Genomic DNA, 288,358 nt, shown 5'->3' with positions numbered 1-288,358 from the left:
GTTATGTGGGATGGGGATGGGGAATCAGGAGGAATGGAAGTGATGTCGGGTGAGGATGGGGAATCAGTAGGAATGGAATTAATGTGGAATGGGTGCAGGGAATCAGGAGGAATGGAAGTTACATGGGATGGGGGTGGGGAATAAGGAGGAATGGAAGTTATGTGGGGTGGGTGTGTGGAAGCAGGAGGAATGGAAGTGATGTCGGGTGAGGATGGGGAATCAGTAGGAATGGAATTTATGTGGAATGGGTGCAGGGAATCAGGAGGAATGGAAGTTACATGGGATGGGGGTGGGGAATAAGGAGGAATGGAGGTTATGTGGGGTGGGTGTGTGGAAGCAGGAGGAATGGAAGTTATGTGGGGTGGGGATGGGGAATCAGGAGGAATGGATGTTATGTGGAATGGGTGTAGGGAATCAGGAGGAATGGCAGTTATGTGGGATGGGGGTGTGGAATCAGGAGGAATGGACGTTATGTGGGATGGGGATGTGGAATCAGGAGGAATGGAACGTATGTGCGGTGTGGATGGGGAATCAGGAGGAATGGAATTTATGTGGGATGGTGGTGTGGAATCAGGAGGAATGGAAGTTATGTGGGATGGCATGTGGAATCAGGAGGAATGGAAGTTAAGTGGGGTGTGTATGGGGAATCAGGAGGAATGGAAGTTATGTGGGATGGGGGTGTGGAATCAGGAGGAATGGAAGTTATGTGGGATGGTGGTGTGGAATCAGGAGGAATGGAAGTTATGTGGGATGGGGTTGTGGAATCAGGAGGAATGGAAGTTATGTGGGATGGGGGTGCGGAATGAGGAGGAATGGAAGTTATGTGGGATGGGGGTGTGGAATCAGGAGGAATGGAAGTTATGTGGGATGGGGGTGTGGAATCAGGAGGAATGGAAGTTATGTGGGATGGGGGTGTGGAATCAGGAGGAATGGAAGTTATGTGGGATGGGGTTGGGGAATCAGGAGGAATGGAAGTTATGTGGGATAGGGGTGTGGAATCAGGAGGAATGGAAGTTATGTGGGATGGGGTGTGGAATCAGGAGGTATGGAAGTTAAGTGGGATGGGGGTGAGGAATCAGGAGGAATGGAAGTTATGTGGGATGGGGTTGGGGAATCAGGAGGAATGGAAGTTATGTGGGATGGGGGTGTGGAATCAGGAGGAATGGAAGTTATGTGGGATGGGGTTGGGGAATCAGGAGGAATGGAATTTACGTGGGATGGGGGTGTGGAATCAGGAGGAATGGAAGTTATATGGAATGTGTGTAGGGAATCAGGAGGAATGGAAGTTATGTGGGATGGGGATGGGGAATCAGGAGGAATGGAAGTTATGTGGGATGGGGGTGTGGAATCAGGAGGAATGGAAGTTATGTGGGATGGTGCTGCGGAATCAGGAGGAATGGAAGTTATGTGGGATGGTTGTGGGGAATCAGGAGGAATGGACGTTACGTGGGGTGAGGATGGGGAATCAGGAGGAATGGAAGTTATGTGGGATGGGGGTGTGGAAGCTGGAGGAATGGATGTTATGTGGGGTGGTGATGGGGAAGTAGGAGCAATGGAATTTATGTGGGATGGGGGTGGGGAGTCAGGAGGAATGGAAGTTATGTGGGATGGGGATGGGGAATCAGGAGGAATGGAAGTTATGTGGGATGGGGATGGGGAATCAGGAGGAATGGAAGTGATGTCGGGTGAGGATGGGGAATCAGTAGGAATGGAATTAATGTGGAATGGGTGCAGGGAATCAGGAGGAATGGAAGTTACATGGGATGGGGGTGGGGAATAAGGAGGAATGGAAGTTATGTGGGGTGGGTGTGTGGAAGCAGGAGGAATGGAAGTGATGTCGGGTGAGGATGGGGAATCAGTAGGAATGGAATTTATGTGGAATGGGTGCAGGGAATCAGGAGGAATGGAAGTTACATGGGATGGGGGTGGGGAATAAGGAGGAATGGAGGTTATGTGGGGTGGGTGTGTGGAAGCAGGAGGAATGGAAGTTATGTGGGGTGGGGATGGGGAATCAGGAGGAATGGATGTTATGTGGAATGGGTGTAGGGAATCAGGAGGAATGGCAGTTATGTGGGATGGGGGTGTGGAATCAGGAGGAATGGACGTTATGTGGGATGGGGATGTGGAATCAGGAGGAATGGAACGTATGTGCGGTGTGGATGGGGAATCAGGAGGAATGGAATTTATGTGGGATGGTGGTGTGGAATCAGGAGGAATGGAAGTTATGTGGGATGGCATGTGGAATCAGGAGGAATGGAAGTTAAGTGGGGTGTGTATGGGGAATCAGGAGGAATGGAAGTTATGTGGGATGGGGGTGTGGAATCAGGAGGAATGGAAGTTATGTGGGATGGTGGTGTGGAATCAGGAGGAATGGAAGTTATGTGGGATGGGGTTGTGGAATCAGGAGGAATGGAAGTTATGTGGGATGGGGGTGCGGAATGAGGAGGAATGGAAGTTATGTGGGATGGGGGTGTGGAATCAGGAGGAATGGAAGTTATGTGGGATGGGGGTGTGGAATCAGGAGGAATGGAAGTTATGTGGGATGGGGGTGTGGAATCAGGAGGAATGGAAGTTATGTGGGATGGGGTTGGGGAATCAGGAGGAATGGAAGTTATGTGGGATAGGGGTGTGGAATCAGGAGGAATGGAAGTTATGTGGGATGGGGTGTGGAATCAGGAGGTATGGAAGTTAAGTGGGATGGGGGTGAGGAATCAGGAGGAATGGAAGTTATGTGGGATGGGGTTGGGGAATCAGGAGGAATGGAAGTTATGTGGGATGGGGGTGTGGAATCAGGAGGAATGGAAGTTATGTGGGATGGGGTTGGGGAATCAGGAGGAATGGAAGTTACGTGGGATGGGGGTGTGGAATCAGGAGGAATGGAAGTTATATGGAATGTGTGTAGGGAATCAGGAGGAATGGAAGTTATGTGGGATGGGGATGGGGAATCAGGAGGAATGGAAGTTATGTGGGATGGGGATGGGGAATCAGGAGGAATGGAAGTTACGTGGGATGGTGGTGTGGAATCAGGAGGAATGGAAGTTACGTGGGATGGGTGTGTGGAATCAGGAGGAATGGAAGTTACGTGGGATGGGGGTGTGGAATCAGGAGGAATGGAAGTTATGTGGGATGGGGGTGTGGAATCAGGAGGAATGGAAGTCACGTGGGGTGGGGTGTGGATTCAGGAGGAATGGAAGTTATATGGGGTGAGGATGGGGAATCAGGAGGAATGGAAGTTATGTGGGATGGTGCTGGGGAATCAGGTGGAATGGAAGTTATGTGGGATCGGGTGGGGAATCAGAAGGAATGGAAGTTATGTGGGATGGGGGTGTGGAAGCTGGATGAATGGATGTTATGTTGGGTAGTGATGGGGAATCAGGAGCAATGGAATTTATGTGGGATGGGTGTGTGGAAGCAGGAGGAATGGAAGTTATGTGGGGTGGGGATGGGGAAAGGAGGAATGGAAGTTATGTGGGGTGAGGGTGGGGAATCAGGAGGAATGGAATTTATGTGGGGTGAGTGTAAGGAATCAGGAGGAATGGAAGTTATGTGGGATGGGGATGGGGAATCAGGAGGAATGGAAGTTATGTGGGATGGGGATGGGGAATCAGGAGGAATGGAAGTTATGTGGGATGGTGATGGGGAATCAGGAGGAATGGAAGTTATGTGGGATGGGGATGGGGAATCAGGAGGAATGGAAGTTATGTGGAATGGTGATGGGGAATCAGGAGGAATGGAAGTTATGTCGGATGGGGATGGGGAATCAGGAGGAATGGAAGTTATGTGGGTTGGGGATGGGGAATCAGGAGGAATGGGTTATGTGGGATGGGGATGGGGAATCAGGAGGAATGGAAGTTATGTGGGATGGGGGTGTGGAATCAGGAGGAATGGAACGTATGTGCGGTGTGGATGGGGACTCAGGAGGAATGGAATTTATGTGGAATGGGGGTGTGGAATCAGGAGGAAAGGAATTTATGTGTGGTGAGTGTAAGGAATCAGGAGGAATGGAAGTTATGTGGGATGGGGGTGTGGAATCAGGAGCAATGGAAGTTATGTGGGTTGGGGATGGGGAATCAGGAGGAATGGAAGTTATGTGGGATGGGAATGGGGAATCAGGAGGAATGGAAGTTATGTGGGATGGTGATGGGGAATCAGGAGGAATGGAAGTTATGTGGGATGGGGATGGGGAATCAGGAGGAATGGAAGTTATGTGGGTTGGGGATGGGGAATCAGGAGGAATGGAAGTTATGTGGGATGGGGATGGGGAATCAGGAGGAATGGAAGTTATGTGGGATGGTGATGGGGAATCAGGAGGAATGGAAGTTATGTGGGATGGGGATGGGGAATCAGGAGGAATGGAAGTTATGTGGGTTGGGGATGGGGAATCAGGAGGAATGGGTCATGTGGGATGGGGATGTGGAATCAGGAGGAATGGAAGTTATGTGGGATGGGGGTGTGGAATCAGGAGGAATGGAAGTTATGTGGGTTGGGGATGGGGAATCAGGAGGAATGGAAGTTATGTGGGATGGGGATGGGGAATCAGGAGGAATGGAAGTTATGTGGGATGGGGATGGGGAATCAGGAGGAATGGAAGTCATGTGGGGTGAGGGTGGGGAATCAGGAGGAATGGAAGTTATGTGGGGTGAGGGTGGGGAATCAGGAGGAATGGAAGTTATGTGGGATGGGGGTGGGGAATCAGGAGGAGTGGAAGTTATGTGGGGTGAGGGTGGGGAATCAGGAGGAATGGAAGTTATGTGGGATGGGGGTGGGGAATTAGGAGGAATGGAAGTTATGTGGGATGTGGATGGGGAATCAGGAGGAATTGAAGTTATGTGGGATAGGGATGGGGAATCAGGAGGAATGGAAGTTATGTGGGGTGAGGGTGACGAATCAGGAGGAATGGAAGTTATGTGGGATGCAGATGGGGAATCAGGAGGAATGGAATTTATGTGGGATGGGGATGGGGAATCAGGAGGAATGGAAGTTATGTGGGGTTTGGGTGTGGAAGCAGGAGGAATGGAAGTTATGTGTGGTGAGGGTGGGGAATCAGGAGGAATGGAATTTATGTGGAATGGGTGTAGGGAATCAGGAGGAATGGAATTTACATGGGATGGGGTGGGGAATCAGGAGGAATGGAAGTTATGTGGGGTTTGGGTGTGGAAGCAGGAGGAATGGAAGTTATTTGGGGTGAGGGTGGGGAATCAGGAGGAATGGAATTTATGTGGAATGGGTGTAGGGAATCAGGAGGAATGGAATTTACATGGGATGGGGTGGGGAATCAGGAGGAATGGAAGTTATGTGGGATGGGGGTGTGGAATCAGGAGGAATGGAAGTTATGTGGGATGGGGATGGGGAATCAGGAGGAATGGAAGTTATGTGGGGTGATGATGGGGCATCAGGAGGAATGGAAGTTATGTGCGATGGGGATGGGGAATCAGGAGGAATGGAAGTTATGTGGGATGGGGTGGGGAATCAGGAGGAATGGAAGTTATGTGGGGTGAGGGTGGGGAATCAGGAGGAATGGAAGTTATGTGGGATGGGGGTGGGGAATCAGGAGGAATGGAAGTTATGTGGGGTGAGGGTGGGGAATCAGGAGGAATGGAAGTTATGTGGGATGGGGGTGGGGAATTAGGAGGAATGGAAGTTATGTGGGATGGTGGTGGGGAATCAGGAGGAGTGGAAGTTATGTGGGGTGAGGGTGGGGAATCAGGAGGAATGGAAGTTATGTGGGATGGGGGTGGGGAATCAGGAGGAATGGAAGTTATGTGGGGTGAGGGTGGGGAATCAGGAGGAATGGAAGTTTTGTGGGATGGGGGTGGGGAATTAGGAGGAATGGAAGTTATGTGGGATGTGGATGGGGAATCAGGAGGAATTGAAGTTATGTGGGATAGGGATGGGCAATCAGGAGGAATGGAAGTTATGTGGGGTGAGGGTGATGAATCAGGAGGAATGGAAGTTATGTGGGATGCGGATGGGGAATCAGGAGGAATGGAATTTATGTGGGATGGGGTTGGGGAATCAGGAGGAATGGAAGTTATGTGGGGTTTGGGTGTGGAAGCAGGAGGAATGGAAGTTATGTGGAATGGGTGTAGGGAATCAGGAGGAATGGAAGTTACATGGGATGGGGTGGGGAATCAGGAGGAATGGAAGTTATGTGGGGTGATGATGGGGCATCAGGAGGAATGGACGTTATGTGGGATGGGGATGGGGCATCAGGAGGAATGGAAGTCATGTGGGATGGGGATGGGGAATCAGGAGGAATGGAAGTTATGTGGGGTGATGATGGGGCATCAGGAGGAATGGAAGTTATGTGGGATGGGGATGGGGAATCAGGAGGAATGGAAGTTATGTGGGATGGGGTTGTGGAATCAGGAGGAATGGAAGTTATGTGGGATGGGGATGGGGAATCAGGAGGAATGGGTTATGTCGGCTGGTGGGGTTCGGTAATCAGGTCGATTGGAAGTTATGTCGGGTGGGGGTGGGGAATCAGGAGGAATGGAAATGTGGGGTGAGGGTGGGGAATCAGGAGGAATGGAAGTTATGTGGGATGGGGATGGGGAATCAGGAGGAATGGAAGTTATGTGGGGTGATGATGGGGCATCAGGAGGAATGGAAGTTATGTGGGATGGGGATGAGGAATTAGGAGGAATGGATGTTATGTGCGATGGGGGTGTGGAATCAGGAGGAATGGATGTTATGTGGGATGGGGGTGGGGAATCAGGAGGAATGGAAGTTATGTAGGATGGGGATGAGGAATTAGGAGGAATGGAAGTTATGTGCGATGGGGGTGTGGAATCAGGAGGAATGGATGTTATGTGGGATGGGGGTCGGGTATCAGGAGGAATTGATGTTATGTGGGGTGATGATGGGGAATCAGGAGGAATGGAAGTTATGTGTTGGGGGTGGGGAATCAGGAGCAATCAAAGTTATGTGGGGTGAGGATGGGGAATCAGGAGGAATGGATAGCTGGAGGCAGACCAGACCTTTTCAGCTGAACTCTGGCAGAAAGCAATGCACTCGGTGCAGCAAGGCTGCCCGGCACTCATTGTCACCTGGATGACATCATTGTTACGTGTAACAAAGGCAAGGTACATCTCCAAAATCTCAAGATCATGCAGCAAGTGTGAATATTTTAAATCAAGCCTCACATATTGTGGTCACACCACCAGTGCACACGGATTACAAAAAGGTGCTGAAAACTTAGTGGTAGTGATGGGTGCTTCAAGGCCAAAGAATGTGTCACAGTTGCAGTCCTTTTTAAGAGTTATTAATGACTGTAACAGGTTCCTGCCCAATCTGGCTACTGTGCTCTGCTCCTTGAACTCATTACTGCAAATCTGGAAGAAATGGGAATGGATAAAGCTGTGTGAGGTTGTTTTTCAAAAGCAAAGGAATTGGTAATGTCAGACACTGTACTCACACCATTATCAAGTGGAGCTTTACTGTGATGCCTCGCTTTATGTTATATGTGCCCTTATGTCACATGTTATGAGTGATGGCAGTGAACACCCCATAGACCTAACTAAGCAGAGGGGTGTGTTGTGTACTTATTATTTCTGTAATATTTGAATAAAATTGTAAATATAAGCATTCTTTATTGGTTTCATAATTCATTATTCATTATTTTCATATACAGCGCCAATAAAAAGTATTCACTCACCCCATTGGAAATTTCCATTTTTATTGCTTTTTTACAGCATTGAATCACAGTAGATTTCATTTGTTTTTTTTTGACACTGATCAATAGAAAAAGACTATTTTTGTGTCAAAGTATAAATTGAAGGAGTAATGAGGAGTGACCGGTTGTGAGATGTACCACTTGTGTACATGGAGAAAATGATATGATGCAGTGCTGTGAAATGGACATTTGAAAACTGCATGGTGCTTGGGGGACATCGATGGGGTGTGGGCATCCACAAGAGGGAGACCCATGTTTGTTGTGCTAAGACAACAAACCATTCACACTTAAGTGCTGCAATGAAACTTGTACGGTAATGCAACAGGACATCTGACACTGTGATAAAATGCAGTATGTCATACGCAGTCTGGCTCTTGTCTGTAGTCAAGACAAACATTCTACACTTAGAAGGCCACAGAGTCCCAGACTGGAGGCCAGACAACCAGCTGAAAGGACAGATGGGCAAAGACACCCCTGTGTGCCACATTGGAGATCTCACTGACTAATCATGCCCCGAAAGACTGTGAAAATGAAAGGCGTTCATTGTATGTTGCAGGCAGCAGTCCTCCATGTTCCCTGACTCGGTAACAATCAGAAGGATCCTTTTATGAAAGTACATGGTCTCAGAAAACACCATGAGGGAATTTGGGTACCTCCAAGCAATCTGTTTGCCTATGCAAGTATCTGGTAAATTTCTGGTAAGTTTTTCCTTTTGTTTTCTTTTTTATTCTTCATTTCTTGTTTGTTAGGGCACAGTTAGCAGTGAGAGTGGCTCCAGGCGTAGTGTCTTGCTCTGTGTGTGAAATGTGGGAAATCTGGGAGATTCCAGTCTCCTGGATAAACACAGCTGCACCAGGTGCACCTCCGAGAAGGTTTTAAGGAACTGGAGCCGCAGTTTGGATGAGAGCCGATTTCCCTCGTTCTCCGCGATGGTCATCTCTGCGGTGATGAAGACTGTCCCAACTGCTGTGCTCCATGCCAGGTAATGTGATGAACTGATAAGCAAGGCTTTGGGCCTACTCCTGCCTGCTCTGGGGTTTGGATCTGAGGACTCAATTTTGTTTTGGAATGCTGTTGTTCGCTTCAATTGTTTGCATGATTTGTATATATATTTCTTTCTCTTGCACATCAATCATTGGTCTATTATTTTTATTTGTATTTTTTTTTCTTTAATTGAGTTCTTTTGGATTTCTTGCCTTGTGGCTACCTGTGAGCAAGCAAATCTCAAGGTGGTACAATTTATACATTCTTTGATAGTAAATGTTGAATCTCGACCCATACTGGAGAACAAGGAATTGGTAGACAGGAGCTACAGGGAATTAGTCATTCCTAGGTTGCAGGAGGCCGGTAACTGGGTGATTGTCAGGAGGAGAAGGAAAGGAAATGGGCAGCTAGCACAGAGTCACTGTGGCCGTTCACCTCAATAACAAGTCTACCTCTTCGCGTACTGTTGACCTACCGGGGGCAGCCTCAGGTGACCAAGTCTGGTGCTGTGGCTCAGACAGGAAGAGAGGTGAAGAGGACTGCAGTAGTGAGAGGAGGTTCAATAGTAAGAGGAATAGAGAAGAGATTCTGTGGGCATGATGGAGACACCCGGATGGTATGTTGCCTCCCAGGTGGCAGGGATGTCTCGGATCGGGTCCATGGCATTCTAAAGGGGGATGGTGAGCAGCTAGTAGACTTGGTACATATTGGCACCAATGACATAGGTAGGAAAGAGGAGGAGGTCCTGAAGAGAGATTTTAGGGAGCTAGGTAGAAAGCTGAAAAACAGGCCCTTCAGGGTAGCAATCTGGATTGCTTCCCATACCACGCACCAGTGAGGGTAAGAATAGGATGACTTAGCAGATGAATGCCTGGCTGAGAAACTGGTGCAGAGGGCAGGGGTTCAGATTTCTGGATTATTGGGATCCCTTCCGGGGGAGGCATGACCTGAACAAAAAAGACAGGTTACACCTGAATCCGGGACATAGGTGTGGGGGGAGGGGGGTGCGGTGCAATATCCCTATGGGCAGGTTTGCTACTGCTGTTTGGGAGGGTTTAAACTACTGTAATATGGCAGAAGTATATGGCATACTGTAATATGGGAGACAGAGTGATAGGGCCAATGATGAGGCAGATGGTTTACTGTGTGCAGTGAGACTGCTAGCAAAGACAGGCTGATGATAGGGCAAAATTGCAGTCAATAGATCTAGCTGCAAGGAAAAAGGTGGACAAAATTGAAAAGGGTGATGAATACAGGACTGAAGTTGTTATATTTGAATGCCCGCGGAATATGGAATAAGGTAGATGAACTTTTAGCACAGTTACAGATTGGCATGTATGATGTTTATGGGCTGAATGGAGATAATAGCTGGGAGCTTAACATCCAAAGATACACATTATATTGAAAGGACAGGCGGGTAGGCAGAGAGTGTGGTGTGGCTCTGTTGGTAACAAATGAAATCAAGTCATTAGAAAGAAGTGTCATGGGATCAGCAGACGTAAAATTGTTGTGAGTTGAGCTAAGAAACTGCAAAGGTAAAAAGACCCTGATGAAGTTATATACAGACCCCCAAACAGTAGCAAAGATGTGGTTTACAAATTACAGCAGGAGATAGAAAATGCCCGTCAAAATGGCAATATTACAACAGTTATGGGGAATTTCAATATGCAGGTAGATTGGGAAAATCAGGTAGGTGCTGGATCCTAAGAGAATTTCTAGAGTGGCTACGAGAAGGCTTTCTCTACCTCGTGGTAGAGCCCACTAGCGGATCAGCTATTCTGGATTGGGTGTTGTGCAATGAAGCGGAATTGATTAGGGAACTTAATATCCAATGAGGCTTAACTGCCTCTAAAGGTAAAGGAACCCTTAGGAGGCAGTGATCATAATATGATCACATTCACCCTGCAATTTAAGAAGGAGAAGCTAAAGTCAGATGTATCAGTATTACAGTGGAGTAAAGGGAATTACAGAGGCATGAGAGAGGAGCTGGACCAAGTTGATTGGATAGGGACACTAGTGATGTCGGCCGCAGCAATGTCTGGAGTTTCCGGAAGCAATTCAGAAGGCACAAGATGGATGCACCCTAAAGAAGAAGAAGTACGCTAATAGCAGGATGACACAACCGTGGCTGACCAGGGAAGTCAAAGCCAACACAAAAGCCAATGAGAGCGCATATAATAGAGCAAAAATTAGCTAGAAACTTATAAAAAAACAACAGAAGGCAACTAAAAAAGTCATAAAGAAGGAAAAAAATTAGTATACATAGATAAGCTAGCCAATAATGTTAAAGAGGACACCAAAAGTTTCATCAGATATATGAAGAATAAAAGAGAGTCCAGATTAGATATCGGTTTGCTAAATATAATGCTGGAGAGGTAACAATGAGTGACAAGGAAATGACAGAAGAACTGAATAAGTACTTTGCAATCAGTCTTCACTGTGGAAGACACAAGCAGTATGCACAAGTTTCTAGAGTGTCCAAGTGCAGAAGTGAGTGAAGTTGTCATTATTAGGGAGAAAGAACTTGAGAAAGTGAAAGGTCTTATTACGAATGTGCAGCAACTCTGAGTCGCCCCCTCCTTCTTGAGAATCGCAAGATCGCTATTAATTCGGGTCTGGGACCCAGGAAATGAGAGAGAATCCTCAAGGTTTTGGAATGTGTCCTGGCCTCAGCAAGACAAAGCCATGGATAACGGCCATTGTCTCTTGGAGACGGAATTGTGCATTGAGTACTGTCCCATTCATTGAAGCCCTCAGGGGATGACCAGAGCAGGCTGGTTGAGGGATTGCATCATCCCAACCTGATTGACATCTGAGACCCCATGAGTAAGGATAAAAGAGGGTCTGGGGGAACAACCCCTTCAGACGCACCAGGAGAAACGTATGAGACCGGTGTGGACTTGTATGTGTGTGTCCATTCTTGCCCGGATGACAAGTCTTCCACGGAACGGCCTCGCTAAAGGACGAATACGGATCAAGATCGGATAAAGGAAAGCCAGCAAGTTTCTAAAATCTGTCACTCTCCAACCAAAAGGCTGCAGCCTGCATGAACTGAGTGACTTTTATATTTCCATTGGACAATACATTATCCCCTAGACAACGATAGAGCTTATTTCTTATTGATTATTATACCCGCACTTTTAGATTTAGTATTGACGACGTATATTATCTGATATTATTTTTGCGTATTACAAATAAATACTGTTAAAAATAGTACCATCAGACTTCAACAGACCTCTCTATCTTTGCTGGTAAGTGACCCAGTTACGGGGTTCGTAACAGTCTGAAGATAGATAAGTCACATGGATCAGATGTTCTACAGACCAGAATTCTGAAAGAGGTGACTGAAGAGATTGTGGATGCATTAGTAATGGTCTTTCAAGAATTATCAGCTCCTGGCACAGTTCCAGAGGACTAGAAATTGCAAATGTCACTTCACTCCAAGAAAGGAGATTATAGCCGGTTAGTCTGACTTCGGTGGTTGGGAAGATGTTGGAGTCGATTATTAAGGATGAGGTTTCAGCAGCCAGTGAGTGAGTGGACCAGTGAAGGACTTTAGATTTGAGGCTTTGACTCGAGGGGCTTCGACGAGAAGAGGCGGAGGAGGAGCTTGTTCCCAGTTTGTCTTTACAATGCCTCCTGAGACGGTGATGTGCCTCTCCTGTGAGATGTGGCAGTCTTGGGGGAGCTCCCCTCTCTTGTAGAGTCACATCTGCCAGAAGTGCTTGCGGCTGGGCGATCTGGAAGACTGTGTGAGGGATCTGGAGCAGCAGCTGGATGACCTTCGACTCATAAGGGAGAATGAGGCAGTCATAGATGAGAGCTACAGGGAGGTAGTCACACCTCGGCTGCCGGAAGCAGGTCGTTGGGTGACAGTTAGAGAGGGGAAAGCGAAGGTGAGTAGACAGATAGGGAAGAGCACCCCTGTAGCCATTCCCCTGAATAATAAGTTTACCGTCCTGGATACTGTTGGTGAGGATGACCGACCAGGTGTGAGCCACGGTGGCAGGGCCTCTGGCACTGAGTCTGACTCTGTGGTGCAGAAGGATGGGATGGAGAAGAGGAAAGCTGTCATCATTGGAGACTCTATAGTCAGAGGAGCAGACAGGAGATTTTGTGGACGTGAGAAGGACACCCACATGGTTTGTTGCCTCCCGGGTGCCAGGATTCGAGATGTCTCTGACTGGGTGCATGACATACTGGTACGATGGGGAAAGCAACCAGAAGTCGTTACATGTTGGTACCAACGACATAAGCAGGAAGAGGGATGAGGTCCTGAAGTGTGAGTTTCGGGAACTGGGCAGAAGGCTGAAGAACAGGACCTCAAGGGTGGCATTCTCAGGATTGCTGACAGTGCTACGTGATAGTGATGGTAAGAATTGGAGGAGATGGCAGTTGAATGCGTGGCTGAGGAGTTGGTGCATGGGGCAGGGTTTTAGATTTTTGGATCATTGGGATCTCTTCTGGGGAAGGTGGGACCTGTACAGATTGGATGGGTTGCACCTGAACTTGAGGGGGGAGCAATATCCTTGCAGGTAGGTTTGTTAGCGTGGTTCAGGAGGGTTTAAACTAATTTGCAAGAAGGATGAGACCTGGAGCGATAGAGCAGTGAAAGAAGTGCATGGAGTAAAGCCAGTTCTAACATATAGAGAGGCTTTGAGGAAAGAGAAGCAGAATAAAGGGTGTAAAAGTAGTAAGGTAGAAGGGCTAAGGTGTGTGTACTTCAATGCAAGAAGCATCAGGAACAAAGGTGATGAACTGAGAGCTTGGATACATACATGGAATTATGATTAAAAGGGATAGAGGGGGGAAAGGGGAGGAGGGTTGGCATTACTGGTCAGGGATACTATTACAGCTACAGAAAGGGTGGGTAATGTAACAGGATCCTCTTTTCAGTCAGTATGGGTGGAAGTCAGGAACAGGAAGGGAGCAGTTACTCTATTGGGAGTATTCTATAGGCCCCCTGGTAGCAGCAGAGATACCGAGGAGCAGATTGGGAGGCAGATTTTGGAAAGGTGCAAAAATAACAGGGTTGTTATCATGGGTGACTTTAACTTCCCTAATATTGATTGGCACCTGATTAGTTCCAAGGGTTTAGATGGGGCAGAGTTTGTTAAGTGTGTCCAGGATGGATTCCTGTCACAGTATGTTGACAGGCCGACTAAGGGGAATGCCATACTAGATCTAGTATTAAGTAACGAACCTGGTCAGGTCACAGATCTGTCAGTGGGTGAGCATCTGGGGGACAGTGATCACCGCTCCCTGGCCTTTAGCATTATCATGGAAAAGGATAGAATCGGAGAGGACAGGAAAATTTTTAATTGGGGAAGAGCAAATTATGAGGCTAGAAGTCTAGAACTTGCGGGTGTGAATTGGGATGATGTTTTTGCAGGGAAATGTACTATGGACATGCGGTCAATGTTTAAGGATCTCTTGCAGGATGTTAGGGATAAATTTGTCCCAGTGAGGAAGATAAAGAATGGTAGGATGAAGGAACCATGGGTGACAAGTGAGGTGGAGAATCTAGTCAGGTGGAAGAAGGCAGCATACATGAGGTTTAGGAAGCAAGGATCAGATGGGTCTATTGAGGAATATAGGGTAGCAAGAAAGGAGCTTAAGAAGGGGCTGAGAAGAGCAAGAAGGGGGCATGAGAAGGCCTTGGTGAAGGCCTTGGTAAAGGAAAACCTCAAGGCATTCTTCAATTATGTGAAGAACAAAAGGATGACAGGAGTGAAGGTAGGACCGATTAGAGATAAAGGTGGGAAGATGTGCCTGGAGGCTGTGGAAGTGAGCGAGGTCCTCAATGAATACTTCTCTTCGATATTCACCACTGGGGGAACTTGATGACGGTGAGGACAATATGAGTGAGGTTGATGTTCTGGAGCATGTTGATATTAAGGGAGAGGAGGTGTTGGAGTTGTTAAGATACATTAGGATGGACAAGTCCGCGGGGCCTGACGGAATATTCCCCAGGCTGCTCCACGAGGTGAGGGAAGAGATTGCTGAGCCTCTGGCTAGAATCTTTATGTCCTTATAATCCACAGGAATGGAGGATTGGAGAGAGGCGAATGTTGTCCCCTTGTTCAAAAAAGGTAGTAGGGATAGTTTGAGTAATTATAGACCAGTGAGCCTTACGACTGTGGTGGGAAAGCTGTTGGAAAAGATTCTTAGAGATAGGATCTATGGGCATTTAGAGAATCATGGTCTGATCAGGGACAGTCAGCATGGCTTTGTGAAGGGCAGATCGTGTCTAACAAGCCTAGAGTTCTTTAAGGAGGTGACCAGGCATATAGATGAGGGTAGTGCAGTGGATGTGATCGGATTTTAGTAAGGCATTTGACAAGGTTCCACACAGTAGGCTTATTCAGAAAGTCAGAAGGCATGGGATCCAGGGAAGTTTGGCCAGGTGGACTCAGAATTGGCTTGCCTGCAGAAGGCAGAGGGTCATGATGGAGGGAGTACATTCAGATTGGAGGGTTGTGACTAGTGGTGTTCCACTAGGATCTGTTCTGGGACCTCTACTTTTCGTGATTATTATTAATGACCTGGAAGTGGGGGTAGAAGGGTGGGTTGGCAAGTTTGCAGTCGGCACCAAGGTTGGTGGTATTGCAGTTAGTGTAGAGGATTGTCAAAGATTGCAGAGAGACATTGACAGGATGCAGAAGTGGGCTGAGAAGTGGCAGATGGAGTTCAACCTGGAGAAGTGTGAGGTGGTACACTTTGGAAGGACAAACTCCAAGGCAGAGTACAAAGTAAATGGCAGGATACTTGGGAGTGTGGAGGAGCAGAGGGATCTGGGGGTACTTGACTACAGATCCCTGTAAGTTGCCTCACAGGTAGATAGGGTAGTTAAGAAAGGTTATGGGGTGTTAACTTTCATAAGTCGAGGGATAGAGTTTAAGAGATGCGATGCAGTGATGCAGCTCTATAAAACTCTAGTTAGGCCACACTTGGAGTACTGTGTCCAGTTCTGGTCACCTCACTATAGGAAGAATGTGGAAGCATTGGAAAGGGTACAGAGGAAATTTACCAGGATGTTGCCTGGTTTAGAAAGTATGGATTATGATTAGAGATAAAGGGAGCTAGGGCTTTACACTTTGGAAAGAAAGAGGATGAGAGGAGACATGATAGAGGTGTACAAGATATTAAGAGGAATAGACAGAGTGGACAGCCGGCGCCTCTTCCCCAGGGCACCACTGCTCAGTACAAGAGGACATGGCTTTAAGGTAAGGGGAGGGAAGTTCAAGGGGGATATTAGAGGAAGGTTTTTCACTCAGAGTGTGGTTGGTGCGTGGAATGCACTGCCTGAGTCAGTGGTGGAGGCAGATACAATAATGAAGTTTAAGAGACTACTAGACAGGTATATGGAGGAATTTAAGGTGGGGGTTTATATGGGAGGCAGGGTTTGAGGGTCGGCACAACATTGTGGGCCGAAGGGCCTGTAATGTGCTGTAAAATAAAAAAACATTAAATAAAATAGGCCATAGTTTCCTTAAAAGAAATTCTTGCCTGACAAATCCTGTGGAATTCTTTGAGGAAATAACAGGCAGGATAGATGAAGGAGAATCAGTTGATGTTGTATACTTAGATTTTCAGGTCTTTGACATGGTGCCACACATGAGGCTGCTTAACAAATTAAGAGCCCATGGAATTACAGAAAAGATTCTAGCATGGATAGAACATTGGCTAATGGCAGGAGGCAAAGAGTGGAAAGAAGCTGGCTTCTGCTGACCTGTGGTTATACACAAAGGTCTGTATTGGAACTGATTCTTTTTATACTATATTGTCAGTGATTTGGATGAAGGAGTTGATGGCTTTGTGACCAAGTTTGCTGACAATATAAAATAGGTGGAGGGCCAGGCAGTGTTGAGGAAGCAGACAGGCTAAAGAAGAACTTAGACAGATTAGGAGATTGGGCAAAGAAGTGGCTGATGGAATACAATATTGGGAAGTGTATGGTCCTGCACTTTGGTAGAAGAAATAAAACATAGACTTTTTTCTAAGTGGAGAGAAAATTTAAAAACCTGAGGTAAAAAGGGACTTGGGAGTCTTTGTGTAGGATTCTGTAAAGGTTAGTTTGCAGGGTGAGTCTGTGGTGAGGAAGGAAAATACGATGTTAGCATTTCTTTTGAGAGGATTCGAATATAAAAGCAAGGATGTAATGTCAAGGATATAAGGCACTGGTGAGTTCTCATTAGGACTATTGTGAGCAGTTTTGCACCCATTATCTAACCGAGGATGTGCTGACATTGGAGAGGGTTTAAAGGAGGTTCACAAAAGTGATTCCGGGATTGAAAGGCTTATCTTATGAGGAGCGTTTGATGACTCTGGGCCTGTACTCACTGGAATTCAGAAGAATGAGGGGGGATCTCATTGAAACCTATCGAATGTTGAAAGGCCTCAGTAGAGTGGATGTGGAGAGGTTGCTTCCTTTTGTGGGGGAGTCTAAGACTAGGGAATGCAGCCTCAAAATAGAGGGATATCCTTTTAGAATGGAAATGGGGAGGAATTTCTTTGGCCAGAGAGTTTGAACCTGTTGAATTTATTGCCACAGATGGCTGTGGAGATGAAGTCTTTATGTATATTTACGGCAGAAGTTGATAGATTCTTGATTAGTCAGGGCATGAGGAGAAGGCAGGAGACTGGGCTGAGAGGGAAATGGACCAGATGCGATGAAATGGTGGAGCAGACTCGATGGGCCAAATGACCTGATTCTGCTACTATGTTTTAGGGTCTTATGGTCAATAAAGTTACAGTTCAAGAGGGGGGTGAACTTCTTGCAGTGTTACCAAAGGGGGAATCATTGAACATGTCCAGAGGAGATGGCACTAAGAGGCTTGATGGAACGTGGTTTTGCTACATATGATAATTGTTTCCTGTCCATTTTGCCTGTTAATAACTAAACCTTCCTGAAGTATACTTTGACGAACAACACCTGCTACATCGCAACACCAGCAAGGGCATATTATAAGGGGCCGTTAAAACGCAATGTAACAATCAATGACGTCTCACCCCATTTACTGATTGTGGCATAGAACTTGCCAAAGCCAGCTGCAGAACGGTCTCTGGAGTTGATGTTTGCTGTTAATGGTCGTGACACAGACAAAGGACTGTACAAATATGCCACATAACCACCACCCGTTCCGTATTTTACTGCTGATTGGGAAAATATCATTCAGGAGAACAAGGAAGGTTTTAAGAAACGGGATACACTGTCAAAAATGATAATGTATCATGAGAAGGGGGCTGATGGCTCCAGAGAACCCCTCCTTTTGCGTCAGTTTTTGGAATTGGCATCTGAATGTACAGATCTATCCCGGTATTTGACTTAAATCATTGTTGTTCAGCTGATTGCTTTAATGCCCCTTATTATTTTAGTGTGCAGGTAAAATGCTGGTTTTAGGCAGATTGTCATTTAGTAGGCCAAACAAAAATACTGTTGGGGATCTAATCTTTAGGCCCTATTGGCCATTCTAGGCTGAGGGGCTAGAGGGGGTAAGGCAGACATCCCACCTCTCCCGGAAGTTCCAGGAGTCTCCCGCAAATTGATGGTGCTACCTCCCTGAAGTGAGTTTTTGCAGGGTGGGATGTTTGGTAAGCGAAAGAATAATAACTAGTAAATAAGAATGTGGATTGTGCTAATTAGTAAATGGAACCACAGACTAAGCTTGGAAATAGAGATAGGAAATGCAGCAAGGATTCAAGATTGTTTAATGTCATTTCCAGTACACCAGTGTAAAGGAGAATGAAATAATTGTTATCCTGGATCCGATGCAGCAGGAAAAAACACAATAAGATAAAGAACACAATAAAAAAATATAAATACATAAGATAGCTTATATATACATAGTTTGTATGTATATAAAGTGACACTAGGCACAGCAGTTTCTGTTCATAAGCTAAATCTGACAGGAAATGATAATCTAGTTGTGGCGGGGAGCTGGGTTAGTGGGTGGAGATATTGATCAGCCTTACCCCTTGGAGAAAGTAACTGTTCCTGAGTCTGGTGGTCCTGGTGTGGATGTTATGTAGCCTCCTCCCTGATGGAAGTGGGGCAAACAGTGAGCAGGGAGGGTGGGATCCTTCATGATATTGCTGGCCTTTTTCTGGAACCTTCCTCTATATAGGTCCTTGATGGGGGGGTAGGCTGGTGCGGCGATGGTAGGACTGGTTTGACCACCCTTTGTAGAGGCTTCCCTCCACTGCAGTGAAGTTTCCGCATTATGCAATGATGCAGCATGTTAGGATGCAACCGTGGAAGGTCACGGTTATTGAGGTTCATCATCCAGCTCTCTTCAGCCCCCTGAAAAAGTAGAGGTGTTGCTGAGCTTTCTTGACTGTGTAGGATGTGTTCTGGAGCCATGAGAGGTTGTGCGCTCCCAGGAGTTTGAAACTGCTCACAGTTTCCACTGCTGTGCCACCACTGTAAGAAGGGGTATGAGTGGGGTAAGTTCTTCTAAAGTTGATAACTATCTCCTTTGAACATCAACCATTACGAAATGCTTTGAGTAGCTGGTTATGGAACACATTGAAGCTTTCTCCAGGCTACACTGGACCCTTTCCAGTTCGCTTATTGGTCGATTCGATCCACTGATGATACCACAGTCTGTCTCTCCGCTCTGTCCTGTCCTACCTGGAAAATGGGGGTCTCATATGCCAGGCTGGGCATAGACTTCAGTTCGGCTTTTAACACCATTATACCCAAGAAACTGGTGTGGAAACTGTCCTCACCGGGTCTCAGCACCTTGCTCTGTAACTGGATCCTTGACTTCTTAACAGAAGTCTGTTACAGTTAGTCTGTGTGAGCAGCATTACACAGTCCCATTACACTGAGCAGTGGTGCTTCTGAGGGGTACGTGCTCAGCCTGCTGCTCTTCACGCAGCTGACACATGACTGTGTCACAGGATGCAGATCAAACTGTGTCATCAAGTTTGGAGATGCATGGAGAGGACGTGGAATGGATGGTGGACGGGTGTGAGAACAACAGCCTCGGTCTAAACATGGAGAAGACCAAGGAGATGATTGTGGATTTCAGGAAGGAGCAGATGAAGTGTCCCCCTTTGCGCATACATGGCTCCTACGTAGAGAGAGTTGAGAGCACCGTTCCCGAGAGTTCACATCATGGACGAGCTCACCTGGCCCCCTGAATAAGAAGGCGCAGCAGTGCCTCCACTTCCTAAGGAAATTGAGGCAAGTGAGGCTCCACCCCTCCTCCCCCCATCTGAACTGAACTTTACAGAGCACTGTTGAGAGCATCCTGACAAGTTGCATCTCGACCTGATATGGGAGCAGCTGAGCATCAGACCCTACAAAGGACTGTGAGAACGGTCAAGAGGATCACAGTGGTCTCTTTACCAACCATCAGGGACATTTATTAGGAGGGCTGCATGAGCAAGGCCCTTAGTATTATTAAGGATCCCACCCATTCATCCAGCATCCTCCTTGACTTTCTACCATCAAGCAGGAGACTCCGATGCATAAAGACAAAAACGGTCAGGATGGGAAACAGTTTCTTCCTTCAGGCCATTTGGCTTCTGAACTCCCTACCACATTGTTTTTGTACTGAACCCTACAATATTTAATTTATGCACTTTACTTTGTTTATCTGAGCATAATTAATTTGTGGACTTTATCCTTACTCTCCTAAGTTATTGTGTGTTATGTGTGTGTTACCGTGCTTTACAGTCTGGATTAGAGAAATATTGTCTTGTTTGATGGTATACATGTATATAATTAAATGACAATAAACTTGATTTGTATTTCTGACATTGAGGAAGATGTTGTTTGCCAGACATCAGGCCTTGAGCTCTTCCACCTCCTCTCTGTGTCTCATTGTTGTTGCTGATGAGCTCCACCACTATCATGTCATTGGCGAACTTGACAATGAGGTTCCTCAGGTGTTTGTTTGTGCAATCTTGTGTGAGCAGAGAGTACAGCAACAGGCTCAGCATACAGCCCGACTGGGGCAGGTCAACCATGTTGAGGATGATGGAGAGGGAGGAGCCGTTGTGCATCCTGATTATTCAAGGTCTGTTCATTAGGAAGTCCAACTCCCTGTTGCACAGTGGTGTATTTAGACCGAAGAGCAGGAGCTTGTTCACCACGGTCTGTGGGACAATAGTGTTGAATGCCAAACTGAAATCCAGAAACAGCATTCTGTCATAAGTGTCCTTGTTTTTGAGGTGTGTTAGGGCTAGGTGCATGACAGATGTTTATGCAAAAGTTGTAGAATGGATATCACCCAAGTTTCAGGAACTAGATTATTTATCTTACAGTGTGCCCCCATTGTGAAAATAGAAAATTGGGATTGTTGTTAGACCTGTGGATAATCAGAATCAGAATCAGGTTTATTATCACCGACATGTGATGTGAAATTTGGTAACTTAGCAGCAGCAGTTCAATGCAATACATAATCTAGCAGAGAGAAAAATAATAATAAATAAGTAAATCAATTATTGAATATGTATACTGAATAGATTAAAAAGATGCAAAAACAGAAATACTGTATATTAAAAAACAGTGAGGTCATTTTATTCTGTATTCAGGACGTAGTCTGTTTACTTAATGAAGTCTTCCTGTAGTCACCATTCTGTTATCAAACTGCAGTTTTACTGGTAATCTGGTCAAAAGATAAAGTAAAAGAGAAATGAGAATACCAATTCATGCTCAGGCAGATCAGCTTTAACTGGTTCCTGGTGCGCCCCAGTTTTCAATAAACCGTCCATTATTTTGTGTGGCCTTTCAGCTTGCCTCGCATCCCCACCCTCAAGGAACCGCCAAAGGTAGTTTGTTGCTGAGGAAATTCAGGGAGATCTGCTGCAGATTTTCACAATTAAGCTACTAGTGATACATCATATTTTGTTTGAAAGAAATAATTGGAAATGATATTCACATCATATAGAACAAGTATCCAAGGAGACCTTTATTTCCACTGATATTTTTTTTAATAATCTCACTAGTTGGAACAGTGTTGATGGTGTGCATTTCATCCTGACAGATGCAAACAAATTTAGTGCTGGCAATGTGTGAAAACATCCAAGGTCATACTGGGACATGGTGGCCCTGACAAATCAATGTCACAAGACCAATTAAATTGCAGTTTTGATGCAGGAAGTTTCAGTCATACACTTAGTATTAAACAATTATAATGTTCTGTTGCGTGTCCCTGTGTTGCTCAGAGAATCAGCAGTGTGTGTCTGTAAAACGTTCACAGTCATGGAGCATGCAAAGAAAAAAATTGCTCCCCAACTTTTCCTGCGCTACATTGACTGCATTGGTGCTGCTTCATGCACCTCTGCTGAGTTTGTCAATTTCATCAACTTTGCCTCTAATTTCCACACTGTCCTTAAATTTACTTGGTCCGTTTCTGAAACTTCTCTACCCTTTCTTGATCTCTCTGTCTCCTGACGTCTTTTATAAACCTACCAATTTCCGTGGCTATCTTGATATCACCTCTTCCGATCATGTCTCCTGAAAAAATGCTGTTCTCTTTTCTCAGTCCCTTCATCTCCAATACGTCTGTTCCCAGGATTTCAGAGAAGTCCTCGTTCTTCAAAGGACAGGGTTTACTTTCCTCCACCATCGACGCTGCTCTCTCTCACATCTCCTCCATTTCCCAGTCATCCATGCTCACCCTATCTTCCTGCCACATTAACAGTGATCGTCTTGTCTTAATCTACCACCCCATGAGCCTCTGCATCCAACACGTAATTCTCTGCAACCTCCACCATCTTCAATGGGATCCGACCACCAAGCACATTTTACCTCTCTCCCCTCCCACTTTCCACTTCCTCTGCGGTCACTCCCTCGGTGATTCCCTTGTCCGTTCGTCCCTCCTCACTAATCGTCCTATTGCCGTATATCCCTGAAAGTGGCAAAATGCCACACCTGCCCATTCACCTCTATTCACAAACAGTCCCTCCTAGTGCGGCCTCACCTTGCCTGTGAATAGACAATAGACAATAGGTGCAGAAGTAGACCATTCAGCCCTTTGAGCCTGCACCGCCATTTTGAGATCATGGCTGATCAACTACTATCAATACCCGGTTCCTGCCTTGTCCCCATATCCCTTGATTCCCCTATCCATTAGATACCTATCTAACTCCTTCTTGAAAGCATCCAGAGAATTGGCCTCCACTACCTTCCGAGGCAGTGCATTCCAGACCCCCACAACTCTCTTGGAGAAGAAGTTTTTCCATAAATCTGTCCTAAATGACCAACCCCTTATTCTCAAACCAGGCCCTCTGGTACTGGACTCTCCCAGCATCTGGAACATATTTCCTGCCTCTATCTTGTCCAATCCCTTAATAATCTTATATGTTTCAATCAGATCCTCTCTCAATCTCCTTAATTCCAGCGTGTACAAGCCCAGTCTCTCTAACCTCTCTGCGTAAGACAGTCCAGACATCCCAGGAATTAACCTCGTGAATCTACGCTGCACTTCCTCTACAGCCAGGATGTCCTTCCTTAACCCTGGAGACCAACACTGTACACAATACACCAGGTGTGGTCTCACCAGGGCTCTGTAAAAATGCAAGAGGATTTCCTTGCTCTTGTACTCAATTCCCTTTGTAATAAAGGCCAACATTCCATTAGCCTTCTTCATTGCCTGCTGCACTTGCTCATTCACCTTCAGTGACTGATGAACAAGGACTCCTAGATCTCTTTGTATTTCTCCCTTACCTAACTCTACACCGTTCAGATAATAATCTGCCTCCCTGTTCTTACTCCCAAAGTGGATAACCTCACACTTATTCACATTAAAAGCCATCTGCCAAGTATCTGCCCACTCACCCAGCCTATCCAAGTCACCCTGAATTCTCCTAACATCCTCATCACATGTCACCCTGCCACCCAGCTTAGTATCATCAGCAAATTTGCTGATGTTATTTTCAATGCCTTCATCCAAATTGTTGACGTAAATTGTAAACAGCTGTGGTCCCAATACCGAGCCCTGTGGCCACTAGTCACCACCTGCCATTCCGAGAAACACCCATTCACCGCTACCCTTTGCTTTCTATCTGCCAACCAGTTTTCTATCCATGTCAATGCCTTCCCCCCGATGCCCTGAGCTTTGATTTTACCCACCAATCTCCTATGTGGGACCTTATCAAATGCCTTCTGAAAATCGAGGTACACTACATCCACTGAATCTCCCCCGTTTAACTTCCTGGTTACATCCTCGAAAAACTCCAACAGATTAGTCAACCATGATTTACCCTTGATGAATCCATGCTGGCTCGGCCCAATCCTATCACTGCTATCTAGATATGCCACTATTTCATCCTTAATAATGGACTCGAGCATCTTCCCCACCACCGATGTCAGGCTGACAGGTCAATAGTTCTCTGTTTTCTCCCTCCCTCCTTTCTTAAAAAGTGGGATAATATTAGCCATTCTCTAATCCTCAGGAACTGATCCTGAATCTAAGGAACATTGGAAAATGATTACCAATGCATCCGCAATTTCCAGGGCCACCTCCTTTCGTACCCTAGGATGCAGACCATCCGGACCTGGAGATTTGTCAGCCTTCAGTCCCATTAGTCTTCTCATCACCGTTTCCTTCCTAATGTCAATCTGTTTCATTTCCTCTGTTACCCTATGTCCTTGGCCCATCCATACATCTGGGAGATCGCTTGTGTCTGCCTTAGTGAAAACAGATCTAAAGTACTCATTAAATTCTTCTGCCATTTCTCTGTTTCCCATAACAATTTCACCCAATTCATTCTTCAAGGGCCCAACATTGTTCCTAACTATCTTCTTTCTCTTCACATACCTAAAAAAGCTTTTGCTATCTTCCTTTATATTCCTGGCTAGCTTGCGTTCGTACCTCATTTTTTCTTCCCGTATTGTCTTTTTAGTTAAGTTCTGTTGTTCCTTAAAAACTTCCCAATCATCTGTCCTCCCACTCACCTTAGCTCTGTCATACTTCCTTTTTTTTAATGCTATGCAATCTCTGACTTCCTTGGTCAACCACTGTGGCCTGTTTCCCCCCCATTTGAATCCTTCCTTCTCTGGGGGATGAACTGATTTTGCACCTTGTGCATTATTCCCAAGAATACCTGCCATGCTGTTCCACTGTCTTTTCTGCTAGGCTATCTGTCCAGTCAACTTTGGCCAGCTCCTCCCTCATGGCTCCATAGTTTCCCCTGTTCAACTGCAACACTGACACCTCCGAGCTGCCCTTATCTTTCTCAAATTGCAGATAAAAACTTATCATATTATGATCACTACCTCCTAATGGCTCCTTTACTGCAAGATCGCTTATCAAATCCTGTTCATTACATAACACTAAATCCGGAATAGTCTTGTCCCTGGTCGGCTCTCGTACAAGCTATTCCAAGAATGCATCCCATAGGCACTCTACAAACTCCCTATCCTGTGGTCCAGTACCAACCTGATTCTCCCAGTTCACCTGCATGTTGAAATCCCCCATAACTACTGCAACATTACCTTTGCCACATGCCAATGTTAACTCCCTATTCAACTTGCACCCAATATCCATGCTACTGTTTGGTGGCCTGTAGACAACACCCATTTGGGTCCTTTTGCCCTTACTGTTCCTCAGTTCTATCCACACAGATCCTACTTCTCCTGACCCTATGTCCCCCCTTGCAAAGGACTGAATCTCATTCCTCACCAACAGGGCCACCGCACCCCCTCTGCCCACATTTCTGTCCCTACGATAGCACATATACCCTTGTACATTCATTTCCCAGGTCTGATCTCCCTGCAGCCATGTCTCCGTTATCCCAACAACATCATAGTTACCCATTCGCACCTGGGCTTCAAGCTCATCTGCCTTATTTCTGACACTTCGTGCATTCAGATATAGAATTTTTAGCCCATTTCTCCTCTTTCTGTTTGAATCACTGCCTATTGTGCTTAACCCAACTCCCTGAACTCCCATCGGGCTATACGCTCCTAGAATTTTGTTGTCCTTCTTTAATTTACTTATTCTTTCAACACATTTAACTCCATGTTCCGTCAGACCATCCCTTTGTACATGTGTCCTCCTTATCACTTGTTCTGCCTCACCTTTCTCTACTACACACTTAATATTCCGGAACCGTGTAGTCCCCACCTGTCCTTTATTCTTCCTCTTGCTATCCTCTCTCACATTCTGGATCCCCGTCCCCTGCAAATTTAGTTTAATCCCCCCCAAGAAGCACTAGCAAACTTCCCCGCAAGAATGTTAGTACCGCTCCAGTTCTGGTGTAAACCGTCCCTTTGGAACAGATCCCACCTTCCCTGGAACAAAGCCCAATTATCTACAAACCTTTAGCCCTCCCTCCTGCACCATCCTCTCAGCCACGTATTAATCTTTATAATCTTTCTGTTCCTTGCCTCACTCGTACATGGCACAGGTAGCAATCCTGCGATTGTTACCCTGGAGGTCCTGCTCTTCAGCTTCACAACTAACTCCCTGAACTCCCTACGCAGGACCCCCTCACTCATCCTACCCACGTCATTGGTCCCTACATGGACCATAACATCTGGATTCTTGCCCTCCCTCTCGAGAATAACCTGCACCCGATTTGAGATGTCTCGGACCCCAGCACCAGGGAAGCAACATACCATCCGAGACTCCTGATCTTCCCCACAAAATCTCCTATCCACCCCCCTGACAATAGAATCCCCTATCAATACTGCTCTCTTCTCTTCCCTCCTCCCCTTCCTAGTCGAGGGTCCAACCTCAGTGCCAGAGACAGGACCTTTGCCTTTGCCACATGCTTGTTCCTGGTAGGTCATCCCCACCAACAGTATCCAAAATGGTATACTTATTTTTGATGGGAATGGCCACAGGGGTGCTCTTCTCTCTCTGTCTGCTCCCCCTGCCTCTCTTGACTGTAACCCATTTGCCTACCTCCTGTCTTTTCGGTGTGACTACCTTCCGATAACTCTTATCTATCTCTGCCTCTGCCTCCTGAATGATCTGTAGTTCATCCAGCTCCTGCTCCAATTCCCTAACTCGGGCTGATAGGAGCTGCAGCTGGATGCACCTATTGCAGGTGTGGACATCAGGGACAACTGTGTTGACCCCGACCTCCCACATACTGCATACAGAGCACACCACTGCTCCTACTGTCTCCCCCATTACCTGATCTCAGATTAGTCAGAATAAATGAAATGCAGGCTTCTTGCTGGGGCTGCCTATTGTATTCAATGCCCCTGATGTGGTGTCCTCTACACTGGTGAGACGCAATGTAAACTGGGGGACAGCTTTGTCGAACACCTTCATTCTATCTTCCAAAAACTGAATTTCCCAGTGGCCAGACATTTTAATTTCTATCCCTATTCCTGCTTCACCATGTTGGTTCATGGCGTTCTCTTTTGTCATGATGAGGCCACTCTTAGGGTGGAGGAGCAACATCTTGTGTTCTGTCGAAGTAGCCTCCAACCTGAAGGCATGAACATTGATTTTGCCTTCCAGTATATTCTTTCCTCCCCCTTCCATTCCCCAATCTGGCCTCTTGCCTTTTCTTCTCACCTGCCTATCACCTCAATCTAGTGCCCCCCCCTTCTTCCCTTTCTCCCAGGGTCCACTCTCCTTTCCTATTGGATTTCTTAAGCCCTTTATCCATCCAAACCACCTGGCTTCAATTATCACCTTCTAGCTAGACCTCCTTCCCCACCTATTTATTCTGGTGACACCCCCTTTCCTTTTCAGACCTAAAGAAGGGTGCCAGCCCAAAACATCAACTGTTTATTCATTTCCATAGATGCTGCCTGACCTGCTGAGTTCCTCCAGCATTTTGTGTGTGTTGCTCTGGATTTCCAGCATCTGCAAAATCTCTTGTGTTATAAAGATTTCAAAGGAGCTTTAAAATTATGTGAACTGGACACCTGCTAAATAGAGCCTGCAAATTATTTTCTATAATAACTGCTTATTTGGTATAACAATAGTTTAAATTTCACTATTAAAATGGTAGCACAGAATTAGTTTGTGAATGTGACAAGGTTGTACTGAGCTTGTAAATATCTTCAATAATTAAATAGCTGGGATTGTCCCATTCATTCAGTTGTGTTAATTACTGAAATCCTATCAAAGAAATTGTAATGTCCATCTGGTTCTGTTCAAGGAGAGAGCAGCTCCAGTATATGATTTATCTATAACTTGGCAGGATGGAGATGTATAAAAATAGTGAAAGGTCAGAATCATGCCTGATGACTCATGTCTGGGACAGTGAACACCAGTCAGATTGCTTATCTTATCAACTATCTGTCAGACAAAATGTCATCTTCAAACGTATCTTGTTACAAGGCTTCCTTTTTAGGCCGGTTGTTGCTAAATTAAACCAATGATTACCATTGTTCTGCCTCCTCTTCCTTTCCAGTCATTTCATCCTTTCTCAGAGAAGATTTTGTTTCTCTCTCTCCGGGACACTGTCACCCCTGATCAAATTGGCTCAGCATTCAGATTCTATAGCAGAATCATTTTGTGTGCCACAGAGTCCAATTTCAACTTAAAATAAATCACCGGCAGTAAATATGCACTCATCATTGGTTCTGTGACGTCTGTGATTTGGAAGTACAGATGATCCTGTACTTCCAAATCACACTACGTGAGTCTCAGCTACAGAGGTACTGAACTACATAATGCACATCTTCGTGAGCCATGAATTTGTGACGCATGCTGAAGTTCAAGCAGGTTATGAGGCCAGCATGTGGAGTCCACAGTATATGGTGCCCAGTGCTGGGTATTCAACTCAGGTAGGCAGTGGTTAATGGATCCTGTAGGTTTTGCTGCACCCGAGCTCTGGGAGATAGGGAACAGCTCAGCACCTAATACACGTTAGCGCTGAGAATCAATCATGGCAATATACATGGTTGAAATGAGATGACCTGGTCTTATCCCAGATAAACTTCCTGTTTGTGCCCCCTGCCACTCATGGTCAGATAGACTGACCTCATGCTGGTGGTCATTCCTGATCACTGCCTCCTTCTGCCCAACTATCGTGTATAGAGTCCTGGAGGCTTGGGTTTCAATGGGGGAACAATAGATGATCAATTCCAACAATAACGGTAGGTTACACTGAGAGACTCACAAATGCGCCAGCCAGGGTATCACTGTAAGGTACAATTGTAGTCTATGAATATCTGCAACCTGAGGAGGCCTCCGATATAGATAGATGTCCGTGGCCAGTCTACTTTGGGAAAGTGGAGGAGTTGGTTGGATTTATTCTGACAGATGAGGCAACATCAGAATCAGTTTTAATATCACTGACATATGTTGTGAAATACATTGTTTTGTGGCAGCTGTACAGAGCATAGATAATAAAGTTATAAATTACAAAAAGAAATATATATATATATATATAAAATTATATTATATAAATAGTGCAAAAAGAACAAAAAATAGTGAGGTAGCATACATGGGTTCATTGACATTCAGAAATCTGACGGCGGAGGGAAAGAAGCCATTTCTAAAACATTGAGTGTGTGTCTTCAGCCTTCTGTATCTTTTCTTTGATGGTAGCAATGAGAAGAGGGCATGTCCTGGGAGATGGGGTCCTTAATAAAAGATGCTGTCTTTTTGCAGCATTGCCTTTTCAAGATGTCCTCGATACTGGGGAGACTGGTTTCCAAGATGGAATAGGTTGAGTTGGCAACTTTCTGCAGCTTTTCCAATCCTGTGCAGTGGCCTCTCCATACTAGACAGTGATGCAAAAAGTTAAAGCTCTCCATGGTACATCTGTAGCAATTTGCGAGAGTCTTCGGTGACATACCAAATCTCAATAGACAATAGGTGCAGAAGTAGACCATTCGGCCCTTCAAGCCTGCACCGCCATTTTGAGATCATGGCTGATCATCTACTATCAATACCCGGTTCCTGCCTTGTCCACATATCCCTTGATTCCCCTATCCATAAGATACCTATCTAGCTCCTTCTTGAAAGCATCCAGAGAATTGGCCTCCACTACCTTCCGAGGCAGTGCATTCCAGACCCCCACAACTCTCTGGGAGAAGAAGTTTTTCCTTAACTCTGTCCTAAATACCATATTCTCAAACCATACCCTCTGGTACTGGACTCTCCCAGCATCTGGAACATATTTCCTGCCCCTATCTTGTCCAATCCCTTAATTGCAATCAGATCCCCTCTCAATCTCCTTAATTCCAGCATGTACAAGCCCAGTCTCTCTAACCTCTCTGCGTAAGACAGTCCTGACATCCCAGGAATTAACCTTGTGAATCTTATGAATCTCCTCAAACTCCTAATGAAATATAGCTACTGTCGTGCCTTCTTTGTAATTGTATTGTTATATTGAGCCCAGGATAGACCTTCAGAAAAGCTGGAAAGAGATTTTCCATGTGGATCTTGTGGTGGATAGGAAATACCTCCTATGCCCCTGTCCACCAAGGGAAGAGTAATCTCTAGGTAGTGGGATTGTAAGTCAGGTTTGAGCAGTGTGTAAGTAGGTGTGATGTAAGTGGTGTGCAACAATCTGAAAATGAACATTTTTAAGACTATAAGGCCATAAGAGATAGGAGCAGAATAAGGCCATTTGGCCCATTGAATCTGTCCCACTGTCTCATCATGGCTGATCCTGCCTTTTCCCCATAAATGTTCATGCTCTGACAGATCAAGACCTATCATACACTCAGTGATCTGCACTCCATAGCGTCTTTGGAAAAGAATTCCATAGATTCACTTCCATCTGGCTAAAGAAATTCCTCTTGACCTACATTCTAAATGCATATCCCTCTATTCTGAGGCTGTGCCCTCTGATCCTAGACTCCCCCACCATAGAAAATATCCTCTCCAAAAACACTCTATCCAGGCCTTTCAACAATTGAAAGGTTTTAATGAGAACTCCTCTCATTCTTCTAAATTCTAGTGAGTATAGGCAGAAAGCCTTCAAAAACTCTTCATATGATAACCTTTTCATTCCTGGATTCATTCTTGTGAATTTCCTCTGAACTCTTCCCAATATCAACACAACTTTTCTTAAATAAGGGGCTCAGATCTGCTCACGATACTGTAGGTAAAGTCGCACCAGTAATTTATAAAGCCTCAGCATTACATTCTTGCTTTTATATTCTAGTCCTCTCGAAAGGAATGCTAACTCTGCATTTGCCTTCCTCACTACTGACTCGATCTGCAAGTTAACCTTTAGGGAATCCTGCACAGGGACTCTCAAGTCCCTTTGCATCTTAGATTTCAGAATTTTATCCCCGTTTATAAAATAGACTATGCTTTTGTTCCTTCTACCTAAGTGCATGATCATATACTTCTCCATGCTGCATTCCATCTGCCACTTCTTTGTCCATTCTCCTGTTCTGTCTAAATCTTTCTGCAGCTGCCATGCTTTCTCAACACTCTCTGCCCCTCCACCTATCTTCAAATCATCCGTAAACCTGACCACAAAGCCAACAATTCCATCATCGAAATTATTGACATATAACATAAAAAGAAAGGGTCGCAACACTGACCCCTGAGGAACACCACTAGTCACCAGCAGCCAACCAGAAAAGGCCCCCTTTATTCCCACTCTTTGTTTCCTTCCAGTCAGCCAATGGTCTGTCGATGCTAGTATATTTCCTGTAATACCATGGTCTCTTATCTTGTTAAGCAGCCTCATGTGCAGCACCTTGTCCAAGACCTTCTTAAAATTCAAGTATACAACATCAACTGATTCTCCTTCATCTATCCTGCCTGTTATTTCTTCAAAGAATTCCAACAGATTTATCAGGCGAGAGTCCCCTTAAGCAAACCATGCTGACTTTGGCCTATTTTATCATGTACCTTCAAGTACCTTGAGACCTCATCCTTAACAATTGACTCCAACATCTGCCAAACCATTGAGATCAGGCTAACTGGCCTATAGTTTCCTTCCAGTTGAACCCTCCCTTCTTAAAGTGTGGAGTGACATTTGCAATTTTCCAGTCCTCCAGAACCATGCAAGTTTCTGATAATTCTTGAAAGACCATTGCTAATGCCTCCACAATTTCTTCAGCCACCTCTGTGAGAATCCTAGGATGTAGTCCATCTGGTCAGACTTTTCAGCTTCCCAAGCACCTTCTTCCTAGTAATAGCAATTGCTTCTGGCTAACTGCTTGGGTCTTCCACAGTGAAGGCAGATACAAAGTACTTATTAAGTTCATCCACCATTTCCTCTTCCCTCATTAATTCATCACCAGTGTCATTCTCTGATCATCTGATATCTACTCTCACCTTCTATTTTGCTCTTTATATATCTTAAAAATATTTAGGTATCCCCTTTGATATTATTGGATATCTTACCTTCCTATTTCATCTCTTCCCTCCTTATGGCTTTTTAATTGTCTTCTTTTGGTTTTTAAAGGCTTTCCAATCCTATAACTTCCACTAATTTTTGCTCTATCATTTGCCTCCTCTTTTGCTTTTATGTTGTTTTGACTTCCCTTGTTAGCCACAGTTGCATCATTCTGTCTTCTTTGGGATGCATCTATCTTGCACCTTCCAAGCTTCTCTCAGAAACTCCAGCCATTGCCATTCTGCCATAATCCCTGCCAGTGTTCTTTTCCAATCATTAGCAGCCAACTCCCCTCTCATGCCTCTTTATTTCCCTTTACTCCACTGTAATACTGATACACCTGTCTTCAGCTACTCCTTCTCAAATTGCAGGGTGAATTCAATCATATTATGATCACTCTCTTCCTTTACCTTAAGCTCCCTAATCAAATCCACTTCATTGCACAACACACAATCTGGAATAACCTTTCTCCTCTTGAGCTCAACCATAAGCTGCTCTAAAGAAGCAATCTCATAAGCATTCTACAAATACTTTGTCTTTGAGAGCATCAAACTGATTTTCCCAATCCACCTGCATATTGAAATCCCCTTTGACATTGCCCTTTTAAACACCTTTTTCTATCTCCCATTGTAATTTGTAGCCCACATCCTGGCTCCTATTCAGAGGCCTGTATGTTACTCCATTAGACTCACAATGTTCTGCTGACCATATAACCATATAACAATCACAGCACAGAAACAGGCCATCTCGGCCCTCCTAGTCCGTGCCGAACTCTTAATCTCACCTAGTCCCACCTACCCGCACTCAGCCCATAACCCTCCACTCCTTTCCTGTCCATATACCTGTCCAATTTTACCTTAAATGACACAACTGAACTGGCCTCTACTACTTCTACAGGAAGCGCATTCCACACAACTATCACGCTCTGAGTAAAGAAATACCCCTTCGTGTTTCCCTTAAACTTTTGCCCCCTAACTCTCAAATCATGTCCTCTCGTTTGAATCTCCCCTACTCTCGATGGAAACAGCCTATTCACGTCAACTCTATCTTTCCCTCTCAAAATTTTAAATACCTCGATCAAATCCCCCCTCAACCTTCTATGCTCCAATGAATAGAGACCTAACTTGTTCAACCTTTCTCTGTAACTTAAGTGCTGAAACCCAGGTAACATCCTAGTAAATCGTCTCTGCACTCTCTCTAATTTATTGATATCTTTCCTATAATTCGGTGACCAGAACTGTACACAATATTCCAAATTTGGCCTTACCAATGCCTTGTACAATTTTAACATTACATCCCAAATTCTGTACTCAATGCTCTGATTTATAAAGGCCAGCATTCCAAAAGTCTTCTTCACCACCCTATCTACATGAGACTCCACCTTCAGGGAACTATGCACTGTTATTCCTAGATCTCTCTGTTCCACTGCATTCCTCAATGCCCTACCATGCCCTGTATGTTCTATTTGGATTATTCCTGCCAAAATGTAGAACCTCACACTTCTCAGCATTAAACTCCTTCTGCCAACGTTCAGCCCATTCTTCTAACCGGCATAAATCTCCCTGCAAGCTTTGAAAACCCACCTCATTATCCACAACACCTCCTGCCTTAGTATCATCGGCATACTTACTAATCCAATTTACCACCCCATCATCCAGATCATTTATGTATATTACAAACAACATTGGGCCCAAAACAGATCCCTGAGGCACCCCGCTAGTCACTGGCCTCCATCCTGATAAACAATTATCCACCACTACTCTCTGGCATCTCCCATCTAGCCACTGTTGAATCCATTTTATTACTCCAGCATTAATACCTAACGACTGAACCTTCTTAACTAACCTTTCATGTGGAGCTTTGTCAAAGGCTTTGTTGAAGTCCATATAGACTACATCCACTGCCTTACCCTTGTCAACATTCCTCATAACTTCTTCAAGAAATTCAATAAGGTTTGTCAAACATGACCTTCCACGCACAAATCCATGCTGGCTACACCTAATCAGATCCTGTCTATCCAGATAATTATTAATACTATCTCTAAGAATACTTTCCATTAATTTACCCACCACTGATGTCAAACTGACAGGTCTATAATTGCTAGGCTTACTTCTAGAACCCTTTTTAAACTATGGAACCACATGAGCAATACGCCAATCCTCCGGCACAATCCCTGTTTCTAATGACATCTGAAAGATCTCCGTCAGAGCTCCTGCTATCTCTACACAAACTTCCCTCAAGGTCCTGGGGAATATCCTGTCAGGACCCGGAGATTTATCCACTTTTAAATTTCTTAAAAGCTCCAGTACTTTCACCTCTTTAATTGTCATAGGGTCCATAACTTCCTTACTTGTTTCCCACACCTTACACAATTCAATATCCTTCTCCTTAGTGAATACCGAAGAGAAGAAATTGTTCAAAATCTCTCCCATCTCCCTTGGCTCCACACATAGCTGACCACCCTGATTCTCTAAGGGACCAATTTTATCCCTCACTATCCTCTTGCTTTTAATATAACTGTAGAAACCTTTCGGATTTACTTTCACCTTATTTGCCAAACCAACCTCGTATCTTCTTTTAGCTTTTCTAATCTCTTTCTTAAGATTCCTTTTACATTCTTTATATTCCTCGAGCAATTCCTTTACTCCATGCTGCCTATATCTACTATAGACATCCCTCTTTTTCTGAACCAAGTTTCTAAGTTTCAGACCATGTAGCTGCCTAGAATTCCCCTACTGCATAGCCTTCTGTTCTTCTAAGTTTCATGTACCTATCTTAGAGTCTCTTAAAAGACCCTGTTATATCCATTTTAACAACCTTCACTGTCTGTGCATTCCACGCACCCACCACTCTCTGTGTGAAAAACTTACCCCTGACATTCCCCTTGTTCCTACTTGTAAGCACCTTAAACTATGCCCCCTCGTGCTAGCCATTTCAGCCCTGGGAAAAAGCCTCTGGCTATCCAGACGATCAATGCCTCTCATCATCTTATACACCTCTATCAGGTCACCTCTCATCCTCCGTCACTTCAAGGAGAAAAGACCAAATTCACTCAACCTATTCTCATAAGGCATGCTCTCTAATCCAGGCGACATCCTTGTAAATCTCCTCTGTACCTTTTCTATGGCTTCCACATCCTTCCTGTAGTGAGGCGACCGGAACTGAGCACAGTACTCCAATCGGGGTCTGACCAAGGTCTTATATAGCTGTAACATTACCTCACAGATCTTGAACTCAATCCCATAACTGATGAAGGCCAACACACCATATGCCTTCTTAAAACATTTCATCTTTCACCTTTAACCCATGATATCTAGCTGTGGTCTCTCCCAATTTCAGTGGAAAAAGCATTTACCCTTTCGATACCCATCATAATTTTGTATACCTCTATCAAATCTCCCCTCATTCAATCTCACTTAAAATAGGTCACCAGGATCAGATGTGATTCCTCCCAGAATTCCAAGAGAGGTGCAAATGGAAATATTGGGAATACTGACAGTTAGGAAAGCCTCTAGGTACAGCAGTCTGGGTCACGATTAATTGTCACAAGAGACAAATAGATAATTAAGACAAGAAAGCACAGATCTGTGAAGGGAAGTTAGGGTTTAATAATTTGATAGAACTTGCTGATCAAATAGCAGATAGAATTGCTGAGCTTAATAGTCAGAGGGCATAGTTTTAAGGTGCTTGGAAGTAGGTACAGAGTAGATGTCAGGGGTAAGTTTTTTTACTTGGAGAGCGGTGAGTGCGTGGAGTGGGCTGCCCGGGTCGGTGGTGGAGGCAGATACGATAGGATCTTTTAAGAGACTCCTGGAAAGGTACATGGAGCTCAGAAAAATAAAGGGCTATGGGTAAACCTAGGTAATTTCTAAGGTAACGATATATTCGGCACAGCTTTGTAGGCCGAAGAGCCTGTATTGTGCTGTAGGTTTTCTATGTTTCTAAAAGGCTGGAGAAGGAAAGGAACACAGGGATAAATATCCACAAAGCATTGGAAGTTGATGGTCAAGTTCAATGAGCCCTCAATAAGGAAAGCTTTGGGGTTTATCAACAAACCCAGAGTATAAAAGTAGGGAAATTATCCTAAACCTTCATAAAATATAGGTCAACTTGAGTATTATGTCAAACTCCATTTGTTATATCAAGGAAAGACATGAGGGCAATAGAGAGAGATAAGAGAAACAGTTAAGGGAATACAGTGGCAAGGATCTTTAGGGAGGCAGGACTGTTCTTTCTAAAGAAGAGAAAGCTGGGAGATTTTATAGAAGTATATAAAATCATGGTGGATCAAGATGGAATGGATATTGGGGTGTATTTTCTTTGGTGGGAAGACTGCCTGATCAAGGGTGATCAATTTAAAGCATTGTTTCTCTTTCCTCCAAAACTGCCTTCCTGCTCATTTCTACCAGCTACTTTTGCCTTTATGTCAGGAAAATTGTGTTGGGGAGTGTTGTGTATTTAATATTTCTGGAATATTTGAATAATATTGCAGATATATTGTTTGATTTAGCGTTCTTTGTGCAAAGAATTCATTATAGATGATAAACAATAGACAGTAGATGCAGGAGTAGGCCATTCGGCCCTTCTAGTCAGCACCGCCATTCACTGTGATCATGGCTGATCATACACAATCAGTACCCCGTTCCTGCCCTCTCCCCATATCCCTTGACCCCGCTATCTATAAGAGCTCTATCTAACTCTCTCTTGAATGCATCCAGAGACTTGGCCTCCACTGCCTTCTGGGGCAGAGCATTCCACATATCCACCACCCTCTGGGTGAAAAAGTTTTTCCGCATCTCTGTTCTAAATGGCCTATCCCTTATTCTTAAACTGTGGCCTTTAGTTCTGGACTCACCCATCAGCGGGAACATGCTTCCTGCCTCCAGTGTGTCCAATCCCTTAATAATCTTATATGTTTCAAACAGATCCCCTCTCATCCTTCTAAATTCCAGTGTATACAAGCCCAGTCGCTCCAATCTTTCAACATATGATAGTCCTGCCATTCCGGGAATTAACCTTGTGAACCTATGCTGCACTCCCTCAATAGCAAGAATGTCCTTCCTCAAATTTGGAGACCAAAACTGCACACAATACTTCAGGTGGGGTCTCACCAGGGCCCTGTACAGCTGCAGAAGGACCTCTTTATTCCTATACTCAATTCCTCTTGTTATAAAAGCCAGCATGCCATTAGCTTTCTTCACTGCCTGCTGTACCTGCTTGCTTGCTTTCATTGACTGATGTACAAGAACATCTAGATCTCGTTGTACTTCCCCTTTTCCTAACTTGACTCCATTTAGATAGTAATCTGCCTTCCTGTTCTTGCCACCAAAGGGGATAACCTCACATTTATCCACATTAAACTGCATCTGCCATACATTTGCCCACTCACCCAACCTGTCCAATTCACCCTGCATTCTCATAACATCCTCCAGACATTTCATGCTGCCATCCTGCTTTGCGTCATCAGCAAATTTGCTAATGTTACTTTTAATCCCTTCATCTAAATCATTAATGTATATTGTAAACAGCTGCAGTCCCAGCACCGAACCTTGTGGTACCCCACTGGTCACAGCCTGCCATTCTGAAAGGGACCCATTAATCACTACTCTTTGTTTCCCGTCAGCCAGCCAATTTTCAATCCATGTCAGTACTCTGCCCCCAATACCATATGCCCTAATTTTGCCCACTAATCTCCTATGTGGGACTTTATCAAAAGCTTTTTGGAAGTCCAGGTACACTACATCCACTGGCTCTCCCTTGTCCATTTTCATAGTTCCATCCTCAAAAAACTCCAGAAGATTAATCAAGCATGATTTTCCATAAATCCATGCTGACTCGGACTGATCCTTCTACTGCTATCCAAATGTGTCGTAATTTCCTCTTTTATAATTGACTCTAGCATCTTTCCCACCACTGACGTCAGGCTAACTGGTCTATAATTCCCTGTTTTCTCTCTCCCTCCTTTCTTGAAAAGTGGGACAACATTAGCCACCCTCCAATCAGCAGGAACTGTTCCTGAATCTATAGAACATTGGAAAATGATTACCAATGCATCCACAATTTCTAGAGCCACTTCTTTAAGTACCCTGGGATGCAGACCATCAGGTCCCGGGGACTTACCAGCCTTCAGACTCAACAGTCTATCCAACACCGTTTCTTACCTAATATAAATTTCCTTCAGTTCATCCTTTACCCTAGTTCCTTTGGCCACTATTACATCTGGGAGATTGTGTCTTCCCTAGTGAAGACAGATCCAAAGTACCTGTTCAACTCATCTGCCATTTCCTTGTTCCCCATAATAAATTCACCCGTTTCTGTCTTCAATGGCCCAATTTTGGTCTTAACTATTTTTTTGCTATTCACATACCTAAAGAAGCTTTTACTATCCTCCTTTATGTTCTTGGCTAGTTTACCTTCGTACCTCATTTTTTTCTTGGCGTATTGCCTTTTTTGTTATCTTCTGTTGCTCTTTAAAAGTTTCCCAGTCCTCCGGTTTCCTGCTCATCTTTGCTATGTTGCACTTCTTCTCTTTTATTTTTATACTGCCCTTTACTTCCCTCGTCAGCCACAGCCGCCCCTTACTCCCCTTAGGATCTTTCTTCCTCTTTGGAATGAACCGATCTTGCACCTTCTGCATTATTCTCAGAAATACCTGCCATTTTTGTTCCACTGTCTTCCCTGCTAGGGTATTGTTCCATTGAACTTTGGCCAGCTCCTCCCTCATAGCTCCATAGTTCTCTTTGTTCAACTGTAATACTGTAATTATGGGTTATATGTTATAGTATGTGAATAGCATACACCATCACACCACCTAATACACGTTCTCCTGGAATCCCATCTTTTTCTTGCAATTAGTTTCATATTTTGGAGTTACAAAACATAATAGTGACAATCTATAGGTTTTTCCATAGATACTGACTAGTCTGCTGAGTTCCTCCAGTATTTTGTGAGTGTTGCTTGGATTGCCAACATCTGCAGATATTCTCTTGTTTATGATTCAATCCTGGAGTCATTTTCAGGAAACTCCTTTGAACTCTCTTCAGTTTCAGCACATCCTTTCTAAGCTAAGGGGCCCAAACGTGCTCACGATAGGACAGTAGAGGCCTCACCAGTGCTTTATACATTACATTACATTACATTACATCTCAACATTACATCCTTGCTTTTATATTCTAGTCCTCTTGAAATGAATACTAACATCGCATTCGCCTTCCTCACCAGACTCAACCTGCAAATTGACCTTTAGGGAATCCTACACAAGGACTCCCTAGTCCCTTTGCACCTCAAGTTTTTGTATTTTCTCTCCATTTAGAAAATAGTCAACCCTTTCACTCCTTTAACAAAGTGCATGACCATATACTTCACAAAACTGTATTACACCAACCACTTCTTTGCCCATTCTCCTGATCTGTCTAAGTCCTTCTGTAGCCTCTCTACTTCCTCAAAACTACCTGCTCTTCACCTGTCTTCATTTCATCTGTAAACTTTGAAACAAAGCCATCAATTCCATCATCCAAATCATGGACATATAACATGAAAAGAATCGGTCCCAACATAGGCCACTTGGAACATCACTAGTCACTGGCAGCCAGCCAGAAAAGACTTCCTTTATTCCCACTCTTTGCCATTTTTTTTGCCACTCTTTGCAATCAGCCACTGCGTTATCCATGCTAGTGTCTTTCCCGTAATACCATGATGGTATACCTTGTTAAGCAGCTGATGTGCATCACCTTGCCAATGGCCTTCTGAAAATCGAAGAACATCAACTGATTCTCCTTTGACTATCCTGCTTATTACTTCTTGGATGAATTGCAACAGATTTGTCAGGCAAGATTTTCCCCTGAGGAAACCATGCTGACCATAGCCTATTTTATCATGTCCTTCCAAGTAACCTGATACCTCACCCTTAATAATTGACTCAAACATCTTTCTGACCACTGAGATCAGACTAACTGGCCTATAGTTTCCTTTCTTCTGCCCCTCTTTCTTCTTGAAGAGTGGCGTGACATTTGCAATTTTCCAATCTTCCAGAACCATTCCAGAATCATGTGATTCTTTAAAGATCAATACAACTGACTCCACAATCTCTTCAGCCACCTCTTTCAGAACCCTGGAATGTACACCATCCGGTCTAAGTCAGCCCTTTCAGTTTCCCAAGAACCTTGTATATAAGGTTGATTAAACATTCTTGTTCATTTAAATAATTTATTAGAAGTTAGATGTATAAATATCATATGTAAATGTCCTCATGGATATGTGCATACATTACTTAAAGTAAATACAAAGTTAGACTCACATTTTGGACTCCTGTGTCTTTCTTTAATTACTGTTTTGAAGTTACAAAACATAAAGGTAGTGACGAGATATCGTTAAAACAAACCTGAGATGGCTATCAACCTATTGAAGTGCAGCAAGGAACAGCAAGCAAAAATCACAGCCCAACATATGCAGAAATGGTAGATGACCCATGTTGGAAGAATTCATGGGTTCATAAAAAACGAGTCACAGGTGATAATAATCATTTTAATAAAGCAGAAATGGCTGGCTACATCGAAAAAATAGATGCATTTGGTTGCTCAGCAGGTAACTGACACATGTACTGAGCTAATTGAGCAGTACTTTGATGCAAATGAAATATCTAGTAAGAAATGAGTACTAATTTTGCTGAGTAAATTGGATTTAAAGGCATACAGTTTACTTCAAAGTTTGACAGCTCCAACCAAACCACACAAAATGAGCTTTGCTGATGATATGAAAGTAATGCTGGAATATTTAGAAGTGGAGCCATTGTTGATTGCAGAATGCTTTAGGTTTCATAAACAGAATCAAAAAGAAGGGGAGTCTATTTCAGCATACATAGCTGAATTGAAGAGATTGTCTGAGCATTGTCAATTCAATGATGGGCTAGATGACGCACTTATCAATGGAAACAGCAGATGGAGAAGCAATTGATTTGCAGTCAGGAATGAAAGTAAACATGAACAAAATTGCAAAGTCTAAACCAGTGGTTCCCAAACTTTTTTATGCCATGGACCAATACCATTAAGTAAGAGGGTCTGTGGACCCCAGGTTGGAACTCCTAATACAAAAAGAAGCCTGACCAACCAAATTTATGTTCTCGCTGTGACAGAGTCTCACACACACCAGACCAATGTGGACCAAGGTGAAATTTGCAAAAGATGCAAGAAGTAAGACACATACAAAGAGTATGTTGGGAAGGCAAAAATAAATTGACAACACAGAGAAGAGAAAAAGATTTTAAAAAAGTCAAGTTGCAGTTTCAATAAGAGCACTAATCTACGTGGTGTTGATGAAAAATCTGATAATGATGAGAGTGATACAGGACTGTGTAGCCTTGAGATTTACAGTGTAAAAATGAACATAGACAATCAATATGGCATATGTCAGAAGTGAATGGTAATTAAAATGGAATTGAACACTAGCTTGGCTGTCCCAGTCATTCCACAGAATGAGTGTGATGGCATTTCAAAGATACTGAACTGAAGCCTACAGTTATCCAACCTAAGAACTTTTACTGGAGAACAGATAACTCTAGTGGGAATGACATTCTGACAGTGAAATATAAGAAACAACAAGCCACATTGTGGTAAAAACAGGAGAGCCAGCACTGTGGTGATGTGATTGGCTGAGATAACTACAACTTGATTGGCTATCCATCCACAATTTGCATGTCATATCCCCTGCAATGAAGCAACTTGAAAGTGAATTAAGAAAGGTACTGGATGATACCACGGCAGAGTTCAAGGATGGCATTGGAAAACACAAATATATCAAGGGCAGAATAGCATTAAATGAAAATACCACACTGAAGTTTTGCAAAGCTCATCTGGTTCCTTATACCATCTGTGATAAAGTAGCCAGTGAGCTAGATCACACAAAGGCTTCAGGGATTCTTTTCAAGGTTGAGTGGGCAACACCAGTGTTCCCAGTAACCAAGAAGAACGAGTCTGTCATGATCTATGGTGATTTTAAGGTCACCATCAACCCAGATCAATATCCTCTGCCCAGGATAGAGGATACTTTTGCAAACTTTACTGGAGGAAAACACTTCAGCAAAGTGGACTTGGGTGAGGCTTACTTACAGATTGAAATGGAAGCAGAGTCCGAAGTATTTCTCACCATAAAGACTCACAAAGGGTTTTATCAATATAATAAGATTATTTTATAGTAGTATCTGCACCTGCACTCTGGCAGAAAGCTATGGAACAGGTGCTAAAAGATGTGTAGGTACTCAGTGTCACCTGCATGACATCATGGTTACTGGTAAGGAACATCTCCAAAACCCCAAGAACTGACAATGAACAAAGCAGTGTGAGGTGGCTTTCAAAAAGGTAAAGGAAGTTGTGGCATCACACACTGTACTCACAGTTTGATCCACATCTCCCAGTGATGTTTGTCTGTGACGGTGCTCCTTATAGCAGGGGGTTCGCAATCTGTTTTATGCAATGGACCCCTATGATTGACCAAGGGCTCCATGGACCCCAGCTTTGGAATCCCTTCTTATGGTACAGCTGCAGTCATGTCTCCCTATGAGTGAAGGAAGTGAACACCCCAAGCTGTTGCATCACTTTACCTTACTGCTGCAGAGAAAATACACACAGATTGACAGAGAGGCCTTGAGTCTGGGTTTGGGGTGTAAAACATTTTAACCAGTACTTATATGGGAGAAACTTCATCCTCATTACTGATCATAACCACTAGTGTCCATTTTTCATTCATGAGGGTGTTCCACTAACAGCAGCAGCATGAATGCAGAGATGAGCTTTGCTTCTTGGAGGAAAGACTGAATTCAAGAGAATGACTAATCAATAAAATGCTGATGGATTATCCTGTTTACCCTTGGAAAATTAAATACTGGAAAAATTTATAATAAAAGATACTAATGCAAATCGGAAGTCTCACTATCACGGCAGAGGGAAACCAGTGAAATCCTTACACTGTCTCAGGTCTACATAGCAATGCAAAATTGCTCGAATGTGCAGTAGACATTCCAGTTCCTGCATTTTCACCAGCGCTGAGATGAACTTGCAGTTGACAGAGCTTGTCATATGTGAGGATTGAGAATTGCACCATCCAAGCTGAAAACTAGAGTGTTAGAGGAGCTACATGCTGGGCATCTGGGGACAGTTGAAATAGAATGATTGGCTTGAAGCTTTGTCTGGTGGCCTGGGAACAATCAGCAGATCCAGCAGCTTGTCATGCACTGCTCAGGATGCCAACATGTCCAGAAGTTCCCAAGAGCAGCGCCTCTCCATCCCTGGGAATGGCCTGAATTGCCCTGGCAGAGGATTTATTGGGATCTTGCTGGACCATTCATAGGCACAAGTTTCTTGGTAGTAGTCGATGCAGCTACAAAGTAGCCAAGGGAGTTCCCATTAGCCTTCCACTACAGCCTTGGAAATCGTTGATGTGTTGGAAAGCCACTGAAGCTTGCCATACACCGTTCAGGATGCCAACACATCCAGAAGAAAGGTCCAGAGCTGTCAGAATGACCGCCAGCAGTCCCAGAGTCAACTCCTACAACAACTACACTGGAGGCCCCAGAATCTGAAACTGTTTCACAGCCACAAGTCTCACCCGTCAAGCAGTGTGACCCCAACCCCCCACCCCAATCAGGAAAGATATTATCCACCACGAGTAAGAAATCATCCACAAAAATTGAAGCTTTAGGCCTGAATGAGACAATTTAAAATTTACTATGCTGTGGAGTCTGTATATATAGTAGTTATACTATATAGTACACTGTATATTTATTTATTTATGTGTATGAGTTGAGTTGCATTTTATGTTGAGTTGGAGTTTATAGCTAAGCAGGGAGGAATATTGTGTATTAAATATTTCAATAATATTTGAGTAATATTGTGAACATATTGTTTGTTTAAGCATTCATTGTCTAAATAATTCATTAAGGTTATATATAATGGTATGTGAATGGCATATGTTATCACACTACCACATCATACAAGTGTGCCTGGCTTAAAGTGAGAACAAACTAAGTCATGTTCCCCTGGGCTCCATCTTCTTCTCGCATTTAGTTCTACATTTCGGAGTTACAAATCATAATGGTCAGCTGTAAAAGCTCACATCAAAAAGCACAATAATACTAAGGTCTGACATCGAGACAACAGTACACTGAAGGAACAGCTGGGCGTGCAGCGTAAGAAATGTAGATCCTGTCCAGGCAACAGTTAACCTGGCCGAGCGCTGTCCCCCATGCACATCAATCTTATTGGCAACTAGACAACTTGCTTGTAGCAACCTGAAGACATAAATCTTTGTTATTGTACCTTTGCCAGATCAACCAACAGATTAAACAATTGACTCATAATTTCATCCTCTTGCTTCTACAAGCCCCTTGTTTGTTGTTATTAATGATTAACTAGGTGCACTCTGCTCCAAAGAACTTATTAAGCTTCCCAATGATCAAACTGCACAACATTCAACTCAAGGTAACTGTCTTCGTATTAGTTTATTAATAAAATATAAAATAAGAAAAGGTACAATTTGTCTCCTATGTTAAATAAAGATTTTCTGCAGTCTATAGATTTTTACCTCCAAATTGGCATAAAAGGTTTAATGGGAACTTCCTCAAATAAATGGATCTGCGTGCAGAGGCCATTTAATAATTTACAGATATTGGTAAATTGATGAATAATTGTTTAAATAATGTTAACTCACCTTTGTCCTTCCATTGGATCCTAGATGTGCTTTTGATAGCTTTGTGTGGTAGGTATTGAAAACCAAGATTGAATATCATCAGTGTGGCAACATTTCATGGAAAACTTGTAAATACCTAACACAGCCATGTGACATGTCCCTCCCCTTTCTCCATCTCTCTTACTCTAGAATCAGCTTATCTACTGTTGTCTATTATAAACTCACTGACTCTCACAGCTCCCTGGACTATATCTCTTCCCATCCTGTTACTTGTAAATATGCCATCCATCTCTCAATTCCTCACTACATCTGTAGTCTCCACCACATCTGCTCTCAGAACGAGGCTTTTCATTCCAGAACTAAGGAGATCTTCTTCTTCAAAGAAAGGAGCTTCCCTTCCACCACCATTAATGCTGCCCTCAACTGCATCTCTTCCACTTGGCGCATGTCAGCCCTTACTCATCCTCCTGCCACCCCACCAGGGTTAGAGTTTCTCCTATCCTCACCTACCACCCCATCAGCCTTCATGTCCAGCAGAAAAAGTGCTACACCTGCTCCTACTCCTCCTCCCTCACTGCCATTCAGGGGCCTAAACAATCCTTCCAGGTGAGACCTGTGAATTTGTTGTGGTCATCTACTGTATCCGGTGCTCCCAGAATGGTCTTTTGTATATCGGTGAGACCTGGCATAGATTTGGAAACTGCTTCGTCAAGCACCTATGTTCTGTCTGTCAGAAAAAGCAGAATTTCCCAGTGGCCACCCATTTTAATTTCACTCCCCATTCCCATTCCGACATATCAGTTCAAGGCTTCCTCTACTGTCGCAATGAGGCCATACTCAGATTGAAGATCAGATCGACATATTATATTCCATCTGGGTAGCCTCCAACCCAATAGCATGAACATCAATATTTCAAACTTCTGGTAATGCCCACCCACTTCACCATTCCTGTTTCCCTCTCTCTCCCTATCTCCTCACCTCCTTCTGGTGCTCCTCCAACTTTTCTTTCTTCCAGGTCCTTCTGTTCTCTCCTATCAGATTCCCCCTTCTCCAGCCCTGTATCTCTTTCACCAATCAACTTCCCAAGTCTTTACTTCACTCCTCCCCCTCCCTGGTTTCACCTGTCACCTTATGTTTCTTCCTCCCTCCCCCCACCTTCTAACACCGACTCATCTTTTTTTCTCCGGTCCTGATGAAGGATCTCGGCCCAAAATGTTGACTGTGCTCTTTTCCATAGATGCTGCCTGTCATGCTAAGTTCCTCTGGTATTTTGTGTGTGTGGCTTAATGCTATTATTTTCTTTTATCATCTTGCCAACTTCTTGCTTGCCTTCAATTCCTAACAAATACGTTAATAATGTTCCTACACCGAGGCCTTTATAAGTTGCATCTGACAGTAGATGGGAATATATTTATGCCATATGATATCTGCTATTTATCATTAATCCTGCTGTCTCATCCTCTTATTCTTCAAAATGTAGGGCTAGGAGGTAAATTCACCTGGTCCATCCACAACTGACATAGCAACCCTGGAAGAAACCAAGTAATAACTAGTTGTGGTAAATTATGTATACCTGTCTGGACATGCCCCTCTGCTGACTGCTCCTGTGGCTCCTCCCACAGACCCCTGTATAAAGGCGATTGGAGGCACTGCTCCTCCCTCAGTCTCCAAGATGTTGTGGTCACGTTTGCAGCTAATAAAAGCCTATCTTTTGCCTCCCGTCTCCGAGAGTTATTGAAGATGCATCAATTTTATTAGCTACAATTTTAAAACATGTAGAGCATTTTATGACTGGACAGATTGGACATTGATCCTCAATCTCTTGAAGCAGCTATTACCTTTGAAATCTGGCTTGCATGCTTCCAATCGTACCTGGAAAAGATTCCCGTGATTGAGCCTGCTATCATGCACTAAGTTCTCCTCTCCAGGGTCAGTACAAGGGTATACTCCCTTATCAGAGACCTGCCGACCTACCAAGGGGCACTGGACGCCCTCAAAAGACAGTACCTGTGGCCGGTGAACACCGTCTATGCAAGACATTGCTTAGCGACATGGCGGCAGCGGGCCGGAGAGTCGAGTTCTGAGTTTGTCCGGGCCCTACAGACACTCATGCGGGCCTGCGACTGCAGGGGACTGACGGCGGAACAGCATGCGGAGCTTCTGGTACAAGACACCTTCGTTACAGCGATCAGGTCCGTGTACATGTGCCAGCGGCTGCTGGAAAACGCCGATCTTACCTTACATTTGACTATCGAGCTGGCTGATATGCTGGAGGCCGCTCTGCACAATGCTGACGCTGTCCAGCTGCGTGATCTCCCGCCAGTCCCATGGACGTTGCAGACCCCATCACCTGCCGGCGAATCGACCTTGACTGCTGCCAGTCGTGAGCCTGTGAAGTCCCCGCAACCCGCTGGCGAGTCGACCATGGCTCCTGCCAGTCGCAAGTCCGCGCAGTGTTACTTCTGCGGACTCGAAAAGCACCCCCGAAATCGCTGCCTGGCCTGAGAAGCTACCTGCTCCAGCTGCGGAAAGAAAGGCCACTTCGCAGAGGCCTGTAAGTCTAAACCACGAGCGGGGTCGAGCAGCGCTGCGTGCGAGGCATGGAGGTCGCCATCTTTGTCGGTGCCACCTCGCCCCGCCTCCGACTCACGGGTGCTTACCGGGCACCAAGGTGGCGATTCAACTCTGGCCTCCGTGACCCTCGACCAGAGCACTTCACACCAGCTGGCAAGGTCAATGATGGACATCCTGGTGGAGGGGCGCAGGACTAGCTGCCTGTTTGACACAGGCAGCACTGAAAGCTTTATTCACCATGGTGCAACGCTGTGGACTCGTGACACAGCTGATAAGCCAGAGGGTCACCATGGCTTCTGATTGCATTCCACAGACATCCAGGGGGTTGTGTAGTGACACTGGTGGTGCAGGGCACAGAATATCGGGACTTTGTGTTACTGGTCATGCCTCAACTGTGTGCCCCTGTGCTATTTTTGCTGGGCTTCCAGAGCCACCTGAAAAGTGTGACAATGGAGTATGACCGGCCCCTCCCACCAATCACTGTCAGGAATCCTCAGTTCTGTGGGACTTCGTCACATACCCCGTTACTGACCACACACACACACACACCGACCCGCACATCCCACCCAACACCATGCCAACGGCCGTGCTACAGACACCACTTGCAGCATCCACCCTCAAGATCCCTCCCCCACCACTGTTCGCCAACCTGACCCCTGACTGTAAACCTGTGGCAACTAAAAGCAGGAGGTACAGCGTGGGGGACAGGGCCTTCATTAAGTCAGAAGTGCCGCGGCTACTCAGGGAGGGGATCATTGAGCCAAGCACAAGTCCTTGGAGGGCCCAGGTATTCGTTGTTCAGACAGGGCAGAAAAATAGGATGGTCATGGACTATAGCCAGACCATCAATAGGTTCACGCAGCTTGACGCGTACCCCCTACACTGCATCGCGGTTGTGGTCAATCAGATAGCTCAGTACAAGGTGTACTCGACCATAGACCTGAAATCCGCTTACCTTCAGCTCCCCATCCGCCCGGAGGACTGCCCCTACACAGCCTTCGAGGCAGGCGGCAGGCTCTATCACTTCCTGCGCATCCCCTTCGGTGTCACGAATGGTGTCTCTGTCTTCCAGAGGGAAATGGACCGGATGGTGGACCAGTGCCAACTGAAGGCCACGTTCCCATATCTGGATAACATCACCATCTGCGGTCACGACTGGCAGAATCACAGCACCAACCTCCAATGATTTTTCCAAGCGGCCAAAACTCTTAACCTCACCTATAATTGGGACAAGTGTGTGTTCAGAACCACCTGACTTGCTGTCCTTGGGTATGTTGTGGAGAACGGGGTCATTGGCCCTGATCTATTGGAACTCCCTCTCCCAACCACCCTCAGAGCCCTCAAACGGTGCCTGGGCTTCTTTTCCTATTACACCCAACGGGTCCCCCACTACGCAGACAAGGCCCGCCCCCTGGTCAAGTCCACTGCATTTCCACTCTCTGCCGAGGCCCACGTGACCTTCAGCTGCATTAAAGGGGACATTGCCAAAGCAACGATGCATGCGGTGGATGAGACCATTCCCTTCCAAGTAGAGAGTGACGCCTCTGACTTTGCGCTGGCTGCTACCATCTATCAGGCAGGAAGGCCGGTAGCATTCTTCTCTTGTACCCTTCAGGGCCCTGAAATTCGGCACTCCGTGGTGGAGAAAGAAGCCCACGTCATAGTGGAAGCTATTAGGCACTGGAGGCACTATCTCGCCAGCAAAATGTTCACCTTGCTGACCGACCAGCGCTCAGTTGCGTTCATGTTCAGCAACCAACAGCAGGCAAAATCAAAAATGATAAAATTTTGAGGTGGAGAATAGACCTCTCCACCTACAACTATGACATCCTGTACCGCCCTGGAAGGATAGCTCAGCTGGCTATACGCCTTCCATGCAGATCTTTGCCACCTGGGGGTCACCCGACTAATTTCGTAAAAGCCTTACTGCCTTACTCCCTTGAGGAAATCAGGACGATGACCAGGGACTGTCAAGTCTGCACTGAGTGCAAACCACACTTCTACCGTCCTGAAAAGGCACACCTTATCAAGGCCACCCACCCCTTTGAGCGACTGAGTGTCGACTTTAAGGGCCCCCGTCCCTCCACCGACCGCAATGTCTACTTTCTCAATGTAATCGACGAGTACTCACGGTTCCCCTTTGCCATCCCCTGCCCCGATACCACTGCCATGTCCATCATAAAAGCCCTGCGCCAGCTCTTCACTCTGTTCAGATATCCCTGCTATATCCACAGTGATAGAGGGTCCTCGTTTATGAGTGACGAGCTGCACCATTACCTGCTGGCTAGGGGTATTGCTACTAGTAGGACCACGAGCTATAATCCCTGGGGGAATGGACAGGTGGAGAGGGAGAATGCCACTGTGTGGAAGGCCACACTCTTAGCCCTTAGGTCAAAGGGACTGCCGGTCTCTCGCCTGCAGGAGGTCCTCCCAGAGGCACTCCACTCCATCCGCTCCCTGTTATGCACATCCACCAATGCCACCCCTCATGAGCGACTCTTTTCTTTTCCCAGGAAGTCTGCCACTGGGACCACCCTACCGGCTTGGCTAACGTCCCCCAGGGTCAGTGCTGCTCCGGAAACATGCGAGGAGCAATAAATACTCCCCGATGGTCAAGAGGGTTCACCTACTTCATGTGAACCCCCAGAATGCCTACGTGGTCTTACCTGATGGGTGGGAGGACACGGTCTCCGTCCACGACCTGGCACCTGCAGGAGCACCAGACCCCTACCCCGAACACTCCACAGTGACTATGAACCCTGTATATATATATATATATATATATATATACCACCAATGCATTCACCACCGGCACTGGTACAATCACCACCGGTGCTACGTGGATCGCAGTGACAGACTCGACCACCTGATAGACTTAACCTGTAAATATACTTGTGAGAAACTTCGCCCCATGGGGTCTCTCTTTTAAAAAAAAGGTGGGGTGAATGTGGTAAACTATGTGTATACCTGTTTGGACATGCCCCACTGCTGACTGCTCCTGTGGCTTCTCCCACAGACCCCAGTATAAAGGCGACTGGAGGCACTGCTCCTCCCTCAGTCTCCATGATGTTGTGGTCACGTTTGCAGCTAATAAAAGCCTATCTTTTGTCTCCCGACTCCGAGAGTTATTGATGGTGCATCACTAGTTTATGCATATATTTCTGTTTATTTACTTAGTGATATAGTGTGGAGTTGCCCCAGCAACCCCACAAGCCCGATTAGCTCTAATCACAGGACAATCTACAATGACCAATTAACCTACCTGGTTAATTTGGGATTGTGGGAGGAAAGCAAAGCACCCCAGAAAACCCACAATTTCCGCAGAGACGATGTATAGAGACTCCTTGCAGAACAGTGCTGGAATTAATCTCCAAGCTAAATACAACACTACTGCGGCGCCCAAAAACTTTTACTTATTTTTTGAATGAACACGGAAAACAATTTGAAAATTCCACTTTATTGAATTACTCAACAACTTCAAAGCAATAGTCCTTGACTTGCTGACCAGCAGGGCATAATCAGTAAGGAGAGAGGGGAACACGTCTGTCACAATTATCTTCAAAGCAAGGCTGCTTTGTCAACCTCCTACTTTATTTCCTGTACACTCACAAATGCCTGGCCAGACTCTGCTCTAACTCCATCTATAGGTCTGCAGATGACACTACCATCGTGTGCTGAATCTCAAATAAAGCTGAATCGAAGGACAAGCAGTGCCCAGTGACATGGTGCCATGGCAACAACTTTCCCACAATGTCAGCAAGACAAAAGAGCTGCTCATCAAATTCGGGGGGGGGGGGGGTGCAATGCAATATCAACATACATTACATTTTGGCAACTTAAGGATTATTCTACTGAGAACTTGGACATGACTGGATATATTCAATAATGAGCGTGGGTTGCTCAAACAACTTACATAGAGCTTGTTTAAACTAATAGTGATTTCAAAGGGTGTCTCAGATGTGACATTGCTGACAGTACTTAGCTTCAAGGTATCATTATGGACAAGTCAGGTCATTCAGGGCAATTTAGAAACCTTGGGCAAGAGGCAAAGTCATCCCATCAATTAAGAGCCTACTCTTTTAGTCTTCAAGGATGCCACATTCTACCTGAGATGAGTGAATGCTATTGTGTACTTTGTGCACACCTTTGTGCCTGGATTGCTCTCCCCATGGAGGTCAAGATATTAAAAAGATATGATAAAGATAAAAAGAGAATAAAAAAATGATATGGTTTATAAACACATGAGAGCAGTTGATTTCTACCTTCAGTCATGGAAAGTTGTCCAGGATGCCCAGTGAGTGAATCCCATCTGCCTGCCCTTTTTATCCTCCCTCAGCATGCTGATCTAGATCTTGCTGTAACCTTAGACAATATTCTGCACTCTCCAAAATATGACCAACTTTCATTATTATTTACAGACTTACTGCTCATGCCAAATCACGAATGAACTAAGGATCCAGCACCTCCTTTACAACACACCACTGGTCACAGATCTCTCACCTGAGAAACATCTCTCCATTACCACCCTCTGCCTCCTCTCACCAACCTATTCTGTATCCAATTTGCTATCCCACCCTGGATCCCAAAGATCCTAGACCATGCAGGACATTGTCAAATCTTTAGTAACATGGTATTCAGTAGGTAAGGAGAGGTACCAGGAGCATAACATTTTAAACACTGAACTCCACAATAACTTAACAGTAGGAAATCCTTCATGAATTTACAGTCAAGGTTCCTTTAAAGCCACTGTATGATTTGACCTTTTGAAGATACACAGTGGGCCACAAGTGCCAATTTAAAGATGAACTTTATTTGTTACATGTACATCGAAATGTACAGTGAAATGCATCAAATCAGATCTGAGAGGATTGTGCTAAGCAGCTGGCAAGAATTGCCATGCTTTTGACACAAACAGAGCATGCCCACAATTCACAAATCCTAATCCGTACATATGAGGAACGTGGGTGGAAACCAGAGCACGAGAAGAAACCCGTGTGGTCACAGAAGATCGTACAGACAGCAGTAGGAATCAAAGCCTTATTTTACAGCTGGCATTTTAAAGTGATGTGCTCACTGTTACATTACCATGCTGTTCAACAACTGAACCATCAACAAACCAAAGCACTGCATTGCATTCAGCTGGAAGCTATTGGGACTATTGAATCACATCTATGTTCTGTGAAGCTTTCTTGCACCTACTGTTGCTCTCTCACCTAATTCTGTTGCTTTCAATCCTCTACATGGGGCGAGAAGGCTCCTCAGAGAAGGAACAGCATAGAACAATTGTTTCATCCCACCATGTGATTCCTTCGCTTTTCTTGCCTCTCATAGCAGTCCTTTCTTTAGAGGTGGCCATGATGAGGATTAACAAAGCAGAACACACGGTGTTAAGAATCTTGAGACAGTAACCAACCTTGCTTTGGGGTGTGGGGGGAGGTGTGATCACATGCAAACATTGCCAGAATTATATGGCAGCTCTGGTCTACGTCTAAATAATTAACAAACTTATTGTCCACAGTAATGAGACTATGAGCTTTAATGGAAGAGCATCATTCACTCTCTGTGGTCCTGGCTGGGTATAAGCACATTCATGTGATACACATGGCATTAGCAACCTCTCCAGTGAAGCACGGTGGGGTATGTAGCAATGACACCAGCTGCCAATCCAGTGAGATTTACCGCTGCATAATTAACTGTAATGCACACTAAATGCCGATGGAACTCAGCAGATCCGGCAGCATCTATGGAGAGGAATAAACACATTGTGTTTCAGGGCAAGACCCTTCTCCCAATTCAAAATTTGTAATAAAAGATCAGTTTTATTTGTCCAAATAAAAGATGGCAGATGGCAGTGTGAGATGCACTTTGGGAGGACAAATAAGGGTCAGACTCACACAGTGAACAATAGGACTCCAAAGTGTGTGGTGGAACAAAGGGATCTGGGAATACAGATCCATCATTCATTGAAAGTAAAGTTACAGATAGGTAGAGTCGTAAAGAGCGATTCTGATACATTGGTCTTCATAAATCAAAGTACTGAGAACAGGATTTGGGATGTTATGTTGAAGTTGTATAAAATGTTGGTGAGGTCTAATTTGAAGTATTTTGTGTAGTTTAGTCACCTATATACAGGAAAGATATCAACAAGATTGAAAGAGTATAGAGAATTACAAGGATATTGCCAGGATTTGAGGATCTGAGTTGAATAGGTTGGAACTTTATTCCTTGGAGCACAGGAGATGAGGGGAGATTTAACAGAGGTGTACAAAATTATGAGGGGTATAGATAGGGTAAATGCAAGCAGTCTGTTTTCTCTGAGGTTAGGTGAGACTAGAACTGGAGGGTGAGAAGTGGAATGCTTAAGGGAACCATGAGGGGAACTTCTTCACTCAGAGGTTGGCCAGAGTATGGAACGAACTGCCAGAGGAAATGGTGGATGCAGGTTTAATTTCAACACAAGAGAAGTTTAATAAATACATGAATGGCAGGGGTATGGAGGCTCTGGTCCAGGTGCTGATCAATGGGATTAGGCACAGTAATAGTTTGGTATGGACTTGATGGGTTAGAGGGCCTGTTTTGTGCTGCAGTGCTCTATGACTCTATATACATTTAAACTTTGAAAGTAAAATGCATCAAATCAAATCAGCGAGTATGGTACTGTGGGTAGCTCGCAGCTGTTGCCACACTTCCAGCACCAACATAGCATGCCTACAACTTACTCACCCTAACCCTAACCGTACATCTCTAGAATGTGGGAAGGAACCGGAGCACTTTGTGGAAACCCATGCTGTCACAGGGATTACCCACAAGCTCCTCACAGATAGCAGAGGGAATTGAACCCCAATCGGAGGTCACTGGTGCTGTAAAGTAATTATGCTAACCATTATGCTCTGATGTTGCCGTCTACACCCCTGTTCCCACTTCACTATCCTAACTTACCTGAATCCATGGTCTATAACCCTGGTCTTCACAAGCCAAAAATAAATATAACATTTTAACACAACCCTCATCCATTTAATAGAATGCAGTTTGCTGTGTTCATTACTCCTGCAGTGAAAACAAGTTATTAAAAGTTAGGGCGGTTTCAGACAACTTAAATATTCAACTAAACACTGAAGAATTAGATTGTACTTTTATTAAATATTTTAATTGCATTATGTGCTTCATTTCATTGGGGAGTCAACTGATGGACAATGACAATTGCTAATTAATTTAAACTTTTCAGATTTTGCAGTCTTAAAGGCAATAATACTGTTCTGAATTGTACTCTTGCTTGGATTCTGAAGTCCATTTGTATCAAAGAGGAAAGGATTCATAGTAGTAAATGACTTCATTGAGCATATTCTGGTAGTACTATTCCATGGTTCTAGGGGTAAATTGTATTCAATACAGCCTGCTGGTCATCCGCCTCCCACAGTCGCCCCAATATTGTATGGCCTTGTGGTTCCAACAGCCACCAAACTTTGCTTCCACAGCAGCAAGCAAGCTTCCTGTGGCCAGTCCTCAGAGTCCAAAGACCTTCAACAAATCACAATGTCAAGTGACCTGCTGCACTGTTTATAAGTCAAGTCAAGTCAAGTTTATTGTCATTTAACTATATACATGTATACTGTCAAATGAGACGATGTTTCTTTGGGAGGACAAACTCCAAGGCAGAGGGATCTGGGGGTACATGTCCACAGATCCCTGAAAGTTGCCTCACAGGTAGATAGGGTAATTAAGAAAGCTTTCATAAGTCGAGGGATAGAGTTTAAGAGACATGATGTAATGATGCAGCTCTATAAAACTCTAGTTAGGCCACATTTGGAGTACTGTGTCCATTTCTGGTCGCCTCACTATAGGAAGGATGTGGAAGCATTGGAAAGGGTACAGAGGAGATTTACCAGGATGCTGCCCAGTTTAGAGAGTATGGATTATGATCAGAGATTAAGGGAGCTAGGGCTTTACTCTTTGGAGAGAAAGAGGATGACAGGAGACATGATAGAAGTGTACAAGATATTAAGAGGAATAGACAGAGTGGACAGCCAACGCCTCTTCCCCAGGGCACCACTGCTCAGTACAAGAGGACATGGTTTTAAGTTAAGGGGAGGGAGTTCAAGGGGGATATTAGAGGAAGGTTTTTCCACTCAGAGAGTGGCTGGTACGTGGAATGCACTGCCTGAGTCAGTGGTGGAGGCAGATACACTAGTGAAGTTTAAGAGACTACTAGACAGGTATATGGAGGAATTTAAGGTGGGGGCAGGGTTTTAATGAATTTAATGGGAGGCAGGGTTTGAGGGTCAGCACGACATTGTGGGCCGAAGGGCCTGTAATGTGCTGTGCTATTCTATGTTCTCTGAACCAGGGTGTAAAGCACAGTAGTACACATAACATACAGTAGCTTATGAGAGCAAGGATAAAATCTACAGATGAATCACGCATAAATAACAAACTAAAAGGGCTTAGAGTAAATACTATAGGAGGGTACAAAACAAATTAACCAGTGACACTTTGAATATGATGCGGCAGGGAGTTCAGAAGCCTAATGGCCTTTTGGAAGAAACTTGGAACAAGCGCTCTTGTTTTATGCATCAGAGTCTCCTGCCTGATGGTAGAAAGTCAAAGAGGATGCTGGATGGATGGGTGGGATCCTTAACAATACTAAGGGCCCTGAACATGCAGCGCTCCTGATAAATGTCCCTGATTGATGATAGGGAGACCCCTACCTGATTTTCAAAACTCTGATATTCAAAGACTTTAAAAAAGTTGAAATTTACTTAAAGAATCAATGAATGTATATAAAAATAACATAAACTTCATTACTTGAAATCATTAAAAAAGAAATATAACTAAAAATAAATATTTCCTTAAAAGTTGAATTTATCTTTCTAATTATAGTTAGCATTCCCACTCAAATGAATGGATCAGTTTGAAAGGTTAGTTATGAAGCTGCGGGCCAGATACAGCCAAATGGCTGAGAAACTCAGTGAAGATCCCTGCACTCATGAGTGAATGTAGTAGATGTGGAGTGGGAGTTCAGCTGACCTCCAGCATATTCAGTACTGTGACATACAGCCATCGCTGTCCAGAATGTGCTGATGTACACACCACTTCTCATTGGTGTTCTCTATGAATGCTGCTTGGCTATTGGTGCAATCTGGTTCAACAAATAATTGTGCTCCTGATAATATCTACTACATGCAAAATGAGCACCCAGAGTTGGAAGAATTGAAAATGCTCATTTATTATCTTCATTTAGGTCCACGGTACAGTATTAGCTGTCTTTTGTAGTTGTCAGTTCTTGGAAAAAAAATTTCCAATAAACTCTTGTGAAAATTTTTTTCCATAAGTATAAACCAGTGGCAATTTTTAAAAGCAGAATCATAATATAATAGAATGTATGATAAGGTAAAACAATGAAATCATATATTAACTAACAATGATGGCTTTAAGCATTGAAGAATAAAATCCGTGCTCCAAGGTTTCCAGTTTCAGTCAGGAAATGATCTTACCATTTTTATCAACTGTGTCAAATAGTTTCTTCATAAACTGAAATATTTAAACATAAATGAATTAACTGTGACTATTTTGTTGCACAAACTACAGCAGTTAAATCAAAATATCAAATCTGTTAGATAATATATTTTATTCAAATCTGGCCATCCCCTTGTCTGATCCCTTGTCGTCCTCAGGGGAAAATGAACACCATTAATTATGTATTACCTTCAATCAGAAAGTTACAAGATCTTGGAAATGATGCAATATCTTCCAAATTCCACCCAGTGCAACTGAATATTGTCTTATTTTACTTAAAAATAACCGATTATGTTGATGCGTCCATACTGAAGTATAATATTTAAGGCCCAACTTGAACTGTGATTTCAAAACCTTAAACCTGGCTGTTGGCCTGGTTCTGGGATAGCTAGGCTGTGGCATGCACAAAAATTTTGTTGGAATGTGGTATTCAATTCTGCTCCTTGATTCTTTAAATTCCACCCATAATAAAATGATGCATAAGTACATGTTGTGGGCTGAAGGGCCTGTATTGTGCTGTAGGTTTTCTATGTTTTTTTGTTTGTGTCCTATAATGATGATCTATACTGCCAAAGAAACAGCAAATGATTTTTTTTTTACAATCCAAGAACAGTGAGATTTTCCCTAGGAAATATTTCACACTGGCTAGGTGCCAGCTAGACAATTCCAAGAACACATAACATTGGATGATATGTATTGTAATCCTCACAGACCTGGTGTACTTTATCTTATTTTTTTTTTGTGCTGCATCGTATTTGGAGTAACAATTATTTTGTTCTCCTTTACACTTGTGTTCTGAAAATGACATAAATCAATCTTGTCTATGAAGGTTCTCAGTCATCCAGGTCATTGTATATCAGGCAGTAGTAAATAAAGGCAACTGGACTTGCTGTGCTGTCCAGAAGATGTTTCGCCACTCATCCGAGAGGCTTCTTCAGTCCTAATCCACAGTGGCTAGTTTTCTGGCTTATAAACTCCGTGAGTTGATAAGCCATTAACCCATTAGAACATAAGTTGGGGGTTATCAGAACACTACATTGCCATGCCAAGAATGTGCCCACCAACATTACAGCTAAAGTCAAGGAATGCAAGTATTTGAGAGGAGCCTTGAAAGCTTGTGGCTACTGTGACTGGGCCTTCATCAAACCAACAACAAAAACCAGCAGGGACATCAGCCCAACACAGAGGTAAGGAACAAAGCAGATGGAAAAACATAATCATCCCATATGTAGCTGGAGTTTCAGGGAAACTCAGAAGAATTTTAAACAAATACCAAATCCCTGTGTTTTTCAAACCTACTCACTCAGACAGAAACTTGTCCAACCCAAGGATCCTACACCCAAACAAGAATAGAGAAATATTGTATATGCTATCCAATTCAATGAGAACCACACAGCATATCGGCAAGACAAAACAACTATTTCATAAATGGATGGTGCAACATAGGACGGCTAACATCTCAGGTCAAGGTTCAGCTGTATATCTACACTTAAAGGATTGTTATCCTTTGATGATAACAATGTGCACATTTTGGACAGGTGGTTTGAAAGAGGGGTTAAAGAAGCCATCGTTGTCAAACTGGAGAACTGATCCATGAACAGGGGGTGGCGATAATGCCATCTATCAGTAATTTACAATGTAGTCCTAATATCTCAACCCCAATGTCTCCACAACAGTTCACACCTCCATTCATTCAAAGAAAACACTAATGACCCTCTCATTACCTCTACGACTCTTAAGAACACTCATGTGATTGCTATTCTGCAAAACAACTCACAGAGTTTATAAGCCGGAAAACTACGCACCATGGATCAGAACTGAAAAAGCCTCTTGGATGAGTGGTGAAGTGGCTTCTAGACAACACAGCAAGTCCAGTTGCCTTAATTTACTACTGCCTGATATAAATGAATTGTGAATCAGAAAGGATTTGGCGTGTGGATTGGGACAGATTGTTTTCTGGCAAATGTGTGCTTGATAAGTAGGAGCCCTTCAAAGTGAAATTTTGAGAGTACAGAGCTTATATGTTCATGTCACAATAAAAAGCAAGGGTAACAGGTTTAGAGAGTCTTGTTTTTTTGTGAAAGGTATTGGGGATGTGATTAAGAGGAGGTGCATAGATGTAGGCAGCAAGGAACAAATATACTTAAAGAATACATGAAATGCAGGAGAACACTTCAGAGGGAAAGTGGGGGGGGGGGGAGCTAAAAGAAGGCATGAGGTCGCTTTAACAGACAAGGAGAAGAATTCCATGGGCTTCTACAGATACATTAGGAGCAAAAAGATAACAAGAGACAAATTGGTTCTCTTGAAGATAAATGTGGTCATCATTGCATGGAGCTGAAAGAAATAGGCAGATTTTAAATGGATATTTTTGCATCTGCATTTACTTAAGAGGTGGACACAGTAAATTGAACTGAGGCACAACAGCAAGGTCATGGGCTGTTTACAGATTACAGAGGAGGAGATGTTTGCAGTCCTGAGGCAAATTAGGGTGGATAAATTCTCATGATCTGATAAAGTGATCAGACTTTGTAGGAGACATGTGCAGAAATTGCAGAGGCCCTGACAGTGGTTTTCAAAATGTCTTTAGCCACAGGTGAGATGCCAGAGGATTGGACGATCGATAATGTTGTTCTATTCTTTAAGAAAGGCCCTAAGAATAAGCCAGGAAATTTTAGGCTGGCTAGTCTGACATCAGTAGTGGGTAAGTTATTAGAAGGTATTCTAAGGGAGTGGATATATTAAGTATATTAAGATAGACAATTAATGATTAGGAATAGTCAACATGGTCTTGTGTATGGTAGGTCACGTCTAACCAATCTTATAGAGTTTTACAATGAAGTTACTGGGAATGTTGATGAAGGAAGTGCAGTGGAAGTTGTGCACATGGACTTTAGCAAGGCCTTTAACAATGGTCCTGCATGGGAGGTTGGTCAAGAATGTTCAGTCACTTGGCATTCAGGATGAAGTTGTAAGTTGGATCTGGCATTGACTTCACAGGAGAAGCCAGAGAATGGTAGTAGACAGTTGCCTCTCTTACAGGAAGGGTGTGCCGCAGGGATCGGTGTTCGATCGTTGTTATTTGTCATCTGTATCAACAATCTGGGTGATGATACAGTAAATTTGATCAGCAAATTTGAGAATGGCATCCAGATTAGAGTGTAGCGGACAGCGAGGAAGGCTATCAAAGCTTGCAGCAGGATCTGGACCAGCTGGGAGAAGGGGTGGGAAAATGGCAGATGGAATTTAATGCAGACAAGTGTGAGGTGTTGCACTTTGGGAGGACAAACCAAGGTAGGAATTACACAGTGGAAGGTAGGGCACTGAGGTGTGTGGCAGAACAGAGGGATCTTGGAATACAGCTCCATAATTTCTTGAAAGTGCTGTCATAGGTAGACAGATTATTAAAAAGAATTTTTGCCACTTTGGCCTTCATAAATCAAAGTATTGAGTACAGGAGTTATGTTGAAGTTGTATAAGACATTGTTGAGGCTTATTTTGGAGTATTGTGTGCAGATCTGGTCATAGACCCACAAGACAGATATGAATAAGATTGCAGAGAAAATTTAAAAGGATGTTGTCTGGACTTGAGGACCTAAGTTATAAGGAAAGGTTAAATAGGTTAAGACTTAATTCCCTTGAGAATAGGAAAATGAGGGGAGCTGTAGAGGCATGGCAAATTTTTAAAGTAGTAGACAATAAAGAGATTTGATAGAGGCATACAAAATTGAGGGGTAAAGAAAGAGTGAATGCAAGATTGGGCGAGATTAGAACTAGAGGTCATGAGTTAAAGGTGAAAGGTGAAATATTTAGGCAACCTGAGGGGAAACTTCTTCACTCAGAGGGTGGTGAGCATGTGGAACAAATGGCCAGCAGAAGTGGTGGATGTGGGTTCAATTTCAACATTTAAGAGAAATTTGGATAGGTACTTAGGTGGGAAGGGTATTGAGGGCTATGGTCCAGGACTAGGCAGAATATTAGTTTGGCACAGACTAGATAGGCCACAAGGCCTTTTTCTGTGTTATAGTGTTCTATGACATTGTGACTCTAGAATAATAATTTATGAACAGGTTTTCTAAAATATTCTATTTAGTTCAATCTGTCTTTTTCTTTTATAAATAGAGAAACAATAAATATACATACATAGCTATGCAAAATTTTTCCTTAAAGTCCATGATTATTATTAGTATTTCATTAATTAATGATCTCAGCTCAAAATTACCATGTCATTTGGAAAAAACCTTTTTAGATTATTGCTAATTTGGGCACACTGTCTCAAAAATGTTGGCCAACCCTGGTTGGTGCTAAGTGTTGGCCCATTCTCGTCTTTGTATATCTACCTTCTGCATGAAACAGGGCTATGATCTAGCACTAGAGCAGCATTTTTTTATCCTTTCTCTTTCAGAAACATGCTCTAATTCAATTATGTTGCTGACTAAGGCTGCAATGACAATCAGTGTCAAAGAGAAAATAAATATTGTAGAGTTATGGTCTATGTTGACATATTTGGAGTTGCTTCAGCCTGGGAGTTAATAATAGTGACAGAGATACTTCCTCCAACCTAGAAATGATGACCAAACTTTACCAGAATAGAAATGCAATATGTCTCTTTGGCTCATTGATATTTTATAACAATAATAATGTGAGATGGCACTGAATTATGAGTCGGTCAGAGACTCACTGAGGACATGACACAATATATTCAAACTAATACATAACATCAGGCAGTGCAGCAATAGCAACAGTTTTTGGCATGAGGACAAGTAAATATCTGAAACTTGACATAATTATCTCTGAAATCAATGGAAATATTGAGGAAGACCTTGGCAAGCAGATAGCAATCAGTCTTTGTTCCAAGCCTACACTGGTATTACTCCCCAACTTTTCCTACACTACATCAATGACTGTATTGATGCTCTGCCTGCACCCATGCTGAGCTCGTTGACTTCATTAACTTTGCCTCCAACATCTACCCTGTCCTCAAATTTACCTGGTCCATTTCCAAAACCTCCCTCCCCTTTCCCGATCTCTCTGTCTCTATCTCTGGAAACAGCTCATCTACTGATGCCTATTATAAACCCACTGCCTCTCACAGCTACCTGGACTATACCTCTTCACACCCCTTTACTTGTAAAAATGCCAACCCCTTCTCTCAATTCCTCCGTCTCTGCTGCATCTGTTCTTAGGATGAAGCTTTTCATTCCAGAATGAGGGAGATATTCTCCTTCAAAGAAAATTGTTTCCCTTCCTCCACCATCAACGCTGCCCTGAACCACATCACTTCCAGTTTGCACATATCTGTCGTCACGATATCCTCTTGCCACCCCACCAGGAATAGGGTTTCTTTTGTCCTCACCTACCACCCCACCAGCCTCCGCATCCAGCACATAATTTTCTGTCATTTCCATCATCTCCAATGGGATCCCACCACCAAGCACAACTTCCAGCCCCCCCCCCAACTTGCTGCTTTCTACAGGGACACAAGTGCCACACCTGCCCCTACTCCTCCTCCCCCTACTCCTCCTCCCTCACTACCATTCAGGGGCCCACACAGTCCTTCCAGGTGAGGCAACACTTCTCCTGTGATCCTGTTGGGGTCTTCAACTATATCCAGAGCTCTTGGTGTAGACTCCTGTATATTGGTGAGACCTGAAATAGATTGGGAGACTGCTTTTCCAAGCACCTTTGCTCCATCTGCCAGAAAATGTGGGATCTCCCAATTGGCCACCATGTTAATTCCACTTGCCATTCCCATTCCGACATGTCAGTCCATGGCTTCATCTACTGTCGTGATGAGGCCACACTCAGGTTGGAGAAACAACACCTTATATTCCATCTGGGTAGTCTCTAAACTGACGGTATAAACAATAATTTCTTAAATTTCTGTTAATTTCTACCCTCCCCAATCTTCACCATTCCCCATGCCCTTTTCTCTCTTTCACCTTCTCCTTACCTGCCCATCACCTCCCTCTGGTGCCCCTCCCCCTTTTCTTTCTTCCATGGCCTCTGCTCTCTCTTATCAGATTCCCCCTTCTCCAGTTCTGCATCTCTTTCACCAATCAACTTCCCAGCTCTTTACTTCACTCTCCGCTCCCCAGTTTCACAATCACCTTGTGTTTCTTCCACCCCTCCACCCACCTTCTTCCTCTAACTCCTCATCTATTTTTCCCCAGTCTAGATGAAGGGTCCCAGCCCGAAACATCAACTGTACTCTTTTTCCATAGATGCTGCCTGGCCTGCTGAGTTCCTCCAGTATTTTGTGTGTGTTAAGATTTTAATAGTAGTTAAATGTTTCTGAATTTACAACTTTATTCCTTTGGTTAGGTTCGTAAGAAACTGGTACTTTGTTAGGTTTCTCCTCACCTCTGGTTTTCTAAGTCCTTTAGCTTCAATGAATTTCTTGAAAGATAACATTGCATGGAGTCTTCTCATCTTTCTTTCCTTAAGTTGGCGGGGGAGGGAAACAAAGTTGCAAGAGAAAAGCTCATAAATTACCTTTTCCATTCCCAAGTAATCCAAACCCAACTAATTTGTCTAACTTGGCTACATAGAGTACTGTTAACATATGTCCCAGCATTTGAATGCTTCCTTACTAAAGTCTTAAGGACTGATCATCTAACTAGATATAGGAATTAATGTTACACTTTCAATGATGAACAGTTTTATTTCCACTTCATCTCCCATTCCGTACACTAAACCATGCCAACTGAATCATTTTTTTCATTGTTTTAAGATCAATGCATAACAATGGAATGTTATGAAGCATTGCTAAAATGATTATTTGACATCCAAAAATAAATGAGTAGAAATTTCTTGCAAACAAAATATTTAAATGACATGGATCTTTATCATAAAACATCTCCTGGAGTCCATCCATTGACTTGAGAAAAATACGAAACCAAACCAAACTCCTTACAAACTTGGCATCATATTTGCAGCAGAGAACACATCCACATCTCTACCACCTTCTATCATCTCCCATTTCCACCTTTGAAATATTGCCTGATTCTATCCAACCTCAGAAATACCACTACCAGTAGCAGAATTGTAAAATCAATGTCTCCAGATTGGGCTAGCCTGATACATCCTTGACTGGCCTCCAGTATACTCTGTGTAAATATGAGGGCATCCATAACTCTGATATTTTTATAGTCTCTCTTGCCCATCTCCTTTACGGTCCCTGATTTGTATTGGCTCTTTTTAAGCAATGATCCAGTTTAAAATTTTTGTTATCATTATTTATAAATCACTCCATGGATACTCCACTCACAAGAACAATATAGGATTATTGTTTGTTATTACTACACATGCAGAATTCAGGACATATTTCCAGAAGAGTACAATCTATTCTCAAAAGACTGAATAATATTTAGATCAAATTCATCCATGGAGCACTCAACACTGGACACAAGAAATTCCTGGCCCTCAGCTATTGACTTCTAAACCACCACCACCTGGAGGGAAACATGCTATAGAGATTCCAGGATAAAAATAGAAAGAAAAAAAAAATCTAATGCAATAAATCAGGTACATATTAAAATAGATAACCTGGTTATTCAGTTGCATAGATAAATAAGGAAAAGTGCTACCTTCTCAATATCTCCTTCAGATAAATTTGATTTATCTGTCTCAGGCACAAAATTGGGATCAACCAGAGGTTCATCAACTCTTCTTTTCATCCATGTCTTTGGGTCTAAGTACCATGCTCCATATTTAAATTTGTACTCCCTTTGTTGGGTAGATTCCTGCAAAAATATGATCACAAGGATAATGGCAAGTCTTTATATAAAGTTAGCTGATTTGTTGCAAATTGCTTTATGGTTTTACACAATTTGCTTCACAGAGTTATGCCAAAACACACTACAAAATGAAACACCCAATTTTAATCTCATACAAGATGTTGTTAGTCTCATTTAGAATTCTGAATCTATTTCTGGTTTCCTCACACTGGGAATATTGAGCCTTCAGTAAAGGTACAGTGAAGGGCAACAATTCCTTCTCAGTTCAGAACTTTTTTTTTACTCGGATAAAGGGATAAAGGGTATAGTCTGTAAATTTTAGAAAAATGTAGATCTGTTGGTCATTTTATTAACATTAATAAATAACAGAACTATAAGTTGAAGTGCAACTAGACTGGACAGTATTTTTAACAGGTCAATAAACAGACTGTTTGTTAAAAAGTGTATCAAGAGCAATGTTTGCCTTGTAATATTACGTCATGCTCTCTTCATAGTACTAACATCAAAGAGGAGGTACAGAAGCCTGAAGACACACACTCAGTGTTTTAGGAACAGATTCTTCCCCTGTGCTATCAGGTTTCTGAATGGACAATGAACCCACCTGTGAACACCATTATTGCTCTCCTCTTGCACGACTTATTTAATTCAATTTTTAAAACTTTAATATTAAATATTAATATTAAAATATTAAATTGAATATTTGATTCAATATATTTTTGATTGTATTATTCTTTATGTAATGCAATGTACTGCTGCTGGAAATCAAGTTTCAAGACACTTGTCAGTGATGTTATACCTGATACTGATACTAAAGACCTGGTTTGGTACTGCTATAATTTACCAGACTGTAAACTGCTGAAACAGATTAAGTTCCAATTTCTCTGCAACCTGAAACGTAATCATGATGGACCCATTTGTGCACTGAGCTCTTCTCCCAAGCCTCTAGTACACATCATTGACTTATTGACTGACTTGAGTTTGTTGCAACTCCTTTCATCTACTACACTGGACAGTCTTCTGCTTCTGAAGAGTACTTGGTTGGTATCCATTTACCTTGAAGGACAATGGGTGATAGTGATCATCACAAGCCTGGGCAGAAGGTATGGAGATCCTGAGATGCTCAGTCATCAAGAGCCAGTGATCGCACCAGTGTAGTCCAAAGGAAAGTTTATAGAGCAATACATTTGGCACCAGCTTGGCTGCAGGAGCAGCGGGAAGGATGTTCAATGACGTCCAGCCGCCTTAGGTGCTGCACTCCGGATTTGCTGTCTGGGTTTACTCCCGTAGACTTTGTCTCTCTCAAGGCTGCCCACAAGGCAGTGGGGCTATTTACCCATAGCTGGAAATCTGTTTCATGAGCACCAGGGTGTGTCCACATACCAGTGGGCCTGGAATCTATGTATGAAGGGGCCAGACCTCCTCCCCAACCTCTGTAGTTCAGCCTGAGTCCAAAAGGAGTTTAGTTTCCATGTATTGCCAGCGAGGAGGCACTACATGAGGCTTGCTGTTGGAGAGGCTACGTACTGGCAGGGAGAGACTTACACATTCAGATCTCCTTTGCGCAAGACTGCTAGTCAGCGAGGGAAGCTGAAAGTGAGAACGACAAGCACTGCCCACTACACTACCACACTAGAAGCATGACAACAACCATTTAGCCACAAGAATACTTAATTACCAAGTTGTTGCCATTCAAGGAAATTTGCCCTTATGGAATTCACAAATCACTACCCAAAAAATTTGAAAGCTGACAAATTCTCTCTCACAGAATTTAAACAAAAAAGAAAAACAAATAAACATTTATTTTAAGCTCACATTTCTCAACACATGGACAAATGATGTGGTTTCACGTTATGCAAATCATGTTACATAAGAATGGATTCCCCCATTTCAGGAGTCACCCGTACTAGCAATCTTTGAATTTTGAGTAGACAGACTCTCTGAATATGTCTTCAAATATTAAATCTGTTCTTTAAATATACACTCAGTGGTGTCTTTATTAGGTGCCTAATAAAGTGGCCACAGGCGTGGAACCCAGTGTGGTCTTCTGCTGCTCTAACCCATCCACTTTGAGGTTCGGCATGTGCATTCAGAGATGCTCTTCTGCACACCACTGTTGTAATGCATGATTATTTGAGTTACTGTTGCCTTCATGTCAGCTTGCAAAAGTCTGGCCATTCTCCTCTGACTTCTCATTAACGAGACATTTTTGTTCACAGAACTGCCAGTCACTGGATTTTTTTTGTTTCTTACATCATTCTCTGTAAACTCTAGAGAATGAAGCACTTGAAAATCCCAGCAGATCAGAAGTTTCTGAGATACTCAAACCACCCCATCTGGCACCAACAACCAACCTATGGGCAAAGTCACTTAGATCACATTTTGTTCCTATTCTGAAGTTTGGTCTGTATGACAACTGAAACTTCTGACCACGTCTGCATGCTTTTATGCATTGAGTTGCTGCCACATGATTGGCTGATGAGATACTTGTAGTAATGAGCAGGTGTGCAGGTGTACCTAATAAAGAGGCCATGGGGTAGATATGAATCACTGCTGGCCTAACTAAAAAGCTGAGTCGTTATTAGAAACTCAGCACTATCCAGGACAGAGAAGCCCACTTGACTGGCAGCCTGAACATTCATTACCAACTGTGCACAGCAGCTGTGTTGTGCATAATTTACAAATGTCAGTTACTTGTCTGGAGTATTCTGGCAGCACATACCAAAGCTGACATCTCTTACCAAAGCAAGGACACTAAATGCACAGAAGCACTACCACCCACAGGCTGCTCTCTGAACTGCACACCATCAGAACTTACAAACATTTTGCTGTTCTCAGCAGGCCAGGCAGCTTCTATGGAAAAGAGTGAACAGTCAACGTTTTGGGCCGAGACCCTGCATCACCCTATTGATTTCCTCCAGCATTTTGTGTGTGTTGCTTCGGATTGCCAGAACCCGCAGATTTCCTCATGTTTGCTGTTCCGTTATTGTGAGATTATTCCTACCAGAGAGACTACAGTAGTTTGGGATGGCGGATCACCAGTAACTTTGTGGGTGAATTGGGCTGGCCAATAAATGCCAGCAAAGCCCATTCCCTATAAAGTCTGTGTTATCTCAATTTGATTCACGTTTAAATATGTTACCTCAATGAATTTGTCTGAATGTAACACAGCAGCAGGTAATGCCAACTAAAATGCATGTCCAAGCACTTAACAAATGCGATAAAGTTTCTGCTTCTATCATTCTATCATCAAGTGGGAGAATAAATATGTCAACTTTAAATTATTACATTTACTACCGATTTAAATTTAAGATCTCTGGTTATCAATCTCCCTGTATGTATTGCAATCCAGGACCTTTTACAGGTGACTCCCACCTTACAGCAGGTAAGGTAATCAAAATTCACCTTTACAGAATTCACAAGTCACTATCAAGAAATTAGGATAAGGAATACAAATTCACTCTCATGAACTTTGTGTGCTAGACAGTAAATAAGTAAACATAATTTGTTTTTGCCAACTCTACATTCAATGTTCTACCTTCTATAACTCATATTTCTTGATGAATGTGCAGATGATTAGTAATGATACTGAATTATTTTTCCCATGTATTCCAAGATACAATGAAAAGCTTTTGTGAAATGAATTCTCCTACATTCAAAAGAAAGTAACCAAGCTAGCCACTTTTTCCATCTTGTGAAAAATTTCCTAAACTGCCATCAGTCACAAATCACTCATAAATCTCTTCTGCATCCAGTGTAACATTATCACATATTTTCCATTACATGGGATTCATAATTTTATCTAGTATTCAGTCTGCCGCCTAACAAGTGGGTTAGGTTTAACTTAACTGTGGAATGTGAACATTTATTCCCTGCACAAAGGGCTTTTGCTAAACACATTTACCTATGCTCTTCTTTTCCTACAACACTAGTTTCTTCTTGAATCTTTTGTCTTAATCATTAAACTTGGAAGAGAATTCCACAGCTTCACCACCCTATCTACCTGTGACATTGCAAATAAGCATGCTTACTTACCGTGCCAATAGCTTTGCTGGTTTTCGCTGAAGGTGGTAGTGGAGGGGTTCCCACAGTTTTCCTCAATTCTGGTGGGACATCAATCAGCTCTACTACTTGGATAGGTATTGCGAGTGCAGCCTGGGACTCATAGTTGCTGGCAAACAGGCTCATGATAGTTGCTTCTTCGATGTTGTTGTTCTCGCTACCCTTTATAGTACAAAGGATTGAAGGCAAGTTTTAGTAATTACATACAGTCTGATACTTGGACTAACTGCTAACTAATTTATTACCAATAAAAACATTCCTGGAGGTGGGAAGGAAAGAGCATCTGACTGGTTAAGTAAATGCACTGCCTGGTATTACGAAGCTCCCTGCCAAGCAGAAAGATTCTAAAATTAAAAACTTGCCTTTTTCACGTTCCATCGACATAGAGTAGACGGCTTTGGGATATTATACTAGAGACCATAAAGGCAGTGAATGAGAAGTCTTTCAGAGCTTATATTCAGGATGGATTTCTCCCTGGTACGGATGCACACCCTGTAGCTGTTAAGTTATCGAGGGATATGACTGTGATCAACAGCTCAAAGTCCTGAGGAAAATCCAATTTGCATTCCATGTTGCACCAATACTTCTATACCAACCACGTACCTTGAATTTTATTTTTTTGTCATACTGCTCTTAATAAAGAGATGAAACGTAGTCAATAACTGTAAATCATTCAAAAAGTAAACTTTCCTATGGGGCATGCTGAATGGCCACTATTGTATCAGCTTGGACCAATTCAAGCTGCCAAGTCTGAGACAAGAAAAGCATTATCATGGCACTTCTCCAACTGCAGGATGCCTGCAACGTGTCTTTGAACTGCAACCACTGTAGTAAGAGGAGCTGCACAGCCTTTATTATTTTGGAATCACTTTGAAGCTCCAGTGGGAAATCAAGAGAGTGAATTTCTTTGATGGTTCTCATTCTCCAGACAGTGAAGCCAGTGATTGCACGACAAGAACTCCTACTACAAAATGTGAAAACCTGGTTTCCAGCAACATCACACTGGCGAAGTCCAAAGGAAATTAGCTCCCAAGTGTGTTATTATTGTACTTATTACATTAGTGATTTCATTTTGCTTTATTTCTATTTCTCATTAAAATTAAAGTTCTGGTTTTTATTCTGAAATATATGGGCTTTCAGTCTATTATTTTTCACTAGTTTTGGAGTGGTCAGCTGTTAGAGTTAGCTGTTATGGAACCACAGTGGTCAGTTCATACACAGACACAGACATGCCCCAATCTGAATGAAGAACGTTCATTATTCACTCTCGGTGAGTGGGTCCATGAAATTTCAAAGTGCATAGATGGCCTGCAATCTACCTTACATATAATGAGACTCAGAAACCCTATCCTTTCTTAATAACCTTGCAGTGTTCTACACACAGCTATTGAAACAAACAACAAAAGTCTACAGGGAGTCCTACAAAATTATATTATCGGTGTAAATTGGTGCAAAGTAAATTCTCCACTTTAAAAGCCATAACTGCTAGTGAATGCTAGCTTCACAAATGTTGGTATGAAGACTGCAATATTGAATAACAATAATGATAAATACATGGCATATGTGATTTACTCTGAACTGCCACCTCAGTTTAGGAGGAATTCAAAGTGGACAATAAAGTGCCAGTATTGCCATCGACATCCAGACCCCATGAATGAAGTAAAAACATTCTGTGAATGTTGGGGTCATTTTGTTTCTTGTTACTTTGTTTTTTACAGCTTTTTAGCAAACTGCCCTCTTACTTATCCTTTAAATAATTAATTCTCTATTCTAAGTATTGCAAAACCCTCAAATTTCAAGAGAAGCATCAACCAACAGAGGAATATATTTCAGCATTTTGCACTTCACTAAAGTGACTCTGAAAGCTGTTGGCTGTTTGAAGAGCCCAGTAAATCCATGAGTAATAGCATTATCAACATTCCCCTTCCAAACTCCATTTGCCATCTTGCTCAAACATTTATTCTACATACCAGCGAAGCAACCCAGTCACAAAATGCCTTTGTAACCTCTTCTATTTCTTTCTCTTGCTGTGACGGTGTGTCCCCTTTCAGTTTTGCATTCTTGTCCTCTTTTTGTGTCCCTCTCGTTAGAATCCATTTGTATGGGTTTCTTTGCTTTGTCTCTTCACTGCTGCGTAATCCAAGCACAAGTAATTTGACCAAATAAAATAAAAAATACTGGAAATGCTCAGCAGATCAGACAGCATCTGTGGAAAGAGAAGCAAAGGTAACCATTAACTCTCTTTCCACGGATGCTGCCTGATCTGATGAGTATTTCCAACATTTTCTAGTCTTTGTTTTAGGTTTTCAACAATGCCATTTATTGTATTTTCACTAATCAGCTCAACTTTAATATTAATTAAAGTTTATTATTAAACTCAATTTTAATATAGATGAATAAATATGAAGGACCAATCAGCAAGAGGGGTTCATTAGAAGGGGCCGGTAAAAATAACACAGGTGCAAATGGAGTGGCCATTCATTTAAATGTGCTAATATTTAGAGTGGCTTTGACTCATCGGCCAGAGTGAGGTGCAGAATCCTGTAAGTTACTCTGCTTTCTGTTTTTATTTGTTCATTCTTACTTGTTAGAGCATAGTAGTTCAGTGAGAATGGCTCCAGGGGAAGTGATTTGTACTGTGTGTGGGACGTGGGAAGTCTAGTAGACCTCCAGTCTCCCGAATAAGCACATCTGCACCAGGTGCAGCTGCAGCTCCTGAGAGAAGATATTAATGAACTGGAGAGATAATCACCCCTAGATTGCAGGAGACGGGTAACTGGGTGACTGTCAGGAGAAGGAGGGGAAATGCGCAGCCAATGCAGAGTACCCCTAAGCTGTCCTCAATAAGTATACAACTTACTCTTGAGGGGAACAACCTACCAGGGGAAGCCACAAGTGACCAGCTCTCAGGAACTAAGCCGGGTACCGTGGCTCAGAAGAGCAGAGAGGTGAAAAGGATTGCAGTGATGGTAGGAGATTCCATAGTCAAAGGAACAGAGATGGGGTTCTGTGGCTTGATGGAGACACCCGGATGGTACGTTGCCTCCCAGGTGCCAGGATCAAGGATGGTTTGGACTGGGTCTATGGCACTCCCACAGGCGAGAGTGAGCAGCCAGAACACTTGGTACATATTGGCACCAATGACATAGGTAGCATAGATGAGGAGATTCTGAAGTGAGATTTTAGAGCTCGGTAGAAAGTTGAAAAACAGGATCGTCAAGATAGTAATCTCTGGATTGCTGCCTGTGCCACGTGCTAGTGAGGTTCATGCTAGTGAGGTTAAGAATAGGATGATTTTGCTGGTGAATGTGTGGTTGAGGAACTAGTGTAGGGGGCTGGGATTCAGATTTATGGATCATTGAGATCTCTTCTGGAGAAGGTATGCCCTGTACAAAAGGGACAGTTTGCACTTGAACCAGAGGGGGTCCAGTATCCTTGCGGGCAGGTTGGCAAGAGCTGTTTGGGAGGGTTTAAACTAAGTTGGCAGGGGGATGGGAACCAGAGTGATAGTGCTGGGGATGAGGTAGTTGGTTTACAAACAGAGGCAATGTGTAGTGAGGAGAGGCTGTTGATAGGGCAAAATTGGAGTCAACAGGATGACTTTCAACGTAAAAGGTGGACAAAATCAAAAAGGGTGAATACTGGACTGAAGGTGTTAAGTGTGAATGTTCGCACTATATGGAATAAGGTAGATGAACTTGTAGCACAGTTACAGATGAGCATGTATGATGTTGTAGGCATTACTGAACGATGGCTGAAAGAAGATTATAGTTGGCAGCTTAATATCCAAGATACACATGGCATCAAAAGGACAGGCTGGAGGGAAGAGGGGGCAGCATTGCTCTGTTGGTTAAAAAAAACAAAATAAAGTCATTAGAAAGAGGTGGCATAGGGTCGGAAGGTGTTGAATCATTGTGGATGAAGGAATTGTAAGGGTAAAAAGACCCTGATGAGGGTTGAATACAGACCCCCCCAAACAAAAGTAAATATGTGGTCTACAAATTACAATGGGAGATAGAAAATGTGTGCCAAAAGGGCTATGTTACAATAGTCATGGCGGGTTTTATATGTCATGTGCAGGTAGAGGGGAATTTCTAGAATGCCCACAAGATGGCTTTTTAGAGCAGCTCTGCTTGAGCCCACTAGGGGATCAGCTATTCTGTACTGGGAGTTGTGCAAGGAACCAGAATTGATTAGAGAGCTTAAGGTAAATAAAACCCTTAGGGACAAGTGATCATAATGTGATCAAATTCACTTTGAAATTTGAGAACAAGAAGCTAAAGTCAGATATATCAGTATCACAGTGGAGTAAAAGGAATTACAGAAGCATGAGAGAGAAGTTTGTCAGAATTGATTGGAAAAGAACACTGGCAGGGATGGCAGCACAGCAGCAATGGCTGGAATTTCTGGAAGCAATTGGAAGGCACAGGATAGATAGGTCCCAAAGAGGAAGTAGTTTTCTAAAGGTAAAATGACACAACCATGGCTAACAAGAGAAGTCAGAGCCAATATAAAAGCCAAAAAGAGGGCATATAATAGAGCAAAGTTAGTCAGAGGATTGGTAAGCTTCTAAAAACCAACAGAAGTCATTCAGAAGGTAAAGATGGAATATGAAAATAAACTAGCCAATAATATTAAAGAGGATACCAAAAGTTTCTTCAGATACATAAAGTGTAAAAGAGGGTTAAGAGTGGATATTGGGCTGCTGGAAAACAATGATGAAGAGGTAGTAATGGGGGACAACAAAATAGCGGACAAATTGTTTAAGTATTTTGCATCAGTCTTCACAGTGGAAGACACTATCAGCATGGTGGAATTATCCAGCTTCAAATCTTTCAGCTTTCCAAGCACCTTCTCCCTAGTGATAGCAACTACACTCGCTGCTGCCTCTTAACTCTCTCAAATTTCTGGCATACTGTTGGTGACTTCCACAGCAGGAATGGTGCAAAAGATTTAAGTTCGCCTTTGTCTCCCATTACTACCTCTCCAGTGTCATTTTCCAGCGATCTGATATCTATTCTCAGTTCTCTTTTACTCTTTATATATCTGACCAGTGAGGAGGTTCAGGTAGCTCCCATGGAACATACTGAAGTGAACAAGAAACTCTTATATTATTATTAGCTAACTTATCTTAGTTTACATATTTCAGCTTTTCTCTCCTTATTACTTTTTTAAGTTCCTTCTATTAGCTTTTAATATCTTCCCAATAATTTTCCCTATATTATGTACCCTCTCTTTTGCTTTTATACTAGCTTTAAATTCCCTTGTCAGCCATGGACGACTCATCCTTCTTTTAGAATACTTCTTCCCTAGGATGTATCTATCCTGCAACTTCCGAATTTCTCTCAGAAACTCCAGTCATTGCTGTTCTTCTGTCATCCCTGCTAGTGTCCCTTTCCAATCTAGCTTCTCTTTCATGCCACTGCAATTCCCTTTACTCCTCTGTAATACTGATACATCTAGTTTTAATCTCTCCCTCTCAAAATGCAGGGTTAATTCTATCTTATTATAATCACTGTCTCTCCTTTACCTTAGGCTCTCTAATCAAATCTGGTACATTACACAACACCCAATCTAGAATTAACTTTTCCCTAGTGGGCTTAACCACAAGCTACTCTGAAAAAATAATCTCATAGGCATTCTATAGGTTCCCTTTCTTGGGATCCAGCATCAGCTGCAATCAAGCTGCAGATTGAAATCCCCCATGACTGTTGTAACATTGCCCTTTTAACATGCCTTTTCTGTCTCCTGTTGTAATTTGTAGCCTGTATCTCGGCTACTATTCAGTGGCCTGTGCACAAATCCCATCAGGAGTTTCTGTACTCTAACCACAAGGATTCTACATCTTACAATACTATGTCACTTCTTTCTAAGGATTTCATTTCACTTTTCATCAATAGAATCACCCACACCCTCCACCTACCTGCCAGGTCTTTTTGATACAATGACTGTTAAGCTCCTAACTAAGATCTTCTTTCAGCCACGACTCAGTGATGCTGCCCACAATGCATACCTACCAATCTCTAACCACACTACAAGATTATCTACCTTATTCTGTGCATTCAAATGTACACCTTCAGTCTATTACTCATCAACCTTTTCGATTTTGCCCCCACGTTACAATTAAACTCATCCTATTGACTGCTATTTTTCCTTATCATTTACCTATCCTTCCTCTCACTCACTACACACTGCACCTACTTGTAATCCAACTGTCCTATTCTCAGCCCTGTCACTCCTGTTCCTAGCCCTCTGCCAAATTAGTGTAAACACTCCCCAACAGCTCTACCAAACCCACCTGCAAGGATATATGGTAGGTCCCCCTTGAGTTCAAGTGTAAGCCGTTTGTGTTGTACAGATTATACCTTCTGCAGAAGAGATCTCAATGATCTAGAAACCTGAAACCCTGTCCCCTGTACCAATTCATCTGCCAAATCATCCTATTCTTACCCTCACTCACATGGCACAGGCAGCAATCCAAAGATTACTACCCTTGAGGCCCTGCTTGTCAGCTTTCTACCTAACTCTTTATATTCTTTCAGGACCTCCTCCCTTGTCATTGGTACTGATATATACCACAACTTCTGTCTGTTCACCCTTCCCTATTAAAATGAATTGAACCCAATCCAAGACATCTTTGTCCCTGGCACCTGGCAGGCAACATGGCATCTGGGTGTCTCTTTCACGTCCACAGTATCTCCTGTCTGCTTTCTATCACTACTACACTCTTCTTCTCCCACCTTCCCTTGAGTAAGTTCTCAGCAGAGGACGGGCATGATCTGTATCCAAGGATAGGATTGGAGGGGTTTCATGGAGTATTCATCTTTATATACACTTATTTTCAGGATATATTAATGAAAAAACAAGGTTCAAAACCCTTGAGCCTTTACTCTGCTGCCAATAGTGTGACAGAACTGGATATGATTCATTTACCAGCCTGCTGTGATCCTAACTCTGCTTTTAAATGTCAGGTCGAGATCTATTTCAATATGCAGCCATATGCTTCTGCACTATTTTTGTAAGTACTTGGGTATTAAGTGATTTTAACACAAGTACTCTTATTACACCAGCACATCAAAATCTTAGTGTTAGGCCAAATTAGGGATATTTGGAGCAAAGTTTGCGAAGATTTTGACATATAATATCTTTCTGATGAAGTCTACTCAGAGGGCAGTGGAGAGTCACTTCAGGTGACTGTTATCAATGCAAGATAGAGGGAAAATGCCAGAGCAATGGGTTGAGGTTGAAATTCTGGGGAACTCGCTTTAGGCACAGGAACTTCTGCGGCCATGGTATTTAAACCTCAGTGTGGGCAGTACCCAAATGAAATATGGTGAAAGAAAATTAAAGGAGGTGATTTATAGGATATGATCTTTATTTCCTCAAAACCAAGAAAATAGATGAATTGGGAGGAGCAGATAAACATTGAGTGTGATCAAACTTCTCAATTTGAGATAAATAACATGACAAAAGGGCTTTGACAACATGGCAAAAATGATGCTGGAATAGCAAGATAGCAAGATTAGTCAATTCGATAGAGGAATGTGATACGTTAAGGTATTGTGAGCTTTTTCTGTTTCCTATCAGTTGCTTTTAAAAAATGCAGGCTTCATTAAGAATCACATTAATAATTACCTTTTTGAACATCTTTGTCCATGCATTTCCTTTCTCTTCTGTGCCTTTTGAAGTTTCTCATTTACTTCAGTAGGTTCCCTGGAACCTACCTGAACCTCCTCACTGGTCAGCAGCATCTCAGGATCCAGGATCTCCACAATGTTCTCAAAGAGCTTAAGATATGGTTGAAATATTTTTGTTATTGCTTCTGAGTGTGTGTTACTCATAGCTAATCAACTAACGAGATATTCTTTTCAGATCAGTATTCAAACTCCACACAAGGATATCTCCTCAGTCTATGTCTATTGTAAAACATTTACTGCATCTTTTCTAAACCTATTGACTCTCATAGATACCTTGACTATACTTCTTCTCACCCAGTCACTTATAAAAATGTCATTCTCTTCTCTCAATTTCTCCATCCCCGCCCATTCATTCCCAGGATGAGGTTTTCCTTTAGAAATGTCCTCCTTCTTCAAAGAACAGTGATGCTGCCCTCACTCTCATCTCCTCCATTTCCTGGCCATCTACCCTCATCCCATCATCCTGCCGCTATAATAGGGATAGAGATCCTCCTGACCATACCTACCACCCCATGAGTTTTGGCGTTTAGCACATCATTCTCCACAACTTCCGCCATCTTCAATGAAATTCTACCACCAAACACACCTTTACCTACCCCCCACTGTTGAACTTTTGTAGGGATCACTCTCTCCATGATTTCTTGCCCCTTCATCCCTCTCCACTGATGTCCCTCCTGGCAACTTATCCCTGCAAATGGAAGAAGTGCAGCAACTGCCCATTCACCTCCTCCCTCACCACCATACAGAGCCCCATACAATCCTTGGAGATGAACCAACAAATCATCTACGAGCATGCCTGGGTCATTGCTCTATCTGGTGCTACCAGTGTTGCCTCCTCTATATCAGTGAGATCCGACATAGTGAACCACTATGAGCGTCTTCTCCCCATCCTCAACGAGCAGGATTTTCATGTTAATTCCACTGTCCATTCCCATTCCATCATGTTTGTTCATGATGTCTTCTACTGCCATGATGAGGCCACTCTTACGTTGAAGGAGTAACATTTCATATTTCATCTGGGTAGCCTCCAACCTGACAGTATGAATATTGATTTCTCTAACATCCAGTAATTTCTCCTCCTTACCCTCTTCTCTTTTTTCATTCTCCATTCTGTTTCCTCCATTACCCATTCTGTTCTCTTCACCTTACTATCACTTCCCTCTGGTGCCCCTCTTCCTTTCCTTTCTCCCATGATCCACTCTCCTCACCCATCAGAATCCTTCTTCTTCGGCCCTTTACCTTTTCCACCTGCTTTCGCCTATCAACTTCTAGCTTGTATTCTTTCCTCCTCCCTCCCCACCTCCTTATTTTGGCTTTTTGCTCTTTCCTTTCCTGTCCTGATGAAGGGTCTTGGCCCAAAACGCTGGCTGTTTATTCCTCTCCATAGATGCTGCCTGACCTGCTGAGTTCCTTTAGCATTTTGTATGTGCAATTCTGGCATCTGCAGAATCTCCTGTTTATGATGTATTGTAATGGCAGCTTTTCAATTTTGGGGTTTAGTTAAAGCTCTCAATGAATCTCACTCACACACACACACACACACACACACACACACACACACACACACACACACACACACACACACACACACACACACACACACAGAGTTCTAGATGAATATACAGGAATTAGAGACTGTGTTTACCTAATTAGCTTAAAAAGATTCCATATTTGGGATTCAATAAAGTGAAAAACAAGGTTTTGTTGGAAGGATTTTTGCAGAGATGGCCAACATTAAATCAACTTGATGAATATATTTTATTATTTTGTCACAAATTGTTTAGTCTTGCATATGGTTATGTTGTGTGACAGTAATAATTTTCATATAAGGTGGAGTGAATAATTATAATTAACTTCTTCTGACCTGAAACATTAAGTTTCATTAAGTTTGACCTGAAACATTAACTTCCTACATTTTGTTAGATTTTTCAGTTGAACCAATATGAAATTCATGACATTTCTATAACTTTTTCTGCTTCAAAGGTGTGATTCACTCTCCATATGTCAATTTACATTATGGGTCAGTTTTAATCTTACTTGCCCTGTGGAAACTATGCAATTAAGCAGTTTGCATTACCCGGGAGACTTATCCACCAAGGTCCTACCCTCATCTGAAGGATCCAGTTTCAGTTTGCTCATCTGAAATTGTCAGAATGCTACTTCAAGAAAGCAGATTGAATATTGATGATTATTATTGCAGCCCAAGTACTGTTTTTATCAGAAGCCTGTGAAAGGTAGTCAGCCCAACAGTGTAGGAAGAGGACCAGGGTCATAAGAAATCCTGAAAGTCAAGCAACTCAGATATTTAAAAATATATATGATAGAAGAAGGATTAATCTTTGGGCCAGAAGTATGGGCTTCTCTTTCTTTATCATCTCAAGGCTTTAACAGGTTCTCCCAGATTCCATTCCTGTTCATCACTAGATGCCTAGGGTCTATTCATCTCCACCCTCAATCCCACTATCCCAGCAAATCCAACTAGTGTGCTTTTTCTCACCAACAAGTTACTGCTTCCCAATCATTTCAGATAGAACACAAACAACCATGGTTGTGCAAATGTGTCCCAGAAAATAAAACCTGTCAGGATGCACATTGCCAAGGCTCACTCTCCATTTTAACCTCTCACAGCTTGACCCACACCCAGAGTTGAAATTAAAAGTCTTATCATCACCTCACTAGCTAATAGAACAAAAATTGGGAAGAGATCCAAGCAATCAATTGTTTTCAATATGTTATAAAAAAAATAAAAAGTCTAAGTGATAAATGATTTGACTTTGCTTTGTTTCTTGTATTCCTGAATGGGGTCCAGGGCCATGGCTTTAGCTCTGGTGCTGGTGCAAAGCAAAAGCACCATGATGCAATACCAGAAATCAGAAACCACAGAATCAATGGTCTGATTCAAAGTCACTGGTTAAGAATTGTCAGAAATATTTGCTTTAATTTGGAAAACATGAACAGAATAAATGTAGAGAAATGGAAACTGAAACTACAAAAATGACCCTTTGTACATTGCAGAATACAATAATACTTTAAGCCAGTTCCCAGCTGTTTAAACTTAAGGATAAACATTATTGTAACATTGGATTAGTGCCATTGTATGCATCGCACAGTGAACTGTAAAATTAAATCACACAAATTGCAGAGCAAAACTGACTTTTTGAGGAAAATTACCTGATAGGTTAGCAGTCTATCCTCGGTATGGAGAGAAATTCAATTATTTTTCAGTTAAGATTAAAATAAGACCATGCAGAATTTTATTCCAATTGTTTCCTACCTCCGGAGGCACTCCTTCTTCCAGGTGTGGATAAAGAGCTAATGGATGTAGACTCAAGCCATATTCAATCTCTTCAATCTGCTCTCTCTTAGCCTGTTGTAATGGTAGAGCCTTGGAATAACATATCTGTGATTTAGTGAGCCTTTTTGATACACGTTGAGCAGGCTTATAAGTTTCAGTTGTGTTCACCAGCAAAGGACTAAGGCCAGCACCTTTCTGACTCTGTATAATGGCTAAATCCTCTCGTAAATGAGGTGGATACCCATCACGAAAGTCATCCAGTCCACTTTTCAGGAAACGCCATCTATGTCCATTCAAAGCATCAGACTGCAATTTAGGATTCTTCTTTAAGTACTTAGTCTTTAATCTCTCCTTGTACCTACAAATTGGAATAACTTTTAAGTTTCAATTATTAACTAGGGCAATGCTTCAATATGCCTCTCTTGCACAAAGCCACATTCTGGATTTATGAGTGTAGTACATGTAATTTCAGTTGTGAACAATAAAGGTTCCCTTACAGACTGCCAAAGTTATCAGTGTATAAAAAGTTCTAGAGGTTGTCTGTGAAATGCTTTTGCTTGAGCTCCTCATTTCACATACCTCAGCCTGTACATTCATTACAGATTACCAACCACTGAATTCACAGATATTGCACATTGATGAGAGGGTATGATAACCATATAACAATTACAGCACGGAAACAGGCCATCTCAGTCCTTCTAGTCCATGCCGAACACTTACTCTCACTTAGTCCCACCAACCTGCACTCAGCCCATAACCCTCCATTCCTTTCCTGTCCATATACCTATCCAATTTTACTTTAAATGACACAACTGAACTGGCCTCTACTACTTCTACAGGAAGCTCATTCCACACAGCTACCACGCTCTGAGTAAAGAAATTCGGCCTTACGAATGCCTTGTACAATTTTAACATTACATCCCAACTCCTATGCTCAATGCTCTGATTTATAAAGGCCAGCATACCAAAAGCTTTCTTCACCACCCTATCCACAAGAGATTCCACCTTCAGGGAACTATGCACCATTATTTCAAGATCACTCTGCTCTACTGCATTCTTCAATGCCCTACCGTTTACCATGTATGTCCTATTTTGATTATTCCTACCAAAATGTAGCACCTCACACTTATCAGCATTAAACTCCATCTGCCATCTTTCATGACACATACAATTTACTATGCACACTAGATCTAACCTTTGAACATACATGCAAAGTAACTGTATCTATAGAAAAGGTGCCTACAAATGCTAGGGAACTTAAAACAACACAGAACTATAACATTACAGCACAGTACAGATCCTTTGGCCCATGATGTTGCGCCAACATTTAACCTACTCCATGATCAATCTAGCCTTTCTCTTCTGCATAACCCATAACCCTCCATGTTCCTTTCGTCAATCTTAAATGTTCCTAATGTATCTGCCTCTACCACTACACCTGGCAACATGTTCCAGATACTTACCACGCTCTGTGTGAAAAAAACCTGCCTCTGACATATCCCTTAAACTTTCATTCAATCACCTTTTTAAAGATGTCCTCTGATATTAGCCGTTGCTGCTTTGGTAAATAGATGCTGGCTGTCCACTACATTATGCCTCTTATAATATTATTCATCTCTAACAAGTTGCCTCTCATCCTCCTTCACTCTGTAGAGGAAAGCCCTAGCTCACTCAAACTTTCCTCATGAGACATGTTCTCTGATCCAGGCAACATCTTGGTAAATTTCTTCTGCTCCTTCTCAAAAGGTTCCATATTCTTTCAATAATGAGGTGACCAGAACTGAACACTATACTCCAAATGTGATCTAACCGGAGTTTTATAGAGCTGCAACATCAACTAATGATGGCCAATATACCATACCATATGCTTTGCTAATCATCTTTTTAATGCATACAACTTTAAGGGATCTATGGATTTGAACCCCAAGATATCTTTGTTCCTCCACATTGCCAATAATCTTGCCATTAACCCTGTATTCTGCCTTCAAGTTCAACATTCCAAAGAGTATCACTTCACACATGTCTGGATCCATTTGCCACTTCTCAGCCCAACTCTGCAACCTGTCAATGTCCCGTTGTAACCAATGAGAAGCTTCTACGCTACTAATAATACCACCTCTTATAATCTAAACCACCAGCCTTTGTCTCATCTGTAAACTTACCAACCCATCCTTCCATGTCCTCATCCAAGTCATTTATAAAAACCGCCAAGTGCAGGGGTTCGAGAACAGATCACCACAGTACACTACTGGTCACCAACCCCCATCTACTACTATCCTCTGCCTTCTGTAAGCTGGCCAATTCTGAATCCATGCTGCCAAGTTTCTATGGATCTCATGTCTTATGACTTTCTAGATGAGCCTTCCATGGAGAACCTTCTCAAATGTGTTACTAAAATCCATGTACACAACAGCCATGCTTGACCTTCATCAGAACCCCCAACATCAATCAGACTCCAGAGGGATGACCTACCCTTTGGAAAGACATGTTGACCATCGCTAGTAAAATAGTGCCCCTCCAAATGCCCATAAATCATGTCCCTAAGAATCCTTGCTATTAATTTACTGTTTTAAGACTAACTAGGATTATCCATATTATTTTTCTTGAATAACATCTTCCATCCTCTAATCTTAAGGTACTACTCCTGTGGCTCGTGAGGACACAAGTATCTCATTGATGCCCTAGCAATCTCTTTTCTTGCTTCCCATACTAACCTGGGATATACAGTGTTGTTAGAAAGTTTGTGAACATCTGGTTTGGGGCTGTTTTGCTGCATCAGGGCCTGGACAGCTTGTAATCATTGAGGGAACAATGAATTCAGAATTGTATCAAGACATTTTACAGGAGAATGTCAGGGCAGCAGTCCATCACCTGAAGCTCAATAGAAGTTGGATGATGCAACAAGACAATGATCCGAAACACAAGAGTAAATCAATAATAAAATGGTTTAAAATGAAGAAAATTTTGTTTTGGAATGGCTGAGTCAAAATCCTGACTTTATTCCTAGAGAAATGTTGTGGAAAGATCTGAAGCAAGCACTTCATGCAAGGAAGCCCATCAAGGTCCCAGAATTGAAGAAGTTTTGTAAGGAGGGATGGTCTAAAATTTCTCCAAGCCAATGTGCAGGACTGATCAACAGTTACTGGCAACATTTGGTTGAATTTATTACTGTACAACAGGGGGGGCAGGGGAGGTCACACCAGTTACTGAAAGCAAAGGTTCATGTACTTTTTCCAACAAGTACATGTAACATTGGTACATTTTTTTCAATAAATGTCTTTGTGTTATTTAATTAATTGGGTTCTCTTTATCTACAAACCCCATTTCCAGAAAAGTTGGGATATTTTCCAAAATGCAATAAAAACAAAAATCTGTGATATGTTAATTCATGTGAACCTTTATTTAACTGACAAAAGTACAAAGAAAAGATTTTCAATAGTTTTACTGACCAACTTAATTGTATTTTGTAAATATACACAAATTTAGAATTTGATGGCTGCAACACACTCAACAAGAGTTGGGACAGAGTTAAAATAAGATTGAAAAGTGCACAGAATATTCAAGCGACACCGGTTTGGAAGACTCCACATTAAGCAGGCTAATCGGTAGCAGGTGAGGTATCATGACTGGGTATAAAAGTAGCATCCATCAAAGGCTCAGCCTTTGCAAGCAAGGATGGGTCGTGGCTCACCCCTTTGTGCCAAAATTCGTGAGGGAATTGTTAGTCAGTTCAAAATGAACATTTCCCAATGCAAGATTGCAGAGAATTTAGGTCTTTCAACATCTACAGTACACAATATTGTGAAAAGATTCAGAGAATTCAGAGACATTTCAGTGTGTAAAGGGCAAGGTCAGAGCATTTGCTACTGCTGTTCAGGAGGATTTAAACTAATGTGGCAGGGGGATGGGAACAAGTGCAGAGAGACAGAGGGATGTAAAATGAGGGTAGAAGCAAAAAGTAGTAAGGTGAAAAGTAAAAGTGGCAGGCCGGCAAATCCAGGGCAAAAAGCAAAAAAAGCCACTTTTCAACATAATTGTATAAGGGCTAAGAGTGTTGTAAAAACAAGCCTGAAGGCTTTGTGTGTCAATGCGAGGAGCATTCGTAACAAGGTGGATGAATTGAATGTGCAGATAGTTATTAATGAATATGATATAGTTGGGATCACAGAGACATGGCTCCAGGGTGACCAAGGATGGGAGCTCAACATCCAGGGATATTCAATATTCAGGAGGGATAGACAGGAAAGAAAAGGAGGTGGGGTAGCATTGCTGGTTAGAGAGGAGATTAACGCAATAGAAAGGAAGGACATTAGCCTGGAGGATGTGGAATCGATATGGGTAGAGCTGTATAACACTAAGGGGCAGAAAACGCTGGTGGGAGTTGTGTACAGGCCACCTAACAGTAGTAGTGAGGTTGGGGATGGCATTAAACAGGAAACTAGAAATGCGTACAATAAAAGACCAGTAGATATAATGGGTGACTTCAATCTACGTATAGATTAGGTGAACCAAATTGGTAAGGGTGCTGAGGAAGAGGATTTCTTGGAATGCATGCGGGATGGTTTTCTGAACCAACATGTCGAGGAACCAACTAGAGAGCAGGCCATTCTAGATTGGGTATTGAGCAATGAGGAAGGGTTAGTTAGCAATCTTGTCGTGTGAGGCCCCTTGGGTAAGAGTGACCATAATATGGTGGAATTCTTCATTAAGATGGAGAGTGACATAGTTAATTCAGAAACAAAGGTTCTGAACTTAAAGAAGGGTAACCTTGAAGGTATGAGACGTGAATTAGCTAAGATAGACTGGCAAATGATACTTAAAGAGTTGACGGTGGATTTGCAATGGCAAGCATTTAAAGATCGCATGGATGAACTACAACAATTGTTCATCCCAGTTTGGCAAAAGAATAAACCAGGGAAGGTAGTGCACCTGTGGCTGACAAGGGAAATTAGGGATAGTATCAAGTCCAAAGAAGAAACATATAAATTAGCAAAAAAAAGCAGCACACCTAAGGACTGGGAGAAATACAGAGACCAGCAGAGGAGGACAAAGGGCTTAATTAGGAAAGGGAAAAAAGATTATGAGAGAAAGCTGGCAGGGAACATAAAAACTGACTGTAAAAGCTTTTATAGATACATGAAAAGAAAAAGATTGGTCTAGACAAATGTAGGTCCTTTACAGTCAGAAACAGGTGAATTGATCATAGGGAACAAAGACATGGCAGACCAATTGAATAACTACTTTGGTTCTGTCTTCACTGAGGACATAAATAATCTTCCGGAAATAGGAAGGGACCAAGGGTCTAGTGAGATGGAGGAACAGAGGGAAATACATGTTAGTAGGAAAGTGGTGTTAGGGAAATTGAAAGGATTAAAGGCAGATAAATCCCCAGGGCCAGATGGTCTGTATCGCAGAGTGCTTAAGGAAGTAGCCCAAGAAATAGTGGATGCATTAGTGATAATTTTTCAAAACTCCTTAGATTCTGGATTAGTTCCTGAGGATTGGAGGGTGGCTAATGTAACCCCACTTTTTAAAAAAGGAGGGAGAGAAAAACCGGGGAATTATAGACCGGTTAGTCTGACATCGATGGTGGGGAAAATGCTAGAGTCTGTTATCAAAGATGTGATAACAGCACGTTTGGAAAGAGGTGAAATCATCGGACAAAGTCAGCACGGATTTGTGAAAGGAAAATCATGTCTGATGAATCTTTCAGAATTTTTTGAAGATGTAACTAGTAGAGTGGATGGGGAGAGCCAGTGGATGTGGTATATTTAGATTTTCAAAAGGCTTTTGACAAAGTCCCACACAGGAGATTAATGTGCAAACTTAAAGCACACAGTATTAGGGGTATGGTATTGATGTGGATAGAGAATTGGTTGGCAGACAGGAAACAAAGAGTGGGAGTAAACGGGACCTTTTCAGAATGGCAGGCAGTGACTAGTGGGGTACCGCAAGGCTCAGTGCTGGGACCCCAGTTGTTTACAATATATATTAATGATTTAGATGAGGGAATTAAATGCAGCATCTCCAAGTTTGCGGATGACACGAAGCTGGGCGGCGGTGTTAGCTGTGAGGAAGATGTTAAGAGGATGCAGGGTACCTTGGATAGATTAGGTGAGTGGGCACATTCATGGCAGATGCAATTTAATCTGGATAAATGTGAGGTTATCCAGTTTGGTTGCAAGAACAGGAAAACAGATTATTATCTGAATGGTGGCCGATTAGGAAAAGGGGAGGTGCAACGAGACCTGGGTGTCATTGTACACCAGTCATTGAAGGTGGGCATGCAGGTACAGCAGGCGGTGAAAAAGGCAAATGGTATGTTGGCATTCATAGCAAAAGGATTTGAGTACAGGAGCAGGTGGGTTCTACTGCAGTTGTACAAGGCCTTGGTGAGACCGCACCTAGAGTATTGTGTGCAGTTTTGATGCCCTAATCTGAGGAAAGACATTCTTGCCATAGAGGGAGTACAAAGAAAGTTCACCAGATTGATTCCTGGGATGGCAGGACTTCCATATGAAGAAAGACTGGATCAACTAGGCTTATACTCACTGGAATTTAGAAGATTGAGGGGGGATCTTATTGAAACGTATAAAATTCTAAAGGGATTGGACAGGCTAGATGCAGGAAGATTGTTTCCGATGTTGGGGAAGTCCAGAACGAGGGGTCACAGTTAAAGGATAAAGGGGAAGCCTTTTAGGGCCGAAATGAGGAAAAACTTCTTCACACAGAGAGTGGTGAATCTGTGGAATTCTCTGCCACAGGAAACAGTTGAGGCCGGTTCATTGGCTATATTTAAGAGGAAGTTAGATATGGCCCTTGTGGCTAAAGGGATCGGGGGTATGGAGAGAAAACAGGTACAGGGCTCTGAGTTGAATGATCAGCCATGATCATACTGAATGACGGTGCAGGCTTGAAGGACCGATTGGCCTACTCCTGCACCTACTTTCTATGTTTCTATTAACCACTGTTGAATGCACGTGATCTTCGAGCCCTCAGGCGGCACTGCCTAAGAAACTGTCATGCTACTGTGACAATTATAGCCACCTGGGCTCGGGAGTACTTTGGAAAACCATTGTCACTTAACACAGTCCATTGCTGCATCCAGAAATGCAACTTGAAACTGTATTACACAAGGAGGAAGCCATACATCAACTCTAAGCAGAAACACCGGCGAATTCTCTGGGCCCGAGCTCATCTCAGATGGACCAAAAGACTGTTGAACAGTGTGCTGTGGTCAGATGAGTCCACATTTCAGCTAGTTTTCGGAAAAAACGGGCGTCGAGTTCTCCGTGCCAAAGATGAAAATGACCACCGATTGTTATTAGCGAAAGGTGCAAAAGCCAGCATCTGTGATGGTATGGGGGTGCATCAGTGCCCACGGCATGGGTGAGTTGCATGTATGTGAAAGTACCATTGACTCTGAGGCATATATTAGGATTTTAGAGAGACATATGTTGCCATCAAGGCGACGTCTCTTCCCAGGACGTCCATGCTTATTTCAGCAGGCCAATGCCAGACCACATTCTGCATGGGCTACAACAGTGTGACTTTGTAGACACAGAGTGCGTGTGCTTGACTGGCCTGCTGCCAGTCCAGATCTATCTCCTATTGAAAATGTATGGCGCATCATGAAGAGGAGAATCAGACAACGGAGACCATGGACTGTTGAGCAGCTGAAGTCTTATATCAAGCAAGAATGGACAAAATTTCCAATTGCAAATCTACTACAATTAGTATCCTCAGTTCCAAAACGATTAAAAAGTGTTATTAAAAGGAAAGGTGATGTAACACAATGGTAAACATGCCTCTGTCCCAACTTTTGTTGAGTGTGTTGCAGCCATCAAATTCTAAATTTGTGTATGTTTACAAAATACAATTAAGTTGATCAGTAAAACTATTGAAAATCTTTTCTTTGTACTTTTGTCAGTTAAATAAAGGTTCACGTGAATTAACATATCACAGATTTTTGTTTTTACTGCATTTTGGAAAATATCCCAACTTTTCTGGAAATGGGGTTTGTAGTTTTAGGACTTTTGTGCAGATCTGATCACATTTTAGGTCATATGTATGCAGAAATAGAGAAAATTCTAAGGCTTCACAAAATTTCTAGCATCACTGAATTAACTAACTAACTAACTAACTATTTCTTACATCCTTCACATACACGAGGAGTAAAAGTCTTTGCATTATGTCTCCATCTAAATGTGCAATGTGTAATCATAGTAATTTGTAATAATTTATAATAAATAGAACAGTCAATGTAACATAGACTACACTCAAATCAGTGTGAGTTAATCAGTCTGATGGCCTGGTGGAAGAAGCTGTCCCAGAATCTGTTGGTCCTGGCATTTATGCTGTGGTACCATTTCCCAGATGGTAACAGCTGGAATAGATTGTGGTTGGGGTGACTCAGGTTCACAATGACCCTACGGGCCCTTTTTACACACCTGTCTTTGTAAATGTCCTGAATTATGGGAAGTTCACAACTGCAGATGTGCTGGGCTGTCTGCACCACACTGTGCAGAGTCCTGCAATTAAGGGAGGTACAGTTCCCACACCAGGCAGTGATGCAGCCAGTCAGGATGCTCTCAGTTGTGCCTTTGTAGAAAGTTCTTAAGATTTGGGGACCCATACCAAACTTCCTCAACCATCTGAGGTGAAAGAGGCGCCGTTGTGCCTATTTCACCACACAGCTGGTGTGTACAGACCATGTGATGTCCTCAGTGATGTGGATGCCAAGAAACTTAAAGCTGTTTACCCTCTTAACCCCAGATCCATTGATGTCAATAGGGGTTAGCCCAGGGGTGGGCAAACTTTTTGACTTGTGGGCCACAAAGGGTTCTAAAATTTGACAGGGGGGCCGGACCAGGAGCAGATGGATGGAGTGTTTTGGTAATACATCTCATAAGAGAAAATAAAATATCATGGGATATGTAGAAAACATGTGCTTTAATTTCAATTGAAAATGAACAAATGCATTACAACAAAATATCTGTCTTTGAAGTCCCATGGTATTTAGCTATTTATTGAAATGACTTTTAAAACACTGAAAATTAAATGAATAAAATACAGCTTTTTTTAATAGTAACAGTTATTATTTTAAAGCACTGAAAATTCTGTTATCCTTCAAGATATTATCATCATCACTCTCCTCCTGACTGTCTTTATTTCAAAAACGGTAGGAGATGCAGGTCTACTTTTCCTGCTCCTTCTTATTCAATTGTCCCGTGCCAAAACTCAACAACGACCAGCACAAGGAGAGAACAGTGACTGCGCGCCAGTATGCGGAGCGCGTTATTTGATCTGGAGCGCATTTTTTATTTTGACAACGTACGTGCACCTGCGCACTACTCATGTCCATCACTTAACAGAAATGACATGTAACATGTAAGGCTTATTGAAAAAATATTTTCAAATGCATTTTTTACATAACACAATGAAGAAACTTATTTTTAATTTCAGTGGGAACAGTGTTGTTGGTCTCCCTTTTTAGCCAGCGCATCAAAGTCTGGATTTAGTTTTGTTGTGGCGATTCTCAGGATGGATCTGAGGTGTTGGTCAGTTAACTTGGATCTGTGGCTGGCTTTGTTGATGTTCATGACGCTGAACGCCTGTTCACACAAATAGGTCGAGCCGAACAAAGAGTAAAGCGCAAATGTGGAGTAATACCCTGCACCTCATCAAAGGTCAATGTATATAGAGTGCGTCATCTATTGGGAAAATGCCAGAATTGCAGGGAAAAAACGTTAACAAGGTTTATTAATATAATTTCATCAAGTTCTGCGGGCCGGATTAAAAAGCTTAACAGGCCGCATATGGCCCCCGGGCCATAGTTTGCCCATGCCTGGGTTAGCCCATCTCCATTCCTCTTGTAATCCACAACCAGCTCCTTTGTTTTTGCAACATCGAGGGAGAGGTTGTTTTCTTGACACCACAGAGAGATGACTTCTTCCCTGTAGGCTACCTCCTTATTGTTTGAGATTAGGCCAATCAATGTAGTGTCATTGGCAAATTTAATTAGCTGATTAGAACTGTGGGTGGCAACACAGACATGGGTATACAGGGAGTAAACGAGGGGACAGTACGCAGCCCTGAGTGGCTCCTGTATTGAGAGTCAGAGGGGTGGAGGTGAGGGAGCCCACTCTTACAACCTACTGGCGATCTGACAGGACGTTCAGAATCCAGCTGCACAAGGCAGGGTCAAGGCCTAGGTCTTTGAGCTTCACGTCGAGCCTTGATGGAACTATGGTGTTGAGTGCTGAACTGTAGTCCAAGAACAGCATTCTCACATAAACATCATTCTTCTCCAGATGTGTACGGATGGCTGTCGATCAGTTGTGTTGGTAGACAAATTGCGAGGGGTCCAGTTTAGGTGGTAGCAAGCTGCAGATGTAATCCTTGACCAGCCTCTCAAAGCACTTGCTTATTATTGAGGTGAATGCGACAGGATGCCAGTTGGCATGTCACCTTGGTCTTTTTGGTACAGGGACGATGGTGGATAATTTGAAGCAGGAGGGCACTCTACACTGGGAGAGGGAGAGATTAAAAATGTCCGTAAACACACCTGCCCATTATGCTGCGCACATCCTGAGTACTCGCCCTAGGATGCCATCCAGTCCCACAACCTTGCAGCTGTCCACTTGTTGGAAACATCTGCATACCTCAGCCTCAGAGATGACCAGGTTGCAGGTTGTAGAGGTAACTTTCCTCGGAGGCTCAGAGTCAGCGACATTGAACTGAGTGTAAAAGCGATTGAGCTCATCTGGGAGAGAGGCCACAATGTTGGTGGCACCACAACGTTTGGCCTTGAAGTCTGCAATGGTATACAGCCCTCGCCATAAGCCCATTGTAACCTGTCCGGCCTCTGGACCTATCTATGTTAACATCTTTCAAAAGTTCTAAGACTACCCTTTTCTTAACCTTAACATGCTCCAGCACAACAGCCTGTTCTATGTTGACCTTGCAACATAACATTCATTAAGGGCCCTCTCACTGGTGAACACTGAAGCAAAGTATTCACTAAGGACAACCCTCCCTTCTCTGACTCCGGGTACAAGTTTGCTCCTCTCTCCCTGAGCAGTTCTCCCCTCACTCTAGTCATCCTACTGTTTTTCATGTATGTGTAGAACAGCTTCGGGCCTTTCTTAATTCTATTTGCCAAGTCCTTCTCGTGTCTACTTCTAGCTTTCCGAAGTCCCTTGTTAAAACCCTTCCTGGCTACCTTATAACTTGCAAGAACCCTGTTTGACTTTTTAACTTCCTCTAGTGTAAACAATAAAAAGAGTGCTAGGAGATTTGATATTGAATTTATGTCATGCACACAAGTGGCATGAAAAATGCACTTGGCAGGGTGCTTTATTGTAAAAGGAATAATTTGGCGCAAGTATGTCAGTTGAGAGCAGCCAAAATCGATAATTGTAGAAATTGTAGATAATTGTTAGCATCCCAATGGAAAGGAAACAATTACAGTGAGAAACTGCAGAAAGGAGGCTACATTTATGTAAAACTGAAGAGGATGAGCAATGCAAAGTGTGTGTTTTAAATAGTATATATGAATGATGATAAAGACAGAATGACTTCAAAATCAGAGGTTAAATACTGACATATCATTATGAATATTGACACAGCTACTAACTGCTCCATCGTGGGCATATATTTGCTCCAACGCTGATGAATGCACTTTTAATACACAATCAAGATCTTCATTTATGCTTAATGAAGTTTTAAAAAATATTTTTCATTAACTTGTTCATCACATATGTGAGGCCTCTTCTCAGGACCATCTGTGATGTGCAGAGACCTGTATCTTTGATTAGAAGTTTAGCAAGGTCCAAATTAGAAGCACTTTGAAATTGAGAAGATAATGTGCAGAGACCCCAAGAATACCAGGAACAATGAAATGCATATTTCCCTTTCATGAGCAAGAGTGAAAGTGACCATTTACGGCAGCTTTTTACATGTAAAAACCAAACCTGTAAGGGGATTTTAAAGCACGGGTTGATAAGATTCTTGATTAAAAAGGGCATCAAAAATTACAGGGAGAAGGCAGGAGAATAGGGTAGAGAAGGAAAATAAATCAGCCAGGATCAAATGGTGGAGTGGACTTCATGGGATGATCGACCACATCCTTTTCCTATATCTTATGGAATTGCAGGCTGTGTGACTTAAGAATGGATTGTGAAAATAAATACCTCCGAAACATTTTTAAAGAAGTTCCTGGAAGAACATTGAGGTATGTATGTGACTTAGTTACGCATTACACACAATTAAGCTTAAACTAACTTCGAAAGTGATTTATTGTTGGATAAATTAGATACCATATACATTGAAAACTCAAGATGAAGTGTTAATAAGGTATAGGTGAAAGTGATTGGATGACCAAAGGCAGACAACTGGATTTGGGGTGATTTAATGATGATCAGGTAATTAACAGGCACAAGGGATTGTACCATATGTGATCAGACTATCGCTAACAATACTCCAGGTGATTGTGGTTAATATGCTGCAGGCAATGTTGGATTGTTTGTGCATCTGGCTGATATTCTGACAGAAACTAACAAGAAGCAAAAAAGCCTTTAGATGGGTGTGGAAGTGTTTTGTAGACTTCATCAACATGATATCAAACAAATATATCTTTGTACAGAAGTGATTTATTTAAATAGATGTAAACAAGCTGCAGGCATTTCAATATACAATAGAGTTTCATACATCAGAATTAATAAAGCTAAAATCATTACTGAGCTGCCCGGATCTAACCCTTCGATCAGAAAATGATCAGTGCAAGAAAATTGTCAGCCAAATGTGTGGATCTGTGCAAGAAAATCCTCAACAGTGAGTCCTTATTGGGTAATTACAACTTGTCAGATAGAGGAGACATTGATAATTATTATAGAGTTAAAAGATGTCACCAAATTTTGCTGGAAGAACCATTCACACTAGTAACTGAGCACAAGGCCTTATTGATCATTCTGGAATCAACATCTGCTATTCCCTTGAGTTAGTACAAGAATACAGAAGCAAATCACTCTAATGTATGAAACTGTGGCATTGAAACCAAATAAAACACCACTGTGAAAGCAGTTTGGAAAAGACCTTATGAATAAGCCACAATCAGCACCCTTTGGATGGTAGAAGATGATTTTGGTGGTAGAAGATTTCAGTGCTAGGAGATGATTTCACTGTGCCATCAGTGAAAACAGTTAGAGCTAAGCCAAAGGACACATCTCTGAGTGAAGTATATAAATATCCTTTAAGTGAATAGGCCAATTCCATCTAAATGAAGACATGAATGGTAGCACAGCAGTTAGTGCGACACTATTGCACCTTGGAGTGTCGGAGTTCAGAGTTCAATTCCAGCGCCATTTACAGTATAAGGAGTTTGTACGACCTCCCCGTGAACACATGGGTTTCCTCCGGGTGCTCCTGTCTCCTCCCACAGTCCAAAGAGGTTGGCTGGCCATTGTAGCCTAATCCTGTGATTAGGCTGAGGCTACATACGTGGCTTGCAGGTGGTGTGGCTCATTGGGCTGGAAGGATCTGTTTCTATAAATAAATAAAAATAAACATGAACCCATTTTATTGCAGACAATATGAATTGTCTACAAGCAAAGCATAAAATGGGAACATGGTGTAGTGATTCTGAAGGATTTACAAAGCAAGATTAAGGAAGAACTCACGGGGAAAACTTGTATATTATGAATATAAATGCAGTGATGAGATGACACGTCTGTTGTCCTGGCATGGACAAAGATACAGAAAATTAATTAGTTGATTTACGCAGTATGCCAGGAATACAGAACACAGTTTCCTGAAGTGTTGGAGTGGAATACAAAAGCTCATCCCTGAAGATTTATTGAGAAATCTGGTAAGATAGCAGCACGTTCAGATGGAGTGGTGGCCTTCGAGGGCCACCCAAAGGTGTTCTTTTATTACATTGAGTTTTTTACGATTGTAAGACTATACTGGATTGCAAGAAACACGGGCACAGCAGGTCTACCATATCAGTGAGCTGCTCATTGCTCAAAGTAGCCACCCGGGATGTCATAGGAGCTGGCCAGCAGGTCGGAGAAGGAGCCGGCCGGGATGTTGGGAAAGGAGAAGAAGCCAGTCAGGATGTTGGAGAAGGAGAAGGAACCAGCTGGGATGTCAGAGAAGTTAGAAGGAGCTGGTTGGGATGTTGGGAAAGGAGAAGAAGCTGATCGGGATGTTGGAGGAGTTGGTTTGGGTTCAAAGGAGCTGGCTGGGGTGTTGGAAAAGGAGAAGGAGCTGGCTGGAATGTTGGAGGAGTTGGTTTGGGTTCAAAGGAGCTGGCTGGGGTGTTGGAGAAGGAGCTTGTCAAGATGTTGAGAAAGGAGAAGGAGCTGGCCGGGATGTTGGAGGAGTCAGTTTGGGTTTGGAGGAGCTGACCTGGCTGCAGAGTGTATTACTGCCTCCCACTCAGAAGTATCAAGGTTGGTGCAGTATAACTGTGGGAGACTGTCTCGGACATTTCACTTGCGATCGCAAGAATCTGTTTGACGTGATATTGTAAGTTGCTGCAGGCCCATTACCCTTGTCTGGTGGAGGGACAGACAACATGGGAGCTTCAGTTGGAGGGAGGATTAGGCCTCAGTGCCTGGGGCTTGCCTGCTGCTGCAGACCAGGTGAGAGAGATGCTGTTGTGTTACAGTGTGGTGTTCGCGCTTGGCTGGGGCCTGGCCTCTCCTGTCAGTGCTGCCCTCCTGTGTTCAGTGGAATGACAAGCTGGACTGTGTGCATCTGCACACTGCTGGGAGACTGCACCACTGATGGCCAGACATTGTCACTCAGGGTCTTTGATTATATACAGTACCTATAAAAAGTATTCAATCCCCCTTGGAAGTTCTCATGTTTTATTGTATTTACAACATTGAATCACAGTGGATTTAATTTGGCTGATCAACAGAAAAAGACTCTTTCAAGTAAAAGTGAAAACAAATTTCTACAAATTGGTCTAAATTTATCACAATTATTAAACACAAAATTATTGCATAATTACTCACCTCCTTCAAGTCAGTATTTGGTGAATGTATCTTTGGCAGCAATTACAGCCTTGAGTCTGTGTGGATAGGTCTCTAACAGCTTTGCACATCTGGACACTGCAATTTTTCTCCATTCTTCTTTACAAAACTGCTCAAGCTCTGTCAGATTGTATGGGGATTGTAAGTGAACTGCCCTTTGCAAGTCTAGCCACAAATTCAAAATTGGATTGAGGTCTGGACTCTGACTTGGCCACTTCAGGACTTTAACTTTGTTGTTTTTAAGCCATTCCTGTGTAGCTTTGGCTTTATGCTTGGGGTCGTTGTCTTGCTGGAAAACAAATCTCCTCCCAAGTCACAGTTCTCTTGCAGACTGCTTAAGGTTTTCCTCCAGGATCCCGACAGCATGATGCAGCCACCACCATGCTTCATGTTAGGGAAGGTTGCTTTTGATGATGTGTGGTGTTTGGCTTACACCAAACATTGTGTTTAGTCGGATGGCCAAAAAGCTCAATTTTGGTTTCATCAGATCATAGAACCTTCTTCCAGCTGACTTCAGACTCTCCCACATGCTTCTGGCAAAATCCAGACGAGATTTCATGTGAGTTTTTTCAACAGTGTCTTTCTCTTCGTCACTCTCTCATAAAGCAATGAAGCAACCCGGGCAACAGTTGTATGCGCAGTCTCTCCCATCTCAGCCAACTGAAGTTTGTAACATCTCCAGGATCTTTTTGTGGTCTCCCTCACTAGTCCCCTTCTTGCATGGTCACTCAGTTTTTGAGGATGGCCTGCTCTAGGCAGATTTACAGCTGTGCCATATTCTTTCCATTTCTTGATGATTGACTTAACTGTACTCCAAGGGATATTCAGTGACTTGGAAATTTTCTTGTATCCATCTCCTGACGTGCTTTTCAAAAACTGTTTTGCAGAGTTGCTTGAAGCGTTCTTTTGTCTTCACAGTTTAGTTTTTGCCAGGATACTGACTCACCAGCAGTTGGACCTTCTAGTTACAGGTGTATTTTTACTACAATCAATTGAAACACCTTGACTTTTCATTTAACTGATCATGTGACTTCTGAAATCAATTGGCTGCACCAGTGATGATTTGGTGCATCATATTAAAGGGGTTGAACACTTATGCAATCAATTATTTTGTGTTTTATATTTGTAATTAATTTAGATCACTTTGTAGATATCCATTTTCATAAGACCATAAGATATAGGAGCAGAAGTAGGCCTTTCAGTGATTCAGGTTGACTAATTTCTGATAGGCAATGGAATGAATCACTATTGTACTTCTCACCTTCACCCTGCTTCAAATGGGGAAGTGGAAAAGTTAGTTTACAAGAAAAGAAGCGTTGAGGAAACTGGTCATGTAAGGTTCATAAAATAACTTCTAAAGAATAGAAAAAACACTACACTTCACAAGGTGCACCCATGCAGAAATGCTGATACATAGAAGATTTAAGGTATGATTCGGTTTCATTTAGCCTGTTTTGGAATGAAGGATAGAGAAGAGATGTTCTGACACCTTCAACATCTCACTAGATCAGACGAACATCCCCAGGGGCTTCAAGGCCACATTCCCCTTGACCTCCTAACATCAGGCTGAAGGTACCACAGCATAAGAACCAGAACTGTCAGGCTCAACAGCTTCTTCCCTCGGGGTGTTAAACCTCTTAACACCCTGCAGCCATCCAGCACACACTTACATCCTGTCTGAATGCTTTGCTGCCTCCACCCGACTCCCCATCTCACAGGCACACTCTCCTTTGAGATCAATAGGGTATCTGTCTGTCTATCATTCTCCAGTGGTCACTTTTCACACTTTATTGCAGCTGTTTCACATCTTTATACAACTGTTTGGTTTACTGTAATAGTGCCAGTAACTCACTGGAAAATGTATCATATTATTATGTAAACTGTAAAGAAGTGAAATAAAGAAATGTTTGGGTACTCACAGGAGTAACATCAGTCTTACATAAACATGCATCTCACATGATGTCAACCTGTCAATCTTCAGGCCGTTGTCACTCAGGGACTTGTGCTGACATTATTTTGTGACTATATGTTCTGGATTCTAACCACATGTGCTGTGTTTGACTGTATATTCTGTGTTTTGCATCCTGGTCCAAGAGGAATGCTGTTTCGTTCAGCCGTATACATGTGTGTGGCTAAATGACAATAAACTTGAACTTGAGAGGGTAGATCAAACATCATTACACCAGCTGTTAGGGAAAAGTGTAATGGATTTGGAGGAAATGGTGGAGATATAATTTTCTACCTAATTTCTCACCAATATTCACAAGATAATTTTTAAAATGTAGACTACCTAGTCCTGGCAAATGATATTTATAAGAAAAATAAAGACTATGAGACTGAATATATTTCTGGTGACTCTGACAGCATTTCAAGAAATAACATATGTAATATTTCTAGCCAGAGTCAAGTTGACACCACATCCTCGAGTATGAGGAAAGCTAAAACTCCAAGAACAGGTGCAAGTGAAACAGCAATAACAAAAGTCCTACTGCTAAGAGTGCAAAAAGGGGTGATATTTTTAATTCGTAAAATGTGCAACCCTTGAAAAAAAGAAAGCACTACTAAATATGTAATGTAGTTTTTATAAAAATATTATATTTTAATAGACTGACAGCACTCTGATCTGCAACAATGTGCACAGAAATTTGTAATGGCAGTCTGTGAAAAACCCTTGAATAATCTACAAGCTTCTTGTGTGTACTTCTCATTCTTACCATCAAGCGGAACACTTTATAATGGATTCCTTTAAATGTTAGGAACCAATTCAGCTCACATATTTCACAACAGGAAATAGTGTACTTATAAATGCCTCATCAATGTCAAACATGGCAATTTGATCAATAAATGTAAAGTTCATGAGCGGCATGTTGGATCCAAAATTGACAACATGACCAGAAGTAAAGGTTGATTGTTAAGAAAATTGAAGGCTAATGGAAGTGGATGTGATCAGGTGGTCAAAATAGTGAACATAAACAGGGGTTCAGAATGAATTATTATGAAAAGGTAGAACGATTTACAAGGATGTTGTCAAGGCTGGAACAGTTTACTTAAGAGAGATTGGCTAATTGTTTTCTTTTAAACAAATGTAAAGGGAGTTTATCAAGGGTCAATACAGAGGACATTGGTGGAAAAATAGATGAAAAGTAATGAGTGGGTTAGAGTGGTTGAGGTAAATATTATTCACGCAGAGAATGGTGGAGCCTTGGGACTCACTATTAAATATTGAGAGGGTCAGAAAGTTTGACATTAAAAAACTCCCAAAACACCACAGTTATGGAATCAGGGTCAGCCTAACAATTTTTTGACAATATAATCAGATGGGTTTTTACAACAATCCAGTCGTTTCTGGGTTACAATTAACAGCTTCGAAAAATGTTGAATAATTTAAGTAGCTACCATGGGGTTTGATCACCTCTCATTCATTTCACTGGCGCAGTCTAACTCTGGTACTTAACGAATACATTAAAGGACTCCTCAAACAATGATCTGAAATAAATAACGGCAAAACACTGAATATTGGCTGCAGGGGGAAAATTCTTACCACGGCTGAGGAAGCGGGTTCTTATCAGTGAGTATTTTGCTCAATGTGGATTTCTCGGCGATCAGCGTGTCGTACTTATGGGCCATATTCAAGATCTGTGCTTACTTTCCAAATGTAAGCAGAGATTTAGCGGCGTCGCTCGGTTAGAGTGAGCTCGGGGGCTCGCTGCTCCCGAACACAGCGCCGACCGTAAACAATGCGGTTGCTCGGATACGCGTCGCAAACCAAGTCCTGGACATCGGCCCTCGGCGCCTCCCACATTCCCAATGGTTTTGTTTTGGCAAGTGAGGGAATTATTAGCAAGTGGGGCGGGAATGATTGAAAACGCGAAATCTAAAATTTTAAAAAAATCCAATCTAAAATCAAGAGCAAAATCTAAAATTTAAAAGCAGTACTGACATCTGAAAATCGACACAGAAAAAGGAAAGGGGTCTGCTTGACCTTTTTTTGATCCAGGAAATGGTCATATCGGGAAGGTCAAGCTTTTGTTATTGGTATTAGGACATATGCAGTAATGTGGCCAACCCCACGTGTCACATGACTGTTCCTACCAGTCACAACAGGGCATGATGCTCAAGTCCCTTGAGAATGGGGGCCAAAAGTATCAAATGTTGCCCTCGTCCTGATGACCACCATTGAAGGCAGTCTTGGTCAGATCTTTTGATGTTGTGCTGGGGTTCTTCTCTACCCCCGCCTTCTTTATCATCCTCAAAAGGGCAAAAAGGCAGGTGGGTGGATGTGGAAGATGATTATCAAGGTGCTCACCCCAGAGAACATCAATGAACTAAAGAGAGACTATGCAGGTTGAAGAATTATGAAACTCCTATTTTGACTCTTGGATTCGCTGGTGAGAAGCAAGCAAGGGGTTCTTCATCTTCAGAAATGTTCAGAAAGCAATACAGAATCGGAGCCAACTCCAGGCAGACTTGTAGCAGCTTCTTTTCCTGCAGTCACATGGTTGGGTGTGAAAAAGGAACTCCAAGTGGCAAAGAGCTAGCAATCTGAGCTCTCCACTTTATGGAACAGGATGAGAGGTATCCTCACTTCTACTTCCAAAAGGGCTCTCGGGGGATCTCTGTTACCCACAGCTTAAAGAAGAGGATTGCTCAGTACCATCCTCACAGACAGACTAGAGGATCTGCATATCCTCACTGTGCCAGTTTGCACGAGAGTAAGACCACAGACAGCACAGCCTCCCAGAATGTCCTGTGTTCTATCACAGAGTGGAAGAGTGGTGCAGCCACAGTCCCTGGAGAAGCTAACAAACTCCATCCAGTCACTTGACACAAATAAAGCTCCCAGAAGTGATGACTTGCCAGCAGAGTCTACTTGGCTCTGTAGGACTGAATGAGCCCAGACATGCTGGAAAGGAGTAACTATGCTTCTAGCTGGCAGCATATCTGACTGAGGGAGGGAGAGCATCATCGCCTTTGCAACAAGTAGAAAGGGGGGAAGAGGGAGGACATCAGGAATGTGAATTATAAGGTGATTTTGCTGGATTTTGATGTTTTTGACCCGAGGTTCTTTCGGATGAGACATAGAACTAGTTGCTTCATGATTGTTTTATTAAGCGCTTAAGAGAACAAAGAGACTGGAAGGGGAGAACCTGGTAGGGACGGCAGGCAATAACAAAGAAGAAAGAAGAAAGAAAGCATGGGAAGCCAATGTGCCCTGCTCTTCTTATACCCCGGGTTACAGACATTCCATTCAGATTTGTAGATAATAGATAACCCCTATTCAAATAATGCAATACCTGACAAGCTCCAGAATAATACAGAGAACTGTAACTCTAGGGGACACACTGAACACTTATGTATACAATACATATGTAATTATATGAAAATAATAGCAGGCAAGAAAGTAAACTGCAAAGAAATAACAATTATACAGTCTAATCCAACACTGTCCAATACCTTTGCCAACCAGATTATGTCTGCTCTGGGATGGATGATCCACCAACACAAAGCCAGGTAGGAACATCTCTGACAGCTTTGTGCTATGCAGGGATATATTTGCCCTTGTGTAGTATGGAGGGGTGGATGCCTACCCAGTCGGCTTGGACCAGGAGAAGGCCTTTGATAGGAAATAAATATACTTTATTTGTGATTTAAAAAGAAGAGCCCTCCCAGACAGAGCACCCCCAATATATACTGCCTTCAGGATGGCTAAGGTGGGGAAGAGACAGTCACCCAACTTTTTGAAAACTGTGGATGTGCTGAAGAGGGTGTGCAGAAGAATGCAAGTCCATGTTCCAGTTTATCCCCAACATCTGCATGATAGAGGACTCTGATCTACGGGCTTTTCCTGCTGATACACACTGAGGTAGAAATCAAAAGCTACTGGGTGGTCTTCAACTCAGTGAAAGATGCCCTTTGGTCTGCCTGAGACTTGCTGGTCTTCCAGTCCAGTGAGGTATCTGTAAGGGTACGCTGCAGACTGGCACAGTCAGTACATGCTGTGCGATGCACTGAAGCTCTGTGCAGCCAGTGCGAAGGCTCTGTGGGGAAGGAACCACAGTCTAGCTCCTTCTGCTGCCACATGTGGTCATGCAGATATAGGTGGGAGAAGCAATGCAATGAAAAGCAATGAAAAGGTATCACTTCAGGTAGCACGTGAGTTTGTTTTTCTTTAAAATTTACACTACTGAATTATCGACCAGGGAGAAGCGCTGTCGATGTTTTGGGCCGAGACCCTTCGTCAGGACTAACTGAAAGGAAAGATAGTAAGAGATTTGAAAGTAGGAGGGGGAGGGGAAAATGCGAAATGATAGAAGACCGGAGGGGGTGGGATGAAGCTGAGAGCCAGAAAGGTGATTGGCAAAAGGGATACAGAGCTGGAGAAGGGAAAGGATCATGGGATGGGAGGCCGAGGGAGAAAGAAAGCGGGAGGGAGGAGCACCAGAGGGAGATGGAGAATAGGCAAAGTGATGGGCAGAAAGAGAGAAAAAAAGGAAGGTGGAAAAAACTAAATACATCTGGGATGGGGTAAGAAGAGGAGGAGGGGCATAAACGGAAGTTAGAGAAGTCAATGTTCATGCCATCAGGTTGGAGGCTGGGCTGTGTGGCTTGGAAGGCCTACTCTGCACTGTATCTCAATTATTGACTACAAGAATGGGAGAAGGTACATTCTGCAAGGCCACACATTGAGAGCACACAGAAGGCACGTGAAGGCAGCAGAGAGGATACATCGCTGCCTCACAAGCTACCCTCCCACCTTTCCCTTTGGCCACCTCTTGTTTCATTTCCAGAAAAGAATGCTGTTCCCCGACTGGCTTCATCAGCCGGCCTGGAACCCCAAACCAGAACAGAAAGAGGCTACTGTTGATCCCAATGGGCTGCTTAAGGAGAAGAATGTTGTTATAATGTTGTAACCTTGTGCAGTGACATGTAGCCGCAGTTCTTCAACCATATTTCTTACACTCTTCATACTAATGCAAATACTTTTCAAAATCCACCTCGTCTGTATTTCTCGCCTGCTTGGTCTCTGTCTGGAATGTTCTTTATTTTAATGCTGTTTTGTGTAAACTCAAAATCTAATCCTCAGAAGCCACGTACCATATCAGCAAATCTATGCTGCACACCCTTAGTGCTGGGAAACTCTGAGTAAACGATGAGTTGCTCAGAGTTGCTCAGAGTTGCTCAGTACTGTACTCCATATGGTAAGGTAATGTTTGGCATTCATGTGGTAAAATTTCTGCTCTGTACATTCCTGTGTTGGAGATGTAAGGCCTGCCAACCCACGAATCAACACCTGGAATGTGTCTGTACCTGCCGGAGCGCCAGCTCCCTGCACCCAAATATCACCTGATGAGGTTTATTGAGGCATCAGCAGTGCGTAAACCTCAGGCAGTGCCTCTGAATGGCATGACAGCATACGACAGGAGGCATCGCTGGAGGTGGAGTTCGTCTCCTGTCAACGCAGATTGTAATTTGAAAGATTTTTTTAAAAAGTTAAACAATATTTTATCTTCTAATCTTCAGGCTGGGAATCCAATCCTATGCTGAGGATCTGTCGCTTAGCACATCTCGCCCGAGAGCAGGCTCACGTAGATCTTGATTTCAGCTGTGACCAACGCCTGAAAGCCAGTGGTTCCCTACAGAATTTGTGATGGCAGATAGCACATTTCAGGCCACTACATACTATTAATTTTAGAAGCACACACAAAATGCTCAGTGGAACACAGCAGGCCAGGCAGCATCTCTAGGGAGAAGCGCTGTCGATGTTTTGGGCCGAGACCCTTCGTCAGGACTAACTGAAAGGAAAGATAGTAAGAGATTTGAAAGTAGGAGGGGGAGGGGAAAATGCAAAATGATAGAAGACCGGAGGGGGTGGGATGAAGCTGAGAGCCAGAAAGGTGATTGGCAAAAGGGATACAGAGCTGGAGAAGGGAAAGGATCATGGGATGGGAGGCCGAGGGAGAAAGAAAGCGGGAGGGAGGAGCACCAGAGGGAGATGGAGAATAGGCAAAGTGATGGGCAGAAAGAGAGAAAAAAAGGAAGGTGGAAAAAACTAAATACATCTGGGATGGGGTAAGAAGAGGAGGAGGGGCATAAACGGAAGTTAGAGAAGTCAATGTTCATGCCATCAGGTTGGAGGCTACCCAGGTGTTTTCCCTCCAACCTAAGTGTGGCTTCATCTTGACAGTAGAGGAGGCCACGGATAGACATATCAGAATCGGAATGGGATGTGGAATTAAAATGTGTGGCCACTGGGAGATCCTGCTTTTTCTGGCGGACAGAGCGTAGGTGTTCAGCAAAACAGTCTCCCAGTCTGTGTCGGGTCTCACCAATATATAAAAGGCCACACTGGGAGCACTGGATGCAGTATACCACACCAGCCAACTCACAGGTGAAGTGTCACCTCACCTGGAAGGACTGTCTGGGGCCCTGAATGGTGGAGAGGGAGGAGGTGTCAGGGCAGGTGTAGCACTTGTTCTGTTTACAAGGATAAGTGCCAGGAGGGAGATCAGTGGGAAGGGATGGGGGGGGGGAATGAATGGACAAGGGAGTCACGTAGGGAGTGATCCCTGCAGAAAACAGAAAGGGGGGGGGGAAGATGTGCTTGGTAGTGGGATCTTGCTGGAGGTGGCGGAAGTTACGGAGAATTATACGTTGGACCTGGAGGCTGGTGTTTTGGTAGGTGAAGACAAGGGGAACCCTATCCTGAGTGGGGTGGTGGGCGGATGGGGTGAGAGGAGATGTGTGGGAAATGGGAGAGATGTGTTTGAGAGCAGAGTTGATGGTGGAAGAAGGAAAGCCCTTTTGTTTAAAAAAGGAAGACATCTCCTTCGTCCTGGAATGAAAAACCTCTTCCTGAGAGCCCTTACACTTTCTCCCTCACCACCACTCAGGGCCCCAGACAGCCCTTCCAGGTGAGGCGACACTTCACCTGTGAGTCGGCTGGTGTGGTATACTGTGTCCGGTGCTCCTGGTGTGGCCTTTTATATATTGGTGAGACATGACGCAGACTGGGAGACTGTTTCACTGAACACCTATGTTCTGTCCACCAGAGAAAGCTGGATCTCCCAGTGGCCACATATTTTAATTTCACATCGCATTCTGATTCTGATATGTCTATCCATGGCCTCCTCTACTGTCAAGATGAAGCTACGCTCAGGTTGGAGGACCAACACCTTATATACCAGCTGGGTAGCCTCCAACCTGATGGCATGATTATTATTTCATTTCTGAAGATGACAGGAAAATCGTTAGACAATCCGAGGCCAGTCCGTGCTTTCTTCACTTACTACCAAGTCTGTGTTCAAGTTCAACGCTTCAAGTTGACAGGTGCAAATTATAGATAGGGAAAAATGGGGGAAAGACAGGCACAATTTAGTGGAAAAATGAAAAAGACTGCAAATGCACAATTGACCAATCAGTTCAAGTATTCTCGCCCCTGTAATTTTAATTGACGTGTGGTGCTTTTAAACAAGCTTTGACAATCACTTCCTCTTGGAGGCAGTGCGGATGTGTGTGTTGTCTGGCTGTGCGCAGGCGCAGAGAGAGTTTGCGCTGGGATTTTCTCAGCCCTTTCGTTTGTTTAGGGAGAGCGGCAGGCTGCGCCCGTCTGCGGGAAAAAAGCCTACGGGACCCTCTCCTGCCTCCCGTTAGAATGGGGCTCCGCTCGGGGGTCACTTACACACTCGGTATCTTGTGTATCATTCTGTTGATAGTGAGCATTGCACTCCTGGTCGCTCAAGTCTTTCCGAAAGCCGTCGAGAATTACGTTAAAAGGGTAAGGGCTTGCGATTTGCAAATCTGTTTTGTCAGTCCTGCTTTCCACCTGCTCCATACTTTTGGATATTCAATTTTATTTTTGAGGCGGCGTTGACGAGTGCAGAGATTGTCTTCGTGTGATGCTGATCCAGCAAAATTAGCACTAGGGGTTGAGGCATTGGTGATTACGTTCCCAGACAATGGAGATACTGTGTGCTTCTGTTGTGCACTGTTCTGAACTTTAAAAACATCAGCCGCGCATGCTTATGGAACAACAGAATTAATCGAAATAATTATGTTGTAAGACAAGCCTGAAATTGTGCAGTGCAGAGCTGATAATACATCTTTCTGTAGAAATACTCTCGCTTCTAAACATGTTTTTAAGCATGAGGGCTCAGTTTCGATTTTAATTTTTTCCACTAACGTGCATGTACGTGGGGAAGAGCGATGTAGGAAAACATTTTGGACATTTGGAACTTGTAGGTACAGCTGAGTCATTGTACTAGGCTGACTCAGCCTGTATTAAAAAAAATACATTGAGAACTTTTATGTTTAAATTGTGTTATCACAAATTAAGGCAAACAAATAATTGATAAACTGTGATGAATAAACTGACTGGAAGCTTGGTTGAAAGCTCAACTTCACATATCCTAATTAGTATCAAATCCTCTTTATTTTTAGTTTTGTTGCGATACCGTGCGGAATAGGCCCTTCGAGCCCAGTTATCCCACAGTTTAAACCTTGCCTAATCACGGGACAATTTACAATGACCTTTAACCTATCAACCTTTATAGTTTTTGGACTATGGGAGGAAACACGTGTTCACGAGGAGAACATACAAACTCTTTACAGGCAGTTATGGGAATTAACATTCTTGGGTTCATCGACTGCTGGTTTAAAACATCTCTTTTTCTGAGAGTTTTCAGAATCTTCCATCATACTCCCAGCATTCTAAGACAACTGCATCTAATTGTGACGACCTGATTTTAATTACTCTTTCATACACATGACTATCTCCCCAATCATGAAGACAGCATCATAATTTAATTGCTGACAGAGGGAGCTTGCTGTGGTTCCTAGAACAATGAAAAACATTTTTATTTGGCTGGATATCTGAGGGCGATTTGGTCTGTATTGGGTACGGTACACACAAGCTGTGTTTCGTATCACTGGATGCCATGCTTGTAAGCTTTGAGGTTTGAACATCAAGCAATGGAAAGAATATGACACAGCTGTAAATCTGCCTAGAGCAGGCCATCCTCAAAAACTGAGTGACCGTGCAAGAAGGGGACTAGTGAAGGAGACCAAGAGACCTAAGACAACTCTGGAGGAGTTACAAGCTTCAGTGACTGAGATGGGAGAGGCTGCACATACAACTGCTGTTGCCCAGGCGCTTCACCAGTCACGGCTTTATGAGAGAGTGGCAAAGAGAAAGCACTGTTGGGGGGCGCGGTGTAACTCAGAAGGCATCTGGGAGACTCTGAAGTCAGCTGGAGGAAAGTTCTCTGGTGTGATGAAACCAAAATTGAGCTTTTTGGTTATTAGACTAAACGCTATGTTTGCAATAAGCCAAACACTGCCCATCAACAATACACCATCCCTTCCGTGAAACACGGTGGTGACTGCATCGTGCTGTGGGGATGCTTCACTGCAGCAGGCTCTGGAAGGCTTGTGAAGGTGGAAGGTGAAATGAATGCAGCAAAATACAGGGAAATCCTGGAGGAAACCCTGATGTAGTCTGCAAGAGAACCGCGACTTGAGAGAAGATTTCTTTTCCAGTAAGGCAGTGACCCTAAACATAAAGCCAAAGCTACACAGGAATGGCTTTAAAACAATAAAGTCAATATCCTGGAGAAGCCAAGACGGAATTCAGACCTCAATCCAATTGAGAATTTGTGGTTGGACTTGTAAAGTGCTGTTCACTCATGATCCCCATGCAATCTGATAGAGCCTGAGTAGTTTTGTAAAGAAGAATGGGGAGGAAATTGCAGTGTCCAGATGTGCAAAGCTGATAGAGACCTATCCACACAGACTCAGGACTGCCAAAGGTGCGTCGACTAAATACTGACTTGAAGGGGTGAGCAATCAATTATTTTGTGTGCAATAAATTTAGACCGATTTGTAGACACTTGTTTTCACTTTGATGTGAAAGAGTCTTTTCTGTTGATCAGTGTCAAAGCCAAATTAAATTCATTGATTCAATATTGTAAAACAATAAAATATGAAAACTTCGGGGGGGGGGGGATATTTTTTATAGGCCCTGAATGTGAGCTTCTTGAGGAAATTTTCTGTTGTATGTCTGTGATAGTGATAATATTTACTTATTGAGATACAGCATGGAGTAGGCTTTTCCAGCCCTTCGAGTTACATCCAAGCAACCCTGATTTAACCCTTCCCTTATCACGGGGCAATTTACAATGACCAATTAACGTACCGACAGTTTTTTTTTACTTTACTGGGTTATTGATGCATTAGTGAGGACCAAGCATTATGAGAGAATAAATTGTCTTGACTCTTAAAAAATCTTTTTGAAGATAATAGACAATAGGTGCAGAAGTAGACCATTCAGCCCCTCGAGCCTTCACCGCCATTTTCAGATCATGGCTGATCATCTACTATCAATACCTGGTTCCTGCCTTGTCCCCAAATCCCTTGATTCCCCTATCCATAAGATACCTATCTAGCTCCTTCTTGAAAGCATCCAGAGAATTGGCCTCCACTACCTTCCGAGGCAGTGCATTCCAGACCCCCACAACTCTCTGGGAGAAGAAGTTTTTCCTTAACTCTGTCCTAAATGACCTACCCTTTATTCTCAAACCATGCCCTCTGGTACTGGACTCTCCCAGCAACTGGAACATATTTCCTGCCTCTATCTTGTCCAATCCCTTAATAATCTTATATGTTTCAATCAGATCCCCTCTCAATCTCCTTAATTCCAGTGTGTACAAACCCAGTCTCTCTAACCTCTCTGCGTAAGACAGTCCGGACATCCCAGGAATTAACCTCGTGAATCTACGTTGCACTTCCTCTACAGCCAGGATGTCCTTCCTTAACCCTGGAGACCAAAACTGTACACAATACTCCAGGTGTGGTCTCACCGGGGCTCTGTACAAATGCAAGAGGATTTCCTTGCTCTTGTACTCAATTCCCTTTGTAATAAAGGCCAACATTCCATTAGCCTTCTTCACTGCCTGCTGCACTTGCTCATTCACCTTCAGTGACTGATGAACAAGGACTCCTAGATCTCTTTGTATTTCTCCCTTACCTAACTCTACACCGTTCAGATAATAATCTGCCTTCCTGTTCTTACTCCCAAAGTGGATAACCTCACACTTATTCACATTAAACATCATCTGCCCACTCACCCAGCCTATCCAAGTCACCCTGAATTCTCTTAACATCCTCATCACATGTCACCCTGCCACCCAGCTTAGTATCATCAGAAAACTTGCTGATGTTATTCTCAATGCCTTCATCTAAATTGTTGACGTAAATCGTAAATGGCTGTGGTCCCAATACCGAGCCCTGTGGCACCCCACTAGTCACCACCTGCCATTCCAAGAAACACCCGTTCGCCGCTACCCTTTGCTTTCTTTCTGCCAACCAGTTTTCTATCCATGTCAATGCCTTCCCCCCTCTCCCCCCCCCCCCCCCCCCCCGATGCCCTGAGCTTTGATTTTACCCACCAATCTCCTATGTGGGACCTTATCAAATGCCTTCTGAAAATCGAGGTATATTACATCCACTGGATCTCCCCCGTCTAACTTCCTGGTTACATCCTCAAAAAACTCCAATAGATTAGTCAAGCTAGATTGGTAAATCCATGCTGGCTCAGCCCAGTCCTATAACTGCTATCTAGATTTGCCACTATTTCATCTTTAATAATGGGCTCTAGCATCTTCCCCACTACTGATGTTAGGCTGACAGGTCAATAGTTCTCTGTTTTCTCCCTCCCTCCTTTCTTAAAAAGTGGGATAACATTAGCCATTCTCCAATCCTCAGGAACTGATCCTGAATCTAAGGAACATTGGAAAATGATTACCAATGCATCCGCAATTTCCAGGGCCACCTCCTGGATGCAGACCATCTGGACCTGGGGATTTGTCAGCCTTCAGTCCCATCAGTCTACTCATCACCGTTTCCTTCCTAATGTCAAGCTGTTTCATTTCCTCTGTTACCTTATGTCCTTGGCCCATCCATACATCTGGGAGATTGCTTGTGTCTTCCTTAGTGAAGACAGATCGAAAGTACTTATTAAATTCTTCTGCCATTTCTGTTTCCCATAACAATTTCACCCAATTCATTCTTAAAGGGCCCAACATTGTTCTTAACTATCTTCTTTCTCTTCACATACCAAAAAAAAAAGCTTTTGCTACCCTCCTTTATATTCCTGGCTAGCTTGCGTTCGTACCTCATTTTTTCTCCCAGCATTGCCTTTTTAGTCAAGTTCTGTTGTTCCTTAAAGATTTCCCAATCATCTGTCCTCCCACTCACCTTAGCTCTGTCATACTTCCTTTTTTTTTAATGCTATGCAATCTCTGACTTCCTTTGTCAACCACTGTGGCCTCTTTCCTCCCTTTGAATCCTTCCTTCTCTGGGAGATGAACTGATTTTGTACCTTGTGCATTATTCCCAAGAATACCTGCCATTGCTGTTCCACTGTCTTTTCTGCTAGGATATCCGTCCAGTTAACTTTGGCCAGCTCCTGCCTCATGGCTCCATAGTCTCCTTTGTTCAACTGCAACACTGACACCTCCGAGCTGCCCTTATCCTTCTCAAATTGCAGATAAAAACTTATCATATTATGATCGCTACCTCCTAATGGCTCCTTTACTTTAAGATCGCTTATCAAATCCTGTTCATTACATAACACTAAATCTAGAATAGCCTTGTCCTTTGTCGGCTCTCATACAAGCTTTTCCAAGAATGCATCCCTTAGGCACTCTACAAACTCCCTATCCTGGGGCCAGCACCAACCTGATTCTCCCAGTTCACCTGCATGTTGAAATCCCCCATAACTACTGCGACATTACCTTTGCCACATGCCAATGTTAACTCCCTATTCAACTTGCACCCAATATCCATGCTACTATTTGGTGGCCTGTAGACAACACCCATTTGGGTCCTTTTGCCCTTACTGTTCCTCAATTCTATCCACACAGACTCCACTTCTCCTGATCCTATGTCCCCCCCTTGCAAAGGACTGAATCTCATTCCTCACCAACAGGGCCACCCCACCCCCTCTGCCCACTTTTCTGTCCCTATGATAGCACGTATACCCTTGTACATTCATTTCCCAGGTCTGATCTCCCTGCAGCCATGTTTTCGTTACCCCAACAACATCATAGTTACCCATTCGCACCTGAGCTTCAAGCTTATCCGCCTTATTTCTGACACTTCGTGCATTCAGATATAGAATTTTTGGCCCATTTCTCCTCTCTCTGTCTGAATCTCTGCCTATTGTGCTTAACCCAGCTCCCTGAACTACCATCGGGCTATACGCCCCTAGAATTTTGTTGTCCTTCCTAAATTTACTTATTCTTTCTGCACATTGTTCTGCCTCACCTTTCTCTACTACACACTTAATATTCCAGTAATATTCCAGTGTAGTCCCCACTTGATAATTGCTTACAATTGCTTCACAAGTCAAAGGTGAGATAATTATTCAGCATTGACAATGTGGAACTCTGCTACCTCTTGAGGTTTGGTTAATTGAGGTCTTCAATACCAGGAGTGAGATTGTTTTAGTTAGGCATGCTGTCAAGGGTTGCAGAGCAGAATGAGTTCAGAGGGATCATCCGCATGAGCATATCTGCAGATGTTGGAAATCCAAAGCTGGAGATCCTCTAGCATTGTGTGAGATGCTTTGTAAATGGATCATGACTGATTTACACTTTGCCCTATTACTCACTCAAGATTTAAGTTCGATGTAGACTGGCCTACTTGTTCTTATGTTCTGAACAACTTGTGTTTTTGAGCAGATTTTGGCAATGGGATAGACCTTTAGGGGGAAGTAGTTGTGGTGCCAAAGAAATGCTCATCTTGCAAAACTGCTAAATTTTGGACTCATTTTAAAATTCCCACATGCATATGAAGAGGATTTCTTTTTTGCTTTTAACTTTTTATTGATTTGTTATTTCCTGGAAAAATAGTTGGAGTCTTAACAGTTCATTGGACAATAATGAACAGTGCTCAAACAATGAATAATATTTTAATCATCTCTAGATTACAGTATTTATAATACCTAATACAATGGAAATGCTGTGTAGATAATTGTTAAACTATAGTTTAGGGAATAAGGACGCTTCGGAGGAGGCTCAATACTAAAGTCCCACATAGGAGATTGGTGGGTAAAATCAAAGCTCAGGGCATTGGGGGGAAGACATTGACATGGATAGAAACTGGTTGGCAGATAGAAAGCAAAGGGTAGCGATGAATGGGTGTTTCTCGGAATGGCAGGTGGTGACTAGTGGCCACAGGGCTCAGTATTGGGACCACAGCTGTTTACAATTTACATCAACGATTTAGATGAAGGCATTGAGAATAACATCAGCAAATTTGCTGATGATACTAAGCGGGGTGGCAGTGTGACATGTGATGAGGATGTTAGGAGAATTCAGGGTGACTTGGATAGGCTGGGTGAGTGGGCAGATACTTGGCAGATGATGTTTAATGTGAATAAGTGTGAGGTTAACCACTTGGGAGTAAGAACAGGAAGGCAGGTTATTATCTGAACAGTGTAGAGTTAGGTAAGGGAGAAATACAAAGAGATCTAGGAGTCCTTGTTCATCAGTCACTGAAGGTGAATGAGCAAGTGCAGCAGGCAGTGAAGAAGACTAATGGAATGTTGGCCTTTATTACAAAGGGAATTGAGTACAAGAGCAAGGAAATCCTCTTAGTACAGAGCACTGGTGAGACCACACCTGGAGTATTGTGTACAGTTTTGGTCTCCAGGGTTAAGGAAGGACATCCTGGCTGTGGAGGAAGTGCTGCATAGATTCACGAGGTTAATTCCTGGGATGTCCGGACTGTCTTATGCAGAGAGGTTAGAGAGACTGGGCTTGTACACGCTGGAATTGAGATTGAGAGGGGATCTGATTGAAACATATAAGATTATTAAGGGATTGGTCAAGATAGAGGCAGGAAATATGTTCCAGATGCTGGGAGAGTCCAGTACCAGAGGGCATGGTTTGAGAATAAGGGGTAGGTCATTTAGGACAGAATTAAGGCAAAATTTCTTCTCCCAGATAGTTGTGGGGGTCTGGAATGCACTGCCTCGGAAGGTAGTGGAGGCCAATTCTCTAGAAGCTTTCTTTTTTTTTAATTATTTTTTTTATTAGTTTTTCAAAACATCTTACAAATTAAAAACCCCAAATCCCAATGAGGAACATTAAAACAGTGCAAAATTAAGTATTAGTTAATACAAAATTAATACAATAACAATATGCTACAAAGGAAGAGAATTTAGCAAAAAAAAAGCACCTGAATTAAAGACAAGTAAGCTTAGTGTCCTCCCCAAGCCCCACAACACAAGAAAAAACAACAGCAACTCCAGACCAACCACAACACAATATAGAGAGTATAAGTCAGGACAGCCAAACTCCCAGACTGTGAATACACTCAGCAACAGAGGGTAATAATGCCTTCTACCAGAAAAAAAAGGAGCTGAAAGCAAGGGACCGAAAAGAAAAAAAAACCCTAGTCAAGAGGAAGGTTATGAAAGTACTCGATAAAAGGTCCCCAGACCTTATGGAACTTTAGATCCGAATTGAGAACTGAATAATGAATTTTTTCAAGGTCCAGACAGGCCATGATGTCGTTAAGCCATTGAGCATGAGTGGGCGGGGCAACATCTCTCCATCTGAGGAGGATCAAGCGTCTAGCCAGGAGAGAGGCAAAGGATAATATTCAGCATTTGGTCGGATCCAGACATAAATCTGTCTCGCCCCAAAAACCAAACAGAGCAATTAAGGGGTTTGGTTCTAGGTGCTGATTCAGAATACACGATAACATAGTGAAGACATCTTTCCAGAATTTCTCCAAGCTAGGACAGAACCAGTACATATGGATGAGAGAGGCCACGCCCCTCTTGCTTTTATCACAGAGCGGACTAACGCTAGGGTAGAATCGAGATAGTTTAGATTTAGACAAATGGGCTCTATGAACAATCTTAAACTGTAAAAGGCAGTGGCGAGCACAAAGAGAGGTTGAGTTAATTGATTTGAGAACTGAATCCCAGCTCTCCTCAGATAAGGAGATATTTAAATCCTGCTCCCAGGCCATTTTGATTTTATCCATGGGGGCCCGTTGTAAGGCCGCTAGTTTATCTCGGATGATTGATATTAAGCCTTTACCTAGTGGATTCATGGAAAGAAATAGGTCCATAGCATTTCTCGCAGGCATTTCAGGAAAGTTAGGAATTAAAGGAGCAATAAAGTGTCGGATTTGGAGATATCTGAAAAAATGAGCATTGGGCAGATTGAACTTAACAGAGAGCTGCTGAAAAGAAGCGAAGCGATTATCAATGAAAAGATCTTCAAAATGTCTAATGCCCTTCCTATACAAAACCTGGAATGCTGAATCGTATGTAGTAGGTAAAAAAAGGTGATTATGAGCAATAGGGCTGGAAATGGAAAACCCTTGGAAACCATAGCATTTCCTGATCTGAGCCCATATACGCAAAGTGTGTCTAACAAGAGGATTAGCTATTGATCTGGGCAGACTACTAGGGAGTGCAGAGCCAAGAAGTGCAGAGATAGATAATTCTTTAGTGGAGTTCAGCTCCATCGCCACCCAGTTAGGGCACTCGGGTTGGCCATGGAAGAAAGACCAGAAGGTAGCACAACGTATATTAGCTGCCCAATAATATAAACGAAAGTTAGGTAAAGCCATGCCACCCTCTTTTTTAGATTTTTGGAGATGGATTTTATTAATTCTAGAGCGCTTATTCTGCCACAGATATGACAAAATTATAGAATCTAAGGAATCAAAAAAAGATTTAGGAATAAAAATTGGGATAGATTGAAATAGGTATAAAAATTTGGGGAGAACATACATTTTAACAACATTAATACGACCTACCAAAGACATAGATAGAGGTGACCATTGTACCAGACTCTGTTTTATAGCATTTGAAAGATTGGCAAAGTTTTCACGAAAGAGATCTTTAAACTTCCTTGTGACTGTAATTCCAAGATAAGTAAATTGATTATGGACTACTTTAAAAGGGAGATCATGAAATGTTAGTTCTTGTGCTTCTTTATTAATTGGGAGAAGTTCACTCTTATGTAAATTAAGTTTATAGCCAGAGATCTGGCTAAACTGGTCAAGAAGTGAAAACATTAGAGGTAAGGATGTAGATGGATTTGAGAGAAAGAGTAATAAGTCATCAGCATAGAGAGAAACTTTATGCTCAACACCCCCTCTCCAAATCCCAGTCAATTCAGGGCAGTTTCGAAATGCTATCGCCAGAGGTTCCATAGCCAAATCAAAGAGAAAAGGACTTAAGGGGCATCCCTGGCGGGTGCCACGTTTGAGATTAAATACTTGGGATTTCTGAAAATTGGTTAAAACAGAGGCAGTAAGACACAGGTACAGCAATTGGATCTAGACGCTTTCAAGAAGGAGCTAGATAGGTATCTTATGGATAGGGAAATCAAGTGATATGGGGACAAGGCAGGAACTGGGTATTGATAGTAGATGATCAGCCATGATCTCAAAATGGCGGTGCAGGCTCGAAGGGCCGAATGGTCTACTTCTGCACCTATTGTCTATTGTCTATAAAGTCAGGATCTGTGGAGGTTGAGGATCTTCAAAGGATATGCTTCTGTGACATGTCCTCTAGCCACACTTTCAATGATTTCTCAGTCTTTGCAAGCACTTTATCATGAACCAGAGAGATCATTTTTGCTGTTGTAGGGGCAGCACTTACACTTCTACGAATTTCAGCTTCTTTCTGCTTTATTGTGCGAATGCTTGATTTGTTCTTACTGACCTTACAGCCTACTTTGGAAAGCGACGTGCCACTTTGCGAAAGATCTGATATTTCTACTTTCGCGGCGAGAGATAGCACTTTTAGCCTTTGAGGAATTGCTTTGACCACATAATTGCTTTTTAGGAGCCATTTTTTCATAGAAACAAAGTAGTGACCATACGAGAAGCGAGGCGAACAATGCTCAGACAACAAGTGCTGGAGAGAGAACTTATGTGTTTTCCTGATCCGCAGTGGATAAGAACGGCTGACTGTACATAAATTTTTAGAAGGCATTTGATAAGCTGCCTCATAGGTGGAGTGAAATACTGCTTGTTCTGCATATTCCAGAGTTTGGGTTTAAGGAGCTTCTGATGTAGTATTAGTGTAGTGTGTTTTACTGACATTGCTTGCAGACACTGGACAAACCTTTCTGCCAAGCCATTTGTAGTTCGGTGGTACGGTGCAGATGTAATGTTTTATTCCTTTCATTTTCAGGAATGACTGGAGCTTGTCTGCAACAAACTGTGGTCACTGACTAAGTGTTCTGGAACACCAGTCCTTGAGAAGGGGCTTCTTAACACATCAACAGTGCGAGGCTGTAGTGGTTCTATTGGGAACACTTCTGGCCACTTTGTAGCTACATTTACTACTACTAAGAAATTTATGTCCGTGAATGGTCTGGCAAAATCCACACGAATCCACTGCCAGGGCAATTCAGGCCATTCCCAGGGATGGAGAGTTGCTGCTCTTGGCATCTTCTGGACATGGTGTCCAAAACAGCATATGACAAGCTGCTTGATCTGATCTTTCCCTGGCCACACAACAAAGCTTTCAGCCAATGCTTTGAAGTTGGCTCTGCCTAGATGACCAGCATGTAGCTCCTCCAACACTTCAGCTCTATGCTTGGATGGTACAACAATTCTTAACTCCACCTCAGGCAAGGGGTTGATGATCAGAAACAAGGGTAAACTCTCTCCCATACAAGTACTGGTTAAATCATTTTGCACCTCAAGCCAGCCTCAAGGACTCTGTCAATCGGTGCATAATTTTGCAGTGGTAAGAGAATGTGATTTATTAGGGTATTCACTTCCATCACTCATAACATGTGACATGACTGTTCATGTCCCATAAGGTATAGTGTCATAGGCAAGCTTCACTGGATGGTGTGGATTGTAATGTGTGAATAGTGTCTGACATCGCCATTTATTTATGGAAAGTCATCTTGTACTGCTTTGCCCATTGCATTTCTTTCCGATCTGTAGTAATGAGTTCAAGAAATAGCGCGCAGGGGACTGTTACAGTAATTGATAAATCCTAAAAAGCACCGCAACTGTGACACGTGCTTTGCCCTTGGGGCATCCACCACTGCTTGAATTTTCTCCACACACTTGTGTAATCCTTGTACATTGATGGTGTGACCACAGTAAGAATTCACACTTGTTGCATTGTGCTCTGAGCCCATAATCTTCTAAAATTTTTTAAACACTGTCTTGAGAACTTGGAGATGTTCCATGTCATCCTTACCAGTTAACACTGGGTGCCTGGGCAGCCTCGCAGCTCCCTGGTGTGTAGCTTTCTGCCAGAGTGCAGGTGTAGATACTACGCAAAATAAACCTGTCATAGTGATAAAACCCTTTGTGAGTGTTTATGGTGAGAAACACTGGGCTCCTTTTCTGTCTCCATCTGTAGGTACGTCTCAGCTAAGTCCACTTTGTTTTCCTCCAAAAAAGTTTGCAAATGTATTCTCTCTCTCTCTGCTGGGCAAAGGGTATTGATCTGCTTTTGGTACTGGGTTGATGGTAACCTTAAAATCACAGATCCATACTTCTTGGCTACTGGGTCCGCTGGCCTTGCCTGTGGGCTTCATGCAACCTTGGAAAGAATTCCTTCAGAATCCGTTTGACCTAGTTCACTGGCCACTTCATCACGGATGGTATAAGAAAGAGGACAGGCTTTGTAAAACTTGGGTGTAGCATTTTCATTTAATACAATTTTCCCCTTGATCTGTTTGAGTTTTCTAATGCTATTCTTGAACACTGTTGTCGAATCTTCCAGTACCTTTCTTAATTTGCGTTCAGTTGACTCTATTGCAGGAGGAGTGGCATGCAAATGGTGGGTGGAGCTACAGTCGAGTTGTAGTTGACTCAGCCAATCATGGCCCCACAATGCTAGCCCTCCTGTTTTTACCACATACAAGCCCAATGTTTGCTGTATTTCCCTGTTAATGAATGTCTTTCCTTCAGGAGCTGTCTTTTCTCAGTTATAAGTTCTTGGGTAAATGCAGGCTTCAGTTCAGTATCTTTGAAATGCTGTTCAGACTCACTTTGAGGAATGGCTAAAACACCCGAGATAGTGTCCAGTTCCATTTTAATCACTTTGCTATTCACTTATGTTGTAAGCCATATTGCTGGTCTGTCTGTTAGTTCTCACAATGTCACAGTGTCTCACAATGTGACACACTCAGTCTTGTGTCACTCATCATTATCAGGTTTTTCATCAATACCATGCAGTGTAGTGCTCTTACTGAAATTACAACTTGAGTTATTAATTTTTATCTCTTCCCTGTGCGGGCCATTTATTTTTGTAGCCCATTGTGCTCTTTGTATGTGTCCTACGTCCTACTTTATTGAATGTTCTGCAAGTTTTGCCTTTAAAGCTGCATTGGTCTGGTCTATGTGAGCACCTAAATGATTACACAATTTGTTTGGCCAGGCGTTGCAGTTTTGTTCACACTCACTCTCATTCCTGACTGCAACTCAATTGCATCCCTGCTTGCTGATAGGGATTTCAACTGCTCTTTTAAAAGTGAATTGTGCTTCAGTTGGGAGCCATTTTTGAATGTTTTCTTTTGAGATCTCTTGGTGCATCATTAAACCCATTACAGAACTGACAATGCTCAGACAATTCTTCGATTCAGCCACGTATGCTGAAATCACTCTCCTTTTTGATTCTGTTTATGAAACCTAAAGTGTTCTGTAATCAACAATGGTTTTGGTTCTAAATGTTCCTGCATTACTTTCATGATATCAGCAAAGTCCAGCTGGTTTGGCTGGAGCAGTTAAATTTCTCAGCAAACAGTATGATTTTCCACCTGTTGCTCTCAGCTGAATTGGCATTTACTTTTTATTGGCTATTTCAGTTCCTTCAAAATATTGCTCAATTCATTCAATATCACATCTTGTGATGCACGTTTCATCAATGTGCTCCTTGTGATTGAGTACATTGATTCTGTAATCCTGCCTCTTGTGATTCAGTAGCCTGCCAATACTCATTGTTCCATGTTGTAGATTATAAAAAGCTTTCTTGAATGTTTTGTTTTGAAGAATTCAGGGATATTTATAACAGGAAGAAACTGGAAATAGGGTGGTGGTGAAAGAAAGGATTCACCTTGTATTTTCCATCAATCATGTTCGGAGTTGAATATTTTGTAATCAGTGGCATAAATTTTATTCATATAGAAATATCCTGACATGTATAATCTTGTCCCTCTTAAAAGAAGCACATTGTTTAAAAAGTCAGTCAGCTCTTTTGACCTGACGCTGTGGTTGTGAACGCTCTCTTGTTTAGGCTTGCTGTGGAAATGCTGCTACTGGGGGAGAGAGAGAGAGCAATATCAAGTTAAAGTAATGGACTTCCTTGTACTAAAAGCTGTTACCCATTTGTGCAGGGATTTTTTTTATCTTGAAAGCAATTCTAAGTTGGCACATACAGTGTACTTGAATAATGTAATTCTTAATTTAAAGTCTTTTTAAAGTATAATCAAAATTGATTAAAAAAACCACCTTGGATTGTCTTATTTTGGTCCTGGCTGGGAGGAAAAACAAACTTCTGACTTTTCTGTCCCAGTTGGACAGTTCCCCACTTGTGATTTAATAGGTGAGGAGGATGGTTGGTGGGGGAGTGGGGACAGAGTGAGAAGCTGGGAGGTGATGGGTGGACAAGGTAAAGGGATGAAGAAGAAGGAATCTGATAGGAGATGAGAGTGGACCATCAAAAGAAGGGAAAGAGGGACACCGGGAGGAGGTGATGGGTAGGTGAGGAGAAGAGTTCGGAGTAAGTGAGAAGAAGAGCCAGAGTGAGGAATGGAAGTAGTGGGTGGGGATAATTGCTGGAAGTTTGAGAAATTGATGTTTGTGCCATCAGTTTGGGAGCTACCCAGATGGAATATGGGGAGTCTCATACTCTGTCGCTTCATGTCATGGAAACTGCCATAAGCACCGGCCTGATGAGCCTATGAGGCTTGGGACAGACTTTAACTTAACAGATGGAATATATGGTGTTGTTCCTGGGAGTGGTCTCACAGCAGTAGAGATAGATGGCTGTGGATTGGCATATTGGAATTTTAAGTTGTTGGCCACCAGGAAGTTCTCCTTGCTGTGGATGGATTGAAGGTCAACAAAGTGGTCCCCCAATTTTTCTGGTCTCATTGATGTAGAGGAGGCCACAGAAAGAGAAGGAGATTACCCTGACAGACTTGCTGGTGAAGTGTTGCCTCATCTGGGAGGACTGTTTGGGACCCTGAATGAAGGAAAAGTGATTGATGATTGAAAAGGGAAAGATGATTGGACAAGTATAGCACTTCTTCCACTTGCAGGGATAAGTGCCAGGAGGGAGATTAGTACAAAGGAACGAATGGACAAGGGAGTATTGGAGAAAGGGATCCTTGCAGAAAGTGTGGGGGAGGGAGGTAAATATGTATTTAGTTGAAGATAGTGTATGATGTGGTGGATATGGAGGCTCATGGGTAGGAGGTAAGGACAAAAGGAACTCTGTCCGCATTAAAGCAGCAGGAAGATGGAGTGAGGGTGGATGTCATCCCATGTCAACCATCGTTTTTGTGTAAAACAGTGTGAGATCTTTGATTATGGAGACACCATGGAACTTTGTATTTAAGTTATTTTGTAAGTGTGAGTAATGAATGGCTAGTAATCAATTTAAAATACAGTGGATTCCAATTAATTGAGAAACATTTGGGACCAGTACATTTTGGCCCAATGAGCTGAAGTTAATGGACATAGTTATAAAGGTATTTTTTAAAAAAAGCAAATTTTAACTGCAACAAATTGTGTATTTAAAAGAAATGCAGAACAGATTAGAACACTACCAACACTACTACAATGCTATAAAACAGTGTATTTGTTCTTAATAGATGTTGATAGAGGAATTCATCCAGTGTATGTTGCTGTGTTCTAACTAAATGAGCAAAACAGTGTAGATATCTAGAGCAGATAATGGACTACCTTCACACAATGGTTTTGATGATTGCATCTTCCAAATCATTTTCATTGTAATGTTCAGGATGATTGTTGATACCTTAATTCTTTGTAGTACCTAACTTGTTGAAGTAGTGATATAATTTCATTTTCACTCCCGGTTGTTTCTGGGATCTCCAAGCCTGGATGTTTGAAATCACAGTGAGCAAAGCGGTTCTGAATTGTCTTGCTGCTCATTTCTTGCAAAATATCAGTGGCATAAATCATTGCTATTTGAACATAAAACATGCACAATTGACACTTTAAAAACTGTATGCACTAAGTACAACTGGACTAGTCAGAAACTGTTTGGCAGCAGTCTCCTTTCCCAATTAAGTGTCAGTGGCCCAAATAAATGGAATCCTGGCTATTTTCTCAATACAGTTTTTGTTCTTTAAGAGTTGTCCAAAAGTAATTGGCCTGATTAATCAATAGTCTAATTAACCAGAGTCCACTATATCTGTAATAATTCCATTAAATATTAACTACAACATGTATTTATTTAAGTTGGTTCACATTTGTATTTTGAGACGGATGGTATTAGTTCAGAGATTGTATCTGCTTCTTGTATGCTATAGAGGGAGTGCAATAAGGATTCACTGGACAGTCACCTGTAGTGTGTGTCTCTAGGCCAGGCCTTTTGAGTTAAAAAAAAATGAAATTGTCCCAATAAGATGTACAGTTAAAACCTTAATAATCTGGCACTTTGCTGCTGAAATGGCACATTTTCCAGGCTTTTGGATATTATTCCTATTAATACCTCAATGCATATTAATTAATTCTGGATCTATAGTGGTAAAATAAAGTTTCCAGTGAAGCTGGTGAGTAAAGGCAGTGAAGGAAATGGGTTCCAGATGACAGGTTGGTCCAGAGGCCAGGCCATTGGGATTTCTGAACAACAAGATCATGAATATTGAGTTCTACTATACAGGGTAAATCCTGGTCTGAAGAATTCTAGAGCCTCAGGCTGTGCGTCATTTAGGGCAAATATGGAGAATATATTTTCAGTCTTGGAATGCTTAATGGTTGATTGTATTCAACACCATTCAATTGATTTCTTAAAATAATTGAGCTGTACAGGAATAAGGCAGGATAATGAAGTAGGAGGATAGCCAAAATTAAGAAGGTGTCAAGGAAATGATGTGTTAATGATGTGAGACTGGCCCAGGATGTCCGGGAGGAACCTTTTCAAAAATTAAATGAAAATGTTTGGTAAGAATGTGGTTTTCATTAGAGATGAGAATGGAGATGTTGGTATCTGGAGTATCACAAAACGCTGTTCTCAGGCAGCCGCTGTTCAGGGAAATGGTCAACTTGGCTTCTCATTCAGATGAAGGGTCTTTATCTCAAATGTCAACTGTCATTTCCCTCCATGGATTCTGTATTATATTTATTTTCTCATTAGTTGAATTTGTTTTAAATGGAGCAAGAACGAAAATATTTCATTTTTCCCCATCTGCCAAACAAAAGCATGTTGGCATGGGTTGAGGTGAAGAACAGTGAGCAGGTCTGGGTGGAGTTGGAATGGGAGGAAGAGCCCTTTCAAGTCTCCACATGGATGAGGTATAATTTAGAGAACTTTGAACTTCTTATGCTTTCTGTATTGGTTTTCTGTCCTACTCCCACTTTACCCTTCATTGCTCTGATTTTTTTAAAAATTGAGATAGGGTTATGCCTATTGAGATGGGGAAATTCTAGTCAGCTTCTAGAGTATGTTACATGTTTGGCACAACATTCTGGGCCAAAGAGCCTGTAATGTGCTGTAGATTTTCTATGTTGCTAAACAGCACGGAATAGGCCCTTCCAGCCCTTTGAGCCACACCACCCAGCTCAAGGTTCAAAACCAGGTGGAATTTTATCTTGCACAAACAATTAATTGTGGTTTATTGGAGGTCAGGCACCTCAGCCTTGAGATTTCCAGGAATGGTTCCCAAACTTAATAATCTTCCCTGCTTCATCCATAATTTCTCACCACTATGAGATCTTTAACAGGGATGTTTGCATTTGACTGCATAATGCATACAGTAAGGGTTGAGTGTTATTCAAGTATATCCGGATGAGTGTAAACTCTAACAGCCCGAGTCTCACCAGCTCCTTTTGATATTCAGTGGTGATTCACTCATGAAATCCATTGCAAATTGTGAGGAGGGGGAATTCTTTTTTGCCATTCTTTTAACTAATATATTCTGCTGCTTTATTTGAATTCTTGTCTATTTGTCTCCATCTTCCTTCTCCCAACTTGCTTCATTGGTTGCATGATTAAGCAGGATTGTTTTCTTTCCAAATGTCTACTCTCTGCTGAAGACATTGCCTCTGTCTGGCATCTAACTTAAATACACAATAATACTTTAACAAATCTGCATTTTGCCACAAAGAATGGAAAGTTAGAAGCATCTTGTTTGTGAAGATTTTCTGCAAATGCTATTTGAATTTTTTTTGTTAGATCATATCATTAAATATATTCAGTTATTTCTAAAAAGAGTTTTAGTGGAGGGGTTAAAAAAAACACATTTGGATTGTAAACTTCACCTGCTTGTTCTTTGTGCAGGAGGTACAACTAAAGAATGGCACAGCCACCTTTGAGACTTGGAAAAATCCTCCTCCACCAATTTACATGCAGTTTTACTTCTTCAATGTCACAAATCCTGAGGAGGTGCTTCAAGGAAAGAAGCCTTTTGTTGAAGAGAGGGGTCCTTACACTTACAGGTAGGGTTGTGAACCGGTCATAAACTCCGTATAGGCAATGACAGAAATTGAACCTGGGTCACCTATACTGTAAAGCGTTGTGTTAACCACTATGCCACCCATTGTCTTAGGATGGAGTAAAGACTCCACCACAGGCTCATGGCGTAATATGTATTCTGTGTGCGGAATGAAGCTTGTAGCTCCCTCCCACACACTGGTTAGGATCTTGTTAATTTGGGTTATGTTCTTCCTGCTGTTAGATGTGCACAGACTTTAGCTTTACATCTGGAGTCTAGAAATAAACAGGTTATTTCAGTAGGAGCTGTTTTGCATTATTTTTATTTTCATGATATGGTATTGCGAGAACAATAAAGAAATTAAACATGTTGCTGCAGCTTTAGAAAGAGTGAGCAATGACACTACTGGTGCCCTACAGAAAGTAACAATAGAAATGGTTGCAATGCGCAAGATGGTTCTCTAAAATCATATAGCAGCAGATCTTCCATCAGCAATTGGGAGTGATCTTGTGCAGTTCGAGGCAAAGAGTGCTGTATTTGCATACCTGATAAGTCATGGATATGATTGCCCAAATCAGTTAAGGTGCATCAATCTGTTGGATGGTATTTTTGTGACTACATCAAATTAAAGCTATAAAGCTGGGATTATGCAATATTATGTTATAAGACTTGTCCTGATGTTCATCATAATTTACATCTTAATTACTTGTATGTGCCTTCTTTAATAGAGCTGTTCAAACTCACAAGTGTATGTACCTATTCACAAGGACAATCTGCCTGACAATCATGCAATTCTATAAATACTGTTTGAATCTTTCCTAAGTTGGGGTGAATTGTGCTCATTTTATGTTTAACGCAGGTGCCACAGCTTTTCTACTTCTGAATTTTCAGTTGTGCTAATTCTAAATTTGATTTGGAATCAAAAGGAGGAAATGTTGGATTGGATTAGGATATATAATTGTTATTTTTCTCTTATTTATCTTGTACTTCATCTTTCCCATACATGGTTGTGTTTTTATGTAATCTATATACATGTAATTGTTCGGTGAAATTTCTTTTATTTATGGTGCAATTGCTTCTGTATTTTTCTAGAAGTTTTAGTTCTATAGCAGATGTTATGTCACTTGAATATGGCTATTTTATAGGTTAATTGTTATCACTGGATTTTTTATCTGTAGTCTGAATGTGAGACTAACACAACTTCAGCTTTTTCTTTCTTTCAGCTTTGTTCTTGCAGCACTTAAACCGTTCCTAAGCAACAAATTTTATGCCTCATTCGTGACTCCTGAAGAACCTTTGGGTCACAAAATCACCAGGGTCCAACAAAATTCAAATCAAATGTATAATTAACCACCAGGCATGATTTTAAAAGAATGTATTATTGACTATATATGATCAGGAAAATCTTGTCTGTATTGTAGCTTCTGAAACCACATTTAAAAACTACCTAGATGACAAGTGTCGACTGGGAGAGGAAGTCCGACCTGGTCTGGTTACTCCAGACCCATAGCTTTGTGGCCGGCTCTTACCAGCCTCTAAAATGCTGAGCAGGCCTTCACTTTGGGGGGGAAAGAGCAGTTGGTCAATAACTAATAAATAACATTATTGATGATAGCTGCTTTCTGTGAGTATCTGAGAAGAACATCTTGATGGGTACTGCAACTTTCTTACAGAAGTTCGATACTTGGTTCAACAAGGCATGGCTAAGAATAAGTTCACTATTCAGATAACAGATTGAATTCTTAAAGTTGTGTGATTGAAATGGGATATTTGATATTCTGTGCCCTCGATGCTAACTTTAAGCATTTAGCTGGCATTGAAGATGTCAAACAGCAAGTGAGGTCAGATGGTTTAGCTGGCATGTAGATTTGAGTTTTGATTATTCTAACTGAATGTGGCAATGTATGGAGTGTGTCATGGGGGACTGATTTAAGTGTTTGGTCACCCCATTTAACACTGTCTCCCAGTGAATTCCCTCACTCCTGTCCAGCCTCTTAATTCCTGACTCGTGTCATCACTATCAAAGTGTCTCAATGTAGCTATCTTTTCCAATATAATTCTGGGTTTGATTTTGGTTCAGACCCCTCTCTCCCCAGCGCACTCCTTTCACCTCTATGTATAGCCTATTGTTTACACTGTTTTACCCAGTCTTTGCAATGTCTCACTTGGAGTTGTCTTTTGTTTTTAGCCACTCAGTTGGGTTTGCTATCACTGATGTTTGGCATGAAATCTGATCTATGACAGCAGTACAAATCTAAATTACAAAAAAAAGTGCTTTGTGCACTGGAAAGCAATAATGAGGTAGTATTCATGGGCCATTCTGAAATCCGATGGTGGAGGGAATTAAGCTGTTCCTAAGTCATTCAGTGTTGGGTCTTCAGGCCCCTGTACCACCTCCCCAATGGTGACAAGAAGAAGAGGGCACGACCTGGATGGTGGGGGCCCTTAATGATGGATGCTTCCTCCTTGAGGAACTGCTTTTTAAGGTGTTGTTGATGGTAGGAGGGCAGTGCCCATGATGGAGCTGTACAAGTCTGCTGCCTATTGTGATCCTGTACACTGGAGGCTTCATACCAGGTTGTGATGCAACCAGTACAAGTGCATTCTGCTGTACTCCTATAGAAATTGAGTCTTTGACATAGCAAATGGCATTCTCCTGCTTCCCACCCATTCCTGATTTTCCTCCAGTTCTGAAATCTATCTGAAGCAGCACACCACCATTACTAATGAAGAAAGACTTCTATCCTCTTTTGCCCTTTTGTTCAGGGTATTTGGGGTATTTACTGCTCTCCTACAGTTGCCCTGGATGGGACTGGCAGAACATGCCATCGTCCATAGATGTGTGACGAGCATTGGGTTAGTTTTGAGAATGGCCCCAAGTCAGGAAGTTCTTCCATGGCCTCTGGGCTGACATTTCATAGCCATTTGTCTCATCGTGTCCATACTAATCATTGATTTCTGCTTGCCTACACTAATCCTATTTGCCTGTGTTAGGTCTGTATCCTTTATAGCGGCAAAAATTGATCCAACATCAAAACAAACCAATTTGCTGCCAGCCTGTGACCCCAGGCAGTTGTTATACTTGCGTGACATGCCCACAGCTCCAGTGAGTGGAATTCCTTATTTTGATCCTTTATTAGCAATTAACAAAAACATAGTTAAGCATTATCTAGCATTCTCAGCAGTCAGCAAAGGTGTGACCTCCGTGGTCCCAAACTACAAACCACCATTAAATAAGTATGAATATGTAATTTATTCCTTCACTTTTGCCACGCCCCTGCTTGTGTGACTAGTTACCATAAAACACAATAAATGTGCAACACAGAACACATGGCTCCTACATACTCCGCTTGCCTATTTAAGTGTCTTTAAACACAATTCGTATGGTTCTGTACTGTGGGCCTCCTCTGGCTTCTGCCACCTCTCAGGGATCTCACCACCAGGTACATATTTCCTTTCCTCTTCACTCGCCCCACGCTTCCCACAGGAATGACTTTCTCCAGCTTCCTTAAAGTTGTTATAGCCGGCGATGGTAAAGGGGACAAAATTGCCGCTACCTATTATATGCATCTTGGTCTGACAACCAAGTCCAGCCTTCACGTGTGGTTCAGCTACTAAGCCTGGCAGAACCATTTCTACTGACAGAAGAGAAAGGGCACAGATGGGTCACTGGCACTTCAAAACTAGTCATTTAAGACAGCTGGGACTTGTCAGCTCATCGAGAAGAAAAACTGACCTGAAACCTCCACTAACTTGCAGCTATACCCATGCATGGAAAACCTGAGAGAAATCCAAAGCTGGAGTCCTACGTTGAGTTCAACGCTGACTGACAATGCTGCTGATGTGAACCTGTATTCCTTTGGATTCATCAGCTGTGTGGAGAGGAGGAGACTTCTACATGAGCAACAGCTTACTCTCCATATGATACTGTCTTGACCTCTGTACCAGCTTGTGTATCATGTAGGCAGCTGGAACATAGTTGATGCTCCCCAAGGGAGGGACTTCACTCTCTCCACACCTTCTCTGTCCACCCATTCTTCATCACCAGTTTCCCACCTGGCAGTATTCCCTGCAACTGTGCCAAGAGCTACACCTGCCTCTATGCCACTTCTCTCCACCATTCAGGGACCTAAATGGCCCTTCCAGGGGCAGCACTGCTTCACCTGTGAGTCAGTGGTGTGGTCTCTGTATATCGGTGAAACTTGACACAGACTGGGAGACTGCTCAGTTGAGCACCTTCTCTCCACCCTCTTCAACAGCCAGAATCTCCCTATGGCCATCCACTTCAATTCCATTTCCCATCCTCACATTGAAATGTCTGTCTACTCAAACAGAATGAGGTTTTGCTCCAGCCTCACCATGGAAGTAGTCTCTAATCTGACAAAGAATGTTGATTTCTCGAACTTGTGGTACTGTCAGTCTTCCTCCTTCAGCCCTTTACCTATCATCTTCCAGCTTCCCTTTTGTACCCTCTTCCATCCACCTACCTTCCTACTTAACTAGTTGCCAGTCATACTTCACCCCTCACCCTACCTTATTTTGACTTCAGCTTCCTTCTTTTCCAGTCCAGGTGAAGAGTCTTGCCCTGGAACACTGGTTGTTTATTCTCCCTGATCATTTAATGTGTGTTGCTGCAGATTCCCAGCATCTGCCAAATCTCTCATGGGCCATCACCTCTTTTGGCAGTGTGATCCAGATATCGGACACTCTTCATGTGCAGGGAGAAACAGGTCCCCTGTACAGCTGCTTCCTTTCTCCTTAAAACCTGTGTAGTCTTGATTTTAACAATTATCCTTCTACTTATCCTAAATTCTGCAATAAACTGCATTTAGTCATATGAAACACTAATTGGTTTGTTCAGGTGGCCATTAGTAACCTGGAAAATGGGATCCCTTATGCCAGACTGCTGTTTATAGACTTCAGTTTGCATTAGAACACCATACCATGGAAACTGTCCTTTCTGGGTCTCACACCTCTCTCTGCAACTGGATACTGGACTTTAAGGGCACAGTCGGTCCGTGAGGGCGGCAACGTAGCTCGTCCCATTACGCTGAGCACTTGTGCTCCCCAGGGCTGTGTGCTCAGCTCGCTGCTGTTCACACTGCTGATGCACAACTGTATTACACGATCCAGCTCAAACTGTGTCCTCAGATTTGTAAATGACACAACGGTGGTTGGCCTCACTAACAACAATAATGGGAAGGGATACAGAGAAGTGGAGCAGCTGGTGGAGTGGTGTGAGAAGAACGAGGAAATCATTGTGGACTTCAGGATCCCCTTTGCAAATAATGGCTCCTCTGTAGAGAGCATTAAGTGCACCAAGTTTCTGGAGTTCACATCATGATGACCTCACCTGGTCCCTTAATATTACCTCCCTGAACAAGAGGGCACAGCAGTGCCTTCACATCCTGAAAAAGTTGAGGCAAGCAAGGCTCCCCCCACCCCTCCAATCTTTACTGTGTTTTACAGGAGCACCATTGAGAGCATCCTGACAAGTTGCATCTCCATTTAATACAGGAGCAGTCGAGCATTGGACTGGAAGTCCCTACGAAGGCTTGTGAGAATAGCTGAGAGGATCATAGGGGTCTCCCTGCCATCCATCGGGGACATTGATCAGGAGCACTGCAGACGCTGTCCCTTGGTAGTATAATTAAGGATCTCGCCCATCCATCCAGCATCCTCTTTGACTTTATAGCATTAGGCAGGAGACTCCGATGCATAAAAACATAAGTGGAATGAGGAATAGTTCTTACCTCAGGCCATTAGGGCTTTGAACTCTCTGCCGCATTGTATTTGAAGGGTCACTGGTTAATCTGTTGTACAGTTTACAATGTTGAATCACACACAAACTATAGTGCATAAATTAATCTGTAGATTTTATCCTTGCCCTCAAGTTATTGTATGTAATATGTGTTGTGTACAGTACAACTGTGCTTTACACCTTGGTTTGAAGAAATATCTCATTTCTCTATACGTTATATGGTTATACATGTAATGTACATATATATGGTTAAATGACAATAAACTTGACTTTTGCAAACAATGAGGCACCGACCTCTTCCAGTTCATTACCTGTCACTCGCCTTTCAACTATCACCACCACATCAGATTACTATTCCTTTTATGCCAAGGCTGTTTGTGGAGAGATCAGTTTGTTTTGCAAAACAGTAAATGAACTTCAAAATTAATTTATAAGTTGGGTAGTATTTTATAGTGTCAACAAATTGTTAAAGGCAGCATATGAATTGTCCTTTCTATTGCCTCTCGGGTCATACAGCTTCATTAGTGATTACCCATTTGGGGTTGTATTGACAGGGGCTAATTTTTATTATTTTGCTAGTTATCCATTTGGTGTATTCTGAGTTTATTCCTTGGCTTGTAAATGACTAGCATTGGTATCTTTCAGGGAGTACAAACCTAAAGAAAATGTAACATTCACGGATGATGGGAAACTTGTGTCTGCTGTTACCCCAAAGACGTATGTGTTTGTTCCTGAGTTATCAATAGGAGATCCGGAAGTTGACTTGATTAGGACTGTGAATATTCCAGTTGTGGTGAGTTGCCAGCTTGTGTTAATATAAGCTCTTTATTATCAAACCACACTGTGTAGGATTAGAATTGAGAATTGCTTTCAAGTAAAAGGCGTTTTCGTGCCTGACCTGCTGTATCACCACTGGGCTCAGCACAAATGATCTGGTTCCCTTGGCCTGAATCATTAATGGTTGCACTGTGCTGCTTTTATCTGGGGTTTATGAATTTGACTGAAAAGTGCTTTGAGACCCTTAGAGTTTTATGAATAACTATCTGAGTTTGCTAACGGTTTTAAATATATTGCACATAATTTTGCTGTCAGAATAATGTACCAGGTCTGAATTTGTATATTTTAAAAAAAGGCCAAAGCTATGCTGAGCTTTGGGTGTCCTTTCTGACACCTGCCAAATTCTTGTCAGTGAAATTCAATTGTTTTTTCCAACTTTCTGCTTCAACTGGAATGCATATGGTCAGCCTGAAATGAGGCTCATTTTGAGCGCCGCTGGACTGTGAGGCACACGTGTTAAATGTGCACCCATGAGCTTGATGGTATCAATCCTCTTACAATAACCACAATGGGCCTCTGCATCGTCAACAAATGGAAGGGGATACAGTTGATGGGCAGGATGGACACCATTGGGGTAGGGCAGGGGTCGGCAACGTTTACCACTGAAAGAGCCATATGGACCCATTTCCCACAGAAAAGAAAACACTGGGAGCCACAAAACCCGTTTGACATTTAAAATGAAATAACACTGCATACAACGGTTTTTTTGCCTTTATGCTATGTATAAACAAACTATAATGTGTTGCATTTATGAAATTGATGAACTCCTGCAGAGAAAACGAAATTACATTTCTGCATGCAACAAAAACATTTTGAACTCCAAAAAAAAGACGTTGGGTTGAAGGTTACTCCATAGGTAGCCTACCTTGGATCGAAGAATTAAAAGAAAGCACGCACTGGCGGGTGTCAGGCATTGGCAGTGGTGATGTATATTAATAGCGATAAAAAAACACATTATAGCAGTGTAGCGCTACATGCAGCGCTAAAATAAAGGCACTGCAGTCAAAGGTAACTTTATTCGAACTAAACAGCCTTGATTTAAAGCCTCCCTTAACCCGTCCCCTTGGGCGCGGATGCTCCAAAAGACACGTACTCACAAACCCCCGTAGGCTATCTCCCTTAGCCGGAACGGTGGCTAATTGTGAGCCGGTTCGGATGTGCCAGGAAATGGGGTCTCCACAATGTTTTTAGATTGTACAAGATCACCATAATCTTCAAATTTCGAATTACATTTCAAAAACTAACAAACTATGGGGAGCCACGGCACAGAGATCAAAGAGCCGCATGCAGCTCCGGAGCCGCGGGTTGCAGACCCTTGGGGTAGGGCAATGAGGGGGAAAGCAAACTGGTATCAGCTTTTGTTCTCTCTCTGCCTTGCTCTTGAGGTTGTAGTCTTCTACCCAAGTCCTTAGCAGCCGTAAGATGCAGGATATCAGTGTAGCTTTTCCAAAGGGCCAGATTGCATTCTTCTGCTGGCAGTTCCATAAGAGAAATATCAATTAAATACAATATGAATTTTGTGCCCAGCCATCTCACAATTGAACATCCCACGATTCATCCCACAACTACATGACCCAACTACCCCCATAAACTTCAAGTGAGCTGGAGCTCTGAGCTGCTGCTGCAGCCATCTCAAGAGACCAGGTGGCAGATACTGGAACTCACTTTGAAAAAGGCACTACTGTTCTGTACTCGCAGGTGTCAAAAAATATCAGTGAACATCAGGTACCCCCAACATTGGACCCTCAGCACCACTACTGGACTTGATGTGAATATCCTACACAGGGGTTCTTCTGGTGACTTGGCTTCAATGGCTGGAGTGTGTGCTTCCAGCCTTGATTGAAGAGGTACCTTTTTGTATATAGCTTTTTCTCAAACTGGAGTAGTTGGTTCAAGTAGTTTTGTTACAAATTTTTTTTTAGTAAATTTTGAACCGTTTTAAATGTTTTTCCATAGCATTTAAATTGTTGGAAGTTTTTTGACACCGGCAAGTACAGAACAGTAGTGCCTTTTTCAAAGTGAGTTCCAGTATCTGCCACCTGGTCTCTTGAGATGGCTGCAGCAGCAGCTCAGAGCTCCAGCTCACTTGAAGTTTATGGGGGTAGTTGGGTCATGTAGTTGTGGGATGAATCGTGTGTGAGTTCAAACTGTTGTACTTTTGAACGATATAGATGGAAAGTTATTTGTAGATATACAGGTTTCCCCCGCTATTCGAAGGTAGAGTGTTTCTATGAAACCGTTTGTAAGCTGAAATGTCGTAAAGCGAAGAAGCAATTACCATTAATTTATGGGAAAAATTTTTGAGTGTTTCCAGACCCAAAAAATAACCTACCAAATAACACATAAAACCTAAAATAACACTTACATATAGTAAAAGCAAGTGTGATATGATAAATACACAGCCTATATACAATAGAAATATTGTACGTACGGTGTAGTTTCACTTATCAAAATCGGGAAGACCACGAGCCAAAATCGATTTGGAGAAAAAAAATCGGCATGTACATGCGTACACACATACACGCATACGCACACAACCGCCCGCACAAGGCTTCACGGTAACGGTAGTCTTTCTTGGGATAAACACACGTATAAAGCGACCATCTTTTTTTGTAAAAGTGAAAATCCTCTTGGTTAGCGAAAACAGGTCTTTCGTAACAGCGAACGTTGGAAAACGGGGGTCACCTGTATATGTGAATGTTGGAAATCTTCATCAAACCTTGAGTATGTGTTGATCAGCATGTCTTTTCTTGTTATAAATAGACTGTCATCAATATGGCCAAATCTTCTAGTTATCGAATTTTATTGGCAGAGGCTCTGCTAATGGTTGAAAAAGAGAGTCTTTTTACAACACGAACAGTACATGAGTTACTTTGGGGCTACAAAGATCCAGTACTTACTGTCATTCATTACATCTTAAGTGATGTTGATGAATACTTCGGCCTCTACAATAAGGTAAGATATTCTTGTCCTCGGGCCCAGGTGAGGGGTAGCAGTAGACTATGAAAAACTACAAACACAAGTGTTGAGTATTTTGTGAAGTTAGAATAATTTGAAAAGCAAGTGTTCAAATGCAGTTATGCAGAAATTGACTTATCTTTCCTTTCAGGTGCTGTTGGTTGGTCATTTTGTTTCGGCCTCTGTTTTGCACCCCTAACCCCATTACCTGCAAAATCATACCTGTCCCAACTCCACAAACTTGAGTTGATTGCCTGTTTGCTTAATACTCACTACTTTAAAAAATATCACATACTGAACAACTTGGCTATTGAGAAAACATTCTTTCTATTAGCATTAAGGGAGCAATGTCCTGTAAGAAAATAAAATTTTAACATACACTCAGTGGTCACCTTATTAGGTACAGGAGTGGAACCCAGAGTGATCTTCTGCTGTAGTCCATCTACTTCAAGATTCAACGTGTGGTGCATTCAGAGTTGCTGTCCTGTACACCACTGTTGTATCGTGTGGTTATTCAAGTTACTGCCGCCTTCCTGTCAGCTTGAGCTGGTCTGGCTATTCTCGAGCATTTTCACCCACAGAACTACCACTCACTGGATTTTTTTTTTTGTTTATTGTAATATTCTCTGTAAACTGTGGAGACTGTGCATGAAAATCCCAGGAGATCAGTTTCTAAATACTCTGACCACCACCCCCCCCCCCCCCCCCAGCCTCGGTCTGGCACCAACAATCATTCCATGGTCAGTCACTTAGGTCACATTGCTTCCCCATTCTGATGTTTAGTGAACAACAACTGAATCTCTTGACCACTTCTCAATGTTCTTAATGATTGATTTGCTGCCACATGATTAGCTGATTAGTTACCTGAATTAATGAGCCAGTGTACCTAATAAAGTGATCGCTGAGTGGATGTTGGAGTACTACCAGGTTTACAAAGCAAAATGGTTGACGATCGTTAATGGGGGCAGGTAAAGTAATGTTTCCTTCTTGAAGGTTGATGCGAATTCAAGAACTGTCAGTAAGTGTATCTCACCACAGCAGCTTTTAGTTTAAAAGAATAAAAAATGATTTGCTCCTAATACTTCCATGGCAGGTGGGTGTTTTAAGTCAAACATCCACAAAATTGAATCCGTACATTCCTTTGTTCATGTAACAATTTTGGTATTTTAATAATATTTTGCACATAGGAATAAATTAAATGAGCAAAGTAACACTTCAGCAGGTTCTAACATGGTGTTCAGAGTATTTATGTATTTGCAGTGATTTCTTTTGGTGCATTGTTTTCAGATGAATGGAACAGATGATGGTGATTATCTCTTTCTCACTGGAAAGACGAACTATAAAAATTTTACTCGAATTTTAGAATGGAGAGGCCGCCAGTAAGTGTTTTTTTAAATATTTAATTGCAATCAAGGTATTTCACTCAAAACAAATTTGCCTTTCTGAAACCTTTTAACATGTAAATTGATTAACTCGTCTAATATGGAGCATGTAAGAAGAAATGAAACTAACAAATTAGCACTCTGAGAGATTTTAACATGGATTTCAGGATATTTATTCAGTGATTTCTGATGCATTTATTTTTCAGCTGACTGGATGAGGTTACACATGTTATTGAATTGCGTAAGGTGTGGGAAACAAGTAAGGAAGTTATGGAACCTATGACAATTAAAGAGGTGGAAGTACTGGCGCTTTTAAGAAATTTAAAAGTGGATAAATCTCCAGGTCCTGACAGGATATTCCCCAGGACCTTGAGGGAAGTTTGTGTAGAGATAGCAGGAGCTCTGACGGAGATCTTTAAGATGTCATTAGAAACGGGGATTGTGCCGGAGGATTCGCGTATTGCTCATGTGGTTCCATTGTTTAAAAAGGGTTCAAGAAGTAAGCATAGCAATTATAGACCTGTCAGTTTGACATCAGTGGTGGGTAAATTAATGGAAAGTATTCTTAGAGATAGTATTAATAATTATCTGGATAGACAGGATCTGATTAGGTGTAGCCAGCATGGATTTGTGCGTGGAAGGTCATGTTTGACAAACCTTATTGAATTTCTTGAAGAAGTTATGAGGAATGTTGACAAGGGTAAGGCAGTGGATGTAGTCTATATGGACTTCAGCAAAGCCTTTGACAAAGTTCCACATGGAAGGTTAGTTAAGAAGGTTCAGTCGTTAGGTATTAATGCTGGAGTAATAAAATGGATTCAACAGTGGCTAGATGGGAGATTCCAGAGAGTAGTGGTGGATAATTGTTTATCGGGATGGAGGCCGGTGACTAGTGGGGTGCCTCAGGGATCTGTTTTGGGCCCAATGTTGTTTGTAATATACATAAATGATCTGGATGATGGGGTGGTAAATTGGATTAGTAAGTATGCCGATGATACTAAGGTAGGAGGTGTTGTGGATAATGAGGTGGGTTTTCAAAGCTTGCAGGGAGATTTATGCCGGTGAGAAGAATGGGCTGAACGTTGGCAGATGGAGTTTAATGCTGAGAAGTGTGAGGTTCTACATTTTGGCAGGAATAATCCATATAGAACATACAGGGTAAATGGTAGGGCATTGAGGAATGCAGAGGAACAGAGAGATCTAGGAATAACAGTGCATAGTTCCCTGAAGGTGGAGTCTCGTAGATAGGGTGGTGAAGAAGGCTTTTGGAACGCTGGCCTTTATAAATTAAAGCATTGAGTACAGAAGTTGGGATGTAATGTTAAAATTGTACAAGGCATTGGTAAGGCCAAATTTGGAATATTGCGTGCAGTTCTGGTCACCGAATTATAGGAAAGATATCAATAAATTAGAGAGAGTGCAGAGACGATTTACTAGGATGTTACCTGGGTTTCAGCACTTAAGTTACAGAGAAAGGTTGAACAAGTTAGGTCTCTATTCATTGGAGCGTAGAAGTTTGAGGGGGGATTTGATCGAGGTATTTAAAATTTTGAGAGGGATAGATAGAGTTGACATGAAAAAGCTGTTTCCATTGAGAGTAGGGGAGATTCAAATGAGAGGACATGATTTGAGAGTTAGGGGGCAGAAGTTTAAGGGAAACACGAGGGGGTATTTCTTTACTCAGAGTGATAGCTGTGTGGAATGAGCTTCCTGTAGAAGTAGTAGAGGCCAGTTCAGTTATGTCATTTAAGGTAAAATTGGATAGGTATATAGACAGGAAAGGAGCGGAGGGTTATGGGCTGAGTGCGGGTAGGTGGGACTAGGTGAGATTAAGAGTTCGGCATGGACTAGGAGGGCCGAGATGGCCTGTTTTCGTGCTGTGATTGTTATATGGTTATATGCGATAGAGAAAGCAGGTTGTCAAGTGTGGAGTTCAGTTGTCTCTTGTCTTAGTGGTTTTGTTCCTTTTGAACATAATATTGTTGTAGCTGTAATGCAAATCTTTTTTTTGCTTCCTTCCTTATCCCGACTCAACCAAAAATTAGGTCCTTGGATTGGTGGACAACGGACACGTGCAATATGATCAATGGCACTGATGGTACCTCCTTCCACCCATTAATACTGAAAAATGAAACACTTGCTTTCTTCTCTTCAGATCTTTGCCGGTAAGATTAATTGTTTAATGTACTGACTCACCAGACGTCTCAGAATGTTAGTCAATTTACAGTGATCCATGCTGTGGATTTTAATGTCTGGAGTACATAAACAGTCATAGGATACAGACACAATCAATTGCTGTTGATCAAGGTTTCCATCCAGCTTGTCCCAATTTCCAGTATTGAGCCCATATTCCTCCAAGCCCCACCCCTCAATGTACCATCTGTTGTGTATTTAATATATCAGTAACATTGCAAAAAAACTGTTTGATTAAACATTGTTTCCATAATTCATTTTGGTTATACTTACAAAATACGTGAATGCAATACGTCATCAAGCCACTCTGTCATACCTGTGTTCCTCACTTAAAGGAAGTTTTAAACAAACATGAGGCTAGTACTTACCTGTTTAAACACAGCAAGACATCAGAGTTTTTTAAAAAAAACTATGCAGCATGGGTTTCTTTAGAAGGGCAGACTCTAGAGTTATTTTTAAAACAAGCAGATAATTGACAAATTCACAGGTTCATAAACATTTTTTTTAAAAAGGAAAAATGGCTGGCTACATTGATGCATTAGAGTGCACAGGAGATAACTAGGTGTTGTATACTGAGCAAATTGAGCAGTATTTTGAAGCAAGTGAAATGGCCGATGAGAAGTGAGTGCCAATTTTGCTGAGTGCATTGGGCTAAAGGCATACAATTTGCTTGGAAGTTTAACTGATCCAACCACACCAGAAGAAATTAGCTTTGCTGATATCATGAAAGTAATGCAGGAACACTTAGAACCAAAAGCATTGATTGCTGAACACTTTAGGTTTAATATGCAGGATCAAAAAAAAAGTGGAATGCATTTCAGCATTCGTGGCTGAATCGAAGAAATTGAGCATTGTCAATTCAGTATTGAACTTAATGATACACTGCGAGATCATTTAGTTTATGGAGTCTTCAAAGAAAGCATTCTAAAACAGCTCCTAACTAAAGCATAACATACAGTTAAAAGAGCAGTTGAAATCAATAGAAACAGCAGACAGAAACACAATTGAGTTGCAGTCAGGAACGAAAGTGAGTGTGAACAAAATTGCAGCATCCAGATGGAGGCCTGCCTGCCTGCCTGAACAAGTTTTTACCGTTATGGCAGATGCTCATAATCACCAGGTTAAAGGCGAAACTTGCAGAAAAGTCAGAAAATTTGGGCAGACAAAAATAAATGGATTGCATAGGGAAGAGAAAAAGATTAAAAAGTAGAGTTGCAGTTTCAATAGTGTTTCAGTCTACTGCAGACTTATGAGAATGAATGGTTGAGAACTGTGGAAGCTAGTTGAAGCTTTGTCAGTGTCTGTGGTCAGCAATGACTGCTACGCCTTTGCAAGTATCTGTGCGAGTATCTGATTTGTAAATCTCCATTTTGTCAGATCTCTCTATGGCATTTTTGAGCAGGAGCTCAGTGTTAAAGGGATACCAGTCTTTCGTTTCGTGATCCCAAGTAAAGTTTTTGACAACAGTTCTGCAAACGCTGGGTTCTGTGTTCCTGCTGGCAACTGCCTGGGAGCCGGTGTACTGAATGTAAGCGTATGCAGGCAAGGTAAGTGGCATACTTGGCATTCAGTTCAGTGGTGCAGGAGGGATTCGAGACCTTCAGTGAGTTGTTAGACCTTGTGTGTTGCTTAAGACTTTTATTGGTTTTGTAGAACTTTATTTTTTTATCATGGTCAATTATGAAGTTGTAATGTACTCCAGAATTAACTTGTAAAGTAAATCCACACTGCTACTCCCTGAGTATTGAAGTGCTTCCACACAGTTGGAGGTTTTGTTTGGGAGATAAGGATTTAATCTGCACCTCCATCTGCTCCAGGAACAAATGATGGAAGTGCTATCATTGCAATGTTTTTTTTTAAATGCACATCTTTAACTTGTGTTCCAGTTTTTCTGAATTTCCAGCAGGACTTTAATATTCTTTGCAGTTATACCTTTTTTTCTGACAGCAGAAAAAGAAGGGTTCAGTAGGGCAGATGCCAGTTACTGGGAAAACATGCAGTGGCATTTTTGGATGGGGATCCTCTGCTGCATCTCGAGGATGTCGCAGATGGGCAACCTTGAAAGGGATTAATAAATCAAATGGCAAGTGAAATGCAGGCATTTAAACAGCTGATGTTCACACATGGACCAGCCTGCTGCTTTGGTGCTAAAAATAAAGGGACATCGGCTTTCACCATCAGGACAAATGACTAGAAAAATCAGAAGATGAAAGGCGTCATTTACAGCGCTGAAAGATACAGTGGCTGTGGAATAAGTGCAAGAATCGTCATTGGGCATGTGGATATTGAAGGTTGTATTTGGTGACTTTGGTGCATTTGGGAGAAAGTGGGGAAAATTTACTCAACCATTCAGGATGTAACAAGTGGAATCCAAAAATAAATCTCTTGTCACAATTGTTTGTCATATTTATAGCTTGGCAGATCTGATGGAAAGCATATCTCCAATTTTTCATGACTCAGAGGGAATATTTTAAGTAGTGCAGATGGAACTATACCTGAAGGTTATAGGATGAGCGGATAGAGAAGTTGTGGCAAATGGGTTTTAATGCAGAAATGCAAGATTACTGCTTGAAGCCCAAAATGGATTTATTAGTACTTTCTAAGTTGTGAAAAGATAGAAGTATTGGAGGTCCTGCAAGGAAGCTGGAAGATCTATATAGGTAGATTAATAACACCATGACCGGATACTGAAGATAATCCAACAGGCTGCCGGAATGGCACCTTCAAACAGAGGTAAAAAATAAGATGGGTAAAAATCACATTGAGTGGGACATGCCTCTGGTTTACCACATAGAATACTGGGGATTGTTCTGCAAGCCACATCTCGGTTGGGTGCTGCCGACATTGGAGGAAGTGCAGTGCAAACTTCCTAGTACTGGACGCAAAGGTTAAATTACAAGGAGTGAGCACATGGACTGGAGTTGCATGCTGTCGATGTGAGGGTGTTCACGAAGCTTTGAAGAAGTGAACTTTCGAGGAATTCTTTTCCTATTATACTCAAACTAGGAAGGAACATTTGGGGTGGTACTGTGAATTCTGGTTGTCTTTAGGAACCCAGAAAAGTTTAGTGGCCAGATGAGTGTGCTGTAAGTTTTCCACCTGTGTCGCTTGTAGTGGAATCCACAAGGCCCACATTAGTCATCCTCAACTGCTGCTGGTGGCCAGGCCATTGCAGTTTTTTGAGGGTTTCTAGTATTTGTTGTTTCCATTCCATATAAATGAGTTTTGATTTCTCAACACCTTGTTTCATTCCACCTTTAAGGTTCATCTTAATATTGGAGTATATATATAGTATACAACCTGAAATGCGTAGTCTTCATAGACATCCATGAAATAAGTCACATAACATTGTACGGTTCCTGTCAGGACTCTTAAACATTATTTTCTTTTGCAACAGGTGCTCCAATTATTATTTCTTCTCCGCACTTTTACCAGGCAGATCAAAAATATATTGATGATATTGAAGGAATGCATCCAAATAAAGCTGACCATGAAACTTATCTGGATGTAAATCCTGTAAGTAAAGTTATTTAAAGACAAAAATAAGGCTTGCTTCGTTATGCATAGCATGAAGGAGAGCTAGAGCAATAATATTGTACCATGCAAATAATATCATTAATAAACAGTATTTTAAACTATAATCTATAACTGCAGTTAAGCTAATTGTTTTGCATTTGTGCTACTTCAACATGTTTGCAATTTTTTTGACGAAGGACAATGTTTCTTACGATTTTAATTAGAATTTTATCCACAAGTCTGCTTTTCGTGATTGCTATCTCGCGCCACCACCTGGTTACAACTGGAACTGCAGTCAATAGATCTTGAGCATTCCAGATGGCTGCAATTTTAGTATTCATTTAAGACTACCACACTTGGATACTATTTGGTTAGAACGTTTTTCAGTGCTAAGCTTTTGTTTTAAACTGTCGAATGATTGAAGACTTGGGAGTTAATCATATAGTGCTGAAGCACGCTCTTTGGCTTATGCCAACCAGGATGCCTATCCAAGCTAATACCATTTGGCCTTGTTTAGCCCATATCCTTCTAAATCTCTTATCTATGTACCTGTTCAATTGTCTTTTTTTAAAGTGTATATATGTTGTATCTGCTTCAACCACTTCCTCGGGCAGCTCATTTCATGTAAATACAGTTGGCCCTCCTTATCTGCTGGTTCCGTATGCGCGGATTCAACCAAACGCAGATTGGGAAAACCCGGAAGTTCTCTGTCCGGAACTCGTTGTTTGAGCATGTACAGACTATTTTTTCTTGTCATTATTCCCTAAACAATACAGGATAATAACTATTTACATAGCATTTACATTGTATTAGGTATTATAAGTAATCTAGAAATGACTTAAAGGTACAGGTGTTATGAATGAGTTCCTTTCCTGGGTCCATTTTTAAGTCAGATTTGAAGTCGGTACAGGTACATCCGGTATTATTTAGTGTCAGTCAAACGTTTTTCTTAGTATATAGTACATATTTTACCATTCCATGCATATAAAACACTTAAGAAACATACGTTTTTCAATAATTTAACCACTGCTTTGCTTAGCTTTCATCAGGGCAGGGCCTTTCACGTTCTCCATTAAAATTGTTCTGATCGTTGACCGACTGTAGCCTAACGCTTTTCCAATGACCGATGGCATTTCACTTCTTTCCGATCGCTTTATTACTTCCACCTTATTTTCAATTGCGATCGTGATTATTTTCGTGAACAGAAACACTGCGGATTCAGAGCTGCACCGCCAGGTCCTAATGTCCACCGCACGGAGACATGTTAAATAAAGTCTGGGGTTCCGCTGGGTCCTAAAGACCACCACACTGATGCATATTAAATAACAGACTTGAGCATCCGCGAATTTTGGTATCCACGGGGAGTCCCGGAACTAATCCCCCGCGGATAAGGACTGTACCACCCTTTGATTTTTCTTTTTTTTAAAAAAAAAGATGCCCCTTAAGTTCCTGTTAGGTGCTTCTATTCTCACCTTAAACCTATACTCTCTAGTTCAAAGTACATTTATTATCAAAGTATGTATACATTATACAACCTTGAGATTCATCTCCTTACAGGCAGCCACGAAACAGACCCCCACTAAAGATGTACCACATCATATCTGTTAAAAATATTAAAAATTAAAATAGCCTGTTTAAAAGATGACTGTGAAACAGCCAATGTGCAAACAGTAACAGCGGGCAAGTAGTGTTTCTGAGCTGAAGTCTGCAAGAGTCCCATCGTTCAGAGCCAAGCTGAGTAAATGTTGTGGGGCAGCAATACAAGCCAAACCCACCTTGGCTTGGACCCCACACCTTAACCCCTTCGATCTGGCCCGGCGCTTAACTCTCCATCTGAACAACAGGTTCTGCCACTTGGGAACGCTGGACTTTGCCGTCTCAATTCGGTCTGGAAATCTTCGAACAGAGAAAGCTGTCAATTTGTTCCTCCCTGCAAATGGACACTGCCATTGCTGACTGATGTTGAGGAGGTAGAATCTGCATGGAGAAAGGAGAGAATCTCCATTATTTAGTGGGGAGATGTGATATTCTGGTCAGTGAGATAAATCCCTGGAGGCTAGTTTCTGAGACTTTGCTGCTTTTTGTTGAGATCTGCAACTAATCTATATCCGGCTGCATCCTTTGGTGGTCTTCCACGCAATTCCGCTAATATGTGTATGGTCTACAAACTTCCACACCCATCCAGGTCATTTACATATTTGCAAATAGCAGAGGTCCTAGTACCTTTGCTAGTACCTGCAGAACACCAGTAATCATGGTCAAAGGCACTTGTCCAGCTAAGTCCCTTCGACCACTACCCAGAGTCTTCTATGGACAAACCAATTCTGCATCCAAACGTCTAACTCACTGTGGATTCAGTGCATCTTAATCTTCTGGTTGAGTCTCCCATGAGGGACCATGTTGAATGCCTTACTAAGATCCATGTAGTCAACATCCACAGCTCTTTCATCAATCGATCAATCACATTCCTTAACTCCTCAAAATCTCAAATCTAGTTAACAAGACATAACTTGCCCCACACAAAGTCGTGCTGACTGTCCTTATTGGGCCTGAGTTTTCCAGGTGCTGACAAATCCTAACCCCAAGTCGCTCTCCAATAACTTCCCTACCAATAACATGAGACTCGATCTATAGTTTCCAGAATTGTCCTAATTTCCCTTGAATGATGGAACAGCAGGATATGGGAAAGGGAAAGATAGGCTGATATGGTTACTGTTACACTGCTGGCATTTAGGGCAGCAATTGAAGATCCTCCATCTCTGGCCAAGTTCAGGGCTTTCTTCATAGTGTCAGTAGCTTCTTCTTGATTTTCACTACTGTCAGTCATGCAAGTCCTGGGTAGAGATTCGGGGGATTATCATTGCACTCAGACGTAAAGGATTCTCCACGACTGTTTCCATAACTTTTTTATTACCAGACAGGGTTGTTAGCCCTGAGATGAACCCCCAAACCCAGAGGACCAGTGCCTCACTCTTTGTCCATTCTCTACTCTTTGACCTGTTTGGCATGGGTGACCCTATCAAGAGCCAAAGCATAAAGCCCTGACTCCAGCCATCATAGCTCTTCAGGTCATTGAGGTACACAAGCCTCCAAATCACAACAAGTTTGAAGACCTCTTGAAGGTTGGTGCAAGTGAAGGAAAGAAAATTGAACTGTGCCTTCACAAACTCCCCCTATTGTGCCCCATTTCCTTGCCTCTCAAATACTATTTCTCCCAGATGTGCTTTTAACACATTGTGTATATACTACGACTTCAAGTATATCCCAGCCTAATCACCTGAACTGAATCAAGTTCTCAACTGGAGCCATAAACATTAATGACTCCATTGTCATTCTAGAAAGACAAAGTGCTGGCAGAACTCAGCAGGCCAGACGGCATCTATGGGAGGAGGTAGTGACGACGTTTCAGGCTGAAACCCTTCATCAGGAGAAACTCCTACCTCCTCCCATGGATGCTGTCTGGCCTGCTGAGTTCTGCCAGCATTTTGTGTTTTTATTTATTTCCAGCATCTGCAGATTCACTCGTGTTGCCATTGTCATTCTGTTTGTTAATGGGTTAATTATACCCAGCCCCTGCACTGGGTTTCTAATTGGTGTCAGATTTCAATTCTTACCTGCCAATTTGCTGCTTTTTGTTAAGATCAGCTGATTTATTATAAAGAAAACATTTGGGCCTTAAGTTTTCACAATATTATTTACTTTTCAATTAAAACACTGGTTTGAAAATCATGTAATTTTGGTGTCAGAAAGGAGGCCTGAATTGAAGTGTAACGCCATATTGTTCTTTGTACTCCTGTGGCTTGAATACTATTCTTTCACCATGAATGGACAATTCGCTTTCCTAAAATGCTTCTGATCTGTTGTCATCTTCCAAGAAACTTATGTTTAAGACTGAATGCTTTTCTCCCCCCATCTGATTACCTTGTCACTTTGTGGCTTGAATTGTGTCCTGCAGCTGCAGTGGGTGTAGTGCTGTAATGCTTGATATTTTGGGGTTCAGCTAGTCTCCTCACACTCTTGGATTTGGGGAGTCTACACAATAGAACTTAAAATTATCAATTCCTATGGACTTTGGAGCTTTTACTTCTAAATGTTTCTTTTTGTAAATGAAGATGTTTCTCCTCTCTAATTAGGAAATTCCTGCATTACTTCTGGTTCCCAGTCTGATTTCATTTATCGTGAAGAACATGATTGAAGTTGAACAGTTGCTTCAATCATAATTTTGGGGACCTTTTTTCTTCCTTCCCATTTTAGTCCCACCACCTAGCATTGCTGTATCACCTTTTTAAAAAAAAAATTAAGATTTGTGGTTTGTTTGAATAAACACATCGGTGTTTCAATAAGTATCGCTGTTGCAGAAGATAGATGATTACCTGTGATGAGTTTTGAACTATCTCAAACAGCTTCTGAGGAAAAAAGTAAAATGGTCTTCCTTTTCAAGGAAAGATGTATGTATTTGAGCAAATCACTAAGCATGCCAACATGATGGTTTGTAAATGGGTTAATTTGCATGGGAGTGGTGTTTTTACTCTGGCATTTTGCTTACAATATAAAATGACTTTTAAAGCAGGGGACCAGCTACTTCCTCCAGCAATCTGCTGTAAGAAGCTTTGCAATGCTGGAGTTGATTGCTTCTCCATTTTTAGCTTGCATCTAATTTTGGATGCAAGAAATACTGGAATGCATTAGAAAATATAGTGGAGCATGGAATGAAGGCCAGCCCTGCTGGAATTGTTCCAGAGTTGTCCTGTTGCAGGGGAGCTCCCTTGGTGTTTGTACCATACAGTAAAGGTATACAAATGCATAGTTTAAATGCTATTTGCACCAAATATTTGGAGTGGCAGTGTTGAGATACTTCGGGTACAGGATATTGGATTTATTACTTTGAGGGGTTTCATGTTTTCTTTTTGCCCAGGTTTGTAACTTGAATATATCAAAAGCCAACTCTTTAATAAACAGATCTACAAACCCCATTTCCAGAAAAGTTGGGATATTTTCCAAAATGCAATAAAAATAAAAATCTCTGATATGTTAATTCATGTGAACCTTTATTTAACTGACAAAAGTACAAAGAAAAGATTTTCAATAGTTTTACTGACCAACTTAATTGTATTTTGTAAATAAAGTTGGGACAGAGGCATGTTTACGATTGTGTTACATCACCTTTTCTTTTAATAACACTTTTTAATTGTTTTGGAACTGAGGATACTAATTGTAGTGGACTTGCAATTAGAAATGTCCATTCTTTCTTGATATAAGACTTAAGCTGCTCAACAGTCCGTGGTCTCCGTTGCCTGATTCTCCTCTTCATGATGTGCCATACATTTACAATAGGAGATAGATCTGGACTGGCAGCAGGCCAGTCAAGCACACGCACTCTGTGTCTACAAAGCCACGCTGTTGTAGCCCATGCAGAATGTGGTCTGGCATTGTCCTGCTGAAATAGGCATGGACGTCCCGGGAAGAGATGTCGCCTTGATGGCAACATATGTCTCTCTAAAATCCTAATATATGCCTCAGAGTCAATGGTACTTTCACATACATGCATCTCACCCATGCCGTGGGCACTGATGCACCCCCATACCATCACAGATGCTGGCTTTTGCACTTTTCGCTGATAACAATCAGGATGGTCGTTTTCATCTTTGGCACGGAGAACTCAACGCCCGTTTTTCCCGAAAACTAGCTGAAATGTGGACTTATCAGACCACAGCACACGGTTCCACAGTCTTTCAGTCCATCTGAGATGAGCTCGGGCCCGAGAACTCGCCGGCGTTTCTGCATAGAGGTGATGTATGGCTTCCTCCTTGCGTAATACAGTTTCAAGTTGCACTTCTGGATGCAGCGACAGACTGTGTTAAGTGACAATGGTTTTCCGAAGTACTCCTGAGCCCAGGTGGCTATAAATGTCACAGTAGCATGACGGTTTCTTAGGCAGTGCCGCGTGAGGGCTCGAAGATCACACGCATTCAACAGTGGTTTCCGACCTTGCCCTTTACACACTCAGATGTCTCTGAATAATCTGAATCTTTTCACAATATTATGTACTGTAGATGTTGAAAGACCTAAATTCTCTGCAATCTTGCGTTGAGCCACAACCCATCCTTGCTTGCAAAGACTGAGCCTTTGATGGATGCTACTTTTATACCCAGTCATGATACCTGTTACGTACTCGTGACACATGACAGTGGAGCCCTTGTCATGTGACTGGGGTTGAAGCTGTACTGGACTTGAGGTGATGGTCTTGTGATGGTGGAATGACATCATTTTCCCGCCAGTAGAGATCATGTGACGGGTTTTTTTTACAGGTTATAAAAGGTAGACCCCACCCTGTGAGGAGGGGCAGTTCGTGGCTGGATTTGCCAAGTTGACTTCATGCCACTGCGTGTTTGAAGTGATGACGCAGTTTAGTTGAAGGGTGAAGTTTTTATTTAATGCCTAAAGTTTAAAAGGTTAATGCCAACAGGTTCTTTATGATTCTGTTAGTTCGAGGGAATTAGAGGAGAGTGAAGATTCAAGGTTGGAAGTAAAGATCGAGGAGAATCGCTTTCTACGGTGAAACGGGGGCGACCTTTGTTTGATCCTTATTTGGAAGGATTTCGTTGACTATCTTCGTGTTAATCCCTAGGTTTACCTAGAAAGGATTGAAGATAGTGAGGAAGGAAAGGTCAGTGCCTCTAAGCCGTTCTGTTTCGTAAATTCTTCGTGGGAAGTTCGACGTCGGGAATCGAAGCAAACGACGTGAAAGAGAACTTAAATCGTCCTGTAAAGTCTCTCCTTTTAAATGGACTGTGAGCATGTCGAACTTTTGGAATATCACTTTAAGAACTGTTTTGGAATATCACTTTAAGAACTGTTTTGGAATATCACTTTAAGAACTGTTTTGGAATATCACTTTACGAACTGTTTGAACAGCCGCTCAGCAGCTGTTTCCGGTTACGGTAGTGTTTGTTTACTTTTGGGGGGTTTGTTTTCTGTGTTTAATAAACGTGTTGTTTGTTATAAGAAACCCTTGTCGAACTCATATATTTATTGTTGCCTGAATACGTAACATTAAATATGGGGGCTGCGTCTGGATTGAATCATTTGAGTTTAAATGCTTGCTGACTTTTAAATCGGTGTTTTGGAAACGGGGATTACTCGGTTCTTTTGTTTGGCTTGTTGTGGGATTCGGCAGCAATGAATATTGATGAGTTTCTGGCTTCGCCAGCTGCGGAGGTGTTGGCGAAGGCGAAAAAAACTGAGGTGTTTGAGCTAGCTAGTAGATTGCGACTTAAAGGTATTTTGCAGATTACATCTAAGGCTGTGATACAGAGAAAAATCGCGTCACACTATGTGGATTCGGGTGTTTTTGATGAATCGATTTTAGAGTCGTTTCAAATAAGTAAACTGGAGATGCAGTTGCAAATCGAACAAATGAAATTGGAACAAAGTAAAGCTGATTTGGAGAGGTGTAAATTGGAGGCAGAACAAAAGAAGAGAGAATTTGCATATGCAATGGAGGAATTAAAGTCTGGAAATCAGTCTTCTGGTTCTAAAAAAACATTTGTTGCTAGTCAAGAAATTAAATTGGTCCCTCCATTTAGTGAAACAGAAGTGGAAAGGTATTTTCAACATTTTGAAACTATTGCTCTGATGTCAGAGTGGCCGAAAGATAAATGGTCAGTGTTGTTACAGAGTGTAATTAAAGGCAAAGCACAACAAGTTTACACAGCTTTAACAGCTGCGCAAGCACTTGATTATGATATTGTAAAGAGTCATATTTTAAACGCATATGAGTTAGTCCCAGAAGCATATAGGGAAAGATTCAGAAGTTTGAAAAAGTCTGTGGAAAAAACTTATGTGGAATTTGCCTATGATAAAGCTATGTGTTTTGAGAGATGGGTTTCTTCTAAAAATGTAAATGGGGACTATGATACATTGAGAGAGCTGATATTAATGGAGGAATTTAAAAGAAGCATTCCTGTTGAAGTAAGGACCTACTTAAATAAGAAGGATACTGATAAATTGCAGGACTGTGCTAAATTAGCTGATGAGTATGTTTTGATCCATAAGAACAAATTTCCTCAGGGCAGAATTTTTAAGAGGAAAAATAACACGGAGACTCCAGGTAAATTTGAAATTAAATCGGAGGTTAATGAGAAAGTTGATGAGAAAGGAAAGCCTGTGAAGGAGAGACAGTTTGGTCTTACTTGTAACTATTGTAAGAAGCCTGGCCATGTAATAGCTAACTGTTTCAGATTGAAAAAGAAAGAGAAGGAAGCAGTTCCAGATGCTTGTGTGCAACATACTGAAGCACCTGTAAAGTTACAGGGTTTGATAAACACAAATGAGGTTTTGTTAGAGTCTGACCAAGTTAGAAAGGGATATGATCATTTTATAACTGAAGGGTTTGTATCCTTGAAGGAAGGATCTACTTTGGTGCCAATAAAAATCCTTAGGGATACTGGTGCTTCGCAATCACTGATGTTAGACAGTGTGTTGAAGTTTAATGAAGAGTCTGATACTGGTGAGGTAAATTACATAAGAGGTGTTGGAAGTGATTTTATGCCTGTACATTTACATAAAGTAAATTTAAAGTCGGGGTTAGTTACTGGATTTGTTAAAGTAGGATTACAGCATAGCTTACCTGTGAAGGGTATTTCTTTATTGTTAGGTAATGACTTGGCAGGTGGACAAGTTTTTCCTGAAGTGCATTTGACAATGGAGTCAGAGGAACCAGAGATGAATTCTAACACAGATTCTTCCTGTGTTGTGACTAGAGCTATGGCTAAAAAGATTGATGCGCAGAATGAGGTTGTTATTCAGGACTGTTCGACTCAGGATTCGAGTTTTGAGGATGTGTCAGAGACTTTCTTATCTTCGTTGTTTGAACAAGATTCTGGGAGTAAGTCTGACAATAAAGATTTATCTTTGTCTAGGAAGGAGATGATAGCAGAGCAGAATAGAGACTCTGAGATTATAAAATTAAGAGAGCAGGTTTTACTAGATAGTGAAATTGATAAGGTGCCAGTAGGATATTACTTGGAAAAAGGAGTGTTGATGAGGAAGTGGAAATCGCCTACAATTCCTGCAAGTGAGGATTGGAATGTTGTTTACCAGGTAGTTGTTCCAAAAGCTTATCGAAATGAGATTTTGAATTTAGCTCATAGTGTGCCTTTAGGTGGACATCAAGGGGTAAGGAAAACTGTGGACAAGATTTTAAAACATTTTTACTGGCCTGGTCTAAGAAAAGATGTGGCGATGTTTTGTAAAACGTGCCATACTTGTCAAATTGTGGGTAAACCAAATCAGGTTACACCAGTAGCTCCATTACAACCTATCCCAGCATTTGGTGAACCATTTTCTAAAGTTATTGTAGATTGTGTTGGTCCATTACCAAAGACAAAAACTGGTTATCAGTATTTGTTGACTATCATGTGTACTACTTCTAGGTTTCCAGAGGCAGTACCACTTAGGAATATAAAAGCTAAGACTGTGACAAAGGCCCTTATAAATTTTTTTACTTATTTTGGATTACCTAAGGAGATACAAACTGATCAAGGCAGTAATTTTATGTCTGGATTGTTTCAACAGATAGTTTATAAATTGGGAGCTAAGCAAATCACTTCGTCTGCATATCATCCAGAATCGCAGGGTGCCTTGGAGAGGTTTCATTCTACCCTCAAGAATATGATTAGGACATTTTGTGTGGAAAATGAAAGTGACTGGAATGAGGGTATAAACTTACTTTTATTTGCAGTAAGGGAATCGGTACAGGAATCTTTAGGTTTTAGTCCATTTGAACTTGTGTTTGGGCATAGAGTTAGAGGACCTTTAGCTTTGTTGAAAGAACAGTGGATTAATAAGGAAGTACACACTAATTTGTTGGACTATGTGTTGAAATTTAAGGACAGGTTACATAAAGCTTGTAGCTTAGCTAAGGAAAATTTAAAGTTGGCTCAGGAGAAAATGAAGACTTGGTATGATAAAGACGCTAGGATGAGGATGTTTAAGCCTGGAGATAAGGTGTTGGTTCTTTTCCCAGTGCAGACAAATCCTTTACAAGCTAGATTTCATGGTCCTTATGAAATTGTGTCTAAAATTAATGATGTGGATTACGTGGTAAAAACTCCAGATCGTAGAAGGTCAACACAACTTTGCCATATAAATATGTTGAAACCATATTTTGAGAAACAATCTGATACTGTGACTGTTGTGGTTAGTGAGAATGAGCTTGATCATCCAGTAGCTTACTTTTCTAAGAAATTTAATAAGCATCAAAGAAATTATTCGACAATAGAGAAAGAATTGTTATCTCTTGTTTTAGCTTTGGAATATTTTGAGGTATATGTTAGTACAACTCAGAAACCACTTATTGTTTACACTGATCATAATCCGTTAGTTTTTCTGAGTAAGATGAAAAACAAAAACAGAAGGTTATTAAATTGGAGTTTGATGTTACAAGAGTACAATATTGTGATGACTCATATTAAAGGTAAAGATAATGTGGTTGCTGATTGTCTATCTCGATGTTGAATGTACACTGTAATTTTTTTTATGGAGTGGTTTTTTTTCAATTGTAACACTCCTACTGTATTGTGAGTTATAAGCTGTTATATGATGGTGTTGTGGATTGTATATGTTATAAAATTTATACCTTTGTTTTTCTTGTAAGCAATTGTTAAAAATTTTTGTTCTTGTCAGACCAAAAATGTTTTTTTGGAGGGAGGTGTTACGTACTCGTGACACATGACAGTGGAGCCCTTGTCATGTGACTGGGGTTGAAGCTGTACTGGACTTGAGGTGATGGTCTTGTGATGGTGGAATGACATCATTTTCCCGCCAGTAGAGATCATGTGACGGGTTTTTTTTTACAGGTTATAAAAGGTAGACCCCACCCTGTGAGGAGGGGCAGTTCGTGGCTGGATTTGCCAAGTTGACTTCATGCCACTGCGTGTTTGAAGTGATGACGCAGTTTAGTTGAAGGGTGAAGTTTTTATTTAATGCCTAAAGTTTAAAAGGTTAATGCCAACAGGTTCTTTATGATTCTGTTAGTTCGAGGGAATTAGAGGAGAGTGAAGATTCAAGGTTGGAAGTAAAGATCGAGGAGAATCGCTTTCTACGGTGAAACGGGGGCGACCTTTGTTTGATCCTTATTTGGAAGGATTTCGTTGACTATCTTCGTGTTAATCCCTAGGTTTACCTAGAAAGGATTGAAGATAGTGAGGAAAGAAAGGTCAGTGCCTCTAAGCCGTTCTGTTTCGTAAATTCTTCGTGGGAAGTTCGACGTCGGGAATCGAAGCAAACGACGTGAAAGAGAACTTAAATCGTCTTGTAAAGTCTCTCCTTTTAAATGGACTGTGAGCATGTCGAACTTTTGGCAATATCACTTTAAGAACTGTTTTGGAATATCACTTTAAGAACTGTTTTGGAATATCACTTTAAGAACTGTTTTGGAATATCACTTTACGAACTGTTTTGGAATATCACTTTACGAACTGTTTGAACAGCCGCTCAGCAGCTGTTTCCGGTTACGGTAGTGTTTGTTTACTTTTGGGGGGTTTGTTTTCTGTGTTTAATAAACGTGTTGTTTGTTATAAGAAACCCTTGTCGAACTCATATATTTATTGTTGCCTGAATACGTAACATACCTCACCTGCTACCAATTAGCCTGCTTAATGTGGAGTCTTCCAAACCGGTGTTACTTGAATATTCTGTGCACTTTTCAATCTTATTTTAACTCTGTCCCAACTTTTGAGTGTGTTGCAGCCATCAAATTCTAAATTTGTGTATATTTACAAAATACAATTAAGTTGGTCAGTAAAACTATTGAAAATCTTTTCTTCGTACTGTTGTCAGTTAAATAAAAGTTCATGTGGATTAACATATCACAGATTTTTGTTTTTATTGCATTTTGGAAAATATCCCAACTTTTCTGGAAATGGGGTTTGTATTAAACCACTTAAAGGATTTATGCATATCACAAATCTTCAGATCAAAGTTTGAAAAGTCTCCACTAACTTTTAAAAAATTCTAACACTTGTCATTCTAGTTATTCTGAACGTGGTTCGGTTGTGGCTGATATTGGCAGTTCCTAATAATGGGTTGTGTGCCCAGCAAGCTGTCTTATTTGTGAATTAAAATGTAAGGGATTAAAAGTTAATTGTTGGGGGGGGGGGGGAGGAGAAAGATGAAGGAATTAACCAGTGTTGTCAATACAGAAGACAGAAAAGCAAAATGGTGTAGTCATGAGCCTGCACTTGGGTGTGGAGAGTAAAGAGATTGTTAATATAATTTGAACCAAAAATTCATTTCTGCATAGATGTGACCTATATGTCATTTCTCACTATTTTTATTGTCTAGCTCACAGGACTCCTCATAAGGGCAGCAAAACGAGTTCAGATCAATGTTTATATTGAACAAGTAACAGGATTTCAGTAAGTAAATTTTGAAATGTTATCCAGCATGCTGGTTCAATGGATGTTTATGGGGTTCAGTGGGGTGGTGGGGAGGGACTGCAGTCAAAAACATTTCTGCTTTTGTGAATTATGTTCTTGAAGAAACAAAAGATTTGTACTGTTACGTAACCCCGTAACTGGGTCACTTACCAGCAAAGATAGAGGTCCGTTGAAGTCTGATGGTACTATTTTTAAAAGTATTTATTGATAAAGGGGCACAAAAATAAGATTAATGCAAACATACAGATAATATACGTCATCAATACTAAATCTAAAAGTGTAGGTATAATAATAATCAATATGAAATCGCTCTATCGTTGTCTAGGGGATAATGCATTGTCCGATGGAAATATAAAAGTCACTGTTAGTTCGTTCAAGCTGACGGGTTAAACTTGCCCAGGTCTTTTATGATGCCAATCCTTTGAGTCAGGGGGAGTTGGTTTCCCCCATTGTTAGCTAAAAGCCGTTTTCTGTGGTACAAGCCACCAGTTCCAGGCAACGGAACTGAACGCATGTGGCCTCCTTCCAATGGCTTCCGCTATTACGGGATCGCTAGCGTTTCTTCTGGTGCGTCTGAGGGGCTGTTCCCACAGACCCTCTTTTATCCTGACTCACAGGGTCACAGATGTCAATCAGGTTGGGGGTGATGCAATCCCTCCCTCAACCAGCCCACTTTGCCTGAGGGCTTCCACGTAGCATAGTATTTCAATCCACAAGTTCGTCTCCAAGAGACAATGGCCGTGTCCCGTAGCTTTATATTGCCGGGGGAACGAGACATTCTGCACGTCTCTCTCTCATTTCCTGGGTCTCCTGACCCAACTCAATAGTGATCTTGCGATTCTCACAAAGGAGGGGGCTGCAGGCGTAACACCCCCTTTCTTCAACGCGTTTTTATCAGCGGTTAAAACGAAATAGTACAGAGTCTTACAGGATTGTAGAATCTAACACAATACAACAGCTTTTCCTTTTCACTACAGAGGAATACAGTTATACATTCAATTCAGCATCTAAACAGTTAACGATCACAGTGTCACTTCCTTTAATATCTTAATATCTTGTACCTTGCTAAAGTCTTGTAGCATCAGACTTCAATTTAATAACCACCTATTTTTATTCCTTTCCTTCCGCAAACAAAAACTAAGGAGTTGTGATCTTAGCTTACGTGTATCTACAAAAGTTCATGCAAATACTAATCCTTCTGTTGCTTTCAAACTTACAGGCAGGGTTCCATGGGGTAGTCTTTATTATTCACATGCTTTGTCAAAATCCAGTACAACCAGCTTTTGCTATTTAAAAATGGCGCCCCCATTAACCGTCGCCTCTTTTCCGGTTAGTTCCCATGTGGGGAGCTTGGGTACCCTGGCGAAATAAACTCTCGCCGGCTTCTTTGATAGGAGTTATTTTATCAACACAGTGTCCCAAACTTAGACCATCTTCTGAATTTCCACCCAATTCTTTAATTTTACACAGGTGGCTAGCCCTCTCGTCAGGACCCTTCAGGCTATGTGTTTTCAGTTTGAACTCTTTGTTCAAGCAGCATTTCAAATTCTGCCTTTTCACACCACACTCTGGAATAACAATAGCACGGCCCCCCCCCACCCCCAAACCCCCCCCCCCGTCATCTCCCGGCTTAAACTGTAAGCGATCTGCAGGTTTTAAAATTTCTTCATTCGATTTGGGAACTACATATTTCCCGTTTCCTTCAATAATAATATTTATCTCCCCATTTTTGAGCTCTGCATTAACTTTGAACACACCTTCGAGCACAATCACCTGAGAACTCTCACATCCCACTATTACCAAGGTTAACCCTTTCTTCACTGAACCACGTCTATCTGACCCACAAGGACGGCCTTCCCTGTCAACGGAATCAAATACCTCACACTGTTTCTGAGCTCCAGTACTAGGTTCAGTACCACGTGCATCCACATCTTGGACACACTCAAACGGGACATTTGCCTCTTCCAGGCTTTCAATACCCATACCCTTTTCAAATTCTAAGATCCACTGATCCTCCCAGTTACTCTCTGGGCAACTCCCTTCCGGAGTAAACTCAACCCCGCGGGCTGAAACAACCTCATCTGCCAACCCAGCAGACTTCTTCAAGGCAAGGGCACCCTTTTCATCTAGGACTGCCCTCATTTCATTATCGGGAACACCTTTAGAATTTTCAACTTCTTCAAACAATTCTGCCAAACCAGACAGATCATCCCTGTCCAACTCTGGACCTCTTAACCGCTCTATCGGTTCCTCATCTTTATTTTCTGCCTCTAGAACCTTTCTCCTCACTAAGGGCAGGTCTACCTCCTCTCCCTTACCCTCTTTCACTTTATTACTCTTCGTTTTACCACCCTCTAAACCCTCGTGGTACAGGGTTGGTAAAAACGTCTCGGCCAAATCGAAACTGGCCGGATTTAAACTGCTCTCATTCTCAGCTGCCTCTCTCGACATACTGCGAGTGATCATGCATGTGGGATAGATCTTGGAATCTAGGGGCGGGGCCGCAACACTCACCGGCCGGCTTGTCATCGTCATTGCTGCCCAAACCTTACCACCGGCTAAATCGTTACCGAGAAGGACGTCCGCGTCAGCTCTCGGGAAGTCTGATCGCACCCCTATTTCAACTGGTCCAGACACCTGCTCACCATCCATAATGACCTTATGTAAGGGCACCATTTCTGTCCCTTTACTTGTTCCTTTCACAGCTACCATTCTCATCTTGCGACCAAACTCTAGTACCTTACTGCTGATCGACAGCTCAACCCCCGTGTCTCTCCAGATCCGTACGGGAACTGGTGTGTCTCCCTCCCTCACAGACACAGTTCCATGTGACAGACAAGTCTCAGATCCTTCTCGTACTCTGTCTACCCAGGGCTCTCTTGTCGATTTACTGATTACCACGGCAGATCCGATAGGGACTGCTGCTTTACCTTTTCCTGTCTCTTTCCTTGGAGCAAAGCACCGAGATGCAATATGCCCCCGCTTTCCACAATTAAAACAGGTCAAGCCCGGAAATCTCTGGCCGTCTGGGCTTTCCCCCTCAACCTTACCACTAGCTCCCGGCGGGACCTTTGCCTCAGCTGGCAGATTTTCTCGATCGTTCCCACGGTCTCTCTGGGAACTTTTATTCGAGGAAAACTTTGTCTTGTGGGTTAGGGCGTATTCATCTGCAAACCTAGCAAATTCTGAGATGGACTTATTCGGCTTCTCATTCAAATACATCTGGATATCCTCCGAAACACAACCTTTAAATTCCTCAATCAGAACTAACTCCCTGAGACGCCAATAATCCTCCCCCACTATCTCTGCTGTGCACCAACGGTCCATGAGCACCCCCTTCTCATAGGCAAACTCGGTATACGTCTGATTCCACCCTTTCTTTAAATTTCTAAACTTTTGTCTATACGCCTCAGATACTAGCTCATAACTCCGGAGAATGGCCGCCTTTACTTTGTCATAACTCTCCTCCTCTTCCTCCTCCATGGCCAATGCCGTATATGCCCGCTGAGCCTTCCCTTTTAACACACTTTGTAACAACGCCATCCACTGATCTCTGGGCCACTTCTGATTCACTGCCACCCTTTCAAAAAGCAAGAAATAACTATCAACATCCATCTCCTCGAACGATGTACTATCCTCAACTCTCAACTAACATTGAACCACTCCTCTCAGTCTGACCCCGGAACTTGTGGCTCTTGCCGTAACTTCTCCATCTCCAAGTCATGTTTCCTCTGTTTCTCTGCCTCCCTCTTCTTCTCAGCTCTTTCTTTCTCAGCTGCTTCCAGCTGTTTTAACCGAAGTTCATGCTCTCTGTTTCTCAGCTCTTTCCTGCTCCCTTTTCACCTCTAACTCCTTTAGCTGGAGCGCATGCTCCCTCTCTCTCTCGGCTCTTTCATTCTCCTTCTCAGCTTCCTCCAGCTGCTTTAACTTAATTGCATGTTCCAACTTTAATTTCTCCAACTCTAACTGAGCCGTCCCACTAGCTGGTACATTTTCAGGGATATTTTCCAATACCTCAGCTGTAAACACATTCTTCCCAATATAATACTGAGATATTGCCCTTCGCACCTCCCGCTTTTTCATTAACAACCTCACCTCTATGAGGTTTAACCCCTTCGCCAAACTTATCAAGTCTGATTTGGTGGCCACCTCTAGCGCCTCCAGAGTCGGGTTTTCTATAAGTTCACCCACGTCCATCTTTGCTGGTTTCCCGTCTGGCTACCCGCGTAACCGGATCCAAGTTTTGGACTTACAAGCCCGATTCACTGGCCTCCCAATTTGGTGTCAAATCCCGAGACAAGAACTCCACTTGTTACGTAACCCCGTAACTGGGTCACTTACCAGCAAAGATAGAGAGGTCCGTTGAAGTCTGATGGTCCTATTTTTAAAAGTATTTATTGATAAAGGGGCACAAAAATAAGATTAATGCAAACATACAGATAATATACGTCATCAATACTAAATCTAAAAGTGTAGGTATAATAATAATCAATACGAAATAGCTCTATCGTTGTCTAGGGGATAATGTATTGTCCGATGGAAATATAAAAGTCACTGTTAGTTTGTTCAAGCTGCAACGTTTTGGGTTTAAGAGAGGGACGGGTTAAACTTGCCCAGGTCTTTTATGATGCCAATCCTTTGAGTCAGGGGGAGTTGGTTTCCCCCATTGTTAGCTAAAAGCCGTTTTCTGTGGTTCCAGGCAACGGAACTGAACGCATGTGGCCTCCTTCCAATGGCTTCCGCTATTACGGGATCGCTAGTGTTTCTTCTGGTGCGTCTGAGGGGCTGTTCCCACAGACCCTCTTTTATCCTGACTCACAGGGTCGCAGATGTCAATCAGGTTGGGGGTGATGCAATCCCTCCCTCAACCAGCCCACTTTGCCTGAAGGCTTCCACGTAGCATAGTATTTCAATCCATAAGTTCGTCTCCAAGAGACAATGGCCGTGTCCCGTAGCTTTATATTGCCGGGGGAACGAGACATTCCGCACGTCTCACTCTCTCATTTCCTGGGTCTCCTGACCCAACTCAATAGTGATCTTGCGATTCTCACAAAGGAGGGGGCTGCAGGCGTAACAGTACACTAAAGTTCAGTGCTTCTGAAAGCTTTGATTCTTAAATTTGAAGTATCACTTATTGTCCTTCAGTAGACTTGTAATTGAAATTAACTTGAGGGTTAGTTTCTGTCCAGTTCAATCATGTTCTGGGTTGTGAAGTTTGTTTTTCCTTCAATATGTTCACCAAAGCTTTGGAGAAGTAGAAGCTTATTTTAAGACAATTTTCGTTTTGGGTCTGAAGTCTTCAGCAGATCATAACAGCCAGCCTTGTTACTAATGTATTACCTTTACTCTCCCTCCTGAAGAAAGCTATTGGGCCACCATCTTGCTTTCCTTTTTTTTTTCTGAAAGATAGCACTTGTGCAAAACTCTCAGTATTGCATTGGGATGCTAACTTAGATTTTTTTTGGTTCTGTTGCCAGAGTGGAACTTGACTCAGAAGCTATTACTGAGGTCAGGGTGGTGAACTGTCACATCTAACATAGTTGGAGAATGTAGAAAATGTATTGCCTGTAAGCATTTATTGCTAGCGGTCAGTGTCGAAAATGAAGAAAGTCATTTAAATTGAGGGCTCTGCCATTTACAGTGGATGGGGCAGAGGGTGGATGCAAAAGGTGAGTGTATGAGAGGAAGATGGAGGGATATGGACATTGTGTAGGTAGGAAGGATTAGATTTTTTTCTTTTTAGTCGATTCAGCACAGCAGACTGAAGGACTCATCGGGGTGATTGATAAGTTTGTGGCCTAAGGTAGAAGGCGATGAGTTATTAATTTCAAACTTCCTGCGTAATCACTCAAAGAGTTGAACTGCATGTGCATTTAACGAGAGCTGTATAACTCATCTCCTTCTATCTTAGGCCACAAAGTTATCAATCACCCATCTGTGGACACTTTCTGGAGGTCCAAGATCCGTATGCTCCACAACCGCTGGACTAAGTATAAATGTAGGAGGGGACTATGTTGAAAAATAAATGTGCTAGGTGTTACAGTCCAGCAACAATGAACATATAATTGAGACAGGTTATTTTTATAAGAAATAAAACATTTATTAAATACTGTTTTTTTTTAAAGAAAAACCCAAAAGTAAACAAGCGACTAACTTAACTGGAAGTCAACTGCTTTGCGGCAGCTTGAACAGTTCTTAAAGCGAGGAATGCAACTCAGTTCTTTAAAGTAGTATTGCAAAAAATTCCAAAATGTTTTACGGTCAGTTAAAGGAGAGACTTGAAGTAATTAAATCCTCTTTCACGACATTACTTCTGATCCCAGGTGAAGTATGCTTTGCCGAGGGATTTATGATTGAAGGAAATAAAACGACTTAAAGGCACTGACCTTTCCTTGGCGAAACTCTGCATCCAACTCTTTCTGCTCTTTTGGTGAAGCAGGAGTTATCATGGACACAAGTTACTAATTCTTCGTACGAAGATTAAATAAAGGTCAAATCTGTTTCACCGTCAACATTAACTTTCCTCGATACTCCAGCTTCCCAAACTTCAATAAATATTCACTCTTCGACTGCAATTTAACTGGCAGTATTGTAGCGAAACTGCCGGCAATAACCTTTGAAACTTAAGACAGAAAGTAAAACTCCACTTTAAAACAAAACTGTGTCATAACATCGAATATGCGGCAAATTCAACCACGAACTGCCCCACGTCACAGGGAGGGTTCTCCTTTTATACCCTGATGAAAAAAACTATCACATGACCTCTCACTGGCGGGAAAATTACGTCACTCCACCATTGCATCATGCCCAGCATAGCCTCAATTACATCATGGTCATGTGACAGACACAAAATACCCACGGGTATGTAACATCGGTTTTCTAAAATTGACTCCTGCTACCTTAGGCCATGAATTCATCAATCACCCCTGGTAGGTCAATGTAAGAAATGACCTGTGTGCAGTTCCTCAGATCATTTCATTAGCCATCAGTTGATGAGTCAAGCGTGTTATTAAGTTCAGAATAGTTGGCAACATTAGTTAAAAGGTCCCTTGTAATAGGTACATCCATACAGACCAACTCTTCAGATGAACCTTCAAATGCTTCTACAACCTTGCTTTCTTTTTTTACAATCTTTTACAAAATCCTTTTACAATGTACTCTTGAACCAGAGGGATAACTTCACACAACTTCACTTTCCCATCACTGAACTGTTCCATAACCTATGGAATCATTTCAAGGACTCTTCGGCTCATGTTCTTGATATTTCTTTATTATTATTTCTTATTTTGTTTTCTGCTTTTGAATTTGTGGAGTCTATTTTTCCCATTGGTTGTTGCCCGTCCTGTTGGGGTGGTCTTTCATTGATTCTATTGCATTTCTTGCATTTACTGTGATTGCCCAAAAAAAATGGAAAAATTTCTTCTGGCTCTCTACTCTTATCGTCTTGTTCATTTCTATCAGTATTGCTCATCCTCTGCTCCAAAGATGAGAAAACCCTGTCTCATTCAACCTAAAACATAAGACATCCTCTTTAATCCAGGCAGCATCCTAGTAAATCTTCTTTGCACCTTCTCCAAAGTTTCTTTCTGTAATGAAGCAACCAGGACTCCACTCCAAGGTAATTTAACAAATACAGGCACTTTTCCCATTAAAGTGAAAGCACTGTTGTAATGCCAAGACACTCTAAATCTCCAAAAGAATTTGCCTGCCACATGTTTTATAGTACATAGTGCACTCAGGATCAGAGTTAATAGTTGATTTAATGGCTGTATATCAAACACTCAGTGTGGATCATTAATGAAGTCTTAGTTTTGGTCTGGCTGTCTTAGTTGCTCACAACTTGTAGACAATTAAACTGAAAGAATGTCCAGGAATTCTTTGGCTTTGCAGTATCTAAAATGGTTTAAATGGTTCAATTTCATATCAGAGAACATATAATAGAATGCAACCTGAAATTCTTACTGGGAATCCAGAAAACAAGAAACCCCATAGAATGAGTGATAGAAACACCAAAACCCCCTCCATCACTCAAGCAACAGAAGCATCAACCCTCCCCCTCTCCCTCCCCACTTGCACCATCTCGGAGCCAAAATGACAATTTTTAAAAAATTTGTAAGTCAATTAAACCATTTCTATAACTTCCTAGAGTTGTCTACTTTCTGCCCCACTCCTCGCACTCATTTCTCTGATTCGTGAGTATGGAGGTGTTGTTAAATGGAAAGTTCATTACGTTCTAGCTACTTGGAAATGCATTTTAAGTATTTATTATAATGTGTATATTGTCTTGTTAGGCAATTAGAAAAGTTCAGGAATTGAGATGAAGAATCTGAGGTGGACAAACAGCAAGGAGACTCCACAGTTTTTACAAAAAAAACCCCAAGTAAACAGGATCATTGATCCTTAAAGGTGGAAGGGAAGTTGAATAAAGTGGTTAAAATGTATGCAAGTTTTAACTTTGCTTACTAAGATAATAAGGGCAGGAATGTCTCGCTAGTTCATGTTTATTAATTCAGCTGGATATCTAATCACCTTATGTTTGGAAGGATGCAGCAAGGTGCAGAGAAGATTGAGTGTTTCGCAAAGGTTTGAAAATATTATCAGGGAAGTTTGGATGTTGGAGAAAGGGAAAAGATGGTATTTGTTGCAGGAAAAAGATGAATAAACAGGTCTCTCTTCAGTCTTTATTCCATTAAATGGGAGAACAACCTTGAGGGGTTAAATTATTGTAATCAATGTGTTTAACAGTTGGATTGAATTAAGAAAGACCCATTTCTTAGAGGCCTATAACGAGGGGCATCAATTTAAATAGATTGGTAGAAGGTTTAGAGGAGTGTTGAGGAAAATCAGAATTTGTAACTAGTAGGAATCTGGAACTTGCTGCCAAATAGGATAAACCCCTCATCACAGGAAAAGTATTGGATGAAAACTTGAAAGACTATAACTAGCCAAGCTAAGAAATCCCTTAATTCCATTCATCTTCATTAAATCTTCACTCCATCTTAGTTGCCCAAAGAATATAACCTAAAACAATCCAATCCTCTCCTCATCACTGAAATTCTTCAGTCCTGGCTACATGCTCATCAACTCCTTTACATCCCATCCCGTTGCATCTTTCCTGTAATGTGACCACAAATGTACAATTGGGCTCCTGCCTGATACGGTGTTCTTGCTCAGATTGAGTACTGCAGTTGCTGATGTTGAACATGTTCGGATTGTTGAGTGATTCTGATAGAGTAAATGAGGGGAGCTGTTTGCAATGGCAAAAGATGGTAACTAGAGGGTGCTACAGTAGGTGGTGGGTAAATGACATGAGAACACCCTTTTCCTCCTACAGATAACTTCTGATTTGGAGCACTCTGGCAGGGTGATGGAAACCCATGGAGGTGACCTACTCCCAATGGAAGTTCCTTATGTTGTACTGCATTCCAGTAATATAGGATAACCAGCCATTGCCCTGGAAGCAACATCAAGTTAATTCTGTAGTTTGTAAGATTTTGTCTGTACCCTAATCCCTGTTACCAAAACCTAATTGCTCTTATTGATGCTCACACTTAAAATTTCAAAAAAAAAAGAGGGCTGCCTCATACTCCAATCCTCGGCTCTTGTGCCCACCTTGTCAGTATGTGTCAATGTGTCTTTGTGAAAAGAGCAATAGAGATGGCTGATTCTGCCAAATTGCTGTTCACCCCTCCAGAACCCTTTCTACCTGCAACAGCTTCCCCCTCTCAGAGTCCATACTTGAAACATGGTCTTCTTTAATACCTCGTCCTTCCTGATATTCATGAATCCCTCAGTGGGCTTGCTCACATCAACCATGTCCGCACTGAGTTGCTTTCAATTAAAGAGGAAGAATCGCTCCAGAATCTCCTGCATGGTACAAGATGTTCTATTCCTATAGCTTTAAAGATTAGAAGACTGTGACATGTCAAATTCCCTTCTACCCCCAGTTTGCAATTTCCCCTCATAATATTGTTTTTAAGTCCTTGCTTTTTGTTTGCTTCACACTATCAGTTCATTATTTTTCTTAACTCTATTGAAATCTGCCTCTCCTTTGAGGAAAATTCTTCTGATAGATACATAGAAACTACAGCACATTACAGACCCTTCATCCCACGATGAAGAAAAAAGATGTATTAAGAATTACTATCATTTAGTTATGTTATTACACATGTCTGCCACATCCCATTTAAAATGAATGGGTCCTCTGGGAAATCAGTATTCAGACTTTCCAAATGAAGATCTAGGAACTCTGGAGGTTTGTGGGCCCTTGCGGGCCTCTGCCTAGTTCCGAGCAACTACCTTTGGATGAGTATCGGTCAGCTATGTGTAAATTCAAGGCTTCAGCCTTGGTTTACACGTTGTGAACTGCTGCATAATTATATAGTTCAAAAATCAACAATTCAAAGTGTACCTGCTGGTTTTTAAGTAAAAAATCCAGAGCTCTTCAGACCTTGAATTTTTGCTGGTATTGCCAGCGTTTAAGTGCCAATTTTTACACTAGTTTCACTACCTATTTGCTGTAATGTAAATCTAAACTTTGTATTTGAAGTAAATTACAAGCAAAATATGTTTAGCTAAACTTGTACTAAAGTCTGCTGTTACCTCTATATATGGTAGTTGCAGCACAGTCCTTGGTGAATTTCATCAGAAGATGGTGGAAAAATTAGGCAAAGAAGGATTTGTGAAACTTGACATAAAGGTTGAAGATTAATATCTACAAATTCATGACTAATGTATTTGTTTTATTTCCACAGTCAGACTGAAAATGTTCAGTCACTGATCTTTCCTGTGATGTATCTAAATGAGGTGAGACCAAGTACCTGCATCTTTAATTCAAGCAGATTCAGGTCAGCATTTGGTATAGGGTTGCTGGTGTGTAAATTGTAGAGGTCATGTGATCAATAGGGGCAAGTTGGGGGTGGAGAATGTTTTTTTTTTGGAAAAAAAAGAAAAAAATTGTTGGTGTAGTTAAAGTGAGGATGCAACTTCTTTTGTAAAGGGCACAGCTGTTAGGATTCCCCCGGCAGGTTGGATTATGTGAATGGAACAATAAAAACTGAGCTAAAATAACAGATGACTATTAATAGAAAAAGGCCAGCTCTGATACAAACCCAAACGAGTTAACTGAATTTGAGGGATTTGGTGAATATGCTAGATTAGAAGGTGTGTGTTTGAGTCTCTAGATGGTGACAGGGATAAATAATAGGATGAAGGGTTTTGATCTGTTCAGGGGTGTGTTGTGGTTGTTACCTGGTTACATCTCATCCATGGAATTCTTTCCCTTTGCACTCTTATTGCTTCAGAGTGTTTTGATTGATGATGTGTCAGCTTCCAAGGTGAAGTCCATGCTCCTGCTGACAGAAGTGACAACTGCGATTCCGTTTATGATGATGGGTCTGGGACTACTGTATGGATTGATCTTCATCATACTCGCATGCACTAGTCGTAATGAGGACAAGGAGGTTGGTGTTACATTGTCTTTTTTTTATATTTAAAAAAAAAACAGGATTTGGCCACGTGAGCAGTCTTTGCCATTCAATAAGTTCATAGTTGATTTCATCTTGGGCTCAAGTTTGACTCTCCTGCATGCTCTTCATTACCTTCAACTGCCTAAAAGAATTGTCTTGGCCTTAAATATATCCAGTAGCACTGCCACCATAATTTACTGGAATAGAGAATTCCAAAGATTCACAATGCACTGCGAAAGGAAATTTCTCCTCAACTCAGCCTTGGATCTGAAATCATGCTTCCTAGTTCTCAATTTCCACAATGGGAAGCACCCTGTCAGCATCCACCATGTATAAACCTGTTAAAATACTGTTACCTTAGGCCCAATTTGCTCAACAAGTCTTTGTAAGACCACTTCTTTTGCCCAGGTAATGAAAGCAAAAACATGAGCAGCATTTGTGGAGAAGAAAATGGTCAACATCTGATGGCCAGTCATTAACCTGAAAACTTCAATCTCAGGAACCAATCCAGTTAGATTTCTCTTAAACTAACTGCAATCCAACTCCTCAATTCTTTAAACCCAACCGTGATTGATAAAAGATGCATAATGATTATCTTTACTGCTAAATGAAGCAGAGAATTTTTTTACAACCCAAGAGCAGTGAGATGTTTTCACAGGAAACATCTTCCACCAACTGACAGTCACAAGAAGACGTGACATTGGATGTCACGTCTTGCAAACCTGGCGTACACTTCAGTATTTGGATGGTAAATGATTGCAAACAATACTATTTAGAAATGTTATTTTTCGATTGTCTTAAGTTTAATAATAAGGTTGAGCAGGTTTCTAAAATTCATTTATTTCAATCTTTCTGTTATACTTAATAGTTACAGTGAATGCTCATGAGCAACAGGACTTGTCCATTTTTATTACTTCATAATTATTCTCACTAATTCTTTTATCAATTATGACTTCTGGTCAAGATTTCCATGGAATGTGACTTTCTCTGAACTGATTCTACATCTTAATTTTCCAAGTCAAGATCCATACTCATTGTACTTATGATAATTTATTAAGAATTCCTGCCATTCCATGTGTGATTATTATCCTTGGTGCTAAATCAAATGTTATGTAAAATATAAAACTTAAGTTTGTTAGTAAATGTATATTATTGCTCAATCAGGTGATGCTTCAGTTAATTGGACAAAGTTGTAATAACGAACACGTGTTAGGAAAATTCCTACTGCGGCCTATGTTGCTATCCAGTTTCAGCTGCAGTGCATTGTGGGCCCTACAAATTGGCAGAATGTTTGCTGTTGGATGGTATTTCCAATAGTGAAGTGACCAGAACTGTAGACAATACTCCCAAGTAGAGTCTTGTCATCAAATTGTGCAGTTGCAACATGACATCCCAACTCTTGTACTCCACTCTCTGACTGACGAAGGCAAGCTTGCCAAATGCTGCCTTCACCACCTGTCTACCTGAGTCGCCACTTTCAGAGAATTGTGTACACATCCTGCTGAGCTTAACTTCCCAAAATGCAATGCCTTGTTTTTGTCAGAGTTAAATTCCATTTGACCTTTTTCTTTTTTCTTTTTGGCCCATTTTTCCAGATAATCTAGATCCTGTTGAAATCTTTGAAAACCTTCACCTCCACTATGCCAACAATTTTGGTGTTATTCACTAACTTGCTAATCATGTCAGCCACATTCTCATCTAACCGTTAATAAAGATGACAGCGAGTTTTGGTTAAGGTGGTGAACTAAGTAATCCTATGTTTAAAAATTACCATTAGCAAATTTATTCTTATTGCCAAACTAAATTTAAGTAGTACATTATCTGGTTAGGCAAAACAATGGAAGAGCTCAGTGGGTCAGGCATGATCTATGGAGGGAAATGAACAGTTGAATTTTTTTGGCCTTTTATTTGGTTGGCAGCTTTAGATAGCCTAAATCTACTGCACGTACTTTGAATTCTAGAGTTAGATCTGCTTCTGTTGGCTTACTTCCATTAAATAAAATTATCATGTGGATACAATAGAATCCTGTTGTTATGTCCTGTTGTATATAACACTAAAGTATAATCATGTTGAACATTGGATTTTCTAAGGTGAAGGTATTGGTTTTAACCCTAATCTAGTCAAGTGAGCAAGTAGTTAAATGTCCAGAATGGCTTTCCCAACCAGGGTGAGCGAAGAACGGAAGAGCCAGATTCTCCTCTGGTGGGCAACCATTCGATCCTCTAAGTGGCATTCAACATTTTAAAAACCTCTGGTAGTTTGGATGTCCAAAAGGTTTGAAACCTCTGGTGCTTTCACTCTACCTCTTTAAAATAATCCCTTCCACTGTTCTGTTAATAGTGACCATAGCTGCACATGAAACCAAATGTATATTTTGCTTAATTGTGTTTTTGTAATGAAGTGGTACATTTGTTTTTAAGCAGGGATCGGAAGCAGAAAGAGCACCTCTGTTGAATTCGTCATGAATATGCCAACACCTCCAGCTGTGATCAAAAACAGCAAAGCAACTAATATATGTTTGTCTTGAGTTCCTTCTTGCATCTTCTGGAGTTCCACAACTTAGCAGTCTGGTCTATGAAATTTCATGTAACCGATTGTTAATTTTTCATGGTTTAACTTGCAAAATTGTGGGTTGAGGATATATAATGCTACTTCTAGGTTACAAAATTGAGTTTAAAAACTTCAATAATGATGCAATCATAATGACATTAAAGGAGACAAGGCAACTCAGTTTTGCAACATTCATTGCCAAAGCTAACTTCTATAGAGACAGAGCAACCATTTGTAGCTAAGCATTTTAGCCTTCATCACTTGTGATAGTATCAATGTTACTCTTCGGGATTTCTAAGCAACTTTCATTCTGTAAATATTGATATATGTGTAATTTAGCAATTTTAACTCCGTTGTAGAAAATGGGCACTGATTTTGGGTGACTTTTTTAATTCCAAGAGAGCTGGTTTGTTGGTGAGCTGTTATTTTCTTTTTCTATCCAACACTTCTTGCCCTCCCTGCTTGCACTTTATTCAGAATTTGCACACATTCATTTTTAAGATGAAACTTAACAAATTAAATGGTTGCGGTTAAATGGCGTAACTTTGTGTGTGGATGCAAATCCCAAAGTTACTCCAGCACTCTCATAAGTTGGTTGACTGTGATTCTTTATATTAAAAAAAACCCCTTCTGATGAGTTCATAGTGAATATTGTTGTGTACTTGGTTCCTTTCAATGTATTTGAGCTGCCCTTTGTTGCCAAAGTTATGCAGAACGTAATAAAATGAGTTGGAAGGAGGTTACCTTCAGCCATCCTTTCAATGATGTGCTTTTGAACCCAGTGATAGGACTGTAGATCAGTATGAAATATGCTTCGGGTAAGGCAGAAAATGTCTTTGATATACTAGAAATTTATGTTCAAATAAAGTAATGCAGAGGTTCAATTTTAATCCTCAACTTAGCAATCAGCTGGTGATTCACTTGTGTAATTTATAATCAAGCTAGGCCCTCCTAATAATTTTGTCATCAGGAATGGCTGTTAGAATCACTCACTTGTGTCTGGCTTCATGCTAAAGATGTACAACTAAGTAGCACCAAAAGTGTAATTGCCAGGAAAGCAGTGTCAAGTGTGTTCCTGATGAGCCTTTGCTTTCTTCCATCTGTACATTGTGTTTGCACTCATTACTAAATAATGGACTCCTGTATAGTTTTTTTTATATATAAGGAATAGGATTTTAGAAATAAACACAACACACATTCCTTGCATTTTGGCATTATATGTAACTGCTGGGCCATATTAGATAGTGCAGAATGTCTGTCTATTTCACTGTACTGACAAAACAGAAATAAATCTGATGTTCAATTTGTTTTGTAATTATTTGTAAAATTGTATGTAAATGTGGGTTCTTAAACTGCCAATTTCTACTGTATGTATTAGTTTTTGTGCAATCATAAATTATATCACATTCAATTCTCTCTCTGGGACTATATTATTTGTCCCACAGAAGATTGAAGAGGGTTCCCATCTGCAAGCTACATTTGAAGGATAGCAGTGTGTATATTCCCAAGTGCACTTCCTTTCACTTCAGAATACCGATGATAGTTTGATCAGGCGAGCAATGTTGGTTTAGTCTGAGGCTGTAATGGACTAAGTTGCAATCTGTTTGGGGAGAAGCGTGCTTCACAGTTTGTATTGGTTCTCATTACAGTTGAATCTATTAGCAACACCAGTTTGTTTTTCTTATTGTCACTTCAAGTTCTTCCAATAGATATGAGTTACTAGCATTTAATGGTATGTAGATGTGGAAAGAAAAATTAAGGTTGGCATTCTATAGGACTGTTGTTGATATCAAACTGTCTTTTAACTGGTGGGCTGAAACTGTGTATTGGCTGTCCCTTCAGGTTGGCAGGTAAACAGTTTGGTTGGTCCCTGAAACCCTGCTGTGAAGTAAGCAAAAGATTCAATAGAAAGCGGGGTAGTTGGTGGGAGGTGCCCCTTACACCATAGCTCTTGTCCCTCTTCCCACCCTTTTCCTGTTTCCTTTGTTCTGTATCTCTTTAACTCCCCATAGTCTCCTTGCTCCTCTCCAATCTGTACACTACCTTTCTCTTTCATCTGTGCTTCTGCTCACCACCACCTGACCTTGACCTTGTGCCAGCCTGTAGCTGAACCCAGAACCTCAAGACAAGTCTCCTCACCTAAAAGTCTGGCCCAGCTGGTGCTAAGGGAATGCTGCTCAGTGGCTGGAGAGTGGTGGGCACAGTGGGTGAGGGCTAAGATGGTGAGCCATTGCTCAGAGGAAAGGGAAAGCAAAAGTTCAAGATGAGGATGACCAGATTGGAGATGGCTATGTTAGTTCTGCCCTGCTGATGTGTTGTTCCAATATTAATCCTGGTAAGTACAAGAGGAGCCACAGATCCAGACATGGATCTGCTTGGCTGAGGAGCTAAAGGTGTAAAGCTGTCATTGATATCAAATGTCCTTTAGAGCTGTTAATGGGACATAGGAGAGAAATTATGAAGTTTCTAGGTGATGTGAAACTGTCTTGGCAAGCAGGGTTTAGGAGAATCTTTAAAAACATCTAACTATATTAGAAAGGGTAGGTCCTTGTGGAACACCAGGGAAATTTGTGGAATATGAATAGAGTCCTAAATTAATACTTCTGATTGATACTCGGAGAAGGATGTAGAAGATGGAGAGTTAGGAGAGGGGGTATGCTGATGTTTAGGAACATGCTTGTACCAGGAAAGATGAAGTATTAAAAATGGTGGCACACATTATATCCTCAGGAATAGGATTTGTGTTCACCTGGAAAGGCAGGGACTAATTAAGGGGAGTCAGCATAGTTTGGTGCAGGAGAAATTTTGTCTTCCAAATCTTTTTTTTGAGGTTTTAACTAAGAAAATTGATGAATGCAAAGTAGTATAGATGGACAGTGGCAAAGCTTTTTACAAGGTCCTGTACAGTGGCCTTGTCCAGAAAGTAAAAACACCTGACATCTGAGGTACTTTGACAAGTCCTGGCAACATCCTTGTAAATTTTTTCTGCACTCTTTCAGTCTCACTGACATCTTTCTATAGTAGGTGGCCAAAACTGCACACATTACACCAAATTAGGTCTCACCAACAGCTTGTACAACTTCAACATAACATTCTAACTCTTGCACTCAAAGCTTCTGGTACATTGGCCTTCATAGATACAGTCGTAATACTTAGATCTCTCTGTGATGCCACGTTCAAGGAATTATGGATCTGTATTCTCAGGTCCCTACGTCCTACTGCACTCCTCAGTGCCTTACCACTCACTGTGTAAAACCTATCCTAGTTGTTCCCCACAAAGTGCAACACCTCACACTTGTCTGAATCAAATTCCATCTGCCATTTTTTTTCAGCCCATTTTTCTAGATGCTCCAGATCCCACAGAAAGCTTTGGTCTTCCTCACTGTCCACTACACCCCCAGTCTTGGTGTCATCTGCAAATTTGCTGATCCAATTAACCACATTATCATCTAGACGTTTGATATAGATGAAAAACAACAACACTGAGCTTCAATCCCTGCGGGACACCACTAGTTACAAGTCTCCATCCTGACAGGCAACCATCTACTACTATGGCTTCTCCTGTGAAGCCAATGTTTAATCCAATTTACTACCTCATCTTGAATGCTAAGTGAAGTGACTGAACCGTCCTCCTATTTGGATTGTTAAAGTCCATATGGGCAACATCCACTGCCTTACCTTGAACTTTTCTGGTAACTTCCTCAAAACTCTTAAGGTCAGTTAGACATGACTAGCTATGCACAAAGCCATGTTGACTATCCTTAATTTGTCCCTGTCTGTCCAAATACTTGTATATCTGGTTCCTTAGATTACCTTCTAATAACTTGCCCACTGCTGATGTCAGTCTCATTTATTCTTGAAGCCTTTCTTAAACAGCAGAACAATATTAGCTACCCTCTGATATCTGGTGCCTCATCCATGGCCAAGTATGTTTTAAATATCTCTGCTAGGGCCCCTGCAATTTCTGCACTTGCCTCTCACAGGCTCCAAGGGAAAACCTTGTTAAGACCCTGGGGATTTATTCACCCTAATTTTCCTCAAGACAGCAAATGCCTACCCCTCTGTAATCTCTGTATGATCCATGGATTCTCTGCTGCTTTGCCTCACTTCTACAGTCTGTGTCCATTCCCTAAGTAAATACAGATGTAAAAAATCAAGATCTCCCCAGTCTCTTGGCTCCACGCATAGCTTACCACTTCCAGAAGCCTAATTTTGTCCCTTGCTATCCTTTTGCTCTCATTATATCTATGGAACCCCTCTCCTTCACCTTGCATGCTAGAGCAGCTTCACTCCTCCTTTTAGCTCTCCCGCTTTCCTTAAGTACTCTTGCATTCCTTGTACTCAAGTGCCTCACTTGCTTCTTCCTGCCTATACCTTATCTTTTTCCTGATCAGGGTCTCAATAACTCTCATAAAACCAAAGTTCCCTAAACCTGTTATCTTTGCCTTTTTTCCTGACAGGAACACAAAGTCTGTACTCTCACATTTTCACTTTTGAAGGCCTCCCACTTACCAAGTGCACAGGAGCCAGAAAACAACTTGTCCCAATCCACACTTGCCAGATCCCAGATCCTTTCTGATACCTCAAAATTGGCCTTTCCAATTTAGAATCTTAACCTGACATCCAGACCGATTCTCCATAATCATCTTGAAGCTAATGGCATTATGATCACTAGATGCAAAGTGTTCCCCTACACAAACTTCTATCGCCTGCCCTGTCCCATTCCCTAATAGGAGACGAAGTATCATACCCTCACTAGTTGGGACCTCAACTGATTAAGGAAACTTTCTTGAAGATTTTTGACCAACTCTATCCCATCCAGCCCTTTTACAGTATGGGAGTCCTAGTCAATATGTAGAAAGTAAAAATCATTTATTATCATAACCTTTTGCTTTTGCAACAATCTCTCTATAAAGGTGTTTCTCTATATCCTGTGGACTGTTGAGTAGTCCAAAATATAATCCCATTAATCCCTTTCTTGGTCCTCAGTTCCACCTATTATAGCTTCATAGATGAGCATTCCAGTCTGTTCTGTCTCAAGTACCGCTGTGACGCTTTCTCTGACAGGTCATGCTGTCCTTTCCCCTTTTAATCCTTCCCACTCTATCACGTCTTTAAAAAAACACACACACACCTCGGAACATTGAGCTGCTAGTCCTACATTTCCAGCAACCAAGTCTCATTAATGGCTACAATGTCATAATTCCAAGTGCTGATCCATATCCTAAACTCATCCACCTTTCCTACAAGCCTCCTTGCAATGAAATATGCACAAGTCAAAATATTAGTTAAGGTACAAACTGTCCCGTCTATATCAACAAGTACATTTAACGTCAGAGATGTATACAATTATACATCCTGAAATTCTTTTTCTTCACAAACATTCATGAAAACATTTAACTGTCATTCATTCTTTGTTTTCATGAATGTTTGTGAAGAAAAAGAATTTCAGGATATTTTTTGTATACATTTCTCTGATATTAAATGTACCTGTTGATTATAGATACATAAGCAGCAGCAAAGCAATGAACCCCCTCCCACCAGCAAAAAAGCATCTGCACCCACCACTGAGCATCAATAGTTTTCGCCTTCCCTGGAAGAGAGCCCAATGACCTAAAGATTTGAAGCCCTCCCTTGTGCACCATTTCCTTAGCCGAGTATTAAACTCTATGATCTTATTTCTAACTTCAGTAGTACACCGTATAGATAGCAATCCTGGAATCAACCCTGGAGATCCTGTCCTTTAACTTAGCACCTAACTCCTGAACTCACTTTGCAGGACCTTGTCCCCCTTCCTACCCATGTCATTAGTATCAATGTGGATCATGACCTCAGGCTGCTCACCCTCCCACTGAAGAATGCTCTGAACGATCCGAGATGTCCCTGGCACCTAGGATGCAACATACCATCTGGGAATCTTGCTCTTGTCCACAGAGCTTCCTGCCTGTTCTCCAAACCAATGAATGCCCTATCATCACAGCTAGTCACAGAGCCAGCCTCAATGCCAGATACCTTCCACTGTGGCTTTCCTCAGCTAGCTCATTCCTGTCTCCCCCTACAAAAAGTATCCTGTTGAGGGGAATGGCCACAGAGCTATTCTGCACTGGCTTGGTATCTTATTTTCCCCCTCAGAAGGGTAACCCAGTTACTTGTGTCCTGCACCTTAGGTGTAACTAGCTCCTTGTATTGTCTTTTGATCAACCCCTCAGCTTCTCAAATGATCCAGCGTTCATCCAGCTCCAGGTCCAAATCCTTAACATGGTCTGAAAGAAGCTGAAACTGGATGCAATTCTTGCAGGTGAAGTTGTCAGGGACACTAATGGTCTCCCTGCCTTCCCACACCCTGATGGAAAGCATTCCAGTATCCTGCCTGGCATCCCCACTGCTCTAACTGTGTAATAAGAAAGAACGCAAAATTAAACAAGAAGTATTACCTACTGTGGCGACCCACTTCCCAGCGCACTCGAACAAAGTGCGCGCGCCGGCATTGAGGCCAGTCCCAAAGAGGGTGCCAGGCCTGCTTCACCAGCAAGGGGAAAAGCCCACGCGCGGGATGGGACTGTGAATATGCCCGGGGAGGGCGGGATCAGGAAGGCTTTAAAGCGAGGCCGCGAAGTTTGAATTAATCTCTTTTGTAACTGCAGCTCACCGATTCAGTGTCATTATTGTAGCGCTGCGTGTAGCACACCGCTACAATTGGTGACCCCAATGGCCCAAACGATATTTGGACTGGAGATGAACGACACCGCATCTGTTCATGCAGTTTCGTTAAAACTGCCAAGCTTCTGGATGCTGCGACCTCACCTATGGTTCCAGCAAGCAGAAGCCCAATTTCACATTCGGCAGATAACCTCGGATGCCACACATTACTACTACGTGGTGAGCTCCCTCGACCAGGAGACAGCTGCCCAGGTTGAGGAGTTCATACAATCGCCCCCAGAGGACGGCAAATACACAGAATTAAAAGCCTTGCTCATAAGGACTTTCGGACTCTCACGGCACAAATGAGCTGCCTGCTTACTGCACCTGGATGGTTTGGGAGACAGGCCACCGTTGGCTTTGATGAACCAGATGCTGTCTCTGGCCGGAGGTCACAAGCCCTGCCTCATGTTTGAGCAGTCATTCCTGGAACAGCTGCCCGAGGACATACGCCTGCTGCTGTCTGACGTGGATTTCAGCGACCCCCGGAAGGTGGTGGCCCGGGCGGACTTGCTTGTGGAAAGCCAAGAAGGAGAGTGGGGCGTCCGTCACACAGATCACCAGGCCACGCTCCCAGCAGCAAACCGGAACAGGCCCGGCCACAGAGCCCGCTAACCCCAGAGGCAGGGGTAAGGAGACCAACGAACAATGGTGCTTCTACCACCAGCGGTGGGGCGCAGAAGCCCGCCACTGTAACCTGCCCTGCAAGTTCCTGGGAAACACCAGGGTCAGCCGCCGCTGATGAATACGGTGGCTGGCCATCGGGATAGCCTCTTGTATGTGGGACAAGCAGTCGGGACACCGCTTTTTGGTCGACACCGGAGCCGAGATCAGTGTCTTACCTCCGACGAGTTACGACACCCACAACAGAGAACCGGGTCCCACCCTGAGGGCTGCGAACGGCAGCACAGTAAGGACCTACGGCACCCGTACGGTGCGGCTATAGTTCAGCTCCAGCCGGTTCACATGGGACTTCACACTGGCCGCCGTAGCCCAACTGCTCCTGGGAGCGGAATTTTTGTGAGCTCACAGCCTACTGGTCAACCTGCCCAGGAAGAGACTGGTCCACGCCGAGACCTTTCAGACGTTCTCCCTGGGTGAAGCCCAGTTGCCAGCCCCACACCTCGACTCCATCACGCTGTCCGACAACGACTTCACCAGAGTCCTGGCGGATTTCCCATCGGTTCTGGCACCGGAGTTCACAGCAGCCATGCCATGTACAGCACCACATCCCGACACAAGGACCACCCCTCCACGCCCGTGCTCGAAGGCTTCACCCGGACAAGCTCCGACTGGCGAAGGAGGAGTTCAAGAGGATGAGGGAATTGGGGATCATATGGCGGTCCGACAGCCCATGGGCCTCCCCCCCTGCACATGGTGCCCAAAGCAACAGGGGGCTGGAGACCATGCGGCAACTACCGCAGGCTGAACGAGGCTACAACACCAGACCACTACCCTGTGCCGCACATTCAGGACGTTGCAGCAAACCTGCACGGCGCACGGATCTTCTCCAAGGTAGACCTCGTCCGGGGATACCATCAAATCCCGATGCATCTAGACGACGTCCCCAAAACAGCACTCATCACCCCTTTTGGCCTTTTTGAGTTCCTCCGCCTGCCGTTTGGCCTAAAGAATGCCGCACAGACGTTTCAGTGGTTAATGGACGTGGTGGGAGGTGACCTGGACTTTACTTTCATCTATTTGGATGACATCCTCATAGCCAGCAGCAGTCGTCAGGAGCATCTGTCCCACTTCCGTCAACTCTACGCCCAACTGAGTGAATACGGCCTGACAATCAACCCGGCCAAATGCCAGTTCAGGCTTGACACCATTGACTTCCTGGGCCACAGGATTACTAAAGATGGGGCAACCCCTCTGCCCGCCAAGGTAGACGTGGTCCGCCATTTCCCCTGACCCACCACGATCAAAGGCCTTCAGGAATTCGTGGGCATGGTGAATTTCTACCACCGCTTCCTCCCTTCAGCTGCCCGAATCATGCGCCCCCTGTTCGCCCTGATGTCGGGTAAGGGCAAGGACATTACCTGGGATGAGGAGTCCACCGCCGCTTTCATTAAAACCAAAGAAGTCTTGGCAAATGCCACGATGCTAGTGCACCCCAGAACGGACGTCCCTACCGCCCTCACAGTCGACGCATCCAACACGGCAGCCAGTGGAGTGCTGGAACAACTCATCGAGGGTCGCTGGCAATCCCTGGCATTTTTCAGCAAACACCTACGACCACCCGAGCTCAAATACAGTGCTTTCGACCGGGAACTGTTGGCGCTCTACCTGGCAATCCGGCATTTCAGGTACTTCTTAGAAGGTAGGCCCTTCACCACGTTCACGGACCACAGACCGCTTACCTTTACGTTCACGAAAGCATCTGACCCCTGGTCGTCCCACCAGCAGCGACATCTGTCCTACATCTCCGAATACACAACGGATGTCCGGCATGTCTCAGGAAAGGACAATGTCGTGGTGGACGCCTTCTCCCGCCCTAACATCCAAGCCCTGTCTCGGGGGTAGACTATGAAGCGCTGGCGGAGGCGCAGCAGTCAGATGAGGAGATCCCTAGTTACAGGACTTCAATCTCCGGTTTGCAGCTCCAGGACCTCCCCGTAGGCCCATGTGGACTTGGCGCAGCCAGTCAAGAGGCAGACCTCCCAAACAGAGACCGACCCAGACTGTGGACATTGGGTGTGTATCGCCGGTTCTGGGGGGGGGGGGGGGGGTTATGTGGCGACCCATTTCCCAGCGCACTCGAACCAGCTTACAAAGTGGTGCTCGCTGGCATTGAGTCAGGGCCCAAAGAGGGCGCCAAGCCTGCTTCACCAGCAAGGGGAAAAGCCCGCGCGTGGGACGGGACTGTGAATACGCACCCCCTATGGCATTCCTGCCCGGGGAGGGTGGGATCAGGAAGGCTTTAAAGCGAGGCCGTGAAGTTTGAATAAACCTCTTTTGTAACTGCAGCTCACTGACTCCGTGTCATTATTGCAGCGCTGCGTGTAGCACACCGCGACACTACAGCATTTGCCTCTCCTTGCTGAAATCTTTCTGAGCAAAATCCTCCACCTTCTAACACTGGCCCACTCACACAATGGCTGCTCCCAAAGCAGCTTCACTGCTTAAACCTAACTTTTTGATGCTTGCCAAATGTCTGTCTATGCAGAACCCAACATCTTCTCAGGAACTGTTGTGCATAGGATGTCCTAACTACCCCTATTCATTTCTTTTGGAAACTCTCACTGGTACATAATCCAACATCTCCTCGGGAACTATGATGCATACCATGTGGCAATTGTATAAAAGATTGATTAGACAGCACTTGGCATATCCTGTACAGTTCTGGTTGTCACACTATGGGTGCAGAAAGAGTGCAGAAGAGATTCACCAAGATGTTGCCTGGAAAAAAGTGCATCAGTTATAGAGAGAATTGGATAGACTAGGTTTGAACTCACTGCAGCACTGGGGAGGAGGTAGGATGACTTTTATAGAAGCTTGTATAATTATGAGGGGAAGAGTAGGATAGATTATTTTTCCCAGGGTTGGAGGGTGGGGAATAATCTAAATTTAGAGGGCATAAGTTTAAAGCGAGAAGGAGGAAATTTAAACAAAATCTGAGGGGAAAGTTTTTCCACACAGCAGGTGTTGCTGTATGAAATGGCAAACACACAAAGTGCTGGAAGAAGTCAGCAGGCCAGGTAGCATCTATGGGAAAAAGTAAACAGTCAATGTTTCAGGCAGAGACCCTTCATCATAACTGGGAGGGAAAAAACTGAAGTCAGAGCAAGAAAATGTGGGGAGAGGAGGAAGATGGAATACAAGGTGTTTCTCCTCCAACCTGAAGGCATAAACATCGAATCCTGCATGAGAACTCTCCAATTCCTTTGCACCTTGGATTTTTTAATTTCCTCCCTGTTGAGAAAATAGTCTATGATCTTATTCCTTTTGCCAGTGTGCGTGACCATACACTTCCCAACACTCTTCCATCTGCTGCCTCTTTGCCCATTTTCCCAAGCTGTCTAAGTTCTTCTGCAGTCTCCCTGCTTCCTCACCACTACTTGCCCCTCTACCCATCTTTGGTGGACCTATCAAGTCTATAAACTTGGCCAAGAATGCTATCAATTTCGTCATCCAAATCGTTGACATGCAATGTAAAAAGAAACAGTCCCAACACAGGCCCCTGTGAAACATCCGCATCCAATCCAAAAAGGTTCCCTTTATTCCCAATCTTTGCCTCCTGCCAATCAGCCAATGCTCTCTCCATGCTAGTACCTTTCCTGTAATATCATGGGTTCTTTTTCAGTGCCTTGCAATGGCCTTCTGAAAGTACAGATAAACAACATCCTCCAATTCTCCTTGGCCTATCCTCAAACTGCATCCTTAACAATCAACTCCAACATCTTCCCAATCACTGAGTTCAGGCTAATTGGCCTATAATTTCCTTCCTTCTTTCTATCTCCCTTCTTGGAGTGGAGTGACATTTGCAATTTTCTAGTCCTCCAGAACCATGCCAGAATCTATTGATTCTTGAATGGTCATTACCAATGCCCCCACAATCTCTTCAGCTACCTTTTTCAGAACCCCTGGGGGGTGGTCCATCAGGTCAAGTACCATCTCCCTAATAATAGCAACTCCATTCACTTCTGCCCCCTGACACTCTTGAACCTCTGGCATGCTGCCAGTATCTTCTGCAGTGAACACTTTTTGAAAATACCTATTCAGTTTGTCCACCATTTTCTTGACCCCATTAATTCAATCTCAGAAGACTGATGAAGTTTGGCATAGGCCCCCAAATCCTCAAGAGGGGCATCACTGAGAGCATCCTGACTGGCTGTATCACGGGAACTGCACCAACCTTGATCTCTGGGCACTCCAGAGAGTGGCATGGACAGCCCAGCGCATCTGTGAATGTGACCTTCCCTCTATTGAGAACATTTTCAGCAACAGGTGCATAAAGAAGGCCTGGAAGATCATCAGGGACACCAGACACCAACCATAAACTGTTTCAGCTGCTTCCATCTGGCAAACGGTACCACAGCATTAAAGCCAGGACCAACAGGCTGCGGGACAGCTTTTTTCTACAAGCTATTAGATTTTTAAATTCACATGTCTGTACATTGCGACAGTCATAATACAAAGATTTTTACTCTCTCACATTGTGGGATCGGTGTCAGCCTTAAATAAATTCTAAATTACCATCCCTCCAGGGACATTTTCCAGCAGTCCAAAATCTACTCTCGCTTTTTTTATTCCTAATATATCTGAAAAAAAACTTTTGGTATCCTCTTTGATATTAGTGGCTAGCTTGCTTTCATATTTAGTCTTTTCTCTCCTTAGAGTTTTTTAGTTGCCTTCTGTTAGTTTTTAAAAATTTCCCAATCCCCTAACTTCCCACCAGTTTTGGCTCTTATTTGCCCTCTCCTTTGATTTTATGCTGGCTTTGACTTCCCTTGTCAGCTGCGGTTGCATCATCCTGCCTTTAGAATATTTTCTCTTTTTTGGGATGTGTCCTGCACCTTCCAAATTGCTCCAGCTATTGTACTGTAATCCCTGCTAGTGTCTCCTTCCCATCAACTTTGGCCAACTCCTCTCTCATGCCTCTGTAATTCCAGTTACACCACTGTAATGCTGATAAATCTGACTTTTGCTTCTCCCTCTCAGGGTGAATTCTATCATAGTATGATCATGGTTTCCTAAGAGTTCCTTTATCTTAAGCTCCCTAATCATATCCAGTTCATTACACAATTCCCAGTACAGAATTGCTGATCACCTAGTGGGTTCAACTACATGCTGCTCTAAAAAGCCATCTCATACTACAAATTTTCTCTCTTGGGATACAGTATCAACTTGATTTTTCTAATCTATCTGCATACTGAAATCCCCTATGACAAAAGTAACATTGCCTTTTTGACATGCTTTTTCTATCTCCCACTGTAATTTGTAGACACTTTTGGCTTCTATTTGGAGACCTGTATATAACTCCCATTAGGGTCTTGTTACCCTTGCAGTTTCTTAAGTCTGCCCACTATGATTCTACATCTTCTGATCCCATGTCACCTCTTTCTAAAGATTTTATTTCATTTTTACAGGCAGAGCCAATCCTCCTCCTTAACCTAACTGCCTGACCTTTTGATAGATTGTGTATCCGTGGATATTAAGCTCCCAACTACTGTAGTCTTCCAGACACAATTCCGTGATACCCACAACATCGTACCTGCCAATTTCTAACTGAGCTACACGATCATCTACTTTACTTTATACACCACATGCATTCAAATACACCTTCAGTCCTGTATTTATCATCTTTTTCAGTATTGTCCCCCTATTACTTGGTAACCCATCCAACTGACTGTGATTTTGTCCTATCCTTCTTAATTGTGTCATTATACACTACCTCTGCTTGTAAGCTAACAGCCCTTTGCTCAGCCCTATTACTCTGGTTCCCATTCCCCTGCCAAACCCTCCCCAACAGTTCTAACAAACCTGCCCATAAGGATATTAAAACATAAACAAGTCTTTGACAAGAACAGGCTATTTGGCCCAACAAAGCTTGCCAAATTCCCATTCACATAGTGTGTTGAAATAAGTTTAGATTTGAAATTCTCTAAGGTACTACTCTCAACTACACAACTAGGTGGTTTGTTCCATGTGTCCACAACTCACTGTATAAAGAAATGCTTCCTGGTGTTAGTCAAAAATTTCCCCTTAACCAGTCTCCACCCAGGGCCCTGTGTCCTTGATGATGAATTAATTTTGAAGTAGCATCTGACTTACTTCTACCCTTAGTGATGATTTTGAACACTTCAGTCAAGTCTTCTCTCATTCTACATCTACTTAGGCTAAAAAGATATAATTATTTCAATCTTTCTATATAGCTCATACCCTGCAGACCTGAAATGAGTCTATTCACCCTTCTCTGACCTCTCTCCAGTGTCTTCACATCATATGGAGACCAAAATTGTACTCAAGATGTGGCCTCACAAGCTAATTATACAGCTTAAGGAGAATGCCTCTGGTTTTGAACTCCACTGAGCGCATTATACAGCCCAAAATTCTACTAGCCTTCCTAGTCATTTCTGTGCATTGTCTGGATGTTGATAGTGATGAGTCTACCAGGATACCCAAATCCTTCTCATACAGTGCATCTTCTAACTCAAGAACCCCCATTGTATATTTATATCTAATATTTCAATGTCCTACATGTAATACTTCATTTACTTACACTAAATTTCATCTGCCATTTACCTGCCCACATCTGGATTTTGTTTAGATTTAACTGTATTGATTTCTGCGACAAATGTTCTCAGACTGTCCCCCTAATTTTGTGTCATCTGCAAACTTTACTAGTTTATTTCTAGTTTAGACTTAAGAGAACTCGGAAGAAGGCCAAAAAGCAGGACTTCCAGGGTGGTTATCTCTGGTTTGTTTCCAGTTCCTCATGCTGGAGAGGGCAGGAACAGGGAGATAATGGATCTGAATGTGTGGCTGAGGAACTGGTGCAGGAAGCAAGGATTTACATTCTTGGACCACTGGGATCTGTTTTGGGGTAGGGATGAATTGTACAAAAGGGACGGATTGCTCCTTAATAGGCGGGGGACCGGCATTCTGGCAGACAGGTTTGCCACTGCAACACGGATGTGTTTAAACTAAGTAGTGGGGGGGGGGGAGGGGATGAACTGGAAATATAAGAATGGAGTTAAAGAGAAAGTGAAAGTAAGAAAAGTTAAAAAGGACAACAGTATCAATGGAGTAGAAAGCTCAAGAAGAGATCATACAGTATGGCCAAGTGAAATAGGAATTGATATGAAAGGAGAGGGGAGTACTGAATTAAAAGTATGAATTAAAAATATGAATGCACGAAGTATAAGAAACAAAGTAGATGAGCTTGAGGCTGAGTTGGAAATTGGCAAGTACTATGTTGTGGGAGTAACTGAGACAAGGCTTCAAGCGGACAGGGCCTGAGAAATGAATATTCAAGGATATACATCTTATCGAAAGGACTGACTGACTGGCAGAGGGGTTGGGGTGGCTCTGTTGGTGAGGAATGATATTCAGTTCCTTGCGAGGGGGGACATAGAATCTGGAGATGTAGAGTCAGTATGGATAGAACTGAGAAATTCTAAGGGTAGAAAGACCCTAATGCGAGTTACCTACAGGCCCCAAACAGCAGTCTGGATGTAGGGTGTAAGTTGAATGAAGAGTTAAAATTGGCATGTCGCAAAGGTAATGATACAGTTGTCATGGGGGATTTCAACATGCAAATAGACTGGGAGAATCAGAATGGTACTGGACCCCAAGAAAGGGAGCTTGTGGTGTGCCTCCGAGATGGATTCTTAGAACAGCTTGTACTGGAGCCTACCAGGGAGAAGGCAATTCTAGATTTAGTGTTGTACAATGAACCAGAATTGATCAGGGACCTCGAGGTAAAGGAACCATTAGGAGGTAGTGACCATAATATGATATGTTTTAACCTACAATTTGAGAAAGAGAGGGGAAAATCGGATGTGTCAGTATTACAGTTGAACAAAGGGAACTATGGAGCTATGAGGGAGGAGCTGGCCAAAGTTCAATGGAACAATACCCTAGCAGGGAAGACAGTGGAACAAAAATGGCAGGTATTTCTGGGAATAATGCAGAAGGTGCAGGATCGGTTCATTCCAAAGAAGAAGAAAGATCCTAAGGGGAGTAAGGGGCGGCCGTGGCTGATGTGGGAAGTAAAGGGCAGTATAAAAATAAAAAAGAAGAAGTACAACATAACAAAGATGAGCAGGAAACCGGAGGACTGGGAAGCTTTTAAAGAGCAACAGTAGATAACAAAAAAGGCAATACGCCAAGAAAAAATGAGGTACGAAGGTAAACTAGCAAAGAATATAAAGGAGAATAGTAAAAGCTTCTTTAAGTATGTGAATAGCAAAAAAAAATAGTTAAGACCAAAATTGGGCCATTGAAGACAGAAACGGGTGAATTTATTATGGGGAACAAGGAAATGGCAGATGAGTTGAACAGCTACTTTGGATCTGTCTTCACTAGGGAAGACAATCTTCCAGATGTAATAGTGGCCAAAGGAACTAGGGTAAAGGATGAACTGAAGGAAATTTATATTAGGTAAGAAATGGTTGAGTCTGAAGGCTGATAAGTCCCCGGGACCTGATGGTCTGCATCACAGGGTACTTAAAGAAGTGGCTCTAGAAATCGTGGACGCATTGGTAATCATTTTCCAATGTTCTAAAGATTCAGGAACAGTGCCTGCTGATTGGAGGGTGGCTAATGTTGTCCCACTTTTCAAGAAAGGAGGGAGAGAGAAAACAGGGAATTATAGACTGGTTAGCCTGATGTCTGTGGTGGGAAAGATGCTGGAGTCAATTATAAAAGAGGAAATTACGACACATTTGGACAGCAGTATAAGGATCAGTCCGAGTCAGCATGGATTTATGAAGGGAAAATCATGCTTGACTAATTTCCTGGAGTTTTTTGAGGATGTACCTATGAAAATGGACAAGGGAGAGCCAGTGGTCTTCCAGAACTCTTTTGATAAAGTCCCACAAAGGAGATTAGTGGGCAAAATTAGGGCACATGGTATTGGGGGCAGAGTACTGACATGGATTGAAAATTGACTGGCTGACGGGAAACAAAGAGTAGTGATTAACGGGTCCCTTTCGGAATGGCAGGCTGTGGCCAGTGGGGTACCGCAAGGTTCGGTGCTGGGACCGCAGCTGTTTACAATATACAGTAATGATTTAGATGAAGGGATTAAAAGTAACATTAGCAAATTTGCTGATGATGCAAAGCAGGGTGGCAGCGTGAAATGTCAGGAGGATGTTATGAGAATGCAGGGTGACTTGGACAGGTGGGTGAGTGGGCAAATGTATGGCAGATGCAGTTTAATGTGGATAAATGTGAGGTTATCCACTTCTTTGGCAAGAACAGGAAGGCAGATTACTATCTAAATGGAGTCAAGTTAGGAAAAGGGGAAGTACAATGAGATCGAGGTGTTCTTGTACATCAGTCAATGAAAGCAAGCATGCAGGTACAGCAGGCAGTGAAGAAAGCTAATGGCATGCTGGCTTTTATAACAAGAGGAATTGAGTATAGGAGTAAAGAGGTCCTTCTGCAGCTGTACAGGGTCCTGGTGAGACCCCACCTGGAGTATTGTGTGCAGTTTTGGTCTCCAAATTTGAGGAAGGACATTCTTGCTATTGAGGGAGTGCAGCATAGGTTCACAAGGTTAATTCCCGGAATGGCAGGATTATCATATGTTGAAAGATTGGAGCGACTGGGCTTGTATACACTGAATTTAGAAGGATGAGAGAGGATCTGATTGAAACATATAAGATTATTAAGGGATTGGACACACTGGAGGCAGGAAGCATGTTCCCGCTGATGGGTGAGTCCAGAACTAGAGGCCACAGTTTAAGAATAAGGGGTAGGCCATTTAGAACAGAGATGCAGAAAAACTTTTTCACCCAGAGGGTGGTGGATATGTAGAATGCTCTGCCCCAGAAGGCAGTGGAGGCCAAGTCTCTGGATGCATTCAAGAGAAGGTTAGATAGAGCTCTTACAGATAGTATTGGAGTATAAATTTTGCTCAGTTCTGAGTTTGCTATTTGCTGTGTATGTATCCTAAGAATGTAGAAGAGAATGGTGTGTTAGAGGAAGCTAAGAGATGTAAATTATGTAATCTGAGTTTGCTATTTGCTATGCATGTACCCAATTTAGCAGGAGAATGAAATATTAAGAATGGAGAAGACAATGGTGTGTTAATGAAAGGTAGCTAAGAGATGTAGATTAGAACATGATTAAGTCAATGGGTAGAAACAATAGTGACAAGATGTACGTGTGATACGCAACTATAGCAACTGGACCAGGAGATTGCTATAAGAAATGCTGTGTCCAAAGTTCGGTGGGCAATCAGCAACTAGCTCAATGACTGTCTCAGCTTTGATTTGCAAATTAAAGTTTAACCCTTCTTGAAGAATATTTCTGCGTCTCCTAATCATTTGTGGGGCACGAGAAACCACGACAAAATTGGCGACCACGGCAGGACTGGAAAGAGACCCGCAGAAAGGAAATGGCAGATTGGGGACACTTCCCAGTCCTCTAGGGACCCCCACAAGGTTGACAGAATTAAGGGTGCACCCAAACAAAAGGTAAGCGCTTTTTGCGACAATTTGGACTAAGAATTCTGTTGGCTTTGGGGAGGTCTTGGAGTCTCAGAAGTGTGGAACCACTGCCGAAGGGTCTCTCCGGTCCAAAAAATCTGGCAGAATTGGGGGTTAACAGAGGAGGCTCAGAGGATTGATCAAGAACACTGCAGTGAGGGTAAGTACAAATAAGTTAATAAGAAGTTAAGTTAAGAAAAAGTCCACGTGGTGTTGGTAAATCCCTGTGGGTACCGCTTCATATGAAACGAAGGGCTGAACGGGCAGGGAAAGGAAAATAGAATAGAATTATTCTAGGACGATTATTGGCTATGGGAGATTTGAAGGCACTATTGATAAGGTTGATGGGAACCTCCAAATTTAACGAACTAATGGAAATGGCTGGCATAGTAAACTCGGATGACCCAAGAACTGATGGAGACGGGTTTGACAGAGAGAGGCAGAGGGTATGGCAGGCCCTCAGAAAGCTTTATCCACCCAAAGTGGACCCCAAAGCCTTAAAAGGGGATCCACTGGGAGACACTGAAAACCCAGCAGCCTACGTAGAAAACCAGTTGAAAAGGTGGAGACTGGAGACTGAGCAAGAGGTGGAGAATAGCTTATTTATGACCTCACTGTTCCGACATAGCATTTTGGATGCAATGCTTCCACAAGTAAAATCCAAACTGGAGGAAGTGGTTGGGCTAACGTCAAAGACCCCACAAGAATTTAGAGACCACGTAGTCCATGCGGTTGAGAAATACCGGAAAGACAAATAAAGGTTGGCTGAGCAGCAGGAAGAGGTGCAAAGAAAGTTAATACAAATGCAGCTCGAAGAACTCAAAAAGAAGGAAAAAGAAAAAAACAAAAAGATGCTGCCAGCAATCACCGGTCCGAGTACAGCCATCGAACTGGACAAAGCACTGCTATATGGAGGGACTGATCATACTGTAAGACAAGGGCTGGAAAACCCCGTGCCAATAATTGTCTTTGGAGGAGCATCCCCACAAATGCCCTATCAGGAACAGACTAAATTCAAACAGCCCAGACAGGACTGGAAGTCCCAAGGAGGGGGACAGAGGAGCTATGGGCAGAGGGGACCCGTGAGGAAACAGGGGGAAAGAGAGGTTGAGAGATTGTGCTGGGGATGTAATCAGCCAGGTCACATGAGAAGAGATTGTCTGTTTACACCATGGCCTGTCACATACCAGCAGGAACCGATAAGAAGGGAACTAAAGTTTATCCAAGGACCAGCCCCCACAGGCCCAAGCGGACCTGTGAACCCCTATGCGAGGTATTAGGGGTGCCCCGAGAACTTGAGTGGGAAGGGACATTACCCAATGATAACAAGGGTGGCAGACGAGGAACCCATTGTTCAGGTTATGTTAGAAGGGCAACTGACACCAATGATGATAGATACTGGAGCCACGTACACTTGTGTACAGCCACAGTATGCCCTTCACCTTTCCATGTCAGGAAAGTTTATTAAGATGGTAGGGTTCTCGGGGAAAACACAGTTGATACAGTGCACGGCTCCAGTGCAGTTGAGAATGGGAAATAAAGGAATTGTTTTGCCGGTGCTAGTATTTAAAGGAACTCTGATTAATTTGTTAGGCAGAGATGCCTTATTGAAACTGGAATTAAAATTAGAATGCACCAGAAATGGGCTGAGTGTGGAAAGGGCAGGGGCTCAATTGATAGTGCGAGAAGCCAAGAAGGCTAATGTCTTTTGGATAGGAGACATCGCAGATCAGATTCAGGAAACCTGGGAAAAATGGGAAAAATGGAAAAAGGATGTGCAGGCTATATTACCCAGGGCTGTAATGCCCAAATCTGAGCTACATTGTACAGTGATTTTTGACGAGACTCAGAACAGGGAGTTAGAGGAGAGATGGCACCTGGAGGCATGTACCCAACAGCACCTGGAAGGGGAGGCTGTGATAATTGGAAAGCAAGGGGCAGCTTTACAAGTTAAGTGGAACACCTTTTTAGAAAAATGGTACAGGATACCGGAGGCTGTGCCCCACGTAACATTGTTGGTAAACAAGGGATATCAGTCTAGGGATTCTTAGTTAAGAGTGTTGAAACCGTAACAGTGTGGAGGAAAATCACGCCAGAGGTGTGGATATCAGAAGACAACAATTGCATTAAAATAATGGTAAGTGCAGATATGGTAGGGACAGTGAGAGAGGTCGAAATAACTCCCCAACCACACCTGCCCTTGCTGGGAAAGGAAAGAGGCCAGCAGAAAGATAAAAGGTTAGATGAGTTGCTGTGTATTCTGTGGTCACAGCATGACACGGATGTAGGGAAAATAAAAACAGCTAGTCCGGTGGAAATAAGGCTGAAAAGGGGAGCAATTCCACCTAGGAGACCACAATACCCTCTAAGACAAGAAGCAGAAGAGGGAATAGCATCGACAGTGCAGGGGTTGCTTGAAATAGGAGTGCTTAAAAGAACAAACAGTCCATGCAATACCCCGTTGCTGCCGGTCTTAAAAGCAGATAAATCTAAGTGGAGATTGGTGCATGATTTGCGAGCGGTAAATGATGTGGTAGAGGACTGGCCAGCGGTAGTCCCCAACCCACACACGCTTTTGACTAATGTTCCATCAGAACCAAGTTACTTTTCAGTGATTGATTTCTGTTCAGCTTTCTTCAGCATTCCTCCAGCCGATCAGTGTCAGTACTTGTTTGCATTTGCTTACAGAGGTGCTCAGTATACCTATACCAGAATGCCGCAAGGATTTAAACATTCACCACACGTTTTTAATCAGGTATTGAAGGCAGACCTAGCGGGCATACCATTGGAAAGTACATTGTTACAGTATGTGGATGACCTGTTGATTTGCTCCCACAGCAAGGAACAGTGTGAGCAGGACACTATAACTCTGTTAGAGAAGCTAGCGCACGGAGGACATAAAGTATCCAAAAAGAAACTGCAATTTTGCATGCAGCAAGTGGAATACTTAGGCAGGGTAATATCCAAGGGAGTGAAGGCGATAGCGCAGGATCAGATTGAGGCAATAACTAAGGCCCCAAAACCCCAGTCTGTAGGGCAGATGATGACGTTTTTGTGAATGGCAGGGTAGAGCTCAGATTGGATAGGAGAATATGCTGAGATTGTGGCACCTTTGAGAAAGATAATGAAAGAAGCAGGACATACAAATTTGAAGAACGGCTTACAGTGGAATGGAGAGGCGGAGATAGCTTTCAATACCATTAAGCAGGAATTGCAGTCAGCACCAGCATTAGCTTTGCCTGACTACGAGAAGGTTTTTAATTTGTATGTATCTAACCGACAGGAGGGTTATGTCACAGCGGTTCTAACACAAGAGACAGGCACAGGAAAAGCAAAGCAGCCAATAGCATACTACAGTACGAGACTAGATGAGGTGGCTCAGGGGTATCCACCCTGTTATCAGGGATTGGCGGCGCTGTGCTATGCATATGAAAAGGCATCATCTGTAACCCTGGGCTATCCTGTGACTCTGTACACACACCACAAAGTAGCAGAATTGCTGGAAAGAGGGAAATTTGTGCTGACGCCAGCCAGGATAGCAGCGTATCAGATGCTAGTGACATTTCCTGACATAACTATACAGAGATTCACTACCAGTAATATAGCCGATTTTGTCCCTTTAGACTATGAAGGAGAACCCCATGATTGCGTAGGGAGGACGATGACATTTGCCAAATTAAGAGCAGATTTACGGTCAGAACCAGTAGAGGATGCAGATAAAAAGGTGCTGTTTGTAGATGGCTCTTGTTATAGGGATTATGATGGAAATCATGCAGGGTTCTCAGTAGTACAGCAGGATCAGTCGAGCTATAAGATTATTAGGATGGAGTCCTGTCCCCAACCGTGTTCCGCCCAACTAGCGGAAATCAAAGCCCTGACAGTTGCGTGTGAAATGATGGAAGGTGAGAAAGTAGACATCTATACTGATTCGGCATATGCCCATGGAGTATGCCATTTGTTCGGGGCAGTGTGGAAGCAGAGAGGTTTTAAAAAAGTAATGGAGATCCCATACAACATTGTCAGCAAATTCTAGACTTAGTAAAAGCCATAATGAAACCTAAAGCATTGGCTATAGTAAAATGCCAGGCACATAAAAAGGGAAATTATGTAATTACAAAGGGAAATCAAGCTGCGGACGAGGCAGTGTCTGGGTGTACATCAGCTGTCATTGCCCCCCAGGTAAGCCTAACTCCAGAACTGGAGGTAAAGGACCTAATTGAAATACAAGGTAAGGCAACTTTGGCAGAACAAACAATGTGGAGAAAAAGGGGGGCCAAGCAGAACCCGGAAGGCTTGTGGAGCAAGAAAGAGGGTTTGTTGGTAGCGCCCACCCCTCTACTGACGTTTCTGATTTCAGAAGTGCATGGGATGGACCATTGTGCAAGGGGGGAGTGATAAAGAAAATAAAGAAGGATGGTTTTTGGTCACCTTATTTACAGGCTTCAGTGGACTTTGTCTTGTCACAGTGCGAGGTATGCGCACAGAATAATGTTCGAAAGGGAATTACAACCCCAATAGGTCACATTCCTGTACCTGAAGGACTATTTAAACATCTAGTGATCGATTACGTAGACATGATAAAGACAGTGAGAGGGAAAAGATACATACTGGTAGTAATTGATTGATTTAGCAGATGGGTGGAGGCGGTACCTTCAAAAGATCAAGGGGCAAAGACAGTGGTAAGATTTCTGACAAATGAAGTGATCCCAAGGTTTGGAATACCTACAAAAGTTAGCTCAGACAATGGTTCAGCTTTTATCCAGAAAGTGGTCAAACTGGTACTACAGGCGCTGAGGATAAAGCAAAGATTTGGATGTGTATACCACCCTCAGTCGCAGGGCATGGTAGAGAGAATTAATGGAACCCTGAAAGCCAAACTAAACAAAATTTGTGCAGACACTAAACTTAATTGGGTCGATGCTTTACCGTTAGCATTGATGAGTTACCGCATGCAAACTAATCAAATGACATGCCTGACACCGCATGAGATGCTCACTGGGAAGCTATCATACCTGTGATAGGGGTAAGCAAAAATGTTGAATGGATAAACTATATATACTACAATCAACAGAGATTCATCAACTACACCGAAGATGCACTGGAGGCCCTAGGAAAACAGCTAGATGCAACTAGCAGGGTGGTGTGGCAAAACAGACAGGTACTGGATTGGCTTTTGGCAGAAAAAGGGGGTGTGTGTGTAATGTTTGGAGAACAATGCTGCACTTTCATACTGAACAATACTAGCCCAGAAGGGTCTTTCACCAGAGCAATGAATAAATTAAAGAATCTGCGGACGGAGGTCAAACAGAATGCAGGATTTGAACATCAGTTCTTTGATTGGTTGGAAAATAGACTCGGAAGATGGGGAGCATGGCTGACTAAAATAGCAGTAACTGTCAGTATTGTATTGTTGAGCTGTGCGCTTGTGCTGTGCTGTTTTCTTCCTTGTCGCAAATCTCTTGTAGTGCGTGCTGCAACCAAACAATTTCTGATGCTTGTGGCAATTACTGAAGCAAGCTTAGTGGAGAAAGAAACACCGAAAATGTATCGTTATAGCCTACAAAACCTGCAGGATGAACAAGAGCAAAACGACAGTGTGGGAGTAGATTGTAAGGGCTTCTGAGTTTTTTTTCCCTGTCTCACATACAAAGGGACAGGTTTTTGGCTCAGCGGCCCAGGGTAACAGGGAGAGAATACTTTGAGGTTTTGGCACAGAAAATTATAGTTTAACCCGAGATTTGGGAATAAGTGCTTGAGTTTATTGGGGCTTTTGTGCGTGGACTCTTAGTCTTCTTTCTCTGTGTAAGTCCCTCTGGGTCTCAAAGGGGGGATATATTGGCGTATACAAGTTGCATTATTTGCTGTGTAACCAAAACTATGTAGTCAGCTTGCTATGCATGTATCCAAAATGTATCCTAGGAATGTAGAAGACAATGGTGTGTTAGAGGAAGCTAAGAGATGTAAATTATGTAATCTGAGTTTGCTATTTGCTATGCATGTACCCAATTTAGCAGGAGAATGAAATATTAAGAATGTAGAAGACAATGGTGTGTTAATGAAAGGTAGCTAAGAGATGTAGATTAGAACATGATTAAGTCATGAAGTATTAAGAATGTAAACTTGCTATTTGCTAGAGAATGAAATCTTAGGAATGTAAAGGACAATGGTATGGTAATGAGAAGTAGCTAAGAGATGTAGATTAGAACATGATTAAGTCAATGGGTAGAAACAATAGTGACAAGATGTACGTGTGGTGCGTGTGATACGCAACTATAGCAACCAGGAGATTGCTATAAAAAATGCTGTGTCCATAGATCAGTGGGCAATCAGCGACTAGCTCAATGACTATTTCAGCTTTGATTTGCAAATTAAAGTTTAACCCTTCTTGAAGAATCTTATGCATCTCCTAATCATTTGTGGGGCACGAGAAACCACGACAATAGCGGGGTCAAGGGATATGGGGAGAGGGCAGGAACGGGGTACTGATTGTGCCATGATCACAGTGAATGGCGGTGCTGGCTAGAAGGGCTGAATGGTCTACTCCTGCACCTACTGTCTATTGTCTATTGTCTATTTGTAATGTGCTTATCCAAATCATTAATGTAAATTGAAAACAGCAGTGGCCCCAAAACAGGTCCCTGTGGAACCCCACTGCTGACATATTCTAGGTATGAAAATTATTCTATCACCATAACCCTGTGTTTTCTTTTTCTGAACCGATTCTGCACCCTTTTGCACACCTTACCAAATGCCCACCTCCTGTAATTTGATTATTAACCTCTCATGGGATACCTTGTCAAAAGCCTCTGAAAGTCCAATTAAATGATATCAAATGCTTTATTGCCATCATGAATTTTAGTTGCCTCTTCATCGAACTCCAGCATATTAGTAAAACATGATTTCCCCTTTCTGAACCCATGCTGACATTCTGCTAACATGTTTGTTCTTATCAGCTGTTTTTTCCATCTCATTCTTTATTAATGTTTCCATTATCTTACCTACAATACACACTAAGCTTACTGGTCTATAGTTACCAGGGTCAATGTTGTCACCCTTCTTATATACCAGGACAGTGTTAGTCCATTTTCAGTCCTTGGGGATTTCAACGGTTTTCACTGACATTTGAAAAGTACATGTTATTGGTCCCCCTTGGGTTCAGGTGAAGCCCATTCCTTTTGTACAGATCATACCTTCCCCAGAAGAGATCCCAACCATCCAGAAATCTGAAAACCTGCCTCATGCACCAGTTCCTCAGCCACTCGTTCATCTGCCAAATCATGCTCCTCTTGCTGTCACTGCTGTGTGGCAAAGCCAGCGAACCAGAGATGTCCTGGTTCTCAGTTTTCTACCTAGCTCTCTAAACTTCCCTTTAGGATCTCCTCTCTTTTCCTTCCTAAGTTAATGGTACCAATGTGTACCAAGACCTCTGGCTGCTCACTCTTCCCCTTTAGAATACCATGGATGTGATGCAAGACGTTCCTTATACTGGCACCTGGGAGGGAACAACCCACCTAGGTCACTGTATCACATCCACAGACTCTCCTCTGTCTATGGAATCTCCCATCACCACTGCATTCCTCCTCTGGCCTCTTCCCTCCTGAACTACAGCACCAAACTCATTGCCAGAGACCCAGGCGCTGCAGCTCCCGAACCCCCACCCCAGGTCATCTCCCCCAAGAGTACCTAAAACAGTAGACTTGTTATTGATGAGAAAGGGCCATGAGGGTACTCTACACTGGCTGCCGATTTCTCTTCCCCCTCCTGACTGTCACCCATCTACCTGCCTCCTGCAGCCTAGGGATGACTTCCTCCTTGAAGTTCCAGCCATCATCTTCTCAGTTTCCCTTATGAGCCAAAGGTCATCAAGTTGCAACTCGGTGCACCTGGTGAAGGTGTGGTTATCTGGGAAGCAGGAGGTCTCCTAGAATTCCCACATCTCACACAAAGAACAGAACACAGCTCCCTGGAGTCGTTCCAATTGCCCTAAGTGTACACATACAGGTGAAGAATGAGCAAGAAAAAGCTTACCTGATACTTGTTGTCACTAGCTCCTCCCATAGATGTTGTCTGGCCTGCTGAGTTCTGCCAGCATTTTGTGTTTTTATTTATTTCCAGCATCTGCAGATTCACTCATGTTGCCTGATACTTGTGTGGCCCACACCTGTTATCACCCAAGCCTGTTGAACCAAAGCCAAAAGTCTCCCCCACTCCAACAATGGGCACTCCACTTGCCCCTGCCTTGTATTTATTTGACCTTGCTAATGGATCCAGATCTCCGATTGGCCACTGTCCAACCAACAAGACTCCAATGGAGGGATTTCCCTGCTATCATCTAGAGTGAAAATCACCAGGGTCCTACAGAGCATCCTTCCCAATTCTGGCTGCCAGCCAAAATTGCTCTCCATCTTATGTCTGCTACTTGACAGCGTGCAAGCTGTGACCTTAACCAGAGGGTCTGCAAATAGACCCAAACACAGTGCAGAATTGTTTCAATTAGCTTTGTATCAGTATCTCGATATACTGTTTCCAATCAATCCCCAAGGGGCTGATTAAAAGGAAGAAATTATACCAAATATAATGCAGGGTAAATACATCCCAGGATCAAATTTCAATAGTGCATTGAAAGCAATTTGTTAACGTACATCATGCTTACCCTAGATAAAGGGAGCTGATGCTACATTGAATGGCTCGACCTGAAGGGCTTGATAAATTTCACTGTTGAATGGTTGTTGGGGAGATGAGTTGGTATGTGTGGCAGAAGATGGGTGGAGTTAGGAGATATAGTTAGGTTTCATAATTTCAATCTGTCCTGTTCTGAACTCCATAAGAAGTCTCTTCTATCCTCTTGTGTGTGTGTGCTATGATTCATTTTATCTCCTAAGCATCTCAGCTAAAACAAGTATGAATTTTGAGCTGCTGTTTAAAATGTAAGTTACCAGTCTGTTAACCAATAGTAAATTTGTTGTATCACTCAGGAGTCTTTCAATAAGTGCAAAAAATGACTGAAAATCACGGTGATACAGAATGACCATGGCAACCCACAACTGACAAGTGTAGCAGTTTGGATTGAACAGCATAATCAATGCAAGCCCAGGTCTTCGTTTACAGAGCCAGCAGCCAAACCCCTGCTCCCAGTGATACGTGTTCACCTGCTTCACTTCAATCAGGGCACCAGCCTTGAATCAGCCCATCTCCAGGTGAACTAGCCTTCCAGGTGATGCACCATCAATAACTCGCACTGAGACGTAAGGCGAGATATCAGCTTTTATTGACTGGAAGAAGGAACCAGGAGTGAGTGTCTATCATACAATGTCCTGGAGACTGAGGCCGAGCGTCAGGCCTCAGACCTCCTTTATACAGGGGCCTGTGGGAGGAGCCACAGGAGCAGTCAGCAGGGGCGTGTCCTGACAGGCACATAGTTCACCACACCAGGCCACACACTAGTGAAAGTTTGGATACCACATAGGGGAGACTGGGTCCAAAAAAAGAAATTCCATAAAAGCATAAAAACAGTTCTGATCCTATTTTCCATCCTAATTGCCAACCTCCTTGTCTCATCACCCAAGTTATCAATGATAGCACTGTGGTAATCGAGACCAAGAAGGGAAACAAGGCTGTGAGTAAAGCTCATCAAACCATTCATAGAGAACATCAAACCCGCCCTAGCAGGATTTAAGCCCCCCAGATTGAGTGGAACCCTTATATTAGACCGGTACATGGGCCCACCACAAAACCCCTACACCACAACAGAAAGGGGGATGGGATGTGTTGAAATGATTGAACACATATTTCTTTCTTTCTTTTTTCAATCCTTTTATTGATTTAAAAAACAGTGTGTATACAAACAAGAGGAGAATGTTTTTGGTATATATTTCAATAGCAGTTCATATAGAAGGTAAAATAAACAATATCAGAATCACACATAGTGTTGATCTACAAAGTATAAATTTGATATAGCATGTATAATTCTCATCATCAATTTATGAAGAAAGAAAGGACTATTAGAAATTTTTATATAAAAGAAAAGAGGAAAAAACCCACTATTCTAAAGAGGGAAAAAAGGACCGGGCAGGCTGTCCTGAGAGAAAAACCAGGAGAAGAGAGACTCTCTGATTAAATCCAAGCTTTTGAAAAATAGCTGGAAGAGAATCAGTACAAAAATCAGATCATATGAAAATATTGAATAAAAGGTTGCCAGATTTCTTCAAATCTAAAGGATGTATCCAATGTCTGACTTCTTATTTTCTCTAGACTTAAACAGGACATGATAGAGGAAAACCAATAAAAGGCAGTAGGAGGGTTAGGGTCCTTCCATTTAAGTAAAATGGCTCTCCTAGCTAAAAAGGTTGAAAAGGCTATCATCCGCTGAGTGGAAGTAGGAATATATCCTGCTTCTGATGGAATAATCCCAAAAATAACTAAATAAGTTTGGTTGTAAATCCAGATCCAGCACTTTTGATAAGGTTTTCAAAACATTTTTCCAAAAATTCTCCAATTTATGCAAGACATGTGAGTTAAAGTGGCCACCTGAGTATTACATCTATCACAAATAGGATTAATATTGGGAAAAATACGGGCTAATTTATCCTTTGATACATACGCCCGATGCACTACCCTGAACTGTATCAAGGAATGATGGGCATAAATAGATGTATTTACCAGATGGAAAATTTTACTCTATTGATTATCTGAAAGTAACTCTTGAAATTCCAATTCCCAGGCAGCTTTAATTTTTTAAACACATATTTAGACCTAAAAAGAAATGAGAAAAAAATCCTGTTCTCTTGAGGAAGTCTTATTGATACATTGCTCAGGGTTAATACACCAAGAATGTGTTGCTGTTTTCATAGTAAGAAAGGCTCAAACTCCAGGAACAAATGTTGCTTTTGTTATACTTTTCTTTTAATATTTGTGCTTATAACAATGCTCTGTGCCTTACTTACTATTTGCTTATTAGCAGCTGAAGTTGCATTTACTATAGAAGTTGCCTCATCTGGCTTGGACTAAAACTTAATTACTTGGAGAATATTATTTAAGGGAATCTATGAGCAATGATGATTCCAATTTAAATATCACTAAATAGCCCTTATCTCTTGGTCATGTGTGAACTAATACACTGGAACCATTAATCCTTGCCTCCAGCAAAGTGATTGTTCCTGTTCGCTTAAACATTCACTCTGACCGCACTGCAGATGAAATTAACATAGATACCTGGGATGACAAAGAATCAATTGCAGAAATGATGAATAACACCTTAAGAAAGCTGAAAGATTCCAGCCCAGATATTGAAGGTAAACTAATAGAGGAATTCCTTGCAACACACACAAAATGCTGGTGGAACACAGCAGGCCAGGCCAGGCAGCATCTATAAGGAGAAGCACTGTTGACGTTTCGGGCCGAGACCCTTCATCAGGACTAGAGGAATTCCTTGCATTGATCCCTTTACACTTGAAGAAAAGTACAGACACTGTTATGTCATTGAATAGTCCCACTTATGGGAACATGACTTTAAAGTTGTTAGACCAGAACATTGTGAAAGATCATAATTTTTAATGAAGACTTCTCCATTCTACAGATATCTTATTGCACTTTTCCTTTATGGCCAACAAGTATATGAACATTCTTGCTACAAAGAATGTAGACATTACCATTTCTTCAACTATGGTCAGTATTCTACTTCATTGTTAAATGTCAAGGTAACATGACAAATTTCTGTATTTCTGGGTTATGTTCTAAATGGTTCAGCAAAACTTGATCTGAGTTTTTACTTGGGATGATAAGATGGAAAGATGCACTGAAGTATAATAAAACAATAATATTTTCCCCCATTGTACTGAAACTGATAAATACAAGAAACCTTTTAGAGATTGAAGTCTCATTGACTGGTCTATCTACCCAGATTTCCTATTTGTCCTGATCAAACAGTCATGAACAGTTCATACTATGGTGTGAATAATGCCCTATATTATTACTGGTGTTCTTATGAATTCAATTACATTTCAGATATTCTTCAATTACAAGATGAAGAACAGAGAAACAAGCGTATTACAAATTTTACTATTGGAGACTGATTGATAATGTTAAATTTTAGGGTTACACAGATAACATTAATCCTAAATGGACAACATTACAGTACATAGACAGACAAGCTTTCAATTATTGCTGTGTATTTAGATACATGGTACTGCCATGAACAGGTAGAGAGAAAAAAAATGACTTGGCCCTAAACAATTTTCATAGTTGTTTAAAAATATCGGAGTAAAACTGCCTGTGTACCATGCCTTGACAGTGTCCACTCTCAGAACAGTGCTAATGTGATCCTTTGGTTCACTTGGAAGGTAGGAATTTCTGATGACAAAAGTTGCTCAGGTATACCGCTATCAGAGAATCACCCAGTATTTTTTTTAAGGTTTGTAGAGGCAATGACTCTTGGAGTAATTTGATAATAATCTATGTTGCATATGTCAAGACAGAAGTGCAAATCCAGTTTTAAGAAATGATTTATGATAGATGCAACTAAGAATATACTAAAACAACTTGGCTAGAAGAAACTCAGTCAAATTAAAAGAATATTTCTCTCTACACTTTGAGAGTCACTGAACTGACATATTCAGACAAGCGAGGCACATCCTTTCACAAGTTTGTTTCTCAAACTAATTTCCCTTAGTTAACCCTCTAGCCAAATCTATAGGTAAGACCTTTCTAGCTGTTGCAAATTTTGCAAAGTTTCCGGGTGTTTTTTTTGCAGTTTTCCAATGGACAATTTCCCTAGCCACTGGAATTGTTGTTTCTGTACTGCTCTTTTTGCTGAATTGTTGAAGCTAGCAAAGATGAAAGTTTGGTGATTCTGCTTTTTAAAATAATAGTTCCACTCCTAAGATTCCATTATCTCCCATACATCACCTGCACTATCATGAGTTATCTTTTATATGATTGCTTTGGAATCCCTACCTCATACTCACATCTTTACCCATTCCTCTGGCTCATCTTCAACCCTGGAAGAGTGAAGAGCGGTAACTGTACCGATCACATTATCCTTGCTAGTCTTGATCACTAACGTTGTGTAAGGGGACACATGTTTCTCGCCTCATCTTGAGGGGGATTGGAATGGGTCTGTCACAAATTATTGGTTTAATAACACAATCTTACTGAAAGATGAGTCAACAAACATTATTTTTTGCTAATCTGTTTGGGTGTTGCATATTTACTTTCTGACATTGCAACCGTCTGTCTCAAAGGACAACGGGTGATAGCCACCATCACAAGCCTGGGGGAAGGTAATGAGATCCTGAGTTGCCCAGTCGGCAATATCCCCCTCTTGATCACACCAGTGCAGCCCGAAGGAAAGCTTATGAAGCAATACGTTTGGCACCAGCTTGGGTACAGGAACTGCTGGAAGGATGTTCAAAAACATCCAACCGCCCTAGGGTTGTGTGTTTGTGTGTGTGTGTTTAAAGTTTATATAATGTACTTAATAAATGTGTTGTTAAGTGCCAATGATGCCTTTGGTTTTTAGAACTATTTATCTTACTGCATTTTATGTATTATGTAAGGCAATGGTAAAATGCTTACCAGGAGGTGAAAGATAGCTACCCCTGAGCAATGCTGTACTCCTAATAACCTTTTGACCTATTCTGTTGTAATTTCTTTGGAAACAGAGATGTAATCCTAGGACTTCTGATGTCTACAAAGTATTATATTGTCACAAGATAGAACTATTTGAGTGTGTTTTTCTTACTATTGGGGTATAAGTATATATTTCTTATGTGAATACTCCTACAATACAACAAGTTGGACCACTAGGCCTATTAATATTGCTATTTGTGTTATTCTTAATGTTACAAGAATAGTTTGTATATCTGGTTGATAAAATCCCATGGCTTGATAGAACAGAGTGTGTAGCCTTGCTCAGTTACAGTTCTCTAGGAAAACAACAAAGTTTGGAAGATGTGTCAGTTCTCAGTCAGATCTAATCCTTAACAAGTAAAGAGGGAAGGCCTGAACAATTTTAGACAGTCTAGAATCACTAAAATGGGAAGAAACTCATGCAGATGGCATGGTTGGTGTCAGAAGGTTAAACTACATTGGGTGTTCACTCCTGTGCGAGGGACATAACCAATCGCTCTGTTCTGACATATTTTACAAGGTGCTTAGAATTAAAGGTACAGACAGAATCCTCAGCAGAAGAACTGTACTCTTCCTCACTTTTATGAATGTTTCATTTTTATGTACATTATTATATTGTAAAATTACATAGCTGATGCATATAATTTTCTACAAGTGAAATGTGAGATTACTAATCCTTAGGCAAAAGAAGACAGCCATACACAATCAATAATTTGATAATGAGGCTCATTTTCAGGAAGTCATGCATCACATCGAACACAATGCAAACATCCCTGTGAAAGAGATGAACTATCTTCAGCTCATTGAGAGATGTTGTGAGCTGACCTGATGAACTAACAGTGACAGAGACACTGATTTTTGAACTTGCATTGAGGAAATGGCATGGTCTGTTTGTGGAAAGGAAGGTGGACTAACGTGGACATTGATGCACTGTTGTTACCTGTTTATGGACAATTATAATGGTGATATTCAATGGATATTTAGGAACTGTGTGCAGCTGAGATTGAGGAAGTAAATACTCTAAAGAGAAAATCACACAGAAATCCTACACTGGGAAGTACTCAATGGGTTCTTTAAAGATCAGATGGAAAAGGGGTTTTCCAATATGCGCAACCTATTGGAATAGATGGAGGAATGATAGTCTGTACCCAGGAGAAGTTTTGGAAAGATACTTGATCTCGAAGTTGATGTCCATAGGAAGAAGCTAGGTTAGAAATCTTCACTTAGCAAGGGGAGGGGTTGTGACAGATATTCACTCCAGGCTAGTAGGCCTCTTGCATGCATGTCAAATGCCTTCTTTACCATCCTATCAACCTGTGCAGCTACTATCAGGGAACTATAAGCTTGGACCCCAAGATATCTCTATACATTATTGCTGTTAAGGGTCCTGCCACTAACTGTGTACTGTGTCTATACATTTCATCTCCCAAAGTACAACTCCTCGTACTCGGTTGGATGAAAATCCATCTAGATCTGCAACTAACCTACAGCCCACTGTATCCTTTGGAAATTTGCTACCCACAATGTAGCCAATCGATCTATTGTCTGACAACTTACTAACCCACCCAGTCATGTATTTATCAGACTATATATATCCCAAACAGCAGACGTCCCAGTATGAATTCCTGAGAAACACTACTGGTTGCAGACCTCCATGAAGCTTCAAGAATATTAAATGTATACTGTCCAATTGATTTGCAAAGAGAAATTTAGTTATAAAGATTATTCACTACATGTAGCACAACGGTTTGTCCAAACAACTTCTGAAAATATTTTCACGTCTTTTTAATAGTTAGGTATTTTATCATAATATGAGGTAGAGAGGTGCAGACAATGGAAACAACATGGGCAGTTTAATTATGTGCCTTGGAATGATTTATCTTTAAGGCAATGGTGTGATGTAGCCAGCTGGTGGTGTGGTGGCATCAGCACCGGACTTCAAGGTGAATGGTTCTCAGTCTGAATCCAGCCGGCTCCTTTCAGGCTTCCCCATGCAATGTAGAGCATTGAGCAAACAATCAAGTGCTGTGGAAACGGCAAAGATGCCACCCAATGCCCCACAAGGCACAAAAAGGAACAAGAACAACAATAATAGTATGATAGTACAAAGGATGACTTAAAATAGTGTAGCACTTTACTGATTGCCCCCGAGCACTTCATAGCTATATGAAGTCATGGTTGCAATGCAGGACCCATGGAGTTAATTTTCCAAAGTTACTCCCATAAACAGCCAGAAAATATTTTTAGTAACATTAAATGAGGGGTAACTATTGAGTGAGACCCTATTCTCAATGATCACCTGAGTGCAGATAAAAGCTCAGCTATATTGGTCAGCGGGACAGTACAATGCCACTCAGTGTTGCACTTGAACGTCAGCAATAGTATTTATGTTCAAACCTCTGGAAAGGGTCTTGAATCTGCTGCCTTCTGACATGAAGGCAAGAAAGGTATTAATTCAGCCAGTACTGACACGATTGTTCACATTCCTTTCTATTTTTTCCTCTATCAGAGAGGCATCGTCAGAAGAATAATTCCCTTTTAATGAATTTCCATTACAAACCAATCCCTATTCACTCTCACAGTGCATACTGTGATGTTTCTGTTGATGTTTGATGTTTCTGCTAACAAGGGTCAGTGTTTGAAATTGCATGAACGTTTATAAAATAGGGCTGTTTATTGATTACAATGAGATCTATTCAGATCATTTTGCAATTCAAGGAGGGAAATGGTAACATTTAATCAAGTAGTTTTTACTGATAAAAGGTGCAAGATTCCCTAGATGGGTCATTGAGTCTACCAATCCAGTTCTTTAGAGAGCTTTCCAATGTAGTTGCATAGCTTGGCTTTTCCCACACACCCTGCAGATTGATTTACGTCAACTACTTCAGAGTTATCACAGAAAATTATTCCATAAGCCTTTCTGATAGTGAGCTTCAATTCTTAACAGCCATCCCACTGGCAAATTGCTCAACAAAGTATCCCATAAGTTTTTGTAACCACTTTGCTGCATTGGACCCTATCAAGGTCCCAACTTTCTTGCAACTGACTCAAAGTAGTTTTATTGAGATTGTGCTGAAGCTTCCAAAGTCCATCACATTCAATAGCACCATTTGGAATTACAGCAAACCCTAACTAACACTGTTTTGGGACTACCTGTTCTCTTGATCTTCGGTACTGTCCTGGATGTTATTTATCACATTGTCAGGCTCTGTGTCATCAACAGCTGTTGAAACAATCCCCTTGGATTCACATCCAAGTCATTAGATATGCTAAGGGAAAATGTCATCCTAAAACAGATCCCTTGGGATATTTAGAAAAGCATTCACTCTATATTGCTGCCTTCCCTTTAGTCCATTTCACATACACATTATCACCATTCCTTTTTCTACCACAATCTTCCATTTCCTATTCTGTACTTTCCTCAAGGAAGGTTTCGTGTATGAATTTGAGGAAGGCTTCACCCTCATTGACCCCTATCCAATTCCTTTTGAAGGTCCATTTATATGATAGCTCCTGATCTAATCATCAGTTATATAAAGAACCCAGTTGGGTTGATGCTTCAATAAAGCTATCGTTTATTAATATTTCCCATATTATTAAACCATGTTTCTCCATATATTCATGGCAATGACTTCAGCCCTCAGACTGGTCTCTAGAAGGCTACCCACTGCCAGCATTAGCCTGTCCTGAAGACAGGTGTCAGGTTGTCCTTGTTCCCCATTTTGCAATGGAGATATAACATCTATGCTTCTCCAGTCCTCCAAAAGCACTCTAGGTAGGACTGACGGATCATGGTCAGAGATGTAACATTATATTTTGCATTGTTTTCCTTTCTTGTTCTACCTAAATGTACTTTGTATGGTATGACATATCTGGATAGCACACAAGCATAAGCTTGGTACACATGGCAAAAATAAACCAATTACCAATCTGTGACCAAGCTTCCCTCAACAACCTGGCACTCCAGATCCTCTGGACTGGGAGACTTGTTAAATTCGAGAGAAACCAACCTTTGTAATAAACTTTGATTTTCTTTATCCTCTTCAATATTTCTATTTCTGATGCACCATCAATAACTCTCAGAGACGTGAGGGGAGATATAGGCTTTTATTGGCTGGAAGAAAGAACAAGCAGCAATTGACCACTATATCCTGGAGACTGAGGCCGGGGCTGTGTCTCCAATTGCCTTTATACTGGGGTCCGTGGGAAGAGCCACGGTCAGTGGGAGGAGCCACAGGAGCAGTCAGCAAGGGGGGCGTGTCCAGACAGGTATATGTAGTTCACCACAATTCCCACTGCAACTTTAGCATAATGGTTTTTTATTGGTAAATTACACATTCAAATCTCAGTTAAGCAGTCTACCTCTGGAAAGTTTCCTTTGTTGTCTTACTATGCTTTTAACCATCCTATTCCTAATATTGACAAAACCATTTTGAGGTCCCTTTCCTGTTATCTTTTTCACATACCTATTTACCCCTTAAATTTAACTTTCCATATCCTGTCTGTTTTATTTACTGGTTTTTGAAGTTGACATTTGTCATAATCATCTTTTATTACTTTAACAAAAAATAAAAAATGCTAAAATAATTCAGCAAGTCAGCAAGGTTTGGTGAATAATCTTAGCAAATTTTTTTTTTATATATTGCGAGGAAGGAGAGGTAAAAGAACAATAGTATGTAGGAGACGCAGAGAATTTATGGTACAGGTGGCAGAGAGAGGGTGATTAACTCATGTTAATTGTAGATAATCTGTCTTATTTTTCCCATTTCTACCAACCCTATGAACTGTTGATTATTTCCAGCATTTTTCCTTCTTCATTGGATGATAAAGGAAAGCCTCAAGTATGAATTTGAAGAAGTCTTCATCCTCTTCAAGGCTCAAAGGTCCAAAGTTCAAAGAGCTCTTGCCCCACGGGGCCACATGCCAGAAATGTTATCTTTTTAAAACTTTATTATTGGATTTGAAGCATACCTCTAATTATTAACTTGCACCCCACTCTATGGAATTTTAGACCTCACTGTTTCTGTTAAAAGCTGAAAACTACCTCATATGAAGTGATAATGGTATTCAATTTGTTGCACAATATAAAATTAAAATACATTCAGGTAGTGATTTTGCAGCCGCATATTAAAGAATTTATTTCAAAAGGAACACTTTGGTTCAATTTACCCAAAGTTATTTAGTTCTTTTTTTCAGATATTTACATCCAATAATATATTACTGACATTAACTGACATTGGTAACTATATATTTTACACAAAATCACTTACCAATACAGTTTATATCCTCCTCTTAGCCAAACTTGGGCGAAAGACGAAATAGATTCCAAATTTGTAATTATCAACCTAAACAACAAGAAATGGACTTTCCCTATTCCTACTTATGTAAATATTGTAAGAATTATCTAACACAACCTCAACTTCAATAAAGATAACTAACTTTCCTCAAACAACAAAGTTAATGGCACATTACAACAGCAGCAGCAACAACACTTTTAGGCCATTTTACTGGTTGGAAGATTCTGAGGTCAGGAAAGTCATTGCAGAAACGTGGGCTGCTCTAATTTTGAATGAGTATTTCTTTACATTAATTCTATGCAATCTCTTTTTTCTATTTTCTTCTCAAAACCTGTAGTATAACTGTCAGATGCTTTTGAAAGGTAAAAATGCTACAGCTAAAGTTATTGACAAGAAGTATAACTTAAAGAGCTACAGTAGATCAATATATTTAATTAGGCTCATTAAATCATTGTTTCCCAAACTTTTTTTTTTAGCCCAACACCCCCCTAAAGCACTTTTATACTTGCCAACACCCCTCTTTGGCACAATATACTTTCCAGCACCCCCATAGTATAAAAACATGTCTACCATATACTAACATGAGAAAAATGATTCTGCTTTAAATTTTTATCTGCCTTTAAACCAAGCTTACACAGTACCCATGCTCTGTGTAGCAGCTTTGATATCAATGTGATCCTTGAGCTTGATGGTTATGGAAAGAAAACTGCACAGCTGTAAAACTGAGTGACCATGCAAGTTTCTAGAGTTAGAAAACTTTACAGCAGTTTTACAGCTGTGCCATATTCTTTCCATTTCTTGATGATTGACTTAATTGCATTCCAAAGGATATTCAGTGACTTGGAAATTTTCTTGTATCCATCTCCTGTCTTGTGCTTTTCAATAACCTTTTCCTAGAATTGCTTGGAGGGTTCTTTTGTCTTCATGGTGTGGTTTTTGCTAGGGTACTAACTCACCAGCAGTTGGACCTTCCAGATACAAGTGTATTTTTACTACAATCAATCAAAACACCTTGACTGCACACAGGTCTCCAAATTCAGATCTCTATTTAACTAATTAAGTGACTTCTAAAACCAACTGGCTGCATCAGTGATGATTTGATGTGTCATATTAAAGGGGAGGGGATACTTGAGCAATCAATGGATTTGTGTTTTATATTTATAATTAATTTAGATCACTTTGTAGAGATCGGTTTTCATTTTTACACAAAAGAGTAATTTTTTGTTGATCAATGTCAAAAAAAAACAAATTGAATCCACCATGATTCAATGATCACTGTGATTGGGTTTGTCTCGATAACATTCTGTCCAATGGGATGCCTTGTAACATTTGAGAGAGATTGGCAGCATCCAATTTTTAGGAGAATGTGGGTTTTTGAGTCTCTTTTGTAGGAGTTAGGGAGAAGTGAGGTGCAAAGAGGAGCACAATGGAAGACACTCGTGGAACTGCCCAGACAGACTTGTTTGCTTCTGAAGAAAAACATGCTGTGATTTTTTTAAACTTGAATGTCCCCCTCCCCTTCTGAAGAAAAATGTGCTGAGGTAGTGTCTCAGGTTCATTTAAAAATTTCCTGATTGTCACTGTTATGTTTTGTAACTCCAGAAACTAATTGAACGAAAAACACAGGAGTGGTATATATTTTGTTGAGTTAGTTTTTCTTTTTACTGAGGTGTTTATGATATGATGTGGTGGCATAATGACCTATTTTATTCATGTACTTCTCAGATTCAGTATAATCCATATTAAATTATGTAAAGAATGCTTAATCAAACAATATATTTACAATATTACTGAAATATTGAATACACTACACCTAGACAACAGTAAAGCACAAATCAGACTGCTGTTTATCAATTCCAGCTCAGTGTTCAACACCAACTCCCTCTCAAAATTAAGCAACACGCTTCTAAACCTTCCCCTGTAATTGGATCTTTGACTTTGTCATTGAAGACCACAGTCACTGTGAATCAGTCATAACATCTTTTTCTTGCTCACATCAACACAGGCACACCCCAGGGATGCTTGTTTAGCCTCTGCTCTGCTCTCTCTACCTGGTAACTGTGTGACTAAGCACAGCTCAAGCACCATCTATAAGTTGGCAGATGACACCACTGCTGTGGTAAGAGCACAGATGATAACAAGGAGCTATACAGGAATGAGATAAATTATCCGGTTGAGTGGCGTCACAACAACAGCCTTATTCAACATCTGTAAGACCAAGGAATTGATTGTGGACTTCATAGGAAGTGAAAGAACGCACACCAGTCCTCATTGAGGGGTCAATGGTGGAAGGGGTGAGCAGCTTTAAGTTCCTGGGTGTCAACATCTTGGAGGATCTATCTTGGGTCTAACGGTCATGAAAGAAGTACACTAGTGGCTCTATGCCATTACAAATTTGAGGAGATTAGGCATGTTACCAGACTCTTGTAAATTTCTGTAGATGTATGGTGGAGAGCACGTTGACTGTTATGGAGGCTCTAATGCACAGGATTGTAAGAGGCTGTAGAGACTCAGCCACTTCCATCACAGACACAACCCTCCCCATCATTGAGGACATTTTCAAGAGGCAGTGCCTCAAGAAGACAGCATCCATTATTAAAGACCCTCGTCATTCAGAATATTTCCTCTTCTCATTACTACCATCAAGGAGGAGGTACAGGATCCTGAAGACACACACTCACTGCTTAAGAAGCAGATTTTTCCACTCCACCATCAGATTTCTGAAGGGTCAATGAACTCGTGATATTCATCCTTTTTTTGCACTACTTATCTGTTCTGTAACTTTACATTTTTGTACTGTATTGCTGCTGCAAAACACCTTCATGCCATTTAAGACAATGATAAATCTGATTCTGAATGCTAAGGACAACTTCATCCAATAGCAAAGTTTGCTTTCTAGAAGCTATGTGTATTTAATTTACAGCATCAAAGAAAATTATATGTAGTAAGAATTCCAATTTACAATTTTTGAACTTGGGCAGTTCTAACCTTTGAGTATCAATAATGATTATTAGATATTGGGAAACATTATAAGAATATGGACAGTTTTTATTGGGATTAAACTCTAGATTTCTATCCTAAAGGCAATGGTGCTGCCGCTAAATTTAATATTTCATATTGTAAAATTATTATTTCAGGATCTCTGACCTGGTATATCATTTTCAAGTTTCACTGGTCATCTGGCCATATTATTTAATGGGCCATCTTAAGATGACAACTCAAATGTCTATTGAAAAATATTACATTTTGCACTCTGCTTTTTCAATGTTGATACTGCAATCAACAAGAACATAGGAAACAGAAACAGTAGCCAGTCACCACCCCATCCCACCCTGCCCCAAGGTGGGATTCAGTAAATTCAGTAAAGCCATTCAGTAAAAACACAAATTATTCAGATTTACCTTCAGCATCCTACTTTTTTCCAATGTCTGTGACTCCTTTGTTGTTCAATTATCTGCTGTTCTAGGTTAGAAAATTTCAAAGGTTCAGAACTATCAAAGAAAAAAATACTCCTCATATCTGTCTGCCAGAGAAAGCAGGATCTCCCAATGACCACATATTTTAATTCCACGTCCCATTCCCATTCTGATATGTCTATCTATGGCCTCCTCTACTGTCAAGATGAAGCCACACTCAGGTTAGAGGAACAACACTTTATATTCCGTCTGGGTAGCCTCCAACCTGATGGCATGTATATTGATTTCTCTAACTTCAGTTAATGCCCCTCCTCCCCTCCTTACCCCATCCCTTATTTATTTATTTCTCTCTCTATCTATCTATCTATCTATCTATCTATCTATCTATCTATCTATCTATCTATCTATCTATCTATCTATCTATCTATCTATTTATTATTTCTTCCCCCCCCCCTTTTTTTCTTTCTCTCTGCCCCTCTCACAATCATTCCTTGCCTGTTCTCCATCTTCCTCTGGTGCTCCCCCCTTCCCCACTTTCTCCCTAAGCCTCCTGTCCCATGATCCTTTCCCTTCTCCAGCTGTGTATCCCTTTTGCCAATCAACTTTCCAGCTCTTAGCTTCATCCTTCCCCCCTTACCTTCTCCTATCATTTTGGATTTCCCTCCTCCCCCTCTCAAATCTCTTTACTATCTCTTCTTTCAGTTAGTCCTGATGAAGGGTCTTGGCCCGAAATGTCGACTGTACTTCTTCCTATAGATGCTGCCTGGCCTGCTGCATCCCAATGTGTGTGTTGCTTAAATTTCCAGCATCTGCAGATTTCCTCGTGTTTGCTCCTCATATCTTGTTGAATTTGGCAACTTTAAACAATAGCACCTTGTTTTCAGATGCTTCCAACCAGGGGTCCACTAACACTTGGGTTAATGGTAGGGGTCCATGGTGTAAGAAAGGTTGGGAACCCCTGCATCCTCCCAGTGCCCAGACGAGAGAAAATTTGCAGATGCTGGAAGTCCAAAGCAACACACAGAAAATGCTAGAGGAACTCAGCAGTCCAGGCAGTGTCTATGGAAAAGAATACAGTTGATGTTTTGAGCCGAGACCCCTCAGAAGGATTGGAGGAAAAACGATGAGGAGTCAGTGTCCACTCTGCCCATCTTTCTATGTTTCAATCAGAGCCTTATTCTTAGAATTGGTCACTCCTCGTTTCCTACATCAACCACTTCATCTCAGGAATTAAACTAGTGAATAAGATTCTAAACGTGTCGTGAAAGTGAACTGCATTTTTAAATGTAATTTTCAGATACAAATCACCTAATGCACTCTCACAGATTGATTTGTAAATAAATCTTGGAGAATCATCCCACTATTTTAAAACTCGTGAGACCCATGGTCATATTTTATTGATCTGAAATAATACGCTTATGAGTAAAATTTCATATCCACCTACTGTTCCAAAAACCCCGCACCGCTGTGATGTACTTCAGTTTTAAATTAATTCTACATTCTTTGCAATGGAATCGTTAGGACAATATTTCCTTTTAACTGAAAACTTGCATAAACGCCTCACTGCCAGACTTCTTTGTGGCATTTAATCAGTCTTACGCATGAATATCGTTGTAGGTAAGAGCAAGAAATGCATGTCTATCAATTCATTCATTTATTGATGTTATTATGTACAATTCTCCCACCGGCGAGTTTAAACAATGGCAGTAACCGACTAAAGGTTCCGGCTGCAGTAGCATGGTCGGAACGTTTTCATGTTGCCTTCATTACTCCACCCGGACTAGAATGTGGTGACGGAGCAGCGCGCGGTGCCATGGCGTTTAATTTGGGTGGTGGGACATCAGGTGAGTATGGCGGTGGGAGAACGAGCCTGAGAATGGACTGCAGCTGATAAAAATGGATTTATATGTATACATTGCATCACGGTGATCTCGGGGGAGATGACCGTTGCGGCTGTTAATGGTATCCGGTGATCGGAGCCTTTGACTGGTTCCGGTCGACCGCTGCTGTCGGTTACTGGAGACAATGGAATAGAATTGTCGCTTGTGCTATCGGTGGACACGAAACCCATGGGCAGAGTGGCACAGATCTAGGAGAGAATGCGATGGAACCGTCCCAGGGGCAGTAACTGTAAACGGTGGGGGGGAGGTGGCGGGTTGCAAATTGCATATAATGTAGCCCCACCCCTACCAAATCAAAAATCATACTGGAAGCGTAAGAGACTTTGGATAACCTATCGAGAATACAATGGGGCTGAGATTGTAAAGGGAGCTGGGAAGGGCATGTAATAAGGGCATTGTCTCAATTGTAATAGGGGACTTCAATATGTAAGGGGATTGGGAAAATCAGATTGGTGTCGGATCCCAAGAGAGGGAATTACAAGGTAGCTTTTTAGAGCAGCTTGTGATCGAGCCTACTTTAGATTGGGTGTTGTCTAATAACATAAATCTTATTAGGGAGCTTAATGTAAAGGAGCCCTTAGGAGACAGTGATTATAATGTAGAATTCATACTGCAATTCGAGAGGGAGATGCGTAAGTTATATGTAGCAGTATTGCAGTGGAATAACCGTGAGTTACAGGCCTAAGAGATGAGCCTGCCTAGGAGGATACTGGCGGAGATAACGGCAGAATAGAGGTGGCTGAAGTTTATGGGACTAGTTCATAATGTGCAGGATAGAAGAAGTTGCTCTCAAATGGCAGAGCTAGGCAACTGTGATTGACAAGGGACATTAAGGTCTGCATAAAAGCTAAAGAAAAGGGAATGTAGCAAAAATGAGTGGGAATTTGGATAATTAGGAAGTTTTAAAAATCCAACCAAAGGCAATAATAAAGCTAAAAGAAGGAAAAAGATGAAATATGAGGACAAACTAACAACATAAAGCGGGATACTAAAAGTTTTTTCAATTATATAAATAAAAGAGAGATGAGAGTCGATCTTGGACCACTGGAAAATGATGTTGCTGAGACAGTAGTGGGGGCAAAGAAATGGCAGATGAACTTAACAAGCATTTTGCTTCAGTCTTTACTGTGGAAGACACTAGCAGTGTGCCAGAGGTCTGTGAGTGTTAGGGAGCGGGAGTGAGTGGCACTGCTATTACAAAAGAAAAAGTGCTAGGCAAACTGAAAGGCCTTAAGGTGGAGAAGTCAACTGGATCAGATGGACTACATCTCAGAGTCCTGAAAGAGATTGCCGAAGCGATAGCTTTGCATTGGTCATAACCTTTCAATAATCATTTGATCCTGGCAAGGTCCTGGAGGACACTCCACTCTTTAAGAAGGGAGGAAGACCAAAGAGGAAATTATAGGCCAGTTAGCCTAACCTCAGTGTTTGGGAAAATGTTGGAGTCCATTATTAAGGACGAGGTTTCGAGGTACTAATGATAAAATAAGTCAAAGTCAAAATGGTTTCCATAAAGGGAAATCTTGCCTAGGCAAATCTGTTGGAATTCTTTGAAGAAGTAACAAGCAGGGTGGACAAATGAGAAGCAGTGGATGTCATTTACTTAGATTTTCAGGAGGTGTTTGATAAGATGCCACACATGAGGCTGCTTAAAAAAATATAATCTGTTGGTGTTACAGGAAAGATTCTGGCATGGATAGGGCAATGGCTGAAAGGCAGGAGGTGGCGAGTGGGCCTTTTCTGGTTGGCTGCCAATGACTAGCAGTGTTTCTCAGGGGTCAATATTGGGACTGCTACTTTTCACGTTGTTTGTCAATGATTAGATAGTGGAATTGATAGCTTTGTGACTAAGTTTGTGGAGGATACGAAGATAGGTGGAGGGGTAGGTAGTGCTGAGGAAGCAATGCAATTTCAGCAGGACTTTAACAAATTGGAAGAATGGGCAAGAAAAGTGGCAGATGGAATACAGTGTTGGGAACTGTATGATAATGCATTTTGGTAAAAGGAACAATAGTGCAAATCAGAATTCAAAAATTCAAACAGCAGAGATGCAGAGGGACTTAGGAGCCCTTGTGCAAGAGTCCCAGAAGGTTAATTCGCAGGTTGAGTGTGTGGTAAAGAAGGCAAATGCAGTGATGGCATTTATTTCAAGGGCAATGGAATAGATAAGTATGGAGATAACACTGAACCTTTATAAGACACTGGTCAGGCTGCACTGGGAGTATTGTCAACAGTTTTGGGCCCCTTGCCTCAAAAAGGATGTATTGTCATTCGAGACTTTTCAGAGGAGTTTCACGAGAATGATTCCGGGAATGAAGAGGTTAACATATGAGGAACGTCTGGCAGTTTTGGGCCTGTACTCACTGGAATTTAAAAGAATGCATGGGGAACTCATTAAAACCTACCAAATGTTGAAAGGACTAGATAGGGTGAATATGGAGAGGGTGTTTCCTGTGGAGGGGATATCTAGAACTAGAGGGCCCAGCCTCAAAATTGAGGGATGACCCTTTAGAACAGAGGTAAGGAGGAATTTTTTTTTAAGCCAAGGAATGGTGAATCTGTGGAATGCTTTGCCACAGACTGTGGTGGTGGTCAAGTCTGTGGGTCTATTTAAAGTGGAAATTGATAGAGTCCTGATTGGTCGGGGCATCAAGGGATGTGGTGAGATGGCAGTTGTATGGGTTGAATGGGATCTGGGATCAGCCATGATGAAATGGTAGAGTGGACTCAATGGGCTGAATGGCCTAATTCTGCTCCTGTGTCTTATAGATTGCAATATGCAGTTCTGGGTTTTCATCTCTTGCAAATCAGAATATACTAGAACTGCTTAGCATATGGAGCAGTATCTAATGAGAGGTATAGTTAACTTGGATCAGTGATCTTTCATCAGAACATGGAAAGCACTGTCAATAAAAGCAGATCAGTAAGGCTGTTAGGAATAATCTCCTGAAATTGTATTGAATTAGAATTTATTTGGGTTGAACAGTGAAGCAGCAGAAAGCAGAAAACTTTGGCAGTCGATCAGGCCCCAGAATGGTCGTTATGATATAGAAAGCACTACAAATGGGGGAATTAGAGATACATGTAAAAGGGGTAATGTACTAAGATTTGACTGACAAATGTATCCAATACAATATGAAATTAATGTAATTATGTATATGAAATGGATTCTCAGATTTGCAGGCTGTGTAGGGAATAGGTATTGTAGATATAGAACTGTACATTAGAAAAGATTAATTAGTAATCTTCAGATTCAGTTTATTGTCATTTATAAACCACAAATACAATGCAGTTAAAAAATGAGACAACATTCTCCGGAATGATATCACGAAAAGGCACAAAACAGACCACACAACAGACCACTTCTTGTTATAATGAAACTTTTACAAAAGCGTGAACATCAAATAGAATTTTGCAGTAAGTTCAAAACTGATATGGTTCAAGAAGAAAATGGAATTTTCAATCTATACACTTATACTATGAAAATAGAAGTCAAGTTTATTGTCAATTAACTGTATACATGTATATCATCAAAAGAGATGTTTCTCTGGACCAAGGTGTAAAGCACTGTAGAGCACGTAACACAGTAATTTAGGAAATTAAGAATTAAATCTACAAAGGAATTTATGCATAGATAAAGTAGAGTGCATAAATTAAATATTGTAGGTATGGTACAAATTATCCGGTGACACTTTGAATGCAATGCAGCAGGGAGTTCAGAAGCCTAATGAGGGTAGAAGCAGTTTCCCACCTTGACTGTTATTGTCTTTATGCTTTGGAGTTTCCTGCTTGTTCGTAGAATGCCAAAGGATGCTGGATGGATGGGATCCTGGATAATACTAAGGGCCCTGTGTATGCAGTGCTCTTGATAAATGGCCCTGATGGATGTAAGGAGACCCCTATAATCCTCTTGGCTATTCTCTCAGTCCTTTGTAGGGACTTCCAGTCTGATGTTCTGCTGCTCCCATTTCAGATAGAGATTTAGCTTGTCAGGATGCCCTCAATGGTGCTCCTGTAAAATTCGGTTAAAATGGGGAGTTTGGGGTAGCCTCACTTGCTTCAATCTCCTTAGGGAGTGGAGATGCTGCTGTGCCTTCTTATTCAGGGAGATGATATTGAGGGATCAGGTGAGGTCATCTGTGATGTGAACTCTCAGGAACTTGCACTTAACTTTCTCTATGTAGAAGTCATGTATGTGCAGAGAGATTGTTCATATTCATCTTCCTAAAGTCTGCATAATTTCCTTGGTCTCCTCCACGTTCAGACTTGGGTTGTTGTTCTCACATCAGTCGCTCCACTTCCTCTCTGTACTTCGTGACTCATCATTGTTGATGAGGCCAGTCACTTTGGTGTCATCTGCTAACTTGACATGGCTGGTAAGTTGGGAAACTAAAGAAATAATGCATAGTTTGCAATAGATTCAATAGGACTGTGTAGCTCGGGTGGCTGATGGTTGAGTTGAGTTGTTCTCTGAAATTAGTAATTCATTTGCAAACGTTTTGTCACCATACAATGTCTCCTCAAATGGTGATGTAACATTTGCAAATGGATTGCTAAGATTGGAGAACAACTCAACCTGAATTTTTAAGCCATTAAAATTGAAATACAAAACATATCCAGTTTAAAATCAGTTTTTTAAAGACACTTAACTGTCCCACTGTAGCGGTGTGCTACATGCAGCGCTGAAATAACGACACGGAGTCGGTAAACTGCAGTTTAAAAAAAGATTTTATTTCAACTTCGCGGCCTCGCTTTAAAGCCTCCCTGATCCCGCCCTCCCCGAGCGCGGATGCTGTAGGGGGCACGTATTCACAGTCCCGCACGGGCTTTTCCCTTTGTTGGTGAAGCAGACCTGGCGCCCTTTTGGGACTGGCCTTTATGCCGGCGCGCTGGCTATTTGTGAGCCGGTTCAAGTGCGCTAGGAAGTGGGTCACCACACCATCATCCTTATTTGGGGAATGTTAACAAGACTGTGCTCTTCCTTCAGACTCCATTTGGAGCTCTACATCTTTCTGAACTTTCTAGCAGACACATTTTGCATTGCATGCCAGTGATACCTAGTCCAAAATTTTTGCACATTTTAAAGAATCTTGGAGATTTTGTTCTGTGTTATCTAAGCTTGAAATTCTATTTGCTTTCATGTAAACACTGGGGTGGGTTTGAAAACTTTAAAAGTGTGCAGTGACAGAAAAGATCTTCAATTATCTTTAAAAATCTCGGCACGTTATATAATGCTACAATCTGAAAATGTTTAGAAAACATAAATTCAGGAGCTACTGTAATTTTTATTAGTGTTTGGGGCAGCACAGTAGCATTATTACAGTGCTAGTGACCCGGGTTCAATTCCCGATATTGTTTATAAGGAGTTTGTATGTCTTCCCCTTGACTGTGTGGGTTTCCTCTGGGTTCTCTGGTTTCCTCCTACATTACAAAGACCTACAGGTGAATGGGTTAGATGGTCACATGGGTGCAGTTGGGCTGTAAGGACCTGTTACTGTGCTGTATGAAATTTAAAATCCTTGGGAGTCCAACTTTTTTTCAGTGAATTCCATCTTTTCCAAATTTCCATCCATCCAGATTGCTGGATTGAGGGAAAACTGCTTCATTGAGGGATGTTTTTTGAGGGATGATTTTTACAACTAATGCTCTTTTAATACTCAAGTTTACTAATGCTGCAGAAAAACTTTAAGAAATATGTAAAAATTTCTGCATATTTTATCTACAGTTGACCTTCACTAATCTGACTACCTGTAATCTGGTTCCTTCAATAATCCGGCACTGATTTCAAATTTCCTGGGCCACCTTACCAATCTGCTGCGCATTGATTTGGTTGCGCTAGATCTGTTCACGTGTTGGTGCGCTCTTGAAGGCACTGACAGGCAATTCCTGCTTGTTTTCTTGTATTTGTTAATATCATTTGCTCTTTTGTAGCCCCAATTATGGCCCCAGTGAGTAAAGGTAATGCAGCTCATGCTGTGAAGTGAAGACACTGCACATTATCCATTAAAGATAAGGTTGAACTCTTGAAAAATCTGGACAGTGGGCACGGAGCAACCACTCTTTGCTGAACATCGACGGCTCCTCGGTAGAGATCGTTAAGAGCACCAAATTTCTTGGTGTTCACCTGCTAGAGAATCTCACCTGGTCCCTCAACACCAGCTCCATAGCAAAGAAAGCCCAGCAGTGTCTCTACTTTCTGCGAAGGCTGAGGAAAGTCCATCTCCCACCCCCCATCCCCAACACATTCTACAGGGGTTGTATTGAGAGCATCCTGAGCAGCTGCATCACTGCCTGGTTCGGAAATTGCATCTTCTTGGATCGCAAGACCCTGCAGCGGATAGTGACATCAGCTGAGAAGATCATCAGGGTCTCTCTTCCCGCCATCACAAATATTTACACTACATGCTGCATCTGCAAAGTAAACAGCATTATGAAGGACTCCACGCACCCCTCATACAAACTCCTTTCCCTCCTGCCGTCTGGGAAAAGGCACCGAAGCATTCTGACTCTCACGACCAGACTATGTAACAGTTTCTTCCCCGAAGCTATCAGACTCCACAATACCTGAAGCCTGGACTGACACCTTGCCCTATTGTCCTCTTTATTATTTATTGTAATGCCTGCACTGTTTTATGCACTTTATGCAGTCCTGTAGGTCTGTAGTTTAGTGTAGCTTTCTCTGTTGTTTTTTACGTAGTTCAGTCTAGTTTTTGTACTGTGTCATGTAACACTATGGTCCTGAAAGATGTTGTCTCATTTTTACTATGTACTGTACATAGCAGTTATGGTCGAAATGACAATAAAAATGACTTGACAGTGGTGTATCGGTGAAAAGCTTGTGCGAGTGTTACAACATTGGCTCTTCCACATTGTATGATATAAAGAAACAGAAAGAAAAACTGCTACATTTTTTTTTGCTGATAGTGGCTTAAAGAAAAAGATATGCAAAAGAAAAATAATGAAAGACTGAAGAAGTTTGGAACTAGATAAAGTGCTGATAATGTTTAATCTTGTAAATGAAGATGTTGAACTATCTGGAGATATGGTGAAGGAATAAGCAAAAGTGTTTCATGAAGAACTAGGACTAGATTATGAGTGTGACTAAAGTGAAGGCTAAAGTGACTAAAGTGTGCGGTGTGTGGTGAAAAACGTTCAGCAGACAAGGAAGCAACAGTAGAGTTTGTTGAACAAACTTTTGTGCCAGTTTCAGCACCAGTTCCTGATGCTTCACTCATTTTTCAAGATGAAGATGTTGATGATCCTGACAACCCCACACTTGCAAACATGTAACTTTGCCTGAAGGTATATTAAGCGTCTCACTTTAGAAGCTGAAGTGCTCAACCTTTCTGTATATGTTAATTTCTGTACCCTTTATTTTATCTGTGCTTGTACAGTATATTACTTTATTAAAATTTCACTTGCTACTCATTTATTATTTCTGTTTCATTATTATCTAACTTGTACTGATGTACATAATATTTTAAAGGTATGATGAGGCAGTTAGCTATTGCTTAATGTGATACTTCTGTAATTCAGCATTTTCACTAATTGGGAACTCCTCAGGTCCCAATGGTGCCGGATTATAGAAGGTCGACCTGTATCTGAAATTCTGCAGGTACAAACTTGGAAACCTAATTGTCTGTCATTCTGTTGTTGGTACAGTCAGCAGTATTAATGAAGTTATGTTTTGACTGTTATATGTAGGAATATATCAGTCCAGCATTATCAATCTGCTTTTGTTTTACAATGGAACAACTAACTGCTTTTGTTGTAGAAATTGTTATAAGCTAACCGAACAATAGCAATATAGCATAATAGCATATTATGTTTTGATACATGTTAAGGATTTCTGCTTAGGTTCAAGTTTAGAGGCTTGATTATTGTTACCATATTTAATTGCAAGTGAGTATGGTAGACATGCCTTTTAAAAACTTTTGAATGCAGTATTAGATTTTCTGAAAATGGCCATTGTGTCCCAAAATGACTTGGAAATAGTTCTGTTTAATCTCCATAAATTTCAAGTAGGGATGGTCCCAGAAAGTAGATGTGTGTTGTGATTAATTTTTTAATGGACCAATTTTTAGCAATGTTAACTGGGTCAAGTTACCAATCCTAATTAATCAAGGAGGATCTTTTTAAGGAAACAAGCTTTTAGAATTGTTGCTCTTTTTGAGAAACTCCCTGACCGTGTTGGTTCATGGCAGATTTTGTGCTTGAAGTGGGAATATATTTGAGTGAAAATTTGAGGATGGACCCTTAATAATGAAGGTCGGGTGAGATTAATTGGATAGAAACATAGCAAACCTACAGCACAAAGTCCACAAAGCTGTGCCGATCATGTCCCTACCTTAGAACTACCTAGGCTTTACCCATAGCCCTCTATTTTTCTAAGCTCCATGTAGCCACCCAGGAGTCTCTTAAAAGACCCTGTTATTTCCACCTTCACCACTGCCATTGGCAGCCCATTCCACGCACTCACCACTCTGCGTAAAAACAACAACAACTTACCCCTGACATCTCCTCTGTACCTACTTCCAAGCACCTTAAAACTATGCCCTCTCATGCTAGCCATTTCAGCTCTGGGAAAAGCCTCTGACTATCCACATGATCAATGCCTGTCATTATCTTATACTCTTCTATCAGGTCACCTCTCATCCTCTGATGCTCCAAGAAGGCCGAGTTCACTCAACCTATTCTCATAAGGTATGCTTCCCAATCTAGCTAACATTCTTGTAAATCTCTTCTGCTCCCTTTCTACGGCTTCCACATCCTTCCTGTAGTGAGGTGACTAGAACTGAGCACAGTACTCCAAGTGGGATCTGACCAGGGTCTTATATAGCTGCAACATCGCCTCTCGGCTCTTAAACTCAATCCAACGATTGATGAAGGATAGGTACCTATAGCAGATAGTGTCCATACTGTAAATTATATTATTTCGTTTTACAGGGTTTGTATGTTTTGTGACGGTGCTCCGGTTTCCTTCCACATTTCCCAAAGTCATGGTTAGAGTTAGTGAGTTGTGAGCATGCTCTGTTGGTGCCAGAAGTATGATAATACTCTTGAGCTGCCCAGCACAATCCTCGCTGATTTGATTGACACAAATAGCACATTTCATTGTATGTTTTGGTGTTTCAGTGTACATGTGACAAATAAATCAAATTTTTAGTCTTTATGAATTTGTGGCTAATTTATTGGGCAGTTTTAGTCCTTTTTATTTGCATTCAGAGGAAATGCATTTGAAATAAATGTAATCACAAGCTTTTGCCAATCTGGATACTGATTACTGATTTAAAAAGAAACTGGGAGTCAGTCCCAGATTTTTTTTTAATACCTTCTGGACCTGGAACTGTACAAAATACAGTTGCTGCTTCCTGCAGAGGAAATGACAGATAAACTGAATGACTTCTACAATAGAATTGCTAATTACATGTACTCTTTAACTGAAAGAATGGAAATTGACAAATAATGACCTGATTTTATTATTTGTCAATAAAGAATAGAAATGGAAATAGTTCAATTTATGAGATGATATTTGTACCCTTTTTAATTATATAATTCATTTAAAAACAATAAATTCAGAATTTGGGTTTGGAGGAGCATTTGACACCACTCAAATGTGATTTTTGCAAGCTGGTATGGTATTACTGAAAGTAGATGCACATCAAATTGCTACTTGCTTCAATGCTTGTTTAGTTTTGAATGACGGTGTGATTATTTTGTTTAAGTTTGGATTTACATCAATAGCAGTATGGACATTCACATTTCAGAAGCACAGTTGATCTGCAAAAACTGCAGGAAATTCACAGTGATGTCTGACAGAAAGACTAATTCCATGATTTTTGTGGGGAAACTTCACTGGAGCTGTCAAAATGTATGAGCTGGGCAGTTTATTGCTAAGGCATGCCTGTGGAATAAGGTTAGCTGAGGTAGCTTAAATAGTTCTGCATTGGGTTCTTAACTTTCTCAAAGGGAATAGAATGCCATTCCGTTAGTCAACATTGTAGGTGACCTTGATGGAAGAGTAACATCATAGCATCAAATCCTTGATTATTAATTTTGGGAATTCTTAAACCCTTAAGTATGACTCTAGCATTGAATAACATCCTGCTTTCTTGTCATGCTTTTCTCTTCCATAGAAAAATGAGTTCATTTGTCTTAATAATTATGAATGTGTTCCTTGTAGGAACCACTGGATTTTCTTTTGGCTCATTTGGTGCCAAAACAACAGCAACGACAGGTTTTGGATTTGGAACTACTGCCACAACAGCTGCCTCAGGATTTGGAGGTAAGGAAATATCTTCTATATACTTGCCTTTTCAGTAATTGGGTGAGTGCAAAATACTCTGTCATACATTTTCACCTGCCAGTATGAATCTTTCCAATTTTGTTGTGTATTAAAAATGCATTTGATGTACTTTTTAGTCATGACATTTTATTTTTTTTTATCCTTTGTGTATTTTATCCTGCGTGTATTGAATCACAGGTAAATATCAGCTTAATGTGATTTAGTTTTATCAGACTATTTCTATTTTATTTCAGGCATTTGATCTTTAAAGATTCACCAGGCTAAGATTCCACAGTGATTTTTAGATGAAATGGAACAGTCATTATGAAGCAGTCGTTATTTGTACATCTGTTTAAAAATTTAATCAATGTAGACTTTTAATATTTTTGGTTTACCTCTCAACTTCTGTTGAGTAATTTTGTTTAATCAATGAACATTGCCAACATGATGGAATTTGCCAGCCTTATGTGGCAGATGCAGTGATGTCTTGTGCATGGGAGCAGGCATCATTGATGTCAGTGTACTTGTCACTTCAACTCTTCTGCATTAAAAGAAAGAATATTTAAAATTGCATAGGGGATTGGGACAGATATACTGGCCATACCGAGGTAACAAACAGGCTCCATTTTTTTTGCAGTCATCGACAAGTTGAATTTGGCCATAAGTTGGAAAACACACAAAAGTCATTTGTTTTGTTAACCATAACTCCTCAATATTGTCATCAGTGGCATTAAAAACCTACGACTGTCAAGAAAGAACAGTTACTAAAATGAAGTGGGGGATGAGAGAGTAAACTAGTCCTGCCATTAGTAGGAATGAACACATACATGCACTGTGCTTTTGAGTTTAGTAATGCTGTAGGAGGTTGTTCATATCTCGGTAATTCAGACATTTGTAATCGGGATAGCCTGTAAAGAACACAAGGTAAAATAGTAAGTGCTTCAAAAAGGGAATGCTAGAACAAATATGGAAAGGGTATCAAGATTCTAACTTCCTCCCTGCCCTCAAATTTACCTGATCCATTTCTGACACCTCCCTGCCTTTTCTCGATCTCGCTCTCTGTCTCTGTCTCTGGAGACAGCTTATCTACTGATGCCTATTATAAGCCCAGTGATTCTGACAGCTGCTTGGACTATACCTCTTCTTACCCTGTTACTTCTAAAAGTGTCAACCCCTTCTCTCAATTCCTCTGTCTCCATTGGATCTGCTCTCAGGATAAGGCTTTTCATTCCAGAACTAAGGAGATGTCCTCCTCCTTCAATGTCCCTTCCTTCGCCATCAACACTGCCCTCAACTAAATCTCTTCCATTTCACGCACGTCTGCTCTCTCCCCATCCTTGTCAAACCCCATGTCAAAAACCTTGGTGTGATATTTGATTCTGCCTTAAGTTTGACAAGTAAGTTAATGCAGTAGTAAAAGCCAGCTTTTTCCAGCTTTGTACTGTTGCCAAATTCAAGCCGGTTTCTCTTTCAAGGATCTCAAGAAAATCATCCAAGTCCTTATATCTTCCCTCTTGGACTACCGTCAACCCTCCTTACCTGCAAGGGATTGGTTCCGGGACCCCTTGCAGATACCAAAAAACACGGATGCTCAAGTCCCTTGTTCAGTCTGTCTCAAAGTGGTGGACCTTAGGACCCAGTGGAACCCCAGACCTCATTAAACCTGTCTCAGTGCGGTGGACATCAAGACCCGGCGACGGAGCTCTGAATCCACAGTGTTTCTGTTCACGAAAATAATCACGATTGAAAATAAAGTGGAAATAATAAAGCGATCAGAAAGAGGTGAAACACCATCGGTCATTGTAAAACCGTTAGGCTATAGTCGGTCAGCGATCGGAACAATTTTAAAGGATAAAGTGAGAAAGGCTCTGCCCCGATGAAAGCTACAATTATTACTAAGCAACGCAGTGGTTTAATAATTGGGTTTTGGGTTTTGAGTTTTTGATCCTCCACATCAACCTGGCATGTTCCGAGCCCAGCGCTGAAGCATAGGTTCTTAAGTGTTTTATATGCATAGAATATACTAAGACAAATATTTGACTAACTGACACTAAATAATACTAAATGTACCTGCTCAGACTTAATTAGTAAGAGAACTTCCGATTTTTTTTCGATCCCGATCCACGATAACCTACGCACATCCTCCTGTATACTTTAAATCATCTCTAGATTACTTATAATACCTAATACAATGTAAATGCTATGTAAATTAGTTGATATACTGCATTGATATACTGCATTGCATAATGACAAGAAAAAAAGACTGTACATGCTCGAACAACATGTGCTGGACCAGCACTTCCAGGTTTTCTCAACTTGTGGATGTGGAACTCGTGGATAAGGAGGGCCGACTGTACTCCGATTCCCTGTATACTGGGATTAGTCAGTCGTCCCTGTCCTGCCTGCAACTGGTCCAGAACGCCGCAGCCAGGCTCTTGACAGGTGCCCGGAAGAGGGACCATATTACTACTATCCAGTCCTCTCTCCACTGGCTGCCAGTACGGTTTTGAATTGATTTTAAGGTTCTCTTGTTTGTTTATAAAGCCCTAAATGAGCTGGCTCCCTTCTATATTGCAGACCTCCTAACCCTTATTCTACTTCCAGGTCCCTCAGGTCGGTTGACTTGGGGCTCCTGACTGTCCCGTGATCTAAACTTAAGCTCAGGGGTGACCACGGGTTTGCATTCCCCTCCCTATCAGATCTGCCCCCTCCATTGACTCTTTAAAATCCAGGCTCAAAGCTTACCTTTATTCACTAGCGCTTGAGTCTTCCTGATGTGGCGGAGTTTTGGCTTGTGCCTAGGCTCATGTGTTGTTTATTTTGTACTTATAAGCTGAGTGCCATGGTGTTTATATCTGTGTTTCTTGTATTTGTGATTTTAGCTACCTGTTATGGTTTGTACAGCACTTTGGTCAATGAGTTGTTTTTAAATGTGCTTTATAAATAAATTTAACTTGACATAATTCTGTCACCCCACCAGGGATAGGGTTCCTCTTGTCCTCACTTACCATCCCACCAGCCTCCGCGTCCAACACACAAGTCTCCGTAACTTTTATCTCCAACAGGATCCCACCACCAAGTACATTTTTTCCCTTCCCCCTCCACTCCCTTGTCCATCTCCCTCGTTGCAAGCAGAATAAGTGCTACACCTGCCCTACACCTCTTCCCTCACTACCTTTCAGGGCCCCAAACAGTCTTTCCAGGTGAGGCAACACTTCACCTATGAGTCTTTTGCGGTCATTACTGTATCCACAGTGTGGCCTCCTGTATGTCGGTGAGACCGATGGAGATTAGAAGACCACTTCGCCGAGCATCCACGTTCTGTCCACCAAGAGAAGCAGGATTCCCTAGTGGCCACCCATTTTAATTTCATTTTCCATTCCCATTCTGACAATTCAGCGAGTTAGACTGGCGGGAAGAGTAAAAAGAAGACAGCTTTATAGAGTGGGCAACAGAGTAGAGGTAGACAGAGTAGGAGGGCTTTGGCTCAACAGGGGTTTGGTGATAAATGGGTCAAGGTGAGGTAGGTTACCTGTGAAGAATAGAAACAGGAAGTATGTCTGTGGTCAGTGTTTTGTACTGGCTGTCAGATGTGGGAAGTCTGGGAGACTCCCAGCCTCCCAGAAGGCTACATCTGCGCCAGGTGAGTCAAGCTGCAGCTCCTTAAGGACCAGGTTAGGAACTGGAGATGCAGCTCAATGACCTTCGTCTGGTCAGGGAAAATGAGGAGGTGATAGAAAGGAGCAAGTATAGGCAAGTAGTCACATCGGGGCCTTGAGAGATGGATAAATGGGTGACAGTCAGAAGGGCAAGGGTCAGATACTAGAGAGTACCCTGTGGCTGTCTCCAGTACCAATAAGTACTCCTGTTAGAGTACTGTTGGGGGGGGGGGTGTGAATGGCCTTCCTGCAGGAAGAAACAGTGGCCATGAGTGGCACCAAGTCTGGCCCTGTGGCTCAGAAGTGTAAGAAAAGAAAGAAGGCAGCAGTAATAGGAGACTCCATAGTTAAGGGGTCAGACAGGTGATTTTGTGGACACAGGAAAAAGACATGGATGGTAGTTTGCCTCTTAGGTGCCAGAGTCCGGGATGTTTCTGATCGTGTCCACAATATCCTGAAGTGGGAAGGTGAACAGGCAGAGGTTGTGGTACATATTGGTACCAACGACATAGGTAGGAAAAGGGAGGAAGTCCTGAAAACAGGCCCTAGGGAGTTAGGAAGGAAGTTGAGAAGCAGGATCTCCAAGGTAGTAACCTTGGGATTACTGCCTTTGAAATGCGACAGTGAGTATAGGAATAGAGTGAGGTGGAGGATAAATGCATGGCTGAGGAATTGGGGCAGGCATGACCTATACAAAAATGATGGGTTGCACTTTAATCTGAGGGGGACCAATATCCTGGCAGGGAGGTTTGCTATGGCTGTTGGGGAGAGTTTAAACTAGAATTGCTGGGGAGTGGGACCCAAACTGGAGAGATGGAGGAAGAAGCTGTTGGCTCACAAATAGAGAAAGCTTGTGGACAGAGAGAGAGGGAGGGTAGGTAGGTGATAGAAAAGGGATGCACTCAGACTTATGGTTTGAGATGTGTCTATTTTAATGCAAGAAGCATCATGAACAAAGTGGATGAGCTTAGAGCGTGAATCAGTACTTGGGAGCTATGTTGTTTTGGCGATTAGAGGGACTTGGATGGCTTTGGCAAGAATGGTTACCTTGAGTGCCAGGCTTTAGATGTTTCAGAAAGGACAGCGAGGGAGGCAAAAAATGTGGGGGCGTGGTACTGCTGATCAGAGGTAGTGTCATGGCTGCAGAAAAGGAGGAAGCCATGGAGGGATTGTCTACTGTGTCTTTGTGTGGAAGTTAGAAACAGGAAGGAGTCAATAACTCTACTGGGTGTTTTTTATAGACCACCTAATAGTAACAGGGATATTGAGGAGCAGATTGGGAGACAGATTCTGGAAAGGTGTAATAATTACAGGGTTGTCGTGGTGGGAGATTTTAATTTCCCAAATATTGATTGGCATCTCCCTAGAGCGAGGAGTTTAGATAGGGTGGAGTTTGTTAGGTGTGTTCAGGAAGGTTTCCTGACACAATATGTAGATAAGCCTACAAGAGGAGAGGCTGTTCTTGATCTGGTATTGGGAAATGAACCTGGTCAGGTGTCAGGTCTCTCAGTTAGAGAGCATTTTGGAGATAGTCATCACAATTCTATCTACTTTTATCATAGCATTGGAGAAGAATAGGAACAGACAAGTTAGGAAAGTGTTTAGTTAGAGTAAGGGGAAATAGGAAGCTATCAGGCAGGAACTTGGAAGCATAAATTGCGAACAGATGTTCTTAGGGAAATGTACGGCAGAAATGTGGCAAATGTTCAGGGGATATTTGTGTCGTGTTCTGCATAGGTATGATCCAGTGAGACAGGGAAGGGTTGGTAGGGTACAGGAACTGTGGTGTACAAATACTGTTGAAAATCTAGTCAAGAAGAAAATATCTTACAAAAGGTTCAAAAAACTAGGTAATGACAGAGATCTAGAAGATTATAAGGCTAGCAGGAAGAAGCTTAAGAATGAAATTAGGAGAGCCAAAGGGGCCATGAGAAGGCCTTGGCGAGGAGAATTAAGGAAAACCCCAAGGTATTCTACAAGTATGTGAAGAGCAAGAGGATAAGAAGAGGACCAATCAAGTGTGACAGTGGAAAATTGTGTATGGAACTGGAGGAGATAGCAGAGATACTTAATGAGTACTTTACTTCAGTATTCACTATGGAAAAGGATCTTAGTGATTGTAGTGATGACTTGCAGCAGACTGAAAAGCTTGAGCATGTAGATATTAAGAAAGAGGATGTGCTGGAGCTCTTGGAAGGCATCAAGTTGAATAAGTTACTGGGACTAGACAAGATGTTCCCTGGGCTACTGTGGGAGGCGAGGGAGGAGATTGCTGAGTCTCTTGTAATGATCTTTGCATCATCACTGGAGATTGGAGATGTTCTGGAGGCTTGGAGGGTTGCAGATGTTGTTCCCTTATTCAAGAAAGAGAGTAGAGATAGCCCAGGAAATTATAGACCAGTGAGTCTTACCTCAGTGGTTGGTAAGTTGATGGAAAAGATCCTGAGAGGCAGAATTTATGAACATTTGGAGAGGCATAATATAATTAGAAATAGCATGGTTTTGTCAAAGGCAGGTCGTGCCTTACGAGCCTGATTGAGTTTTTTGAGGATGTCACTAAACATGTTGATGAAGGAAGAGCAGTAGATGTAGTGTATATGGATTTCAGCAAGGCAGTTGATAAGGTAACCCATGCAAGGCTTATTGAGAAAGTAAGGAGGCATGGGATCCAAGGGGACCTTGCTTTGTGGATCCAGAATTGGCTTGCTCACAGAAGGCAAAGAGTGGTTGTAGACGGGTCATATTCTGCATGGAAGTCGGTGACCAGTGGTGTGCCTCAGTGATCTGTTCTGGGACCTCTTCATGATTTTTATAAATGACCTGTATGAGGAAATGGAGGATGGGTCAGTAAATTTGCTGATGACAGAAAGGTTGGGGGAGTAGTGGATAGTGTGGAGGACTGTCAGAGGTTACAGCGGGGCATCGATAGGATGCAAAACTGGGTGGAGAAATGGCAGATGGAGTTCAACCCAAGTAAGTGTGAGTTGGTTCATTATGGTAGGTCAAATATGATGGCAGAATATAGTAGTAATGTTAAGACTCTTGGCAGTGTGGAGGATCAGAGGGATCTTGGGGTCCGAGTCCATAGGACACTCAAAGCTGCTGAACAGGTTGACTCTGTGGTTAAAAAGGCATACGAAGAATTGGCCTTCATCAACCATGGGATTGAGTTCTAGAGCTGAGATGTAATGTTATAGCTATATAGGACCCTGGTCAGACTCCACTTGGAGTACTGTGCTCAGTTCTGGTCACCTCATTACAGGAAGGAGTGAGTTGCCTGGATTGGGGAGTATGCCTTGTGAGAATAGATTGAGTGAACTTGGCCTTTTCTTCTTGGAAAGTCAGAGAATGAGAGGTGACCTGATAAAGGTGTACAAGATGATGAGAGGCATTGATCGTGTGGATAGTCAGAGGCTTTTTCCCAGGGCTGAAATGGCTAACACAAGAGAGCACAGTTTTAAGGTGCTTGGAAGTAGGTACAGAGGAGATGTCAGCAGTGAGTTTTTTACGCAGAGAGTGGTGAGTGCATGGAATAAGCCGCTGGCAATGGTGGTGGAGGCGGATACGATAAGAGTCTTTTAAGAGACTTCTGGATAGGTACATGGAGCTTAGAAAAATAGATGGCTATGGGTAACCCTAAGTAATTTCTAAAGGGCGTACATGTTCGGCACAGCATTATGAGCCAAAGGGCCTGTATTGTGCAGTAGGTTTTCTATGTTCTATGTCAGTCCATGGCTACCTCTACTGTCGTGATGAGGCCACACTCAGGTTGGAGCCCCTTATATTCCGTCTGGGTAGCCTCCCACCTGATGGCATGAACATCGATTTCTCAATTTTCCAGTGATACCCCCTCCCCCTTCAGTGTTCCTCATTCTCAATTTTGTCTCTCACCTTATCTCCTTATCTGCCTCTCACATCTCTTTGGTACTTCGCCCCCTTTCTTCCAGGACCTTCTGTTCTCTCCTATCAGATTTCCCCTTCTCCAACCCTGTATCTCTTTCACCAATCAACTTCCCAGCTCTTTACTTTATCTCCCCTCCACCCCTTCCCGGTTTCACCTTGTGGTTCTTCCTTTCCTCCCCCCACTTTCTGACTCCATCTTTTTTCCACTTCTGATAAAGGGCTTCAGCCTGAATCGTCAACTGTACTCTTTTTCCATAGATGCTGCCTGACCTGCTGAGTTCCTCCAGCATTCTATGTGTGTTGCTTTGGATTTCCAACATCTGCAGACTTTCTCTTGTTCATCATGATTATCATGAAGCTTTAATTGTTTATATCAGAAAAAAAAGATGTAGCTTGGTTACAGGACCAGGTAATATTGCCTATGAAAACAGAATTAAAAGTGGGTAATTTGAATAGTTATTTTGTGTCAGAGTTCACACTAGAAGAGAAAAATATTCCTGACATTTCAGGGAAACTAGATTATTCTACTCAATTAATTGTTAAAGTTACCATAGGCAAACTTGCAGTATTGAAGAAAAAATGGCATAAAAACCATGTAATCCGAAAAAAAATGAGGTTTTGTCCGATAGTTTTAGTTGGAGACATCAGATTATGTTTTGGTCATATTTTCCAACATGTTTTGTTTGGCCTGAAAGTTGCAGTAGTTATTATTTAAGATGTCAGGGGTAAAAATAATATTGGAATGATTGTTGATGTGCAGAAAAATGGGATGATTAGAGAAAACCAAACAAGATCTATAAAATATAGATTACTCAATTAATAAATTTACTTTAGAGAAAGTAATTAAAAGTAGAAAGAATGGCATGTAATTGGACATCCACAAGGCATTAGCTGAAGTTGCATGGTAACTTTAAATTGAAGCTTATTTTATAGAAAGTAACTTGTTGATCGGAATATAAAATTAGTTGAAAGTGGCCTTAAATGGGTATATACAAATTGAAAGGAAGTCAATCTGTACATTATGACCTGTTTCAGTTCCTCAATCATTTACAATATTTAGAGTATTTAAATAAAATCTAAAGAGGAACATTTAAGATATAACTAAACAGAATACAATAAACTGTCAATGAGGGTCTTAAAACCAGAATCAAGAAATCTGTGAGTGAGAGTTTTATAAACAAATAAATAACAAAAGGAATTGAGAATAGGAATAATCCCACTGGAAGATAAACAGGGTATAAGAAAACTGATTGAATAATAACTTCATCTCAACTTTTAACCAAAGAAGATGACAAAGTTTGAGAATAAAGATCTCATATCCATGATAGCTATCAATAAATCCAAATATGAAATATCTAGTAAAGTTTTATTTTCAGAATGCTTAAATGGTTGATCTCAGAATTGCAAATATGGGACGGTTTCCGGTGACGTCATCGTCGAGAATGGCAGCTTAAGTCACTAGCTCCTCTGGAAAAACACGTATTAAGCCCCATTAACCCATCAAATATAATTTTTGAAAAATATTTGAACTGTAAAGAGGGGCAAGAATGAGGAAAAAGAACGGAAATAAAAAAAGCGACACTGTGGAGCCTGCGGCTGAGAGGAGTGCAGCGAGCGGCTCTCTTACCCGACCACGTGCTAGAGAGGCGGACGCTGGGCCTTGTTCACGCGAAGCGGAGAGTATGTTCGAAATCCTGAAAGAGATGAGGGAGTTCCGGAAAGAAATAGAGCAGCAGCTCCATGATATTAAGTCAGAGCTCGCCAGCGTCAATCAAAAAATAGTGGTGGCAGAGACTCGAACTGAGAAGGTGGAAGATTGTGTTCAAAACGTGGAACAGATACTGAGTAAGACAATAAAAATATTAAATAACCAAGAAAGTAAACTGCTTGACCTGGAGGGAAGGTGACGGCAGAAAAATGTCAGAATCTACAACGTTCCCGAAGGAGCGGAGGGCTCGTCTATGATGGAGTTTGTCAGAAAGTTACTGCGGGACGCACTGGATCTTCCCTCGGCTATGGAGCTGGAAGTCGAAAGAGCCCATCGTGCGCTCGTCCCGAAACCTTCCTGGGGTAGAAAGCCACGCTCAATAATAATTAAATTCCTTTGGTACAGCACCAAGGCGGAGATTCTATGAAGAGCCTGGGGTAAGAAGAGAGTGTTTTTTGACGATAAATTAATATATTTTGACCAAGTTTACCCCCCCCCCCCCCCCCCGCGGTCCTGCAGAAATGCAATACTCTGAAGAAAAGCGAGTACTAAAGCAAAAAAAGATTAGATTTCAAACTCCGTACCTTGCTAAACTTCGAGTGTTTTATGAAAACAGGATGCGGTTGTACCAGACAGTGGAAGAGGCAACTACAGACATGAAGGCCAGAGGGTTGCCATCAGCGTGACCAAAACGAGGGAAAGCCTGGCTGAGGAATTATCCCGCTCCGCGTGGGAAATAGTGCGAGAATTGAGAAGGCAGGAGACGGGAGGAGGCCGAGAGAAATATATCAGGAAGAGGCTGGGAGTTTCCCAAAGACAGTCCTCACTCCCTTCGGAAGAGCCATAAGGTTTAGCTAACTTTAAAAATGTTGAAAAGCTAAACGGAAGCAAAAGTACACGGTGATATACCTATCTTGAGAAATACTTATTATAATGTGGATTTTATATTACTTAGTTGTTATTCTTTATTCGCTCACTTACTCCTTTTCCCCCACCAAAATGAGAATATATATATGTGTATGTATGTAATATATGTGTGTGTGTGTGTATATATATGTATATATATAGGAGGAGTACACAGGGAAATCTTTTCTGTGTAATGGATTTGTTCACTGACTTTTAAGAATACTGCAATGGGGGCCCTCAACTCACAAGTAGGAGGGGTTATCCCCATAGCTAGACATTTCTTTTAGCTCTACGCAGGGTCATCTACTAGAGACCTCAGCCTTGGAATCACATGTTCATTGCCATTTTTGTTATTATTTGTGTGTCTTGGTTCTTATTTGTTCAGGGAGTAGATTGATTAAGTTTTATTCTAATTTCAATGATACATTGACAGATAAATACAGATGGCTAAGGACAAGGTAAAATTCATTTCTTTTAATGTCAATGAGCTATTAAATCCAATCAAGCGTAAGAGAATTTTATCCAAAATGAAAAAAGAACAAGCCCATGTAGTATATTTACAAGAAACTCATTTAAGTGATAATGAGCATAAAAAACTAAAAGAATGAGCTTCACTAATCTGTTTTTCTCCTTATTTAAATCAGGGCATAGGAGAGGAGTTGCTATTCTTATCTCAAGTAAGCTAAATTTTGAAAAAGTATTCGAAATGGGAGATCTCTTTATCTATATATTCTATATATTCTGATATATTCTGGTAAGGGGGAAATTTAGATGGAAATTCAGTTACTCTATTGAATATATACGCACCCCAGGGAAGTGATATTGATTTCTTTCAGAAAATTACTGATATTATGGTAACGGAAACAGAAGATCTCCTGATATGTGGGAGAGTCTTAAATTTACAACCAAACTTGGACTCCTCCAATAGAAAAATCTATGAAACAAAATCTTTACATAAGAAAATTAATACACTTTTTGAGGATGTTGGTTTAATTGATATATGGAGGGACCTCTTCCCTGACAGAAGGGATTACACTCAATATTCTGCTCCCCATTCTGTATATACAAGAATAAACTATTTCATAACATTTGGAAAAGACAAAGACAAAATAAACATCTGTGGAATTGGGACAATAGATGTAAGTGACCATGCACCTATATATTTATCTGTTGATTTGGAACCTACAACCAAAGAATACTATTTGGAAACTAAATTCAAGTCTACTCAATGATACATACTTTAAGGAACAAATTAAAAAAGAAATTGGTCTCTATTTAGAGTTTAATGATAATGGAGAGGTTTCACCTCCCATTTTATGGGATACTCTGAAGGCGGTCTTAAGAGGGAAAATTATAGCGATATCTTCATATAAGAAAAAAATAAGGAATAAAACATTAGAGGAATTACAAAATAGGCTGAAGGAACTAGAGAGAAACAAATTGAATTTGGCACAGGATAAATGAGGAGAAATTAAAAGAATTAGGAATGAAATAAATACGCAAGAAATCAGGAAAAACTTAATGTTTCTGAAACAGAAACATTATGAAAGTGGATCAAAATCTATGAAAATACTGGCATGGAAACTGGAAAAAAAAGATAGCAGAAAATAACAATTCATAGAATTAGGGACCCAAGAACGAAAATGATAAATAAGCTAAGTGAAATTCAAGAAGCTTTTGAAGTGTGTTACAAAACTCTATATTCCAAAGTTCTGGGGGAAGCATAACCCAAATTGACACTACCTTGAATTCTCTAGGGTTACCCACTTTAAGCGAAGAACAAAATAGAACGATGACTGCTGACATAACTGAAGTTGAATTAAAAGCTGTAAAAGGCTTAAATTAAGCAAGTCACCAGGATCAGATGGGTATACGGCAGAGTGGTTCAAAGAATTTAAAAATGAGTTAATTCCTGTTTTACTCCTCACACTGAACTGGGCTCTAAAAAAGGCACAAATGCCACCCAGTTGGAAGGAAGCGATAATCTCAGCTGTACCGAAAGAAGGCAAGGATAAATGGAATGCGGGTCATTTAGACCAACATCCGTTCTTAACGTAGATTATAGATTATTTATCTTCATCATGGCCAAACGATTAGAGGAGTTTCTGCCCATACTGATACGTAACGATCAGACAGGTTTTATACGACAACGCCAGACACAAGGCAATATACGAAGGACACTTCACATTATGGATCATATACAAAAAAATAAAATCAAAGCAATAGTGATAAATGTGGATGCTGAAAAAGCACTTGGTTCGGCTAATTGGAATTTTCTTTACATAGATTTGGTTTCCAAGACACAATTATTAAAACTATACAGACACTTTATGACAGTCCTACTGCTAGGATTAAAATCGATGGATATTTATCAAGTAGTCTTAACCTAGAAAGGGGCGCGAGACAGGGTTGTGCATGGTCACCGCTACTCTTCGCATTATATCTGGAACCATTAGCTCAATGCATCAGACAAAATGAAGATATCAGGGGAATTACTATTAAAGGGACGGAGCATAAATTGGCTTGTTATATATATGACATTTTGATCTATGTAGGGCAACCAACATGCTCTTTACCTAAATTGATGCAATCCTTTGAACAATATGGTCACTTATCAGGATACAAGATCAACATAGATAAAACCAAATTACTTTCATATTACTATAGCCCATCAAGAGAGATTGAAAGTCGATACCCCTGGGTATGACACACAGAATCTTTCAAATATTTGGGCATCATTATGCCAAAAGATTTGGCAAAATTATCAGAATGTAATTATCAGCCTTTATATAAAAAAAATTAAGAAAGATGTGGCAAGATGGAATCTGGTTCCTTTTTTCAGTCTCAGTTCAAAGATTGAGTGTATTAAAATGAATATACTGCCCAGACTGTTACATCTCTTTCAGACCCTACCAATAGAGATTAATCAAAATCAATTCAGTGAATGGAACAAGGTGCTATCAAGGTATATTTGGCAGGGTAAAAGGCCTAGAGTTTGTTCTCAAAACTTTGCAGTTAGCAAAGGAAAAAGGGGGGAATGGGACCTACCTTCTCTTAGAGATTATTATTTTGCAGCACAGTTGAGAACTATGATATGTTGGTGCAGCCCATCATATGATACTCAATGGAAAAACATTGAGGAGCAGGTACTTCCCATCTCCATACAAGCAATTTTGGCTGATAACCTGCAAGGGTACATAAATACTATTGATAACCCATGGGTGAAATTGACTCTTAAAATATGGAAAACTACTACAAAAGAATATAATCTAGAGGGAGATATTGCAATTCTTAAATGGTGTGCATGTGACTCGGATTTTACACCAAATAAATTGGATGCTAGATGTAAGGACTGGATAGCTAAAGGAATAACAGTTCTTTGCAACATAATGAAAGAAGGAACACTGTTCAGTTTTGAAATGCTTAGAGAGAAACACATTAGAAAAACAAGATTTTTAACGGTATTTACACATGCAACAATATGTTAATAAGTCGCTTAAAAATGTAACCAAGGCAAGTACACTCTTGATAGTGTTACGTACCCCGTAACTGAGTTACCAAACCAGCAGAAATGGAATACACATTGGAGTCTGTAGTTACTCGTAACTAATAAAGTTTATTAGCAAACTTAGTAATACAGTACAAAAATAAAATAAAATGCAAATATGTATACATTACAGGTTAGCAATTACACAGACACACACACACACTCTCACTCACTCACTCTATCTCTATCCCTCTCTCTCAGTAAAAGGAATCAAAAACCAAGATCTTCCAAAGTCTAGGGGTAAATGAATAGTCTTAAGAGATAATGAAAGTTCAGTTCAGTTTAGCTTAGGTCGAAGTAGTTGCTGGTGTAACGTTGGAGAGAGAGAGAGAGTGAGCGAGATGTGAGCAGCTGTAGCAGGCAAACCTTCCATTGTCGTCTTGTTCTGTTGTGCTGATGTGGTCATTCGGATACGATCCCTCCATTCTCGGCTAGACAGTTCTTCAGTGGTGGACTTGTCATTCTGGCATGAGTGGACAAACACACAAGTCCCCACTGGTCCTGCCATCACACTGTGAGTTTTGTGACCGATCACCCAATTTGGTCCTTCAAGCCCCCACCTTCCTGTGGGTGCACAACAGTCTTGCGGTGTCTCGTGGCGTGTCTGCCGGTGTCTCAGCAGACCCGTCTTTTATCTCCCCCTGACGTGGTATCAGCCATCCATCAACTGATCATGTCCATCAAACTGGCCACTCTCTCCTGTCTCAGCAGGCACCTGGCATCACTCTGCTGTGTCAGCACGGATCCACACAAACAGGCCAATTATCCTTGGCGTTAAAGTCAACAATTAGCGAAGAAGCTATAATACTAAATCATCCATTTTAATCCTTGTCTCTCTCTCTCCCATCTGTGTTGCATGGCTCTCCCTCCCCCTCTGTTCTTCATCTCTCTCTCTCTCTCTCTCTCTCTCTCTCTCTCTCTCTCTCTCTCTCTCTCTCTCTCTCTCTCTCTCTCTCTCTCTCTCTCCTCTCTCCCTCTCTCCCTCTCTCCCTCTCTCCTCTCTCCCTCTCTCCCTCTCTCCCTCTCTCCCTCTCTCCCTCTCTCCCTCTCTCCCTCTCTCCCTCTCTCCCTCTCTCCCTCTCTCCCTCTCTCCCTCTCTCCCTCTCTCCCTCTCTCCCTCTCTCCCTCTCTCCCTCTCTCCCTCTCTCCCTCTCTCCCTCTCTCCCTCTCTCCCTCTCTCCCTCTCTCCCTCTCTCCCTCTCTCCCTCTCTCCCTCTCTCCCTCTCTCCCTCTCTCCCTCTCTCCCTCTCTCCCTCTCTCCCTCTCTCCCTCTCTCCCTCTCTCCCTCTCTCCCTCTCTCCCTCTCTCCCTCTCTCCCTCTCTCCCTCTCTCCCTCTCTCCCTCTCTCCCTCTCTCCCTCTCTCCCTCTCTCCCTCTCTCCCTCTCTCCCTCTCTCCCTCTCTCCCTCTCTCCCTCTCTCCCTCTCTCCCTCTCTCCCTCTCTCCCTCTCTCCCTCTCTCCCTCTCTCCCTCTCTCCCTCTCTCCCTCTCTCCCTCTCTCCCTCTCTCCCTCTCTCCCTCTCTCCCTCTCTCCCTCTCTCCCTCTCTCCCTCTCTCCCTCTCTCCCTCTCTCCCTCTCTCCCTCTCTCCCTCTCTCCCTCTCTCCCTCTCTCCCTCTCTCCCTCTCTCCCTCTCTCCCTCTCTCCCTCTCTCCCTCTCTCCCTCTCTCCCTCTCTCCCTCTCTCCCTCTCTCCCTCTCTCCCTCTCTCCCTCTCTCCCTCTCTCCCTCTCTCCCTCTCTCCCTCTCTCCCTCTCTCCCTCTCTCCCTCTCTCCCTCTCTCCCTCTCTCCCTCTCTCCCTCTCTCCCTCTCTCCCTCTCTCCCTCTCTCCCTCTCTCCCTCTCTCCCTCTCTCCCTCTCTCCCTCTCTCCCTCTCTCCCTCTCTCCCTCTCTCCCTCTCTCCCTCTCTCCCTCTCTCCCTCTCTCCCTCTCTCCCTCTCTCCCTCTCTCCCTCTCTCTCTCTCTCGTTAGCAGCACCAGTTCACAGGGAAGTCAGTGTCCAAAAGCCAGCCTCATTCTATTGTCATTTTAAAGTGATTGTCCACAGAAAACATGAACCCTAGGGGTACATAACAAAAGAGCACTTTAGAAAAGCATATAATTCAGATAATGGTAGTAGAATAATTTCAAGCATGTATAAGGGGTTGTCAAATCTTAAAACACTTTCGACTTCATACATTAAAACAAAATGGGAGAAGGAAGGAAGGATAATTATATCTGAGGAAGAATGGACAGCAATATGGAGGTATCAATGGAAGTGTACCAGTTCACAGAAATGGAGGGAGTTTGGATGGAAAAACTTGATAAGATATTTTATTACGCCCTCTCAGAAATCCCATTATGATGGTAGCCTCCCTGTTTGCTGGTGTTCCCCTCCCCTTTCTCCCGAGGCCTCCCGTCCCATGAGCCTTTCCCTTCTCCAGGTCTGTATCCCTTTTGCCAATCATCTTTCCAGCTCTTAGCTTTATCCCAGCCCCTCTGGTCTTCTATCATTTCACATTCCCCCCCCCCCCCCCCACTTTCAAATCTCTTAGTATCTTTCCTTTCAGTTAGTCCTGATGAAGGGTCTCAGCCTGAAGCGTTGACAGTGCTTCTCCTTATAGATACTGTCTGGCCTGCTGCGTTGCACCAGCATTTTGTGTGTGCTGATCATATTTTTTGGGACTGCCCTGTTATCAAAAACTATTGGAGGGGGATGCACAATGCCCTACAAAACATCTTTAAATATGAAATACCCTTAGAGAGTAAGACCTTATATTTTGGATATATGCCTCAAGAATGGTTGAAAAGAGATAAATATTTAATTAATATACTGTTGGTGGCTGGTAAAAAATCTCTTACTATGAAATGGTTATCACAGGAGAGCCCAACTTTAAATACATGGATGGAAATTACAATGGACATTTACAAAATGGAGAAGATAACAGCATCTGTTAATCATAAGCTGGAACAATTTGATTCATACTGTGAAAAATGTTTTATCTACATAATGCCTCATAGGCCTGATTTTATTCTCACAAATCAATAAATCTGTTGTTAAAAAAAGATCACTCCCTACTTGTACATAGTTCTTTCCCTTTGCTTGTTTTTTCTTTCCACTCTTTTCTATAAGTATATACCTCAGATAAATACTTTGTAAGAGTGATATATATGTGCAGTGTCTGAAATACATCTTATGGAAATGTTTGTTTGATGATGAACCTCAATAAAAAAAATAAATTACAGAATTGCAGATATGGTTGAGGCAAATAGCTTGGACCCTTTCAAAGGGAAATGAGGTAAGTACATGAAAGTAATTGAAATAGAAGGATGTGTTGAAAGGCTGAAGTGGGATAGAATATGAAGAGACTCTAGGAGTGTTAAATACAAGGAAAAACCGTTATTGTGGTGAATATTTCTGTGTAATGACACAATTTAATTGGAGTAAGGGGAATTATGAGGCTACCAGGCAGGAAATTGGAAGTTTAAATTAGAAACAGATGTTGTCAGGGAAAAGTACGGAAGAAATGTGGCAAATGTTCAGGGGATATTTGTGCTCTTCCTTGTATGGTCTTTACCCAAAATGTTGACTGTTTATACCCCTTCACAGATGCTGCCTGACTTGCTGAGTTCCTCCAGCATTTTGTGTGGGTTATTCAAGATTTCCAGCATCTGCAGAATTTCTTGCATTAGCAGATTTCTATTTTTGATTTCTAGTTTCTGCATTTTTATTTTCATTTCTATTGATTTCTAACTTTTAAGTTTCAGTGAGTTTAGGCAATTTATGTTTAACTTGACAACACATATTTTAACTTTGAGTTTGGCAAATTCTTAGACTAGCTGTCCTGGCATTTGGTGTTTGTTTTACTTAAACCCTTTTTAGAGGGAAATTTCCCTTGAATATCTTGAAAATGTCAAATTACTCCTGTCATCTAAAATCCGATAATCTAATCTCTTCTTGAAATTTAAGCTGTAGTTTCCAACATCAATTCTTCCTTCCTCGCATGTGGTTTCAATGATAAAGTATGTAAAGGGTTAACACGGTCGGTTAAACATAGCAGCCTGTTTTTCTGCAAGAAACCACTGATGATCAACAGATGTACTAATTTTGCTATTCATTGCTGAGCTATATTTCTTCTTGCAGTTAGACAGTTAGTATTTCAAGGTCCTTGTCTCTTTGTGCAGTCATGCACGTAGGTAAGATCGGCTCCAGCCTGTCCTGTGTACGCGAGCTACTATATCTATTCTGTAATTTCTCTCTATCCTGTTATGTGCATAGTTAAGACCAGCTCCAACCTGTCCTGCATGGGGTATCTGAACAACTGTATCTATCCTGCAAGAGGAATTGCCAGTTAGTTGGCGAACCAAGCAGGAACAGTCACAGACTGTTCCTGTTTGAGTGACTAACCAAAGTGCCCCAGAGGCTTTGAATAAAGGGTTTATACTTATATGGTCTCTGAGTGAGTTTATCTGGATTTGACTTCCACATCAAACTTCTAATAGTTCAGTGGTCATTTCAAATAGCCACAGCATTAAGAAATAGAAGAAAAGAGACACTATAATTGGGATTTAGATAGTCATCAATTTCCTTACTGGATTTCAGTAGAGGAAAGTTTCACTAGAAACTGTCTTAAGAGCACTTAGGAATGGCAATAAATTCTGGTCTTGCCAGAGATGCCTATATACCATTAATAAAATAAATGAGGCATAGTACAAAATAACAGCAAATATTAAATAAATTAATCAAACTGGCAACTTAGAACCCCTGTGTGGACAAATTATGGTGAATGCATTTTGAAGGACTTAGAGAGACAATATTACATGTTGTTTACTAGGTCATATAAAAAGAGATATGTCAGAATTGGAGATGGTTGGCTTTGTGAAATAGGTATTTAGTTAGAAGTTCCTGTCTGTTACACCACTGGTGTTTTGGGCAGCAATGAAGGTCCTACATCTCTGTCTGTCCTTAGCCATCTTGTCCATTGTGCCCCTGATGTGGTTCATGGTCCTCATTTCTATCTCTACGGTACGGCGTCAAATTGTCTTTGGTCTCCTGCATTTCCTTCATCTTTCAGGGGGCCAATGCAGTGCTTTTTTTTAAATGACCTATTAAGCAATATTGCATAAAAAAAACAAAAATACAACTGCAGATGCTGTGGATCGAAGAATACGTACACAACGCTGGAAGAACTCAGCAGGTCAGGCAGCATCCGTGAGAAAAGAGTAGCCAATGTTTCGGGCCGAGACCCTTCATCAGGATTCTAAGTACGTATTCTAAGCAATATTGCATGTTGTTTAGTAGGTCATTTAAAAAGAGATGTGCCAGAGCATCGTAGATGATTGTCATTGTGACAATATTTAAAAAGGTGACTTGGAAGGAACTTGTGGGTGAGTTAGCTGTTAACTGTGAATGGAATCCTGATTGCAGGAGATAATTAGAAAGAAATTGAGAAGCTTAAAGTGTGATAATAAATGGGAAGTATGGTTTATAGAGAGGCAAGTTTTGCTTGACCAGCATCATTGGAGAACAATAAAGAATGTAGATGGGGGTGACACTGTTGATATAATTTATGATTAGGGTTTCAAAAGTTCCTCTAAGTTGTCAAGCAGTGGCATAAGAAAAGTCAGAGCATGCAAGTCAAGTCTTTAAATAGGGCCATGTGATCTTTTACGTCCATTTTTTTCTAAGTGATTTGGTGATACTACATTGCTTATTAAGCAGCTTTCAAATTATTTCTGACTGAATTATCTCATCTAGTAACAGATATCCATCATTATCCAGTGGCATATTTACTTTTAAGAGAAAGGACTCACCATATTGTCCGTATCATTAATGATTAAAAATAAAGAATATCCAGTGTGGGGAGGGCTTATAAAATTTACCCTCTGGTTTTAAAAAGAAAATAATTAAAATAAGCAGAAAAATATGAGTGAGTAAAATTTTAATCACTTTTTATTAATGGCATTGAGGCTATTGAAATTGAATTCAATCCACACTCTGCCCTTTCCAATGAGAGAGAAGGCTGGAAAATGGACTGAATTCAGAATCAGAATCAGGTTTAATTTCACCAGCAGTTCAGTGCAATACATAATCTAGCAGAGAGAAAGAGAAAAAAATTATAAATAAAATAAAACAATAAATAAACAAGTAAATCAATTACGTGTATTGAATAGATTTTTTTTAAAAAGTGCAAAAAAATACTGTATATTTAAAAAAAACTAAGGTAGTGTCCAAAGCTTCAAAGTCCATTTAGGAATTGGAAGGCAGAGGGAAGAGGCTGTTCCTGAATAGCTGAGTGTGTGCCTTCAGGCTTCTGTATCTCCTACCTGATGGTAACAGTGAGAAAAGGGCATGCCCTGGGTGCTGGGGATCCTTAATAATGGACGCTACCTTTCTGAGACACTACTCCCTAAAGATGTCCTGGGCACTTTATAGGCTAGTGCCCAAGATGGAGCTGACTAGATTTAAAACCTTCTGCAGCTTCTTTTGGTCCTGTGCAGTAGCCCCTCCATACAAAACAGTGGTGCAGCTTGTCAGAATGCTCTCCGTGGTACAACTATAGAAGTTTTTGAGTGCATTTGTTGGTATGCGCGCGCGGCCTCTCTGGAGAATGGATATCCGTTACGTGTTAAGTAGGGATCCGTGCACAATCCTGATTTGATGGAGACAGATGTGAGAGCGTGGAGGAACATCTGGAGAAACTTCTGAAATTCCCGTTTCGCTGCAGCTGCTACTGTGTGGTCCAGAATCTCCGGAGGAGAAGGCCTCCGAGACCTTGGCTTTGCTTGTTTCAGTGGCTGGGACGAGGTCAAAGGCGCTCGGCAGGCTGTATCGGAGGGGCTGGTCGGAGGCTCGAAGTTTTCGGACGGACTCGGAGTCTGCTGTCATCGGGTGCTTCTGAGGCATTATCAGCGCCTGGAAGTTTATCGCAGGGGGAGTTCTGTTTGCTGCCTGATATCGGGACGATTGGAGACGATCGGGACTTGAGACTTTTTAAACCGCGTTCATGGTCTGCGTTTATCAAATTACGGTATTGTTTTGCACTGCTGTAACTATATGCTATAATTATGTGGTTTTGTCAGTGTGAGTCTTGGTTTGTCCTTTTTTTTAATTTTGTGATATCAATCCAGAAGAACATTGTATAATTTCTTAATGCATGCATGCATTTCTAAATGACAATAAACGAGGACTGAGTGTCCTCATAATCTAATGCCAAACCTCTTCAAACTCTTAATAAAGTATAGCTGCTGTCTTGCCTTCTTTAAGACTACATTAATGTGTTGGGATCAGGTTAGATCTTCAGAGATCTTGACACTGAGGAACTTGAAGCTGATCACTCTCTCCACTTCTGATTCCTCTATGAGGATTGGTATGTGTTCCTTCGTCTTACTCTTCCAGAAGTCCATAATCAACTCTTTTGTCATACTGATGTTGAGTGCCAGGTTGTTGCTACGGCACCATTCCACTAGTGGGCATATCTCACTCCCGCATGCCCTCTCATCGCCATCTGAAACTCTACCAACAATGGTTGTATTGTCAGCAAATTTGTAGATGGTATTTGAGCTATGTCTCGCCACACAGTCATGTGTATATAGAAAGTAGAGGAATGGGCTAAGTACACACCCCTGAGGTGCGCCAGTGTTGATCGTCAACGAGGAGGATATGTTATCACCAGTCTGCACAGACTGTGGTCTTCCAGCATTAGGAAATCGAGGATCCAATTGCAGATTGAGAGGCCCAGGTTCTGCAACTTCTCAGTCAGGATTGTGGGAATGATGATATGAAAGTCGATGAACAGCAACCTGTTTGTGTTGTCCAGGTGGTCTAAAGCTGTGTGGAGAGCCATTGAGATTGTGTCTGCCATTGACCCATTGATAGGCAAATTGCAGTGGATCCAAGTCCTTGCTGAGGCAGGAGTTCAGTCTAATCATAACCAACCTCTCAAAGCATTTAATCACTGTCGATAGTCATTTAGGCAGCCCACATTATTCTTCTTAGGCACTGGTATGTTGCCTTTTTGAAGCAAGTGGGAACTTCTGCCCATTGCAGTGAGAGGTTGAAAATGTCCTTGAATACACCCGCTAGTTGGTTGGCACAGGTTTTCAGAGCCTTACCATGTACTCCATTGGGACCTTCTGCCTTGTGAATTTAATTTAACCAGAGAATTTCTCTATTAACGTTGGAGCTATAAAACTATGTTACAGGCTGAGAAATATGATTTCAAACTATTTGCATAGTTTTCCCAAATCAAATAGAAGATGTGGCAAACCAGACCCACACATTTTACCCTTGGCCATTATTGTTTACTGTGGGGTCCATAATTCACTGTCTGTTGTTGGTTGCCAAGAAGAGAGGGAAGTTTAGTGCTTTGGTAGTAAGTACGCTGATTCCGTCAAAATCTCTCCAGTGTTTATCGTGTTCTTCTGTGAAATTTGAAAATGCATAGGAAATTGGAAAGAAGTATTCCATTTTCCTTCTGAATGATGAATAGGAAAGCTGGAATTGTTTTAAAATTGAAATGGTGACACACAATGTTGAAGCTGTGGATCAGATTACAAAAGATCTTTTAAGAGAAACCTGAGCTGGTTATTTGAACGAGATTCTTCAAGGGAAATCTCAATTTAAAATTTAATGCATTAAATTCTGAGTTACGTTAAAATTAACATTTGCATATTTTGGCTTTGTACAGGTTTTGCTCCATTTGGAACCACTACTACCACCACAAGTGCGCAGACAACAGGATTTCCATTTGGAGCGTCAACAGGTACTGGTACATTTTGGTACTGGCACATCTGTGGTTCTAAGATGTTTCAGTAATCAACTATTACACTTTAAAATTCCAGCAGATTCTAAGTGTATATACTGCATTTCTCTGGCTATAGAGCAGTGAACTTGTTTTGAAGTGTTTCTTGGAAATAATTGTCAGAGTGGCTTAACATTTATTCATCAATGTTGAGTAATAGATAATAAGCAGGAGTAGGCCTGTCAGCCCTTTGGGTTGTTCCACCATTTACTATAATCATGGCGCATTCAGTCTTGATCTCGATTTCACTCTCCCGTGCTCCTTGACTCCCTTGCAGTTCAAATATCTGACAATCTCTACGCAAATATATTCAATGATATATACCTCCAGAGCATTTTCTGGTAGAGAATTCCAAAAGTTTTTGATCCTCTGAGAAGAATTTCCTCATCTTTGTGTGAAATGAACGATTATTTGTTTTGAAATTATGTCTTCAAGTTCTAAATAACTCCACTAAAGAATCTTCCTCTGTACATCTGCCCATCAATTGTCCTTGGAATCGTATGAGTTTCAGTAAAATCACTACCTTTTTTTTAATCCAGTGAGTATAGGATGAACCTGCACAAAATTGATTCATGTGTGAACTCTTTCATTTGAGGAATCAGTTTTCTTGACACTATCTCTGGTGCAAATACATTCTTCATTAAGTATGCAGAACTGTATGCTATCTCCTGATGCATTCTCACCAGTATCATGTAAGCTGCATCAAAATATTCTTATTTCTCTACTTCATATCTATTGTAATAAAGACCAGTGTGTCATTAGCCTTCCTAATTGCCTGCTGCATCTGTATATTAACTCTTGTATTTCAAGTGCCAGGTTTCCCGTAGGTACCTTTTACTATCTTAGTATGATTAAATAATTGTTTTTGCTTTCTTCCTTATCAAATAGATAAACACCCATTTTCATACATTATACTCCTGTCATTTTTTTTCAGTCACTTTATCTACATCCCTTTCTAAGCTCTTACGTTCTTTTCACAATATACAATAGTTGCATATATGTACTTTGGTAATAAGTTTACTTTAAAATCAATCCATGCCAGTTAATGCCATGCATTCTTATGCAACAGTCTTTTCTTTAGGACCTTTTTGAATGATTTTTAGAAATACAACTGCTGCTGGTTCCCTCTAATCCACCCTGTTTGAGCATTTTGTTGAATATTTTCATAAAACTGCACTGACTCTGCTCAAGCAACATACACAAAATGCTGGAGGAACTCAGCAGACCAGGCAGCATATATGGAGAAGTGTACAGTGGACGTTTCAGGCTAAGACCCTTCAGCAGGACTGGAGTAAAAAAAAAGCTGAGGAGTAGACTTAAATGGTGGAGGGAGGGCAGAGAGAAACGCAAGGTGATGGGTGACACCTGAAGGGGGAGGGATGAAGTAACGAGCTGGCAAGTTGATTGGTGAGGGAGATATAGGGCTGGAGAAGGGGGAGTCTGATAGAAAAGGACAGAGGTCATGCAAGAAAGAAAATGGGAGAGAAATGCCAGAGGGAGGTGATGGGCAAGCAACAAAATAAGGTGAGAGAGGGAAAAGGGGATGGGGAACGGTGAGGGGGGAGGCATTACTGGAAGTTCAGGAAATTGATGTTCATGCCATCAGGTTGGAGGCTACCCAGACAGAATATATTCATAAGTGTTGTTCCTCCAACCTAAGTGTGGCCTCTTCATGATAGAGGAAGAGGCCATGGATGGACATATCGGAATGGGAAATGGAATTGAAATGGATAGCCACTAGGAGATTTTGCTTTTGCTGGTGGACAGAGTGTAGGTGCTCGGTGAAGTGATCTTTCAATCTATGTTGGGTCTCATCAATATATGGGAGGCTACACCGGAAGCACCAAACACAGTATATGACCCCAACAGACTCACTGGTGAAGTGTTGTCTCACCTGGAAGGACTGTTTGGGGCCCTGAATTGTTGTGAGGGAGGAGGTGTAGGAGCAGGTGTGGCACTTGTTCTGCTTGCAAGGATAAATGCCAGGAGAAGGATCAGTAGAGAGGGACAAATGGACAAGGGAATCGTGGAGGTCGTGATCGCTGCGGAAAGCTGAAAGTGGGGGATGGGGTCGATGTACTTGGTGGCGGGATTCTGTTGGAGATGGTGGAAGTTGTGGAGAATTATGTGTTGGATGCGGAGGCTGGTGGGGTGGTAGGTGAGGACAAGAAGAACCCTATCCCTGGTTAGGTGACAGGAACATGGGGAGAGAGAAGATGTGCGTGAAATGGAAGAGGTACGGCTGAGGGCAGCCTTGATTTTGGAGGAAGCGAAGCCCCTTTCTTTGAAGAAGGAGGACATCTCCTTCATTCTGGAATGAAAAGCCTAATTCTTCCAGCAGATACAGCAGAGATGGAGGAATTGAGCGAAGGGATTGGTGTTTTTACTGGGTGAGAAGAGGTATAGTTCAGGTAGTTGTGAGAGTCTGTGGGTTTGTAATAGACATCAGTAGATAAGCTGTCTCCAGAGATAGAGACAGAGATCAAGAAATGGGAGGGAGGTGTCAGCAATGGACCAGGTAAATTTGAGGGCAGGTGGAAGTTGGAGGCAAAGTGGATGAAGTTGATGAGTTTAGCTTGGTTGTCAATTGTCTGGCAATTTTCTGGATGTCCAGCTATTATTACTTGATAATGGGTTCTAGATATTTCCTAGTGATAGTCTGTGGTTTCCTATGATAGTTTCTCTCCCTTTGTGGTATTAGTTGGACGCTTTTTAGATCCTCTGTTATCTCTCTAGAAGGCAAGGGACTTTGGTAGATTACAACCAACACATTGAGTACCTCTGTAGCCACTTAGGATGCAGGTCAACTGGTCCAGAGCACATGTTGGCCTTTAGCTCCATTATTATGGGTGTGTTTCTATGATTTCAGTCCCTGCTTTCCTATAGCCAAAGGATTGAGAAGTTTATTTTTCTTTAAACCTATTGGGAAGTGTCTCCTATCTCTTCTTATGAAGCCTGATCCAACATGGTTGATTGGAATCTCAGCCATTTCTGTGATTTGCCCAATCAATTCCTTGTCTCATTGCCTAAGGAATCAGAATTTACTCCAGGTGTTCTTCTCTTTACATTTGATCTTAGAAGCTCTTGTCTGATTTTGTTTTGTTTGTTAGTGTACTTCAATCTCTGTCTTCAGCTTCCATTTTATTTTGGTTACCCTTACAGATTTCTGTAAAGAAAATCCCAATCTTTTAGTCTACGATTAATCTCCATATCTTACACTTTTTCTTTCAATTTGATCCCATCACTTTGTTAGTCAGCTGCCTTTGGTGCAGCCTTCTCATAATGAGCCTTTCTTCCTCACTGGAATACATCCTTGCTGAGATTTACAAGTTATCTTAAATGTTTGGTGCTCCTGATTTGTTGTCACCTCAAGCTCTTGAAAGGTAACACCTGTGCTTTCTCAGCAGAATCTTCCACATTTACTGGAAAGGTAAGCAAAACTATGTCAGAAAACAAAACTGCTGATGCTGGAATCTGAAAGTCAGACAGAAACTGCAGGAAGAACTCAGCTGGTCGAGCAGCATCTGTGGGAAGGGAATGCAGTTAATATTTTGTTTCAGGGGCCCTTCGAATTGCAGGGACCATAAACAATATGCATATCCCCTCCCAGTTCAGCATCCCCTGTACTGAGGCCCTAATTACACTCAGACGGCTCCAAAAGGCTTGGTGTGTTTTTTATGTGCTCAACACTAGTCTTGAAGCAGACACTCCATTCTGACTTACAGGGGAAAAAATGCCAATAGGCAGAAAAGACAATTCAAGGATGTACATAAAGCTGCCTTCAAAAGTGGCAACATCTCCACCAACTCTTGGGAATCTCAAGCCCATCACCATTCAGAATGGCAAAGAAACATTGAGAATAGTTTTGAGAATTGAGAATCTATTGGGTGCACACAGAAATCCTGTATAAGTGGTAGAAGAAAGGCACCAACCACCGGCCCCTGTCAGGTGACTCCTGCTACATCTGAAGAAGAGTTTGTGGTTCTCATGTTGACCTCGTCAGTTACCTCAAATCCCACAAAACTATGAAGAAGTTATTCATCCTGAATGTCAAGTGACAACTATCCTATCCAGAAATCCATTTTATCAGTCTTTTTCAGCCAATCAGGTCCAATTTCCTTAATCTCAAACTGATAACTCTTCTACCTCCTGATATTTCATTATTTATGTTTACATTTTGAAACCCTCTTTCCCCCCCCCCCCCCCCACCCCCCTTCCCTACAGCCACTCTCTGGTATTACTTGAAGTTTTTGCTATGTTGAAGCTACCATATCCATGCAAGCTGTTTAGAAATATCAAAGTTTGAAGAGGAACATAGAAGGTTAGAGCAGTCAGTATTGTAGGATTATTTTACATATCCTCTCTTGTGTGACAAATACACCTAGGTTGCCACTTAAATCACCTCTATTGTCAGACAATGCTGGAGGGAAATGATAACACAGATAATTTAGCATTTGTCAAAAAGTGTTATTTTAAAATTGCAACTTTTCAGTCTTTAGAGAGCCTTAAACAGAAAGGATTAAATGAAAAATGTGTGATTTCCTTAGACATAATGATTGAGAAGATCGATTAGAAGTTGCAGTATATCAAATGTACCAATGGTAGAATTCTATGATAATTGATGTAATCATTGATCTTCTTTTCATTGTCACAAGATTTCTGATTTGCATACAATAGCTAGTGGGAAGCAGTAAACTCGCCCTTGGTCAAGCTGTTCAACTCCTTTGGTTTCAGGTGATTGCTGGATTGAGTTTTACTGAACTTCATTATACTATTTAATGTGAAAATATACATGGTAGTGACATTAAATGTTTTTAGCTTGGATTGTAGATAAGATGTAGATAAAATATTCTACAGATGTTAATGTGCCACTGTTCTGTATTTTTTCTAATGAATCCCAAATGAATATTCCATTTAATATCCTATGTATTTCTGTCAGCTCTGAGGAAAGTTCACATTGAAAGATCTCAATGCTTGGTTTGGAACCTTTTATAAAATGTTGTAATTTCAACTAACTATTTCTTGCATTGGTTTTACAGTGCTTCCTTTTCTACAGGTTTTGGTGGGCTTGGAGCTACAAATACTACAGCCAGTGGCTTTAATTTTGGGGGTTTCGGACTAAACGCTAACACTGCAGTTGGCTTAAATATCGGAAGTTTTGGTGCAGCTACAACTACAGCTTTTGGTTTTGGCAGTAGTGGCTTGGCTGGCACAGGTAGTTTCCTGCCACTGCAAGCAAAGTGGCAAGTTATTTTTAATACATTCATTTATTTCATTCCAACATTTCATCTGATTCTTTTTTGTTTCTGAATGAAACCTTTGAGCCCTAAATTAATAGATCTGCAGCTGAGTAACTCAATGTTGCTGTAACATGGTTCATGCAATTGGGAATGTTGCATGAGAGAAATAAACATTTGATGGTAGGTACAATCGTCAGATTTTAAAATTAGTTTTGATTCACTGTATATTAGCGTTTATCAGATTGTATTTGTTTTCTGCATTTCAGTAACATTATTGAGGTCGCTCAGAAGTGGCTCTCAGACTGTATTCTCAGCATCAAAGTAGTGGAATCTGATTATATCAGTTCATTTAATGTGTACTTCAGGGAGCATTATATATTTGTTAATCACAGAGTCTCAGTGTAGGAGTAGATTATTCATTCTATGGTTTTTTTGCGCTGGATCTATCCATTTGCTTTTTCAGTAATTCTTAGCTTTTCAAGTATCATTCTAAATATTTTTTTTATTAGTTTTTTTTATACATTTTACAGATTAAAAAACCCCACATCACAATGAGGAACATTAATACAGTGCAAAATTAAGCATACAATGACAATATGATACAGAGAGAGAGAATTTTAAAAAAAAGCACCTAAATTGAAGACAAGTAAACCTAGTGTCCTCCCCAAGCCCCACAACACAAAAAAAAAACTCCAGACCAACCACAACACAATATAGAGAATATAAATCAGGACATTCAAACCCCCAGACTGTGAATACACTTAGCAACAGAGGATAGTAATGCCTACTACCAGGAAAAAAAGGAGCTGAAAGCAAGGGACCGAAAAGAAAAAAAAAACCTAATTAAGAGGAAGGTTGTGAAAGTACTCGATAAAAGGTCCCCCGACCTTATGGAACTTTAGGTCCGAATTAAGAACTGAATAATGAATTTTTTCGAGGTCCAAGCAGGCCATAATGTCGTTAAGCCATTGAGCATGAGTGGGCGGGGCAACATCTCTCCATCTAAGGAGGATCAAGCGTCTAGCCAGGAGAGAGGCAAAGGATAATATTCGGCATTTGGTCAGACTCAGACGTAAATCTGTCTCGCTCCGGAAACCGAACAAAGCAATTAAGGGGTTTGGTTCTAGGTGCTGATTCAGAATATACGATAACGTAGTGAAGACATCTTTCCAAAATTTCTCCAAGCTAGGACAGAACCAGTACATATGAATGAGAGAGGCCTCGCCCCTCTTGCATTTATCACAGAGTGGACTTATGTCAGGGTAGAATCGAGATAGTTTAGATTTAGACATATGGGCTCTATGAACAATCTTAAACTGTAAAAGGCAATGGCGAGCACAAAGAGAGGTTGAGTTAACCGATTTGAGAATCGAGTCCCAGCTCTCATCAGATAAGGAGGTATTTAAATCATGCTCCCATGCCATTTTAATTTTATCCACAGGGGCCCATCGTAAGGCTGCTAATTTATCTTGATATTAAACCTTTACCTAGTGGATTAATGGAAAGAAATAAGTCCATAGCATTTTTCGCAGGCATTTCAGGAAAGTTAGGAATTAAAGGAGCAATAAAGTGTCTAATTTGGAGATACCTAAAAAAATGAGCATTGGGCAGATTGAACTTAACAGAGAGCTGCTGAAAAGAAGCGAAGCGATTTTCAATGAAGAGATCTTCAAAACGTCTAATGCCCTTCCTGTACCAAACCTGGAATGCTGAATCGTACGTGGTAGGTAAAAAAAGGTGATTATGAACGACAGGGCTGGAAACGGAAAAACCATGGAAACCATAGCATTTCCTAAACTGAGCCCATATACGCAAAGTGTGTCTAACAAGAGGATTAGCTATTAATCTGGACAGACTGCTAGGGAGTGCAGAGCCAAGAAGTGCAGAGATAGATAATTCTTTAGTGGAGCTCAACTCCATTGCCACCCAATTAGGGCACTTGGGTTGGCCATGGAAGAAAGACCAAAAGGTAGCACAACGTATATTAGCTGCCCAATAATATAAACAAAAATTAGGTAAAGCCATGCCACCCTCCTTTTTAGATTTTTGGAGATGGATTTTATTAATTCTAGAGTGCTTATTCTTCCACAGATATGACAAAATAATAGAGTCTAAGGAATCAAAAAAAGATTTAGGAATACAAATTGGGATAGATTGAAATAAGTATAAAAATTTGGAGAGAACATATATTTTAACAACATTAATACGACCTACCAAAGACATAGATAGAGGTGACCATTGTACGAGACTCTGTTTTATAGTATATGAAAGATTGGCAAAGTTTTCACGAAAGAGATCTTTAAACTTCCTTGTGACTGTAATTCCAAGATAAGTAAATTGATTATGGACTACTTTAAAAGGGAGATCACGAAATGTTAATTCTTGTGCTTCTTTATTAATTGGGAAAAGTTCACTCTTATGTAAATTAAGTTTATAGCCAGAGATCTGGCTAAACTGGTCAAGAAGTGAAAACATTGGAGGTAAGGATGTAGACGGATTTGAGAGAAAGAGTAATAAGTCATCACCATAAAGAGAAACTTTATGCTCAACACCCCCTCTCCAAATTCCAGTCAATTCAGGACAATTTCAAAATGCTATCGCCAAAGGTTCTATAGCCAAATCAAAGAGAAAGGGACTTAAGGGGCATCCCTGACAGGTGCCACGTTTGAGATTAAGTACCTGGGATTTCAGAAAATTAGTTAAAACAGAAGCAGTAGGACACAGGTACAGCAATTTGATCCAAGAGATGAAACTTTGACCGAGGTCAAATTTTTCTAAGACTGCAAAAAGGTAGTTCCACTCTATACGATCAAATGCTTTCTCCGCATCGAGGGAAATAACACATTCAGGAATCCCAGTTGGAGGTGAGTATAAGATATTAAATAAACGCCGAATGTTAAAAAAAGGGAGACGGTTTTTAATAAAACCTGATTGGTCATCAGAGATAATGGAGGGAATAACGGTTTCTAATCTGTGAGCCAGAACTTTAGCTAAGATCTTTACATCAACATTGAGCAAAGAAATCGGCCTATACGAGGAACATTCTGTTGGGTCTTTGCCCTTTTTTAATAGAAGAATAATAGATGCCTCATTGAAAGAGGGTGGCAATTTGCCGTAATTAAACAAATCAGATAATACTGAAAGTAACTGAGGAGAAAGAAGTGAAGAGAATGGTTTATAAAATTCTACAGGGAACCCATCAGGTCCAGGAGATTTCCTTGAAGACAGTGCAGAAATTGCAAAAGATATTTCTTCTGATGATATAGGCGCATTAAGTTTGGCTTTAGAATCAGATGAAAGTGAAGGAATATTCAGATTCTTTAAAAATTGATCAGCAGAGATATTGTCATTCGAAGATTCAGAGGAATAAAGCCGAGAATAAAAATTTTTAAATGCATCATTAATTTCTAAATGATCCGATGTAAAGTCTCCATTCTCCTTCCGGATCTTTGTAATATGATGTTTGGCTTTGGAACACCTCAGCTGATTACCATGAATGTAAAAGCGACTCTTACTTTCGAGAAGTTGGCGTTCGACAGGTTGAGTAGACAGAAGATTAAATTTAGTTTGGAGTTCAACACGCTTCTTGTATATTTCAGGGTTCTTAGTTTGAGCACATAGTTGATCCAGTTCTTTAATCTGGTTAATGAGGTCTAATCGATCTGCACAGGATCTTCTTTTGAGATTTGCTGTGTAAGAGATTATTTGACCCCTCAGATATGCTTTCATGGCATCCCAGACAATCTGGGATGACACTTCAGGTGATGTATTAGTGTTAAAATAAAAGGTTATCTGATCCTTAATAAATTTTAAAAAATCATTATCCGATAATAAAGTTGAATCAGACCGCTAGTGTTTATTCCTCTGAGGGAGACCAGGAAAGTTCAGCGAGAGAGTAATTGGGGCATGGTCAGAAATCAGTATACTCTGATAGTCACAAGAGTAGGCCAATGGGATAGGTTGGTTATCGAGTAAGAAATAGTCAGTTCTAATGAAGGTATGGTGAACAAGTAAAAAAAAAGAATAATCTCTCTCAGTAGGATGAAGGAAACGCCATATATCAGAGATACCAAAATTAGAGAGAAACGATTGGAGAGCTAAGGCAGATTTAGTAGGTGATCTGGTAACAGAGGACGATCGATCCAGATTAGGATCTAACCAACAGTTGAAGTCACCACCCAGTATAAGAGAGTATGAGTTTAAGTCTGGTAGTGAAGAAAAAAAACGTTCTAAAAAGTTAACATCATCAAAGTTGGGGGCATACAGGTTTGCTAGTACAACTTTAGTGTTGTATAGTTTACCAGAAACGATAATAAAACGGCCATTTGTATCAGATATTTTATTATGAAGTTCAAAAGGAATATTTGAGTTAATAAGAATGGAGATTCCCCTAGCTTTAGCGGCAAAGGATGAATGAAAATGCTGACCTGCTCACTTTGATAGAAGCTGGGAGTTATCAAAACAACGAATATGAGTTTTTTGAAGGAAAGCAATGTCAGCTTTGAGTTGTTTAACATGTGACAATACCTTCCTCCTTTTAACAGGGTGATTCAATCCCTTTACATTCCAGCTCACAAATTTAAGTGCACTAGCCATTATCAATTACTAATGCATAAAAGGCAGCAGGCATATAAAAAGTCAAGCAATAAGATAGCAGTCTGGGAGCAGAAGTGTAAGCATAGATTCGTGAAATCAAAACATAAACATGTCCTGAGCAATAAAGACAAACAATAAATACAGTGAGTGATGTTGGAACTGGAAAACCCACCGCACCCACACAACCCAAAACTAGACTGCTACCAAAAAAAGCAGCTAGCTCTACCAAAAAAATTATCCCAAATATAACTTCCAGATCTGTGTCATTAACAGCAGTTCCGTATAAATATTCTAGCAAATATTAACTAGTTTATGCACTAGAAAACATAACTACAAATGGGAACATCTTCTGCAGAAATATAAAACTTATACAGAGAAAATCGGAAGAAAACCAAAACTAACCTACCCGTGAAAAATTATGGAAGAATAAAGTAAGAGAAAGGGGGAAAAAAAAGGGAGTAAGGGGAAAATTATAGATTCAAGAAGAGTACTTATCAACCATTTACAGAAAGGAAAAAAAATCAAAGATTAAAAGAAAAGGTGAAAAAAAAATAATAAATAAAAAAATAAAAAATCAGCAGTTAAACTGTGAACCAAAAAAGACTTCAGACCTCCAAAACAAGTTAGTCAATTGTAGAACTCTACAGATAAAGTTGTACAAAAATAAAATAGATTACACAAGTACTATTTAAACATCCATAGGGAAACATTAAGCACAGAATATCTATTTAAAAAAGACACTCCAAATCCAGGGAGAGATTGTCAACAGCCCTTAGAGTTTCAATAAATAGTGTCTGAGTGATTCAAGTAAAATCTGAGTCCAGGAAAAGTAATTTTACTACGAGAAGTACTTATCCACCATTTTAGGAGGTTCGATCGGGTTCTGAAGATGGCTGGATAGCAGGAAGACTTGCAACAAATGCCTCAGCCACCTTCTCTGACTTAAACCACTTATATTTTCCAGTATTAAGCGTGATTCGTAAATTGGCAGGAGTGCGAAGAGAGGGTTTAAAACCACGATCAAAAAGCACTTTCATTACGCCCTTAAACTCAGCGCGCATCTTTAAGGTCTGGGGTGCAAAATCTTCCACAAAGCGAATGATTGTATTTTGGAAAGTAAAAGTACCTCTGCGACGTGCCTCCATAATCAGATGGTGTTTTACCTGGTATTGATGGAAGCATAAAATTACCGGTCGCAGGCGGGAGCCCAGAATTCCGGGGGGAACATAGACCCTGTGTGCCCTCTCAAGCTCGGGCAGATTTGGAAGCAAATCTTTCCCGAATATCTCACAGAGAAACTCGGCGAAAAACTTCATGGTTGATCCCTGTTCGGTGGCCTCTGGCAACAACCTAAGAATTCGAAGGTTACAAGGTCTGCTCCGATTTTCGAGATCGACCATTTTAGAAAGGAGTTTATTATTTTTTTCTTCTAGGCTGGAACAGTATCGAACACGACTTTGTAAATTTACAGAAGTCGAATCGATGCGAGTTAAGTGTTCAGCATGTTCGTCCACTCTATCGTTGATCCGATCCAGTTTGGCATCCAGCTGTTTGAAAACGGTTCTAAATTCCTTTAAAATATCGTCGCGGTGTTGTTCCAGTGCAGCGAGGGTCTCAGAAGACAGAACAGCAACTTCCTTTCTCCCGGTTTTAGAACTCTTGCTAGACATTGTAAGGTAGATGTGTTCACAGGCAAGTAAAAGAAACCAAATAAAGTTCCTAATTAAGGTTTAAAAAATGGAGACATTTAGTGCAAAGATAGCGAAAATAACGGAACAAAAGTTCGGAGCAGCTAAGCAATCGCCATCTTATCGGAAGTCAGATTCTAAATATTTTTGACAGTTCCATTGATTCTGGTGCCTTCATCTTTGTATTGACATTGGATCATATTAAGACTATAAAGCTTTTTTTTTAAAAAAAGATAATTTTCCAATATTTAGCCATTATCTTACTTTTACTTTTCCCCTCATTAATTTGAATAATAAATCTAAGGAGAATAATGCAGTTTTCTATAATAATAAAATTTGTGTAATCACTTTACTGGGTGATACTCCACTAGTTTTTGTAACTGATGCGGCTTACATCTTACTAAATTTACTGTGCTTGGAGAAGAAACTACTTTACCCCTAAAGTGCTCCTGCTTTGTGTCTTCCTTTAATATCATAACACAATTAGATTTGTATCTATGCCCCAGCAAATGCTGAAACATTTCATCAAGCACCTATGTGTTTCTTTGTTGCTGCTACTTTTCCAGTGTGCTATTTTTCTACTGTGAAATATGTCAGAGGTTTAATTCTAAACAGGAAATACAGTAGGTGGAATTAGTTCTACTGGACAGTTACTAACTCTATCCACCTCTGATCCCCTGATGAGGACTGACTCTTGGACCTCTAATTTCCTTCTTCTGCAGTCAATAATCAGTTCTTGCTGACATTGAGTAAGATGTGGTTGTTGTGGCACTATTCAGCCAGATTTTCAATCTCACTCCTGTATGCTGATAGAGGACCAGGGTATGGGTGTTAGGCAGACAGAACTAGGAAGGTAAGTGGAAAGAAACTATGTTGCAGGGTTCTTGAGGGTGGCTTTAAAAATAAGAGGGAATGCAAGAGGAACTGGGTGAAACAGGAGTATGGGTTACTTGAAACTGTAAAGTTCAGTGTTCAATCTGTTTGGTTGTGGTCGACCCAGGCAGAATGTGAGATGTTGTTTCTGTAGTTTGCATTTGTCCTCATGGCGGAGAAGAGGGCCAAGGACAGACAGGTGAGATAAGCCTACCTGCTTCTGACAAGGAAGGGCAGAACCAGACCATTAATTAGAGTACATATTTTCAGTGGTTTTGTAGATAGCTGTGCAGATTCCCCTATCATCTTTAACCTGTTTTGTAGTTCGTGTGCAATTTAGAAATAAGCTCTGATGAATGGGAGTTGTTTCCTGGCTATTATCAGTAGCTGCCTGGTGTAAAACAAACTGCTGAAAGTACGCAGGAGGTACCTCTGGTTATCACCGGTCAAAATGACTGTGTCTTCAAGTGGGTTTATCTTACATTGTTAAAGTGACTATGTGATTCAGAAACTTAAACTCCTATAATGATTCAAGTATAGAAACTTTTGTTTTTAATAGAATGTCTGATGACATAATATTTATTAGTCTTGGCTAAGCAAATAACTTTCTTCCTCAGAGTTATGCTAAAAGATGTTCTTACTTTAGCTGTCTAAGAGCTTGTTTGTACATTTCATTTCTACTCATGTTTACAGCTTTCCTTTCTCTTCCCTCATTAGCACTTTAAATTGAAGACACTTTTTTTCAAACTATCGGTACTTCTTTCGTTGTTAATTTTCACATGTGCATTTTCCTGATGCTTGCTTGATTTTGAAATTTTAAGGTCTAGAATTGCATGTAACACACTTCCTTGTTCATCAGTCAGAATAGAAGTATGACTTTTCTAAGAAAGATTGATCATAGTGATTTTTGTGCCACAGATACTTGTAGAAATGAACAAAGTATGATTAAACTGGATCAGAATAAGAGTAAAAACCAGAGAAAATCTGCAGATGCTGGAAATCTGAGTAACACACACAAAATGCTGGAGGAACTCAGCAAGCCAGGCAGCATCTATGGAAAAAAGTGCAGTCGACATTTCAGGCCAAAACCTTTCAGCAGGTCTGGAGAAAAAAGCTGAGGAGTAGAATTAAAAGGTGGGGGAAAGGGAGAGAGAAACACAGGGTTATAGGTGAAACCTAGAGGGGGAGGGATGAAGTGAAGAATTGGGAAGTTGATTGGTGAAAGAGGCAGAAAGCCATGGAAAGAAAAAAAGGGGGAGGAGCACCAAAGGAAACGTTGACTGCTTCTTTCAATGGATGCTGCCTGACCTGCTGAGTTCATCCAGCTTTTTTGTACATCTTGTTTTAACCACAGCATCTGCAATGTACTTTGTGTTTACCAGAGGGGGACAATTGGTGGGCAAGGAAATAAGGTGTGAGAGTGAGAAGGGGTGAGACATGTTGAAGGGGGTGTGGTGACGGGCTCTACTGGAAGTTTGAGAAATTGATGTTTCAGACTGGAGGTTACCTAAATGTAAGATATTGTTCCACCAACTTAAGTGTGGCCTCATCATGACAGTGGAGGAGGCCAAGGATGGACATATTAGAATAAGAATGGGAAGTGGAATTAAAATGGACGGCCCTGGGAGATCCCACGTTTTCTGGTGGACTGAACGTAAGTGCTTGGCGAAGCGGTCTCCCAATCTATGTCAGGTCTCACCAATATATAGGAGGTCAGTGCTTCCAGGTGAGGTGACACTTCACCTGTGAATCTGTTGGGGTCGTATACTGTGTTTTTTGCACCCGTTGCGGCCTCCTGTATATCTGTGTGACCCATATCATAGATTGGGAGACCGCTTCATCAAGCATCTACGTTCCAGTCCACTTTCCATTCTCTTTCCGATATGTCCATCCTTGACCTTCTCCACTGTTGTGATGAGGCCACACTTGGGTTGGAGGAACAACACCTGATATTCCATTAGGGTAGCCTCCAACCTGATGGCATGAACATCGATTACTCAAACTTCTGGTAATGCCCTCCACTCTCCTTCCTTCACCATTTCCCATCACCTAGACTTCCTGACTGGGAGATCTCAGTCAGTCCGGATCGGGAGCAGCATCTTCAACAACATCACACTGAGCCAGGGTTGCGTGCTCAGTCCACTGCTGTTCACTCTGCTGACCCACGACTGTGCTGCAACACACAGCTCGAACCATATCATCAACTTTGCCGTTGACACCACCGTGGTGGGTCTCATCAGCAAGAACGACGAGTCAGCTTACAGAGAGGAGGTGCAGTGGCTAACGGACTGGTGCAGAGCCAACAACCTGTCTCTTAATGTGAACAAATCAAAAGAGATGGTTGTTGACTTCAGGAGGGCACGGAGCGACCACTCCCCGCTGAACATCGACGGCTCCTTGGTAGAGATCGTAACGAGCACCAAATTTCTTGGTGTTCACCAGACGGAGAATCTCACCTGGTCCCTCAACACCAGCTCCATAGCAAAGAAAGCCCAGCAGCGTCTCTACTTTTTGCGAAGGCTGAGGAAAGTCCATCTCCCACCCCACATCCTCATCACATTCTACAGGGGTTGTATTGAGAGCGTCCTGAGCAACTGTATCACTGCCTGGTTCGGAAATTGTACCATCTCGGATCGCAAGATATAGTGAGGTCAGCGGATAGTGAGGTCAGCTGAGAAGATCATTGGGGTCTCTCTTCCCGCCATCACGGACATTTACACTACACGCTGCATCCGCAAAGGAAACAGCATTATGAAGGACCCCATGCACCCGTCATATAATCTCTTCTCCCTCCTGCCGTCTGGGAAAAGGCTCCGAAGCATTCGGGCTCTTACGACCAGACTATATAACAGTTTCTTCCCCCAAGCTATTAGACTCCTCAATACCCGAAGCCTGGACTGACACCTTGCCCTACTGTCCTGTTTATTATTTATTGTAATGCCGATACTGTTTTTGTGCACTTTATGCAGTCCAGTGTAGGTCTGTAGTCTAGTGTAGCTTTCTCTGTTTTTTTTTATCACGTAGTTCAGTCTAGTTTTTGTACTGTGTCATGTAAACCATGGTCCTGAAAAACGTTGTCTCATTTTTACTATGCACTGTGCCAGCAGTTATGGTCGAAATGACAATAAAAGTTGACTTGACTTTTCCCTCTCTCACTTTAACTCCTGGCCTGCCCATTGCCTCCCTCTGGTGCTCCTCCCCCTTTTCTTTCTTCCATGTTCTTCTGTCTCTTACATCAATCAACTTCCCAGCTCTTTACTTCATCTTTGCCCCTCCAGGTTTTATCTATCATCTTGTCTTTCTCTCTTCCTTCCCCCCCCACCTTTTAAATCTACTCCTCAGCTTTTTACTTCAGACCTGCTGAAGGGTTTTGGCTGGAAACATTGACTGTACTCTTTTCCTAGATGCTACCTGGCCTTCAGAGTTCCTGCAGCATTTTGTGTGCATTGTTAGAATAAGAGTTGATAAGGTTTGGGTGGAGTTGATGTGCATGGGTTAATGGATCTGATCATGAGCAAAATTGTTGATTTTTAACTAGCAATAAAAGAAAAAGGTGCAAATGATGTAAGCCAAAATTAAAACTTAAAAAGTTCAGATACACAGTGATGACATCTGGTTATATTGATTAATTTCCTTTTATAATTGTAAATAGGCCCTCTTTATTTCTCGCAACTTTTATTAAAATCAGCCAACTGTTGTATTCAAGTTAATAAACAAAAGCAAAACACACCTTAGGCTCACACAGTTTGTATGCTAACTGTTCAGATGTTGCCTTTATATATGAATTAATGGGTAAAACCCTCCCAACCATTGAGCACAACATGAAACACTGTCATATGAGAGCAACATCCATCATCAGGAATCCCCACCACGCAGATCTTGCTGTCTTCTCGCTGCTGCCATTGGGTAGAAGGTACAAGAGCCTCAGGAATTACACCACCAGGTTCAAGAACAGTTACTACACCTCAGCCATCAGGCTGTTGAACAAAAGGAGATAACTTTCAACTTCACTTACTCCATAATTGAAATGTTCCCACAGCCAATGGACTCACTTTCAAGGATTCTTCATCCCATGGTCTTGTTAATTTATTGTTATTTATTTATATTTGCATTTGCGCAGTTTATTATCTTCTGCACTGTGGTTGAACGCCCTAGTTGGGTGGTCTTTCAGTGATCTTGTTACAGTTACTATTCTATAGATTCACAAGAAAATGAATCTCAGGGTTGTATATGGTCTCATTTATATACTTTGATAATACAATTTACTTTGAACTTTGAATTCTTGTGAACATGTTAAAAATCAGATATCCACATGCACTATTACATTTATCTTTAAGTCTTACTGTAGAAATTGACACTGTGAGATTAGGAAATGAGAATGTTTATTGAGAATATTATGCATTCTATCAGCTGGATCTGATTGGCTCAATTGCATTTGTAATAAATTGTCAGATTTTTTCCCCGTTTAAATTGATGTGCCACATGACCAGTTTAATTAAATGGCTGTTCACTCTTTTATATTGTTTACAAAAATGTTTTTTTTACTGTACGTGCAATATTCTGGCATTTCCTTTAATTGTTGTTGGGCAATAAGAAAAGGAAAAGGATATTTGACTAAAACTCATTAAAGGGCATAGAAACAAATTATAATAAATATACTTGAGAGGGTATGTTGATTTGATTATGCATGGAATTTGAAGCCAAATTGTTCCTGATGTTAGACATCCATTTGCTGCTACACTTGTATGAGTTAATTATGTTCAGAATCAGGTTTATGATCACTGACATATGTTGTGATATGTGTTGTTTTGTGGCAACAATACAGTTCAAGACATAACAATTACTGTAAGTTGCAAAATTAAATAGTGCAAAACAGGAAGAATGAAATAGTGTTCATGGACTGTTTAGAAATCTGATTGAAGAGAAGGTGCTATTCCTACAACACTGAGTGTGTCAGACTCCTGTACCACCACCTCAATAGTAATAATAAGAAAAGGCATATCCTGGATGGTGAAGGTTCTTAATGATGGATACCACCTTCTTAAGGCTCCTCCTTTTTCAAGATGTCTTCAATGGTGGGAATAATTATAACTATTTCTGAGTCACTTATCCTGTGTGACAGTAGTAATAGTGTAGTAGATGAAACTGTGGACATTTGTGATGTGGCAAGTGCAGTGTTGAAGTCCCAGTTCATAAGATTACTCCTGTGGGACACATGAAAATTTGAATTAGAAATTCCATTATCTGCAATTTAACAAGAAAAGTTAATTTATTTTTAAAATAGATATGCTCATGGCTCAAAGTAAAAGGGAAGAAGTTCACTTTGCAAATTTGCAGAAGATCATTTCAAATATTAGTTTGTAGCATCAGTGTTTAACTGTCTGTTCAAATCTTAGTACATTTGCAGAGTAGTTGAGATGGATATATTTTCTACTGGTTTTAGAACTGGGCCAGGAATTTTCCTCTCTTAAATCTTGTGTTCTTTTGCTTTAAATGTTACTTTATAGGATGTTTGAGACTTGTATAGAAGTTAGTGTGCAGTTTGAGATCACTTTGAACATTATTTGTAAAGTGGTATGCATGGGCAACTTGTCTTCATCTTGTATTTCATTGTAGAGGTTTTTGTAATTCATTTGAGTTTTTAATTTTTTGGCATAATTTCTGTAGTAACTGAGTGAGAAAGGGTCATTCCATCTTTCAGTGTTACAACTCATTCAGTTTAAAAGGTATCATAATGTAGACTCTCTAGCTGTATTGTATTTTTGGTAGATGTTTGTGACCCATCATTAAACAATGGAAATAAAATATTGAAACTACCTTTGCCATCGTGGCATGATAGATTGTGATTCAGTGTCTGACAAAATTTAATCAAAAAATTAATTTCTATAATTTTACAAATTCTGACCACTGTACTTGGTGTTCTCACTTCACTCAGTTGGTGGAGGTGAAGAGAAAATTGTTTTATACTAGCTGGTGCATTTGTCAAATAATTATTTTAAATAAATAAGACATATGATTGAATAATTATTATGACAGTTTATTCATGCTGTCATAATATAGCTATTGAATCTGGATTTGTTTTTGAAATTAAAGTACACAAAAGCATCTGTGACCAAGAAGAACAGGATACACTTTTTAGAGATTGAATCTCATCAGAGCTACTATTTTCTTTTGTAGAATGCTTTTTAATTTAAACTTTCAATGAGCCTGGTTTATGACTTGTGTTTCACCTCAAAAGTGATTGTATGTTCATTAATGCGGTATCAGCGGCAGTATCATCGTATCACCATGGCCCATCTGGTAGAGCTGCTATCTCACAGTTCCAGCGACCTGGGTTCAATGCTCGGACGAGTGACGTTTACATGTTCTCCCTGTGACTGTGTGCAGCTCTGGTTTCTTCCCACCTCCCAGAGATGTGTGGGTTGGCAGCTGTAAATTCCCCCGGTGTGCAGTTGAGTGGTCAAATCTGGGGTTTGTTGAGGGGAATATGAGAAGAATAAAATGGGATTGGTGTAAATAGGTGCTTCATGGTCAACTTGAACTTGATAGGAAGGAAAGACTGCTTGGTCTGTATAATTCTTTAATAGAATATTAGCCTAAATATCATTTGGAAATATCATGAAAGCTATTTTCTAAAGTTAGCTGGTTTGAATATCATATCTGGTAATATAGTTCAAATTATTTGGATTGGAATTTTAAGGTTTGGAATGACCTGTAACACATCTTGTTCATCAGTCAAAATTTTGTTTCATAATATGCTGTGTGATCAACCTAACTAGAGCTAATCAAGTCTTACTGGCTCTCAATTTATCTGCAGGCTATGGATCTTGCATGAAGGAGGTTCCAAGTAATCCAAGCAATTGATCTAATTTTAAAGAAGATGGTTTATTGTAGATGATTGCACAAATAAGCCAGGCAACTCTCTTGATTTAGCAAGACGTTTCTTGTAGTTTGTGAAAGTTCCCTTTGCACTGATGAACTGTGGATGAGCTCTGAGTTATTGGAGGTAGAAAGGGAGCTTTGACTCATTCTACTGGAGTAGATTGTAGAACTGTTCACAAGCAAATAGGGTTTTATTAAGCAAACATGAGGAAATCTGCAGATGCTGGAAATTCAAACAACAACACACACAAAATGCTGGTAGAACACAGCAGGCCTGGCAGCATCTATAGGGAGAAGTGCTGTCGACGTTTCGGGCCAAGACTCAGGACGTTAGTCCTGACGAAGGGTCTTGGCCCGAAACGTCGACAACGCTTCTCCCTATAGATGCTGCCTGGCCTGCTATGTTCTACCAGCATTTTGTGAGGGTTTTATTAATCTGTTGTTGTCTTGTAACCTTTAGCCTGAGATTGTATTTATGGAGTGAGAAATTGGATGAAATTTGGATTTACTAAAGCTCTGAACATTGTGATATTTTAATGTTTTGAAATAATGATGGGTCACAAATATGTAGGTTAACGAATTATTTTACTTTTCGTTGAACTGATTTTTCTTAAATATCCACATAGGTGGTTTTGGAGGGTTTGGCACAACTACGACAGCTGCTCCTGCTTTCAGTTTCTCAACACCTGCCAATTCTGGGGTAACAGGTAAAAAAAAAACAAAATGGTAAATGCCTGTCAGAGAGAATTAGAGAAATACCAATGTGCACATAACACTTTGCTGAATGTAGTGTTGTATTATAAAGGTGAAGTGGAACAGCGCTGCATGCTGTGTTTAGTGGTATAAGCTGGAAGTCACTGAATCAGCAGATTTTTATAAAAGGAAATAAATAATAGTAACATGGATAGAAAATTGGCTTGAATACAGAGTAGGGGTAAATAGTTCTAGACTGGAATATGGTGACCAATGGTGCTTCATGATCAGTAATCAGAAATGGATGCAGTATCTAGTTTTGGCCTGACCAATGCGCAGAGTAGGAAAGCAGGGAAGTTATATTGAGCTATTGGTTGGGCCACAATTGAGATATTGTATAGGTTGTGGGAGTGCCAGAGAATGTGCTGAAAAGACTTATTACATTTGATCCAGGGATGAGAATCTACTTGCTAGGTTAGACTGGAGAAGCTAGAGTTCTCTAAGACAAGAGTAGATTTGATGTAAGAAAGCTGTTCGCCATACACATACAATGACACAGTGTGACAGAGATGATAAACTTAAAAAAAGGAGAAGCCTTTTTTTAAATTCAGCAGGTAGTTTTGATATGAAGTTCACTGCCTGCAAGATAGTGAAAACAGAATCCATATGGACTTTTAAGAGAAATTGGGAAAATACTAGGAGAAAGCTAATTTGCAGAAATTTAGGTAAAGAGTAATGAAATCAGACTGACAGAACTACTATACCAAGAACCTGTACAGATTTGAAGGGTTAATATTTGCTTCTGGTGCCATATTCAATTTGTGCTTCAAGTTGCCAGTTTTTGCCATGGGATGAGATACCATTTGATGCCTCAGGGAATATCCCAAAGATAATTTTACAGTACAGGAATTGAAACAAAGTGCAGTATAGTGGTAGAATAATTGGAACTAAGCTTTCAAATTGTTATCTAAATCATGTTAAAGTTCTAAAGTACACCAAGGAAACGGGCCCACTACATTGTCGATGAACATTGGGCACACACCCGCACAATTCCCTATTCTCAGCGCATGGCACATACCCTTCTTTGTTGAAGCATAAAGTGTTAATCCGAAGACTTAATTAAAGGCTGCCAGTGCCCCACTTAAATGACTCTCAGGCAGTACATTCCAGGTACTCACCAATCTCTTGTTGGAAAAGCCTCATGTCTCCTTTGAATCTCTCCCCTCTTATCCTAAATCCCTTTGTTTTGTGTACCTCTGATGTGGGGAAAGCTGCCTGCTGTCTATCTATACCTGACGTGATTTTATATACCACAGTCACCTCCCTTCTTTACTCCTCAGCTCCAGCGAGAATATCTTCTTCAGTCTATGCTCATCGCTGAAATGTTCCATTATGGTGAGCATCCTCAGTATCTGCTCTAGCACTGTCCCATCCTTCCTGTAGTGTGGCACCCAGAAATGCGCACAGTGCTTCAGTTGAGGCCAAACCAAAGTTTCATAAAGTTGGAACATAACCTTCTTGCTTTTGTATTCAGTGCCCTTACTAATGAAACCAGAATTGCAAGTGCCTTCCACTGCCAACTTCAGGGATCTCTGCGCTTATTCTCCAAGGTCTCCCTGTTCACCTGTGCTCTCAAATTAATGGTATATGTCCTGGCCTCATTGGTATTCCCAAAATGTACCACCTCACGTTTATGTGAATTGAACTCTGTATGCCTTTTATCAGCCCATTTCATCAATACATTGATGTAACTGTAGCTCAAGAGAACCTTCCATACTATTTATGATTCTGTCAGTTTTAGTCCCATCTGCAAACTGCCAATTTAAGGGATTAAGGTTTTACTGACCAGTACTCTTCATCTCTGGAATTAATGCAACTATATTAACGGAACTTTTGAAAATACTGAAATGTCTTCTCAATTAAGTTTTAAACTAGGGTAGTAGAAATAAAAATCTTCTCTTTTATGGTGTTCAGCAAATGTAACACAAAATATTCTGGAGGGTTTTGACATGGGCAACACATCCTTATGTGGGAGAATCTAGAAATGTGGGTCACTATTTCAAAATAATGGCCCAACAGTGAGATGAAGTCCAGACTCCTGCTGAACACTATAATGTCTGCTCACTGAAGCACTGGGCTGTTGTTCATAAAACAGCAGCCAATAGACTCTAGTCCTGGTCCACATCCCAAAAGATTAAGATTGTTCAATGTAATTTCCAATACACTAGTGTAATGGAGAATTAAATTGTTACTCCTGATCCAATGTAGCACAAAAAAAATAGGATAAAGAGCACAATAAATATAAACATCTAAAATAGCTTATATATGTAGGTTGATTCTACGTCCATAAAATGACGCTAGGCACAAGAGTGTCTATACATAAGATGACTGACAGGAAATGATAAATTATTGGTTGGGGTAGGAGACGTGGAAGGATGTGGAGGTGTTGATCATCTGTACTGCTTGGGTGAAGTAACGGTTTTGATCCTGGTATGGATACTACATAGCCTCCGCACAGGTGGGAATGGGACAAACAATTCATGATTAGATGGGTGAGATCCTTCATGATGTTACTGGCCCTTTTATAGCACCTTTCTGTATGATGGTGGGTAGCCGGGTGCCGATGATGCATTGGGCAGCTTCGACTGCCATTTGTAGAGCTTTCCTGCCCACCATAGTGCAGTTTGCTTACCGTGCAGTGATGCAGCATGTTAGGATGCTGACTACTATGCACCTGTAGAAGGTTGTGAGTATTGATGTGCGTAGTCCAGCTCTCAACAATCAGCTCAGCACAGAGTCCTGGAGAGCACCTATGTTGAGGATGATGAGGGAGGAGCGGAGGTGCATCCTGACTATCTGAGATCTGTTGGTTAGTAAGTCTAAAGCCCAGTTGCACAGTGGGTTAGACCGAAGAGTCGGAGTTTGTTCACTGAAGCCTGTGTGACAGTCGTGTTGAGATCCAGAAAGAGCTTTCTGACCTAAATATCCTTGTTTTCTAGGTGTGTCAGGACCAGGTGTAGAGACTATGACATCTGTCCTGCGCCTGCTAGTCAACTTGTCCTATTTTTAAAAAAAAATCACTAGTCTACTTTGATTCATTTAGACCATGATATGAATAGAACTGTGCACTGATTCAAAATTGTTTCTACTGGGAACCCTTCCGTTCTACTAGGAATCCACAATATATCTATTTGGCCATTTCCAAGGTTCCAGTCTAGGTGTAAGCCCTTTGTCCTCTCCTCCCTGTCTGTGATGATCAGGAAAAACTCTTAGAAGCTAAATTGATCTGATGATGTCCTTTTTTCAAGACATTTCTTCAGGATTGTTCTGAACCATAACTCAGTTAATTCCATTACTCTGCTTTGCCCTGGCTGCTCTCCCCAAGGGTAGAGTTCCTCTTTGTTTTATTTAAGACTAAGACATGCAAACTTGAAAGGATGTAGCAGAGTTTACTTATTCATCATCAGGACTAATAAGTAAATTAGCTTCTGATTTCACTTTTTAAGTCTTCTCATTCATGCACTGTCATTCAGCTGACTCCCACTCACCTGGTTATATTTGTGCTTGTTATGTTGTAACCAGAGAATCAACTGCATTGTCTGCTGATCCCTCACCTATACTGTTACTCTATCTAGTACTGTTGGTCCCTTTCCATTCTCCTGTTACATGTCAGCAATGTGAGTTGAAAACAGAACAAATTTTCACGTGCATAAGAAGGCCATTCAGTCCATTATGTTTATACCTGCCTCCAACAGAATAATCCCATCAGTCTCATTTGCAGTGCTTATTTCCTTAATTCTGCTATTTATTCTTCTGCAAATGCCCATTAGTTATTCCTTTTTTTTTTTACCTACATTAGGGATAATTTATAATGGCCAGTTAATCCACCAATACACCTTTGGGATGCAATGTATAGAGGCAGAATGTGCAAACTCCCCACAGAGATCAAGATAGATGAGCTGCACCAATCGCTGCATCATTGGGGCACTTTCATATATTTTCATGAAAGCCATCTTCACTCTTCTACTGCCTTTAACAGTACAGTTCCTAATGAGCAAAAGTTTATTGCAACTAAATATTGGGAATCCAAAGACATTATCTTTGATCATGATCATAAACTCTCTTGCCCTTGGGCTAATTTCCCTTTTAGCAGTTCATCCTGATTTTAAGACTCTGGTTTCAAATCCTCATCTGGTCCTAGAATTTGTCCAAAGTTCTGTAGTTTTTAATTTGGGCCTCTTGATCAGTGTTGATATTAATTGTTCCATCATTGACAACTGTGCTCTCAGCTGCAAAAATATGAACTTTTAGAATTCCATTCCTGAAAACTTTTTAAGATGTTGCTTAAAGCGTATTCCTTTTTATAACTTTTTATTCACCTGTCTTAATATCTCCTTATGTGATTGGTGCCAAGTTTTGTCTCCGTTACACAAGTATCCCACAAAGCGCTACCCTACAGTGTTTATTCATTATAACACTATTGATCTTAGATTTCAAAAATCCATAGGTACTTTTTGGAAAAAATAACATGTATTTACTAAAAGAAAGAGGAACATCAGCTTAGGCTATATACTCCCGTGATGGAAATATGGCATGAAGCTCAGTCCTCTGCATTTTAATGGTGATCACAGTGCATTGTGGCATGCTGTGAGCCAGACAGGTAATGTGTAGAGGCTGCCTGTGAAGGCTGATATTGGGTAGGGTGGGGCAAGCAGTGTAGCCTCCTGCATTTGATGGGGGTGGTATGGTGAGGAGTGCACTCTGTCCGGCGCACACTGTTGAGGCTGGCTTTGACTAACACCCAACTCCTGTACTTTCTAGTACTGCCTCCTACTGGATGTGATGGAAGCTTCTGTCTCTGCTCTCTTCCATTGACTGCACAGCTCTTCCCATTCTGGAGATCTCTCAACTGAACAAAACTGCAGAGCCAGTCTGTAGGTTCCAGCTATCTGCCAACACGTGGATCAGCCACTGATGATCTCCAGCAATGGACCACAGGCATCATACTGACTTAGTAGGCAGTTCTTGCCACTATATCTCAGTGCTAAACAGTTGCATAGCTCACTCCAGCTTTCTTGGGTAGCCATTACACATTATTCAATACCACATAAGGTGATAAGATTACCTTAATCAGTTAATTGCTGTAGGAGTACCAGCATTCATCTATGTTTCTGTCAGTGCTGACTTCTAGCATTAATTCCATTAGAACTCTCATTCCTGGGAACACATCTGAGTGCCAGGCGAGGTAGTGTATCAGAATGCTGCTCACTTTTGTTTTATATATGCTCCCTGTTCACTGATTCTCTAGTAGGCTATAATCCTATGAGAAATATGCAGCCAGTGAAAATTTGACTAGATTTCCCATTGTTATTCCCATGACAGTGAAACAGTTGACTATATGAACAGTCTGAAGTAGGGCTGCAAACTGCATCTGGAAGCAGTTTTAGCCTGGCAGAAATCAAGATCTTTTATATAAATTTGTTTATTTATGATAAGATTGTAACTTTACAATGCGGGAGAGTCTTGTAACCAAGTATTTGGATACTTGAGTGTTGGAACTTTAATCAGCAAGTACGTCAGTAAATCAATAATAAAATGGCGAGAAGAATTGATAGGAAGGAGAAAGCAATTCAGTCAGTTAGTACTGAAATATTAAGGGAACAGACTGCACAATTCAGACCTAACGAAATGATATCTGTGTTTTTGACAAGGCAGTTCTTTAATGTAAACAGAAATTGTAAGTTAATAGCATTAAAACCTGCTTGAGGAAACCCAAAATGAGGAAATGTTAGTAGTCTTAACAACAATTTGATAGTCAAGTAGACTGAATAACTGATATATTTACCTTTTTTGATGAGAAGATCATTGGTTTAAATCTCACCATAGGCCAAATTTTATTTCTGTTTCTGAAGTTGCACTTCAGAAAATGTCAAAGAGAGGAATGCATTGCATGTTACTCCAAAGTGCTGCTGTGTATTGACTGTCTATTGTTCTTGTCTTTCCATGTACCCATTCCATTGAAATCAATAGAATTAAATGCATGGAGTTCAATGCAATTACTTGTATTCTTTTAATTACAACAAATTAAGATGAATATTCTCCCCATTGTCTTATTGCATGAGATGCACGACAGTAGTATCTATGCAAAATTCCTCAGGTAAAGCCTTTCTTTTTGAATGTGTATTTTATTGGCATTCAAAGGGTACAATATCGTATTGAGCTTGGCTATTATTTTTTACTTTAAAGAAAAACTAGTAGTTACTTAATAAATCATTGCTATGCTAGTTTTTCCAAATTACCCATCTTGATGTACATAAAGTGATTACTATTTTGCCGTTAGATTAATCTGAGCTACAATAAATCTTGGATTACCCCAAGGAAGTTTATCATGTGTTTTATGATTTTATAATACCATTTGTTTTTCTCCTTGTTTCCCAGGCCTTTTCCAGAATACACAGAATAAGGGGTTTGGATTTGGTGGTGGATTTGGCACAGGTACAAGCACAGGTCTGGCACCTGGTTTGGTGGCTGGCTCCACGCTTGGAGGATTTGGTAGTTTTGGCACTCAACAGCAAAGTAAGTTCTTAGGGAGGCGATTCTCAGTAGTTAAGTTTTAGTTTATATGAAACTAGAAGTTGAAAAATGATATTGGCAATTCATAACAATTGTTCAAAACTAGTTATTGAGAAGTTATGACATCCTCTGTATGTTGGCATACAGATAGCTTGTTGGGAATATTTGTAACAACATGCACAAAATATTGGAGGAACTCAGCAGGTCAGGCAGCATCTATGGAAATTAATAACCATTCTGTGTTTTGGGCCAAGCATCTTCATCGGTTCTGGAAAGGAAGGGGAAGATGCCAGAATAAGAAGGTAGAGGGAGAAGAAGGATAAGATGGAAATTGATAGGTGAAGCCATATGGGTAGGGGAGGGGGAATGAAATAAGAAGCTGGGACACAATAAGTAGAGAAGGCAGAGGACTGGAGAAGGAAGAATCTGATAGGAAAGGAGAGTGGATCATGGGAGAAAGGGAAGGATGAGGGGCACCAAGCGGAGGTGATAGGCAGGTAAGGAGAAGAGTTAAGAGTGTGGAAATGAAGAAGAGTGGAAGAGGACAAATTACTGGAAGTTGGAGAAATTGATGTTGACCTACCTATTCACCACCCTTTTGTGCCCCTCCTCTTCCTTTTCTCCCATGATCCACCCTCCTCTCCTATCAGATTCCTTCTTCTCCAGCCCTTTAGCTTTCCTACCTATCACCTCTCAGCTTCTTAATTTCATCCACCCCCCACCCACCTGTCTTCGTCTATCTTCACCTATCACTTTTTAGCTTGTCCTTGTTTCCCTCCACCCGCCTTGTTATTCTAACATCTTCCCCCTTTCTTTCCAGTCCTGAAGAAGGGTTTTGGTCTGAAACATTGACTGTTTATTCATTTCCATTGATGCTGCCTGACCTGCTGAGTTCTTCCAGCATCTTGTGTGTGTTGCTCTGGATTTCCAGCATCTGAAGGATTTGTTGCATTTTGGGATATTTTTATGTTATTCTTGTGTTGGGTATCTTTCAAAACTCATACACTAGAGGTTTTTCTCTACCTCTTATTCAGCTCACAGGATTTTCTAACTCTTACTCCAACACCTTTAGTCCCAAAGAAGAAATTTTGTTGTTGTATATTTATAGCTGGAGGCCTTTTGGGGCAGACATTGCAGCCTCAAGCCCAGACAGTTCAATTGATCAACACGGCCAGTGCCCTTTCTGCACCCATTCTGCTGGGGGATGAACGTGATGCTATATTGGCCAGGTGGAACCAACTTCAGGCCTTCTGGGGCACAGGAAAAGGCTACTTTCACAATAACTTGGCTCCTGTTGAGTTCACGCAAGAAAATCATTTTTGTCGATTTAAGGTAAAGAAATTTCAACTTCTTTATATTTTTTGATATGTTCTTCAAAGCTGAAATTGAAAAGAAGTTAAGGTATTGGTGTTGTGGAGGATGAATGAAGGCAAAAGCATATTCATAAATACTTTTATTCTTGGTGCAACTGTTGATTTGCCTCTCTACCAGAGGCCTTTAGGTTCAGACCCAGGGAATAACTGTCACAGTTTACTTAAAAGTACATACAGTTTATTAGCAAGCTTGCATTCTTAGTTGGCAACACAGAGTCCCTGCTCACCAAGACTGAGAAGATCTGCATCCAACTGAGCCCAGAATACTGTTTGGAGCTGCTGATATACATTGTTATCACATATTTTGATAAGGGTAGACCGAGAAGCTTCTTGTGGAACAAACGCTTCATACATTATTCTCACAGCTTGACTTGTCAAGCTGCCAATAAGTCAGTTAGGTTTTAGCCCTTTTAATTCTGCATATAATTCCTCACAGTAAAACATGGATGTGAATTTGTCAAAATCCTGACAATGCCATTATCATCAGGAGGCCCTAGTAGGTGTACTGTATCTTCAAAGGATGTGAGCACTGGTTAATAAAAAATAATGCACATTGGACAAATAGAAAAAGAAACACTTAGTCATTTGGGAGATATTGTGTCGATATGAAAGGCCCAAGGAATGGAAGTACTTGTTTCACTGATGTTTGGTCTCCATTGTTACAAAGGGGATCTTTGGTACATTTTATTCTGGTTGTTATCCTCTGCGTATTATGTTTGCCGACATTGAGCTAGGGACAGTTGCAGAATAACAGACTATACATTTATGATGGAAATGAGAAGAAACAACAAAGAAAAAAATACTTTTTGACAATGGAGTTAATATTTTTATATAATGGAAATCAAAGACTGTACTGTGTCAGAGTGGGAGGTACAGGAATGAAGGTTAAGAAAATCTATTTGATGTTCCAGCAATGCAAGCATAATGATTTGAACACCTTTGGTGAGCAATTACTTTCTTCCCCTTTCCCAAGGAGTTGGCTGAAAGTAAGAATCCCTCCCTTTGGAGATTCCACCCGTGAGTGTCAAGACTTTGAGTCTATTTATTCCAGTTTGGAGATGCTTCAAAACCAATCTGATTTCCACGGTATCTCAACTGATATGCTATTCCTGTGAGGTGGATCAGAAGTGGGAATTGTGGCTGGCATTTTTTACCCTGATTAATAGTAACTAGCTTAACACAGACCAAAAGTATACATTGGAACTGTGCAATTACCTGCAAAGGCTAAAATGAACCATCTAGCAAACAGTATTTTTATAAATCTAAAATTTTATTTTGTCAAACCATTGATTTTCTGGATGGCTTCAAAGCTAAGCTTCAGTGGCTTTCCTGCTTTTATTCCAGTCTGGAAGTAACACTGTGCTTAAAGCTGGCAGTCAGGAGATCACCAAATCATACCATTCTATTCAGTAATATTCAATCATTCAAATCTGAAATTAATGAGCTTGCATATTTGGTTAGATTCATTGCAACAAGTAGAAATGAACTACTAATGAAAACCATCTTGTGAACAGGGATTGTTATTTGACATTAATTGTGTTTATAGAGTTGGTACTGTGAAATAGATTTGGTATGAACTACAGTCAATGTTGTTATAACTTCTGTACTCCCAAGATTTAGTTCATGAAAACATATCCGTAGACATGCTTACATTCATACTGCAGTATTTTGCATCTCCCTGTAGACTGTTGGTTTCAGCTGCATACCTAGTAACAAGGATGAGGATGGTCTGGTAGCTTTGGCTTTTAACAAGAAAGAAGCAGACATTCGAAACCAGCAACAGTTGGTTGTAGAAACTTTACACAAGATTCTTGGAGGATTACAACAAATCATGGTCAATGTTGAAGGAATCCGAGCTCTGCCAGATGACCAGTAAGTGCACTTCACGTGTTTGTCAGTGTTATTTTCTGTAACCTTAGCTTAACTTGAATGGAATTTGGTAATGGGACATGATCCACTTTCTTTTAGCATTGAGCTTTTCAACATCATGTGAAAGCACCTGGAATCAGCTCATTATTTTGTTCAGCATTAAAATTTATCATAGAACATTAGAGCATTACAGCATAGAAACAGGCCTTTTGGCCCTTCTTGGCTGTGCTGAACCATTTTTCTGCCTAATCCTGACCTGCACCTTCATCCATGTACCTGTCCAAGTTTTTCTTAAATGTTAAAAGTGAGCTGGCATTTACCACTCCTTATGGCAGCTCATTTCACACTTCCACCACTCTGTGTGAAGAAGCCCCCCTCTAATGTTCCCTTTAAACCTTTCCCCATGTCCTTAACCCATGTCCTCTTTTTTTTTCTCCCCTAGCCTCAGTGGAAAAGGCCTGCTTGCATTCACTCAACCAATACCCATCATAATTTTATATACCTCTATCAAATCTCCCCTCATTCTTCTACACTCCAGGGAATAAAGACCTAACCTTTCCAACCTTTCTCTGTAACTCAGTTTCTGAAGTCCTGGCAAAATCCTTGTAAACCTTCTCTGCACTCTTTCAACCTTATTAATATCCTTCCTGTAATTCGGTGACCAAAACTGCACACAATACTCCAAATTCGGCCTCACCAATGCCTTATACAACCTCACTATAACGTTCCAACTCTTATACTCAATACTTTGATTTATAAAGGCCAATGTACCAAAAGCTCTCTTTACTACCTTATCTACCTGTGATACCACTTTTAGGGAATTATGTATCTGTATTCCCAGATCCCTCTGTTCTACTGCACTCCTCAGTGTCCTACCATTTACCTTGTATGTTCTACCTTGGTTTGTCCTTCCAAAGTGTCTGTATTAAACTCCATCTGCCATTTTTCAGCCCATTTTTTCAGCTAGTCCAAATCCCCCTGCAAGCTTTGAAAACGTTCCTCACTGTCCACTACACCTCCAATCTTTGTATCATCAGCAAATTTGCTGATCCAATTTACCACATTATCATCCAGATCATTGATATAGGTGACAACTAACAATGGACCCAGCACTAATCCCTGTGGTACACCACTAGTCACAGGCCTCCACTCAGAGAAGCAATGTCTAATCCAATTTACTACCTCACCATGTATACCTAGTGACTGAATCTTCCTAACTAACCTCCCATGTGAGATCTTGTCAAAGGCCTTACTGAAGTCCATGTAGACATCCACTGCCTTCCCTTCATCCACTTTCCTGGTAACTTCCTCGAAAAACTCTAATAGATTTATTAAACATGACCTACCATGCACAAAGCTGCGTTGCCTCTCCCTAATAAGTCCCTGGCTATCTAAATACTTGTAGATCCTATCTCTTAGTACTCCTTCCAATAATTTACCTACTACTGACGTCAAACTGACCGGCCTATAATTTCCCAGATTACTTTTAGAGCCTTTATTTAAACAATGGAACAGCATGAGCTATCCTCCAATCCTCCGGCATCTCACCCGTGGATACCGACATTTCAAACATATCTGCCAGGGCCCTTGCAATTTCAACACTAGTCTCCTTCAAGGTCTAAGGGGATACCCTGTCAGGTCCTGGGGATTTATCTACTCAGATTTGCCTCAAGATAGCAAGCACCTCCTCCTCTTCAATCTGTATTGGTTCCATGACCTCACTACTTGTTTGCCTTATTTCCATTGACTCCACGCCAGTTTTCTTAGTAAGTACAGATGCAAAAAACCCATTTAAGATCTCCCCTATTTCTTTTGGTTCCATACATAGCCGACCACTCTAATCTTCAAGAGGACCAATTTTATCCCTTACTATCATTTTGCTCTTAATATACCTGTATAAGTTCTTTGAATTATCCTTCACCTTGACTGCCAAAGCTACCTCATGTCTTCTTTTAGCCCTCCTGATATCTTTCTAAAGTATTTCTTTGAATTTTTTATGCTCCTCAAATACCTTATTTGCTCCCTGTTTCCTATACATGTCATGCATCTCTCTGTTCTTTATCAGAGTTCCAATATCCCTAGAGAACCAAGGTTCCTTATTCTTATTCACTTTGCCTTTAATCCTGACAGGAACATACAAATTCTGCACTCTCAAAATTTCTGCTTTGAAAGCCTCCCACTTACCCATCACATCCTTGCCAGAGAACAACCTGTCCCAATCCACGCTTTTTAGATCCTTTCTCATTTCTTCAAATTTGACCTTCAAGTTAATTACAAAACAGGTAGAAAAATAAATAATGAAGATGCTGTAATCTGGAACTAAATACAAAGTGCTGGAGGAATTTTGAGTTGAGCAGCATCCTGTGGGGAGGGCGGTAGTGGGTGAGGGGGTAGGATTTGAGGACTTTTCAGGTTGAGACTCTGTATCAGGTCTGAAAGATGAGTGGAAATCCTCTTTATACCAGCTATTTTCTCTCTCTCTGCTTTCAGAATTCCTACAGGGTCTCGACCTAAAATGTCAACAATTCCTCTCCCTGCAAGTGCTCCTCAACCTGCTGAGTTCCTCCAGCATTGTTTTTTTTGCTAAAGGTAGAGAAATTATCTTTCTGTTCAGCATTGCATTATACCAACACAGATGTAGTGCCAACAGAATTAGAGTAACACTGTTTGCTCCAGTGTTTAGTTAACAAAAGCAAAGCTCTGCAAGTGCAGCAAGTCTCAAATAAAACAGAAAACATCGATTGTGCATCATCTTTGGAGGGAGAGAGATAGAGCGAGTTGATCTTTCAGATCAGTTGTCCTATTTTCTGTGAGAGGGAATATTGCTTAAGATATTCCTTCCTGTCACCAGCTCGCTCAAAAGAGGGGCCCCCCCCAACGCCAACATTTTCCACTTCTTCTTTCATCTGGCAACTGGCAGTTTTCTGAATGTGTTTGGCTGTCCATACGCCTTAAAACTTATTTTATTCTCTGGTATTCAGGACAGAAATGGTGATCTATGTTGTTGAACGCTTTCCAAATGGAAACTCCAGAAGAGTCTCAGCAACCAACCTTTTCAATTCACTGGAACAGACTAATATGAAGAATCAGCTGATGCAGTTAGGTGTGGTTGTTGCCCTGCCTAGGACTGAACTTTCTCCAACCCAGATAAAACAACTGCTGCAGAACCCTCCCACTGGTACGTGGTGTAAATGTGTTGATCTGTTGAACAGTTACCCATCTATGGAAATGAACAGATAATTTGGAACGTGATGAGAGCAAAGGGCTGGAACTTGTTGGGAAATGTCTGTGGATATTTGCTGGGCTTTTGGCTCTTGTATGCAGTATGATCATAAGGACTTTCTCCTGCATGGATCTTGCCAGTCAGAGTTTAGGTGCTGCATTTCTTCGGGGGTTTTCTGACTGCGTGTGGATTGTGGAATCAGAGGCCTGCAGCAGTTTCCCAGGACTTAAGGCAGGGACATCTGCAAGCTGAGTCTGTGCCAGGTTAAACCTGGTGTAGGAACAGCAGGTCTGCTCATTTCAGTTGAGAGGAATTGCTGTGCAGAGCAAGGCTTTTAGGTTGTTTACATATTTATGAATTGTTTACTTTAAATATTTTACTGCCCTAAATACAGTTGGCCCTCCTTATACACAGGTTCCGCATGCGCGGAGTCAACCAACTGCAGATTGGGAAATCTGAGAAGTTGAGCATTGTTTGCCTTGCGTCTCATTTGTTCATTCACTACTTGTGTTGTGAGCGAGAGGAAGGAGTTTAAGGCTAGTAAGGGATGGCTGGCTAGCTACGTAAAGCGCTATAGCCTCAAGAACTTGAAGATCACGGGAGAATCGGGATCGGCTGATGCTGAGGTGGCATCAGCGTTCCCAGAAGAGCTACAATGGTTGCGTCTGTACTGAACATGTACAGACTTTTTTTCTTGTCATTATTCCCTAAGCTACAGTGTAACAACTATTTACACAGTGTTTATATTGTATTATAAGTAATCTAGAGATGATTTAAAGTATACGGGAGGATGTGCGTAAGTTATATGTGAATACGACGCCATTTTATATAAGGGACTTGAGCATCCGTGTTTTTTGGTATCCGCGTGGGGTCCTGGAACCAATTCCCCGTGGATAAGGAAGGCAGACTGTATCTTAATCTTTTTAATTGTTTCTGAATGGTTCTGAGCATCAGAGACTCACAAACCTCTTGATGCATCTGCCAGACCTAGCCAGCTGAGAGTTATTTTTTCAGCTATATTCTGGGCAAGGTCTTTGATACGTCTGACTCTGTGATAATCCTGCTGTTCCATAGGCCCTTGCACATGAGAATTGGAATGGCTTCAGGTGCCACAATGGTTTCAGCAGATCCAGAGAATTATCAGTATGTTAGCACTTGAGACCCACCTCAATCCTCAGTCTCAACCCTCTCATGTCAGATAACTTGTATCCTACTCTGTTGGTAAGGAAATGGATGATGACTTTTCCAAAATATATTGCCTACATAGGTGCACCTTGTCTTTTGGGGAAGCATTACTAACCTCCAAAGAAATATTCAATGGTAAATGTAAAATTCAGGTCTCTGTAGATAATTTCTAGTAAAAAATATTGTTTTATGTATAATCTATGATCTTTACTAATTCCTTTATGTTTATCCTCTTTATTTTGAAAGTTAATATTTATGTTAACATGAAATATTATTTTAATATATTCACTCCTTTTGCCTTAGTTTCAGCAATGTTTCTCTCCATGCTGCTAATGGGAGCTAGTGGAAGATTGACTTTTACTCGAAACAGAGAGCTTAAGTGACTGAAAAGCAAGTTTTGCTGCAGTGATAAAGTGTTGCTCAGTTATATGGGAAGTTTGTCACTTTTTACGGAAACTCTGGGAGTAAATATGACTATTGCCATTGTCTTTTTCTCTTTTAGGTGTTGATCCAATAATTTGGGAACAGGCTAAAGTTGACAATCCTGATCCTGAAAAGTAGGTTTTGTTGTCTCCTGTCCACAACCTCCTGTATAACCAATATTTTGTTTTATTCTGTGTGCATACAAAATTTTGTGTTGTATAGAAACATTTGTAATTTTACAGGATTCTCTTTGTATTTTATCAGTAGATGTAATAGCTTTAAACCAAATTATTTATTTTTCCATTTTATGGACCATAGCTTTCTATTCCGAATTAATTTAACTAAAAAAAGTTCCTTCGTGTATTTATTTTGAAAAAAGTTAAATATATAAGTGTGAAGTAGTTCATTTTGGTCGGTCAAATATGATGGCAGAATATAGTATTAATGGTAAGACTCTTGGCAGTGTAGAGGATCAGAGGGATCTTGGGGTCCGAGTCCATAGGACACTCAAAAGCAGCTGCGCAGGTTAACTCTGCGGTTGAGAAGGTGTACGATGTATTGGCCTTCATCAATTTTGGAATTGAATTTAGGAGCCGAGAGGTAATGTTGCAGCTATATAGGACCCTGGTCAGACCCCATTTGGAGTACCGTGCTCAGTTCTGGTTGCCTCGCTACAGGAAGAACGTGAAAACCATAGAAAAGGTGCTGAGGAGATTTACAAGGACGTTGCCTGGATTGGTGAACATGCCTTTTGAGAACAGGTTGAGTCAACTCGGCCTTTTCTCCTTGGAGTGATGGAGGATGAGAGGTGACCTGATAGAGGTGTATAAGATGATGACAGGCATTGATCATCTAGATAGTCAGGGGCTTTTTCCCAGGGCTGAAATGGTTGCCACAAGAGGACACAGGTTTAAGGTGCTGGGGAGTAGGTACAGAGGAGATGGCAGGGGTAAGTTTTTTGCTCAGAGAGCGGTGAATGCATGTAATGGGCTACAAGCAACGGTGGTGGAGGCGGATACGATGGGGTCTTTTAAGAGACTTTTAAATAGGTACATGGAGCTTAGTAAAATAGAGGGCTGTAGGAAAGTCTAGTAATTTCTAAGGTAGGGACATGTTTGGCACAACTTTGTGGGCCAAGGGGCCAGTATTGTGCTGTAGGTTTTCTATGTTGAACTAGATTTCTTATTATTTTGTTTGTGCTTCTCCCAAGGCTGATCCCAGTGCCCATGGTGGGTTTTAAGGAATTGCTGAGGAGGCTTAAGTTCCAGGAACAAATGACAAAACAACATCAAAGCAGACTGGATGTGAGTGAGTTGCGATTGTATTTTTGAAAAGATTTTTATGCCCCTGTTGACCCATTGAGCTTTTAGTAAGCCTGAAAACAGGAATGTGGGTAATTTAGAGTATTTCAAAATAATTTAGTTTGTGTTTTTATTTAGAGGTGGCAATAGTTGTGTTGCAAATTTGATAATCCTGTTTAAATGTGCTTGAACTGCCCAGTTTACCTGCTATTAATTGAGCTGCCTCATGGTTCAAGAGCTCTGCATTCATCCAACCTCAGCTGCTTTCTGTGCATGTTTTCAATGTAATTGCTACTGGCAGATTTTTCTTTGGGGGAGAATATCAGAAAATAATAGACATGCTTTTTCTTTCCTGTTTCCATGTTTCCTATAGTCATTTTTTTATTGCCTATGATTCAGTGGTTTATGAAAGAATTTGGCAGATGGTTTCATTGTTAAAAAGAAAGCCAGTTTTGATAATGGGGAGCCTCGTATAATTTTTTAATGATTGGATTGCTGTAGCATCAGATAGATTAATATTTAGTGGTCTGTTCAGCAGCTTTGGGCCTGTACTCAAAGAGTGGTGAATCTGTGGAATGCTGTGCCACAATGTGATGGAGGCTAAGTTCATGGGTATATTCAAAAAGGAAGTTGATAGATTCCTGATTGGTCAGGGCATCAAGGGATATGGTGAGAGGGCAGGGGTATGGGGTTTAATGGGATTAGGGATCAGCCATGATGAAATGGTGGATTGGACTTGATGGGCTGGTTGGCCTAATTCTGCTCCTATGTCTTATGTTCTTATGTTGATTGCAATTATTGTATCTGAACAACTAAAAGTTTGAGCTTTGTGACTATGGCAATTGGTCTTTTGCACATCAGAAAAATCAAAAAGTATAGAAGTCAGTAGATAAGCTTTTGACATTCCACGTCTGACCATATCACCTCCTTCCTCCTATACAGATTATATCTGAGGATGTAAATGAACTGCAGAAAAACCAGGCCACAACTGTAGCGAAAATTGCTCAGTACAAGAGAAAACTAATGGACCAAGCTCATAAAGTTTTACAGGTAATGTAATGGAATTGTTATTTGTGTCTGACATTGTTAAAATATTTTAAAAAAGGCATGGGTCATTTTGAAAGGCATGTTTTGATTTTGATTATCACTGTGGAGTTTATTTGAAGGCACTGCAGAATAAAACTCTTCCAGTACACCTGAAGTGTTTTGGTTCTCATCAATCTTTCAAGGATCTCGCTGACATACACCTTTTCTATTTTCAGTCATCAAGAGTTTTGCCATAACTATTTTTGAAATTCTGAGAATCATTCTTAGCTCTCCATGCTCTCTTTCAGTTTGAGGAGTTGAGGGGCCTCATTTTGTTGTGAAAGTATGTTAATCTCTTTAGACCAGCACCCATCCACATGAGCCTTGTGCACTGGATAACTAATTGATATTAGCAAGGTGAAACCGGACTCTATATGTTAGCAGTGGTCAAATAATTCATGAGTGCATAGAGTTCTAAATCAGTCGAACATTGTGAAGGTAGTTAAGATCTAAGATGAAAGTTAAAAAATCTGAAAGGCCTAGACACTAGATAGAGAAAGAATGTTTCTCTTTGCAGGAGAAACAAGAACTAAGGATCACATTTTAAAATCTATTAAGACTCAGATAAGATTTTCTTTCCCCGAAGGTTCTTGTCTTCCGAAGCGTATTGGACTCTTGATAAGAAATGGGGTTACCAGAGACTGGCATTAACAGAGTTGAAGTTACAGTTGTGTGATCTTGTTCAATGTCTGATCAGGCCTGAAGTACCAATTAATTTATTCTCCCTCCTAGTTCACTTGGGAGATTTTCTAATGATGTTGATTGAAAAATGACGATGCCTCAGAACAGTTGGACTGGGGGAACGTCACGTGATGATGTAGGATCGAGACGCTGGAACCCAGCTCTCCCTTAAAAAATCAATAAATTAATGTTTAAGTGAAGAAAAGTTAGTCAGTACTTTCTAAAAGTTACTTATAAACTACTCCGGATTGTTTCAAGTTATGCCTCACAAACAGAAGATGAAGAAAACTACTACCGTGAAGACGATGCAAGTTGGAACAGAATCAAGGCCCACTTCTGCCAAAGAACCGCGGGCTCAGGTACATTTCACCTCCGGCGATACAGAACAGGAAACTGTGGCAACATTGATCAATCCTAAACAAAAAGACCAACGAGAACTGTGCAAATGTGAAGGAAGGAGCATGCGCAAACGAGAGCAACCAGAACTACAAATCCCAGTTACGACTGAAACCGAAAGTGAAAGTGAATCTGAGGGACAGTCAGATTCTCTGGAAAAATCAGACGAAGATGGAGGTAAAAGTTTTTCTGGAAATATAGAAAAGACTTTGATGCAAATAATGTGTAAATTAGGCGCATTAAAAGTAATCAAAAGAAAAATGACAAATTATGTTTGATAAAATGACAAAAAGACAGGAAAAAATGGAAAAGATAATTATAGATTTGGAAACTACAACGGAAGACATAGTTGAAAGAATGAATAAAATGGAAAGTGATACTACTGCCTGGACATCAGAAAGAAAACAATTTATGGAAAAAATTGATAAGCTTGAAAATTTTAATAGACGAAACAATATTAAAATTGTTGGACTTAAAGAAGATATAGAAGGAGAAGATCCAATAAATTTTTTTCAAAAATGGATCCCTGAAAAATTGGAAATGGAAGGAGAAACTCTAATTGAGATTGAAAGGGCTGATAGAGCCTTAAGGTCAAGACCTCAAGCTGATCAAAATCCGCGATCAATTTTGACAAAATGCTTAAGATACCAAGATAAAGAAAAGATCCTGAAGGCGGCTGCCCAATGTGCCAAAAAGAGAAATGGGCCATTGATGATAGCAGGGAAGACAGTTCTTTTTTATCCTGATATAAGTTATAACCTTTTGAAGAGAAAGAAGGAATTTAACCCAGCGAAAAATGTCTTATGGGAAAAGGGTTATAAATTTATAATGCGTCACCCAGCAACACTGATAATTTTTTTGGAGGAGGGAAAAAGAAGATTTTTTACCGATTATCGAGAAGCGGAGAAGTTCGCACAAAAACTTCCATTTATTCACTAATTACACATAGAGACTTCCAAGCGCAATGGATTAAAGATGAAGATAGAGACAGTGAACAGAAGTGATGGACATTTAAGGATGATACAGGGGAGAAAAGCAAAATTTCTGAAATACTAATTGAGAATAGTATTTTTTTCTTCTTGTATATATACTTTATGTTGCGGGGGGGCTGGGGAGCTTTGGATTCACGTGTGTAATCAACGAGAACTGTGTACTGCGGGATTCACGTGTGTAATCATGGCGATCGCCATGACCCGTACAACAGAGGGGAGTAATGTTGTGTTCTTTTTTTTTCACAACATTAGTAGGGGGGTATTTTGTTTATTTCTTTATACTCTATTTTTCTTCTATCTTTCTGCCTGGATGATCAGTGGGGACACACATAGCAACATGGAGAATTTTAAAAAGATTTCCCAAGATACCAGGAAAGTTGAAAGATTAGGTATTATTATAGATTGGAGTAACATAATTAAAAATAATGACTAATTTACTGAATTTTTAAAGTTTTAATGTTAATGGGCTTAATGGACCAGTAAAAAGAAAAAGAATTTTAACGTACATTAAAAAAATGAAAACAGATATAGCTTTTTTACAAGAAACACATTTAACAGACATAGAACATCAGAAATTAAAAAGAGACTGGGTTGGAAATGTTATTGCAGCTTCATTTAATTCAAAGGCGAGAGGAGTTGCAATTTTGGTTAATAAAAATTTACCAATTAAAATACAAAACGTATTAATTGATTCGGCGGGGAGATATGTAATTATACATTGTCAAATTTTTTCAGAACTATGGACTCTTATGAATATTTATGCACCAAATGAAAGTGATGTAAAATTTATACGAGGTCTTTTTGAATTTGGCTAACGCACATGACAAAATATTAATAGGTGGAGATTTTAATTTTTGTCTAGATCCAGTTTTAGATAGATCAACAAAGGTTGTCACAAAATCAAAAGTAGTAAAATTAACTCTATCATTGATGAAAGACTTAAATTTGATTGATATATGGAGAAGAATTAATCCAAAAGAAAGAGATTATTCATTTTATTCAAATAGACATAAAACATATTCAAGGATAGATTTTTTCCTATTATCAACGAATATTCAAGATAGAGTGAAAAATGTGGAATATAAAGTGAGAATATTGTCAGATCATTCTCCTTTGATAATGACAATGATAATGACAGATAAAGAGGAATCAATTTATAGGTGGAGATTTAATTCAATGTTACTAAAACGTCAAGATTTTTGTGATTTTATGAAAAAGCAGATTCAGTTCTTTTCAGATACAAATTCACATTCAGTTGATGATAAATTTATATTGTGGGAAGCAATGAAGGCATATTTGAGGGCAGATAATAAGTTATACTTCTAAAATTAAGAAGGAATATATGATAGAAATAGATCAATTGGAAAAAGAGATTACAAAAGTAGAAGAAGAATCTCAAAGAAATATGACAGAAGAAAAACGAAGACAACTTATTAATAAGTTACAATATAATACACTCCAGACATATCGAACAGAAAAAGCAATTATGAGAACTAAACAGAGATATTATGAACTAGGTGAAAGATCACATAAGGTCCTTGCATGGCAGTTAAAAACAGACCAGACTTCTAAAACAATAAATGCAATTCGAACAAGAGTAAATAAAATTACTTATAAACCTTTAGAAATTAATGAAACTTTTAAGAATTTTCATTCTGAGTTGTATAAATCAGAATCACAAAAAGGTAATGTCAAGATAGAAAGGTTTTTATCACAAATAACTCTTCCAAAATTAAATACGGAAGAACAGAAGGGATTAGATATGCCTTTTACATTGAAAGAGGTCGAAGAAGCCCTAGGATCACTTCAAAGTAATAAATCTCCAGGAGAAGATGGTTTTCCGCCTGAATTTTATAAAAAGTTTAAAGATTTATTAATTCCTCCTTTTATGGAGTTAATACATCAAGCAGAAAGAACGCATTAACTTCCAGAATCTTTTTCGACAGGTATTTTAATAGTATTGCCAAAAAAAGATAGAGATCTTTTAAAGCCAGCATCATATAGACCTATTTCTTTATTAAACACTGATTATAAAATAATAGCAAAAATCTTAACTAACAGATTATCTAAATACTTACCAAAATTAGTACGTATGGATCAAACAGGATTTATTAAAAATAGACAATCGGCAGATAATGTAACTCGGTTATTTAGTATAATTCATTTGGCGCAAAAGAGGGAGGAAATGAGTGTGGCAGTTGCTTTAGATGCAGAAAAAGCATTTGGTAGATTGGAATGGGATTTTTTATTTAAAGTATTGGAAAAATATGGATTAGGAGTATCTTTTATAAAATGGATTAAAACCTTAAATACTAATCCCAAGGCTAAAGTAGTGACAAATGGTCAAATTTTAACACCATTTCAGTTAACAAGGTCAACTAGGCAAGGTTGTCCATTATCACCTGCTTTATTCGTGTTGGTGATAGAAACCATTAGCTGAATTAATTAGAATGGACCCAGGTATTAAGGGTTTTAGAATTAATCTGGAAGAATACAAGATTAACTTATTTGCTGATGATTTATTTGCTTTATTTAACAAACCCATTGCACTCGTTGCGTAAATTATTCTATAGATTAGAAGAATATGGGAAAATATCAGGTTATAAAATAAATTGGGATAAAAGTGAAATTTTACCTCTTACTAAAGGAGATTATAGTCAATGCCGATTAATAACTCAATTTAGAATGCCCGCAAATGGTATAAAATATTTAGGTATAAGAGTTGATAATGATATAAAGAACTTATATAAATTAAATTACTTACCATTACTGAAAAAAATTCAAGAAGATCTTGATAAATGGATGGTATTACCAATAACATTAGTAGGTAGAGTAAGTACCATAAAAATGAATATATTCCCTTGACTACAATACTTATTTCAATCACTACCAATACAACTACCCCAGAAGTTTTTTCAAGAGTTAAACAAATACGTGAGGGAGTTTCTTTGGAAAGGTAAGATGTCAAGAATATCGTTGGAAAAATTGACATGGAAATTTGATCTAGGAGGGTTACAACTTCCAAATTTTAAGAATCATTATAAAGCAAATCAACTTAGATTTATTGCATCTTTTTTTGAGAAAGATAGACCGGCATGGATTAGAATAGAACTAGATAAAATAGGAGAAAATACACCAGAAGATTTTATATATAAATGGGAATCTAAATGGATACGGGAAAAGAAAGAATCTCCTATATTAAAACATTTGATTGACTTCTGGAATAAGATAAATGTTGATGATGAGACAAAGAAATCTTTATTAGCAAAGAGATCTTTAATTCAAAATAGACTTATTCCTTTTACAATAGATAATCAACTTTTATATAATTGGTTTCAAAAAGGGATTAGATATATAGGAGATTGTTTTGAAGGAGGTATATTAATGTCATTTGATCAATTAAAGAATAAATATAATGTATCAAACAACACTCTTTTTTTGTTACTTCCAACTAAGGGCTTATTTAAGAGAAAAATTAGGTCAAACAATGTTATTGCCGAAATCTAATGAAATAGAAACTTTAATTCAAAAAGGAAAGATTAAACAATTTATCTCTTGCATGTATAACTTGATTCAAAAACAGGCAATTAAACAAGGAGTCCATAAGTCAAGACAAAAATGGGAAAGTGACTTGAATATTAAAATTGAAGAAACAAATTGGTCTTGATAGTATGACAAAAGCAATAAATGTCTGGTTAAGATTAGTGCAATATAATTTTTTACATCAATTATATATTACACCACAAAAAATAAATAAATTAAACCCAAATTTATCCGATCAGTGTTTCCGATGTAACCAAGAAATCGGTACTTTTTTACATTCTACTTGCTCTTGTTCTAAAATTCAACCTTTTTGGACAAATTTACGAGTTTTATTGGAACACAACTTCCACATAATCCAATATTATTTTTACTAGGCAATATTGAAGGGATAAAACCGAAACTCAAATTGAATAAATATCAGAAAGAATTTATAAAAATTGCACTGGCAGTAGCCAAAAAGGCTATTGCAGTTACTTGGAAATTGGATACATACTTAAGTATAGATTGTTGGAAGAAGGAAATTTATGGCTGTATTCCACTTGAAAAAATTACTTATAATTTAAGAGATAAATATGAAACATTTTTGAAAATTTGGCACCCTTATTTACAAAAGACAGGATTAAATATATAGGTGCTCCGAAGATGAAATAATTGGTTATTTGGGGAAAGAAATAAATATATATACTAAAGTTATTACAAACTCCATGGAGCATGTGGGTATCTCCTGATATCCAGGCACTCTTTCTTTTTTTTCCTTTCCTTTTTTTCTATAGGGGTTAGGGGGGAGGGGTTAAGGGGAGGGGGGGAAGGGTGTATATATATTTTTTTCATATATTTTCTTTTATTTCTGTAATTATTTGAAAACTCAGTAAAAAAAAGTTTAAAAAAAAAGAACAGTTGGACTAATTTTGATTTAGGTTGGGCAAACTTTGTCTCCTCTAGAGATTTGGAGGCTAATAAAAGTAGGTAAAATTAATGAGGCATAAATAAGTGTGGAAATAACAAATGCAAGAGAATAAGGTAAGAGGAGATTTGCGAGACAAGTTTCTTTTACACAGAACAGAGAGCTGTAGATGCCTGGAATGTACTTCCAGGGAGGTGGTGGAAGCAGATAGAATAGCAATGTCTAAGGTACAGTTAGGCAGGTAGGTGGGTTTGGTATTGCGGCATAAAAATTGTGCATCAAAGGGCCTGTTCCTGTGAAGTACCATTCTAATGCTTGCTCCCTGCTGAAATAATGGGAGGTATGCAAGGTTTTGAGGAGACAGTGGGGCAGGAGGAAGAGAGAAATAAACTGCCATCAGTCTAGCTAAGAGCCTATGCAAACACTATAGACTTACTGCATTCTTCTGTGCTCAATTTGTATATAGTAGTTCTCTGTGTAATTTCAAAGTTAAATTGGAAGGGAGGTAATATTTGCAATCTTCTACAAAATAATTTCTCAAACCTGTTGATTTTTTTTTAAATTTTCTAGGTTTTAATTAAACAGGAAATCCAGAGGAAAGCTGGTTATGCTATTCAGGCAGAGGAAGAGCAGCTTCGTGTACAGTTAGATACTATACAATGTGAACTAAATGCACCAACCCAGTTTAAGGTACGGAAATTGGAGGAAATATTACAGATCTTGGAAATCTGAAGCAATAACAGAAAATGCTGGAAGTACTCCACAGGTCGAGCAGCATCAACAAGTAGTGAACTTGTTTCAGGTCAAGGTTTCTTCATTTGATTTGGAAAAGTGAGACAACAAGTGTAGTTTATATTGCAATTCAGAGCTTTCCCCCCTCATTTTATCCATTCTGATGAAGGGTCATTACCCTGAAATATAGACTCTTTCTCTCCGCAAACCTTCCAGCAGGTTCTGTTTATAAACTACAAAGGACTTGATTCCCAGATGTTTACACATTTCCCAACATTGCCAGTGATATTAAACCTGATTCTGAATTCATTGTAAGAAAGTCAGAACGTTTTACTGTGAATTTTTAAAAGGGTGATTGTGAAGAAATGTAAACAGTGAATGCAATATGTTTCAATAATAGCATTTATGTGCAGGGTCGTCTAAATGAATTAATGTCTCAGATAAGGATGCAGAATCATGTTGGAGCTGTCAGATCAGAGGAGAGATATAGTGTGGATGTCGATCTCCTGGGAGAAATCAAGCAGGTATATTTTTCCTCATTTACTCCAGAGAAGTTCATGGTCCAAAAATTTTATTGAAATTTGAATATAATGATTATTTCACAGAGTAGTCATTGATGTTGCAGTGTTCAGTCTTTCATGTCTTTCTTTTGCTGCATTAGGAGGTAAAATTACAATTTTAAGCAACTTTGCATTAAAAAGTTTACAAACCATCCGCACAATGCCAACCTGAAGAATTTTCACATTTAAAATTTTTAGCTTCTGTTATTATTTAACTTCAGTCTAATATTTTTCTGGACCAGCTGGTCTTCAAAAGAAATTATGCTCACAAATAACAAATCAGCTGTGTATAATCATTACTAATGCAGCCCATTTCTCTTCCTAGCACCTGAAATTACAGCAGGAAGGATTGAGTCATTTAATCAGTGTTCTGAAAGAAGATTTGGAAGATGTGAAGCTAGTTGAGCATGGGCTTAGTGAGAGTGTTCATATTCGACGTGATCTTCTCAGTTGATGTAATACCTTGTGGTTCAAGATACCTTTCTCCCTGTCCAAGTATTTGAATAATCCTACCTCCATCTCCATTTTTGTAAACCAGAAATCTGATGAAAGAGCAGGGGGAGAAAAAACTCTTGTTCTTCATCTAATGTTGCAGCCATGTTCCAGCTTCGGGAATTCTGTTGTTTACTGTAAGGTGTGTTGTTATCCTAGTGAGCAACTGGATACAAATCTTTGCAATAGAAATTAGTAACTGACTATGTAAAGCATGTTTAAAACTATACCCTATAAATGACTGTTTGCAGTAACGAGAGATGAACTCTGCAGTCTTTGTTTTAAGGCAGGCTTTACCCCAGTTATTTTAAATGGATTGGACATTATCTACTAATTCCGCGAATAGTAATTTCTTACTTCATTCGTTACAATTTTGAGTGTAAAATCACAATGAATTTCCTGTTGAATGCAATACATTGAGGCAGTTTTTAAAAATATTGCTTTAGTACCAGACTTGCATTTAACAGGAATAGCTGTCAGTACTGACTAAGTCAGGAACAAATTGGGAATTGTTTATATATTTTTTAAATGCGTAGCTGCTCTGAATAAGTTTGAATAGCTTTTGAAAACTTGACCTTGATTTGCCATGAATGAGAAAAATTTGAAATATTCTTTATTGGATGTAAATAAAAGCTTTGAAAACTGGAATGTTAACAAATATGGTTAAACATGCCAGAGAATCACATGCTGGATATATAGTATAATCCCAGTTTATTGTTTTAAAGTATACAAGCTTATTTATGTTATCAGAAGGAACCTTGACCATTGGGTTTGCTTTTGGAAGAATTGACTATTTTCCAAACATACTTGTTATGATATTTCTCATCTTAATGCATGTAGGCCCTTTTTCAGTTCAACACATAATTTAGTGTCAGTCAGCTTTACAAATCATTTTCCTGTGTGATTTGCACCCAGTAATGGTCGCTGAAACATACTTTGAAATGGAGTGATAATTGTGAACTATAAGTCAGTCAAGGATCTCAAATCAAGAATTGCATTTAATCTGTTAAATGTTTGAAATAATTATGCAAAGAGGAAGTTGATTATAAATAAACAAGTTGCTTTAATAACCTTCTGCTTCAGATTCTAATTTTAATTTCATAATCCAGATGCAGTTTTATTATTTTAAATGTAAATTTTCCCTAGTGCCAGCCTGTTTCATTTCTCTTGGCTGACTGGGTTAGTCCAAGCTAGGAAATTCTGACTGACACTTGTCAGGTGATTTACTCCAATTTATCTTGGTAACATGGTCAGTCAGATTTATTGTTAAATGCACAAGTGTACATTCAGTGACCAGTTTATTAAGTACCTCCTGTACCAAATAAAGTGGCAACTGAGTATATATTCGTGGTCTTCTGCTGCTGTAGCCCATCCACTTCGAGTTTTGATGTGTTGTGCATTCAGAGATGCTCTTCTGCAAACCAGTGTGGTTATTTGAGATACTGTCAGCTTGAACCAGTTTGGCCATTCTCCTCTGACCTTTCTCATTCACAAGGCATTTTTACCCACAGAACTGCCACTTACTGAATTGTTTTCTTTTCGCACCATTCTCTGTAAACCCTAGAGACTGTTGTGGTTGAAAATACCTGGAGATGAGCTGATTCTGAGATACTCAAATCACCCCATCTGGCACCAGCAAGCATCTCATGGTCAAAGTAGCTTCGATCGCATTTCTTCCCCATTCTGATATTTGGTCTGAACAACAACTGAACCTCTTGACCATGTCTGTATGCTTCTATGTGTTGAGTTGCTGCCACATGATTGGCTGATATTTGCATTAACGACCAGGTGTACCTAATAAAGTGACCATTGAATTTATGTATTGATGCAATGAGAAATGTACTAGTAGCATAAAGTATACATGAAACACCACAACTAGAATAAAAACAGCGTCCATTGTAGTGCAAAGTGGTCCTTGTGTTGCTATACTAAAGTAGTGATTAAGGTTGTGGATATTAATTCAAGAAATGAACAGTTAAGGGAAGTAGCTGTTCCTGAAACTGGTGGTGTGGGATTTCATATTCTGTGGCTCCTGCCCAATGGTAGCTATGAGCAAATGGCACTTTGAGGATTTTTGATACAGTACCATACCATGATGCAACCAGTCAGGATACTTTTCACAACACACACAAAATGCTGGTGGAACACAGCAGGCCAGGCAGCATCTATAAGGAGAAGCACTGTCGACGTTTCGGGCTGAGACCCTTAGTCAGGACATGATCAAGGGGTAAATAAGAGGAGGTATCAGAGAGTTGTCGCTTTGCCTCGGCCAGGTAGAGGTCAGTACGCCAGACAACAACAGCTCCCCCCGCTATCAGCGGGTCTTATAGTGATGTTGGGATTGGTGCGGAGGGAGCGGAGAGCAGAGCGTTTGGTTGGAATTGGAACACGGTGTGAAGTCGAGACGGTTAATGTCCCGTCGGGAAAAGCAATAAAGAGATCCAGAGCAGGCAGAAGATCAGAGTGGGGTGTCCATGAAGAGGAGGAGGGTTGAAGATGGGAGAAGGGGTCATCGGTGGGGGTAGGAGATTCCTTACCAAAGAAATAAGCTCGGAGACGGAGCCGGTTAAAGAAGAGTTCAGCGTCATGGCGTACGCGGAACTCGCTGAGGTGTGGGTGAAGGGGGACAAAGCTGATGCCCTTACTGAGGAGAGAGCGCTCTGCCTCAGAGAGTTGAAGATCGGAGGGAATGGTGAAGACCCGGCCACGGATGAGAAATGGGATCAGAGGGGGGAGGGAGGCTGGTAGTGTCAGTGGAGAGGGAAGGGTTGGAGTGAGAGGAAGATGGAGCCTCTGAGGGCCCAGGAGGTGACGATGGGATCTGAGGGAGAGGGGATTGCAGAATGGTGGTGGGGGAAGGGGAGACGGGAGACACAATCGC

General features: G+C 41.4%; 3 protein-coding genes across 7 annotated transcripts; 2 read left to right on the top strand and 1 right to left on the bottom strand.

Moving 5' to 3' along the window:
- Nucleotides 1-50,599: 50,599 nt before the first annotated feature.
- zgc:158260 (uncharacterized protein LOC571389 homolog) lies at nucleotides 50,600-98,305 on the bottom strand. Its single transcript, XM_059988822.1, has 8 exons — nucleotides 98,035-98,305; nucleotides 79,432-79,810; nucleotides 76,096-76,247; nucleotides 70,431-70,590; nucleotides 68,434-68,622; nucleotides 64,252-64,407; nucleotides 63,026-63,103; nucleotides 50,600-56,677 (listed from the first exon to the last, which is right to left on the bottom strand). Exons 1-8 carry the CDS (start codon nucleotides 98,118-98,120, stop codon nucleotides 56,624-56,626), a joined length of 1,254 nt encoding a protein of 417 aa, XP_059844805.1. The 5' UTR covers nucleotides 98,121-98,305; the 3' UTR covers nucleotides 50,600-56,623.
- A 5,701-nt stretch (nucleotides 98,306-104,006) lies between these two features.
- Nucleotides 104,007-166,585, top strand: LOC132404577 (lysosome membrane protein 2-like). 3 transcript variants are annotated; one of them, XM_059988819.1, is made up of 12 exons: nucleotides 104,011-104,268; nucleotides 122,023-122,180; nucleotides 128,583-128,730; nucleotides 131,538-131,729; nucleotides 133,020-133,111; nucleotides 135,160-135,279; nucleotides 136,685-136,854; nucleotides 138,705-138,823; nucleotides 151,169-151,242; nucleotides 162,018-162,069; nucleotides 162,567-162,725; nucleotides 165,153-166,585. In XM_059988819.1, exons 1-12 carry the CDS (start codon nucleotides 104,146-104,148, stop codon nucleotides 165,195-165,197), a joined length of 1,452 nt encoding a protein of 483 aa, XP_059844802.1. In that variant the 5' UTR covers nucleotides 104,011-104,145; the 3' UTR covers nucleotides 165,198-166,585. The 3 variants fall into 3 exon arrangements, with proteins under 3 accessions (XP_059844804.1, XP_059844802.1, XP_059844803.1); XM_059988820.1 differs by having other exon boundaries at nucleotides 104,012-104,268; nucleotides 165,156-166,585; XM_059988821.1 differs by lacking the exons at nucleotides 151,169-151,242; nucleotides 162,018-162,069; nucleotides 162,567-162,725; nucleotides 165,153-166,585 and adding an exon at nucleotides 145,452-145,591 and having other exon boundaries at nucleotides 104,007-104,268.
- A 40,679-nt stretch (nucleotides 166,586-207,264) lies between these two features.
- On the top strand, nucleotides 207,265-287,354 carry nup54 (nucleoporin 54). 3 transcript variants are annotated; one of them, XM_059988815.1, is made up of 15 exons: nucleotides 207,265-207,326; nucleotides 217,567-217,668; nucleotides 240,059-240,133; nucleotides 245,229-245,387; nucleotides 260,078-260,158; nucleotides 266,583-266,720; nucleotides 267,826-268,049; nucleotides 269,775-269,962; nucleotides 272,941-273,137; nucleotides 274,870-274,924; nucleotides 276,001-276,094; nucleotides 277,034-277,141; nucleotides 284,264-284,383; nucleotides 284,839-284,949; nucleotides 285,311-287,354. In XM_059988815.1, exons 1-15 carry the CDS (start codon nucleotides 207,296-207,298, stop codon nucleotides 285,437-285,439), a joined length of 1,812 nt encoding a protein of 603 aa, XP_059844798.1. In that variant the 5' UTR covers nucleotides 207,265-207,295; the 3' UTR covers nucleotides 285,440-287,354. The 3 variants fall into 3 exon arrangements, with proteins under 3 accessions (XP_059844798.1, XP_059844800.1, XP_059844801.1); XM_059988817.1 differs by lacking the exon at nucleotides 245,229-245,387 and having other exon boundaries at nucleotides 285,311-287,353; XM_059988818.1 differs by lacking the exons at nucleotides 245,229-245,387; nucleotides 260,078-260,158 and having other exon boundaries at nucleotides 285,311-287,352.
- The last annotated feature ends 1,004 nt before the right edge of the window (nucleotides 287,355-288,358 follow it).

This window comes from Hypanus sabinus, chromosome 14 (assembly GCF_030144855.1).
Source record: "Hypanus sabinus isolate sHypSab1 chromosome 14, sHypSab1.hap1, whole genome shotgun sequence".
NCBI lineage: Eukaryota > Metazoa > Chordata > Chondrichthyes > Myliobatiformes > Dasyatidae > Hypanus > Hypanus sabinus.
Note: the sequence above shows the minus strand (reverse complement) of the source record. Positions and strands in the feature narration are given on the sequence as shown.

What these genes read in the sequence shown, in the direction of transcription:
- LOC132404577 (XM_059988819.1), top strand. Translation starts at nt 104,146, where the DNA reads ATGGGGCTCCGCTCGGGGGTCACTTACACACTCGGTATCTTGTGTATC. An exon ending in TCGAGAATTACGTTAAAAGG is followed by an intron (nt 104,269 to 122,022) that starts GTAAGGGCTTGC and finishes TTCTTTGTGCAG; the next exon opens with GAGGTACAACTAAAGAATGG. An exon ending in TTAGAATGGAGAGGCCGCCA is followed by an intron (nt 133,112 to 135,159) that starts GTAAGTGTTTTT and finishes ACCAAAAATTAG; the next exon opens with GTCCTTGGATTGGTGGACAA.
- zgc:158260 (XM_059988822.1), bottom strand. Translation starts at nt 98,120, where the DNA reads ATGGCCCATAAGTACGACACGCTGATCGCCGAGAAATCCACATTGAGC. An exon ending in GGACAAAGATGTTCAAAAAG is followed by an intron (nt 70,591 to 76,095) that starts GTAATTATTAAT and finishes TGGATTACGCAG; the next exon opens with CAGTGAAGAGACAAAGCAAA. An exon ending in CTGAAGGAGATATTGAGAAG is followed by an intron (nt 63,104 to 64,251) that starts GTAGCACTTTTC and finishes CGCCAACTTAAG; the next exon opens with GAAAGAAAGATGAGAAGACT.
- nup54 (XM_059988815.1), top strand. Translation starts at nt 207,296, where the DNA reads ATGGCGTTTAATTTGGGTGGTGGGACATCAG. An exon ending in TGCCAATTCTGGGGTAACAG is followed by an intron (nt 260,159 to 266,582) that starts GTAAAAAAAAAA and finishes CTTGTTTCCCAG; the next exon opens with GCCTTTTCCAGAATACACAG. An exon ending in GCTGCAGAACCCTCCCACTG is followed by an intron (nt 273,138 to 274,869) that starts GTACGTGGTGTA and finishes TTTCTCTTTTAG; the next exon opens with GTGTTGATCCAATAATTTGG.